Below are 243,793 nucleotides of genomic sequence, written 5' to 3'. Positions count from 1 at the left end.
GGGGATGTGGGTTTGATCCCTAATCTGGAAAAATCCCATATGCCACCGGGCAACTGAGCCTGTGTGCCACAACTATTAAGCCTGTGCTCCAGAGCCCGGGAATGGCAGCTACTGAGCCCACGTGTTACAACTACTGAAGCCTGAGAGCCCTAGAGCCAGTGCTCCACGACAAGAGGCCATCGTGGTGAGAAGCCCTCACACGGCAAGTGGAGAGTGGCCCCTGCTCTCCACAACTGGAGAAAAGCTTGCACAGCAGCGAAGACCCAGCATAGCCAAAATAAATAAATTATATATATATAAAAAAGAAAGAAATTAAAAAGAAATGGGATCCGCCTTCCACTGCAGGAGGCATGGTCAGGGAAATAAGATTCCACACGCTGTGTAGCAAGGCCAAAAATAAATAAGTAAAAATGAACAGGAAGGAGGAAGTTAACACGGGGTGGGTGGTGGCTGACAAATAACACTCAACCAGATCTTTTCGCCTGGAGCTGAACAGAAGAATTAAGTGAGTGTTAGAACATCCTTATTTTCAGTTCAGAGTTATTTAGTTCCATTCCCTAGGCCATCTAAAGTCATCCCTTTTCCTGTAGATTCTAACTTCTCTTCTATGCTTTGATTCCCAAACTTGGGAAAGCATGTTTGCTTGGTCTGCTGTGACAAAGCCCCACTAGTTGGGGCAGCTTAAACAATAGACATTTATCATCTCACAGCGTGGAGGCTGGAAGTCCAAGATCGTGTGGGCATGACTGGTTCCTTCTGAGGCTTCGCTCAGTGGCTTCCAGGCGGCCATCTTCCCCTTGTGGCCTCATATGGTCACCTCCCTGTGTGTGTCTGTATTGTAGTCTTTTTTTTTTTTTTCAAGTATTTGTTTGGCAGTGCCAAGTTGCTGTCATGGCATGCAGACTCTTTAGTTGTGGCTTATGGGATCTGGTTCCCTGACCAGGGATTGAACCCAGGCCCCCTGTATTGGGAGTACAGAGTCTTAGCCACTGGATCACCAAGGAGGTCCCCTGGGAAGCCATTCTTGATGACCCTCCCATCTATGAACCTTTTGGCCCCATGTATTTCACTCAGCAGAAGAGAAAAGAAATCTCCCATTTGTGAGTCTGTCTCCCCAACTCACCGACAAGCCCACCAAGGCAGGGGCTACGTCTTGTGCACTGTTAAATATCCAGTTCCCCATACAAGCGTTCAATTTTCGGCTCTGCCGTTTTCAGACTGTGTGAGCTTGGGCAACTTACTTAACCTCCCTGTGCCTCAATTTTTTCATCTGCACAACGGAGGTGACAGTGCTACTTTATCACAGTGGTATAAAAACACCACGGTTACCACCAGTAAACAGGAGCTGTTTTTTTATGATTGTGACAGGGCTTCCCTGGGGAAGATGGCATAGTTAACAAGATTTAGCGGTGTTCTTGTGCTTGCAGGATGCTGCTATCTGCTCAAAATGAGCCAGGTCTCTAACACCTGATAGTGAATGGAAGGACTTCATTTATTTAAATAATTTTTAAACTCGTTTTTTTATTTAAAAATTTTTTTGACTGCACTGATGAGAGGCATGTGGGATCTGAGTTCCCTAACCGGGGATTAAACCTGTGTCCCCTGCATAGGAAGCACGGTCTTAACCTCTGGACCATCAGGAAAGTCCCTGGAAGGGCTCTGTTTTTTATAATTCACTTTAATCACAATTATTGTATAAATGCATTTTCTAGCATAAGAACAGAAATATGACTATAAGATAAATGGATTTTCCATCACATGAACAGAAATATGACTACAAGAACTAAAGCTCTCTTTCGCTCATCTTTCATCCTGGTCTGGTCTTTGCCTGCTGTTCTACTTTACATTGCTGGGGTGGTAAAGAATCTGCCTGCCAGGAGATGTGGGTTTGATCCCTGGGTCGGGAAGATTCCCCTGGAGTAGGAAATGGCAACCCACTCCAGTCTTCTTGCCTGGAAAATCTCGTGGACAGAGGAGCCTGGCAGGCTACAGTCCACGGGGTCGCAAGAGTCGGACACGAGTGAGCATCTGTACCCCAGACCTCCTGCAGTAAGCACGTCTTTGTGTCGTGATTGTGGGTCAGTCACTTGGACCAAATGTGGTGGAGATGACTTCCTTCCATGACATGATGTCTGGGGCCTGAACTTGGAGGCCGGGACCACAGACCAGGGCACCTATATGTGGCCTCTCTGTGTGGCTTGAGCTCCTCACAACGTGGCAGGGATCCAAGAACATGTCCTGAGAAGATGTTTCTAACAAGTGAATGTCTCTAGGGAACCAGGTGGGAGCTGACAGTCCCATATGCCCTAACCTTGAGGACCGCCAGAACCACTTCCCCTATATGCTACAGAATCAGTGACAACCGGCTTCAGGGGGAGGGGACATTGACCCCACCTCTCCACGTCAAAACCTCAGTGGTCACGTTTTAAAGCAGCTGTACTTCACCAGAGGCATGTTGTCAGTTTAGACGTATAGCTTTCCAACCTCCCTTTCCTATGTATTTACAATCATGTATGGGTCCCCAAGAAAAGATCTAGTGTCTTTTTTTTTCCGAAGTGGATACATTTATAATCTCTTTTGATTGTGTTAAAATAACATAAAACTTACCACTGTAATGATTTTATTTAACTAAAAAAAATTTTTGACCGTGCTGTGTGGCACATGGGATCTTAGTTCTCCAACCAAGGGTTGAACCTGTACCCAGAAGCCTGGAGTCTTAACCACTGGTCTCCAGGAAAGTCCCACTATTGTAACAATTTTTAAGTGTATGGCTCAAAAAGAGTGTGCAGCTCCGTGGTGTTGATTCACATTATTGTACAATCCCCACCATCCATCCCCATGCCTCTGTTCATCTTGGAAATCTGAAGTTCTGACCTAATTCAATACTAACTCTCCATCCTCTCTGCCTCCCAAGCCTGGGAAGCACCATTATGATAGGATGGATTTTTTATTTATAATTTCCTCTTTTAGTTTCACTTGTTTTCATTGTGCTGGGTCTTCATTGCTTTGCACAGGCCTTCTCTGGATGTGGTTAGCAGGGGCTACTCTCTAGTTCTGTGCTCGGGCTTCTCATTGTGGTGGCTTCTCTTGCAGCAGAGCACAAACTCCAGGGCATGCAGGCTTTAGTAGCTGCGGCACTCAGGCTCAGCAGTTGTGACTCACGGGTTCTAGAGAGCAGCCTCAGTAGTTGTGGCTCACAGGCTTAGCTGCTCTGAGGCATGTGGAATCTTCCCGGATCAGAAATAGAACCTGTGTCCCCTGCATGGGCAGGCTGATTCTTACCCACTGTAGCACCAGGGAAGTCCTTGTTTACAATTTCTAATTCGTTATTGGTGACAGTACAACTTGCTGATGACTTTTAGAAACATCATTATAACTTTTTATTTTGAAATAATTTTAGACCCACAGAGATGTTGCAAAAATAGTACAGAGTTCCTGTGTATCCTTCATCCAGCTTCACCTACACAACTGTGGTACATTTACTGAAGCCAGAAATGAACACTGATACAATACTAGCAACTAACTACATAACTTATTCAAATACATGTGAGCAGTTTTGCCTCTCAAGTCCTTTTTCTGGTGCAGAATCAAGCTAGGACCCTTTGTTGCATTTCATCATCACATCTCCTAAGTGATGGTTTCTTTTTTAATTTTTTTTGGCTGTGCTGAGTCTTCATTGCTGCACGTAGGCTTTGTCTAGTTGCGGTGAGCAGGGGCTACGCTTCGTTGTATGCAGGCTTCGCGTTGCGATGGCTTCTCTGGTTGCGGAGCACGTGTTCCAGCTGTGGCATGCAGGCTTGGTTGCCTCTCAGCAAGCGGGATCTTCCAGGACCAGGGATCAAACCCCTGGCATCGGCAGGAGGATTTCTTAACCACTGGACCACCAGGGAAGTCCCTATAGATTAGATTCTTATTGTTTGTCTTTTATGTTCTTGGGTACCTTAAAGAGTATGGGTCAGTTATTTTGTAGCAAGTCCCTCAAGCTGAGTTTTTCTGTTTACTCATGATTATACAGAGGTGGTGCATTTTGGGGCAAGAATGTCACAAAAGTGGTGTTGCGTCCTTCTGAGTCAATATATCAGGAGACAAATGATGTTGGTATGTCTCATCTGTGGGGGTTTCGACCTTGATCACTTGGTTAATGTCCTATTAGCCAGGTTTGTCCAGAGAAGGCAATGGCACCCCACTCCAGTACTTTTGCCTAGAAAATCCCATGGACAGAGGAGCCTGGTAGGCTGCAGTCCATGGGGTCGCTAGTCGGACACGACTGAGCGACTTACTTTCACTTTCCACTTTCATGCACTGGAGAAGGAAATGGCAACCCACTCCAGTGTTCTTGCCTGGAGAATCCCAGGAACGGGGAAGCCTGGTGGGCTGCCGTCTGTGGGGTCGCACAGAGTCGGACGCAACTGAAGCAACTTTGCAGCAGCAGCAGCAGCCAGGTTTGTCTGTGGTAAAGTTACTGTTTTCCCCTTTGTAATTAAAAAGGATCTTGTATGGAGATACTTAGAGACTATGCAAATATCCTGGGTTTTTTTTCATCCATTAACTTCATTATTTAGTATTTCCTTCTTTTTGCTTGTTTTCTGAAATATGTATTTTAAAGCTAACTTATGCCAGATAATACTTGTGCATATCTTAGTGATACAAAAATAGACTTTTAAAATCCCATCCCTCAAACAAGTATTTGTAACCCAGGGAGAGAAATCTAACTAACTCTGGCTTCACAAAGGGTAGAGGAAAGAAAATGAACTCTGCCTGACTTTGTCGGGGGAGAGAGAGTCAGGTTCAAGTGCAAAGTGCTAGAGACTGGCAGACCTCTCTTTTGTGTGGAAAATTGCATATCTTCTGGCTTGTGAGTCGCTAGTCACAAAGGTTTAAATATGAGAGGGTTGAGCAGTTGATAAGAAATTGGATCAGAGCTTTGCATGGCTGAAAATGTTTTTAGTTGAACCGCACCAACTTCAGAAATAGGCCAATGACTTTTCATGGTGGCTTTGTAACTGGCACTTTGTTGGGTTTTCCTCTTACTTACAGGACAGTTTAAGATGATTTGTTCAAGTTGTCTGGTAGGCAGTCCTCTCTCTTATGATAATGAAATATTTGTCTGCTTCTTTTCATGCTTGTATGTCATTTCTTATTGCATTGGCTGGGGTCCCTAGTATTACATGAAATGATTGTTATCATGGACATTCCTTGTGTCATTTCTGAATTCACTGGATGTGTTTCTAGAGCAGAGACTGGCTCACTATAGCCTGTGGGCCAAATCCAGTTCACTACCTGTTTTTGTAAATAAAGTTTTATTGAAACACAGCCATGCCCCCGTGTTTTGTCTGTGGTTGCTTAGGTGCTGTAGTGGGTTAGCTGAGTAGTTGCAACAGAGACCTTCTGGCCTGCAAAGCCTAAAATATGTTTGCCAACTTTTGTTCTAAAATTTCAGCATTGTCAAGTTACTTTATCAAATTATGGAATATTTGCTTATTTTTTTTTAAATCAAAAGCTTTGGGGTTTTATCTCTCTTTTTCCCCCCATGGATTGATTTCTTATTTTCTCATTTCAGATATATAAAAGTGATATAATGAACACCATAGCCTTAACACCCAAGTTAAAAATTAAAACACATATCGAGCTGGATTTACATGTGTGCCTGTTGCTGAATGCATTCCCCTTACTCCTGCCCAGAGGGAACAGTTATCCGGAATTTGTTTAGAGATGAGTTTTTCTAAGAGTTTTATAGTTTTAACTCTTTAATAATTAATTTTTTAAAGACTTATTGATTTGTTTTTGGCTGCACTGAGTCTTCGTTGCTGAGTGTGGGCTTTGTTTAGTTGTGGAGAGCGGGGGCTACTCTCTAATTGCAATTTGCGAACTTATTGCCATGACTTCTCTTGTTGCAGAGCATGGGCTCTGGGTGCCTGGGCTCCGGTAGTTGCAGTATGTGGGCTCAGTAGTTGTGGCACACGGGCTTGGTTGACTCGCAGTATGTGAAATCTTCCTGGACCAGGGATCAAACCCACGTTCCCTACGTTGGCAGGAAGCTAGACCACCAGGGAAGCCCTCTTTGATGCGTTTTGAGTTAATTTTCATACATGGTGTGAGGTGCGGTCCAGTCTGACTCCCCAGGTGGCGCTAGTGGTCAAGAACCTGCCTGCCAGTGCAGGAGACACGGGAGACGTGGGTTTGAATCCCTGGCGGGCTGCGTCCGTGGAGTTGCAGAGTCAGACATGACCGAGCGTGCCTGCACACGGGGGCCAATTTCATTCTTTGGCATGTGAAAATCCAGTCCCAGTGCCGTTTGTTGAAGAGACTGTTCTTGTTTCACTGAATGGCATTGGTACCTTTGTCAATCTATAGATCAAAGATGTATGGGTTTATTTCTGGATTCTCATTTCTATTCCATTCATCTATATGTTTGCTCTTATGCTATGATCACAGTGTTTTGATGACTGTTGTTTTGTAGTAAGTTTTGAGATTGGGAAATGTTAGTCTTCCAACTTTATTGTTCCTTTTCCAGATTATTTTGACTATTCAGAGTCCTCTGCAGTTCTGTATAGGATTAGTATTGAGGATTAGCATTGCCATTTCTGCAGGAAAAAAATCCCTGGGATTTTCACAGGCAATGCATTGAATCTGTAGATTGCTTTGAGTAGTATCCATATAGATGAGTTTGTATATATTTGCCACTTGCATTTATCTCTAATATGTATTTGCTTAATGTGTTTTAAAGTATTCTGTGATAGAGTTACACTAACTTTTCTTCCTGTGATTTGCTTGCTTTTGATGAGTGTATTAGAGATTTGTTTATATTGTGGTACATTTCCAATTGTTTTGTATTCATTGTTGTGTAGTATTTCATTGTGTGACCATACAGAGTTCTTTAGACATTCTTCTGCTGGTGGTTGGGCTTCCCAGGTAGCATAGTGGTAGAAAATCTGCCTGCCAGGGCAGGAGACATGGGTTCAAGCCTGGGGTCAGGAAGATCCACTGGAGGAGGAAATGGCAACCTGCTCCAGTATACTTGCCTGGAAAATTCCATGGACAGAGGAGCCGAGTGGGCTCCATGGAGTCACAAAGAGTCAGGCACAACTGAGCGACTGAGCACACATGCACTTCTACTGCTGGTGGCTATTTTTTAAAATGTTATTGAAGTACAGTTGATTCACAATATTGAATTAATTTCTGCTGTACAACAAAATGGTTCAGTTATACATATATGTATTCCTTTTCATACTCTTTTCCACTATGGTTTGCCACAGGATATTGAATGTAATTCCCTGTGCTATGCAGTGGGACCTTGCTGTTGATCCACCCTATGCATCATAGTTTGTAATTGCTAATCCCAGACTCCCAAACCACCCCTCCCCATTGGCAACTACACATTTGTTCTGCGAGTCTGTTTCCTAGGTATGTTCATTTGTGCCATAATTTAGATTCTACAGGTAAGTGATATCATATGGTGTTTGTCTTTCTCTTTCTGAACTTGCTTCACTTAATACGATCATCTCTAGGTCCATCCCTATTGCAGCAAGTGATGTTATTTCGTTCTTTTTTATGACTAATATTCTATCGTATGTGCTGTGTGCTCAGTCGCTCAGTTGTGTCCGACTCTGCAGCCCCAAGGACTGTAGTCTGCCAGGCTCCTCTGTCCACGGGGATTCTCCAGCCAAGAATGCTGGAGTGGGTTCCCATGCCCGGCTCCTGGGGATCTTCCCGACCCAGGAATCGAACCGGGGCCTCCTGCATTGCAGGCGGATTCTTCACCAGCTGAGCTACCAGGGAAGCCCCCATTCTACTGTATATAACATCTTTTTTATCCTTTCATCTGCTGATGGACATTTAAGTGGTTCCATGTCTTGGCTGTTGTAATAGTTCTGCTGTGACCGTAGGTGTGCATGTATCTTTTTGAGTTATAGTTTTGTTTGGGTATATGCCCCAAAGTGGGATTACTGGATCATATGCAAACTCTAGTTTTAGTTTTTAAAGAAACCTCTCTACTGTTCTCCATAGTGGCTGCACCAGCTTACATTCCCACCAATGGTGTAGGAGGGTTTCTTTCTCTCCATCTTCACACCCACTTCCTGTTGGTGGATATTTAAGTCGATGCCAATCTTTTATAAAATAGTTTCCAGGCTTTGTTATTTCTTGTTTATAATAAAAATATTATACAGTGTACATTTTTTTTCAGTTTTTACAAATAATTCTATGACAGACAAACCTCTGCATGTCTCCTTGGCACATCTGCTCAAGACAAGTGTCTGTAAGATGTGTTAAGACTGAAATTATTGAGTCAAGGTGTCTTGACTCAGTACCTTCAATTTATTAGATACTGCAGATCTGCTCTCTGAGGTAGCAACTTATTCTAACTTCTATTTGAGTGGATTTTCTAATGTTAAAGCATCCTTGCATTCCATAAATCCTTCCCTGTTGAGTCATAACATCCTCCTCTTCTAAGGAGATGCTAGATTTGGATTGAACTTCCCTGGTGGCTCAGTGGTAAAGAATCCACCTGTGATGCAGGAGACACAGGTTCAATTCCTGGGTCAGGAAGATCCCCTGGAAGAGGGCAATGGCAACCCACTCCAGTATTCTTGCCTGGAGAATCCCAAGGACAGAGGAGCCTGGCGGGCTACAGTCCATAGGGTCACAAAAGAAATCAGACATGACTGGACAACTAAATAACAAGATTTGCATTACTAGTATTTTTTAGCCTTTTTGAATCTAGGCACATGAGTGAAATGTATTTCCCCCCTGCCCACCTTGAGTTGTCCTTTATACTCTGAGTACTATCTTTTTTCCCTCTGCAAGCTGACATAGCTTATAAGATGCCAATTATCTTTCTCTTGAAGATTTGGCAAAACTCACTTGAAAAACCATCTGAGAAAGTGCCTTGTATGGGGGATAGATCTTTGACCATCATTTCAGTGTTTCTGAACATGATTCACTTTTTAACAACTTGGTTTGGTTTTGCTTAGATTTTTTTCCCCCATATTTTATCATTTGAAAGTTAGTGGTGTGCTGAAGTCGTGTCTGACTCTTTGCGACCCCATGGACTGTAGCCCGCCAGGCTCCTCTGTCCATGGGATTCCCCAGGCAAGAATATTGGAGTGGGTTGCCATTTCCTTCTCCAGGGGGAATCTTCCTGACCCAGGGATTGAACCCACGTCTCTTGCATCCTCTGCATTGGCAGGTGGATTGTTTTACCACTGTGCCACCTACGAAGTCCAACATTTAGTGGTATGAAGTTACATATATGCAGTATATGCTCAGCCTGTAAGGTAACTTCTTTGTGAGTGCTGTTAGTTCCTCTGTCATCTGTAATGTTTATTTGTGCTGTCTTTGTGCCAAAGGTTTTCTTTTATGGGTGTTTTTAAAAAATCCAGATTTTTATATTATTTTGTTGTTACTGCTGTAGTTTACCATTTGACTAATACCTGATTGTCCTAAAGATGTTTCCCCTTGATGCTCCTTGGATCTGTTTGTCCTTTTGTGGGTGCCTGAGTTGAAAGCTTTAGTTTGTTTTCAGTTATTTTTCCCATAAATTCATATAAGGCTACATATACCCTTGAGTACTTTCTTGGGCTACTTATTTCACTTATAACGAGTGTTCTCCCTCCCTCCATAAACACAATTGAATTTACCTCTGAGTAAATTAAACAGACTTTGAATTTACCTCTGAGTACATTTTTGGTTGCATCCCAAAGGCTTTCATTTGCAGTAGTCTTATCATTCAGTTAAATACTTTGTAGTTCATGTGTGATTTATCTTTAACTCATTTGTTTGAACCCTTCCACCTACGTGGATTTGAAGTTAGATATCATCACGATTTATAATTTTATTACAGGTGGCTGGGAAGTAAAGTCTGAGCGTTGAGCTTTTCTCTGGTCCGATTTGTGGTCCTTTTTGGTGATAAGTTCTGGGTATTCAGACAGAACATACATTTTTCATTGCTGGGTATAAGGCCCTGGACGCATCTGTTTGCTAAAGTTTGCCACTGCATTGTCATCTCAAGATCCTTCGTGTCAGCTTCGTCTTTCCGTCTCCGAGTTAGGTTTAGCATTCAGCATCACTGTAGTTCTGTTCACGGGTGTTTTAGCTTTAAATGTTTCAAAGTGATGTTATTAGGGACAAAGTGTGTGTTCAGGGTATTTACACTTTCTAGAGCACTAGAATGGGTTTCCCTGGTGGCTCAGTTGATTAAAAAAAAAAAAAAATCCGCATGCAATGCAGGAGACCCAGGTTCAATCCTTGGGTTGGGAAGATTCCCTGGAGAAGAAAATGGCAACCCATTCCAGTATTCTTGCTGGGAGAATCCCATGGACAGAGGAGCCTGGTGGGCCTCAGAGTTGGACATGACTGAGCGACTGCACCACCACCACCACGGAGCACTCAGATGCTTTGGTCCCTGAGGGACCCTTGGTGGAAAGTGGGACTCTGCTGTGGGGCCCTGTCCCTCCCAGCTTGGGGCTGATGCTGTGGTCAGGAGCCCATAGACGCCTTGAACTTTAGCATTATCACAATGGGGACAGGCTAGAACTGGGCCCACGTCCGGGTGACACTACTTACCACCTGTGAGATGTTGGGTAAGAAATCTGACCTATTTGAGCCTCTGTTTTCTCATCTGTCCACTGGTGCATTGTCAGAAGGATTAAATGAGACGGCATGAGCCAAGCATACAGTCAGTGCTCAATAAATGGGGGTGGATGTTATGGAATTCTATAGCAGGGCCAAGACAACTGGAGATGCTTAGAGTCTTGGTGCTCCTGTGAGTTGAGGCAATTCCTTATGGCCCTCTTCCGGGAAGTCTTCAGATAAATCTCTGTCTGCCACCACCTACCCTCCAACTAGAGCCATGACCATCCCAAGGGTGGAATCAGAGCTGAAGGTCACATTGACTTTCCCTGAAGATGTTCTTTCTGGTTTCCAAGGAGGGAAAGGTAGATCCTATTCAGACACTTTAGACTCAGTGGGCTTGGGTAAACAGAAAGGAAACAGATTTCTTAGAGGAGCTTTTAGAACTGGGCTTTGAGGATTGAGTAGAAGTTCTGTGGGCAGAGTAGCCTGTGATGAAGTCTTAGATAATTTAGGTAGGACCAGATGGGTTACAGTCTGACTTCTATCCCTTGGGTCCCACCTCTATTTCTAAGACATCTTCCCACTACTTCTTGAATTCAAACTCAAGAGCTACTAAATATAGGCCTTTGCTGTTTCTTCATCTTTCTGTCTTCCCACCACCTCAGCCCAGGGAGTGAAGGGTTTATTTCCCCCATGCCAGCTGTGCTACAGCTCCCACTATTCCTCTGTTTGCTGTCTCTTTCCTGTTTTTTCTCCCCTGATACTCATGTCACAATTTTTAAAAATGCCTCAATCTGTAGTTAATGTGCATTCACCCATATTTCTGGATTTGGATGTTTGGATTCTGGATCCAGAAATTTGGATGTTTTCTTGATTGTACTTGCCAACGATTTGTCTATATTGGTGTTTTTAAAGAAAAGTTTTGTCAATGCAAGAACCACCTCAATAATGCCCAATTAGTGTTACTTGAATTGAAAACTTGGTTCACATATTTTAAAGGTTGACTTGTTTTCAGAATCTGTTTTATCAACATGTTCAAGGCTATAAAATTTCCTCCATGCACCCCTTTGGCTGCATCCCATGGGTTTTGTTACATTTTGTACTATTTGAGTTGTTCAGTTTCAAAAATGTGTCACTTCTATGTTGATTCCTTAACTCATGCCTCATTTAAAAACATATTTTAAAATTTCTCATTAAAAGCCTTTTCAGGGGAGGCTAAGTATTGCAGAATCTACTGCTGCGGTCAAGATCAGGTTATCTAACATTCGTTTCTTGAAGATTTATGATCTCCACTGCTGGATTTTTTTTTTTTAAAAAGTGCTGATTTTCATAAATGTTTCATGTATGTTTGAGAATTTTAAGGATGGAGAATTTAGGGTTTGGTAAATCTATCTAAGTGTATTCATTGGATCTGATGGCTTCTAAAAGCAGCGACCCCACTCTTTCCTAGGCTGGGCCCCTGCCCTCACACCCTCTTCTTATCCCTGGAGCATCTCTGTGGGGGGATGCTTTCACCAGGGGAAATCTTCCACCCACTTCTGGGTCTCAAACCAGCCGGGGGTCTGACTCTGGCTTAGAGTAGGGTCTGCTCATGAGGTGGCCTAGAGCACGGGGAAGTACAGTGCTCCCAACCCAGTTGTTCCCTCCATGGACTCAGCTCTACTGCTGACCCTTCTGAGGGCTGTGGATGAGACGGACTGGGGTACGAATTCCAGCTCCACTTCAAACCTCTGTGTGACTTTTCGTTGGTGCCTGCCCCTCTCTGAACCTCATCTATAAATTGGGTAGATTCCCACTTCAGCGGGCTGGCCCATGGTAGATACTCAGAGAGGGTCACGATTATCAACAGGAGTAACTATTATCAATGGGGCAGCCCCTGCAGGGAGCTTGGATTCTGTGTTCAAGTTCTCCAGGCTCCCAGCTTCCCCAAGGAGACTGGATGGACAGGGGCTGGGGTGACAAAGACTCCACCAGCGGCCGGGGTCAGACGATCTTCCTTTAATACAAAGTCGATATATCTACATACACAGAGGTGGGAAAACCACCCAGCTGCTTCCGTTTGAATAAACAGTGTTGAAAGCAACAGCAGCTCTGCTCTTGTACAAAGAGAAAAACTCACTTGCTCAGGGGTGGGGGTGGGGCAGAACCCCATCCTTCTGCCCCAGAACGGCCCCATGGTCCCGGGGGGGTGGGGAGGGGCCCCTGATTGGGGCAGCTTATGGCCTCTTTCTCCCCCCGGAGAAGTGGGAACCTCCGACTGTGTTCAGTCCTTCTCCTCAAGGTGGGAGATGGCGAGGGGTGCTCGGGCTGCTGGGGGCGGGGGTCGCTGCGACCTCCTCCGTGGTAGAGCCCACCCTGTGGGCTCGACAACCGACGCCGGTGGGCCCGAGTTCCCCCACTGCCCCACCCTCACCCTCCTTGATATGTCTTGAGAATTAAAAAAGAAAAAGCAAAAAATTAAAAAAAAAAAAAATCAGGAGGCAAAGGCCTTATTCTTGAGCGAGGCACACCTTTGGAGTAGGTAAAGGGAAAAAAAAAAGCAAGCCAAGGGGCAGCCTGAGCCCGCGCAGGCCCATGAACACGACCGGCACGCAAGAACGTCTGTTACGGTGAAAAAAAACAGACTGTCTGTGAACAGAATAGGAATAAGCCAAGTTTTTCTTTTTAAATCCGTTGACTGTCAAATCGTTTTTGTTTCCCCCCCATTTGTTTATTCTTTAAAAAAAAAAAAAAAATGAAAAAAATACACTATTAAAAAAAACAAAAACAAAACGAAATGTCACCGGATACAGTTACACTGAGTTCTGAAAGAAAGCTGACTCCTGTCCCCACCCCACTCCCGCCCCCCCAGCCCGGCGACCCCCAGGCTGCGGGGCGGGAAGACTGCCTGGTAGGGAGGACAAGGGGCCGAGCTCCCAGCCCCCGCCCCCCTCTGGTTCTTGGGAACAGCCCCTGGATTGCTTGCCGCCCCCCTCCCCCCACCCCATAACCTCTCCTTGTGGAATCTTGTTTTAGAAGGGAATGAGGAATGTGCCAAGTATTGAAGGCGGCGGCCCGGCCCAGGGAGGGGGCTGAGGCCGTGCAGGGGGGCTTGAGGGGCTGCGTCATCATCCCCGGCGACCCCTCGGCTGTGGAAACGCGGTTGCCACCTCCTGCCCTGGCCGCCGGAGGGGGGTCCAGGCCTCGGGGGGCCCACCCGGCACTGGAGGCGCAGGGGCCGGTGGAGTCGGGCCAGGCCAACCTGGCTTAGGTTGCATAGTGGTCAAAGCTGCCGAGATACTCCAGTGCCGCCTGGTAGCAGAACTGATATTCATCCTGTGTGGAGAGGGGGCGAGGGGGTCAGGGCAGGGCCCCTGTCAGCGCCTCTGCAGACCCAGGGCTCCCCATCACACTGCAGAGCAGCTGCGCCCCTTGATCCTGCGCCTGTGCTGGGCTCTCCCCGTCCTCAGCTGGCCCGCAGGGTGCCACTTGGCCATCCCGGCCTCTTGTGACACTCCCCTGGGGGCTGGGAGGTTGCCACTCCAGCTCTGACTGCCTGGAGACGGGGAGCTCATGGATGCATTTAACCTAGCTTCTGGATCTGGTGGTTTCTAAAAGCAGTGACCCCACTCTTTCCTAGGCTGGGCCCCCGCCCTCACACCCTCTTCTCATCCCTGGAGTATCTCTGTGAGAACAGAGGGGGCTCTTCCACCCACTTCTGGGTCTCAAGCCAGATGCGGAATGGACCCAGCAATGGGTGCAGACACAGACTGGCTCCCCCTCCACCGGCCGGGGCTCTGACTCTGGCTTAGAGTAGGGTCTGCTTATGAGGTGATCGAGAGCACAGGGAAGTACAGTGCTCCCAACCCAGTTGTTCCCTCCATGGACTCAGCTCTACTGCTGACCCTTCTGACGGCTGTGGATGAGACTGACTGGGGTACGAATCCCAGCTCCACTTCAAACCGCTGTGTGACTTGGAGACACGGTGTGGTCCAAGCAAAGGTGCCCACTGTCAACATGATGGTGGGACTCTGGGCCTGGCTTCAGGATCCATGACCCCTGCCAGGGTCCTGGCTGAGCTGGACCTCACTGAGTCCCTGGGGCCAGGAGAGGGGACCCCTCTGTGTTCATTCCGAGTGACGCTTCTCAGCTCTGGCCTTCGGCTTACTCTTGGGTCAGGCCAAAGCAGGAGGGGCTGAGGACCTTTTACCCTTGACAACCCCGGGAGTGGGGGGTGGCTGTGCCCACTGCACAGAGGAGAGAACAGAGGCTGGTGGTGGCATCAGCATGAGGCCGGGCTGCCCTCCCCTCCCCCGCAACTCCCCCTCCTCACCTCCATCTGCACCATGGCTGGCCTCTGGGTCCGCAGCATCTTCACTGTCTGGAAGATGTCCACCACACCCTCGTACCGCATCCGCTCCAGCACGATGCTGAGCGTGATGAAGACGCCCGTCCTGCCCACGCCGGCGCTGTCAGGGCGAGTGCGCAGGTGAGTTCAGGGGGTGGGCGTGTGGGGAGCCTGGCTCAGCTGCCCAATTTCCATCCTGCCTGCTCTGAAGCCCCCTGCCCCAGGGATGGAAAGAGCCCCAGCGGGAGTGCCCAAGGCTGTGCTCGTAAAGACTCAGCTTCCCGCTACGGGCAGTTCACCTGCAGTGGACAGTGATGGGGCCATCCTGGCCAAACTGTTCCTTGGTCTTGTGCACTTGGCCGATGAAGTCAATGAAGCCCTCCCCCGACTTTGGCACGCCCTGCTCCGGCCAGTCCGTGAACTGGAACTGCCGGACGGTCCGGGACTGGCCGTCCTGGAACGGAGAGAGAGAGCGCCGGGTCCTGTTATCAAGGTCAGTGGCATCACCCTCGCCAACCACAAGCTGCACCAATGCCACTCTCCACCCTTCCTCACCCTCTGCCACCCACCCTCCTTGTCCCACACCATCTTTCGTTGAGATGCTCCGACTTCGTCTGTACCACCCAAGGCTCCTCACCATTTAACTTCATCCAGCAACACCATCTCACATGGCAATCGTTCACCCCCATCCCCCGACTGCTGCTCTCTGCACAGCTCCAAACCCATCCATCACGACCCAAGTGACACCAACACCATTGCTGTCTCTTATCCTCCATTCTGCACTGTCCCATGGTACACCCAACATCTGCCCTTCTTGACCCATTCTCCATCTCCCTGGCAACCTCCTCTCTCATCGTCTTAGAGTAAAAGAGCACTGTCCCCATACTGTCACCTCTCAACAGCACCACCTTCCACCATGGACATCATCTTCGGCCACTCACCACCCCTATAATCTCCTATCCCTCACCACTCAAGGGTGCCATCTTCCACCAGCCACCATTGGAAATTCATCGTCTTCTACCTGTGTACTCAATACCTTTGCCTCCTAACTTTCATCATCCACTTACGGTAGTTCATAATCCTTGAACATCTGGTGATGCGTTCTCCATCTCCACCGCTCAACCATCTGTCTCTCCAGTCCTCATCCCCATGACACAACCATCCATCTGTACAATCTAAATCTCAACCAGTCACCTCTCCAATCCTCATCCCAAGCATTCAACCATCCGTCTCTCTAATCCTTATTCCCACCACTCAACCATCCATCTCTCTAATCCTTATTGCACCACTCAACCCCTTGGATCCTCATCCCCACCACTCAGCTATCCATTTCTCTAATCCTCAGCCCCAACAATCACCTTCCATCTCTCCTATCCTCATTCCCACCACTAAACCACTCATCACTCAACCCTCCATGTATCTAATCCTTATCCCTACCATTAAACACCCATCTCTCTAATCCTTATCGCCACTACTCAACCTCTTCGATCTTAACCCCCAATACTCAACCATCCATTTCTCCAGTCTTCATCCCCAAAACTCAACCTTCCATCTATCCAGTACTCATCTCCACTACTCAACCATCTATCTGTCCATTCATCACCACCACTCATCTATCCATCTGTCCAATCCTCATCCCCAGCAGTAAACCACTCATCTCTGCAATCCTCAACCCACCACTCAACCATCCATCTGTCTAATCCTTACTCCCACCACTGAACCTCTTGGATCCTCATATCCACCACTCAACTGTCCATCTCTGTAACCCTCATCCCCACCACTCAACCACCTATCTTGCCAATACTCGCTTCCCACTACCAAGCCGTGCGGTCCATCATCATGGCTCTCTTCCGCCTTTCATTTATCATGACCCAGCGGCACCACTTTCCACAATTCATCCTTAGCAATCCACCCTTCTTCCCCTCTAAGCACTATTAGACATTCCACTGTGAGGACCACTGACGCTCCCCGCCCTCCCTCCCTCACCACTTACCTCCCCCCTCACAGTCTCTGCATTAAACGCTGCAGCCCAGCGATGCCACGTGATTTTGATGGTCTCCGTCCACCACCTAACGCTTTCTCCGATCCCGCCTTCCTCTCTCTCGGACCATCAACAGGACTGTCTATCACTGAACGTTCATCATTCCTTTTACTCTTCAAATCGTTTCCTCTTCATTTTATTCCATCTGCCACTGGCCAAACACCTGCCCTTTCCAATCTCACCTTTCTCCATCCACCGCTGGTAACCCATCACCAAGCCATGGTTCCGCGCTCTACTGGCATTCTCCATCCGCTTCTATCTGGACATTCTAGTCTCCAATCCCACCTCCTCTCATCTAAGACCATCCTGTTTACCACCGTCCTCTATCACCCAGCAGTGATGTTCACTGAGTCTCCAATCCCCCGTTCAGCCCACCCAGTGGTGCCATCCTGAACTACCCAAGCACGGTGACCAGCAGTGCTTTGCCCACCAGGGTTCACTGTCCAGTGGTAACATCTGGACTGACATTCCCATGCCCCATCATTCTACCCATGGATTCTCCAATTCTGGCACTAACTTCTATCCTCTGTCACCTAACAGTCTTCATCGGACCCCATCTAATACCTGCCCTCTCCCATCACCACGTGCCTCCGCTGGGTCTTCTCCAGCCAACACCATCTATTCTCTCCATTCTCCTCTCTCTCCATACAATGGTTCCAATTCCTAGCACCTGCCCCCCACCCCCCACTGTCTACCACTCTTTTCCCATCTACAGCGGCCACTACTTGACACCATCAACCCATCACCTTTCCCCCAGCCTTCGTTCAGCCCTCTAATGCTGCCCTCCATGGTTGCTGCTTCCCAGCTAAGGCCCCACTTACTCCCTTTTACATGATCGCCTTGGACTATGTCCCCCGGTGAACAGTGTGACATGTGCTCTGATGGGGACACCACGGGGTCATGGTCCTCTCTCCCACCTACTCGGTGGTGGGAGTGACTGTCCAGCTGGCCCACTCACTCCTGGGCGTTTGCTTCCACTCCCCAACCAGGAAAGCCCTCTCCAGACCAGGGGAATGGTGAGCTGCCTGGAGGGTCTGTCCCTGTACTTACCCGGGCGTCTGTGACCTTGAACTCCCGCAGGATGTACTGAGGCATGTTGTATTCCGCCATAGGATCCACCACGAAGTACTGGTAGCGGGCGGAGCGCTCGGCCGGCCAGTACTGGTGACACTTCTCCTGTCGGGGAGGCGGGTGCTGTGGTCAGCCCCGCCCCCACCCCACCTCCACGGCCCCTCCCTGCCCTGCCCCGCCCTGTATGGTCCCTGGCTCACCCGGCCCATCTCCCTCAGCTTGGTCAGCATCACCACGATGGTCGAGTTGTTCTCCCAGAGCATGCGCCAGAAGTCTTCTGTGGTTTCCGCCAGCGGGCCCTGTGTGGCAATGTAGGCCTTCTGCTGCCTGTGAGCGGGGAGGTGAGGCGGTGGCAGCGGTGAGTCTAGGGCCCCAGGGAGACCCAGGCCCAAGCATCATCTCCCTCCTGATCTGGTTCAACCCCCAAAGAATCCTGTTCTGCACCTGGAAAGACCGCCAGCCTCGGACTCACTCCAACTTCGCGAGGAAGCTGTGGGACTGTCTGCAGGCATCTCTGCTTTCATTCTCCGCCCCCTCCAGGGGCATTAAGTTAATATCCATTGTCTACTCAGGCCAGGCTCCCCTCTAGAGCTACATATAGCTGCCCATTCCCAGAACACCCTCCTTTGCTCAGTGCTTCTCAATCTTGGCACTACTGACAGTCGGGACTGGATGATTGTGATGGGCTGCTGTTCTGTACCCAGTGGGGTGTACAGCAGCATCCCTGGCCTCTGCCCACTAGAAAGTGTTAGTGCTCAGTCATGTCTCTTTGTGACCCCATGCACTGTAGCCCACCAGGCTCCTCTGTTCATGGGGATTCCTCAGACAGGAATACTGGAGTGGACTGCCGTCTCCTCCTCCAGGGGATCTTCTTGATCCAAGGACTGACCCTGAGTCTTCTGCACTGCAGGCAGATTCGTTACCATCTGAGCCACCGGGGAAGCCCTCAATGCCAGTGGTAACCCTCCTCTCTCAAGTCCCATTTTAACCATCAAAAACATCCCCAGATGCTATCAAGTTTCCCCTGGGGGGCAGAACTGCCCAGATCGATGCTTTTCTCTGAGAAAGATGGACAGATGTGATCACGTTCCAGCCAGCAGCCATCGGTTAAATGCATATCTAAAGAGTCTCTCCACCTCAGCTGTGACTGCATGGGGCTGGCAGGGTCTCTCGAGCTCTCTCCCAGGCAGGACCGGAGCCCCGGTAGCGGCCAGGGCCAGGTTTACCTGTAACCATCAATGAAGCTGGCGTTAATGTAGTCGGAGCCCTCCACGCCCCGGATGGGTTGTAGGCAGACCCGGGTGCTCTCGTAGGGCATGATGTTAACCAGGCGGTTCTTGAACTTGTTACAAGGCAGATTGGCACTGATGAAGCGGGATGTGTGGGCTTTGGAGTTGGCCAGCCGCTGTGGAGACGAGGGGATGACATCAGGACAGCCTCCATCTGGGGACCCAATTTCCCTGGGTCGGGGGCAGGCTGTGCGTTCTCAGCCAGAGGGCTAGCAGGGCCATGGCGGGCAGGGCAACACCAGCCCTTCTACCCTCTGGTCCCCTTAATGGGGGGGTGGAGACAAAGAACTCCGGTCTCCTGCTTAGCCCCCTCTCCCCCACCCAAGCACAGCATCCTCTACTCGTTCCTCCCCACACACCTTGAACTCGAGTTCCATGCCAGTGACGTGCTCGCCTGGCTCCACCTGCGTCAGCTTCTGGATGTAGGCGTAGAGGCTGCGGGCAGGCACCTCCGTATTGCCGCAGCCCACGGCCTCCAGCAGGGCCTCGTGGATGAAGCTGTACTGGTCCTCCGTCTGCACCATGTAGTTGCGCTGGGACCGCATGAGCGTCACGTGGCCGTACACGTCCACCGTCTTCTCCGGCTTGATCCGCTCCAGCATGGCATCAATGACGATAAAGCAGCCTGTGCGGCCCACACCCGCACTGTGGAGACGGAGGGGGCCGTCAGGGGGCACCCGAGGGCCAGGGGAGAATGGGGGACAGGGTGCAGAGGGAGCCGGGAGTGAAGGGGCGGGGGCCGGGTACCTGCAGTGGACCACGATGGGGCCCGCGTCCGGCGGGTTGCAAGTCTTGACTCTCCGCAGGAAAGCCAGGAACGGCGTCGGGTACTCAGGCACCCCGTGGTCCGGCCATGCCGTGAACTGGAACTGCCGGACCTCCCGTTTCTCGCTGGAGCCGCTCTAGGGGTGGCGGGGACACTGTTGGTCAATGCAGCCCAGCACCCACGTGCCGGGCCCAAGTTCACGCCTCAGACCACCATGTCCCTGATTTGGGTGCCCAGCTGCTCCAGGGTGTGGGGGTGTCTCCACTGCAGAGTGTCCCCAGCATCTTCGTGCACTGCTCCCCATTTCTCCCTAAACCTGCTCCCCCATCTCAGCTGATGGTGGCGCTGTCCTTCCACGCACTCTGGCCAAAATGTAGGCGGAGTCGCTCTTGACTCCCTTCCCCTGCCTGTCCACATGCAGCATCAGTCAGCACAGCTTTCAAAGTCTTTCCCAAGCCCGCCCACTTCTCACTCACCCCCTCCATGGTGATCACCTTAGTCCAGCTCACCGTCATCCATCCAGACCAGAGCAGTCACCTGTTCCCCCTGGGTGTCCCCACAATCTATTCCCTCCACAGCAGCCAGAGGGCGCTGGTGAGCACCCGAGTTATGTCCCCCGGCTCCTCTGCCCACAGCCCTCCCTGGGCTAAAAGCCAGAGTTGCCCCTGCCCCTACAACCCACAAGATTCTGCACCTCCTCCCATCCCCTCCCTGCCCTCACCTCCTCCCACTCTCTGCTCCAGCCACAGGACTCCTCACTATTCCCAAAACACGCAGGGCCTTTGCCAGGAATGCCACCCCCAGACCTCTGCAAAACTCCTTTCCTCACCAACTCCAGGTCTTCCACTACATACTCTACTGTGTAAGATTCCTGGGGTTTTTTTCATATTTGTTGTCCACTAGACTGTAAGCCCCACAAGAGTGGTATTTGACACACAAGTGTCTGCTTAATGTGTGAATCAACTGAAAACCCTTACTCTTGTCTTTTTACTCAGGTTTCTGGCACCTGTGCCAGGCACAGGCTCTATGTAAGGGCACGTGGCTGGCTGCCAGGGAAACACAGTGGTGCCAGAGCACCTCTCTCTCCCTACATGACAATAAAAAGTGTCCCCAGTCTTCCAAGGCACTAGAAATAAGAATACACAAATGGCACCCTAATGAAACTTACAAGCCTTTGCATAGCAAAGGAAACCATAAACACAACGAGAAGACAGCCCACAGCACGGGAGAACATATGTGCCAACCATGCAACCAAGGGGCTTAATCTCCAAAACAGATAAAGAACTCATTCAGCTCAACAAAAAGCCAACAACCTAACTGAATGATGGTCAGAAGATGTAGACATTTCTCCAAAGAAATACATCAAAACTCTACAAATTCCAAGGGATGGAGAGGATGCAGAGAAAAGGGAACCCTCCAGCACTGGCGGTAGGAATATTAATTGGTACAGCCACCACGGAGAACAGGAGAGGTTCTTCAAAAAACTAAAAATAGACCTACGTATGATCCAACAATCCCACTCCTCGCCATATATCTGGAAACAAAACTCCAATAAGATACAGGCACCCCTATGTCCATAGCAGCACTGTTTACAACCGCCAGGACACAGAGACAATCTAAATGTCTGCTGACAGATGAATGGATGAAGACGTGGCACTTAAGTACAATGTACTACTCGGCCACAGGGAAGAATGATCTAATGCCGTTTGAAGCAAAACGGACAGGCCTAGAGATTATCATACTAAATGAAAAAAGTCAAAGACGCATACGATAAAAAATACCATGGTATCACATGATAAAAAGTCAAAGTATCATATGATAACACTTATATATCACATATGCTATCACATATAACACTTAACATATGGTACTATATGCAGAATCTAACATACGGCACAAATGAACTTATCTATGAAACAGAGACTCGTGGATACAGAAACCAGACTTGTTGCCAAGGGGGAGGGGGTCGAGGCAGGGCTGGAGCGGGAGACAGGGGTTAGCAGACAGAAGCTATTATCTATACAGAATGGATAAACATCAGGGTCCTACTCTACAGCACAGGGAACTACATTCAATATCCTGTGATAAACTATGATGGAAAAGAATATCAAAAAAATTGTGTATACATATAACTGAATCACTTTACTGTACAGCAGAAGTTAATATTGTGAATCAACTATACGTCAATAAAAATAAAAATATTCAAAGTGCCCCCAGACATCGCCAAATGTCCTCTGAATGGCAAAATGCTGCAACCGAGAATCACTGAGTGAGACACATGGAATCATGTGCTGGACAGCAGTCATCAGTTAAATACATAGGTGAAGATTCCCTCTACCTCAGCCCCAACTGCCCGCTCTGTCCTCCATCTAAGGCTGGAGGCCCCCCTACTGCATGGCCAAGAACCTGCCATAAACCCAGGCTGGGTGAGGGAAGGGATCAAGACTGATCTCGGGCTGGGGGCTGGTGACTGCCGGTGAGGGGAGGAGAGGTTCATTGCTAAGCTGGATTCTGCTGGTTTGTCCTGCTGTGGCTGCAGACAAGAGCCGTTCCCCTGAAGCTCAGTGTCCCCATCCGTAAAGTGACCGCTTGAGAATGCACCCAGCCTGGGTCAATGTGGTTTCTCTTCCATCCAGTGGGGAGTTCCCAGGGCAGAAGCTCATCTCCCTTCTCCACCCACCATCGCCCCCTCCCACAGCCCCCCGGTCCCATCCGGGCCCTACCTTGTGCAGGGAGAACGTCCTCACGCAGAACGTGGCCAGCTCGATGGTGTCCAGCAGCGTGACCTGGATGAAGCCGTAGGTCTCTGTGCCCCTGTTGGGCCAGTACTGGTCGCATTTGATCTGCACCAGGTGAGAGAACACAGGTGAGCATGGGCCGGGGCCGGCGCAGGGCCTGGGGGCCGCAGGGCCCAGGCCTCACCCGTGATTTCTCCTCTAGCCGCGTCATCATAACAATGGTGGCCGAGCGCTGCTCCCACACCATGCGCCAGAAGTCGCCGAAGGTCTCCGGCAGCGGCCCCTGCGTGGCGATGTACGCGTTCTGCCGCCGGTAGCCGTCCACGTAGTTGGCATTGATGTAATCGCTGCCCACGATGCCTAGGCCGGGGGTGGCGGAGAAACTAGAGATCAGTGGGGGTGCTCTATCCTTCTAGGCTGGCTCCACCTGGTCCACCGCTTAAAGGAAGCCCTCCGAGACTGCCCCAGTCTATCCCCAAGGAAATCGTGGCGCATATACTCCACGCTTTCTCTGCCTCAACATTATTGCCATTTGGAGATAGACTGTTCTATGTCGGGAGCGGTCCTTTGCATCGCAAGGTACTGAGCAGCATCCCTGGCCTCCACCCTCAAGATGCCAACAACACCCCACCCCAAGCTGTGACAACAAAAATGTCCCCAGACATTGCCAAATGTCCTCTGTGGCGAAGCTGCCCTGATAAGAGCTACAGATGTAAAGAATGGATGGAACTCTGTAGTGGACAGCAGCCACCAGTTAAATACAGATCCTAAACTTCTCAATGGCTTCTGGGTAGGGTTGGACCAGGCCTCAGTTTCCCTACCTATCTCCTAGCTAGTCCACTCTGGCCTGGCCCCCCTGGCCAAGAGGAGACATGGGGTCTATGTGTTCTCCATGGAATGAGGACAGGCCAAGGTTGCTGGGGAGGAGCCTGGGACCCCGCACGCTACCTTCGATGGGCTGAAGGATTACGCGGGAGTGGTCGTAGGCGATGACGTTGGCATAGCGGTTCTTGGGCTTGTTCACTTCCAGGTTGGAGTGCTCCCACGTGAACTGCTGGCCCGGGTCAATGGACTATGAGAAGCAGGACGTGGGAGATGTTAGGGTAGGCATCTGTGGGCCCCAGGAGGGTGGGAGGTGGGGGGGCTGGCTCACCTCATACTCCTGGGACAGCTTGAGGCTGTCGTTGGCCTTGAGTCGTTCTGTGTGCTCCGCCATGTCCCCGATGGGGATGGGCGGGTGGCTGAGCATGCCTGCAGGGAGAGCAGACCCGCCCATGTGGCCAGTCACTCGGGGGGGCCAGGCCGGGGAGGGGAGGGGACTGGGGGTGCTCTACGGAGTGAGTCTGCGATGGACGAGCTGCGGGTTAGAGGGGGTGGCGGGGAAGAGGAAGGTTTGGGGTGGGCCCCATGGGGGCGAGGAACCCAGGCCTGGAGGGAGCACTAGGTGGAGTCTCCCCCACCCTCCCCAGGCCCCCCCGACAACCAGCTGGGGAGGCAGGTGCTGGGGGAGGGTTGCCCCGCAGGACTTTAAGCTCCTAGTGCCTCGTGGCAAGAAGCAGGCAAGTGACACAGAGATGAAGAAGCAGATGTGGCTGGCTGAACCTTCTGGAATATTGTCCCCCTGGTGAGGGCGGGAGGCCCACACCCCGTCTGCCCCCTTGGGGGTCGGAGGGACCAAAAAGTCCTCTGCCAGGTGGAGCTGAGGGGCCGGGGAGGGGATGCACGGGGTATGTGTTTGTGGGATGATGGGGTGGGCGTGGGTGCTTCTTCCCCATCTTCAGGCCTGCCAGACTCCTCTCTCCTGGGGGCCCAGCGGCCACGCATGCACACACACACACACACACACACACACACGCTCAGCAGCTACCGGGAGGGAAACTGACAGCTGTGCGCCAGCACCCAAGCACCGGTGTTAAACCTATAGGGACTTGCCAAGTTGACTACTGAAGAGCTGTTTGTCCCGAGTCCCTGGGTGCTGCCCCAGGGCCCACGTCTAAGAGGGCTGAGGCTGGTGTCTATTTGACTGGTGGGTCCCCCTGCCTCTCGCATGTATTTTGACACACACCTGTGCCCTGCATCCCTGCTCCCAGCCCCGTTCCCTCTCCTCCTGCCTCTCTCTCTCTCTCACACACACACGCAGTCACAACCTGCCACCTTAGAGCCCAGGGGACCAGACCCCTGCCCCCTTTGAGAAGCCAGCGCAGGACAGGTGGGCGGAGAGAGAGGAAGCCGGATGGAGAAACCAAGGATGAAAACAAACAGGAGCGAAAGGAAGCCAAGAACAGAGAGACACCGGAACTAACTTTCAAAGTGAAACCCCGGCTCCCTGAGGGGGCTGCTGAGGCCTGAATCTGCAGAAACAGCAAACAATAAATAAATGAAAACACGCGGGGGAGGCGGCCCACCTCCCCCCATCCCTCGCCGGGTGCGCGCACAGCGGTCGACGGACAGATAGATGCAAAGGGCGGAGCAACTTCAACGAGTGAGGGACACACGGCCGCCCCAATCAGAGAACCCATGGCAGCGGCTGGGCATCGCCTCAACTGGACACTGGCGAGTCCTGATTTTCAGCCATGACTTTGGCAAGATCTCAAAGCTTTTAGGTTCTTCTATCAACCTGTCATCCCCGCATCCAGCCACCCCCGACCAACCTGGCCTTGGGTCCCTTGTTGGGGGTCAGCAGAGGGGATTTTAGAGGAGAAGCGGGATGGTGAAGGAGAAACTTGGGGGCAGGAGAAGAACATATGGGCCCATGCCATGAGCTGTAAGGACAGAGGCCATCAGTTGAACACACACATTTAAAATTCTTATCTGGATGGAAACAGAATTGACATAAGCTAGTCCAGAGACAGAAGAGAGAAGAAGAGACTACAAGGGATGCCAGGAGACTTTTCATGATCGCCTGTGGAGGGCTGCAGCCATCAGGTAAATATAAATGATCAAAACCCTCATTTGGAGAAACGTGGGACTAACGTGACACAGTCCAGAAATAGGAGAGAGAAAGAAATGTTAGGAGAAGCGTGCAAGACGATACACGAGCCTGTCAAAGCCCCCGTGCTCTCTTCTCATGGAGGACTGCAGCCATCAGTTAAATGTTTAAAAATCTCCATTTGATTGGAAACAAAAGTTAACAGGAAGCAGTTCAGAGACAGAGAGTGAAGATCAGGGTGTAGGTAGAGAACAGCAGATGTCGCCATGCGATGAGCTCATAAGGAGAGAACAGCAGCCCTCAGTTAAACTGCAAATCCCTTAATTTGGTTAGAAGCAGCTGGCATGAGCCCATTAAGGAGGAGGAGGAGGGGGGGGCATGAAGGGGGCATTGCACATGAAGACGATCAAGGGCAGGGTCCTGATTCAGTTCTCCCACCACGTGTGGCAGGGGACTCAGCAGAATCCTCTTTCATCTACGGGGGACTATAATGAAACTGGGAGAGCATGACCATATGTGACCACAAAAGCGGGGAGAGAGAGTGTGTGGTGGAAGTGGAATTTTTGCTCCTTGCTAGGGGCGCTTCCCCGGGGAGGGTGGAAAAAACCCAAACACCCACCACTGAGTGGCCTTAAGACTAGAGGTGTGAACAGAAGCAGAGCTTTTTCTGCCAGAAGGAATTGAGGACTCAGAAAATGTTTGCTTCTGTCTTTGAAGATGTCCTTTAAGCTCCTGGAGAAGACAGCAGCCACCAGTTGAATGCAGCTTCTCAAAAATCTCCCTAGATTGTAAGCACCATCAACCCCAGTACACCCCCAAGCCCAGAGCCTCGTAGGAATCGGGACTGAAGAACTGCATCAGGCACAGTTCAGTGGGGGCTGGCAAGGATCCACCAAGGGGGCCGCTTCATCTCCCACTGTGCTGCCTCCCTCCCATCAGTGCGGTCCCCGGCGCCCGGGATAAGCACATACCTGGCGTCTGGAAGTTAATGCGTCTCATTTCCACGGGGTCCTTGGGGTGATGGGGGGCGAGGTCGGCGTTGTTCAGTAGGCATTTAGTGCGGGGCTCAGAGTCCTTTCGTTTGCTTTGTGCGAGCAAACAGACAGAGACGTGTGACCCAGCTGTATGTGACTCGGGTTCCCACAACCAGGCACAGACACGTGCAACGGTTGGAACAACTAGGTTCCCGCTCATCCCGTGGGCGAGGTGCCACCCCAGACCCTGTCCTCAGCCTCCAAAGGGCAGGACTAGTTCTTACCTATCAGGCTTGCTGCTCCCGAAAGCAGACACAGGTGAGGAGGGAAAGAAGACAGGTGAGGGCAGGCTGGCCATCAAGAGCCTGTTCTATGACTGTGGATGGCTTTCTTTCCCCCTCTGAACCTTGGTCTCCAGAAATTGGGGCTAATCCTTTCCAACTTGGATCTCAGCCTTCTAAGCTGGGACATGTCCCACGTGACTTCGTTTAACAGGACAAAGGGAGTGCCCCCCCGCCAATCTTGCACGGGACTTAACAGGAGTCAAACCACTGACCAGCTTGGAATGCCAGCCCTGCCATTTCCCAGGCTGTGTGACTTTGATCAAGTGGCTTAACCTCTCTGAGCCCTGTTTTCCCTGTCTGGACCACAGATGGCTTCTGTGATCATTCTCAGAGACAACCTTTCCCTGGATCTTTCCAAACCTCCCACCCTTAGGAAGGCCTCCCTCCTGTCAAGTGGGGACACGCAAGGTGCTCACTTCTTGTAGAGCAAGATGGCAATCACTATGCAGATAATGAAGACCACAGCCAGCACGGGCCCGATCACCCAGATGAGCCCCTCCTCGCCGTCCACGATGGGCTGTGGGTCTGGGTTGTCCAGCTGGAAGGGGTCTGAGAAGGGGCTGGCCGCAAATGTCTACAGAAATGGGGTGGGGGAGACTTCCATCAGTGCCCACCGCCCTCACGGTGGCCAAATGGATCTTCCTCAAACACAAATCTGTGTCCATCCCCTACTCTAAACCCTCCTATGGCTTCCAAGAACACTGACCACAGTGGTCTGGCCCTGGCCAATCTTCACTCTTCCCCTCCTCCACTCTGTTTCAGACACTCTTAGGTCCTCTTTTTCTTCTTGCACCCCAGACCTTTGCACGTGCAAACTCCGGGATGCCTTTTCTTTACTGAACTCCCATACATCCATCAAAGCCCTTGTTCCAAAGTCCTTTCCTCTAAAAATCCTCCTGCTTGGGATTTCCTCAACCTCAAATCCTCCCCTCTGCTCAGCTCTGACCTCAGGGAGCTGGGAGGATCTGCGTCTGGCTCTGAGGCCAGGGCTCTGGGGACTGAGGCCGCTCCAGGCACTCTGGATGTGGGCAGACACCATTCGGGACTTACGGGCTCACTCTTCTGCAGCACAGCAAGCACAAAGAGGACGTATCGGTGGCCGGGCTCCAGGCCCCTGTTGTCAAAGCCTCCGTACTGCTTCTGGTCCCCAGGATGGAAGGTGTGTGGCAGCACTGAGAAGCGAGCCGCGATGTAGGGCCGGGGGACCTCCAGCTGACGCGAGTGCCTCAGGCTGCGCCTCTGCAGCCGTGCGATGTCCTGGATCAGCTGTGGGAATAGAGATGTGGGCTGCTCAGAACCCAGCTGGGAGCCACTGGGCTCCTGAAAGCTGGCACGTGTCTGGGCCCAGCCCCTTACCTCCTCCAGGTCCATATCCTCTGGGCTGCCCAGTGGGGTCAGGAACTGACCACCACGAGATTTGCGCAGTGGCACCATCACAATGAAGTAGTTCCTGGCAGGAGACGAGAGTCACAGAGGGCTGTCTACAGTCACGAGCAAGGGATGCTACTAGGCTGAGTGAGGGCACCACCCCTCTCTGAATCTTCCCTTCCGTTCACACCATGGGTGTATGGCCCAAGTCACGTAGGACTACAGTTTCTGATTCAAGCCTCCAGGATTTTGATCATGTTGTACCTTTTGCCTAGAAAGCCTACCCTGGGCAATGACAGTTGACCCTTCAACAACATGGAGGTTAGGGGGTGCCAACCCCGGCTGCACAGTAGAAAATCCACATGTAAGTACAGTTGGCTTTCTGTATCCATGGTTTTCCATCTATGAATTCAACCAACTGTGGATTGTGTAGTACTGTAGTGTGGACTTGTTGAATAAAAAAAATATGCATATAGGTGGGCCCCTGCAATTCAAACCTGTGCTGTTCAAGAGCTAACTGTATACTTCTCAAATTCCCATACATCCTTCAAAACCCCAGCTTCCACACCCACGCAGTCTCGTAACTCTCCATTTCCCCCTGCTTCTCAGAGGACTCCTCTCCTTGCGTGGGACTCTTAGCCTTTGTGCTTCTCACTGCCACACCATGGGACTGAGCTTGTCTGTGTCCAGCTCTGTCTCCCCATCAGTCTGAGAACCAAAACTAGCAGCAGGTCAGGCCTGCCGGGGCGTGAGAGAATGCTGAGGCCACATTCAGTGGGGACATCTATGAGAGGCACCGGACCTTCAGGGCAACCACATGAAAAGGCACCCATGTAGTCTCTGTTTTACAGACCAGCAAGGGAAGTGGGGTACTGAGAGGTCAAGTGGCAGTCACACAGCTGACTGGGGGAGGGATGTAAAACCCTGGAGCGGGTGGGTTGAGCTTACTGGACAGGCACGGGGCTCTGGCCGTCTGGCAGATACACCACGATGAAGCCATCGGAGTCGGGCTTGGGGGTCACGCTGGGCTTCGAGCTGAGCAGGTTGAAGGCAGTCCAGGCCGTGACTGTCTGCTGGAGGCCGCCCAAGCTGCTGCCGCGGTTGGTCAGCACGAAGTTGTAGAAGGTGTTGGGCTTGAGGTGAGTGATGAGCTTCTTGGTGGTGCGGCCATCCACATCCAATGTGAGCCCATTGTATTGGATCTGTGGGGCGGGCCGGCTCAGCAGAGCTCTGGGTTGAGCCCTGGTCCTCACCGAGCCTGGATCCCAGACTTAGCCTGGACCCTATGATCTGTGACCCCAGACTGAACCTCGATCACAGCTGTAGCCCTAATTCCAAGCCTTGACCCCAAGACTCAATCTCAACCCCAGACTGAGCTCCAAACCCAGTTGATTCTCAATTCAGCCGAATCTCAACTCAGTTCCAGTCCTTAAAAAGTCCTGATTCCACACTTAGGCTTGACGAGAGACTGAGCCTCAAATCCTAGCTGATCCCCAGCTAAGCCCCAGTTCTGACCGAACCCTAATTCCTCCACTGAACCACGACCCCTGCTGAGTCCCAACTGTGCATCCCAATCCTGACTAAGCCCCGAACCCAGATTGAACCTCAATATCCCACCCAGTCACCAGTCCAGTTGACCCCCTACCCTGACTCCAGATGGCACCCTCACCCTGGTCAAGCCCCGCCCCACATATACTCTAACCCCGGCTGAGCCCTGCCCCACACACACCCTAACCCCCCGTCTTAGATCCAACAGGAGGCTGCGCACCTTATATGGGGTGGGTGAGTTGTAGTTGTCTGGGAACTCCCAGCTGAGCAGGACCGATGTCTTCATGATCATCTTCACCTTGAAGTTCTTGGGTGAGACTGTGCCACACAGCAGCAGGTGGGAGAGAGCAAAGGAGAGATTCCCATGAGTACTGGGGGGCTGGGCACAGGGACGGGGTGGGGTGGGGCGGCCCAGGCGCTCCCTGTCGTCCGCTGTGCCCGTGGCCTTTACTGCCTGGCCCTGGCCCGGCCCTGCCTGGCCCTGTCCCATGTCCCTGCTGCGGGAGACGGCGCAGCTGCAGAGAGAAGGCGGAGGCAGAGGAGCGGAGGGGGGACGGGTTGGGTGGGTGGGTGGGGGGCGGTGGTGGGGGCGGCGGTGCCACCTAGGCATGTCCCACCTTTGCCAAACACCGGAGCCTCGGGGTCCGGACTCGCCTTGAGCGTCCACGTGGAAGCAGAAAAGTGACCACTTACCTGGGCAGGGGAGAGGGAGGGGGCTGGGGTGGGGGTGGGCACGAGGCCCGGTCCGGCTCTGGTGCGGGGGTCACCGCGCGCCTACCTTGGTCCCGCAGGAACGTCCGGTAGCGGACAGGGGGGCTGTAGGGGCCGGGGCCCCGGCGCGTGTGGGCCCGCACTTGGAGGTCATAGGCCGTGTCGGGCTTGAGGCCCTGCAGCGTGAGCACGTTCTCGGCGCCCGGCTCGGCCGCCGCCGGCAGCTCAGTCTCTTGGGCGGGGCCCAGGGCGCCAGCCTCCCGCACGGCCACGGTGTACTTGATAATGGCCCCGTTGCGCTCGGCAGGCACGGGCGGCAGCCAGCGAAGCAGGACGGTGCCCGCCGTGGCATTGCCGGCTGCCTCCAGGATCTGCGGGTGGCCACGGGGTGTGTCCTCAGGGATGCTCAAGACCTCGGCCGCCTCCTCGCCCAGGCCGCCTCGGCTCCGGGCCGCCAGCCGGAACACATACGTGGCCCCCTTGTGCACGCCCGATGCGGTGTAGTGGTCCTCGGTGGGCGGGAACTCCAGCGTGGCCAGGGGGGACGAGTCCTCGCGGCCGAACTGCAGGCGATAGCCCAGCACCTCGTCCTCAGTGGCGCCGGCCGGGGGCTCCCAGCGTGCCAGCAGGCTGCCCTCAGGGGTCTGCTGCACCGACAGGGTGGGGCGGCCCAGCACTGTGGGGGGACACAGGGCAGGCATCAGGGCCACGCGATCAACCCCCAGGTCTGGAGCACAGCGTGGGGCTGCAATTTTTTGGCCACTTGTGGGATCTCAGTTCCCCAACCAGGTATTGAACTTGGGCCCTCAGCAGCGAAAGCACAGAGTCCTAACCACCGAACCACCAGAGAAGTCCCAAGGAACTGCAGTTTTTAAAAGCCATCTTGGGAAGGCCATGCTCAAAAGCAAAGACTTGGAGGTGAAAGAGGGAGCCACAAGGAGGTCTTGGGGGAACAGTGCTTCAGGCAGAGGGAACAGCCACTGAGGAACAGCGAGGACGCAGAGGACCCGAGAAAGGAAAACATCCGCAGAGGCCACGGCAGGCCCTCATCTATGCATCTCAAGTTAACAAGTCACTCATCTCTTGCTTTCTGCCAGCACCTCATTAGCATCAACAGAATGGAGGAGGAGTGTCTAAAACCCTGTCTCTGCCCCCATGGTTTTCACAGTTTGGGTAGTAAACAACGCATCAAAGTCTGGAGAAGTCCTGCAGTGCTGAAGCGCTACACGTGAAACCAGGCATCTCTGCTGTAGCACTTATCAGGGCCTTTAATGGAAGGTGGTATGAACAGTCACAGTGTATGCAGCAGGGTCTGCTTAGCAAGCATGACTCTAACACAACATCCCTGAGAGAGGCAGGAGAGATATGGGAAGCTTCCCGGAGGTGGTAACATGGGAGCTGGATGCTGGATGCCAAAGATACTAGGCAGGGGAAAAGCACAGTAGGGGGCATGGGCCAGCAACAGTGTGAAGGCATGCTGCATCCAGCTGGGAGCCCTTGAATATCAGGGTCTGTGGTGAGAAGAAAGATGGAGGCCATGGGGGCCCTTCTCTGTTTTGGAACACACCAAGCTTGTTCTCCTCTCTGAGTCTTTGCCTGGGTTATGCTCTCTGCCTGCAATACCCTCCCCTTAGGTTTTCACAGCTGCCTCTCTCCTCACTCAGCTAATCCTGGCTGGTGAAAAACAGCCTCTCAGGACTGATAGGAGGAGCCAGAGGGGAAACTAAGGCAGGGCTGCCAGGAGAGGAGGCTTCATGGTACCATGGGGGAGATGGAGACATGACCCTGAAATGACAACCTGCTTGTGGGGATCAGAGCTGGGATGGGGGAGGCACAGGGTGCAGATAGCAGAGCTGGTCATGATTGTTGGCTGGAAGTGGGGTGGGGCAGGTGGCTGGAGGCTTCCCAAGGAGGGAGACTAATCAAAGACCTAAAGGATATGGAGCAGACAGCCAGCTGATAACCTAAAGGGTTATCAGCACAGGGGGAACAGGAGGCAGAGGGTGAGAAGTTAGGAATTGCTTGTTTAGGGATGTCCCTGGTGATCCAGGGGCTAAGATTCTGTGCTCCCAATGCAGGGGGCCCGGGTTTGATCCCTGATGGGGGAACTACATCCCACATGCAGCATGTAAGAGTTCACGAGCTGCAACTAAGAGTTTACATGCCGCAACAAAGATCCAGCACAGCCAAATAAATACATTAGAAAAAACAAAAAGAGTAGGGTGTTGAAGGTTCCATCTAGCTGGAGCTGAATGGGGCTGGACCGCACCGAGTCTGGGTGTCCTCTTGAACAACCCCCACACTTCACTCTGTTCCTCCCTCCTGGCGCACCCTCCTGCCCTCCCCCGCACCACGGGCTCAAGAACTCTGCAAGGATGCTCTGAGGGCAAAGGGGTTGGTGACAGGCTTGTACCTGCTCCTTTGGTCACTACCACCTTGGGTTTGCTGCGAGCGCCATCGCCTTTCATGGTGTAGGCGGCTACCGTGATGGAATAGGCAGTCTCAGGCTGCAGGTTTGTGATGACCATCTCCTGCGGGCAGGGATGGCGATCAGTGATGCAACCTAGGCTGCCCACCCTCCTCCCCGTGCTAGAGACAAGCCAGGCGGACGCAGGGCCCAGTCTGTGGGCAGAGACGTGCACCCGAGCTCATGCCACAGACCTCAACACGTAGCATGTTCATGCTGAGATGGGCACACGTGGCCTCATGACACCTGTCATGGCCCACCGGGACCAGTGCAATGCCCACCCTTCTGCCCTGGTCCCCAGCTACCACGCTTTCCCACCCAATCTGTCCTCCCCGCAGTGGCCTCCAGAGGGTGTGTGTGAGCACCTGACCACAGACCTCCAGGACTCCCAGTTCCCTAGGGGCAAAAGCCCAAGTCCCTCCCACTGCTTGCTGCCCACAAAGCCCTGACTGAGCTGCCCTGTCCTCTCCCTTGCTCACTCTGCTCTAGTCATACGGGCTCCCTGGCTATTCCTCCTACACACCTGACACGGCCCTGCCCCGAGGCCTTTGCACTGGCTGTCCCCCCTGCCTCCACTATGTCCCTTGGAGTGCTGGAGATTCCTTACAACAGCTCTCAAAAGCCAACAGTCAGACCTTCAGAAAATCTGCAGGCCAGTTCTTAAAACACAGTGATGATGGAAAATGAATTACAGAGGCTTCCCTGTTGGCTCAGTGGTAAAGAATCTGCCTGCCAATGCAGGAGACACAGGTTCAATCCCTGGTCAGGGAAGATCCTACATGCGGTGGAGCAACTAAGCCCATGCACCACAGCTACTAAAAGCCTGTGCTCTAGAGCCTAGGAACTACAACCACTGAGCCCACGTGCCGAAGCTACTGAAGCCTGAGTGCCCCAGAGCCTACGCTCTGCAACAGGAGAAGCCACTGTAACCAGAAGCCCAAGCTCACTGCAACAGGAGAAAAGCCTGCACGGCAACGAAGACCCAGAAACAACAAATTTTTAAAAAATCTATAAAACATGAAGTTATATAAATGTACGATCAAATAAATAGTAAAAACAAAGAGAGTAAATACTCAAAACCCATTCCTCCTTAATTATTTTATTGTGATAACTAATACTTATGCCTGATTCAAGGTTATTCTTTTTTTAAATTATATCTGAAATTGTAACAAGTTTGCAGTAGTATACATATTTTTATACATTTTTTTTTTCATTTTCTTTTCTACTATGGTCCAGGAGCCACTCAGGTAAGAGGGCCAGAGGAGACCTCCAGGGTCCTCAGCTGCTGCTGCTGCTAAGTCACTTCAGTCGTGTCCAACTCTGTGCGACCCCATAGAGGGCAGCCCACCAGGCTCCCCCGTCCCTAGGATTCTCCAGGCAAGAGTACTGGAGTGGGGTGCCATTGCCTTCTCCGGGTCCTCAGCAGGTGCCGATTTACCTGATGCAAAACTGAGGCTACAAGCTCCAAGAGGTAACGATACCACAGGATACTTAATAGTTGCCTGTGCTACACATTATGACCCTGTTGTTCACCCACATTCCATCTCTCATACCTGTGTAACAGAAATACTATACAATGATGAGCTACTGCAAACCTGGCTGGTAGCTTGAAATTGACGTGGTGCGAGTGTTTACACCATGGAGAAGGGCAAATGCCACACCAGTCAGGACTGTGTCCACCTGCCCACCTGCCTGGACAGCTGACCGTTCAAGCCTTTACACCACTGTCTACACCCTGTCCCCACCAGAGCTGTAACTAGACATGCATTTGTGCGTGTTCCAAGTAATATCCCTCTCCCCTGGACCATGACCCCCCAGGAAGGTGGGCTCAGGGCTGTCCTGGTCACCGCTGTGTCCATGGCACCTAGCACAGATCTACATTAGAGTAAGTGTTCAGTTAATCACTGCTCCTTCAGTGACTGACAGAGCACCCTGACCTCCCCCACAGGCACACGTATGCCCATATTTCCATACATGCACACCCACCAACACGTCAGGCATGCCTGGGAGCTGTGGAGTGGCCCCAGGAGCAAAAGGAGAGGGGCCGGGAAGCACGAACAGGGGGTCTCCTGCCCCTGAGCCTCAGACATTGTCCTTCCCAGGGTCTTCACGGATTGGAGGGGCTAACCTGGAGCCACGTGGGAACGTCCCCCCAAAACTGGGATGGGGGGTGGGGAGTACAAGGCAGAGCCACTGGAATGGGTGAAGCTGTGTCAATCTAACATTGGGCTTGGGGCTCTAAGAAGAGCCTGTAGCCCCCATCTTAGGAGCAGAAAGACAGCCCAGAAAGAGGCAGTGATTCGCCTAGAGCCACAGAGTCATCCTGACTCTGGTTCAGGGCCTCCGGAGAAAGCTTGAAGGGGTGGAAACAGTTGTTCTACAGGCCTCTTGTCCCACCTGGGGCCCAAGGACCACTCCCCCCACACCCCAGAGCCAAAATGATGGGGAGGGGCACTTTGGCCTGAGAGAAATTTCAAGGTCAGGGAAGGCTGAGCCAAGTGATAAAAGAGTCAGGCTAGGCGGGAAAGTAACTGTTCCAACTTCCCAGGCCTGGGTCCATTAAGGGAGGCTGTAAGGTGGAGGAGGGTGGGCAACGCTGTGGAAACAGTTGCAGGGAAGATGTGTGGGAGACCACAGCGGGGAGCTAGCCTAGGGGACGGGGGTGGGGAGGCCAAAGGCCAGCGGAGTCCAGTGGTCACTCAGGTAAGAAGGCTAACAGATACCTCGGGGTCCCCAGCAGGTGTCCATTTATCTGATGCAAAACCGAGGCTGTACGCTCCAAGGGGTAAACGGTGTGCATCGGGGGCCCAGGGGAGGAGACCCTTTTACAAGGGGCGTGCAGGGAGGTGTGGACTCACAGCACTGACAGTGGCTGGGGGTGCACTACTTACATATTCAGCCGTGTCGTCCATCTCCCACTGAGCGGGGAGGAGGCGGCAGGAGAGAGAGGAGGAGGTGAGCGAGGTAGCCAGAGAGACAAAGAGAGAAGCAGCGAGAGGGCAGGAGCGCAAGGACCCTGCCCGGCCCCGCCCCGCCCCCAGGCCCCGCCCGGAGCCCCGCCCACCTGGGCGTCGGCCAGCATGATGTCCTTGATGCGCGGCGGCCCTCGGGCCTCTGCGCCCTCCATGCGCACGTAGTGGACCTGGTAGCCGCGGATCTGGCCGTGCTGGCGGCCGGGCGCTGGCGAGCGCCACAGCACGCGAATGGCCGTGGCGTTGAGCGCCTCCGCCTCCACCTTCCGCGGCGGCGCGCTGGGCACTGGCGGGAGGAGGGGAGGGGGGGCGGGCGGGGCCGTTACTGGGGTGCCCAGCCCCGCCCCGGGCAGCACCACTGCCCGATGCCAGGGTGACGAGTGACTGCCGGTTAACCGGGCGCTCTGAGCGCTCCCCACTGGCGAGGGAATACCTCCCGCACACCTCCCACAGCCCGGGGAGCGAGCCCTGATGGTGCACCCCCTTTACAGATTGGCAACTGCGGCTCCCAGAGTCTAGACCACGTGCCTAGGGCCACCATGACCGGGTCCTGCATGCCCCGTCCTAAGAGCTTTACCCACACTGACTCCACCCTCAGATCACTCCTGCCAGATCAGGGCTCTTGTGCTCACTTTACAGATGGGGAAACTGAGGCACAGAGTTGACTCCAGGATCGCAGGGTTGTTAAGAGACGATGCCGGGGTGGGAGCCCAGGCAGTTCAGCTGCAGGCTCCCTTACACTCCAGGGTGCAGCCAGCCCACTCCACACTGGGGCACCCTCTCAGCCAGCCCCCAAGCTCAGAGCTCTCGCCATTCACCTTGCCCCTGACCCCAAGATCTGGCATGAAGAATGGCTTCATCTCTTCCCCATGCTTAGGACAAAATGTGGGGCTGCCAACCAAACCTTCCAGGCCAATGGCCCAGAAAGCAACTGGTCTGGGTTTCCTGCAGTTTTACTGGGGGAGCTGCCTGCTTCATTTCCCCCCATGAACCTCAGCGTCTACTATGTGACTAGCACCTTACAACTTTCTAGTGTGGCAGCAGTGGGGATATTTACACCACAGAAACTGGCCAGCACTGCAAATCTGTCTCCAAGCCTAGGGAGCTGGTGGCTAACCATCCTCAGCGTGCCATCTCCTTACTTTCTAGGTCGGATGGCTCAGACCCAAGGAGCTCCACATCCTGGGTTATCTCAAGAGTCTAAAAACAGGGTTTCTGGGGTCCCACGGACCTCTTCATTTTCCCACCAGCGTTGCTTGCTGTTTCTTACACTCCACTGCCATGGTTTCCACCACCAGACCAAAGTACAGGACACTGCCCGCTTAATGTTCCAGGCCCAAGGCTCAAAGAAAATGCAGCCCAGAAGGCCCAGTACGGAGAATTCCAAGCTCAAGCAGCCTGGGACGACTTCTTACAGAGCCCTCTCCTGCCTGTTTTGTACCTTCTGACCACCAGCCAGCCCAGTTCTCCAGGGGCGGAAGGCTCTGCAGCAGGGGGCTGGGCTGGGGCCTGGGGGTCGTGGGCCGGGGTCGGTGCTTACCGTCCTCGTCGGTGCGGACGACCACGGGCGAGCTCTCAGGCCCTGGTCCCACCTCTGTGTGAGCGACGGCCGTGATGCGGTACTCCGTCCACTTGTCCAACGCCTCCAGCAGGATCTGGGTGGTGGTCGGGGGGATGCCGTTCACCTCCTTGGGTTGCGGGTCCTCCGAGCCCAGCGGTCGGTAGCGGACGCTATAGCTCACCAGGGCCCCGTTGTGCGTGTCCGGCGGCGGCGGGCGCCAACTTACCAAAATGGCCGTGGAGCGCGTGCTGACACACTTAACATCTTGAGGGGGGGCTGACGGTTCTATTGGGGGGGGGAGAACGTGGGGGGCGGGGAAGGGAGGCGGGATGGGCGGGGAGGGGGTGGGGAAACAAAAGATGGGAAAGAGAAAATAAAAAAGAAGATGATAACAAACAAAACAGAACCAAACCAAAGAAAAAAGTCGAACCCAAAAGAAGTGGGTGTCAACCAAAGGTGAGATGGGCGGGTGGGCGGGGCCGGGCGCGGGGAGGGCTGGCCAAGAAGGCTGCGTCCAGCATACAGGGCTGTGCCTGGCACACAGTAGGTCTTAGGGACAGGGGAACCACAGTTCCCACAGAGCACACACATGTGCAGTGCAGTAGGCCAAGGGGAACAGCAGGGAAAGTCCTATTTACTGGGCACCTACTATGTGCCAGGCGTGGTGACAACTGACACAGCAGTTTGCGCCATTTATTGGGCACCAACTATCTGCCGGTCACAAAATAACAGCAACTCTGTACTTATTCATTCAACACCTACTGTGTGCCAGGGAAAGCACCAGGGATGGAATGACAGTTAAGGTACTTATCTATTGAAGGCCTACTGTGTGCTGAGGACTGTGCCAGTGGAAAAACAATAAAAGCTTCATTATGTGGGCACTTACTATGTGCCAGGCACAGTGCCAAGGGCTTTGCAGAGTAACAGTAAGAACATCTATTTACTGAGCCCCTGCTACACGCTAGGTACAATGTCAAGGGCTTTGCAGAGTTAAAAGTAAGTGTTCTTATTTACTCAACACCTACTGTATGCCAGGCATAGCACAGGGATAGAATAACAGTAAATGTATGTATCTACTTAGCACCCACTGTGTGCTGAGCACTGTGACAAAGGAATAGCAATAAAAGCTTCATCTACTGGGCACTATGTGCCAGCTGCCATGCCAGGTACCAAAGCTTTATAGCCCTGTTAATTCAGTCACTATATGTCAGGGCTTCCCAGGTGGTGCTAGTGGTAGAGAACCTGCCTGCCAATACAGGAGACATGAGACACGGGTTCTCTCCCTGGGTCGGGCACATCCCCTGGGGGATGGCATGGCAACCCACTCCAGGATTCTTGCCGGGAAAATCCGGCAAGAGGAGCCTGGTGGGCTACAGTCCAGGGGATCGCAAAGAGTAGAACCTGACTGAGACTTAGCACGCTCACAGTACATTCCAGGTACAGTGCCAAGGGTTTCACCAAACAACAGTTAAAACATGTACTTATTGAACTCCTACTATGTGCCAAGCACCACACCAAGGGCTTTACAGAATAAAAGTAAAATGTTTATTGCACACCTGCTGTGTACCAGGTACCGTGCCTGATGAAGAGCAAAAGCTCCACTTACTTATATGCTGGGCACAGCACCAATGATGGAGTAACAGTTAACAATAGTTTACTGAACACCTACTACGTGCCCAGGGAACAGCAGTGAAAGCCCCACTTACTGGGCACCTACTATGTGCTAGGAGTGTCTCTAAAAGCTTCATAGGTTAATAATAGGAGGATCCATTTACTGAAAACCTGTACTGCCAGAAACCCTGGAGGGCACCCCAGTGGTTACTCCTTGGCCTCACTTGCAAAGAAAACAATGCCTGAATCTTCAGTACCTACTGTGTGCCAGGTAGCATGCCAGGGGATATACAGAGTAATAATAAAAGTCCCTGTGTATTAGATGCCTACTCTGATGGCCCGGGGGCTAGAGCTATAGGTAACACAGCTCATATTTAGCATTTACTGTGTGCCATATTTAGCACCTACTGTGTGCCAAATTTTTAATAACTCATGGTTCTTCTGAGCCCCTACTGTGCACCTGATGCTATCCTAAGCCCATTACTGATCAACAGTATGTCTCATTTATTGAGCACCTACTGTAGGCTGGTCTTTTAACAGCCCTCTGATGATAAATGTAGCCGTTGCCATTTAGGCAGTGCCTACTGCATGCCAGGCCCTGTGCTAAGGCCTTTACGGAAAAAGAAAAAGTTTCCACGTATTAGTACCTACTATGTGCTAGGTACTGTATGAAGGGCCTTGTAGAACATTCATAGTTCTCATCTCTTAGGCACCTACTATGTGTCAGGCCCTGTTACTACTGGATAACAGTATAATCTCCACAATTTAAGCACCTACTATGTGTCAAGCACTGTGTTGATGGCCCTATATAAAGATGGTATAGTTCTAATTTATTGAAGACCTACTGTTTACACACACAGAGCCAAGAACCTTGCAGAGCTCTTCACGTGTGTGACAAAAACTGCCCGACACCATGCCAGGTCTTTCCAGACTGACAGTAGCTTCCATCTGACCACCTACTATGTGCCCAGCACCAGGCCATTTATCGAGCACATATGGATGCCAGCCATTGGGCCAAGGGTTTTGCAGAGTGATCATCCTAGCCCCCATGTTTCGAGGACCTACTGTGTGCCTGGGACCAGGTTGAGCCTGTAACAAACTATTAATAGTCTCCATTCATGGAGTGCCAACTCTGGGCCCAGCACCTTGTCAATCCATATTTAGACTGAAAACAGCTGCTGCATTTATGGAGCACCTACTGTGTGCCAGGCAGCTTGTTAAGGGCTTTGATAAACAACAGAGATACTTCTCATGCATTAAGCACCAACTGTGTGTGTTCAGGGCTTTACAGAATATCAGTAATAGTCTCCACGTGCTGAGCACCCACTAGGGGCCAGGCCCTGTGTTAAAACCATTACTAATAATAAACCTCACATTCTAAGCATCTTCTGCACGCCCAGCAGTCTAGGCCTTTTACAGACTCAAAATGTGGCCCACTGATTGTGCCTTATTTAATTCTCACAACTCCTTAGGCGGCCAGAAGTAGCCCCCCTCCACTCCCACCCTACGTTCCTGGGAAATGGGTTTCAAAGCCCACTGGGCTGCCTGGTATTATTGTTGATTGTGTACCCACTGGGTGCCAGGCCCTATTTTACAGGTGAGGAAACTGAGGGCCAGAAAAGGCAAGTGGCCTGCCCTTAGGGCATGTGGTAAGAGCCAGGACTTGAAAACAGGCTCAGCAGCTGTCCACAGGCTGTTTTGGTTGCAGCTGGGAATTCAGAACTCAGCCAGTGTGTTTATCAGCTCAGGCCAGTTAAGGATGCCTGGAGTCACACCCCCTCAAATGCCCATGACTCGAGTCTGCCTCCCATCCTGGGCAGCTCAGAGAGGTCACTGGCTTGAGGTCAAGGTACATAGAACCTTCACCAGCCCTAACTATTCATCATGTGTGTTTATAGACCACTTACTCTGTGCACACCCCCTGCCAAGATCTGGGACACAGAGATGAATCAGAGGCCTCTGTCCTCAAAGCCATCAATCAGGCCACCTGAGACCCCAGAGGCCACTCAAATGACTTATTGCAGCCAGAATGACTCTCTGGACTCACTCAAAGAGAAACACTGGAGTTCCTTCTTGCAGAGCTAGACCCTTGGGGGCCCCTCCCCCCATTTCTTGACCAGCCACCCCAACCAAAAGTGCCCAGGGGAGCAGGGAGTCAGGCAGGAGCAGAAAAAACAACTGACAAATGTGCTGGAAGGAATGGATTCGCTGAGAAAGAGGGAGGAAAAACAAAACCAAAACCTTAACGAAAGAAGAAACAACCATGATGGTGGTGGTGATGAGAAAAACCATAATAAAAGAAAGAAAGACGCCTTCCAGAAAACTCCCAGTCTGGTTACCTACCTTCCACTCTTCAACTGCTAACTTACAAGACTTTCTTACGAGGGAGGGAATGGCGGAGTGCTGACCTACAAGGCCAGACCGAGCTCTGGGTGGGTCTCCGGCCGCAAGTGGGGCGTGCAGCCCTGCTCTGGCCCCAGTGTGGGCACGCTGCATTTCCAGGCTGGTGCTGACAAGGCGGGAAGGTGGGACGGTGTCTGGGGAGACCCACGGCTGAGTGGTCTGGCCTCCACCTACCCTTGAGTTCAGCCTAAGAAGCCCGCACTCCCCGCGGAGGGGGGGGCATACGCCTGGCCCTGCGTCTTGGCTGCCAGTTCTCTTGCGCCCCAACCGTCTTGGGGTGCAAAGTGGGGAGTCCCTTCTCCCCCACTCCCTGCCCTGGGCCGCCCCGGAGGTTTGTGTGGATGGGCCAAACCGCTTTCTTGACGACCTTGGCGGCCGCCTCCTTCACAATCCGGCCCAACCTGCGTGACTTCTCGGGAGGGGGCGGAGTGGCGTGGACGCGCACATTGGGGAGGGGCATGGTTCCGGGTTCCCGGTTCCTTGACAGGCGTGCCTCTCAGCAGTGGCAGCGAGGTGAAGAGTTTAGGGGCTGAATTTGGGCTCTGGACTGTCTGCACAGCCCAGCACACTGGCACAGGCTAGCGGGTGCACGCAGGGTGGGCCGTTTTTGTGAACTCGCTGGAGACCAGCGTGTACTCACCTTCGCGGCACCTGTGCCGGTCTCTCACGTGGCTGCCCAAGCCACAGGACACCCTCACTGATCGCCTCACGCACAAACACGCCTGTGAGTTGCGGAGCGCTTGGCTGGGCCCCAGAAGGGCGGGGAGGAGGGTAGGGGGCGGAGGAGGGGCGGGGTGCTGTCTCCGAGGAAGCCCCTGATTCCAGCGGCTCAGACTCTCTGGCCGGAGTTGCCGTCTCTCGACTGACCGTGACCCCCTGTGCGCACACGCCTAGGGGTTGCCTGAAGGTTTGAACACCAAGGCGGCTTCCGGAACATAGGCTTGGGGTAGCTACCCCCATGACTGACTGAACAGGGGGAGGAGAAGGAGGGGGCCACGGCGGGGGCCACCTGGGCCAGACTGAGCAGAGAGGAGGGAGCAGAGGGAGGAGGGGGAGGCAGGGAGGTGGCGGGAGGAGGGGCCGGACTCGGCCCTGAGCTCAGCAGGTGGGGAGGGGGTGCGGAGTGTGGCAGGGGCCACGGTGTGGCCCAGAGCCAGCTGCAGTGTTCTGTCCAAAAGGTGACTTTCTGTGACAGGGAGGCCGGGCGGGCACAGCAAAGAACTCCAGGAATTCGAGAACCCTATATTTTGGATAGCCTTGCACTCCCCCCAGGACCAGGCATCAGTTCTGACTGCCCCCACCCCAGCCCCCGCCAATGGGGACCCCTGTTCGGGGGCCAAGAAGGGCAATTTGGGGAGGTGGGGTCTTCTCTGCATCCTCTGCTCTCTGGCAAGGATGGGGTGCATGCTGCGACTGTCTCATGGACCCCTCCAAACGCCTGTGAAATGGGTGCAATGTGGCCATTATTCCACAAGCCCCAAACCCAGGAGAGGCAGGGGAGAGAGAAGGTGCCATCAGTCAAACTGGCCATGGCTGTCCCCAGGGGAGATGGAGAAACTGAGGCCTGCGGGGTCCACGAGCGAGCCCCTCACTGCAGCGGCGGGCGAACTGGGGCTCAGCGAGGATTCTCGTGCGCCCGAGGCGGAGGAGCGAGGTGGGATGGGCCAAAGCGCCTCCCACCCTTGCGCAGGCCCCGCCCGGGTCAGTGCACAGGCGCCGGCCAGGTCCCCCCCGCAGGTCAGGGCGGGGTCCAAGAGACACCTACTGGACTGCAGCGTGCGCTGCCGCACCACCGAGGTGAAGGCGCCCAGGCCCTGTGGGGAGCGCGCCGCCAGGCGAAAGGCGTACTCCGTGTTGGGTTTCAGGTCATCCACCACGAAGGCCGTGGCCGGGTCGAAGGTCCTCGCGACCTGGGGGAGGGGCGAGGAGAGAGACCCGGATGGGGAGAGAGACAGACAGAGACAGACAGACAGACAGACACATCAGGGAGAGAGACAGACACAGACCGAGAGTGATGGAGATGGAGAAAAGAGAGGTGGAAAATGTAGCAAGGGACAGGGCAAAGAGAAGGAGGAAGAGAGAGATTCAGGCACCGAGTCGGCAAGACAGGAGAGCCGCCCAGAGCGGGTGGTTGGGGAGGGGAGAGGGGACGAGTGCCATCCGCTCCCCAACGCCACCCCACGCACCTCTCTGCCGTGGTCGCCTTCCCGGTAGAGGAGCTCGTATTTGATGATGCTCTCCTGCCGCGGGGGGCTCCAGGAGAGCCCGATGCTCGTCTCTGACTTGGCCTCAGCCCGGAAGTTCATGGGCTGGCCGGGCACTGTGGGTGAGAGGCGAGAGGGCTGGTATCATCGAGGAGAGGCTGGGGAGGGGGTCCACCAGCATAGGGTACCCAACCTTCAAGGTTCCCACACTCCCCCAAAAGAGCTCCCTAAAGCTTAGCACTGCCCTAACAAGAAGGGTTATGAGGTTCTGGATGCTCCTGGAATGTTCTCCACTGTTCTCATTTCTCTTCTTTTCCCAGGACAGCCCCCTGTGGCCTGTTGTTGTCAGCCGCCCACCCCAACTCCCCCATCCTCTCTGCTGCCAATGGGAAAACATTAAAAAAAAATCCCCTTTTCAATGCACCCCAGCATCCACCCTCTCCCCTCAATTCAACAGAAAATTGGTGGGGCCCGTAACTGAAAATATAGATCCACCCTGTGTCTGTTCTATGGCTGCAGAATTCCAAACCTCCTGTCCCTTCGCTTGAGCAGTGGTCTGACTCTTCCTGGACTCGAGGTTCCCAAGCCCAGAAACCCATGGAGAGCCAGGGCCCAGGCACCTACATGTTGCACACCCCTACCCCCCGTCCCTCGCCCGCACTGTGAGAGACCTGCCTTCAGGACTTTGGGTTAACATACTTTGTTATTTCAGTGATCCAGTGGGCAGGGATCGCTCTAGTGAGAGCAGCAAACCCAGGTTCTCAAACTCAGAGATGGATGAGGGAGGGGCATAACAAAGGAGAGGGAGGCCAGCGGAGGCCACACCCCTTTTCTCAGATACATCCCTACCAACTGTAGCCCTGTGTGTGGGCTTGCCAGATCGGCTTTTCCAAGGGTAGCCAGAAATCTGGGTTTTCAAGGACACCCTCCTGCATTGCGACACCAGCGTGAAAATACTTGAAAAAGGCCAAATAAACTCGTGGTGGCTTCCACGTAAGATGGCCTCCTCTGTGTGCTCAGAGGCACATCACCGTATGGCTGCCTCCTACTGCCTCGTGGGGCGTGGGTCCCACATCCTTCCATCCTCCCATCCCCCAGAAGTCGTGCATCACGCAGGCAACTCACCTCCCTGCTGAGTCTTGACCTGGATGGGGTCCGAGAGGGGCCCGTCGCCCACGGAGGTGAAGGCCAGCACGCGCACCGTGTACGTTTCGTCCTCCAGAAGGCTGCCCACGGTGGTCAGCAGGCTGTCGTCCACGTTGTGCTTCTGCCAGTTGCCCACGGGGTGCTCCGGCTCCATGGTGTAATAGATCCGGTAGCCCCGGATCAGGCCATTGGGTTCCACTGGCTCCTCCCACTGGATGATCATGGTGGTGGCACTAAGCATGCGGGCCTGCACGTTCCTCGGCGCGCTGGCGGGGGCCTGCTCGCCGGTGCGGGTGACCACCGACTCGCTGGGCGGACCCTGGCCGATAGAGTTGACGGCCGACACCCAGATCTCATACTCCGAGTTGGGGCTCAGACCACCAATGCTGTAACGCGTGGTGGTGATGTCCTCTTTGATCTGGTACGGCCCATCCTGGCTCTTGGATTTATATTCGATGACGTAGTAGGACACGGGGTCTGGGTTGCCTGAGTCCCATGTGATGGTGATGCTGGTGGCTGTGTTCTCTGTCACCACGGGAGTCCCGGGGGCTTTGGGGAGAGCTGTGGGTGGGAGGCAAGGTCACATGTCAGGCATACTGGCTGTGAACCTTCAAGGCTGTGTAACTTTTAGTCACATGACTACCCTCTCAGAGCCATCATTTCTTTGGTGGTCATCCCTGTCTTAATGACCCCTAGCCTACCATCTATAGCAGGTATTGGCAAGGCATATGGCTTATGCATTGCTGGTGGCTGCTTCTGTGCTAAGAATTACTCAGCTCTGTCATGGTAGCCCAAAAGCTGCCACAAACCAACTGTGAGCAAATGGGCAGGTGTCAATAAAACTTTATTTATAAAAACAAGTGGAGGGCCAGATCCAGTCCATGGACTGTAGTCTGCTGGCCCCTGTTCCAAAGCTAGAAAAAATATCTGGGGGCACCCTCCTCTGAGTTTCACCACAAACTTGAGATATCAAGAGTCAGTAATCCCTCCCTACTCCCCAGTGCTCCATCTCTCTGAGTTTTACACAGGCTATTTCCTTTTCTTAGATATGTTCTCCATCTGTTTTGGCTCATTCCTGTTCAACTTTTAGTCTTCCCCTGATTAAGCTTTCCTGGGAACTGGCACCTTTATTCTGGTGGTCTGAGTGGTGCTCCATGGCCCCTATCACTGCCCTAATCAGCATGCATCATAATTGCCAGGCTACATGGTATCACCCACTTTGGACTGTGAGCTCAGTAGAACAAGATTGGGTCTCATTCCATGGGGCCAGGCCCACAATAATTTGTCATCAGTAAATATTTGTTGACTGTCCTATTCACAGCCAGGAATGACTGAAGCCAGAAGAGTAACTCAGAAGTTTTTCGACCATTATGCCCCACCTACACCTGAGGTACAGGGATGATTTGCCTCTCCCACGGCCCCTGCTTACATTTCACTGTGATCTGGGCCACGGCCTCGATGACGCCCAGGCTGGACATGGCCACGCACGTGTAGTTGGCAGAGTCCTTCACGTCTGTGAGTTCCAGCACGTTCCGGCCCACGGGCATGTCATCCTCGGGTGTCAGGTCCTCGGCCCCCTGCATCCACTTGACGTATGGCATGGGTGAGCCCACGGCCACGCAGGTGATGTTCACGTTGCCACCTGGCATGATCTCGTGGCTCATGGGCAAGATGGAGAACCGTGGTGCCACGCGGCGGACTGGGGGAGTGGGGTGGGTGGGAGATGCGGGGGGAGGGGGGTGGTGGTGGGAGGGAGATGCACAGGGTTGGGGGGGGATGGGTAGACGGAATGCAGAGGAGAAAAGAAAGAAAAGCAGGAGGAAAGAAAGAAAGGAAGAAGGAAAGAAAGAAAAAAAGGAAAAAAAAAAGTGGAAAACAATTTAAATATAAACAGGGCTGTTTCTTTCCCCCCAGTCAAAAATTTTTTTTCTTCCAAATGAAAGAAAATAACAACAAAAAAAGAAACAAATTAAAAAAACAAATTCCAACACAAAGAAACCAAAACTTCAAAGGAAGGTAATTTCACAAACAATATATAGAGAGAGGTATCGATATATAATAAAAGAGACATGAAGCATTATTCCATAGCAACAGGGTTTCAGAGACCAAAGTGGCTGGTCCACAGCACAGTTAGAACACAAAAATTTATCAGTGGTTTCTCATCTTTGCTGACAGACGTGGCTTCAGGGAGCAGCCCCTCTGCCGGCTCAGAGGAACTTCAGAAGACTGGGGCTGTGGGGGCCGGGGAGGGGGGATGCTCTGGGAAGGTCACATGGGAGGGGCGAGGGCACAGGAGGTCATGGGAAGAGCTGGGGCAGCAGGCAGAGGGGGCCAGGATGTGGGGCCCTCCCATCTCCACTCGCCCTGGTGACCCGGGGTCCCCGCCCACTTCCCCAGGGGGGCCCTCCAGGAAAAGATGAGAAACTCTAATGAAATTTTTGTGGTTTTGGGGGTATAGAAACCCTTCTAAAAGCTTCTGTCGAATCTGACAAGTTTCCATTGATAGATGCAGCTCTCAGAATCACAAACAGCATGCAAAATAGGTTGGTTGGTTGAGAGAGGTTTAAAGAGAAAGAGAGAGAGAGAGAGGAAGAGGCAGAAAGTGGGAGAGAGAGAAGGGTAATGCGAAGAGGCCTGGATCTCAGGGGCCTTTAGTGCACAGTCATGGGGGGAATCAGAGAGAAGAGAGAAAGAGAGAAAACAGGACAGACAGGGAGGGGTAGAGAGAGAAAGGAGGGGGAAGGGGCCCACTTCAATGCTGCATATTAATTCTAGCGGATGTGACCCAATGTGACACGTCACATTGTCACATCACAGCCCTGGCAGAATAATAAGTAGGATATTAATAATAATCAGAATCATAAACGAGGGAATGAACTTGAACGCTGAGAAACAGGGACAGGTCCTGTGCATTTCTTAGCGGGAAAGCGAATGCAGCCTTCTGTCCCAATCTCGCAGACCATGAAGGCAGCAGGATTCATTTCGGGGGGCTCCATTTTCGGAAGGTGGATGGGTTTCTGGGTTGGGTGTGTAGGGGGGGAAGAGGTGGGCACGAATGGGCATCTAAACTGCCAAAGGGTACAGCTGCCCCATGGGAAATGTAGCCCTGTAGGGGAAAGGACTTGGGTCAACTGGTAAACCCTTCTAGCTGCATCAAAGTTATCCCTGGCTTCAGGAAACCACATGGATATGCCCCCAGCTTCGGGCAGGTCAACGAATCTTGTCTCAAACTGTAGGGATGACTGCCTGGAGGCTCAGCAAGGCTAAACAGGACCACAAAGTAACTTTCACATGAAACTGGGGCTCGTGGTGGAGGGGTCTGGCCTGTCCTACAGAGGAGGGGGCTCCAGGGGCAAAGGGAGGCAGCCCTGTTTCCTCTCTCTTGGCATGGGTTCTGAGCTGAAAAATCTCAAGCCTTGTTCCCTGAATTCCAGCAGGAGGTGAAGAAGAAGGGGAGCTCTGTGGGGGCGGGAGGGAGGACCAAGAAAGCTGGCAGCCCTTCAGAAAAAGAAGCCCCACGAAAAGTCCAGAGTCACGTTGGAGACAGGATGGAGGAGCTGGAAGGTGTCAGCAGAGGAGCAGAATGGGGGGAGGGGAGACAGAGGGGGCCATGCAGACAGACTAGGGAATGAGGGGCGGCGGGGTAGGGCGCTGAGATGGGGGGCAGCTTTCTGGCAGGGCTGGGAGGAGGGCGGGAGGAGTTGGGAGAATGGGGGGGTCCGGCCAGCCAGCGGACGCGGTCCAGGCCAGCCGCCGGCATCCACAGCGAGGCACGAGTGGGATGCCCAAACGCTGCGTTGTCATGGAAACAGAACACGATGGGGGATGAGCGTGGGGGAGCTAATTAATCAAGGACAGAAAACGGCACTGACGTCCAAAACAAAACCAGGAGAAACAAATGAAAAACCAAAGTGGGGTGGGGACATAATTCAAAACACAAAACAAAAAAACCCTCTAAAACAAAATACCCAAAAAGCAAGAAGAAAAAAAAAAAAAAACATGGAATGGGTGTGGGGCTGAAAATCGGGGTCTGAAAGGAGGAGGGCTGTGGCTTCCCCGGGAAGGTACCCCCCAACCCTGGCAGAACACAGCATCTGGCCTCCCCACCCAGCACCCAAGGGCCCTGGTAGAGGCTCAAGGTGGCCTCAGAGGTGACAGCCTCATAGGCAAAATAACCTTCAGAGCAAAACAACCCAGCCACAGGGAGCCCCACTTCTCAGTGACACTCTCCCTGCTGCTTGTTTAGAGCTGAACAGAGACCACATCAGTCTAATCACACAGTTCAAGGTGCTCCCCTCAAGACCTCAGGAAAACCTGCCCAGGCTGGGGTGGGGGGCTGATGAGGTTGCATAGCCCTGTGGCCTTGGGAAGGGGCCCTCATCCTCTGGGAGCCTCAGTTTCCTCCTCTGTGAAATGGAGGCCATCAGTGATATGCTGAGGTCATTAAGCCGACTGGGGCAGTGCCCAGCACCATAGTAGGTGCTCAGCCTGGGCATGGGGCCAGTGAAGTTCCCTCTGGTCTTCCAGGGTGCTGGAAAGATCAATGAGATGTTTAACATTAAGGAGGTTTCAGGATGAATCAGAGTTGTTTTTTGTTTTTTAAAAAAAGCAATAGGAAGAATATCTGTTGAATCCCTCCCAACTGAGAGGCCAATGACCTTGTACCCATTTTGTGGATGAGGCAGTGGAGGCCCAGAGAGGAACTAGGGCTAGCTGGAAGACACAAAGAAAGGAAGTGGTAGGGCCAGAGCTCAAAACCCAGTATGCCTGACCCCCTACCTCCCAGATAAAGTGAGCCTTCTCTTACCATGGTAATTAGCAAGAATTATATAGCCACATGTCCATTCTTGGTTCTTCCACACTTGTGTCCTTACCCTCTGGGGATACCAAAGAGGGCAAAAGTACCTCACCTATATACATCTGTCAACTAAATAATCACCAGTTGAATAATATCCAGCAGCCATCATAATAAATGTCCAGAAGCCATCAGTAAAAGGTTTATACCGAAAGGGATTACTGGAACATTAAAAGGAGTGAAAGCTAGCTTTAGGATTTAAAGATTAAATAGGAGCCAGATTTATCCCTGTGTAAAACTCAACATCACACCCCAAAGACCCTGCTCACATCTGATCTTATCTTAAAATACCTTCCTTTAGGAGTGTCATAATTTGGAAGGTACCTCTAACACTTTTCAGAAGTAGACACAAGGCAAACATCTTGAACATGTAAAAGACTTGCCATACAGGGTTGTTAATTATAAGTCAGTTAAGTGTGGGAGGGCATTTATCAACAAATGTAATTTTGGTGCTCACAAATCCCCAGCATGGCCGGCAGCCATCAATTAAACGGATCTGCCAATACGCTGTAAAGGCTGACACCTAAGACACTTTGCCCACTTGCTTTCTCGCCCACCCCGTTGGTTTCTAAGGGTGTGCTGCAAGAAGAGGGCTGGTGTGCCATGACTTAGGGGAGGACTGTGCCCATGAGCACTAGGTGGCTTAAACCTCCCCCTGTGGGGGGTTCTCACAAGGCCTCTGGGTATCCTCCCAGTCGGCAAGGGCGGGTGGCTGACGCTGTGTTCTGCCCAGTTTGGTGCTGACTCCCACCCACATCATTTTTCCACCCCTGGCTGCAAGCTTGAGGTGCAGGTTAGAGAGTAAGGTGGGCGCGGAACCCACGGGACGGAGTGGCCCCGCGGGACCCCCGCCCCCAATTACCGACCTGAGTGGAGGGTCCAGGCAGGTTATAAGGGGACCACACCAGCCTTGGTCCTCAGCACGCTCCAGCTGGTTCTTGTTTCCAGCTCTTCTCGTCACCGAGTAGCCGGGGGGGTCCCAGTGGGGGGGACCCGTGTGGGTGCGGGGATCAGGAGGGTGGGCGGTGGTGGGGGGGTGGCGGGTTGGGGGGATGGGTCGCTTCAAACCCCGATTCACATGGAAAAACAACTCAAAAACCATCAAAGCAACCGGGAGACGACCCCTCCCCCAGGCAGGAAGAGGCAGAAACTCAAAAACCAAAAAAAGTGGGGAGGGGGCGGGAGGCGTGGTTCAGGGGAGAAGGGGATGGGAAGGGTGAGGAGGGGGAAAACTCAAAAGTGAGGTGATCTGATTGAAGCACTAGGTAGGGAACTCAACAGTGTCAGACATCTCAACGAGTCAGCAAGCCGCAGCTCCGAGGGGGTGGGGTGGGGGCGGGGGTACCTGCTGGGCATTTTGGGGTGGGAGAAGCTGCTGGGTGCTCCTCCAGACTCCAAAATGAGGACGGGGAAGGGAGGGGAAGGTGCCAAGAAGTTCTGCAGCCTCCATGGGGTTTACTCAGGCTTAGATTACACCTGTCAGGGGAGGAGGAGGGGCGTCCAAGGCCTAACTCCAAAGCCCCTCCACTGAACCCCAGCCCATGGCCCAGGGAGGGTAGGTACCACTCCATGGCCTGCCCTGTGGTCTTTCTCCCCCTCCCGTGCCATCCTGCCTCCCCTCTCCCACTGCCAGCTCCCTCTGCTGCTCAGATAGTGCAAGGCCTGGAGGGACCTGGCTGGACTCCCGGCCCACAGGCTGACCAGCGGCCTTTTGAGCTGGACATTGTACTGCCCTACAGATACTTTTTTATTGGGTTTTTTTTTTTTTTTTTTGGTACTCTCTGTCTCCCAATTTTTTTTTTTTCCAGTTCTAGCAAAAAGGGGCACGGTGTCTTGCCAATTGACTGACTCCCCTTGCCCCCTTGCTGCGGCCACCGGAGACACAGGGCTCTCTGAATGACGAGGTGTAATCTAATGTACCCCCTCACCCCCAAAAAACAGAGGAAACAGCAATGCAAAGGGTGTGAGGCAGGCAGCAGGCGAGAGGTGTCTAGAGCTCAGTGTTCCTGTGGAACGGCCCCGCCCCCGCCCCCATCCACCATGCCCAAACAGAGAAGCAGCCTGCCTCCCCACCCCTGGAGCCCCTCTCCCCTCAGGGTGACGGTGGGATGAGGAGAAGGGCTGGGTTCTGATCTGCCACTGCCTACCACCAAGGTCATGTCAGGGACTTTGGGGGGTGGAGGATGAGGTGGGTGGGCATGGCCAGGTGTGACCAGCAGGAACTAGGGGAGCTTGCCAACATTCCCCAGTGGTAGTCTTTGTGGAGATACAGGAGGTCATGGGGATGGGTGATTCCAGGCCCAATATCTATCTACTCCTGTCTGGGGGCTGCCAGGGGGCAAAGGGGAACACCTGGAGATCATATCTACCAATTATATGGCTTGGGTGCTGGAGATTTAATTTTAAAAACAATTTGCCCCACAAAATGCCATGCTGTGAATTGATCTGAAGGGGCCTGGGGATGGGCTGCAGATAAAGGGTTCTGAAGAACACCTGGAAACTGGGGCAATCTAGAGCTCCCTCTGGCATCAGATACTGAGTCCCCATCTTTTAGTTCAGCATTTGAGAACCAGCATTAAATTATCCCCATCAGGCTCCTTCTAAAATCCTGACAACATCCTAAGTCCCTTGCAGGTAGAAGGTTCTCTCCCGCGTCTCCAGCTCTAGCATCTTCCCGTGTCATCAGGCGGGTGGCACACCGTTTCACTGGGTCCTGTGCACCAGGGTTCAATTATGCTATGTTACTAGACCAAACGGTAAAGACACCATCTTCAGCCACTCATTCACACCTTAAAGGCTGATGATTTTAAAGAAAATCAACAGCCAGGGAGAATGTAATTCTGAGCTACATTTTCCTTAAAGAGGTTCTGTGATTACAGCTGCCAGCTGCATTTTAAAAAATGGACCTGGCTCTGACTTTGGGTCCTTTGAATGTTAGCAACTGACTTCAGGAGAAGGGTAAATCTGAATACTCCACCCCCTGGATCACCCAGGGTCAGTAGAAGCTGGAGATTGTGAACTGAAGGAAGAGCTAGGTTGAAGGTGGGGATTCCTTGCAACTAATTCCCAGGACTGGTTGCTTTGGCAACAGTGTAAATGCTTATAGCTCTCAGGGCAGAACATGCTAGGTGGCTCTTCTCTTCTGCTGAGCTGGTATGTATCTGCAACGGTAGCCTAACACCCAAACTGGGTCACTGGCACTCCCTCCATTTTTTTTTTTTTTTTTGCCCCATTCTGACACTCTGGCCACGGAACTTCCTGTGGGAGTGACAGGGAGTAAGAGGAAAGATGTGGATCTGGGGAGACCACTGATCTCATGGGATTGAGGTTGCAGCCAGGAAAAAATGAGACCATGGGCTGAGCTCCGAAAAGCATTAGCAAAACTTGAGCTCTGAGCAAATGAATTAATTTTTGCCCTCCAACTCTTCCCAAAGCAGTTTCCCATAAGGCATCTTATTCAAAAGACGTATCTGTGAAATAAATGATGGGGAAACTGAGGCTCCCAAAGGGAAATGACTTGCTCAGACCATTTATTTGAACTCTATTTTCCTATTTTCACAACAATCTCCCTTGTGATTTCTTACATGCCACACACGATACAGGGCACCGGATAGACGAATAGTAATTTTCTCATGGACTCCTCCCAACTATCCTGTGAGCTTGGCATACTGATGCTTCTTCCTATTGTTCAGATGAGGAAATAGGGACTCCAAGCAACCAAGTGACCGGCCCAAGGTCATACAGCCAAGAAGGCGCAGAGGCAGGACTTGAATCTGGGTCTCCTCAAGTCGAAAGTCTGTGCTCTCACCACCAGTCTATACTGCCCCCAAAGTCCAGGTGGTCTTCAAGGACCCTCAGCCACCTCTCAGTTTCAATTCACTGGGACCCAGCTTTCATAAAGGAGCTGAGAGACCTCTTTCCTACATCTTTTGGAGAGTTCTGCCTGGCAGCTCTTACTCTGGATTCAAAAGGAGACAGGAAAAATAAATCCCCTATTATTGTATCTAAAATCTTCTTGCCAACTCAGCCCTGAACTTAATCACTGGGAGTTTAGAGAAGGCAGGTGAGGGGCAAGTGAGAGGAAAAGGTTACCCCAAACAGGCTAGTCTCAGCTCTCAAATGTCATCTATGTTGGGTAGTCAGCTGGGAGCCAGTGGCTATAAATCTAAATAGATATTTTATAGGGGGCAGGTTTTCTATTTGGGGTTAGAATGGGGCTCTCAAAGGCTTGCCTGTCCTCAGGGAGGGAAGAGGAGATGGGAGCGAGCGTCTCCAAAGGTTTTAAAAGTGAGAGAAACAGACAGACAGAAGGAGAGCTGAGAGAGAGAGAGATAGGCAGAGGGAGAGCTGGGGAGGCAGAGAGAGGGAGGGAGGGGCTGTGCCCAAAGTTCCCCAGGGTTTTCTCCAGAATTCCACAGTTCTGATGCGTAGGTACTCAGAAAGTGACCATGCTGCATTGCTGGACAAAAGATGCCTGTGACTAGGCTGGGAGTCTGGGAGGTGGTGGGGGAAGCAGCCAGCATCACCTATGAGGCGGAGGCATAGCACTAGGGCAGAATGACTGGCCAAGTAGTTGGCCAAAGTCTATCATGCTGCATTTTCCGATGGGTGGATCCATATCGGTACCCAGTCAGGACACAGAAAGTCATCACAACAGCTATCATTCTGAGCACTGACTATGTGCCAAGCATGCATCATTTTGGGAGGATGGTCCATTTATAGGTGGCTACTTCTCATATTTAGACATGTTGCTCTACTGAACAAGAACTCAACATGCCAGCTGTCCATTCAGCTGTGCTTCCAACGCCTGTTTCTGGGTTGTCTGGGAAGGTGGGAGGTGGTCTCATGCTGAGGCAGAAGGAAGGGAATGTGCCTGCTTAAGCTCCCTTCAAACATGGCCATCCTGAACAACAGAGGCATTAGCTCTGGGTAAGAGAGGTAGCTGGCCAGTCAGGTCAGACAAACTGGGCTTCTCTCCTCACACACCTCACCCAAGCTCTGACCTCCCACCATCTGTCTAAGCCACCTCCTTTGTGCTCTTGAGCCCAGGTGGTCACTTTCTGCCCCAGCATCCCAGCTGTGGGACCCCGTCCGCCCTCCTGGATGGTAGTTGGGACAGGAACACTGGCTTTTAAATCACAATGCGTTTGGAGAACAACCACACAACAGCTCAGCCCAAGAAATCGAAACCCAAGAGCACGGAAACACAAGACAGACCCAAAGACCAAACGCTTTGATGGGGGAAGGAGCAGGGTAAAGGGGCTGGGAGGGGGAAAAAAAAACGAACTGATCGGTTTTTTCCCCCAAAACGAAACCAAAAATTAATAACTAAATAAAAAGAAGAAAGAAAGAAAAAAAAACAAACGAAGGAAACCAAAGGAGAAAAACGGAACGGAAGACGAGAAACACTCCAACAGAAGGCGTTGGGAATTCACCAAACCGAATCGACAAGAGTGGCATGCAGAGAAATTTTTACATTCTCCCAGCATGCATCAGGCCCAAGTTACCATGACGACGAGGAGTGCAAAAAACTTAGCAACAACATTACCAAAGGATGCATATAGGCGACCACAATGCAAGCATCGCATGTGTGCGGCCGGCCCTAGGCCGGGCTGGGCGCGGCTGAGATTTTCGTGTCTTTCTGGGTTTTTTTTTTTTTGCTCTCGCTTGGCAGTTTTTTGTTTTGTTTTGTTGGCTTTCAGCTCATTATTCGCATTCTGTCATTTTTTTTAAGTTCGTTTTTCTATCATTTTCTGTGTGCATGTCTGCGTGTGTCCGTGTTCCTGTCTGTGTGTGTTTCGTGTGTGTGTGTGTGTGTGTGTGTGTGTGTGACTTTCAGAATGTAAAAATGTGGGTAAAGAAAGTAAAAAAGAAAAAAACACACCAACCTTCTCGAAGCTCTGAGGGATGTAAAGGGGGTTTGATGCAGAACACAATGACATGGGGAGAAGAGAAAAAATAGGGGAGATACAGAGAGTAAAAAGAGGACTTCCCAAGGCTAAAAGCTGCAATAGTTTGTTGAATTTTTTCTTTAAACCAAAAAAAAAATTAAAATTAAAAAACAAAAAGAACAGCAACGACCTTTTCGCCTTTCCTTGACATACACGATCTACATTTGCCTTCCACGATTTTTTTTTAATTCAATTTTGGAGCGTCTGAGGCCCAGGCAAAGGATGGGAGGCCGGACCCCCTAAAGAAAGGACCATCCCTCCAGGGGGCGGGGCACTGAGGACACAGAAGGCTGGCCCCCCTCCCTGGGTGCACCCTGCTTAGAGGGCCCGCCCCCACCCTGCCCCACACTGTCCTCCTTGAGCCCTGCCAGACTTACAAACCCCATTCCCAGGTGTTTGCAGAGAAATAAAGCAGGTTAGACGAAGACCAGTCAACTGGAGTCATGGACGCGCTATAACTCACCAGAGGTGCCATGGCAGCAGACCGGAGGTATGGCCCCTGCCCACCCACGCCCCCAGGTCCCCAGCCCCACCCCCCACGCCTCCTCCTCCTCAGAGGCGAGCTGCAGAACCCAAGGGTGGCCAAGGTGCTGCTTCAGGGCTGGTGGGGGCTGTGTCTGGTAGGGGGGGAACTGAGGACCTGAGGGTCTCCCACTAAGGGAGGAGCTGCATGACCTCCCAGGTGGAGAACGGTCAGGGGCCTGGTGTGTCAAATCGGGGAAGGGAGGTCCAAAGAAGGGTGGTTTGGGATCAAGGATATGGAGCCACTCGGGGGCAGCCCCGGGGGATGAACTGGACCCCATTTCCTGGCAGGTGGAAGCTGTTTCCACCACAGATCTGACCAGAAACAGCCACGGGGACATAGGAGATGGAGGAGGCAGCAAATGAATATTTCCGAAAGGACGGAAGAGAACCAACCCAGAGATGAGATGGGGTCCCACAGAGGCATCTAGGAGCAGGGGTACCACCCCCACTTGGCACCTTCGAGGAGACACCAAGGGGCTACTCCCAGGCCCTCCTTGGATTGGGGGTGGTGGTGCCGGGGCAAGGACCCCCGCGCTTCCAGGTGTGACCAAGTGGGAAACCGACAAGCCTCAGCCCAAACCCTGGGACACCTGCCTACAGGAATCCTCCTCTGAGGGTGACTGGGAGAGCACCAGGCTCTGGGGACAACTGAGGCTGTGGGGCCGGCAGGGGCAGCCTTGAAGACTCCTCCCCAACTCTCAGACTGAGGGCGCTGGAGGGCGGGGCGGTGAAGCGGGTACGAGGCCACGAGTCTGGAGAAGCGAAGCGAGCACACAGCAAGGGAAGCACCGCACGACACACCACAGAAGCTGACTCGAATGGGCGGGCGGGCGGGCAGGGTGGGGCAGAGGCCTGCAGGCTCCCCCGGCCCTGTAGGCCCACCAGAGACCCCCTCCTTCCGGCCCCGCCCCATCCCCTCCTGTTGCCCCCACCCCAACGTCCTGCAGCTCGAGGGACAGCAGTCACCAGGCACGGGGGTGGGGGAATTGAAGCTGCCCCTATTTTACAGGCAAGGAAACTGAGGTCCAGAGAGGGACACCGCCTCGCCCAAGGTCCCGCAGCCACCACCCGGGGTGGGCCTGCCTGCTGGGGTCTGCAGGGGGCAGGGGAGCCCGGAGGCTGTGAGCCCGAGAAGGAAGGGGACCGGTGGGGGCGGGGGGCCCTACCTCGCACGTAGAGGTTGGCGGGTGAGGAGTAACGCACGCCGGCGCTGTTGGTGGCCACGCACTCATACTTGCCCTGGTCGGTCTCCTCGCTGCTCTCAATCTGCAGGGCTCCTGTGGGAAAAGGGGACAAGGCCTGGCCCATCAGGGGGGACCCTGGCTTGGGGGAATGGCGGGAGGGCTGTCCCAGAGTCCCGTCCAGCCTGTCTCTTGGTTGGGCTGGGCCAGAGAGGCAGACAGAAAAGTTGAGTCACCCTAGAAGCCCCCACTGGGTCAGGGCCTCCCTGGCTGCCTGCCTTTCCCCACCCCAATTCTGGCCCATCCTGAACACACCGCATGCCTGGCCAATCCTCCACCCTCAGCTGGGACTGCCACGTTGAAGGACAAAGCTGGGGCATGGGGGGAATATGTGCCAACTGAGGTGCATTTAGGAAAGGGCCAAATGATGCTTGCCAAGGGGAGGTGGAGGGCAGGTTGGCGGTCCCAATCCACAGCAGCTGCTCCAAAGCCCCTGACACTGAAGGGATCACCTCCAGTGATGTACCAAGCCTGGGAGGAAGTTTGGGGGAGAATGGATACATGTATATGTATATGGGTGAGTCCCTTTGCTGTCCACCTGGAACCATCACAACACTGTTAATCTGCTATACTCCAGTACAAAATAAAATTAAAAAAAACAAAAACAAAAAAAACCAAGGTGCCAATTCAGGGAGCTGGTGGTCGCTTGTTCGTTTCAACCAGTGTGTAAGTGAATGCGGTCTGGGTTCTTCAAGTATGTTTGGAATCACAGGCCTCGAAGCCCACGGTGCTTGTAAATGGAGACAGGGTTGTATTTCTTCAAGGGTGCTTAGATTTCAGAACTGGGTTACCCTCTCCATGAGAGCAAAAGCAAAGGATGCTGAGAGTGATATACTGAGCTGGCCAAAAAGTTCGATTGGACTTTTTCCATACAATGTAACAGAAAAACCGGAGCGAACTTTTTGGCCAATGCAATACATCAAGTAAGTTTGAAATCAAAGAGCTGGATCCAAGCTTTCTGTACTTGAAACGAATTGAAGAATGAATTTCCCCAGACTTACAGTCATCTACATCAATCAGTCTGAATTCATGGACCTGTTTCAAAACCATGGGTCTAGATTCAGGATCCACAAGTGAATGAGTTTTCTAAGTGTATTTGCAATCATAGACGGAGACCCAAGTCCATGGTGCTCAGATGTTAATGGGGAGAATTTTCAAGTGTTTGAAATCGGAAGTCTAAAGGAAAACCTCTAATCTGCACAAATAAAGTTGAGGCTGAAATGCCTCCAATGTGTTTGAAATCATAAAACAAGATTAAAGAATTTGTTGGTCATGAGTCAATAAAGAATTTGAAGAAGTGGTCAATTTTCTTAAGCAGATTTTTTAAAGTTTTTTTAAAAAAATGTGGACCATTTTTAAAGTCTTTATTGAATTTGTTACAATATTGTTTCTGTTTTAGTTTTTTGGCCATGAGGCATGTGGGATCATAGCTCCCCAACCAGGGATCAGACCCGTACCCCCTGCATTGGAAGGTGAAGTCTTAACCACTGGACCAACAGAGAAGCTCCATCTTAAGCATATTTAAAATCACAGGCCCAAATAAAGGGGCTTGGTGCCCACAAGTAAATGAAACCAGGGCAGACTACCTCTTTCAATATGTCTGAAGTCACAGGTCCAGATGAAAGACTTCACTTCCCATGAACATGTGAAAAATGAATGAATCTTCTTAACAGTGTTTGAAAGCACAAGGCCATGGACACTACAGTGTTCACAAGTAAATGAAAATGTGGCCAAGATTTCCCTGAAGTTATCTGAAACCACAGGTCTGGGAGAAATCTTCATTTTCGCAAGTAAGTGAAGTCCAGCAAACATCTCTAAGTATGTTTGAAATCATGGGCCTTGATCAAATATTTCATCACCCATGAACCAATAAAAATGAGGCAGAGATGTCCACAGTATGTTTGAAACCAAAGGCCTGGACCCAAGTTTTCATTTTCATAAGTTAATTAAACTGACTATCTGTAAGTTTGTTAGAATCACAGGCCTGGACCCTGTAACTTGTTGCTTATGAGTAACATGAAGATGAGGGAATACCTTCAATATCAATCACAGCTGGTTGTTTTTGGTTTTTTAAACTTTTTTCTTTTCTTTTTCTGATCACAGGTTTTGATTAGAGTCCCTGGCACCAGGAATCCAAAAATCCAGTGCATGGTCCCAAATAAACACCCCTTCTCAGCTTTGTTTGTGGTTGTCCCACACAAGTGGGGGGAACCCACAGATGGGGAAGTTCTCTCTAGGGGCTGTGGATTAGGGTTCTGTCCCTATGTAACACTTCCTACCAATCTCAAGGCTCCAGGGAAGCAGGCAGGCAGATACCACTATGGGGACCCAGAGAGGGCATGGAACCTGCTCCAGGTCACACAGCAACTCATGGCAAAGTCAGGACCAGACTCAGACTCTTCCCTAGGGCTCCCACCCAGGCCTGCTCTAGTCTAACTTTGGGGCAGCTCCGTGGGGCTGCCTTTGAGACTCTCTGCTCCCTCAGAGAGTTGGACCCCCACACCCATACCACATCACCCAGATCTAAGCTCCACAGCTGGAAGGCCCTCCTCTGCACACCCATTGTACAGATGTGAAAACCAAGGCTAGAGACGGATGAGGGCTGCATCCAGAGCAGTCTTCAGCGCTCTGGGTGGGCATGGGAGGCACTGCACCTTCCGGAGGACATAACACCCTGTGGCCAGGTGACCTGAGGGGCCAACATGGCCACACTCAGCCCCCAGCCACAGACGGTGACACAGACACAGAGACTGTATGGACACTGGGCAGGGTGAGGAGGAGACATGTGGAGGGGGGCCTGGGGCAGCCCCCTGTGGAGCCTGGGGGCTGGGCGGGCAGTGAGAGAGACCGTGAGTGGGTGGGTGGGGAGGAAAGAGCCTCTTACCTCGGATCGGAGTGCTTTCTGTAAGGGAAGCAGAGAGAGTCAGGTGAATGTCAGAAGGCAGTCCTGGGGGGCCGCGGGGCCCCAGGGAGGCGGGGCCGGGCCACCAGCCAGGCCTGTCCACTTGGCCCCCAGGGCTGGGAGGGGGCTAAGGTAGGCAGCCCTGGGTCTATGGACCCTGCAGGCCCTGTCCAGGAAGACGAGGCAAGGCTCCCAGGAGGAGGATGGGCACTGAAGGCTTGCCAATCAGGAGGGCTTCCCACAGAAGGCGGGAATCTCTTGGGGAAGGAGGGGCTGAGTCTAGAAGCCCCTGTGGACTGGCCAGAGGGGCGTGGCTCTGCCTCAGGGAGGTACCTGGCCTGGCCTGGCCTGGCACTGTTGGCTGCCTTCCTTCTGGGCCGAGGGCGGAAGGTCCATGACCTCCCCTCCTAGATTCCTTCTCTGGAGGGACAAGGAACAACGGGGTGGGGTGGGGGGGGCGGGTCTTGGGAATCTTGTTAGAGATAGGGTGGAGAGAAGGGTTAGTGCCCCAGGACTGGGCATTAATTAAGCAAAGGGAAGATGTTACAGACAGGCCAAGTAGGAGGGGCAGAGGAGGGTGGTGAAAGGGGATGGAGGGAAGGAGGAGGGCCTTGCAGCATCTCTAATTTCCAAAAGGAAAAGAGGAAAAGGACTGTGCGTCTCTATGGATTCTGGGGGCTGGGACCGCTCAGGAAACCAGACATGGTAGCCCCTGGTTAGAATTCTGCATCCTCAGGAGTGATATGGGCCCCCCCCCGCTCTGTGCTGATGACAGCTGATAACCCCCAATGCCACAGCAGAGAAAACACACCTCTCTCCATCTGGCCCCAGTCTATTTTGCAGAGGGGCAAACTGAGGCCCACAAGTTCCAGGAATTGTCCCGCCATGAGTCAGAGGCAGGGGCGGGCCTTGAACCCAGCTCTTCGGCCTCCCAGGCTGGGGCCCTTCTAGAACTTTTAGGAGGGTCCTATATTATCTCTTAGAAAATCCCCAGTCTAATGGGGCCACTCCCCCTCTTCATACAGAGGAAGGAGGCGAGAGGAGGGGGAAGGGGAATTTGCCAGAGGCTGTACTGTGGAGAGCAGAAATTCGGGTCAGTGGGAATCTAGGTCAGCTCCTGCTCGGGCTGTTTCACTAAGACTATGGTGACAGAACCCAGAGAGGGAAGGACAGAACTTCCCAAGATGGCCATAATAGCCCATGGTCACTATATTGAGAAGAAGACCACACACGGAGAAAGGGTATTAAAGGCTGTTTTGCCTTCTGCTCCGAGGAGGATGAGAAGTTACTACTGTGGGTCAGTTTTAGTCATTCTCACCTTAGTAAGAATTAGCCCAGCAGTTGGATTCAGGGGCTTCAGGTTGGATGCTTGGAAAAGAGAACAAGATGCACCCAGTAGTAGCCCAGACGGAACATTCCCCCTACATCTAGCCCCTAAATTTCTGTACCTTCATATTTTCTAGCAGCGTCAAGGCCCAGAAAGGGCTGGCAAGGGGGATGGGGGTGGGTATGTTACGTATGAAGCTCCAGTGAGTCCCCTGTGGTCTTGTCCTTTTTTCCTCTTTTCCTTTTAGGCTCTTCTCTCTGCAGCCCCCTGGTGCCCAGATGGGGAGGGCCAGTGGCCGGGGGGTGGGGGTGGGGGTGGGGAGACGTTAGTAGACATGCCACGTGGAGTGGGTCAGTTACCGTCACGGTGGCCATTAGTCTGAGGGGAGGAGGTGGGGTAGGGGACACAGAGGGGGGCGTTAGTTGTTGACATGGTGAAGAAATTAAACTTACCAAAGGTTTCTGAACGTTTACAACAGAGGGACAAGAAAAGAGAACAGGAACGTTAACGGGTGGTTATACAGAAGCCTGTATCCTCTGAGGATGGGAGGGGATGTTGGAATAATAATTAGATTGATTACAATGTGTTTTTTTTTGGCTGCGCCACGTGGCTTGTGGGATCTCAGTTTCCCGACCGGGGATCAAACTTGCATCCCCTGCAGTAGAAGCTCAGAGTCTTAACCACTGGACCACCGGGCAAGCCCCTTGATGATGATTTTTAAAGCAGCTGATGTTCACTGAGCTCCTGGTAGGGCCAAGCAGCCTGTCAGGGGCCCCTGACAGTGACGCTAGGGAGTAGGCACATTTCATGAGGACACTGAGACCCGGAGAGGAGGACCTGCCCAGGTGACCGGGCACCTGGGTCCACACTCAATCATGTCATTATACTGGTGTGACAATGGTGGAAACCAGCAGAGAAGCAACTGGGTTCCCAAGGCTGCCACCACTCCTCCAGCTGAACCCCGCAAGCTGCAAATATCCTCAGACAGGTTGGCACCGGGAAAGCTACATCTCTCCCAGGGTGAGGTCCACGTCTCTCCAGGGAAGAAATTTTGGGCTTAACATCTGCCCCTTTTGAGGTTTTGGGTCTTTGCTGGGGGGAGCAGAAAGTAGGAAATGGGCAAGCGGGACTCCTCGGAAGACGAGGCTGGGCAGTGAGTGGCGGGGGAGGTTCGCTGAGAATGATGGAGAGGCTTTCAGGCAAGACTGGCTGCAGGGTGGGGGCCCTCAGAGAAGAGGGAAAGGGAAAAAGGGGGTACCCCCACACATGTCTTCAGAATGGACCAAAGCACGCAGGAGTGCCCGTGCACATGTGTGCATACACAAGGACCAGCCTGAGACATGCACGTGAGAGGGGCTGTCACACAGACACACGTGTGGCTGAGATGCACGCGGACAAATTTTGCTCTGGCAGGGGGAGGGCAACCTGTGTGCCGATGGTATGGCCTACATGTTAAGTCGGGACATGTGGGGAGCCTGGACACACACACACAGAGGTTCGTGAAGCAGTGTGACAACAGACACAACGCACACAGAGCTCCCCAGACAGGTGGGCTCACAGGCGGGGCGTGGGGCTGCTGTGCTGAGACACAAATGCGGAAGTGCCTAGCCCTAAGGTGGCCCAGGCCCTGTGCTCCGTCCCAAGGCCCCCTTAGCCTGGGTGGACCAACTAGTGCCCCATCACATCCTTACTGCCTGTCTTAGAGATGCTGTCTCTCTGCAGCCCTCTGTGGCTCCCCATTACACTCCCTGTCTATGCCCTTATCTCCTCTGCAGATGCTCACTGCTTCAGCACTGGAAACACTCTCTAGCCTTTGCTTTATGCTCGCCTCTGGTCCTACCTGTCTGGACCTCACTATATCCTCACAGGACACGTCCACTGTTTCAGCTCAGAACACACTCTTCCCCTGCCGGCTTCCATGGCTCCCCAGTACCTCGACCGTGCCGTTATACAGCCAGTGCTCAGATGCTGAAGATGGCCTTCCTTCAACACCCTCCACAGCTCCCCATCACCTCTGCCTGTCTGTCCCCCACTGTGTCCCCAGTGCAGGGGCACAGGAGATACCTATCCTCCTCTGGCTTTCCACTACCTGCAACTCTCTGTACCCCATTAGGACCCCATTGCCTGGGTACTGGGGACACTCTGCCCCCACGGTCTCAGCAGCCCCCATCACTGTGCATATCTGAGTCAGCTATGGCTCCACTCAGGCACTGAAGAACTTGCCATAGCTCCCCATCACCCCCTGTCAGTCTCCACCTTATTACATCCCCACTGATTCGGCTCCAAAGACACCCTCTCTCCCCTCCGAGGCTGCAGATGAGCGCTGCCTTTCTGTATTCCTTCAGATCCCGGGGCGCGGGCCCTGAGATGCTGCCCTCCCCCTGCCATCCTCCTGGCCCCCTGCGCTCACCCGATCGCAGCTGCTTGATGCGCCCATTGCTGGCACTGGGGTCCACGGGCAGGAAGTCCTTGAACCAGGTGATCTCAGGGTCTGGGTTACCACTGGCAGCACAGAGCATCGTGGCCGTCCGCGTCCGCTCCACCACCTTCAGCTGGGGGCCCATGTCGATGTTGGGGAAACCGGGGGGCAGCTGGTCCTCTGGGGTGGCGGGGGTGGGTGATGGGGAAAACAGCAGAGATACAATTATTGCACAGCTGTCCCTCCAGGGTGGGGCTTGGGGATGGGCCCTGGAGACAGCCCTTGCCTGGATGGGTAATCTCCTGTAGCCTGTTTCCTCCTCTGTCTGTGGGCAACTGTGGGTAACTGCTGGGAGGGCATCAGGCTAGACCAGTGTCTCTGATCGGGGCCAATCCTGCCCCCAGGGGACACTGGGCCACGTCTGGGGATGTCCATGGTTGTCACTCTTGGCATCAAGTGGGTGGGGGCCAGGGATGCTGCTCCACCCCTCACAGTGCCCAGAACGGCCCTGATGTCAACAGTGCTGAAGTTACAGAGCCCTTGGGTTACATCACAGCAGCCCGAGGGAGCTTTTCGAAATGGAAACAGGGCCACACCACCCTGTGTCGCCCGCCCTGCTGTAGTCTCCTCCACCCTCCAGAAGAACCCAGGCTCCTTGCCTGGCACTGGTCCCCAGTGGCCTTGGCAGCCCCATCTTGGGCCAGCCTCACTCTTCTCACTCTCTCCATCCAGCCACACCAGTGACCTTGGTCCCCCAAAGTCATCAGGCCCCCTCCAGCATCACCTTGGGCAAAACTCGCAGTCACAAGTTATAAACACCCTGGGAAATCCCCCGATGGACCAGAGGTTAAGGCTCTGCACTTCCACTGCAAGGGGTATGGGTTCCATCACTGATCGGGGAACTAAGATCCCACGTGCTCATGGTGTGGTCAAAAACTAATAATAAAAAGTAAAACCCTCCCGTACTCTAGAAAATCCAAACATCGAATTCCATAGATCACAACGCATCTGTGTCTCTGCCGTGTCCTTACCACCCCATGTAGGTCCTGGCACACAGTAAGTGCTCAATAAATGAGCGAATGACTCAGCCTCAGTTACTCCCAATCTGTGAGAGGCATGCCTCCTGGCCTCGGTCTCCCTATTCACTGGTTAGCCTCCAGATGGAGGTGGGGGGGGGCAGAAAATACCTCTCCCTGGAGACTTGGTCCCCATGTTCTAGTGATGGGTAAGAATGTGGTTCCCTTGGCACATACACACCACTACATATAAAACAGGTAACGAATAAGGACCTACTGGATCGTACAGGGAACTCTACTCAGTACTCTATAATGGCCTATATGGGGAAAGAATCTGAGGAAAAGTAGATACGTGTATTTGTATAACAGATTCACTTTGCTGGTTTTTAGCATGCATGCGTATTTAGTCATGTCTGACTCTCTGCAACCCTATGGACTGTAGCCCACCAGGCTCTTCCATTCATGGGATTCTCCAGCCAAGAATACTGGAATGGGTTGCCATGCCCTCCTCCAGGGATCTTCCTGACACAGGGATTGAACCTGTGCCTTCTGTGTTGGCAGGAGAATTCTTTACTGCTGTGCCACCTGAAACTAACACAACCAAGGTGACAAGCCGGGTGGCCTCCGTTCGTGTAACCTGCATGTCGCGCCATGGGCTCCGCGGCCTGACTCAGCTGGAGTTGGCACCAGGGAGGGGGGATGCGGCTTCAGGGCCTCCTGGCAGGTCCTGCCCCCTCCTGTACACTTTGCCTTCCCCCCTTCAGCACCTGGACTTCTGGTTCCTTTTGTTCTGACCCCTAATACCGCAGCTCCAGTCTGGCCTCACATCCACAATAGACAAAGGGTTCCCTGGGGTGGGGCATACCACCTCAGCAACAGTTAAAACACCCACCATCCCCTTGTTATGGGCTGAAATGCACCCCACCCGCATTCACACGTTGAAACCCTATGAATAGGCTGGATGGCATCACCGACTCAAGGGACATGAGTTTGAGCAAGCTCCAGGAGTTGGTGAAGGACAGGGAAGCCTGGCATGCTGCAGTCCACGGGGCTGCCAACAGTCAGATACCACTTAGCGACTGAACAACAATTCATAGGTTGAAACCCTAACCCCCGGGACCTCAGAATTAGACTATATTTAGAGATAAGGAGTTTACAGAGATCATTAAGTCAAAGGCAGTACTAGTGCGACCCTAATCCAACAGGATTGGTGTCCCCCTAAGAAGAGGAGATTAAAACCCAGGCACACACAGAGCAGAGATCATACACAGATGGAGGAGAAGATGGCTGTCTTTGAGCCAAGGAAAGAGGCCTCAGAAGGAACCAACCCTGCCGACACCTTGATCTTGGACCTCCAGCCTCCAGGACTGTGAACAAAAACATGTGAAGTAAGCCACCCAGATGGTGGTACTTCGTTAGAGCAGCCCTAGCAAACTAACACAGTCCCCATCCCACCCCAATGAACAAGTGATACAGTGACAAGTGACAAGAAAGTGACTGCATACAGGGCTGATGAGACAGAAGACACAGGCCTGCTTGTCTGGGGCAGGCAGAAATGTGTGTTGGTCCCGTGGAACCAGGGGTGGGGGTGACTTGGCATCACCCACCTGAGACCCCTAAGCCTGTACACCAAGGAGGAAGGCAGAGGTATTCCCAAGGTGCCAATACTAACAGCAAAAGGCTGGCGACAATCTAAATGTCTGTCAACAGACCCTCATTATACACAAGCCAGGCCATCCACAGGGCAGGTCCCCCAAACAGCAGAAGGAATCACCTTACAGATTCAGAACAAAGTCCAAGATGCACTGCTAACTGGACAAAGTGAAAGATGTGTAGACCAAGGACTGAAAACTACGGCCCTTGAGCCAAGTCCGGCCCCCTGCTTATTTTTGTTGATAAAGTTTTATTGGCACACAGCCACACCCACTGGTTTCCTCATCATCCCCAGCAGCTGGCCCGAACTGAGAAGTTGCAACAAAGACTTTCTGGCCTGCAGGGTAAAAAATATTTACTCTCTGGCATTTTACAGGAGAAGCTTGCCACTTCCTGGTATAGACAAAGCTGCTATTTGCGTAAAAAGGAAATAACACTCATTTATTTGATTACAGATGCCCAAGAGGGAAACAAGGTATGGCGGGGCTATTGGGGGATGGACAGGGGACTGGGGAAGAGGTAGGCAAGAAGACACCATGTGGGGAGAGAATAGAGACCCAAGTACTTGGAGGGTGCAGGAAGCCAGGACCGGGTGAGGGAGAGGTGGGCAGGGACACTATCACCCCATGTCCGCAGTTAAACAACAGAGCTGTGGTTCCTGTCCAGGCAGGAGTCACTTCATAGAGGAAAACAGCGTGAGTCCCAAAACCTGAGCACTAAGTATGTACCAGGCAATGTTAGGTAATTTCCTGTATCCGCCTCTGAGAAGGGATCCATTTCACAGAGGGGAAAGCTGAGGTTCAAACACTGGGCACACCTGCCCTGAGTCATACAGTCCAGTCTCAGCAAGACTGGAATTCGAACCCAAGCTGGGCTAAATCTGGAGGAAGCTGGATGGAGCCAATGACTGCAGAACCCCCAAGCTGGGCCTGGACTTGTCGGGTCAAAGCGGCTGGATCCAGGCTGAGCTGTTTCACACCCAGTTCGTTCTTCCTGGGCCCGGAGACCTGGACCACCTCACTGCATGATCCTGATTGGCTACTGATGACGTCACTGGAGGGTCGGGCCAAGATAACCAGGCCTCAAGTCTAGGTGCTCAAAGCTGGCCTAGACATGCTGGAGGCTGGGGCTGCCAGGGTCCCTCTGTGCTGACGTTTCCTGTGTGTGTGCACACGGGTGTGCATGTGTGCTCACCCACACCCCACGTGTGTCCACACGTGAGCACTTCCTGGGTGCGTGCAGCCCCGCGGGGGAGGGGCGTGCGTTGTGGGCAGCAGCCAGCCAGGGTGGGGGGGTAGGCTGCGGCCGCCTGACGTTACCAAGAGCTCCTAATTAAACAAAAATGTTCATCGAGTACCACATTGTGCTGGATTCCTCGGAGTTTAATTAAAACAACAGCGTGAGAGGCGTGCGCAGCGTCCACAATCAGATGGCAGCGGGGGAAGAGAGGTGGGGGGGAGGGCTGGGCCCAGCAGCCTGGACCTTCCCGCTCAGCTGGCGGGTCCCTGGGGCTCAAAGGAGACAGGGGGACAGGCGCTCCGGGTCAAACGCTCTGGGCTGAGCGCCCAGCCCAAGCACCACGTCTGTTGAGGCGGCCTGAGAACAGAGAGATGCTGAGGGCCGAGATGGGGGGCAGGGAGCGGAGATGTGTCTTTCCCAGACTCCCAGAGACTGGGCAGTTAATAGATTCACAGCGTGTCCTTTTAACTCTCTGAGCGCTTACAATGGAGGCTGGCACGCGGGGCGGGGGGCGGAGGGGTGGGGGACGGGGGGCGGGTGGTGTGTGTACAGCGGGAGCCAGGCTGTGCCCGGGGAAAGGTCAGGGCAAAAATATCTGCTGGGAAGAGGCGGGGCGGACTGGGGCAGGCGGACTCCTCCCCTCCCCTCCCCCTTCCTCCATCCCCTAGCAGGACCAGCTCCAGGCCCCACACACAATGAAACTATGGGGCCCCTTGTTCGAAAATTACTAGGAATTTCCAGGTGGTAACAGACGAGGGCGGGCACACATCAGGGTCTGGGATCAAGTGGCCCTGTGGCCAATATGACGGCTCCTCCCAGGGCTCCAAGCTGCCAGAGAGGACACTGGGTGACTCCCAACCTGGGAGCCACATGGGGGGACCACCTGCCCCCTAATGGCTGGCAGTGACTTGTACTTTTTTTTCTTTGGGCCACGTGGCATACCAGGATCTTAGTTCCCTGACCAGGAATCGAACCTGTGTCCCCTACAGCTGAAGTGCAAAGTCTTAACCACTAGACTGCCAGGGAAGTCCCGGGTGGCTTTTTCTTAGAGATCAGAGAGGGTCAGAGTGGCGCTGCAGCTGACAGGCAGAACCCACCCCACAGCTGCACAATGGCTGATGGCAGCTGTCCTGTCACAATCAGAAGAACAACAATGATGGCAATAATATCAGATAGGTAGCACCAACCAAATGCTTGTTCCCCACACAGCACCGTTAGTGCCGGACTTGTTTTGTCCACTTCTGTGGTTTGTGTAACAATCCCTTGTGGTGAACATCATTATTATTCCACTTTGGAGGTGAGGGAACTGCAGCTCAGAGAGGTTCATTAACTTGCCCAAGGTCACAGAGCTACAGAATGGCAGTGCCAGGATGTGAACTCAAGTTGCAGGCCCCTAGGTTAAATTAATCACCTTGCAAGGGAGAAGGCAGTTGGGAGCAGCTGGTGGGCAGATGGGAGGCGGGTTTGCAGTAAGACTGTCTGACTGATGCTGTATTACAATAAGGAAGCCATTTCCTGGTGCCCCAGCCTATGGAGGCCAGCAGGCAGTCCACAGGAAGGATCCATGGGAATGTGTGGGAAGGTGTGGTTAGCTGCTTCTGCCTAGCCAGCTATTTCTCCTTTGTTTCTTTGGGGAGACCACCCCTTATTCACTCTGTCTACATGGGCTAACCCACCCTTGACTTCAGGGAAAACTCTGCCAATCAGAGTATTTCTTCTTCCAACCACAGTGACAAGCTCAGGGATGGTCATCTGACCCAAGGTGGGTCAATGAACAGTCCTGAGTCACTTAGTCCTCTCTTCCGTGTACAGGCCCCAGAGTCTGGAGCTAATGGGGAGATATCACTGAGAATACAGCTGATAGGGAAGAGAACACCCAGAGTCTGAAGATAAACCCTGGAACATGGTATGAGTTCCTGGATCCAGCTGAACCTGAAGCTGTTATAATCCACAAACATTTTAATTACATGAACAAATGAATTCTCCGTTTCAGTTGGATGCACCTTTTGTGCCAGTCTCTTAACAGGCTGCTCTTCTTTTCTGCAAAGGCTCAATAAATTCCTACCAGAAGGCTCTAAGACCCAGTGGTATTATGGGCTAAAAAAAGGAGATCAAAGTCCCCCACAAGTGAAAATCCAAAGCAAGACTTTCACGGATCCCTTTGGTATCTGTCCCCAAAACCAGGCCCCAGGGCCTCCTCCACACACCCTGGGGAGCCCGATACCTCGGAGGACAGTGAGCTTGGCGTGGACGGTGATCTCCCCGACTGAGTTCTGGGCCACACACTCATACACATTCTCGTCTCGGGGTGTCCGGAGTGGCTGGATCCTCAGTACGGCCCCTGCACTCCCATCGAACTCGATCGTCTGTCGTGGGGAGGGGAGAGAGGTCAGGGTGAGGCTGGAGTCCCAGGGGTGATCAGGAGAGGAGCTGGGGGCTATACACACGTGTGTGTACAGGCCCTGTATAGATACTGAAGGCAGAAAACTGGGTCTGTACAAGTAAAGGGTATTGTGTGTACATGGGTTCGTGACACACACACGTAAGTCTGGGGACAGGCATGCAAAATGTGGAAACGTGTATGTCTGACCGTGGACATGGGCACAGGGTTGCAAATTCCCTTCTGTGAGATAAAGGTTCAGAGAGGCAGGGCACTGCTTGAGGACACACAGCACACAGGTGGCAGAACAAGCGAGCCTGGCAGAGCCCTCACGGAGCACGTGTCTCCCTGTACCTGCCAGGGAGGTGGTGGACGAAGAGAAGGGTCCCAGATGGAGAGGGAGCCAGCTCCACGTAGGAATGTTCCTGGGACGGCTTCCATGGCTGAACGGCCATGGCCCCATGGCGGGGGTGGGGTGGGGTCGGGGGGCTGGCCCTGGGCTGTCTCCCCTCCCTTCCCTGGCCACTCACCTCAAAGCGCTGTGAATTGACCTTCTTGCCCTTCTTGTTCCAGGTCACCCGCGGCTTGGGGTCGCCCGTGGCCTGACACACAAAGGAGGCCACGCCCCCTGACACACCGATCTGGTCCTTGGGTTCTTTGATGAACCTGGGGGGCTCTGGGGAGAGAAGAGGAAAAGGGGCTCTGGTGGGCCTGGGCATGTGACCAGGACCCCATGGGGCCAGGTAAACATACCCTCCAGTGCGCCTGGCCACAGAGGTACCACGTGGGCCCGACAGGAGGGCTGGAGAGGACGAAGGAGAAATGGTGGCACTGCTCACCCTCCATGGGTACCCCGGGCCTGCCCAGCACCCCACCTCCCCGCTATGGATACAACAGCCACACACACACACATGGACACAGCCTCATTGTGGGCACACCCACTCAGATGTAGTGCCACAAAGGAAAGTGGGAGGGGAGACCCCCGAGAATCTAGGGTCCCCAAATTCAGCCCTCAGTAGTGACCAGCCAAACCCTGGAGGGTCCTTGGTCCTAACATGGCTTGGGAAGAGATAGCTTGGCCTAATCCCCCGATGGTACAGGTGGGGAAACTGAGGCACTGAACAGGGAGGCGGGGGGTGACCAAGGGACCCGAGGTCAGAACCAGCGCTCGAACCCAAGGCGCCAGCCTCTTCATCTGTGGGAGGTGTCCAAACACGAAGGGTCAGAGAAGGAGGCCAAAGCTCAGAACAGGTGATTGGATGCTGCCAGCCACTAGAGCAAATGCTTATTGAGCACCTACTGTATGCAGATGGTGTACACTCAGAAACATCCAGTTCTTCTGGCAGGGATTTCCCTGGTGGTCTAGTGGTTAAGACTCTAAGCTTCCAATGCAGGGGGTGTGGGTTTGATCCCTGGTTGGGGAACTAGTATCCCACACGCTGTGCAGTGTAGCCCCCCTCAAAAAAAAATTCTTCTGACAGTGCTGGGTGAGCAGAGCCACCATAATCCTTATTTCACACACAGGAAAGGTGAAGCAAGCCATCTGCTTGGACACACAGCCAGCCAGGGGCTGAGCAGGGATTTGAATGGGGCTGGTCCTGTGCCCACATCCTCTGTCCCTCATGATGATGTGATGTGCTAAAATCTCCCCAGGTAAGTCTCCCGTGGGAGTTAGGATGTCTTTTATACCTAGACAGCTTCAAGTCTGGACCTCACTCAGGCTATAGCACCTGGTGAGAGCTCATTAACATTGTTCTCTTTTTTTTTATGGACTTTTCACAGTAACCTTTAAATTGCCCAAAGGGATCCTGGATTTCCAGCCATAGTAAAGATATAAGATATCCCATAAAATGAATTCAGTTGTTTCTCAGAGTTTTGCCAACAGATTTAAGGGCTGCAACATGCTTAGAAGGTCCTGAAGGAAACAACCCATCTATCCAACAAAAGGGGATCATTAAATGAATACGGCCACCCACGAAGTGGAATATTATGCGGCTGTAAAAAGGGACAAGGATACTTCTGTAATGAGCTACTTGGGAAGGAATGTAAGATACCCTACAAAATGGACAAAAAATGAGGAGTAAAATGTGTAGTGAGTGTTATTTGTGTGATGAGAAAACTGAAAATGGGTAAAGTGTGTGTGTGTGTAGAAACAACACCTGCCTCTGAGAGGAGAAAGCAGGTAGCCAGACTTAGGGGGAGGGAGGCTTCACACCCTGGTGCCTTTTTTAGACTGAGAAGTATTTGCAGATAAATTGCAATTATTATTTCTGTAAGGTTTGACTAGAAAGGTGAGTAGATTGAAGAAATATATTAAGTAAAAGTTTGGGATCTGAGGCATAGAGGATCAATAACTCCAGTTTGAGCAACAATTGGGCCTCAGAGGTTCATCTAGAAAGTTTTGGCTACTCAGGAGTGCTGAGAAGTTCAAGAAGACCTCAGGTTCCACAAACCCCAATTTCTACCATCTGTGACTCAGGATGGGTCTTGAACAAAATACAGAGTCCCTAATCCCATGGCTTGACTGGCCTCACCTCCCTCATTTCAGGCTGTGCTCCCATTGATATGACCCTGTGAGTCTACACTGGCCATCTCCTTGGAAAATCAGTAGACCCACTGCGTGCAGACATGTGTGGCCTCCTTCAACTCCTGTGTTGTCTACCGAGGAGGTGACTGTTCATCCCATTATACAGAGAGGACTGTGCAGCTTGAGAGAGGTTAACGAGCTTGTGCGAGTTGGGGTTTGAACCTGGGTCTCTCTGACCCTAAGCCCGCATCTTCTGCTCCTCTCACCCACCAGGCCCAGAGCCTGACTGACATGGTTTTGCTGCTCCATGCTAAGCAGCCCCGGGCTGGGCCTGCCCCTCCTCCTGGAACGGTGACTGGGGCCATAAGCGTCCCCAGCCAAGGTCAGGGGGGAAAGTCACTGCAGTTGGGTCGGGAATCTTGCTTCTGGGAAAAACCCTCCCTCGGGAGCTGCTGGAAGGAAGGGCAGAAGCCAGCTGCAGGGAGGGAAAAGCATCCAGCTGCCTGTTTACCACGCGGGGCCGGGGACACACCCCGAGGACCCTCCAATCCAGGGAAGGAGATTCGACGAGAGCCTGCACTGTCCTTTCTCCTCCTTGCATCTGGCAGCTTCAACCTCTGCTCGGCCAGCACCTCCCCCAGGGAGCCTTCTTGGATTACCACTGACTGGGTCAGGACCGCCTCTATCCCCATCCTTCCCTGGGTGCCCCCCTCCACCACAGCCCTGATCACACTGGGCTGAAATACTTGGTCCCGTGCCAACTGGCAGGGTGGGTGTGAAATGGACCCCACTCCCGGGGACTCCTTCATACTACCTGAGCTCGGTGACCCTTGAAAAACTGGGGCTTTGAACCCTGTGCATGTGTGCTTGCTAAGTCGCTTCAGTCATGTCTGACTCCTTGCAACCCTATGGACTGTAGCCCACCAGGCTCTTCTGTCCATGAGATTTCCCAGGCAAGAATACCAGAGTGGGTTGCGATGCCCTCCTCCAGGGGACCTTCCCCACTCAGGGATCAAACCCACATCTCCTACGTCTTCTGCGTTGACAGGTGGGTTCTTTACCACTAGCGCCACCTGGGAGGCACTTGAACCCTGATGTTTGCCAAATACTGAGTAATGAAGCTGCCCACTCGCTCCCTGGCTCCCCCTCTCTTCAGGGCAGACGCCTCTCAGCCTACGTCCAGGCAGCTCTGGGAGCCCAGCCAGCCCAGAAAAGCTTTCTCCACCCGCTGCATCTCCCATTAGACTAATTCTTGTGGATGCTTAAAGTCTCTTATTTGGACAACCCTCCCCTCCTCTTCTTGGCAAAGGGGCTCCAGACACAAGAAAGACACTGGGGTATGGCTGCAGTTAGGCAAGCAAGCGTTCCTTTTGTGCTGGGCCTGTTCTCACACCAGCTCTATTCCGAGGCTCAGAGAGGGTAACTGACTGGCCCCTGCTCACCCAGCTTGTGATGGGCAAGAGCTATTCCAACTTGGTCCCACTTGGTTCCCGAAGCTTTGCACACTGTACACTTGATACACAGGGTTGTGGGTTTCTGGTGACAGAGAGCACCCTGGGTGTTTCCATTTCTTAGATGAAGAGACTGAGGTTCAGAGTGGTGATGCCAACAGCACTGGGAGGTTGGGAAGGGCTTGGCTCGATTTCTGTTTTTCCATTTCAGATTCTGCAGAGGAAAATCTGGTGCCGGAGGTAGAGCCCCACCCACCCTCCCGTCCCTTCCAATCCAGGCTGGGCCAGCCACACCGAGTCCTGGGAAGGTCCCCCAGGACCGAGAGCTGTTTCCGGGGCAGAAACCGCTCCTTTTGGTGCTGGGCGGTGGACATCCCAGCTGCCTGCCTGGGCTTTCTCCCGCTGACAGCCCCCACCCAAGCAGCTCCCTGAGGACCTGGGCTACTCCCCTTGAAGCTGGCAATGCCAATCATGGTGCCCACAGCCCCTCCGCTGACCACCCAGGTGTCAGGGCTCCTGCTAAGCAGACCACCTCTTGGGATCAAGATGCCCCAGCTTTGGAGATGGAGACCTGGGTTTGAGTCTAGGCCACTACCAATACCTATAGGGATACAGTAGTAACAACTGCAGGGACTTCTCTGGGGGTCCAGTGGTTAAGACTCCATACTTTCAGTGCAGGGGATTATGGGTCGGATCCTCAGTCGGAGAACTAAGATCCCACATGCTGCATGGCCAAATAAATAAATATAAATAATCAGTAAGTACAGGACTCCCTGAGGGAGCACCCACTGAAGTAGCGTGGCTACATGCCTGGCGCTAATGCCCTGGGTCACTCTCCCTGCGGTGGTTCACCCTCTGCTCTGGTTCCCTCACCCCACCTCCACCAGTCCTCCCTTGGCAGCCAGAGGGGACCTGTGAGTATCTGAGTCAGGTCTTGCCCACTCATTCTGCCCATGGCCCTCTGGGTCTCCCATCTCCCAGGGAGCAAAACCCCATGTCTTTCAGTAGCTCATACACACACACACACACACACACACACACACACACACACAGAAGTTGCTCAGTCGCGTCCGACTCTTTGCAACCCCATGGATTGTAGCCCACCAGGTTCCTCGGTCCATGGGATTTTCCAGGCATGAATACTGGAGTGGGTTGCCATTTCCTTCTCCAATGCATGAAAGTGAAAAGTGAAAAGGAAGTCACTCAGTCATGTCCGACTCTTCGCAACCCCATGGACTGCAGCCTACCAGGCTCCTCTGTCCATGGGATTTTCTAGGCAAAAGTACTGGAGTGGGGTGCCATTGCCTTCTCCGCATAAGACCCTGCAAAACCTGCCCTGCCCCTTCCTTGCTCTCCCCTTCACTCACTCTGCTCCAGACACACAGGCTTCTCACTTCTTCCAAGATGCCAGGCCTTCCTCTTACCCCAGGGCCTTTGCACAGGCTATGCCCTCTGCCCAGGACACTTTCCACACTCTCCCAACATGAGTGGGGCACTCTCCTCAGCTCCTTTAAGACTCTGTTCAGATGCCATCTTCTTGGTGCAGTGTAACACCCTCTCACCCATTTAAAATGCAGCCCCCAACCCTCCACTCACAAGCTCATCTCCCTTTCTGTTTGTCTTGCTCCTGGGCGTGTCTACCATCCTGCACACTTGGCGTTGGTCCTTCATGAGATGATCAGCTCCAAAAGAGGCTGGGATATCTGGTTTGTCCCCTAGGTCTAAACCAATAGTAGGTGCTTATTAAAAACCCACTGAATGAATGAGAGCACAGAAGCAGCCATAGTCCAATGACAGACACAGGATTTGAACCCGGGTCAGGAGAGTCTCCAGACTGTGATTTCCACCCTACTCCTCACCACAGACATTCTGTGGCCTCAGTTTCCTCATCTATAAATGGGAACAATCTCAGCTCCGTTCTGCCTGAGGCTGGTAACTGTCAGTCACAGATTTATGACTTATTCCACTAGTGTATGTTAAATTAGTGGTTCTCATGTGGGGGTGCCATCAAGATGATGGGGCCAGGGGTGCTCCACATCCCACAGTGCCCAGGACACCCTCCCCCCAGAGAATGCTCTGGCCCCGGTATAAGCAGTACCAAGGGCAGGGGGCACCCTGAGTTAACTAAAAATGCTCAGCCACCCTCAGCCTGCCATTCCCACTATGAGGAATATAGCCCAGAAGACACAGGCCCTAGAAGGTGACTGGCCAGATCATGGCCCAGTTATGTCTGGCCGCTGACCCAGAGGCAATGTGGGGTGATGGGTAGGAACCTGGGCTCTGGCACCAGGCAGTCAGGCTGCTTCCTGGCTGTAATGTAACCTCACTGTGCCTCAGCTTCCTCATCTGTACAATGGGGATGGGGAGAACAGCATCCATCTCATCAGACGGTGGTAGTTGATCTGAGTGGGTTAGGCATTTACTGTAAAATATTATGAAAACAAGAAAAAGCACAAATGTACGTAGCAGGTGTGTATGTCTCTGGTGTTCTCACCCAGGGGCAATAATTCTCATGCTCGTGATAACCCTGGATTGCAGGCCTACTATGTGTAGGCAGCATGCAGGGGTTATGGCATGTCCATGTCCTGGGAATGCTGGGAGGTGGATGATGCTGAGTCTCATTCAATCATGGTGGAAACAGCCACCGAGAGAGGCTGACTCATTGGCACAAAGTCACATAGCAGGTTGACAGCAAAGTCAGGATTCAAATCCAGCCTAATACTGGATTCCCAGTTTTTCTGCTGACTTGACACTTAATGTCCCTATAGGCCTGAATAACACTCCTCTAGGCCCTTAGTTCGGAGAAGGCAATGGCACCCCACTCCAGTACTCTTGCCTGGAAAATCCCATGGACGGAAGAGCCTGGTAGGCTGCAGCCTACGGGGTCGCTCAGAGTCAGACACGACTGAGCGGCTTCACTTTCACTTTTCACTTTCATGCACTGGAGAGGGAAATGGCAACCCACTCCAGTGTTCTTGCCTGGAGAATCCCAGGGACGGGGGAGCCTGGTGGGCTGCCATCTATGGGGCTGCACAGAGTTGGACACAACTGAAGCGACTTAGCAGTAGCAGCAGCAGGCCCTTAGTTGTGAGACAGACCTTGGCATTGGGCCCAGGACCAACCCTCATCCTTCCCACATTACTTCCACAAACACAGCCTTGCCCATCCCCAAAATACAGGAAACTTTTTTTTTTTAAACTCCAGACCTTTCCATGTGATAACACCTTGACCAGTAATGCCCTTTCTACAGGCAAACTCCTACACACCCACAAAACCCCAGATCCAATGCCCTCTCTCCCAAGAAGCCTCCCCTGGCTCCTCCTGCGAAGATTTGATTGCCTGTGTGTCAACCAACTGGTCACTGGAGTTTCTACTTGTGGCAAGGGAAAGTGAACTCTGTGGCTTCTTCAGGAGTGACTTCAAGTAAGTCCCTGCCTCCTCCTCTGAGCCTTGGTTTCTCTGATCCAAAAATGGGGGTGGTAATGAGACTAGCTGGGTTCTGTGAGGTGGAGGGAGAGGAGGCAGATAAAGTCTGCATTTACCACTGGTCTGGGTGCAGAGTCGATCCTTCGGAAACCCACATGGTCACTCCTGTTACTATGACTGCTTTTTAATACCATCCTTAAGATCTGCCTCTGCATCTCACAGGACCCAGCACAAAGCAAGCATTCTACCTGGCCTCGTTCACGGAGCACAAAGGCTCTGCTTGGCAAAACCACGGGCCCCCAGGGAGAGGTGGGGAGACGTGTTCACATGCGCACATGCAAACTCAGATGCCCGCACTTACCTTCTGCAGCACAGCCTCCGACCAGCAGGACCACAAGGAGGCCCACAGGTCTGATCACAGACGCTACACCATGGCCCCAGGCAGGCGCCATGCTCAGCCGTGACCTGCAAACTTCGACCTCTGACCTCCACCCTGGAGGGGGGGATAGCCCCCCAGGTCCCTCACAGAGAGGCCTCGAGCCAAGCGTCAGACGGGGCAGCGTCTGCAGAGATAAACAAAGGGGCTGTGAGAGGGGAGCAGGAATCCAGGGTGCCTTCGTGGGGGAGGCAGCTGGAGGATCACAAAGGGGCAGAGGAGAATCATGGGGTTCGAGGGTCATGGGGCGATGAAGGAGCAGAAAAAAAGCACTGAGCCCCTATGATGAACTGAATGTCTGTGTTCCACCCCCAACAAAATCATGATGCTGAAATCTAACCCTTCATGTGGATGGTATTAAAGGTTTTTGGGAGGCCATCAGGTCATGTGGTGGAGCCCTCATGAATGGGATTAGTGCCCTTATAATGGGGCTTCCCTGGGTGGTTCAGACGGTAAGAAATCTGCCTGCAATGTGGGAGACCCAGGTTTGATCCCTGGGTCGGGAAGATCCCCTGGAGAAGGGAATGGTTACCCACTCCAGTATTCTTGCCTGGAGAATCCCATGGATAGAGGAGCCTGGTGGGCTACAGTCCATGGGGTTGCAAAGAGTCAGCCATGACTGAGTGGCTAACACTTTCACAGGGACCCAGAGAGCTCCCCCACTACCCCCACCACGAGGACACAGCTAGAAGAGGGTCATCTGCAAATCAGGAGGCGGGTTCTCACCAGACACTAGATCTGCCAGCATCTTGATCTTCGGCTTTCGGCCTCCAGAACCGTGAGAAATGAGTGTTGTTTATAATCCTGCTCACTCTATGATATTTTTTATGTCAGCCTGAATGGACAGAGACACCCCCTGGCTGGGTCCTGATCCCATTTAAGCCTCAGCTCTAATGGAGCCCAGACCCCAGACCTTGGCTGAGCCCCCCAACCCCACCCAGGCTGAGCTCCCCCCCCACCAGAAATCACTCTGAACATCGAAGTCCTTCCCCTCCCAGGCTGAGCCTGTTGAAGGCCAAGGCTCCAGGTGACACTGCCGACTGTCCCTACAAACCAGGACCCTTTGACCACCAGATGGATCCTCCCTCCCAAACACCCCTGCTGGTTCCTGCCCTGCTCTAACACCTATGGCTCCTGTGACCCCCAGAGGAAGCCGTTCCTGCTGATCTCCTGCCCCCTCCCTTGGGAGGTATAGCCACACAGCCCCAGCTCAACCCCACCTCCGAGCCTTTGAACCCACTATGTTCCTTGCCAGGAATGCCATTCCCCCCGACCCCAACTGCTGCGTGACAGGTCTCAGTTCCACTGTCGCTTCCTCCGGAAGCCCTCCCTGCCTCTCATAGGTCAGCCCCCACCCCCATGCCACATCCCACGGCTTCAGAAACGACTGAGCTCATCCTCCACGGCATTTATCCCAGTTTGCAAGTCAAATGCGAATGTGTATCACCAGTGTCTGTTTCTCCCACGGGAATTCAACCTCTGCTAAGGCAGAAGGGTCCTTCTCAGGACCCAAACCCTGGGACAGCCCCCTCCCCGGTGCCCTCCCTAGCCAGGGCACAAGGGAGGGACAGGGAGAGGCCATGCCCTGGGTGGGTCCAGGCCATGGCCACAAGGATGGGTGCCACGTAATGATGGGGCAGCCCCCGTGATTCTGGCTCCCAAAATACCCAGCTGCGGTCACCTCGCCCAGCCCCAGAGCAGCCCCAGGGGAAGGCTGGGCTGGTGGTGGCCGGGTCATGGTCCAGGGTGGAGAGTGGAGGAATCATGATGAGAAGAGTGGGGGCTGGGGGGCTAAAGAGGCACACAGTTAGACCACAGTGAGACCAGACAGAGATGGAGGCTGCTTGCACACAGTCAGGTCACAGTCAGGGAGACCAGACACCACCACAGATGTACAGTCAGGTGACAGAGATGGGTCCACACGCATCAGTTCAGTTCAGTCGCTCAGTCATGTCCGACTCTTCCTGTCCATCACCAACTCCCAGAATTTGCTCAAACTCATCTCCATCGAGTTGGTGATGCCATCCAACCATCTCATCCTCTGTCGTTCCCTTCTCCTCCTGCCCTCAATCTTTCCCAGCATCAGGGTCTTTTCTAATAAGTCAGTTCTTTGCATCAGGTGGCCAAAGTATTGGAGCTTTAGCATCAGTCCTTCCAATGAACGTTCAGGATTGATTTCCTTCAGGATTGACTGGTTTGATCTCCTTGCAGTCCAAAGGACCCTCAAGGGTCTTCTCCAACACCACAGTTCAAAAGCATCAATTCTTCGTAGTCAGGCCAATAACACTCACCACAGGCACACGGACAGGCACAAAATCAGGCTCCAGACAAAGGGTTGCAATGGGGCTGACAGCATATGTAAACAGTCAGATCAGAGGCAGACACGGGTCCACGCCAAGACCACAGATCCACAGCCGGGTGAGACATGTACACACAGGGTCACGGTCACGTAGGCAACATACACACACAGCTGGGTTGTAGGCAAACATGAATACGGAGGCAGATGTGAGCTCCATGGGGGACGGGAGGTGAAAACACACAGCCCCCAGACTCAGATATGGGCACACAGTGGGGCGACAGAGATAGGCAGTCAGCAGACTGAGCTTGCACCCATCCAGACAATATACACCCAGAAACGCATAGTCAGACCCCCTCCTCATCCACGTGTACACACACAGTCAGGCACGTGCACAGTCAGACCACAGACACACACTGGGACCCAACTGGTCCAGGATGTGCAGATGGGGAAACGGAAGCCTGGAGCCAGCCACCTCCCCTGGCAATCCCTCTACAGGCCCTTTAAGAGCAAAAGTGGCTGACGGGGACGGTGAGGGCCCTAGCTGGAGAAATGGCCCATGGCCAGCTGCGGCCAGGGTGACCACAGCAGCTGACGCTGCCCACAGATGCACATAGGCTCAGCCCCATCTGGGAACAGGGTAGGGCTCTGGCCCAGACCACTTGGATCGGCGGGTCAGGCCTGCACAGAGCCTCAGGGAAACTGAGGCAGCATAGCAACACAGGCTGCCAAACCCAGGGTTGCCAGGTCCCCCTGGCATGGGGGTAAGGTGGGGGTGACCTCCTAGTTCCTGTCTACTCACCTCCAATAAAAGTTGGCATGGGCAGGGGTCACCTGCATGAAGGGCCCCGGCCACGATGTTCCCCCGCTCCCCATGCCCCATGGGAGCCAAGGGCAGCTGCCTTCTAAACTGGGAGGCCCCTAATTACCCACTGGGCCCACGCCTTCTCAATGACTGGGCAGGATGGGGCTGATCCAGGCACAGGCAGGGCCCGGCCATCAGCTCCTGTCTCCCCCGAAGAGGCCAGTCCAGCCTGCTGGGCTGGGCGGGGGGGTGGGGGGGTTGAGGGGGTGGGGTAGGGGTATGGGGGTGGGGGGTGGGGGAGGGGGTGGGGGGGTGGGGGAGGGGGGTGGGGGAGGGGGGTGGGGGGTGGGGCGGGGAGGACAGAGCACTGGGGGCTTTCAAGGCCTGGGGCAGGAATAGGGGTAGGAGAGGATCAGACAGAACACAGAGGTTCCAATTTCCAGGGTCTCTCAGGCCCCCACCCTTCCTAAAGGATCTTGCTATAGCAAAGCCCCTGCCTCTCCCTCTCCTCTGGCTTCCTCCAAGACCCGGGTGTGGGAGTCTTCTACAAGGGGTCAGGGGAGAAGATAAACAAATCCTATCAGCTCTGCCTTCCAAGTCTAGTCTGAGTCTGTCTACTTCTTACCCTTTTTTCTGTCTCTATTTGGTCCAGTCCCATCATTGCTCACCTGGACCAATGCTGTCATTACCTTCCATGTCTCCTGCCCTGTCTGTCCCCCCCTCAAAGCCAGAGGGTGCCAGTGAGCATCCAAGTCAGGTCCCATGCCCCTTCCTTTGGGGGTAAAAGTCCAAGTCCTCCCCACCACTCAAAAGGCCCTGCAGGACCTCCTCCACCCACCCGCCCCACTCACTCTGCTCATGCCACAGGGGCTCCCTGTTCCTCCATCACATCTGTCCCAGGACCTTTGCATGTGCTATGCCCACTGCCTGGACCTTACCACCTCCAGATTTAATGTTAATATGAACCCGCCTTCCAATGCAAGAGATGTTAAGCGATGTGGGTTCAATCCCTGGGTTGGGAAGATCCTCCAGAGGAGGGCATGGCAACCCACTCCAGTATTCTTGCCTAGAGAATCCCATGGACAGAGAAGTCTGGAGGGCTACAGTCCATGGAGTTGCAAAGACTCGGATATGACTCAAGTGACTTATGCACACACACGTGATTACTTGGCTGAGAATTAAAGGGGGAAGCAGAATGGGGGTGGGTGTGTCCACAGAAGGGAACAGCATGAGGAAGGGCAAGGAGCAGATAGGGAGAGATTAGGGCAGAGTAGTGGCAAGGAGGCCTCAGGGGGAGGCCTCTGAGCAGTGGGGAGGGGATGTGGCCAGACTGGCACCACGCCAAGCCTCCTCTATGGCCATCACACATAAAGCAGCCTGGGTCACCAGCCCCATCACGGCTGAGAAAGAAACTGAGGTGGAAGCTTTGGGGCAGCATGACGCAGTGAGATCCCCAAGGTCTTGGAGGATGGCGTGGCCATTAAGAAGGGAACAGCCACCCATGAGAGTCACAGGAAATAACCTGTGCGGCCAATGAGGCTGGGCACAGCGTGTGGAGGAGAGGAGGAGGGGAGGGAGCAGCCTTTGGACAAGGAACCCAGGACCCAGGGTGGATCCCTTCCTGCTTCTGTGCCAGGCGCCGAGCTGTCCACCATCCACGCCCAGCAGCTGGGCACCGGTGGGTGCTCAACCTGCAAAGATGGGGAAACTGAGGCTCACAGAGGAATGGAGACTCTGCCAAAGCCCCTCAGCTGGGTGGAGCCTTGGTTCCACAGGCCATGTCGACACAGGACTGTGTTCTTCCCTAGCTGCTGTGTGATCTCAGGAAAATGAATGACCCTCTCTGGGCCTGGTGCTGCTGGACAGCCTCTAGGGGCTCCCAGGCTTTGCTCAGAGCAGGTGAGTGGGCACCCATTCCAGTCAGGCGCCAGGGCGCAGGTCACGCGATCCTGGAGCCAGTTTTGTGTACCCACGCACAGCAGGGAGCATAAAAGGGTGATTATGACCAAGACTGGGCAGCAAATAGGCTTTGTGTTGCCCTCACGAGGCAAGGTCTCCTGGGGGTCTGAGGACTCCCTGCTGCCTCTCCCTGCCCCGCCTCTGGGTCTGGGCCATCCTGGGGACCAGGGGGCTCATCTGTGCAACTCTGACTCTCAGGGATTTCCGAAGGCCAGGCAGAGGGAAGGCTGGGTAGCATGTCCCTATTAAAGGAAAAGTCCCTCAGGGATGCACAGTCTCATGGTCATCACACCCACCCCACCCCCCTATACCTCTCTGGCTCTGTTGCCTCTTTTCTGGGCCCAGGGATTTTCCTGCAGCCTGGACCCCCTTTCCCAGGGCCTCAGATCCCCTTGAGGGTGGGCATTCCTGCCTCCAGCCTCCCTGGGTTGCTGTGTCCCCAAAGGTTGACACAGAGTCCAAGCTCTGCCTCTGCAGCCCCTGGTGGACTCCACATAGCTCTGGCTGAGGCCCCCTCCCTCTTGGGACCTCAATGTCCTCCCACGGGGAAATGGGCTCAGGGTGAGGCCAGGTGAGGCTGGCCTTGCTACCTTCCAGGAATGAGCCAGGACCAAGGCCCAGGGTTCTGCCTTTAATTGACCATCGGTTTGTATTGAAAGCTGTCCCCAAGGGTCCCCACAGCCAGGAATGGATGGGCAGGGCGCCTGGGGAGCCAGATCCAGTCCCAGAGGAAGTAAGGAGTGTCCCTTCCACATGCCCAGCCCTTTCAAGTGCTCCCCGTGCTTCCTTCTGTTTGACAGAGGAGGAAATTGAGGCTCAGAAAGTGCTAGCTGCACGTTGAGGGTCACACACCAAGGTTAAGGGCTGGGTTAAGATTTGAGGCCAGAGACCAGCTCTCAATCAAGCTCAGAGTCCACACTCCCTGCAGGGCCTCATTGCCAGGGTGGCTCCTGCCAGCATGTCCCCAACACTGGCTTCATGCGGGAGCCTGGAACACCAAGATCTGGGTGCACCCCTGCCCTGCTCATACCTGCCGGGCTCCCTAGCACCTCTACTCGATGTCCTGGGCCTGCCCTGTTCCCTCTTTGCATGGTTCTCAGAACGCACTGCTCTGCCTCAGGCCTCTGGGCCTTTCCTAATACAGGTCTTCCTTCCAGGGGGCCCATTTGTCAACTCATCCTTCAAGCCGTAGCCAAAGACCTCCTCATCCCAGGCTGAGGGTGGACTCGTCCAGGGACCCGTCCTCAGCCCAAGTCCTGACCCTCGACCCTGGGGCTGGAAGTAGCTGTGTTGGACTCTGCCCCTCCTCTGCTCTAAAACCTTCCATGGTTTCCATCAAAGTCCATTCAAATCTAGACTCCTAACCTCAGCCACCTAGAACAGCCAACTCCATCACATTGCACTGCAAGCGTTGTTTGCCCAATGGGTGTCCCTATTCATCACCTGGCTCACACATGGATATCTGTGCACAATGTTCCCTCTGCCCAGCACACCTTTTCCTCACTCTTCGTCCAACCTCAGCCTGCACACTCATACTCGGGTCCCAGTGGAGCTGTCACCGCCTCCAGGAAGCCCTCTTGCATACCCCAGGCAGGATCACGGCCCCCTCTGGACTGTCCCAGTGCCAGTGTCTCCCATCATAGCTCTACTCCTCACATACCTATCAACCTCCAGGATGGGAGTCTTTTCCCTACTCTAGGAATGTGCGTTTATTAGACGCCTACTTCATGCCTGGCCCCATTTGATCCACGCCATTTCTGTGTTCATGGCCTTTTCAGAGAGGGAAACTGAGGCCAGAAGAAGCCACCATGTCAGCCGACATGGCTCTTGGGTGTAGGGAAACTGCTCAAGCATTAAGAGATGGAGGGGAGGCTCATCGAGGGGCAGGCAGAGCTTGGAGGGCTGGGCCAGCCCCCCTCAGGGGTTTCCCCCTCCTCCAGGAAGCCCCTCTGGAGTAGGAATCGGGGAAGCAGGACTCTCTAGGCAATAAGAGGTGGGGGGTGGGGTGGTGTCCAACACAGCAGTGCAAAGCAAGTATGTTTGTTGTTTTAGTCAGTCAGTCATGTCCAACTCAGCGACCCATGGATACAGCTCACCAGGCTTCTCTGTCCATGAAAATTCTCGGGTAAGAATACTTGAGTGGGTAGCCATTTCCATCTCCCAGGGATCTTCCCAACCCAGGGACCAAACCCAAGTCTCCTGTTTGGGAGGTGGATTCTTTACCACCGAGCCACCTGAGAAGCCCCTATAAAGCAACTATACTTCAATAATAAAATGTAAAAATTAAAACAAAACGGGGGTGGGGAGTGGAGGATCCAGAGGCATGGGAACTTAGGGACAAGGGGATAGGCATGGAGAGAGGGTCGGTGGGAGCTGATACACTTGCCTGACCCCTCAGTTTATTAAAGACACCAAGACGCAGAGAGTAAATCTGGAGTCCATAGGCCTGAGGGGCGCAGAGACAGACAGAGGAAAACTTTCTGGGAGTTTTGGGGAGCGGCTAAGAGCAAGGATCTGAGCCACTTACGCCCCTACCCCCATCCCACCCCCGGAGTTCTGTCACCTCCTCTGCAGAGCGGGTCCCCAGCGGGAAGGATGCCAAAGCCCCCTATCAGAAGCCCGCTATCAGAGCACCCCCTCCGCCCAGGCTGGGAGCGAAGGCTGCCGGGGCCTAGCTCCACCCCCAGGAGGTGGGAGAGGAGGTCGGGCTGGGGGCCAGGCGGGGGAGGGGACCCCACGGAGCATAACGGTCTGGAGTTTTCCAAAGTAATAGACCGACCGGTCTGAATGGGGGAGGCGCACCAAGCAGCGGTGGGCTCGAGATGTCCCTGGTGGGTAGCCAGGCCAGACCGCACGCAGCGGGGGTGTGGAGGGAACCCGGAGGGTACCCCCCCGCCTCCTTCTCGGGAGCCTGAGTAGGGGTGAAGAAAGAGACAAAGCCCAGCGCAGACTGAGCCTCGAGGTGGAAGGGGGTCCCAACGCACTCACCCTGAGGCTCAGAGATCGGGGCCCGGGGCCCCGCGCTGCCTCGGCCGGGCCGGCTGCAGCCCTTCCCTGGGTCCGCCCGGAGCGCCGCGCGCTGCGAGTACTCAGAGAGGCCGAGGCCCAGCGAGCTCGGCCTGGAGGCGGGGCGGGGCGGGGCCACGGGCGGAGCCGGCAGGGGGTGGACCCGGGGAGGGGGCTCCAGAGCAAACCTCGGGCGGGGCCTGGCCGGAAGTAGGGCGGGGGGACCAGTTGGGAACCAGATCTGTGGGCACTGGAAGCCTACGTGGATAGGGGTCCTGTGCCCGGGAGGCCCCCAAGGAGGGCACTGTGTGTGCCCTCCTCCCGCAGTGTGCACATACCCGAGGGGGCGCCCCAAGGGACATAGCCCAAGAACCTCTATTTTGAAGGCCAGATGCCAGAGGGCGCCCCCTACCCTGCTCCTCTCTCCCTTCCAGGCGCTGATCGTGGCCATGGCAACGGATAAAGAGACTGGATGCTGGACAGGGCATCAGAGGGGGCGCCCCAAATAGACCCAAATACAGGAGGTCGAAGAAGGGGCAGAAAATCCCCTCCCCGTCTGGGTTGGATGGCAGAGGCCGCGCCCCCTACGAACACAGAAGCCCATAGGGTGGGGGAGGGGCGCGGGCACAAAGAGGCTTTCCTTCTTCTGGGAGTCCAGTAGGGGGCTGGGGGTATTTGGGGGTGGGGAGGCGAACGGGAACACTGTGGCACAGGCCCCCCACCCGAGCCACAACCCTGGGGAGGGGGCGGAGAGCACAGGGCCAGATTGGAAACAGATGGGGCCACCGTGCCAAGCCCGAGACACCCGATCCGGAGGGGGAGGGGAAGACAGGGCAGCAGGGTGGGGAAGGAGGGGTGGCCCCACCCAGGCAGCCAATCCCGGCCGGCGCTGCTGCCCCGGTGCGGGTTTGAAAACTCCGAGGGAGAGGCCGGGAATTCGGAGGCCCGGTAGGTCCTGGGAGCTTGGGGAAGTGGTCAGGGAGGGAAAAGAAGCCTGACAGAGACCATGGGCCGCTGCGGGGGGCCGGTTCCCCCGGCTGATCCCATTCCAGGCGAATTCCACCACGGATCCCGATGGCTCAGGACGATTCCCACAGCCAGCGTGTATTGAGATCTAAGTATACTTCAGGCCTTGTGATGGCTCACATCACCCCACCGTCAATCACCCCCATTTTCCGAAAGGGTTAGGGAGGAACAGAGAGAAATGACCCAAGTCAGGAAGAGCAGGGATTCGAACCAAAGTTTGGGTCTAGCGACTAAGCACCCTTACCCACGATGCTACAGAAGGCCTGGAGCCAGAAAATGACAAATCACTAGAAAGGTAAAGCCCAAGGGTAAACAGCAGAGCTGAGACAGGTCCCAGCCTCTAGAAGCTCACCGCCCAGCGGGACAAAGAACATGGGCTGTGATGGGGGGGGGGGGGGGGGCGGTGCACAGGCAGCAGTGGGAGCCCCTGAGCCCCACTGTGGGCTCTTCTGCTAGGGACTTGGACTACTCACTTCCCAAGGTTGCCCATCCATGCCCTGCTAGGTCTACCCCCATCTCTCCCCAGCACCGAATGCACCCTCCCTGGGTGATCTGCCCGTTTTGGGGCCCTGCTTTTGCAAAACAGAGCATATAATTCCACTTCCCCTGGCACTGGGGAGCCATGCATTGGAGAGCCATGCACCAGAGTCTTCAAAACACAGGGCACATGGTAAGTACTCTACATCTACAGGCAAACTCTCCACCTGCCCCTTCTACATGGGACACATAGTAGGTGCTGCTAACTGAGAAATACTCTGACACCGCCTTTCCCCATAACCCTGGGGGGCCCACAGCTGATGCTTCATAGAGGTGGGACAGACACCTGGAAACCCAGCACCTTGTGGGAAGCACACAGGAGGTGCTGTGGGTCAACATGGGTGTGGAATCAAGCGGCAGAACCTCTCCCCTACCCCAGTGTGGTAGGACACGCAGTGGGCCCTCAGAGAATACCCCCAGGAGCATGCTTTGCTTGCATCTACAGGCTGATGGTCCAGGCCAAGGGCTCGTGCAGACCCTGGTTTGAATCCAGGTACATCCCACGAGACTTCAAGCAAGAATCTGCGCCATCTGGGGCCTTGGTTTCCCCATCCGAAATACAAAGCAGGCACACAACAGGCACCCGATGAACCCACCTCATCAGGCTGGGTGACCTGGGGCAGAAATGCCTGTCTCTGGGCTGCCCAAGCCCCAGGGGATGGTGGCTGGGGACGTGCCACCCCCTCGAAGGCAGGCCCTACCCTGTCTGCACCCTTGCCCATGTCTCCCTGGAGATGACCTCTTGCTTCCAGGTGAAGGAGGTGACCACAGTGGGGTGGGAACACAGCCACCCCCTAGGTAGAGGTGGAGCCAGACAAGCCCTGCGTCTGGCCTCCCTCAGCTGGGAGGCCCTGTCTGCTCAATGCCCTGAACAATCCCCACCCCGCAACCATCACAGTTCTGATCATCCCATATGTTAACTGTCTGGACACGGGTCTGTCTTTCCCACCAGACTGTGACCTCAGAGGACAGGGCTGGGTTTGTCTCGATCAGAGTGTGTGCCCTGAGTTGGGTCCCCAGCACCCAGCAGGTTCTCAGCAAACATTTCCGTAACAGCCAGGCTGGGTTCTTACCCAGAAGAGCCCCCCCAACCCCCGCCTCCAAGTTCTACATTCTCCCCAAGATGCTACACTGTGCGTCCCAAAACAAGGGCCTTCATCCACCCTTTTTTTATTTATCCATTTAAAAAATTTATTTGGCTGTGTCAAGTCTTAGTTGCATCATGTGGAACCTTTAGTTGCAACATGTGGGATCCAGTTCCCTAACCAGTGATGGAACCTGGTCCCCTTGCATTAGGAGCGTGGTGTCTGAGCCACTGAATCATCAGGGAAGTCCCTATCTGCCCTCTTTTTAAAAATGTTTCTTTTTATTTATTTAATGAATTTATTTGCACCAGGTCTTAGTTGCAGCACATGGAATCTCAGTTCCCTGACCAGGAATCGAACCCAGGCCCCCTGTATTGGGAGCATGGAGTCTTAGCCACTGGACCACCAGTGAAGTTCCTACGATGTGCCAGGCCTGGCTGGAGGCACTGGAGATGCAGCAGTGACCAAGACTGAGCAGGATCTCTGCCCTCATGATCCTGATGCTCCGGACAGGCAGTGGATGAGAAAGGAAAGAAAGAAAATACACCAGGTAATTGGTGCTAAGTGCTAGGGACTTTCCTGGAGGTCCAGTGGTTAAGACTCTGTGCTTCCAATGCAGGGGGCCTGGGTCTAGTCCCCTGTTCTGGGAACTAGGATCCTACATTTGCCTCATGGTGTGGCCAAGTGAAAAAAAAAAAAGATGGACGAAGTGAAGGAAGAGGGGACATGTGGGGTGGGATGCAGTATTAAATAGGAGGGTCAGGGAGTGGGAAATCAACATTCAAAAGTCTAAAGAAATCAACCCTGAATATTCACTGGAAGGACTGATGCTGACGCTCCAATACTTTGGCCACTTGATGTGAAGGGCCAACTCACTGGAAAAGACCCTGATGCTGTGAAAGACTGAGGGCAGAAGAAGGAGGCAACAGAGGATGATGACATGGTTAGATAGCATCACCGACTCAAAGGACATGAATCTGAGCAAACTTGGGGAGACAGTGAAGGACAGGGAAGCCTGGTGTGCTACAGTCCATGGGGTTGCAAAGAAGTTGGACAGGATTGAGGGAGGGAATGACAAGGAAGGGAGTGGGAAGGTGACATCTGAGTAAGACCTGAAGGAGGTGTTGCACGTGTGAAGGCCCTGGAGCAGAACAGTCTCTGGTATGGTGGAGGGACAGCAAAGAGACCCATGTGGCTGGAGCAGAGTGAGTGAGGAGGAGAGAAGGAAGTAGTGAGGGGAACAGGGCAGGTCGATGCAGGCCCTCAGGCTACCCTGAAGGAGGTGGGCATGCTGGAGGGCTGTAGGCAGAGGAAAGGTGGGATGTGACTCAGGTATTCCCAGATACCCCATGGCTTACTGCATGGAAGGAAGACAGACTGTGGGTGGGGGGAGCTGGAGAACCAGGGCAGAGGTGACTGCACTGGTTCAGGCAAGTGATGAGGAAACTGATCAGGTGGAGACAGAGAAGTGGGGTGGCAGGGTGGGGCGGGGAGGGGCGTGGGCACATTTTGGATAGATTAGGAAGGCAGAGCCAAGGAAGTTTTCTAAAGGATTGGTTGTGGGGTGCAAGTTAATGAGGGGACTCAGGATGATTACCTTGAGCACGCTGACCTGAACACGCTGAAGACTAGAGCTGCCACCTCCAGGAAGCCCTCCCTGACTGCTCGGCCCACCCAGTGCCCCTGAGGGCTGACCCCAGGCGGGAGCCCACAAATCAGTTGCTACATCCTCTCTATACACACAGGAGGCCGCTGTCCTTGGGATGCAGCCTGGGGCTAAATCACGTCAGCTCCTGCAGCTGGGATATTTGGGGGATAATTTTTCTTCAAAATAACTTTTCTTCTAATTATAAAATAGGCTCGTGCAGCAGAAAATTAGGGGAAATCAGCATGAAGAAGAAAATAAAAATTGCCCACAATCCACCCCTCTCCTGGAGAAGAACGGTTAGCATGTGGTCATTTTCATTCATTCTTTCCAGAAACACTTACTGAGCACCTACTGTGTGCTGGGTCACTGAAGACACAGCAGTGGGATGAAAAGCAACCCCCCCCCCATCCCTTTATCCTGCCCCCACCCTGCAGCTCGCAGATAAGAGGGAGAGATGGGTATACACCGAAAAACAAACATCATCACTAACATAAGGCCAGAAGTACTGAGAGGCTGCAAAAAGAAAACAAAACGAACTGTAAGGCTCTAGAAGGATGGAGGGGTCTGGGGGAACCTCTCAGAAAGACCTTGACAGACAAACTCCCAGGGGAAGAGTTTCAGGCAAGAGGAGCAGCAAGTACAAAGGGCCTGAGGCTAATTGCCTCTTTCTGGTCTTTCTCAGATGGGTACCCAGAGATCACCATTATGAAACCATCTGCCAGGGTCCAGTCCACAGAGTTTAACGGGTCTTCACTCGCTCTCCAGTATGAACAACAGAAAAGGACATCGTCAGACTGAGCTGTGACACCCCTCATTTCCAAGAAGAGGGTGATTCCCTCAGGACAGTCAAAAACCTTTGAGACCTGTCCTGATGTGCCCACCGAGGTAAAGCTGCACCCTGGGGACTTCCCTGGTGGTCCAGTGGTTAAGAATCTGCATTGCAATGCAGAGGATGCAGGTTCGACCCCTGGCATGGGATGATCCCACATATGCTGGGAGCAACTAAGTCCACTCACTTCAACTATTGAGCCCTCGAGACACTAGAGGAGTCCGTGCACCGCACCTAAAGATCCTACATGATGCAACTAAAACCTAACGTGCTGTGCTAAGTCACCTCAGTCGTGTCTGACTCTTTGTGATCCCCTGGACTGTAGCCCACCCAGGCTCCTCTGTCCATGGGATTCTCCAGGCAAGAATACTGGAGTGGGTTGCCAAATGCAATGTAGCGATATAAATAAATATTAAAAAAAAAAAAACAAAACTATACCCTGGACATTCTCAAGCAGGACCCCCTCACTCCCAATCATTTCCCTGACTTCACATTTGGGACCACAATTTCTGAAAATTTCATTTAAGGGCAACCACCAAACTCCACGCACTTGGCTTTGGGAGCAAGAGGGAAACTGGTTGGGCAGCTTCCTGCTTTCTCAGGCTCTGGGGCTCCCGGGCGCCAGGTTGCCCAATGGGCCCCTCCCCACCCAGCTCAGCATTCGTGCCCTGGGGCAGCGAGCGTGTGTCGACCAGCCCGGTGTCTGCCTCGCCCACACTGGCATCATGGCCCTGGCCGTGGCTGCCTGCCAGTCACACCGCAATGAGCACGCTACCTGCCACAGGCGCGCAGCACCTCCTCATCTGCCTTTTTCATCTTCTGGTTCCCTCAGGCCTAGCTACTGTCCTCTCCTGGAAAAAGCCGGGGTGCTTTCAGGTGGAGCTGGATCCAGCAAACCTGCTCTTCCCTGTGTCCTCCCCTGCTCAGCGAATAGGAGCTCTGTCCTTCCAGAGGCTCGGGCTAGAACCTGGGGACTCATCCTGATTCCTCTCCTTCCCTCACCCCCACCACATGCTGCTGGTCTGGAAACGCTCTCAAGTCTCTCTCCAGATGCCCCTCCCATCCTGTCTAGCCCCCATTAGTACCCACCTGGATCAGTCACCCCTGTCCTGGTTCCCCAGCTCTGCCCTTTGCTCCACACAATCTGTTCCCCTCCACAGTAGCAACAGGGTGCCAGTAAGTACCTGAATCAGCTCCCATTCTTCCTCTGCCCCCAACCCTCTAGGCTCCCACCTCCCTCCAGCAAAGTCCTGCCTGCTGCCTACAAGGCCCTTCAGGACCTGCCCCGCCCCCTCCCTGCCCTCCCACCTTGCTCACTCTTCTCCAGCCATGGGCCTCCTCACAGTTCCTCCAACTCCCCGGGCACAGTCCTGCCCCAGGGCTTTTGCACATACTGGTTTCCTCCGTAAGAAACACCCTTCCCCCACATTTTCACAGCTATTTCCTTCTGTCAACTCAGGTCTCCCTCAAACATTGCATCCTCAGAGAAGAATTGATCACCATGGTTGATCACTGCTACTCAGGCACTACCTCTGTCAGCCTTCATCAAATATTCATTCTCTAGCTTTTTTTTCTTGGAGGAGGGTCACTTATTTTCATCCGAAATTATCTACTTCTCATTTACTGTCTAGATTCGTGCTGTCTGATAAGGAACCACCAGTCATCTGTGACTAACTTAAAATTAAAAAAAAATTAAAATGCAAAAACCAGTTCCTCGGTCACACCGTGTTTCCAGTGTGGTTCGTGGCCACAGTACTGGCACAGACATCACATATTTCTCTCAGCACAAAAAGTTCTGTGGACAGCTCTGCTGGAAGTGGTGGGAACTGGGAGGGTGAGGCCAGGTCAGTTTCAGCCACTGCTGGGTCCTAGCGCCTGGCATGCAGTAGGCACTCAATAAAAGGTTTCTGAATGAAAGAATAAACTAACAGCTAAGAGGCCTTGCAAAGTCTGGAGGGGCTGATGTACAACACTGGCAGAGGTCAGCAGGTACCATCTGCAGCCACAAATCCACACAGCTTGATTTGAACTTGGGTCTACTTGGCTTCCACCCCAGGTACCCTCTGAGGGCTGCTGCTCTGGCCCCAAGGGCAGAAATTTGTGAAAAGCTGCTCCAACGACAGCCAGACTCCACTCTGCAGCCAGGTGCCAATGTGCTGACTCAGTCAGAGGTGGGGGTGGCAGGGCTAGCGCCTCTGCCAGGGACCCCACCGCCCACCTTGAACCTGCTGTGGCCGCTTTAATGTATCTGGCCACATCCTCTCCGTAAGATGCCTCTGTACCCGCCAGGTCCCCAGTGGGGACGTGTGTGGCACTTCCCCCTCAAATCCTCCCTGTCTTGTTCCCGACTTCTGCCACATCCCAATAACCGTCATTAAATCTTTCATTCAACTGGCTCACGCAGTTCTCTTAAACTAATTTACTTTAGAAACTAAATCTCTAATGCACAGCTCTAACTGCCTAGCCTTGAAAGTCACCAGAAAAATTATTACAATGAAACTATGAGTCGAGTTCTTCCATTTTCCCTGGATACTGTTGCTAAACCCAGCAGCACAATGGGATTTGGTTATGGAGAGATTGGCAGGTGTTGGTTTTAAAGATCACCCTGTACCGGACTGAGACTTTCGTCTTGACCTGTTACTGATGGAAAGCGGAGTCGCTGCTGGTCCATGTAGCTCTATGCTACCAGATGCTTCCTCCATTGGGTCACCCCCAAAAAGCCTCATCCTGGTGGCAGGTCCCTTACTTTAGGACTCACGGCCCAGAGAAGGCAGGAGCCCTAGGTTCTTGTCCCATCAAGGTCCCCAGGGAGCTGTGTGGCCTTTATCAAGTTCTTGTCCCTGTCTGGGTCTCTGTGTCCCCACCTGTGCAGAGGACAACTGGGTTTTTGGTGCCTGGGACTGATTTTTGGTGGGGTCAAGGCCTTTGATGATCAGAGAAACTGAGGCACTGGCCAGAGAGATGCCCAAGACAGGGCTTCATGCAGCATTTGACTGACTTGCCTCATGAGGGTGGGACCCAGCCTTGGTCTCTACTGAAATATTAGCCATCTATCCTGTACAAGACCCTATTCTGAGTTTTGGGGATGCAGCAGGAACCAGGGCAGACAACTGCCCAGGGTTTCTCTTCTAGGGAGGGAGACAGATGGAGGAAGCCATGCAAAGATGTGGGTGGGGAGGGAATTCTGGGTGGACACAGCATATACAAAGGTCCTGTGGTAGGAATGAATACACTAAGCTCTGGGGAAAGAGAGGGAGATGGGGTTAGAGGAGTAAGGTGGGGGGATGTGATGTGAAGAATGAACATATTGAGGCATGAACAATTACCATACTTCCGTAACAATTCTTTCACACATGCATTTAAAGAGCACCTGCTGTATACCAGGCTCCAGGCTTAGCACTAGAGACATAAGATGACCCAGGCAGTCCTGGCCCAGCGTCAGGAAGTTCACAGGCTGCAGGGGAGGCAGATGGGGGGCTCTGGCAGTTAAGCGAGCAGAGGTGTGATGAGGAATGCATCTGGCATGGCGGTGGGGAGGGCTTCTGGGAGGAGGTGATATCTAAGATGTGAAGGAAGAGGGGAACTGGGAGAAGAAATCTAAGTGGTGCCAGACTGAATGGGAAGAAGTGGGAATAGGAACCTCAGGCTAAGTCTCACCTCACAGGTGAGAAGCCTGAGGAGCCAGGGGACTGATGGGGGGGATGGGACAGCAGAGCTGTCGTCCCTGCTTGACCCAGCTATGAGCTCAGGTGTGGGCATGACCTCTCTGGGCAGCTCCCCATGTTCTCAGTTCCTGGGTGACTGGGAGGTGGGGCAAGGTGACATCTTTAGACAGAGGTTGGGTCCAGGTCCCAACCCCATCCTCCTCCAAGCCTTCTGAATGCTCTTTAAGGCTTAATACAAGGGCGAAGCTGAAGTTCAGATAATTTGGCTACCTGATGCAAAGAGCTGAATCATTGGAAAAGACCCTTATGCTGGGCAAGATTGAAGGCAAGAGGAGAAGGGGACGACAGAGGATGAGATGGTTGGATGGCATCACTGACTCAATGGACATGAGTCTGAGCAAACTCTGGGAGATGGGAAACACAGGGAAGCCTGGCATGCTGCAGTTCATGGGGTAACAAGGAGTCAGACATGACTGAGTGACTGAACAACAAACAACAATGGGAGAAGCGCTCTAAACCAAGCCAGGTGCAGAGCAGGCACTCAATGAGCACTCTGGCTCTTATTCCCGGCTCTTCCTGTAGGCCAGGCATCCATGAAGCAGCTCACTGAATCACCTCAAAGACTGGGGTTACTATTCTCCCCATTTTTCAGTTGGAGAAACTAAGGCCTGGAGTCTGGGCTCATATTCTCACCACTAGGAGGTGGCAGAGCTAGGGCTTGAACACAGGCTGGTTCTTACCTCCTCCCTTTCCCCGCATCCAGGCCTTGGCTTCCCTTCTTCCTGCCTGACTGGAGGTCACCCAGTCGAGGAATTTGTAGCATCCTGAACCTAGCCCATCTGTGACTTTGTAGCTGACGTGTGGGTGGGGACTGGTGGCCTCGTGGAGGCATAAAGATGGACCTCTGGCTCCCAGATCTATCAGGTATTATGATTAATAATTAATTATTCCAGGACTTCCCTGGGGGTCCAGTGGCTAAGAATCTGTACTCCCAATGGAGGGGGCCCAGGTTCAATCCCCAGTTAGGGAAATAGACCCCACATACCACAACTAAAAATCCTAAAGTATGGCAACTAAGATTTCTATGCAGCCAAAGAAATGAATATTTTTTAAAAATTATTAATTATTCCCCAGCAAGCAGTGCTCATCTGGGAGCCATGATGGAGGGAGTGTAGGTTTGGGTGAAGGCAGGAGTTTGGACTCAGCAATTGTCCTAGGAGATCTCACCTTTGGGCCTTTGCACTCTCCATTCGCCTGCTGGGAACACTCTCGCCCGTAAAATCCACCTGTTTTCCTCCCTCACCACCTCTGTTCAAATCTCACTTTTTTTTTTTTTTTTTGGCAGGCACATGGGCTCTTAGTTCCCGGGCCAGGGATTGAACCCTCCCCCTACGTTAGAAACGCAGAGCCTTAACCACTGGACCACCAGGGAAGTCCCCCTCAAATGTCACTTTTTCAATGAGGTCTTCTGGGACATCCTCTTGAAAATTCTGCCTCCCACTCTGGGCCTTCCCCAGTCCCTTGGAATTTCTCTCCCCTAGAGAAGACTTCCCTGGTGGCTCAGATGGTAAAACGTCTACCTACACTGCGGGAGACCCGGGTTCGAGCCCTGGGTGGGGAAGATCCTCTGGAGAAGGAAATGGCAACCCACTCCAGTACTCTTGCCTGGAAAATCCCACGGACTGAGGAGCCTGGTAGGCTACAGTCCATGGGGTTGCAAAGAGTCAGACACAACTAAGCGACTTCACTTCAGAGCAAACTACCACTCTCTCTGACATATTATGTGGGTTTTATCTGTGCTTTGTTTATTCTCCGGCTCCCCAACTGGAGTGCTAGCTGCAAGAGGGCAGGAGATTTGTTCTTTCAAATTCCTCCGGCTGAGGACAGGAAGCAGCTGGTGTGTGGCAGATGCAAAGCTTTGTGGACGGGAGAGCCCCTCTTATCTGCTCCTAGAAGCAACCTCCGTTGCTGGATTGTGTCAATCTCTGCATATCTCTCCCAAGCAGTTACAGACCAAAAGTAACACCAGAATACAGAGAGGTTTTCTTCTTCCCATGAAATTGTATCATCTTGTCTGTATCATTTCCCAGCATTCCTCCTTCTTTCAAAAGACACTGTATCTACTGAGCACACTCATCCCTAGACACTTCCCCTGCTGTGTATAATCTTCCATTACGAGGTTATTACAATTCCCTGTTGATGGACACCTAGGTTGGCTCCACTTTTTATTTTTTCCTCAGTCTCGACCAATGCCTGTGAATCTTTGCATCCACATCTTCCACATCTTAGTTCAGAGAGATGGGCAGTTGGAGGGTCTGCACCTTCCCTTTGAACCTGCTAACATCACTTCTAGGAGTTTTTCTGAAAGACACATCCCCGTGAAATGGCATGTGTAGAAAATCCTCATGGCAAGACTTGAAACAACCTAAGTGCCCAACAATAGGGGATTGGTTAAATAGATACTGGTGCAAGGGACCAAATAATGCCACAAAAGATTACCATCTTTTAGTATTATGAGACTAGTATCACAGCTGTGAAAAGGAAGATAGAGCCAGATGTATAATTATGAAATCACTTTTAAGATACATTTTTTTAAGAGAGAGGAAAAACAACCCCAAAGTATGGAACAGCTTTTAAAAGATGCTACCATTTGGTTAAACCAGGGACCATAAATCTACCCGCCTACTGAATGTTCACTGAAGATGTCTAGATAACTGCTCTGTCCAAAACTGTGGCCACGGGCCACATGTGGCTGTTTACATTTAAATGCAATAAAATGGAATAAAATTTAAAAGTTGAGTCTTCATTTGCACTAGCCACATTTCCAATGCTCAACAGCACATGTAGCCAGAGGCTATTTTATCAGAAAGCTATCACCAGAAAGTGTTTCTAAAATTGTACAAAAGTTCTGCTAGACAGTGCTATACAGAGCAGGGGCCAACATGCTACAACCCAAGGACCAATCTGGCCCCCTGGCTGTTTGTGTCAATAAAGCTTTATTGGCATCCAGCCACCGCCATTCATTCACATATTGTCTCTGGCTGCTTTCATGCTACAATAGTGGCACTGAACAGTATTGATAGAGACTGCTGGAAAGATTTACTATCTGGTCCTTTACAGAAAAAGTCTACCAACCGCTGGCCTAGCAGAAGACTGGTGGCTGCTTCTGGCGAAGGAAGGGGAGGACAGCTGCGGATAGGAGGGGAGTGGTGGTAGAGAGACTCTCCCCTGTGTATTCTTCTGTACATCCTCCATTATAGCTCACATGTATGTGTTAGCTGGCCAGAAAATAAAAATAAAAGATGGTGAGAAGTAGCCATGCTGATTTATTCTCCCGCTGATGACGCCCAGGGGTCCCCCTCCCATTTCCAATCTGGAAATCATCAAGCTTCATACATTTTTGCCAAGCGGATGGGCAAGAAATGGATCTTGTTGTTTTAATCTGCATCTCCTGGGCAAGAGATGAGGAATCTTTAAATATGAATACATGCTTATCTGCTCATCCATTAGACCCCCAACTCTAAAAAGCCAGGGATCCCATTGATCTCAGCATCCCAGCACCCGCACGGGGTCAGCCAAACAGCTGGAGCCCGATAAATGTGTACCAAGTGGATGTATGAGGGCCTGAGGGAACAGGGCCCAGGGCTGGGGCTGTATTACAGGCCAGGGATCACTGCGGACAGCAGTGGGCATTGAACACCAAGCCTAGCTCTTCCAAGGCAAGCTCACCAATGGACCCAGGGCAGGCCTGGCTCCCAAGCAGGCCAGAGCTGGCAGCCCCATGGGCAGGAGCCTGGGGACACCCTTCCTGGGGATGGTGGGGGGGAATCTCGGGCTCCAGGCAGGAGAGATTATATATTCATCAGAATCTTAAACAAAAGCCCTGCGGCCGCCTGTCAGCAGGCTCTGGCTTTTATGGTAATCGGCGATGAATTACCCACAATGCCTGGCCAAGCGCAAGTGGTTCTTGGCCCAGATCCTAAACTAATTTTTATATGTTCGTGTGTATATAATTTCGCTCACTCCCTCCAGTCCCACTTCCATCATTAGTGGAAGCATCGGGGGAGGGGTGAGGGGAGGGAGCAGAGGGAACCCTGGATGTAAAAGCAGAGGGTGCTCATCAAGAGCCCCCTCCCCTCCCGGGGCTTGCCTGGCACGAGGCCCTGGACTCAGCGCCTGTGGAGGTGGGAGATGAGTGCCAAGCTGGAGCCAAGGGGAGTCTGGAAACCACCAAGAACCAAAGCTGGCAGCCCTGGGGGCGGGTGGAAAATACCCAGAGAAGAAGAGAGAGGAGCAAGGTGGGGAGGACGTGTGGGCCCAGAAATGCTGAGCCGTAGGCTGTGCAGCCTGAATCAAGTGCCCTAACCACTCTGACCACTCTGGGCTTCAGCCTCCTGGTGTGTGAACCAGGCTTCCTTTGTATCTTGGCTTCTAGTGAATATCTGTATTTCTGCCCCAAGAGCCCCAGTGGAGCTTGGAGCTGGGCAAAACCCCAGCCCCATCTAAGCCCAAATGTATACCTGGCTGTGCTCTAAATGCTTTGTACATATTAACTCATTTCACTGCTGCCTTCTGTCACCATCCCCATTATACAGATGGGGAAACTGAGGCTGAGAAAAGGATGTGCCACTGGCTTGTTGGTGGCAGGGGACACCAGCCCCGCATGACACCCACAGGCTGACTTCGGACCCACCAGCTCCAGGAGGCCCCCTCCAACACCTGCACAGAAGCACTTCCTTTGCTTCTGGAAACCTTAGTGGATGTTCTGTTAACACAGGGGTCCCCATGCCTGTCCCTCCCCGTTCTTGCAGACACTCAGGCCAGAGATCTGAGAGTTATCCTCAATTCCTCTCAACCCCACCCTGCACCCACTGCTTGGCCAATCTACCAGCTCTTACAAAAAAAAAAAAACACTCTCCAGAATTTTTCTCCCCGCTTTCCTGCCTCCATCTGGTCCAGCCCCATCATCGCTCACCTGGTCCCCAGTGACCACACTGGCAAAAGGGCACCCATGAGCACCTGAGTCAGGCTCTGTCCTCTCCTCTGCTCACAGCCCTCCAGGGTTCCCACCTCCCTAGGGGTAAAAGCCCAAGTCCTGCCAGGGCTCACAAAGCCTGGCACAACCAGCCCTGTCCCCTCCCTGTCCTCTCCTCCTCCCTCCCTCTCCCTCACTCACTCTGCTCCAGCCACTTGGGCCCCCTCACTGTTCCTTCAACACACCAGGCATGGTCCTGCCGCACGGCCTTTGCACAGCAATTCTCTCCCTCTCCTCCATGGAACAACTTTACCCCAGATCTTCACATAATTCACTCTCATTTCCTGCTGGTCTTCACTGAAAGATCACCTCCTCAGAGAGGCCCTGCCTTGATCCCATAGCTAAAATAGTTCCTTCCTTATCACCCACCCCTTTCCCTGGCTCTGTGTTTCTCAACAGCAACGTAGCCCTTTAGCAAATAATCTATTCATTTGTGTACTGCTCTCCTCCCTGCTACACTTGACAGAGGCAGGCCTTTGTCTTCTGTGTTCCTCACCACTCTATTCCCAGCACCTTGGCAGGGCCCAGCACATTCTAGATGCTCAATAAATAGATGAATCTCTGGACCGCCCCCCACCCCCACCCAGTAGGATTCTGAACCCAGAGGAGGCTGGGTTCAATCATAGAAAACTATGATTGTTTTCCTCAACACTCAGAAGCTTTTTGGGGGGTCTGAAAGAAAATTTTAGATCTGAAACTATGGGGGGCTTCAACTAGTCCAGTGGCAACAGTTAAAGAATAAAAACATCCATCCCACTAAACCATTCAGAAGCCTGCACGCACTCGCTACTGGCTGAGGAAGAGATTATAGACACTCTGTTGGGTGACCAGGTGAGATCCAGCAAATGCTAAGGTGTGCACGCCATAGGACTTCCCTGGTGGCCCAGTGGTTAAGAATCCACCTTCCAATACAGGGGGCTTCCCAGGTGGAGCAGTGGTAAAGATCTGCCTGCCAGTGCAGGAGATGCAAGAGCCGGGGGGTTAATCCCTGGGGGTGGGAAAGTCTCTTGGTGAAGCAAATGGCAAACCACTCCAGTATTCTTGCCTGGGAAGTTCCATGGACATAGGAGCCTGGTGGAATACAGTCTGTGGCATCGCAGAGTTGGATGCAACTGAGCGTGTGCACACACATTCCAATGCAGGAGACACAGGTTCGATTCCTGGTCAGGGAACTAAGATCCCACATACCATGTGGGCAACTAAGTCTGCATTCTGCAAGTACTGAGTCCATGTGCCACAATCAGGGAGCCCACGTGCCACAACTAAGGAAAACCCGATGCAGCCAAATAAATAAATGTAAATAATTAGTTTTTAAAATGTGAATTCCCTATAGAATCTCTTACTTGTGCTTGAAACCTGGGCGTGAAAGCACTGCGGCTTGTCTCATGGGAAAGTGGAAGAGAGGGATGAATGGGCACGGCCATCAGGAGGGGAGTGGGCATGCCAACAGCATAGTACACAGCCCAGAAAAAAGCAGGGGAAGGCTTCATACATACTGCATCTGTGTGAAAAAGAAGAGCACGGAACAGTGGGCATAGGATGTGTGAATAAGGGTGGAAGAGACCAAGAGACCTAGATTTGCTAATGTTGAAATAACAGGACTTCCCTGGTGGTCCAGGGGTTGAGTCCGCCTGCCAATGCAGGGGACATGAGTTCTGTCCCTGGTCCAAGAAGATTCCACATGCTGCAGGGCAACTACATCCATGCACCACAACTACTGAGCCCACATGCCCTAGAGCTCAGGCTCCACAGGAGAAGCCACCACAAAGAGAAACTGTGCACTGCGAGGAAGAGTAGTCCTTGCCTGCCACAACTAGAGAAAGCCCACGTGCAGCAGAGACCCAGAACAGCCATAAAGAAAGAACGAAAAACAGTAATAACAACACTTGTTACATTTTAAGACACACAACTCACCTAATTCTCTCCCTTTTACAGAGGAGGAAACTGAGACTCAGAGAGATCAGGCCACTTACTCAAAGTCACACAGCTTGGAGGTGGCAGAGGGAGGAGATGAGTGCGAGTCACCTGGTAGCCCCAGAGCCTGGCCTAGATTGAGGTGAAAAAGCTGGCTTGCGGCTCAGCTCAACACCGAGTATACAGTAAGCGTCCCATAAATGCCATGGAGATGCCCAAGGGCAAAGGGAACACAGGCAGAGACCATGCTCAGGCAGACCAGTGAATTTCCAAGCAGTGGGATCAGGTGTTTGCTAGGGAGAAGGGACAAGGGCTTGAGCAATCAATTCCTTTGATGCTGGGAGCTGGGCATCGGGGAGTGAGATGGCTGGCTCTGAAGAGAACAATTGGCTGCCAATCTCATTTCCTCCTGTGACAGAGATGGGCAGGCCTGGCCAGGACTCACAGCTGGCACAAAGCCAGTCCCAGTGGGGACCTCCCCACCTGTCACCCATGATGTGTTCATCAAAAGCAAGGGGAAACTCATAACCATCCAGGGTGGGAGGCTGGAGGGCTGGTGTGAGGGCCCCTTTTGGGTGGGGAGAGGAGAGCCTGGCCCAGAGTCAATGTGGCTCCTGGCAAACCTTTCCTCCTCTCTGTCTCAGCTGGACCAACTCACCATCCAACCCATGCTTGCAGAGAACCATACGGCATGAGATCCAAGACCACGAGTCTGACATGAGTTTGGTCCCAGGCTCTGCTCCTTGCTTACTCTGTGACCTTGAGTAAGTCATTTCCCTTCTCTGAATCTCCGTTTCCCTGTCTGTAAAGTGGAGTCATCACCACCCAGCTTGGCACAACCATCCTAAGCCATGGGCTTTAGAGTAAGAGCAACCCAAGTCTGAATCATGGTTTAACCTCTTTGCTGGGTGGCCTTGGGCAAGCAGTTTAAGCAATCTGGGTTTGCTTTTATCTTTCCTAGACTAGGAAAATGGCAATCCACGCCAGTCTGCTTTTCAGCTTCCCTGGTGGCTCAGTCAGTAAAGATTCCACCTGCAATGCAGGAGATGCGGGTTTGATCCCTGGGTTGGGAAGATCCCCTGGAGAATGTAATGGCAACCCAGTCCAGCATTCTTGTCTAGGAAATCTCATGAACAGAGGAGCCTGGCAAGTTATAGTCCACGGGATCGCAAGAGTCAGATACAACTTAGCAACTAAACTACCACCAGTCTGCTTTTCTTCATCTTTAACAAGAAATTAAAGAGTCCTTGTCTGAGCTCCTGGATCAAGCCATGCCTGAAGCTGAGGTATTCTAAATAAATTCATCTGCCTTTTTTTTTTTTTTTTTTTACCTGAAGTCAGTTTGATTGGGTTTCTCCTCTTTTCAAGCTGCCTGCTCACTGTGTATCTGAGGATGAAGCCTCCTTAGGAGCAGGACAGGGAGCTGAGGATAACCTCAAGGTTATCCCTGCTCAACAGTCAACCTGCTGATGGACTTCAGACAGACCGAAACTTCTGGGTCTCAGGTCTCTCGGAATGCAGATGCCGGAGTGCAATACCCACAGGCATCTTCCAGATCTGAGACTGAGGGCAGTGCCTGTTTACTGAGTCCCTACCTCGTGTCCGCTAACTGGCTGCCTATTATGGATCCACTGGTCTAACATCTACCACGAGCCATTTAGTGAGCACCTACAATGTGCTGGGCCTCAGGCAAGGCACAGGATTTAACCGCTCCACCTTGAGGGCTCACAGTGACTTCACATGGGGAGTCTGCGCCCATGCTGTTCTCTCTGCCTGGAACATCATTCCCTCCTGTCTCTGCCCAGGTAACTCCTACTCAACCACCACATCTCAGATTAGCTGCCACCCCCTCCAGGAAGCCTTTCCTGACCTCCCCTCCCATTGTTCGTTCTTGGAGACTTTTATCTTCTCTCTCTCTTCCTCATCCAAATTCCAGATCTGACAATTTCTGTACTGCACTGAGTTTAAGCTGCATCATTATTTGTCAGTAAGAAAGAAAAAAATGCTGCCAATTAAACTGAACATGACTGCTTGCCTTTTTTTTTTTTTGCCACACCAGGCAGCATGCAGGATCTTATTTCCCCAACGAGGAATCGAACTTACGTCCCCTGCAGTGGAAGCACAGTCTTAACCACTGGGCCACTAGGGCAGTCCCTAGACACAACTTTCTCATCACACAGAATTATCATTTGACAGCAACTGAACAGGTTTTTTTAGACTTCTTTGGACACAGACTTTGATCACCTTTCTCTCTTGAACATAAGTGGAAAGTGTAAGTAAAATATATGTACAAGTTTTCTTAAAACACCTCTGGTTCCAAGCCCAAGTCTTCTGAATTGCTTTTTACCCCAGTGCGGCTGATTCAGGGTTTTGCACATGGCACCTGTCCCAAGCGGCCAGGCTCCAGACAACTAGCATTGCCCACGGTTGGCTGCCTCAAGACTTCCCTCCAAGCTTCTGACACCCATACTAAGGGATCCACGGAAGGCGCTGACAGTCCACGGAAGGCTCCCGTCCACTCTCGCATGGCCTGAGCACTGTAGTTTGTCAACTAACACTTTGGGGGCCATAGTGGTCAAGACAGGGATAAGCAGTCTGCCTAAGATGGTCTGGCGCACAGGAGGAGCTAAACAAATATTATTGGGATGACAAGCTAAGAGCTGAGTCTGATTTCACTGGAAATGGGGAGTTCAGAGAGGCTGGGCAAAAGCCATAACGTCACACAGCTAAGTAAGGTGCAAGGGCAAATTCAAACCTAGGATCCTTGGTTTTGTCCTGGTATATCTGCTGACAGTATTGACAACGTACTTCCCTAAAATGGGGTAGAGTGGGGATTCCAACCAACTTCTTGACTAAGAGAGGGCAAACTCACCCAAGCCTTTATATGCATGGGGGGAAAAAAGATACAAATGAACTTATTCATAAAAGAGAAACAGACTTATGATATTGAAAAGAAATTTATGGTTACCAAAGGGGAAACAGGGCACAGAGGGATAAAGCAAGAGCTTAGAAAGAACATAACAGACACTATTATACACGAGACAGACAACCAACTGTATAGCACAGGGCACTATACTCTATGTTCTTTAATGCCCTATATGAGAAAAGAATCTGAGAAAGAATGAATATATGTATATGTATCAAACCAGTCAATCCTAAAGGAAATCAACCCTGAATATTCATTGGAAGGACTGATGCTGAAGCTCCAATACTTTTGCCCCGTGATAAGAGCCAACTCATTGGAAAAGACCCTGATGCTGGAAAAGACTAAAGGCAGGAGAAGAGGGTTGCAGAGGATGAGATGGTTGGATGGCATCTCTGACTCAAGGGACATGAATTTGAACAAACTCTGAGAGATGGTGAAGGACAAGGAAGCCTGGCATGCTGCAGTTCATGGGGTCGCAAAGAGTCAGACGTGACTTAGTGACTGAACAACAATATGTATAACTGAACCACTTTACTGTACACTTGAAACTAACACTATACTCCAATAAAATTAATTATAATTTAAATATACATGTGAAAATATAAATTATACAGTTCAGTCACTCAGTTGTGTCCAACTCTTTGCAACTCCATGGACTGCAGCACGCTAGGCTTCTCTGTCTATTACCAACTCCAGGAGCTTGCTCATACTCATGTCCATCGAGTCGGTGATGCCATCCAACTATCTCATCCTCTGTCGTCCCCTTCTCCTTCTGCCCTCAATCTTCCCCAGCATCAGGGTCTTTTCCAATAAGTCAGTTCTCATCAGGTGGCCAAAGTATTGGAGCTTCAGCATCAGTCCCTCCAATGAATATTCAGGACTGATTTCCTTTAGAATTGACTGGTTGGACCTCCTTGCAGTCCAAGGGACTCTCAAGAGTCTTCTCCAACACCACACACTTCAAAAGCATCAATTCTTCGGCACTCAGCTTTCTTTATGGTCCAACTCTCACATCCATACATGACTACTGGAAAAACCATAGCTTTGACTAGATGGACTTTTGTCAGCAAAGTAATGTCTCTGTTTTTTAAATTATAATAAGTTCGGTCAATTTGTATATGGGTTTCCCTGGTGGTTCAGACAGTAAAGAATCCGCCTGCAATGTGGAAGATCTGGGTTCAATCCCTGGGTTGGGAAGATCCCCTGGAGAAGGGAACGGCAACCCACTTCAATATTCTTGCCTGGAGAATCCCCATGGACAGAGGAGCCTGGAGGGCTATAGTCCATGGAGTCGCAAAGAGTCAGACACGACTGAGTGACTAAGCACAGCACACACATAAATTAGGAAGAAGTGACAGCTATGAAGTGCTTAGGAACCAAGCTGCACCCTAGCCAGGCCACCCAGCCACTGTGCAACATCTAGCTGTGTGACCCTGAGCAGATGACCCAGCCTCCCTGGGCCTCAGCTTCTCTGCCGCCAAATGGGTATCACAGTTGCTCATGAGAAGTCTGCCTTCAAACTCTATCCCAGATCTCCCCGCTTCTCCCCTATCCTCGGTCTCCACATGGTTCACCCCACTACCCTGCCTGGACCACCAGTACAGTCTCCTCTGCCCTGCTCCCCCGACCCCACCCCCATGATGTAGTCTCCCCACAGCACTCAGAAACCCAGAAGGCTCCCATGAGCATCTAAGTCAGGTACCCACCTCCCTCCTCTGGGTGAAAGCCCAAGTCTGCCCTGCCCCAAGGTCTGCACACCCTGCCCCCACCTGTCCCTCCCTTCCCGCTCCTCCTCTCTATGGCCCCCTGGCTCACTCTGCTCCAGACACACGGGCCTCCTCACTGTTCCTCCAAAACCCCAGGCACAATCCTGCCCCAGGCACTTTGCACAGGCTGCCGCTCCCCAGAACATTCTCTCTCCCCAGAACATTCTCTCTCCCACGTATCCACTTGGCTCCCTCCCTTACCTCCATCAGGGCTTTACTCAAGTTGTCAACTCCTCAGTAAAAAGCCATCCCAATGAGTTCATTTAAAATGACAGCCCTGGGACTTCCCTAGTGGTCCAGTGGTTAAGACCCTTACTGGTTAAGTGCCCCTTCCACTGCAGGGGGCATAGGTTCGATCTGTGGTTGGGATATTAAGATCCTGCTTGCCACACAGGGCAGCCAAAAATAAGTAAATAAAATAACGACAGCCTTCATCCCTTCACTCACATATCCCTTTTCCTCTTTTATTCTGTTCTCTTATCACCACCTGACATGACACATCGTTTGCTTATTATCTCTTCCTGATCACAACCTGAGCGCCACAGAAGCACGCACTTCCTCCCGGCAGGGCTCCAGCAGAGAGCCCGGCACACAGTAGGTGCCCGGATGACACGGCACAGATGTGGGGGTGGCTGTAGCCACAGCTGAACCAGCCATCCGTCGGGCCTCTGGGGCTGGCTGGGAGCGGAAGCCTCCACGCCTCCTCCAGGGCCCCTCCTGTCCCCATTTCTGAGCCATCCCTGGACTCTGCCCTCTACCCCCTTTCCTGAGTCTCCAGCCAACACCTGCTGAGGAAACGCAGGAAGCAGGGGCGGCCTCCGTGGTGCCTGTGGCCTGGGCCAGGCATGTTCCTCCGGACAGCTTAATCCCTGCCTGGGTGGGAGGGAGGCCCCAGAGGCGGAGCCAGGATCTTCCAGCCAAAGAAACAGACCATCTCCCCACTCCTGCTCCCAGGAAGAAGTGCTATGCTGGAAGGTGCCTGATAACTATTTAGGGAGTGGATATATTATTATTATTGTTGTTGTTGTTATTATTTTGGCCACACCGCAAGTGGGATCTTAGTTCCCCGACCAGGGATCAAACCCGCACCCCCTGCATTAGAACCCGTTTTAACCACTGGACCACCAGGAAAGTCCTAGATGTATTAATGACGGCCACCGTGTCACCCTTACTCTGAGCCCAACAGTAAGGCTTCGCTCTTACTAACTCATCAGATCCTCCCAAGGATCCTGGGAAGATGAGGGTCATCATTTCCCCTACTGTACAAATAAGGACACTGAGGCCAGGAGGTGACATCAGAGCAGGTGAGCAACAGAGCTGGGACTCAAACCCAGGCCCATCTGGTTGTGAACCACTAATCGACATGGTCTCAAAGTATAAAACATGGCAGGAAAACATTGGCAACATCTACAGAGCATTTGCTGTGTCCTCAGCCCAAGGTGGACCCACTCCAGTGTTCTTGCCTGGAGAATCCCAGGGACGGGGGAGCCTGTGGGCTGCCGTCTATGGGGTCGCACAGAGTCAGACACGACTGAAGCGACTTAGCAGCAGCAGCCCAGGGTGGAAGGGGGAGAACAGCGTGGGTGCCTCATCTCCTGGTCACCTGCCCACGATCTGTCGATATGGGCCCATTCTATGGATGAGGAAAACTGAGTCCGCAGAGGAGGAAGTGATTTCCTGAAGGTTCCCAGGAGTGGCAGTGCCCAAAGCGGGTGCTAAATTCACTCGATCCTTCCCTGGGATGGGTCACAGAGGCTGTTTCAGAGAAAACTCACCTGCTATAATGAGGCTGGCTCATACCTCAAGAATACCCACTGTGTGATCCGCGCCCCAAGTGGAAAACCCTCAGGGGTATCATTTCTAGGTGGGTAAACTGAGGCTTCAAGAATTTCAGCCATGTACCTGAGGTCTTGAGATGTTCACTGACTGATGAATTGAGGCTCAGAGACGTTCCTCCCTGTGCCCAAGGCCACATGGCCAGCAAGAGGCGGCACCAGGACTCAAACTCAGAGCTTCCCAACCAGATTTGGAACTGTGGGCTGGCATGAGCCTGCCGTGGAAGCTCTCAGCTCTGCAAACCAGACGCCCAGTGGCCGTGATGGAGTATCCACGGGGACAAACACTGCAAAACCCCAAATGACAAGTGTTGGGATGGAAACAGCCTCGTGCGTGGCTCGGCTGTTTCAGGCGTAAAAATGAGCGGGGGGAGGATACCTAACACCAACTGTATTTTTAAAAATCCCACAGCGATAAGGAGGCTGGCCCGTCAGCACGGCGTCACATCCGTGGGCATGCAGAAGCCCAGAACGCAAGGACGCGGCTATTTTAAAGGGGCTATTTCTGGAGGCCGAGGTGAGAACGCGGGGGCGAGAGGAAGGATCAGGAGCAGCCGTTGAGCAGCCCGAACTGGCCGACTGTGGGGCGGGGGGACACAAACAAGTGAAAAGGGAGGACTCGGGAGCCACCTGCTCGGTTGCTACCAATGCAGGCACTGCCACCAGCCAGCTGGAAGACCTGAGGTGTCTCAGAGCCCCGTTTCTTGCCTTGTGAATGGAGACCTGGGTAAGCAAATCTCTCAGGGGGCCCTACTGTGCACAGGTGCTGCTGTGGACACAGTAGAGCAGACAGCAAGAAAGGAGGTAGATGGTGAGTAAGAGGAATGTGAAGTAGAGATGCAATAGTGCTTCCAGTAAAAGCAGAGCCAGAGCAGGAAGGATGCGGAGCCAGGTGGGGAGGCGAATTTTGCAATTAACAACCTTACGTTACTTCACAAATAATAACTTTGCAAACCTCAATAGAGATTGGGAGGAAGCCTCACTTAAAAATGAGCAGAGACATAAGGAGAGAAAGAAGGAAAGTGCTGTGTCCGGAGGCTCACCTACTGATGCTACTAGGATCGAGTTGGGCTGTAGATGTCCAAAAAAACAAAACAAAACAAAACTCACTGGAGAGGCATAATTTCTATCTTCACATACAGGAAGCTCCCAGGTGGACCTCTCAGGGCTATTTTGCCCACCCCTAATCATCAGGGTCCAGGCTCCTTCCATCTCTGATCTCCCATTCTTAGCCATGAACCTGCCTCACAGTTCAAAATGGCTGCCTGGTTGCCTACCATCACCTCCATATTCCAGTTAGGGCAGGAAGTAGGGTAGAAGGAAGCATGTGCTACCTCTCTTTGAAGGCATTTCCAGGAAATTCTGTTCATTTATCCCACTGGTCAGAACTGAATCATATAGCACAGACAGCTGCAAGGTATACTCAGAAATGTTTGGATTTTTTTTTTCCCCATCAGGTAGCTATGTACCCCCCCAAAGTCAAAGGTTTCAACTGCTGTGCAGGAGAAAGAAGGGGTTTTGAAAGACTCTCCCCCACCACAAACATGAAATCCTCCACTCCAGGATGCTTTTCACTCATCCCAGGCTCAGCCTCCCCAAAGACCCCAAGGTTGCAAACTGCAGCTGCAGCTTAAGTTCAGGCTCTGTGTTTCAGGGGCCGTCCAGAAGGCAGGGCCCCACCTGTGGTCCACCCTTAGCCAGGTCCAGCTGGCTAAGCACCCGGGCCCAAGGCGCCAGGCATTTCCCGTCCCACCTCGTGCCTGCCTGGTGAGGCTGCCCAGTCAATTTATCTCCTTCTTCTCAGTAAACAACTGTCAGGGAAAATAAATAGTTTTTAATAGGCTCATTAATTGAATTCAGGGAGAAATAACCTTCTCCCGAGGCTGTTGAGAAGGAACACTCAGACACACATACGAGAGTCCCAGGACCCTGGTGTGAAGGTAGAGACCCCCAAACAGTCATAGCTGTGTGCAGCCACATGGACTCCACCAGTAAGGGGGCCCTTCCCCTCCCGGGCTTTTTCCAGCCTCCTCAAGGCTGGAAGTCTCCAGTGGGTGCTAACTGGGCTTTAACGCCTCAGTAGCCCTTGGCCTCTGCTCTAAGCCTGTGGCGGCAGCAGGATGATTTAATGTCATTTTCTCTCTCTCTCTTTTTTTTGCTCTCATTACATTTATTTTAAAGGTTCTGCCTTCTTATGTCAAGGACATACCAGGTTGCCCATTGACGAGAGTAAGACAAATTTTTCTTCTCTGAGTTTTCAAAGGACTTCCCTGGTGGTCCAGTGGGTGAGACTCTATGCTCCCAATGCAGGGGGTAAGCCAGGTTCGATCCCTAGTCAGGGAACTAGATTCCACATGCTTTAACAAAGATCCCACGTGCCATAACCAAGACCTGGTGAAGCTAAACAAATAAAGTGTTTTTTTTAACTTTTCAGAGAGAATGGGTTTTCAAGAAAACTACCAAGTCTTCCCTGATGGGGCTTCCCAGGTGGCTAAGACGGTAAAGAATCTGTCTGCAATGCAGGAGACCTGGGTTCAATCCCTGGGTCGGGAAGATCCCCTGCAAAAGGAAATGGCAACCCACTCCAGTATTCTTGCCTGGGAAATCCCATCGACAGAAGAGCCTGGGAGGCTACAGTCCATAGGGTCGCAAAGAGCCGGACATGACTGAGCAACTAATACATACACACAGCAAGTCTCTAGGAGGACCAGGGAGGTGAGGGCAAAAGGCACACGTCTGGGTGGTGTTTCAGAGAGCTCTGGATGGGGAATCTAGAGAGGTCACTGCATCTCATTGGGTGACTGTGGCACAGAACTTACCCCCGCCCCCCAAGACCTGCCTGGGGCTCTGGCCACAGAGGTGTGACTTGGTTTCCCCACCGTGGCTCAGTGGTCCTGAGGTGGGCCTCCTGCCACCATGGATCACAGCACCGGCATGGCCTGTGGTTCTGTCTGCCTGGGGCTGGTCCCCAGCTCCTGGCGGCACTGCAACAGGAGACTCAACCCTGCTGGGAGAAGCCAGACTTGAGCCCAATTGTTCTCAGGACTCCCAAACCTTTTGCCCCCCTCCAAAGCTCCATCTGCAGGCCCCCTGATGTGCCTGGAGAAGGCATTCATTACTATACTGTGTCTTACGATGTTTAGCCTGTTACATCTTCACCATGCCAGCACATTCCAAGCAGACTTGGTACAGACCATTCTGATCATTCAAAACAGTCTTGTTTCCCTTTTACAGACAAGGAGACTGAGGTTCAGTCAGGAGACTCCAGGAGCCCAGAGTCATGCTTTGCAGAAGGCCAAGGTGCGAATGCAGATTCTTCAAATGCCAAATGTGATCCCCCATGGAAAGCTGGGCCCATTCCTAGGGGCATCTCGGTGACTTCTCTACCTATCTGGCTGAATGTTGTTGTTGTTCAGTCGCTTAGTCGTATCCGACTCTTTGCAACCCCATGAACACAACAGGCTTCCCTGTCCTTCACCATCTCCCAGAGTTTGCTCTGGCTAAATGTACAAGGTATCAATGAACAGCAGGGTTAGTGGAGTCTCAAAATTTCCTGGCCCAGCTACTATGCCCTCTGGGGATCCCCTGTATTCCTCTGGGTTTCTCATCTTCTCAAGAGATAGGAAACCTCCTGGACTGTTTCAGGGTTCCCTGACCCCATGACACTTGTCTCCAGGGGGCCTGGCTCTCAATAGCCATTCACCATAGCTTTTGCACCAGACAGCTCAGGGATGAGGCGATTCAGAGAGGGCAAGCGAGTGGCTGAAGTCACATAGCACCTCCACTGAGGTCGTGGGTCTTCTAGCAGCCCTGCCCAGGGCAAAGGGAGCTGAGACAGGGCGTTTGAGCTGCTGATGTGGGGTTTTCCCAGCCATGACCCATCTAATCTGGACAATTAGACACGCTGGTTCTAGCACAGGAGGGCAGCTTTCAAGAGTCTTGCAGGATGGTCTTGGGGGATGCAGCCTGGTAGAGCTCCCATCCTGAAAAGGGGGTCAGACGGGCTGTAAAACAGCAGCTAAGGAAGTGAAATATTGACCAAAAAGTTTGTTCGGGTTTTTTCCGTAAGGTATTACAGAAAAACCCGAATGAACCTTTTTTGGCCAGGCCAATAAAAAGGCTACTGGGGAACACTGGCCGGATAGGGTTGGCCCAGCCAGAAATGGAATGCCCAGCAGAGGAAATAGCAAAGACAAAGGCCTGGAGGTGGAAAGGAAAGAAAGGTCAGCGTGGCTGATGCACAATGAGTGAGAAGGGAGAGGGCAGAGAAGCCGGCAGGGGACTGGATGGCAAGAAGGGTTTGGGCGCACCATCCAGAGAGGCAAAGCAACTTGCCTGAAGTCACACAGCTCGTAAGAGGCAACGACGGGCCTTGAACCCAGACCGGCTGACAATGACGCCCCTTCATCTGCGACCAACCTTCTGGCTACATAACAGCTACCTGTGAAATGAAACCGCAGAGCCTTCTTCTGCAAAAATTATTAACCATTTCAAGAAAGCAACAGCAGAGCATTCAACTAAGTACAGACCCTCTGTGAGCACAAAAATGCACACAGGCAACCCTGGGAAAAGGCTCCAGTGAGCCAGTTCCTCGTCCTTATTCTGTGCCTCAGCTGCCTCCATCTGCCGCCTCTCGGAGCTGTTCTAAGGATGAAAGGAGGAAGTTCAGCGAAGCTTGAGCCCTGGATCAGACACGCAGTGTAGACTCTACAACCAGGGACCGCGTGTAATACTGGTTTATTTCCCCTCTGTTGTAACTGTTTGGGAAATTGTGGATGCGGGGTTCCATCCACATCTCCCCCCCCCCCCCCCCCCCCCGCCCCGTGGTTTGTGAAGACAGGTGGAGGGAGGCGGGGAGGGGAGATGAAGCCACAGTCATTTAGTCCCTGCTTGTGTTCCCAGGTGGCGCTAGTGGTAAAGAAGAATCCACTCGCCTATGCAGGACGCGCAAGAGACTTGGGTTTGATCTCTGGTCGGGAAGAAGCCCTGGAGGAGGAAATAGCAGCCTACTCCAGTATTCATGCCTGGAAAAATCCCATGGACAGTGGAGGCTGGTGGGCTACAGTCCATGGAGTTGGAAAGAGTCAGACATAACTGAAGCACACACACACACACACACAGTGTACCCTGGGCGCCAGACCCCACATCCACATGACGGTGTTTAATTCCTGATGCAGCAAGCAGGACATGTCCCCATTTCCTGGATGAGAAAAGTGAGGCTGGGGGAAGGAAGAAGGGGTGACCTCACACGGCCGGGGAGGGCCTGTATCAGGATTCGAACTTAGCACTCTGGCCTCCAAAGACCAGGTAGGGAAAAGAGGAAAGACCTGGCCATGGCAGCCCCTTGGCGTCCCAGATCCACCACTATCTCCAGAAAACCCCAGGAACCCATGCATCAGGGGCAGTTTCCCGATTGCGATGATCAACTGGGCCATGGGGGCCGGGACAGGTGGGCTGCGGGAACCCGTTTGGGATCTCAACGTTCGAGTCCAGGAAGGCAGTGCAGGGCGCAGGAGGCGGACGTTCACAGATAAGCCCATAATACCCCAGCTGCCTGATTTCTCTCACCGCCTGGGCTGTGGAGCACGTAGCAGCTTTTCCACAGCTCAGCATGACTGACATCTAGAACCCAGTCATTCTCTGTTGCAGGGGCTGGGGGTCGGGGGCATCCCAGATGCTGTGGCGTGTGGAGCAGCATCCCTACCCCGCCCACTGGATGCCAGGAGCATCCCCTAGTTGTGATGACCACAGATGTCACCAGACTTCACCCTGTGTCCCCCTGAGGTTGGGGAGCAAAATCACCCCAGGCTGAGAACCACCGCAGCGAACTCCACAGATAATACAGGCGACCCAGTGCCCCAGCCCCGAGAGCGAATAGGTACGTTCCAGAAAATACAAGAGGAGAGGAACAGGTCCTGCGGCAAGCAGGTAATTCACGGCACTGCCCCGTGAGACCAGCCGGCACAGCATTTAATTTCAGTCAAGTTTATCATTATGACCAATATTAATATAATCAGAGCCAACGTTTATCGAGCATGGCCCGCTGGCCCAGGCCCTGTTTTCAGCCCTCCCCAGGAGGAACAGCATCGCTACCTTCAAATAACCCCTCCAGGTGGCTGCGAGCCTTCAGCCCATTTCACAGCCCAGGAGACTGAGCCCTGGGGATGGCAAGCGAGGGGTTGAGCCCATGCAAGCGGCAAATGAAGGTGTTGTAAGGAAAAGAATGATCTGAGAATGGAAAAATAGGGCAATTTCATGTAAAAAAAAAAAAAAATCCAGATTTCTGGTTTTTCTTGGAGAACCAGGAAGACCAGGGTTGGGGGAATTCTGTCCAGTGTCCCCTTGGCATGACCTCTCCAGCCCTGATGGGCCGTGGGGGTTAAGAATGACGTTTCTGGACTTTCCTGGTAGTCCAGGGGTTAAGACTCCGAGCTTTCACTGCAGGGGGCACGGGTTCAATCACTGCTTAGGGAAGATTCCACACGCCATGCGGCGCAGCCAAAAAAAAAAAAGAAGACAATGAAGTTTCTGCCAAGTCTTCCTGCCTCGGTCTTCTTCTCTAGACCAGTGTGAAGAGACCCAGCCCACCTTCTAGTGGGAGGCTCAGCCCAGCAGGCACACAAGCAAGGTCGGTGCGGCTGTGTGGCTTTGGGCAAGTCCCCCTGCCTCTCTGGGCCTCAGCCTGAGAGCTGTTCCTGGAGGTGTTTGCAGAGTTCCCAGGTCTCCACTAGCAATGATCTTTGCACCCAAGTTCTGGGGAGCTTTCAGCAAACTCGAGCTGCATGTGTGGAAAATGCCATGCGAACCTCTCAGGGTCAGGACCCCCTGAGGTCACCTACCTCTCTCTTCCGCTTCCCTCATCCCCTGCCACACAGCGTCACATGCCTGCCTTCTCAGCTTTGCACCCGGTGTTCCTAATACCTGTTCAACTCAGAAAGCCCCCCTCCACTCCCAGACAAAATAGTGGCCCCGTGACCTGCTGGGGGCCACTGAATTTCCAATCTCCGCAGAACCCTACTTATTTAGGGTTATTTATTTATGTACTAGCTTATTTATGTACTCACTGTCTCTCCTGAGAAACTACAGGGTCCAAGGGATGGAGGGCCGAGCCCGCCTTGTCTACTGCTGTATCTCCTGAATTCTGTTTTCATTTGCTTTTATTTACAAAAAGAAAGCAAGTGAAAGAACACACCAAGTGCTTTCAGTCTACCCGCACATATTCGTCCGTAAGTGAAGCAAAGATCCCATTTTACAGATGAGGACACTGAGGCACACGGTGGCTTCACACCCAGTCCAAGGCTCCCCAACAGGTCTACGTCTATAGTCTGAGGTCCCACAGTTGGTGAGCAGCAGAGCTGGGATTTGAACCTAGGGTCTGGCTCTCAAGTTCTTTGGCCACCAGTATTCAACAAATACTGACTGAATGAATGAACGATTGAATGAATTGGCAAGTGAATGAATGAAGGCTGGCACACCAAGCTGATAAACTTGAGCACCTCTCAGCAGATCTGAAGCCAAAGCTGAGCCCGCACAGCCCTGAATCCTCAGGGACCTCCCCCTAGGCACTCACCTAGATTCACCACAGACTCTGGAAGTTGGGGGACCACTGCCTGGGGTCTCAGGAGCGCCCAGATCCCCGAGGCAGCCACCTGCCCTCCCTGCCTGCCTCACCTGGCCTCCTATGGCTCAGATCCTGCCAGGCGCCTGGCCCAGTCCTGCCGCAGATATGGGGTGGCCTTGATTAGGCAGCCAGTGACGGGGAACGCCCCAGTTTGCAGTGGCTGAGTCATCCTGACATTGTTCCCATGCTCGACCCCATGAGGGGCTGAGGGTTCCAGGGGTTGGGGAGGATGCTGCTGGGGAACCCCCACCAGGCAGGTCTGGCTACATATTGACACATCACTTAACACACATTGACTCGTTTGATTCTCCCAACAACCCTACAAGGTGGAGAGCATCGCCTCTCCACTTTACAGATGTGAAAAAGGAAGCACAGAGAGGTTGAGCAAACTGCCCCAGGTCACACAGCCAGCAAGTGGCAGAGGCATAATTTGAACTCAAACTACCTCAGAACAGGGTCCATACTCTGAGGAAGGCAGCTGGGGGCCCTGGGGTCTCCACAGTGACTCTCCAGTGTACCCCGCAGGGGAATGGTCATCAAAGCTATTTCTCTGACAATGGGGCAGTTAGAGGCCCCCTCACTCCTTCCCAGGAGTTAAGACTTCAGGTTCTGGCAGCTGCTGGTCCTGGGTAAGATTTCAGGTTCTCTCACATGTGGGCTGTGTGACCCGAGGCCAGTGAAGACCTCTCTGTGTGCCTCAGTTTTCCTGTCTGAGAAATGGGGTTCCCAGCACACTCCTAAGGTGCTTACTCAGCAAGGGACCTGGAATGGGCGCCAGCTCCAAATAAGTCGGATTAGCTATTATTATTCCCCGACATCCCCCCATTTGCTGATCATGGGGTTAATTATAAGTGGCGTTAAATTATACACACACAGACGCATCGACCTCCCTTTCCCAGAACCCCTGAATTTTCACCAACACTCAATTACCCACGCAACAGCATGGCAATAGAGCATCTTCCTGGCTTCTCTCCACCTGGCCCACCTCCATCGGAGGGTCCCAGCCCTCTGTGACAGAGGCCAAGACACCACTCGGGGGCTGGGCCATCGTAAGACGAATGCAGCCAGCAATGGCCATGTCCAAGAGCCGAGGCAGGCTGTTTACCTACAGTATCTCCTGTCGGGGCTCGCCGTAAGGCAGGCTGTGATTGCTCTCTGATCTTAGGGACAAAGGAGCACAGAGAAGTCAACCAACCAGCCCAAGTATGCACAGCAGGGTGGGTGCTGGAAGTCAGGGTCCCCTGAAAGTGTTAGTTGCTCAGACGTGTCCAACTTTGCGACTCCAAGGGCTGTAGCCCGCCAGGCTCCTCTCTCCATGAAATTCTCCACGCAAGAATGCTGGAGTGGGTTGCCATTCCCTTCTCCAGGGGATCTTCCCAACTCAGGGATCAAACCTGGGTCTCCTGTATTGCAGGCAGATTCTTTACCATGTGAGCCACCAGGGAAGCCCCAGGACCCCCTAAGCCAGAGGCATTTCCTACTTTTGCAAGAGATGAGGCTCCTACGGAGACGTTAAGGAACAGAGGTGATGCCACACAGAGAGGAAGAGGGAGAAAGGGGACGACTGGGAAACCAAAAATTGAGATTTTTCAGTTTTCCTAGGAGGGTTAAGGCCTGGCCTTCCAACAAGGGACTAATCTAACAGTCAAGATTAAAAAAAAAAAAAAATCAAAAATGAAAAAACCTCAAAAACAGGGACCATCCAGGGAGTTCTGGACAAAATCTGCTCCTTCAAAATCAGGATATTTATGGGAGCAGGGTCAGTGTGACCCAGAAACCTGAGTTCCAAGCCCCTGGATCAGGGGAGAATCCATGGGAACATGGGAGTGCAGGGATCCTAAAAAAAAAAAAAAAAAGACCTGGGTGTGTTTTCAGGTATAGAATCCTTTGGGCCTCCACAGGACCGGGGGAACCAAAATGGGATTCCATAGCCAGCCCAGAATAGCACCAATCCCTAGGTCCACCCCGGCCAGACCCGGGGGAGGGGTGGGGGGAGAGGTAGGGTAGTTCCCCAGAGCAGGGAAGAGACAAAAATAAAGCAACACAGAAAGTCGGGGCCTGTCCGTGAGTCACTCCCACCACTCCTTAATTTTCGCCTTTGCAGAAGTGTAAGCCAATTGGTTTTTTCATGTTCCCCACGCACAACCCCCCACCCCAACACTTCTGAAATATCAGCCAGCAACAAGACAGAAATGGTACGGCGGGGTTCTTTGTTTTTTCTTCCTTTGTGTGTGTGTCTGCCTTTTCTTTCCTTAAAGAAAAAGGAGAGAAGGGAGTGGGGTGGGGGTGGGGGGTGGGGGGGTATCCAAATACTATACTCAAAACCCAAAACCCGTAAGCGTCTAGAAGCCCAGCTGCTAAGTCACTTCAGTCGTGTCCGACTCTGTGCGACCCCATAGACGGCAGCCCACCAGGCTCCCCCGTCCCTGGGATTCTCCAGGCAAGAACACTGGAGTGGGTTGCCATTTCCTTCTCCAATGCAGGAAAGTGAAAAGTGAAAGTGAAGTTGCTCAGTCGTGTCTGACTCTTAGCTACCCCATGGACTGCAGCCCACCAGGCTCCTCCATCCATGGGATTTTCCAGGCAAGAGCACTGGAGTGGGGGGCCATTGCCTTCTCTGAGAAGCCCAGAGGGGATGGCAAATTGGACCACAGGGTTCAAAGACCCACGTGTCATCATTTCCTGTACATCTCAAGCTATGATCTGCCTGGGTCCAGGCTATCTGTCCTTGTGATGGGGTGACACGCACTTAAAATCATGCCCTGCCCCAACCAGCACTCCATCTTCTCCAGCCACAAGCCAGGAGCTTTCTGGTTCCAGACAGAAGTCAGACCAAATTTTTAAAACCATCTGAAAAGCCCTTGTTCTCCCCAGCGCAGTGGTGTGGCTTTTCTTCTGTCCACAGCCCCACAGAGGGTTTTGTTGGCTTGGCACCTGGACCTTGTCACCTGTCCCCACTGTGAGCCCCCTGCCTGGTGGGCAGCTGGGGTCTCTCCACATCCCCCCCACCGCTGCCCGCAGGGCATCTTTTGCGGCGGGGAAGGACAGAGCAAGGGCAAGACAGGGGCACCTCCTCCTTGTAAATTCTGGGAAACGGGACGCCCGCCCACGGAGGGTGTGCCAGAAGGCTGTTCTGGGTGCAGAGGAAAGCGGGGTGGCGTCTCGGAGCCCCTGGCCAGGCCCCCTGCGTCTCTCCAGAAGCGCAAGCCCCCACCGCCCCCAGAGAGGACGCCACGGCCCACAAGGAGCCTGCCAGGCCGCTGCACTTCCCAAGAACCTTCCTCTGGCTCCGGATGCCTCTAACAAATGGAATCTAATGCAGTCAGGGTTGTAAAGGGGGGTGGGGGGTGGGAATTGCTTTCAGCTGAAAACGTTAAGCTTTGTCAATTATCCCCCAAACCCGCCAGGTTTATAAATATCCGTCTTTATTTTTAGGGTTTTCCTCTCCATCCTGAACTCTATCGGTGGTGCGCCCCCTGCCCGCCCCCTCCAAGCAGCGGCTGCACTGAAGTCACAGGAAGCAGGCGAAACTTGGGGCTGTGGGGGGCTGTGTCTCGGAGCCATATAGGCCCTACCCAATCCTTCCCTGCCCGGCCACCTCTCTGACCATCCTTCAGGCTGGAGTAATCAGCACAGCCACAGGTCTCCTGGCACCTGGCTCCTGGCTCCTGGGAGCGGCAGTTGGAGATGCATGGTGCTCCAACACCTGTGACGGGCTGTTCCTTGCCCACCCAGACGGTAGAAGGGGAAACTGAGTCATCCATGGAAAGCCGTCTGCTGAGGAGAGGTGGAGCTGTCCCCTAGACCGATCCCGATCTAGGGGAGGCCAGGCAGACCCCCACACTCTCAGTGGCCCAAAGAAAATGGACACACAGTCATGGTTCCAGAACTGTCCCCCGCAGATGCCACTGCTAAACTCCTGACATCCAGGAGCTTCTCCCCTTCCACCTGCTCTGACAACTCAGCCCAGAGCCACCGCTCCGGTGCTGGGACAAAAATGCCTCAGGTCTCTGAATGGGGCCTCCAGACAGGCAAAGATGCCCGGGATCCCCCAGGGAAACAGGGGAAAAAGAAAGGCGCTAGTAATGATCCAAGGAGCTAGAAACAGAGGCACCGTCAGTGGGTGACCATTCCTGTGCGGGCGGCAAGCGGGCACCTGGCTGGCAGTGCCCTCCCTCTGTGCCCACCTCAAGGCACGGGATCATGGGGGAAGAGGGTTCACCCCAAGGATGCTGGCCTGCACCCCAGCAGCACCCTCCAATGCCATACCCTGGCCACATCAGAATGACCCATGTCTCCGCCCCTCTCCCCACCTCTGCAGAGAATGGGGAGTGGGCCAGGCCTGGCCTCTCCTGGCAGGACGGGTACTGACATGACAGCACCAGCCCTCTTCACCCCCTGGGGGGCCGATGTCATCGACTGGGTGGCAGGAATAGAAAAGCGCATGAGCTCACCAGGCAGGCCGGGTCTCCCTCGACGTTTTGTTTGCCTGAGCCCAATTATACCAACTCTCAGGACAATCGCGGGTGGCTGCCCCCAGGGGGCTGGGGGGGCCAGGGCCCCACGCAGAAGTGCACCGTCATGTTGAAGGTGTCACCCCGGGCCCAGGGAATGGGGCAAGAGGAAGTTTCTGGAGCAGGAGGAAGAAGGGAGACAGGACAGCAGGCATCCGGCGATGTCCCCTCGGAGGGCATTGCAGGGGAGTGGGGATGGGGATCCAGCTGGAGACCCAGGCCCAAGTTGGTGGGCTCTGGGATTGACGGGGGGCGGAAAGCAGCCGCCCCCAGCCCCAGCTGCCTTCCTTCCGTAGCCAAAGTATCAGCTGGCAAAGGAAGAAGAGAGCTGAGGGACAGAAGGCAAGCGAGATTGGCAGGGGGAGGGGGGCACAAAGGAAGGGGACCCTGGGTGGGGGAGGGGCGTTATGCAAATGGCAGAATCGACCCAATCCCTCGGCCATTAATAAAAGCTCCAGCAGCAGCAGCAGCAGCTGCTATCGGCAGGAGTAGAGTCGCAGGCTGGCTGGCTCTTCTCACCGGTGGAAGAGGGGGAAGCAGGGCGCCCCAAACAAAAGGGACCCTCGCCCCCCTGCACCCCGGAACAGCAACAGTGGGGAACACTGATGGAAGACCAGAACCCCAACCGCCAAAGTCCAGCGGGGGAAACCACCGGGGGCCCAGAGTGGGTGGGACCCCGACCTCAACACCCTCGAGGACCCTTCGGCTTTGTCCCTGTTTCTCAGAGTCCTCATGCCCAGCCTGGACGCCTCAGACACCTTCCTCCCCAATTCACAAGCTGTTGCCCAGGCTGGTTTTTCAGGGGTCTGGCGGGAGACAGAAGGGCCCCAGGCTCAGAATGAGGACTCCCGCAGATGGAGATGGGGGGAACAGGGGAATCCCAGCTGAGCCCGAGAAGGGGAAGGGAGGCACCACCCCCCAGATGGAAGCGCTGGGGTGGTTCGTACGTTTGGGGGATGAGGACCCAAGGGGGTGACTAAATTTAAGGAAGGACTGCAGAAGAAAGGACATTCCGAAAAGCTGTATATTCACGAAGCTACTAGAGGAAGGTCTGAAATCGGGGGAAGGATCACATAAGAGGAGATTCCAGACTCAGGGTCGGGGGGGGAGTGTGGCTGACAAAAAAAAAAAAAAAAAGATTCCACTTGGGGTTGGGGGGGATTCTCTGAGAATTTCAGAGAGAAAGCAGTTGAAGGGGGGGGGGTTCTCTGATTTACGGGGAGTTTCGTGGGGTAAGTATCCAGGATTTGTGGACAGGTGGAATCCTAAATGTGGCAGTGTTTCCGTAAGGAGCGGTGAACTTGGCCGTAACTCGGTCGAAACCCTCGCGCCCAGAGTACCGGCGCTCTAACTCGTGGGGGAGGGCTTCCCTCTGGGTAAGGGACCCCCCGCGCCCCCTTCAACCTGGTTCCGACGGCTCCGCCCCCAGGGATGACGTCACCGCCCCTCCTCCCAGCCCCCAAGGGGGCTCCCAGGGCGTGCAGAACCCGCGAGGCTGGCAACTGAAGGGGCGGCTTCCCCTCTCCCGGGATCCCCACGGGGCCCCCAGCTCCTAGGGGAGGTCGGGCGCCCGGCACGCGCGCCCGCCTGTCCGCCAGGGTCCCTGGGGCTGGGGGCTGAGTCTTGCCCCACTTGGGAGATCTGAGAGGGGGCGCTGGGTCCGCAAAAGGGTGGGGCAAGACAAGGTAGCGGAGGGCCACCCCCCACCAAAGGATAGATGAGACCGAGAGGGCGCTAGGGGGAGACAGCATTGAGTAGGGGGTCTCTAGGGGAGGGGGATCAAAGAGCGAAGGCGGCGGGCACAGCAGCCGCCCTGGGCGCACCGTCCAGTCGGTGCCCTCCTTGCTCTCACCTGGAGGCACCTGTCCCGGGCTTGTCTCCACTCCGGGGTGCCCGCGCGCCCCCCAGCCCCAGAACAGCGCCCCCTGCCTCCGGGACCCGCCCGGGGAGCCTGGCTGGGCGCCGCCGGGGCCAGCACCCCCTCCGCACACACGCGCGTCCTCCCTCCGCGCCTTTGCCCCGCCCGCAGCCCGGGGTGGTGCAGCCGGCGGCGCTGGGCAGCTTCCAACGCCGCGCTCCGGGCGAGTCCAGCCCAGCCCCCTCCCCGCCGCGAACCCCCCAGCCCCGCCCGCCGAGCCCCCTACCCCGCAGCCCCTTCCCACCCCGGCCTAGCCCCTCAGGGGCATTGTTCGGACGCAGGCTGCCCGGCGCAGCGGCTAGGCGTGCAGCCGGCTGCAGCGGAGCATCCTCCGAGCACAATGGCCGTACAGTCTTCCCCGGCACAAAGCCGGCGCGCTGCCCACTCTGCCGTCTCCAAGACCCCCACTGGAGCGCCTGCATTTCTTTGAATCGAATTCATGATTATTTTTCCCCCTTTACCTGGAGGCTGGCTGGGCTGGGCTCCCCCGGCTCTGCCCCGCTTCACATCCTGGCTGTTGCATGGGATTCGAGCGGAGCTCGAGCGCCAGCGGCTCGCGGCGTGCGCGCGCCGGCCGGGCTGCCGGGCGGGCGGCGCGAGGACACTCACTGCGGCTCGCGCTCCCCTCGCGCCGGCTCGCGCGCCCCCCCAGCCGGTGACGTCATCCCTTCCGCCACCGCCGCCGCCGGCCGGAGGCGGGGCCCGCTATGGCGCGTCACTGCGCAGCCGCGCAGCCGCCACGCCCCTCGGCCAATGAGGCGGCTTGGCGGGGGCACGTGGCCCGGGGCGTTTAAAGGGCTGCAGGAGCACGTGGGGGTGTGGGGCTTCGAGGGACACGTGGGTGGCGGCGTCAGCACCAGGGACCCCTCTGGCCGCTGGTCCCCTCGTTAGTCCCAGGGCACTTGGCACAGAGGTCACGGTGCCTGCCATCCCCTGCTCTAGACTCTGCCCTGGCTTCCCAGTGCCTTCTGTATAAATTCCAACCTCTTCTGTGAGACTCACTTCACCGCCCCGGCACCCACCATCTTATTCCAGGTGTACATGCTTAAGCCAAACCAGCATCTTACAGTTCTTCCAGTCTACTCACTCCTGACAAGATCTTGCTCCTGCTGTTCCTTCACCTGGCACAGTCTTCCCGGCGGCACACCCCGCCCCAACGCCCCACCTCCGACCCCCGCCCGGGGATCTTTCTGGGGGTTCCAAGGTGGCGCTAGTGGTAAAAAAAAAAAAAAAAAAAGCCGCCTGCCAATGCAGGAGATGTAAACGGATGAGGGTTAGATCCCTGGGTTGGGAAGATTCCCTGGAGGAGGACATGGCAACCCACTCCAGTATTCTTGCCTGGAGAATCCCTTGGATAAAGGAGTCTGGTGGGCTACACTGCATAAGGTGGCAAAGCATCGGACAGGACTGAAGCAACTTAGCACATCTTCCCCTTTCTTTATGCCATCATCCTGATTTTATTCTGATCATGCTAGGGTGTGCCTCCGTGGGGCCTGGAGATCCTAGCTTATTGATTGCATGAATGAGGGAACATTTCCTGCAGAGTAAGCACTTTCCAAACCTCTCACCTAATTACCATCACCTGCTGCCCTTGAGGCAGGGCAAACCACAATCGGAACCCCAGCTCAAACACTGGCTTGCTGTGTGGGACCCTATCTCAGCTTTTCCACCTGCAAAATGTGTTTGCCCCATCTCCCTGGGTCTCAGTTTCCCATCTATGAAATGGAGCAAGGTGGCCATTGCTCACAAGAGACTGTAAAGATGAAGTGTGATAGGGTGCCTACCTGGTCCACAGTTGAAACTTGAAAATGGGACAGTGAGGGGAAAAAGACAGAAAGAAAAAAGGGAAAGATTACCATGGAGGGCTGGAGGGCTCAAAGACGCCAAACAAGATTGCACATCAAATGACTGTGTTCTGAACCCGTTGGAAGCATTTTATTTCATCAAGGTATGTGTTTGAAGAGGGCCTCGTGCCCATAAAAGGACTCCAGTTTAGAATTTGGGTTTTTTTTCCTCCCAAATCATTGATTCATTCATTCCTGGCCAAAGATGCAGATATAAACAAAAGGCATTAACCCAGGGAACAAAACAAGAAGGCGGAAGTCATAAATAGGAGACAAGAGAGGAGAGGATGAATAATTAAACAAGGAACCTAAATTAAGCCTGGAGTTTCCCAGCGGCCAGTGCAGGTTTGCAGAACTTATTTGTCCTCCTTCCTGGCAGTGTGACCCTGACCTAGCCATTGACAATCTGACCTTGGTTTTCTCATCCAAGCAATGGAGACACAACTGCATCTTAAAGAATCAAATGGGATGGTCTGTGCACAAATGCTTAGCTGATCTGAAATACACAGTAGGTGCTCAAGCCCTGTATACTCGATGGAGGTAGACTTCTGGCTCTGGAGGGGCTGGACATGGCATGAGCCACACTTAGCCCTGCCACCTATTAGGTGAAGGACTGAAAATGCCCCTCTGAGCCTCACTGCTACCATCTTCGGAAAGGGTACAACCTCATCTACTTCTGGGAGTTCTTGTGAGCAGGCAAGGAAAACAGTTGCAAAATGTGGTACAGTGCATGTTCAGGACACCAAACCATTCAAGCCATCAATCTGTGTGCCACGCTGTTTCTTGGGCTGGGGCACAGAAAGAAACAAAATAGGCTAAAAAATTCCTGTCCTCTAGGAGTTGATTCCAGGGGAGGAAATAGACAATATCTCAGTTGGGGTAAAAACACAAGCCTTCCTTGCAGCCCACAAGGTACTCCACTGCCTACCCCCCATCACCTGCCTGCTCTCACCTCCTCCTCCATCTGCTCCCCCCACCCTTGCTCACTCCAGTCCACCCGTGCCAGCCGCCTCACTGTTCCTTGCAAACATCAGGCACAGTCCAGCCTCAGGGCCTTTGCACTGGCTGTTCCCTTTTCCTAGAATGCTGTTCCCAAGGCTGGCTCCTCATCCTTCAAAACTCTTGAGACACCCTCCCTGACCATCCTCCCAGAGTTTATCTTCATCTCGGTACCAGATTATTATGATTTGGAGTGATTACTATTTGGGGGCAGTTTGTTTTCTGTCTCCCCACTTTATCTGTGCCTCAGTTTGCCCATCTGCCAATGCAGGATAGTAAGAATCTCTTATCTCCTCGGGTTGTGGGAGGGTGAAATGAGTTACTTCATCTAGATTCTAGAAGGGATTGCTTGATAAATGTGACTACTGTAAATGGGAAAGCCAGGATGACTAGCCAGGTGATCATAAAAATCCATACAAGGGGAACAGAACATTCTAGTCTGATATTATTGCCAGCCCTAGAATATAGACAAGTGTCAGAGGGCATTAAAGATCCAGTAACCAAGACTTCCTGCAAGCCAAAGCTTGAAGAGAAAATAGGAGAGAATATTCTCCCTTGGGGCATAGCTTAAGCCTCAAAGCTCCACAAGGTGGAAAATACTAGAATTGGGAGGTAGGGCGTGGTAGGTTCTGAGTCTCTTGTGTCTGCCAACCACAGGGAATGGCAAGCTGTGGAGGTGACTCATGGTTTGTGGGGTGAATCGTTCAGTCATTGAGCATTGCCACCTTGTGCAGGGGAGTGGTGGGCTTCCTCCATTTTTCCCTCCTCCTGCCACTCTGCCAACACAGTCTCCAATCCAGCACCTCCCAGAACCTGATAATTAGCTTTGTTTTGTTTTTATTGAGACAACTCCAGAGGAACCATCAACTGCCCATCACAGCATGTATAGGACTCCTCCTGCCAAGTTCGCAGAATCCAGCCTTGAATTCTTGAAAGCCACTTCCAAAACATCTCCCCCACAACTCTGCCCTGTGCCAGAGTCCACTGTCTTTGTACATTCCTTCAAGTTAAACATTTCCCTCTCTGTCTCTACCCAAGTTCACTTCAAATGCCAAAGAGAAAAGGGGCAGATGGAAACACCTCATTGGCTGACAGCTTGCACTTTTCTGCATTCAATGTGGGGCTCCCTTGGGGGTCCCTCTGAGTTAGCTTATCAGGTAATCATTAGGAGTCTGGAGTCAGAGAGACATGGCTTCAAATCCTGGCTGCGACATTTAAAATTCAACATCCCTTCATGATAAAATACTCAGCAAACTAGGTGTAGAGGGTACTTCTTTGACCTGATAAAGGATGTCAACCGGCAATATCATACTTAATGATGAAAGACTGAATGATGTCTCTCTAATCCCTCTAAGATCAAGAACGAGATAGTGATGTCCCTGCTCACGAGTCCTATTCAACACTGTACCAGAGGTTATAGCCAGATAGTTAGGCAAGAGGACAGGCATCCAGATGGGAAATGAAGATTTAAAACAATCTCTATTTGCACATTATTTTGTAGATAGAAAATCCTAAGGAATCCACTTTAAAAAAAAAAACTATTAAAACTAGTAAACAAGTTCAGCAAGGCTGCCGTATACATGATCAATACACTAAATCCATTGTATTTCCTAAGCAGTGGCAATAAACAAGAAAAATGAAATCAAGAAACCAATTCCATTTGCAACATATCAAAAAGAATAAAATACTTGGAGATACATTGACTGAGAAATGCAAAACTTACACTATGAAAACAGCAAGGTGGTGCTGGAAGAAATTAAAGACGACCCAAACAAATGAAAAGACATCCCATGTTCATGGATTGGAAGACTTGATACTGCTAAGATGGCAATATTCCCCAAATTGTCCTATAGGTTCAACCCAATCCTTATCAAAATCCCATTTGACTTCTTTGCAGAAATTGACAAGCAGATTCTAAAATTCTTATGGGAGTTAGAGGGACCCAGGATAGCCAAAACAATCCTGAAAAAGAACAAAGTTGAGGGGCTTACACTTCCCAGTTTCAAAACTTATTGCCAAGTTATAGGCATCAAGACAGTGTGGTCTTGGGGTTAAGACTCTGCACTTCCAATGCAGGGGGCATGCGTTTGATCCCGGATCTGGGAACTAGATCCCACATGCCACAGCTAAGAGTTCACATGGTGCAAGTAAAGGTCCCATGTACCATAGCCGAAGAGCCCACGTGCTACAACAAAGACTGAAGATCCCATGTGCCACAATCAAGACTCACCATAGATGGAATAAATGACAATTTAAAAATATTAAAAAATAAAAATAATAAAACATTAGGGACTTCCCTGGTGGTCCAGTGGTTAAGACTCTGCAGTTCAACTTCAGGGGACGTAGGCTTGATTCCAGGTCGGGGAACTAAGATCCCACATGCCACAGGGCACAACCAAAATAAATAATTAATTAAAATAAAATTTAAAAGACATTAAACAAACTCTTGGCTATGCTACCCCTGCCTTACACGACTCTAAGCAAACCATGGGTCTCTTTGTTATTCTCAGTTTCTTTGCTCTGAAATCAGGTATAATTAGACCAACCCCTCTCAGGCTTTCTGTGAGGGTCAAATAAGCCATGTCACAGGTAATTATTTTGGGAAGTATAAAGAAATGAATCCAAGTATCCAAGAGAAGGGAACAAGCATGAACTAACCAGGTGCGACCCAACTGGGAGTAGTATACAGCAATGAAAAAGGATAGGTAGCATGGACCCATGAGGGAGGCTCTATAGGATAATTTGTTCTTGATAAACGCCTGTGGAGAGCTTTGATTATCATGTTCCACCTTCTATGTTTTCAGCTTATAAGGAAATAAACTGAAATGAGCTCATTTAAAACGAGCAAATGCATATATTTGCACATCTATAAACCCAGGTCACCACCACCATCCAAAAGAAACAAGCGGTGGGATGTATGGGCTATTCAGATAATTCTCTTAAAATGGCATTTTTCTCTTTGTGGTGACAAGTTCTGAATATTGATGGTGGTTGTGGTTATACAAAACCGAACGTGTGATAAAATGGTAAAGACTATGCACACACCACATACACACACACACATATAAACCTGAAAAGTATGGAAGAGATCAGTGGATTGTAGAATTTCCGTTTCCTGATTCTGAAAACATTCTATAATTATGGAAGATGTGATCACTTAGGGAAGCTGGGGAAAGGGTACATGGACCTATTTGTACTCTTTGCAACTCCCTGGGAATATATAACCATTTCAAAATAAAATTCTTTTCAAGGAGCATGTTGGGAGGCTGAGGTGTGGTATGTCTGTCCTGTCTGTTCCCCCTGGCTGGATGTGGACGTTGCTTTTTATTTTGGGTGCCCACAGACAATGCTATGCTAGAGTTTGACTGTCATCTATCCACACAAGCTGCTTTCCCTAACTCTGCAAACCCAGCCATTCTCTATTTAAGCTCTTATAGATGGGCTTCTCAGGTGGCTTGATGGTAAAGAAGCTGCCTGCCAAGCAGGAGACTCGGGTTTGGTCCCTGGGTCAGGAAGATCCCCTGGAGGAGGGCATGGCAACCCACTCCAGTATTCTTTCCTGGAAAACGCCATGGACAGAGGAGTCTGGTAGGGCTACACTCAGCACACACGCATGCACACACCTGGGGACTCAATGACCGTCTGCAAATCTGGCATCTGTTACCTCCTACCTGATACAGATGGGGCCTCTTGACTTACTGATTTTAAGGGACAGAGGATGTTCCACCAGATGGGGGCTCTGCTGAGTCAGGGACCTTGGGACACACATAGATTCGCCATCCAGACCCCCTGCCTCAGCTCCCCAAGCCAGGGGCTTCCTACCACCATCACCATGGGTCCCCAGGTGTGGCATCCAGACGTCTGGGAGGCCCCAGGGGGATTTTAAGTTCTACACTCACAGCATGAAACACCACGGAATCCGGCCGGTCAAAGCTGTTCACATCTCGGTTTTCTTTTCCAGGAGAAAGTCTTGGGTGGTGCTAGTTGAGTCATAAACGCCTGCCTGCTCACATCCTCTCAACACTTTTTCCAAAAAGGAAAGAGTTGGCCCAACTGGGGGTCTGAGAATGGTGGTCACAGTTCAGATCGGATCATTGCTCTGGATTTTGTTAATTTCATGGCTGGGTCTTCATCTTTTTTCTTTGTGTATTCTGGCCTTACTTATTCACTGGACTTATTACTTTGATTTGCCTTTGTGTATACATTTCACTTGCATCCAGGTCTAATGTTTGAGAGGTGTGGTCTAATGTTTCTTTTTTAAAAAGAAATTTGGTTTTGTTGTTTTAGTTGCTAAGTCGTACTCAACTCTTTGAGACACCATGGACTGTAGCCCGCCAGCCTCCTCAGTCCATGGATTTCCCAGGCAAGAATACTGGAGTGGGTTGCCATTTCCTTCTCCACGGGATCTTCCTGACCCAGGGATTGAATGCACGTCTCCGGCTTGGCAGGTGGGTTCTTTACCACTGAGCCACCAGGGAAGGCCTAAAGTTTGGTTACCTAGAAGCAAACAAGTGGCCGTAAAGAATCTTCACTGCATGGTTTTGGTCCCCAGTCAGGGAACTAAGATCCCACATGCCACAGGGCAAAACAAAAGAAAGGAAGGAAGGAAGAAAGAAAACATGAAGTAATCAAAGGTCAAGCACTACTCACTAGCGATGTTTGAAGAGGATTGAAGTCCAGGGCTTCCCAAGTGGCTCAGTGGTAAAGAACCTACCTGTCAATGCAGGAGATGCAGGTTTGATCCCTGGGTTGGGAAGATCCCCTAGAGAAGGAAATGGCAACCTGCTCCAGTATTCTTGCCTGGAAAATCCCATGGACAGAGGAGCCTGGCAAGCAACAGTCCACGGGGTTGCAAAAGAGACAGACACGACTTAGTAACTAAAACAAACAACAGTAAAGTCCAGTGCAGATTGGATTATCTCCATGAAACTCAGTGATGCCCAAGCAGCATGTGCCTCCCTGACACCTATTTTACAAATGAGGAAACTGAGGCTCCAGGAGGTGATATCACCAGCTTAGGGGCAAGTATGGAACCAAGATCAGCCTGACTGCAAAGGCTATGTTCTTTCCTTTTCCCAATGATCCTCCCTCCGGATGTTTCCCAGGCTGATCCCACCTCCTGGCGTGCCTTCCTGGCACCCCGCAGTTTTGCCAACTTCTGCCCTCCACCTGCAGGAGGCCCTCCTGATTCTTACAGCCCCAAATCACTCTGAAAGCTGAGTGCTCATTAAGCCATGTCATGATGCCACATACACTCTGGGGCTTGCTGAATACCTGTGGACTGTGTGGGACCATCCCTGTGTGTGAAAAGGGTTAACTTACTTCATTTGCATACCATGCCCAGATGCATTTCGGGAACAGACTACAGCCTTGCTGCCTGGGCTTGATGGGGGGAGGGTGGGGAGGGGGTGAGGTGAATGAAAGGCTTCTTCTGGGCAGAGCTAGCAGGGTCTGAGCAGGGGAGGGGGCGGGGAGGGGGTGTATGGGCGGGAGTGAGGCACAGATCACCCTAACTGCTGGGGACAGGCAGTCAGGGGGACATTCCTTCTTCCCATAATGAACTAACCAGAGAGGTGCAGGCAACCGGAAATGGGATTCCGCTCCCCCACCCACCCCTGCAACCACAGGAGCTGTCCTCAGTTTACCGAACTGCAGGTTGGGCATATGGTACCGTCTTCCAAAAATTGAAGTGGTGCAGAAATTCAACCCAGCCTGGGTTAACCACCGTGTAACTTTAATCCTGTGCATAGTAGGCACTTAACAGATGTCATAGTGTTGGCTGTTCACACCTCTCAAGGAAACCAGGCCTTGGAGAGGGTACGTGGCTTAGCCAGGACACACAGCGGGGAGGACACACAGGGGACATAGATGTCCCGGCAGGGCTGGAGCCTAGCCCTCTCACCCCACCCTCGCTGGCTCCCACCCGACCACGAGTGGGATCGTCCTGGCAGCAGAGATGTGGCGCAGGATAAAATGGGAAGTGCTAAATAAATCCTCTTGCCTGGCGTCCCACTTACCCGTGGAGCGCCTCTCCTGGTGCCTGGCACTCTGGGACTCTGGAGGGGAGGGGCGCTTTTCCTGTGCTCATGAAACTCAGGGGGGCTATAGCATTTCAGACACTGCTCACAGGTCCCCAGGATATGGTCACCGCCCTTGCCCTCCAATACTGTTGTGACTTTGCTGAACTGAAAGAAACTGAAAGACGGGGGCATTTCTGAGCTGGAAGCAGGCTGCCTGCTGAGGGATAGGGGAGAGTCGCTGACACAGGATGACAGAGTCCATCTGATGAGCACCTACTATGTGCTAGGCTGTTGCTGAGAGCTTCCTGTGTCACCAAGTACCAAGAATCATTATCATCCTGGAGTAAGATGACTGACTTCTGCCCATTTCACAGGGGAGCATATTGAGGCTCAGAGAGGGAAGGGATGTCCTAGCATTCACATAACTTGAGACAGGAAGGGCTGGGTTAAGGGTCCCAAGTGTATGATTAAATTTTGGGCTACACTGGATGGCATGAAGGATCTTAGTTCCCTGACCAGGGATGGAACCCTCACCCCCTGCAGTGGAAACATGGAATCTTAACCACTGGACAACCAGGGAAGTCCCAAGGCCCCAGATTTGACTCAGGTCATAGTTTATTCATGCATCTGAAACGTACGTATTGGGCACCTACTGTGCCAGAGAGGGAACAAAATAAGTGACAATCTTGGGCTGACTTTTTAACAGGAGATGAACGTAAAACCAGATAAATAAATGCATGGTGGGAAGCAGTAAGGATGGAAAAGTAAGCAGGAGAAGGGAAGGGCTGGGGTGCAATTTTAAATCAGGTGCTGAAGGAAGGCCATGCTGTGATGAACAAAGGTCTGAAGGCCTCGGATGAAGAACATCCTGAGCAAAGGGAACAGTCAGTGCAAAGGCCCTGGGGCAGGACTGGGCCTGGAGTGAGGGGGAGAGAAGGAGGAGGAGGGCAGGGAGGGGAAGGGGCAGGTCCAGGGAAGGGGTCGTGGAGGACTCAGGCTTTACCTGGAGCGAGGAGGGGGCCAGGAGGGCTGTTAGCAGAGAAAGGGGCGGAGCCTGACTCATGTGCTCACGGGCTCCCTCTGGCTGTTGTAGGGAGAAAAGACTGTAAAGGGTGAGGGTGGGAGGGAGCTGGGGGACCAAGGGAAGGGAAGGTGATTGTGCCAGTCCAGGTGAGTGATGATGCTGGGGGTCGGGGTGGGGGGCGGAAGTGGGGGCAGGTCAGGGTGCAGGCAGCTTAGGAGGAGAAATAACCAGATAGAGGACAGACTTAGGAAACAGAGTGACCCTTGGCCATGTTTCCCTTGCAGTCTTTCTGGGGCCTAGGGAACCTGCAGGGACTGGATGGGGACACATTTGTATTATCAACCCAGATAATAGAGGACTAGGGTTAGGGTAAGGCTCCTGTGGCTGCTGCCCCAGGTGCTGTGGAGGTGTGCCCGGCCCCAGGCAGGGCAGCCTCAGTAACCAAGCACCTGCTCCACCATGAGCTCTCGAACAAGAATCCCCAGAGGGCTGAACCAGAGACATCAACGACATCACTCCTAGAGGCCCACCGCCTGCTCCCAGCCACTCTCCGTGCATGCGGAGCGCCCGGTGATAACACAGTGCCCCCAGTGACCGGGGCTGGAGATCTCACCAGAAATGGCATTTCCTGCGTACATTCTGTTCCAGACTCCATTCCCTACCCTTTCTGGTGATCCTTTGAAGCCCTGGAAGGAGTGTGCTGATACTGCTCCCAGTTTATGGCTGAAGCATAGAGAGGCTGAACACAGCCAGGCTTCACTGAGTCAAGTTGAACCAAGGCTGCCCTGATGTCTTGGGTTAAGGGTCCCCTCTGCCCTTGCATTCAGCCTCTTGAGTAGCCTGGAAGGTCAGTAGATTTCCCAGAGCAGAAACTCCCCCTGACACAGGCCAGCCTTGCATGCTCTCAGCGATGGGACCCTCACTTCCTGTATGAGAGAGCTGCCTTGCTTTGGGGTGACGCCAAGCACTCTTGGGGTGGCCAAGAGTGAGTTTTTCCCTTTAATCCGTCTGGTCTCCGTCCTCTGCCTTTAACCTCCCTCCTTTGGCCCTGATCCTGCTCTCTGGGGACTGCTCAGAATATGTGTCCCTCTTCCCCCTCCTTCTCCTCCGTCCTCCCACCTTCCCCACTTCCTCTCCTCCACCTCCAGGTAGCCTTTCAACTTTCACTCTAAGGAGCAGAATTGGAGAATAGGTGGGTCCCAGGGTTTGGAGTCAGACACACCTGCCTCTTGGCAGTTCTGTGGCCCTGGGCAAGTCATGATATACCTTGGAGCCTCTGTTTCCTCATATGTAAAAAAAAAAAGAAGGCAACATACCCTATCCTGGTTAACCCTATGGTCCCCATGCCCAGCTCAGAGTGTGGCAAAGAGCGTATGTTCAATAAACATTTGTCAAATAAATGCTGTTCTTTTCAACTGTTGGTCCACTACTTACTACTTGCATGCTCCAAATCTGACCCTCCTTAAGAACATCCCTGGACTCCCCAGAGTAAGCCCCTCCCCAGGACCCAGCCAACCTCTGTCTGCTCTGTCCACTCCCTCTCCACCACAAGGAGATCCTTCCTGACTCATGGCCTTTGCATATGTTGTTCCCTCTGTCAAGCATGCCCTTCCCTGTGCTTGGTTTATCATCGTCTCTATGGCAGCTGAGAAGTCCTCCGCTCAACTCCCTCCCTTCTCAGTTTGCATTTAAATCATTAACTGTGATGGTTAATTATGTAATTAACTGCTTAACATCTGTCTTCCCACACATCCTGCCACGACAGCAGGACTTTTCAACTGCTTTTTCATACTTGTAGCCACAGCACCTTGGACAGCACCTGACACATACTAAGTGCTTGATAAATGCTTGTGAATGAAAACAATGAAGGACTTGTGTTATACACCATTTCGCCTGTTTCTTCCCTATGTTCCAGTTTACCAGAGGGTTGGGTTTTTTTTAATTGAATACATTCCTGTTAGTGAGGCTGCAAACAGATAAACAGCACCATCACCTCCCTGCTTTTACACTTCGTACTCCTCTTAATACAATAAAAAATGTTTTCACCCTTTTTTTTCCCTTCCTTTTTCAGCTTTTCTCATTCAGGAGTGGAAAATGTTAAAATGTGTTGATGCAGTCAGAAGTGTTTTAAGCCTTCAGACAATTCAGACTTGAGAATCAAGTGATGGCGGAAGAGCTAAAAAAAATACATTCTTGCGTATTAGGAGGAGAAAGAAAATGCCATTTCAATAAGATCAAGGCTTGTTAATGCTGGAATGTAAAGATAGACACTTCCTGTCCTCAACACACAAACTTTACCCACAGCTGTGGGTGCCGGGCCCTCCAGAACTGCTGGGGCAGGGCGGCCACAAAGAGACTGTAATTGCTCCGGAGTTGAAGCCCTACGTGTTCCCGGAGCCATGCCAAGATTGAGTGAAGGTCACAGAGGATGTGAGATGCTGTGGGGAAGGAACTGTCCTTGGAACCCTCCCAGGACATAAGAAGGGGAGGGGCTCAGCCCTCAGGAGAAGGGATTCTCACGCCCTGTTGCCTGTTACATGTGGGGTCTTGCACAGATGTTAACCCTCCTGGGGAGGGAGGTTTGTAGTGCACACCCAAGTGCCCACTATGTGACCTTGGGTACATTGCTCACCCTCTTTGTGCCTCAGTTACCCTCTCTGCCAAGTACAGGTCATATTTTACTGTTAAACATTTAATATTGGCTGTGATTATTTGCTGCTATCAGTAGCTCTTCTTACTGTTTTTGTTGTTGTTTTGTAATACCTATCTGAGGAATCTGCCCAGCCCACGGGCTTTTCCTGAGAATTGCTCCTACCCATTCTTACCACTTGAGGCTTCCCTGGTAGCTCAGCAGTAAAAAATCTGCCTGTCAATGCAAGAGACCCAGGTTCATTCCCTGGGTCAGGAAGATGCCCTGGAGGAGGAAATGGCAACCCAGTATTCTTGCCTGGGGAAATCCCCTGGACAGAGGAGCCTGGTGGGCTACAATCCATAGCGTTGCACGTAGGCAAGCTCATCCCACTCACACATTCTGCCTCATTCACAGTGTTACCCCACCCTCCTGTTTTAAGAGATTGGACCATGGAGGTAGGCTGAACCTATCAGATTCTTTCCTCTGGGAGTTTGGAGTGAGAGTCCCAAAGCACATAGAACATACCTCTGCCTTAGGGGAGGGACAAGCAAACTGCGGAATAAAGATGATCATTGCAGATCTGACAGTTGCTACAAAGACATAAAAGCAGGAATAGCAAGGGGAAAGGCAGGGCAAGGAGTTTGGATTTCATCCTTGGGGCACTGAGAAGAAACTGAAGGGATTTTTAGCTAGAAAGGGATTCCACTTGTGGTTTAAGAATGTCAATCTGGCAGATGAAGAAGCAACATTTCCTGAAAAAAGCCAACCTGTGTTTATCCCACAACCCCGACTGCATATCTGCTCATGGGTGGGGGGTTTCTGCCTGGGGTCTGTGTTAAGAAGGCTTCTGAGCCCGAGTCCCAGTTCTGCAGGGAAAGGAGTACTGCAATCTGTTGGTGATGCCTGGGTCTTGCCTCCCCTTGTGATAGAGTTCTGTTATTGGTTAGGGATGTCTGTCATAGGCAACTGAATAGGCCATGGTGGTTTGTATGTTACATATTTGCTGTCCAGGGTTAAGAGGCTGTTTCTGCTCAAAGAAAATTCTCCACACCCTCCTGGAAAGGACAGTAGGGAAGATCCTGAACCAAGACAGACAGGATTCAAATTTTGGCCAGACTACTTCCTCCCAGTGTGACTTTGGGCAAGTTTCTTTCTTACTGAGCTTCATTGATCCTCTGCAAAGAAGGAACAGAAGTCTTGCCCTATGGATTTATTCTGTGGATTGTATGAGGGGCCACGTGTGACATGCCTGCTGTGCAGTAGGACCTGGCCGTGGTGGACGTCGGCCTCTCCAGGACCCCCTTGCTGTTGCTCAGGTTCTGAAGCCAAATCCGTTTTATTTCCAGTCTCGGCCCCAGGGTGGGTTCCAACTCTGTCCTCCAGACCTTGGCGGATACCCTCAGCTGTGTCTTGCACCTGGGCTCTGTCCCCAGAACTACCAAAGCCTTGGCATCCACCACCCACAGACATGCCCCCACCTGGTGATGGCACGCGTGAGACAAAGTGGGCACAAGGACAGATGGCCTGGGACTCTCATGGAGGCAGGGCTGGGGGAGTGGGGAGAGAGGTTCCCACACCTGGTCTTCACTGGCTTCCCCCCAACCTGGGCCCACCAGGGAGGGTGCTTCTTGCCAACTGGAGGGGGGTCCATCCCTATGTCTGGCTGCCTCCCAGCTCTTGGCCTGGTGTCCTGCCATCAGCATTTATGTCTGCAGGTGGCTGGGACTGCCTGCTCTGTTACTTGGCACAGACTGGAGGGATCTTGGGATACTGTGATGTGGTGCGGGGGAGGGGCATCACAAATGCATATGCTGGGGCCTGGCCCAGGGGTGGCTGTGGAAGGTGGTAACTGTGAGGGAGACGGTTCCACCAACCTAGGGACCAGGACGCAGCCCCTCCTGGCTCCCTCCCCACTCCCATCCTGGCCCCTTGACTCCCACCCCAGCACTCCGTCCCCCACTCAGCAGGCAGAGGGACATTTAAAAACACAAACCCTCACGCTTCCTTGGTGGTCAGTGGTTGAGAATCCTCCTGTCAATGTAGGGGACACAGGTTCAATCCCTGGTCCAGGAAGATCCCACATGCCTTGAGGCAACTAAGCCCGTGCGCCACAACCACTGAAGCCCACGTGCCTTAGGGCCCGTGCTCCACAACAAGAGAAGTCACTGCAAGGAGAAGCCCAAGCACTGCAGCTAGAGAAAGTGCAGCAACAAAGACCCAGCACCGCCCCAGATAGATTAGCTAATTAATTATAAAGACACACACACACACACAAAACACACCCGCTCCTCTCCCTCCTCTGCTTATATCCTTCTGTGGCTGCTTTTGCCCTCAGATTAAATCCAACTGCACCACCCAGGAGCGCCTGAGCTATTCTCTTCCTCTTCATTCCCCTCCCCATCTGACCCGCTGTCTAGGCTAAACTCAGAGCCCCTGGACCTGCTTCATGTCTCAACACAGACCATCCTTGGTCTCACCTCCAGGTCTTTGCACATGCTGTTTCTTTTGCCCCAGATGCGTTTCCCCTCCCTTCACCTGGTGGACTCATTCACCTTCAAGTCTCAGCTTCAAAGTCATCCCTTCAAGGAAGCCCCCTTTGATGACATCCCCTCACCTAGGCTGACTTAGACGCCCCTCCCTGTGCATCGAAGCTCCAGTCACCTGTTGGAGCCACCTGTGGCTCCTTCCATGCATCATAATGAAATTCCCACCTGTCCAGGGAGTGACCTCCATGGGCATTCCAGTCACTCAGGTACCAGAACACCGGCCTGCCCGCCTAGCTTAGGCTCAAAACACATCTGCGCCACCCATGTACGGTGTGACTTTGGATCAGTGACCCCACTTGTCTTGGATCCTGCTCACTCGTCTGCAGATCGTGGCTGCAGATGGTGCTTGTTCAGTGAGAGACTCAAGAATGAATGAATGAGTGAATTGCACCTGTCAGCCTATTTCACACACACAGCAGTCAAAGGAGTCTCTTTAAAATCTGAATCAGGAACTTCCCTGGTGGTCCAGTGGTTAAGAATCCCACTTGCCAGGGCACATGGGTGTGGAGCCCTGTAGCAAGGTCACAGGGCAAAGATCTCTGGAACTGACCAAGCCCCATCGCAACTGTTGCCATGAGCTTCCAGATCCAAACTGGCCAGTCCTCTGACCCCATATTAGGTAAAATACTCACCCACCCTATGCATCCTAAATGATCACCATTCCAGTAGGAATATTCTCTGTCTTGAGGCTATAAAAATTGGCTACTAGCCTGCAAAAGGGTTCAGCTCTCCCTTGAGCCAGCCCATGGTTCTAACAGCATCTCCCACTTTAGTAAATTTTACTCTCTTCTCATTCTGCCTCACATCTGGAAATTCTTTTGCAACCCATGGACAGACCATGACAACAGGTTTGATTCCTGCTCGGGGAACTAAGATCCCACATGCATGCACCACAACTACTGAGCTGTGCTCCACAGTGAGAGAAGCCACTGCAACAAGAAGCCCGTGCATCACAGCGAAGACCCAGTGCAGCCCAAAGCAAAGAAACAAACTTAAATCAGCAGATTTGATCACCCCTGTACCAAACCCTTCGGCAGGTCCAGTGCCTTCTCAATAAAGTCCACATTCCTCCCCTGCCTCCTGCCTCTCTCCCTCTCCCTCAATCTGATCCAGGCACTCAGGCCTTCTCACTGTTCCTCCAACACACCAGGTGCAGTCCTGCCCCAGGGCCTTTGCACATGCTGTGCGTATTGCCTGACACACTATTCCCCAAACTCTTGTCATTACTGAACCCTCAACCTAAGTGTCACCTCCCCACTAGAAGCCTTCCCTGATCACCCTTTTTGAGCACATTCTTCACCTCTATTCATTCTCTTCCTGGCTCCAATCCTCATATGGAAAAATTCCTGCACTTGTCAGGGATGACTTACCTGTTCAACGTCCACCTCTCCTGCTACAGCCGTGTCACCCTGGGCAAGTCCCTGTTTTCCTCTGAGCCTCAGTTTGTTCATCTGTCAAACCGGTGTATGAGCCACCCAGGTGGTAAGCCCAGAGTTGGTGATCTTGTTCCCTGATGTGTGCCAGCACCTAGAACAGTGCCAAAAAAATGAATGGATGGATGAACAAACAATGCACACATTCATTCACTCTCTCAGGGCCCAGTTTCATCCTGCTCGGTCCCTCTCTGGCTGCCTCTGTGAGGCCAACGAACTGGGTTTAAGTGAAAGGGTGCAGGGTACAGATATTACGGGGGCCTTCGTGTCCCCTATGTGTGTCCCTGCTCCTGCCTGTAAAGGCAGGCAGATGGGCTCATAACGTCTACTGATTCTCAGCCGTGACATCTCCATCTGGACGCGTGCCCCGCCCACTCATCAGAGGACCTGCGTGGGAGTGTGTGCACAGCTCCCTTGTGTGTGGCCAGGACCGCGTGGCCACCTGGCCTGGCGTCACCCCTGCAAAATACCAACCCTCACCCGCCTTGCCACATTTCTCCTCCTGCCACTCTACATCCAATCAGCCAGCCACCGCTTTACTGTGAGTTTCAAAAGCTGACACATTGGAGGTAGGGAGGAAGGAGAGTGAGGTGCCTCGGAACATCCCAGGAGGAGTCATGTTAATTGAGCAGTTACTATGTCCTTGGCCCTGTTCCAAGGTCTTTGTTGAAGTTTGCACATCTAATTTGTTCACAATCCTATGAAGTAGAAAGTCTGTATTATTAGCCCCAAATTATAGGTGGGAAAACCGATACACCAAGAGACAATGTGACTGGCCAAAGGCACAGAGCTGGGAAGCATGTTTGATTGCATCAGTGTCTCCAGGAGCAGAAAGAACATGGAAAGCATCCTATGTGTCTCTCCACAGGGACCAGTTACAACAGTCTGTTTCATATTCCAAAGAATTGCAAACAGGCGTTCCAACAAAAACTTGTACACGTGTATTCATAGCAGTATGATTCATGGTAAGCCAAAAGGCAGAAACAACCCAATTGTCCGTCGACAGGTGAAGGATAAACAAAATGTGGTCCATCCATACAGTGGAATATTATTCATCTTTAAAAAAAAAAAAGGAGATTCTGACACATGCTACGATACGGATGAACCACGAAAATACTATAAATAAAATAAGCCAGACGCAAAAAGATAAATACTGTCTGTTTCCACTTGCAGGAGGTCCCTAAAAGAGTTTCTGATCCATAGAGACGGGAAGTAGATGGTGCAGGCCAAGGGCTGGGGGAAGGGATGGTGAGTCAGTGCTTAATGGGGACAGTTTCAGTTTGGGAAAGATGAGAAGGTTCTGGAGATGGATGGTGGGCATGGTTGCATGGCAGTGTGAATGTACTTAATGCCACTGAATTACACACTTAAAAATGGTTAAAACTATAAATTTTGTTATACATATTTTGTAATATATATTTTTTAATTTCAGAAGAAATGAAGCACGGATACATTGTACAATGTGGATAAACCTTGAAAACCTTATGTTCATTGAAAGAAGCCAGACATAAAAGACCACATGTTGTAGGATTCCATTTATATGAATCCAGGCAAATCCAGAGAGTCAGAGAATGGATTTGTGGTTGCCAGGGGCTGGGGGAGGGGAAGCGAGAGTGATCACTAATGGGGATGGGGTTGCTTTTTGGGGTGATAGGAAGGTTCTGGAAGTAAGCATGGGAGATGGTTGTACAACCTTATGAATATACTCACTATCACTGAACTGTGCATTTTAAAATGCACACTTAAGTGTTTAAAATGGTAAATTTTATACTACGTCTATTTTACCCCAATAAAAGAAAGAAAAAAAAACAAACCCAGCCTGGTTTATTCTCTCAGTGGAGTGGTCGGCAGGTGTATAAATAGTGAGAATCCATGTGCCCATAAGAAATGATCTCAAAGGTATATGGCTAAGCGTTAGCAAAGAAAGTGCAGGATATCGTTTGAGTACATACACTTGTGTGTGAAAAAAAAATCGAGAAGGGAAGAAAAATATACCCACAGGTGCTTTTGTGTACACATAACATCCCTGGAAGGAATACAGGGACAAAGCTGGCTGCCTCAGGACGGACCCTGGATAACCTACCCTAGAGGGAGATTTTTCCCTCTGTGAACTCTTTTGTACTTCGAAAGGCAGAAAAGCATGATGGCTAAAAACCCAGCTCTATCTCAGTCCAGCTGTGTGACCTTGGGCAAATCACTTAAACTCTCTGTGCCTCAGTGGCCTTATCTACAAAACAGGAAAGATGACATCAACCTTAGAGGGCTGTTTGGGCAAAGACATGTTTCCGTGGTGGCTCAAATGGTAAAGGATCTGCCTGCAATGTGGGAGACCTGGGTTCGATCCCTGGGTCGGGAAGATCCCCTGGAGAAGGGAATGGCAACCCACTTCAGTATTTGTGCCAGGAAAATCCCACAGACAGAGAAGCCTGGCAGGCTACAGTCCGTAGAGTCACAGAGTCGGACACGACTGAGCAACTAACACTTTCTCTTTTTCATGACAAATTAAAACCCATCAGGTGCTGAAAATAGGCCTTTGCATGAGGCAGGTGCCATTTAAGCAATGCTCTCGACTTCTTGAGGGCTTCCTAGGTGGCACTAATGGTAAAGAATCTGCCTGCCAATACAGGAGACTTTAAAAACCACGGGTTCAATCCATGGATTGGGAAGATCCCGTGGAGGAAGAAATGGCAACCTGCTCCAGTATTCTTGCCTGGAGAATCCCATGGACAGAGGAGCATGGCAGGCTACAGTCCATGGGGTGGCAGAGTCAGACATGACTGAAGCAACTTAGCAGCACATCTTGACTTCTATACCCTATTTCATCTTTATCTAAACAAACAAATATCTAAGACTAAATTTTTAAAACATTGAATGGATGGTGCGTGGAGAGTGCTGAGCACCTGGCACCCAGCCCGTGCTTGGCATCTGCAATCCATGAGCTGGTGAGCTCACCCTTTCCTTCTCCTCCGCTCCCCCATCCACATCCCCCATGGACTCAGCCTCATAGCAAGTGACGCAACCTGGGGAAACTGAGTCCCTTGGGCCACAGGTATTCCCACAACACCTTGCTTGCATGAAGGCAGGGGGTGGGGGGTGTGGGGAGGGAGGACCCTCCTGGCATTTAGTTCTCAGGGGAGGGTGGAGGGTGAGAACGGGCTCCTATTTGACTTAAATAGCATCTCGAAGGAGCCAGTTGCCATGACTTCGGGAGGAAGTCTCTGGCTGGGGTGGAGCCTGGCCGGGTGCCCCAGGAGGGACCTCATTCCTTCCCCAGGGGCTGACCTGGCTCACCCTCAGGCTCTGGACTCAGGCCGGTGTGGATCTGCATCCAGCCTTTCTTCACACCCTGTGACCTGTTCCTCTTCTGTGAATTAAGACTACTAAAAAAACAAAACTCCAGTCTTGGGCTGTTGGGGGAATTTAACAGGATGCAAAATGCCCAGCTCTGGGTTAGGAGATCTCACGATTATTCTTATATCCTTGGGAGAAAATGATTTTCAATATGATCCCACTTAGGATCCCCAGACCGTTTCTATGCATAGAAAAATGTCAGCAGTGGTTATGTGTGGGGACTGTAATATAAATAATAATAGCTGGTACTTATTAAGCATATGCTAAGTGCTTTAGCCAGGGGTCCCCAACCTGTTCCAATGCATTGGCCACCTGATGCAAAGAGCCAACTCACTGGAAAAGACCCTGATGCTGGGAAAGATTGAGGGCGAAAGGAGAAGAGGGGGTGCAGGATAAGATGGTTGGATGGCATCACTGACTCACTGGACATGAATCTGAGCAAACTCTGGGAGATAGTGAAGGACAGGGAAGGCTTGGCGTGCTGCAGTCCACAGGGTTGCAAAGAGTCAGACACAACTTAGCGAATGAACCATCACATGCATGACATGCATTCTTCTCTCTCCCCAATCCCACGTTCTACCCCATGGACTCAGATATGGTCTTCCAGTCACTGACCACCAGATTTACATCTTCAAAAGGCATCTCTGCCCCTAACTCCTACATCTCCATGTGGGAACCTAATAACACATCAAAGTCAAGTCTTGATGCTCACCCCCCCACACACAAACTTGTTCCTCCCTCATCCTTCCATCTCAGCTGATGGCAGCTCCAACCATACAGGTGCTCAATTCAGACACGCTAGCATCATCCTCAGCTTTCCTCTTTCCCCCACCCCTCACAGCCCATCCGTTAGCAAACTGCCTTGGTTCTGTATCCACAATCTACCCAGAGAGTGTCCACTTCTCCATCTCCTATATCCTCCGGTCCAGCTCCGTCACTGGCACCTTGGACCAGTGCGGCTGCCTCCACCCTAGTTCCTCTCCTTTCCATCCTTGCTGCCCAGTCTGTCCTGCCCATATCAGCCACGAGAGAGCGCCCGTGAGCGCCCGAGTCGGGCCCCGCCCCTTGTCTGCCCACAGCCCTCCAGCTCCCACCTCCCTTGGGGTAATAGCCCCAAATCTGTCCTGCATGACCTGCTCCAGCCCCGTCCCTACCCTTGCTTCGTCCCTCTCTCTCCCTGCTCCAGCCACACAGGCCTCCTCGCTGTTCCTCCAGGTCAGGGCATGGAGCTGCCCCAGGACATTTTCATAGGCTGTGCCCTCTGTGACTGCTTCAAATGCCTTTGGTCTCTACTCAGATGCCAACCTCTGCCTGAGCCCTGCCGTGAACACCTTGTTTAAGATTGACTTTCCCACACATCTTCATCCTTTTGTGGGTTTATTTTGTTTTCCTTTGCTCACCCACCATACATTTTACCAGTTTGTTTTTTAATGTACAGTATCAGCTCTTGGCGGAGAAGGCGATGGCAACCCACTCCAGTACTCTTGCCTGTTAAGGACAGGTGGGTAACCCATGGGGGTTCCCAGGTGGCTCAGTGGTAAAGAATCTGCCTGCCAATGCAAGAGATTCAGGAGACATGGGCTTAATCCCTGGATCACGAAGATCCCCTGGAGGAGGAAATGGCAACCCACTCCAGTATTCTTGCATGGACAGAGCAGCCTGGCAAGCTACAGTCCATGGGGTCACAAAGAGTAGGACGTGATTGAGCGACCAGGTAACCCATGAAAAGACCGCGTCCATAAGCAGTGCAGGCCAGACTTTTCTGACTCAGCCCCAAAGTGTGGCAACAGCAAAATAAAAGGGAATACCTTCCTCCCAGGTCTCCCTGGGGGCTGTGATGCTGAGCCTGCCATCCCACGAACTTGGCCCTCCACCTTTGGCCTCTGCGCTTCCCCTCACATCTTGAGTTTCTGACTTGGAGGACGTTTTCTTTTATGAGTACATTCACGGAAGCCTCTCGCACTCTGGGCCAGCAGCATGTGAGCCTGGAAAGAATATGTAAAGGTCAATGTCTATAATTGAATTTTCCCCCCCAGATAAAAATAGCATCTTTGTAATCGTTTAAATGGTTCTGAGGGAAGGAAAGAGAGAGAGAGAAAGGGAGAAATACCTGCAAGTTGAAAAATTACAGGCTCTGGTCTCAAGTCCACCTGAGCACCAACTACCCATCACTGAGTGAGTGTCTTTGCTCATAACCTGGTGCATGAATGTGTGTGCGTGCGCACACACACACACACACGCACACCTGATCACAGGCAGCTCCAATTGATGATGACCGAGTGCTAAACTGAGGTCAGGCACTCTGCCTGGAGATGGGGGGCTGGGATCAGAGGTTTCACCCAAATGAGTGGCCCCCATATGGAGGACCCTAGTGGTTGATATGGGGCTGGCGGCGGGGGTGGGGGCGTCTTGTGCCCTCTGCTCTGAGCCTGGGTTTCTCCTCCCTCCACACAGGTATGGGACTCTGTTTTCTCGCTGCCCCTCTAGGGAGAACATCCCTGATACCGTTGAGTCTGGACCCCACATTCTGTCCCCACCTCCGATGCTGTCTTCAAATTCCCTCCTCCCACTCCATCCTGTTTGTGGTCTGGGGGAGGGGGAGTATGGGGAGAGGTACGGGCCACTGAAATAAAGTTCCTCCCTATTAATTTTCAGCACAGGAAGATTTACCATTATCTCCTCTCGCCTTTCTGCAGAGTTAACACTGAGTCACAGAACCTTCCTCCTGGCCAGGCAGAGGGGTGTCATGGGCCTCCTCCCCTGGAAACTCTCCCTTTGCTCCCCTCTCCAGACCTCAAGTTCTCCACTTGGTTCGGTCAATTTCCCAGACCAAACCTCAGTTTCCTCACCTGGACTGGTTATTTCACACGTATATTCAGTCACATAGAGAAGGTACCATAAATGGCAGCATGCTGGGTTGAAAATAATCCAATAAGTATTTACCAAGCCCCTACTGTGTGGCGGGCTGTCCAGGGCACCAGAGACACTGCAGAGACACAGACATCACAGACGAAATACCCTGCCCTGGCTTCAGCAATTAACCAAATTGATTTTGTAATGAGGGCCGAAGCAAACCAGGTGTAGCCAGACCATGTGCCCATGTGCATGGGGGAAAAAAGACTGACAGGAAAACCATCAAAACAGTAACAGTGGTTATGGGGGGAGGAGGGCTAGGATATCTGAGGACGGGGTAATCTGCTTCGAAAGGGTACTTCCCAAATCTCAGGACGCTTATGTGAATTTCACCTTAATAAAAATTGAAAGAAGAAAAGCAAAGAGAGCGCAGCCCTGGAGTTAACGGATGATGTGAAATTGTCTAGATAAAAATCTCAGACTAGGAACTTCACAGAAGGAAATCCTGGGTACATCTGAGGATCCATAATCAACAAGTGAACAATACATTTCTAAGGACAGAAAAGAAATAGGGTCATCTCATTCAGTGGAGTCACTACCAGGAAGGATTTAATCACCCAGCATTTTGTATCAAGAATCTCCACCATGACATTTTGCTAAAAGGATGTGTCCATTTCTTTCCGTTTTTCTTTTTGCATGTAAAAATGTACTTATATAAAGAGGCTTATACCAATATTTCCAATAAAGTTGTTTTTAATTAGTAAAAGAGAAGGAAAATAAAAAGAAGGAAGGGAAAAGAAAAAGAGGGAGCGAGAGAGGAAGAAAAGAATTTATATATCCGAGCTCTTATTAGTTGTTCCAGGACAATTTTCCCAAGAAAATAGTTGTGGATGGGAACTTACAAGTAGCTACCAGGGTGTTATTTCCTAGTCTATAATAGCAACACATTAGATACAACCTAAATGCTTAACAATAGAGGATGAATTTGAAAAAAAAAAACACTATGTTGCCATGAAACAAATTACAATTGTATAATTGCATAGAAAAAAAGACTAAAAGGAAGCACACTTAGAAGTTGGCACCCTGGGCAAGATAACAGCCAGGCTTTATATCTTCTTTTTAGTGTATTGAGATTTTCTAAATTTCCTACAGTGAATGATGTTCCTTCTGTGGTCAGAGCGAGGATAAACAACATCAGTACATCCTTGTTCTTAAAGAAAGTAGAGGGAGAAAGGAAGCCTGGGTAAAGCTGGGGAGTGGGGGATGGTCCTGACTCCATCATTATCTGCTGTATCACTAATACGCCATGATCTTGGTTTTCTTGCCTGTAGAATGGAAATAATGAGGTCTACACGACCACAGGGGTTTCAGGACGAGGACCTGACAAGCCCAGCCAAGGATGGCATTATTGACCCTCATCAGAAACTGTCATCTCTTGTCTTCAGACCACCCCAGCCCCCTCTGGCTTCCTGGCTTCCCTCTCTGGCCCCTGGCAGCCCAAGAGAGTTTTTTTTAAAAGAAGTCATAGATGAAACCTCTTCCCTTCCCTGTTCAGAGACCCTCCTCTATTCTATGAAGCAGATACAGTATCATCAATTCCATCTGGCAAATGAGGAAACTGAGGCTTGAGGATGCTATGCTCCTTTCTGGGCTCTCTGATCCCAAGGCCACCCAACTGTTGAGAAGCATATCCAGGACTTGAACCCAGGATGGTCTAGCTCTCAAGGCTATGTGCCTAACCACTGCACCACACAACTTGTCCTCATCCCCTTCCTGCCCTCCCCTCCTCCCCTCTCCCCCTCGCTTACTCTACTCCAGCCACACAGGCCACCATTTCCCCAACATGGCACATCCTGTCCTGCCTCAGGAAAATCAAACCAGAATGAGATTCTACTTTGCACTGATCGGATTGGGAGAGAGTTGGAAAATATTGGATGAAATCAAGTATTGATGGGGGTGAGGAGAACAGGACTCATATACCGCAGATGTGCAGCCTGACTGTATTAAGGAAAACCCCAGAGCAGCAGCTCCAGCCCTCGGCCATTAACCCAGAGAACCAGCTGCACGTGTGTGCAAAGACTCATGTTCAAAGGTGTGCCCTGGGGCTTCCTGGGCAGTCCAGTTACCAATGCGGGGGACATGGGCTGGATCCCTGGTCTGGCAAGATCCCACATGCTGTGGAGCAACTAAGCCCATGCACTGCAACTACGGAGCCCAAGTGCTACAACCATTGAAGGCTGCAGAACTGGAGCCCAAGCTCCACCACAAGAGAAGCCACCGCAACGAGAAGCCTGCGCGCTGCAACTAGAGAGTAGCCCCTGCTTGCCGCAACTAGAGAAAGCCTGCACTCAGTAACGAAGACCCAGCCGGCACAGCCAAAAATTAAAAACAAAAGCATGCCCTGTGGAGTTGGTGACATATGTCTAGCAGGTGGGGATGTGGTAGATAAACCATGAAACATGCATCTTATGGAAATGCATGCAGCCATTAAAAAAGAGAGAGGCTGATCCATGTGTCCTGATCTGGTGAGGTCTCTGAGATGAAGGTCATTTAGTCCTACTATTGGGATACTGTCTGTCCTGGGAATAGTGATTCATTTAGAGAGTGCTAATTAGCTGTCTGGCACTGTGCAAGCCACAGTCTCTGAATTATTTCATTAGTCACTCCCATTTTACAGATGGGAAACAGAGGGCCAGAGAGATTAAGCAACTGATCCAAGGTCGCACAGCCAGTGCATAGGAGAGCTGGGAATTAAACACGAGTTCTGTGATGCCCACCTCTGTGTCCTTACCCTGCTCCTTGCGTCGTTCATTCATTCCACAAACACTGATGATCACTGTGTGCCTGGCCCTGTTCTAAACACCAGAGACCCAGCAGAGAACAGGAGTGACAATATCTCCCACTTTCTTGGAGCTGCTGGAAGCTGGAGAGAGAATATGCAAGCCAGTGAACAAAAAGTGATCATTTCAAATAGCGGTAAATGACAGGCAGTACTGAAACAGGGTGATATGGGGAAAAAGTGATGACGTAAGGGGATGCAACTTTAGCTGGGATGATCAAGGGGAGTCCCTCTGAGAAGGTGAAATTTGAGTTGAGACCTGAATGATGAGAGAGAGAAAACTATGGGGACATGTGAAAGAAGGGTGTCCCAAACAGAGGGTATATATAGCCTGTGCAAAGGTCCTGAGGCAGGATGGTGCCTGATATGTTGCAGGAACAGTGAAGGGGTCCCTGTGGAGTGAGTGAGGGGGAGAAAGGGAGGAGGAGAGGGAAGGGAGGGAACAGGACAGGTCGTGCAGGGTCTTGTGGGCCTTGGGAAGGACTTGGGCTTTTACCCCAGGGAGGTGGGAGCCCTGGAGGGCTGTGGGTAGGGTAGAGAGGAGCTGATTCAGGTGCTCACGGGTGCCCTCTGGTTGCTGCAGGGAGGAGAGACCATAGGGGGCATGGTGAGCAGGAGCCAGACTTACTGGTTCAGGTGGGTGATGCAGGGGCTGGACCCAAGTGGATGCAGAAGATGCAAAATTAGTTAATAACATTCCAGCGTCACCCACCACTACCTTGAGTGGTTTATCCTCAAGGACAGATGGCACGTTTCTCCCCATCGATTTGACTGTTTAGTTGTTCAGTTGTGTTCAACTCTTTTGCAGCCCCATGGACTGTAGCCCACCAGCTCCTCTGTCCACGGGATTCTTTAAGCAAGAATATTGGCGTGGTTACCATTTCTTCCCAACCCAAGGATTGAATCCGTGTCTCCTGCATTGGCAGGCAGATTGTTTACCCCTGAGAGCCTTCTCCCCATTACCATCCGCTTTAGAGAACGCCCATGATCAGCTGCAGCTGCCAGACCCTCCCAGCCAGCAGTGCCCTCTGGGGACCAGAGACACACAGCATACTCCCCAGGCCATACCACAGGCGAGATGCAGGGCCAGACCTCAGGCCCCCAGTGCCACCTCTCTGCTGGCTCAGCTGTGCTCTGCCTGCCTCTTCCAGGGGCAAAGATTAGGAGTTTGTTTACCGGTATTATTTTTTATTGATTTTTAAACAAGTGCTCAGCAAAAAAGACACACTTGGCTCGGCTGCTTCCATGATATCTAAATGATTCATTTAAGCAATCCTAGTTGTGCGGGCCACTGGGTGCTAAAAGCTTGCAGTTTGATCTTTTTCAATTTTTTTTTTCCCTAAGCTGTCATACAGGGTGACCAGCTTGTCCTGATTTGCCCAAAACTTCCCTGGTTTTAACACTGAAACCAGGATGATCAATCATCTTAGTCTGATCGGAAAAGCATTTGAAACACACACACGTTGTGGTTAGCTGGGGTGGGGGCTCCTCAAATGGGGTTGATGACGGTTCCTGTCTCATTAGCTTTTGTGAGGGGTGGTTTGACAATAAGCATCCTGGTTTTGTTTGGGGCTCTGTAATAAGGCATTGTCCTGTAGTTACAATTGAACCTTCCACTTGGATCTGAGCTTCCTAATGGCAAAAGGGAAAGGAGAAACATAATTTTTTTTGGGGGGGAGCATATTGTGTAGCTTGCAGGACCTTCGCTCCCCAATCAGGGATCGAACCCGGGTCCCAGTAGTGAAAGTGTGAAATCCTAACCCTTGGACTATCAGAGAATTCCCCAGAAACAATTTTTTTTCCTTAAAAAAAAAGTCCTAGTACATAGCAAACACTCAATAAAACTCTGGCTCTTAAAGGGCTGGTGAAGGAATCAGGGTTTCTCCTAAGGGAACCTATTTGGGGGAGAGGATATGTCAGCTCCTTCTAAACTATATGGCCCCGCCATCTACTTCTTGTCTCTATGGATCTGATTCCTGCCTGATGACAAATAAAAATTGCAGATTCTGAAGTTAATCCACAAATCAGTTCAGTTCAGTTCAGTCGCTCAGTCATGCCCGACTCTTTGCGACCCCATGAATCGCAGCATGCCAGGCCTCCCTGTCCATCACCAACTCCCGGAGTTCACTCAGACTGAGGTCCATCGAATCAGTGATGCCATCCAGCCATCTCATCCTCTGTCGTCCCCTTCTCCTCTTGCCCCCAATCCCTCCCAGCATCAGAGTCTTTTCCAATGAGTCAACTCTTCCCATGAGGTGGCCAAAGTACTGGAGTTTCAGCTTTAGCATCATTCCTTCCAAAGAAAAACCAGGGCTGATCTCCTTCACACAAATCAGGTGGACACAAAACACATGTCCACATGCTTTATTTTCCATAATTCATTTTAATTTCTGATTTAGGAACCCCCTCCTGCTTCTTCTAGTATCAGTTCTTCTTTGGGGTGTGCAATCGCTGAAGCCATACTCCCTCCCTGGGTCTTCTCCAGGGCCAGGGAGGGGCACACCCAATGCAGTCCTTAGCTGTTCATCAGCCTACACAATCGACCTCACCGTCCTTCCCAGCCTGCCTCGATTCAGAGTGATATACAGGATTATAACTGGAAACTTCTATACATAAAAAGACACCAAAACCAAATTAAAAGGAAGTGACAAAACAGTACAGTGGTCTGTCAAAAATTAAACACAGAATTACCATTTGATTTAGCAATTCCACCTGTGGGTAGAAACAAAAAATTTGAGGGACTTCCCTGGAAGGACTGATGCTGAAGCTGAAGCTCCAGTACTCTGGTCACTTGATGCAAAGAGCCAGCTCATTGGAAAAGACTCTGATGCTGGGAAAGATTGAGGGCAGGAGGAGAATAGGGTGACAGAGGATGAGATGGTTGGATGGCATCACCGACTCAATGGACACGAGTTTGTACAAGCTCTGGGAGATAGTGAAGGACAGGGAAGCCTGGCGTGCTGCAGTCCATGGGGTTGCAAAGAGACAGACATGACTTAGTGACTGAACAAGAAGCTGGAGGTGCAGTGGTTAAGACTGTGCTTTCACTGCAGGGGCCGTGGCTTTGATCCCTGGTTGGGGTACTAAGATCCCACATCCCATATGCCAGGTGGCGTGGTCAAAACAAACAAACAAACAAACAAATATTTGAAAGCAGGGACTCAGAGACCTACTTGGACACCTGTGCTCACAGCAGCATTATTCACAGGAGACAAACCAGGTATCTGTCCACAGTTGACAGATAAACAAATTAGGGTCCATCCATACAATGGAATGTTATTCAATCTTTAAAAAGGAAGGCGATTCTGACACCCACTGCAACACGGATGAAGCCTTAGGACATGATGCTTGGTGAAATCAGCCGGACACAGAAGGACAAACACTGGTTCTACTCACAGGAGATCCCTGGAGGAGTCAGATCCACAGAGACCGGAAGTAGATGGTGGAGGCTTGGGGCTGGGAGAGAGGGAGGGAGAGATGGTATTTAATAACGGCCCCTCCCTGCCCTCACTTCCCCTCCAGCCACCCAGCCTCCTCAATGTTTATTATCATTGTCATTGTTAAAAACTCATCTATTTATTTTATTGTGGTAAAATATACATAACATAAAATTTACCATTGTAACCACTTTCAGTGGCATTAAGCACATTCACATTGTTGGGCAACCATCCCCACCATCATCTCCAGAACTTTCTCATCTTCCCAAACAGAAACTCTGTCCCCATGAAACACTCACTCCCCACCCCCCTGCCACGGCCCCTGGCTCCACCATCTACTTCCTGTCTCTGTGGATCTGAGTCCTGTAGGGACCTCCTGTGAGTGAAATCAGACACTGTGTGTCCTTCTGTGTCCAGCTTATTTTATTGAATATAATGTTCTCAAGGTTCATCCATGCTGTAGCAGGTGTCAGAATCTCCTTCCTTTTTAAGGCTGAAAATATTTCACTGGATAGATAGACCATAATTCATTTATTCATCATCTGTCTGGGGACACTTGGGTTGTCTCCACCTTTTGGCTACTGTGAATCATGCTATGAACATGGGTGGAAAAGTATTTGTTTGAGTTCCTGCTTTCAATTATTTGGGGTATATATCCTCACTGTTCCTTTTTTTTTTCTTTATATAAAATTTTACTTATTTTTTTGGCTGTGCTGGGTCTTGGTTGCTGTGTGTGCTTTTCTCTAGTTGCAGCAAGTATGGGCTACCTTCTAGCTGTGCTTGGACTTCTCATTGCGGTGGTTTCTCTTAATGTGGAGCATGGGCTCTGGGGTGTGCGGACTTCAGCAGTTGCAGCTCGTGGGCTCTAGAGCACAGGCTCAACAGCTGTGACGCACAGGCTTAGTCGCTCCACGGCGTGTGGGATCTTCCTGAATCAGGGATTGAACCTGCGTCTCCTGCATTGGCAGGAGGATTCAACTGAGCCACCAGGGAAGCCCCTCACTGTTTTTTGAACATACCAGGAACAATCCTACCTCAGGACCTTTGCACTGGCTGTGCCCTCTGCCTGGAGTGACCTCTCCCAGATCTTTCCATGTCCGACTCCTTCTCATCTAACTCTGGCAGCCTCAGGCTGACCCAGCCATCACTCACCATGAGGACACTGGCAACCTGGCTGCTCAGAGAAACCTCCACTGCTCTCCACCCAGAGAAATCTTGCTCTGAATGGAACGACTCCTATTTTATCAAGCTTCTCTGTGTACATGTTTGAATCCTACCACATCTCTGCTTTGGAGCCCAGACACAGTCATGGGGAAAACATGAGAAACATTTCAGTGGATGACAGTCATGAGAACAATAATACACGATGTTAATTAACAATTATAGAACAGTCGTTGGGTATCACATTCTACTTTGTGCTGGGCAGGTGGCTAAGAGCTTTGTGTGTGACATCTTATTGAATCTGGAGAGATGGATATAGTAATTGCACCCATTTTACAGATGAGGAAACTGAGACTCAGCCAGGGGAAAACACTTGCCCAAAATGACATTACCAGGACTCAAACTCAGGTCTGTTTGCTCCATTGAGGCCAGCTTCATGGTCCCCAAGGAACATAAAATTCAGGGCAGATCCACATGTGGTGGGTTATAAGGCCTGGGAGAGGGTGACAGTCACTCTGTCACCTCTTCAGTGAGTAACTTTCACCCCATTAGATCTCCCAGCTTCTGTATCCATCATTTGATTTTTCTCTTCATCACAGTGCCATTGAACTGTCTGGGCTGGGTGGTTAATATCTTTAAAATTTTTTTACTTATTTATTTGGCTGTGCTGGGTGTTAGTTGTGGCATATGGGATCTTTTGACTGGGGATTCTTCTCTAGTTCCGATGAGCGTGGGCTACTTTCCAGTTGCCTTGCACGGGCTTCTCATTGCAGTGGCTTTTCTTGTGGAGCATGGGCTCTAGGCAGATGGACTTCAGTAGTTGCAGCTAGCGGGCTCTAAAGAGCAGGTTGAATAGTGTGCACATGGGTATAGTTGCTCCAGGGTATGTGGGATCTTCCTGGACCAGGGGTTGAACCCGTGTCTTCTGCATTGGCAGGTAGATTCCTTACCACTGAGCCACCAGGGAAGTCCACATGTGGAATTTTTAGTTGCAGCATATGAACTCTTAGTTGTGATATGTGGGATCTAGTTCCCTGACCAGGGATTGAACTTGGGCCCCCTGCATTGAAAGTGTGGAGTTGTAGCCACTCGGACGACCAGGGAAGTCCCCGGGTGGTTAATATCTTGCTCCATCCAGGACTTGGTAAAGAGCATCTCCTAGCAGGATGCCTTGCTGCTGTTTGTAACAATGATGCTTTTGTGTGACATCATCCACATGGACTCAGTCAACACACTGGGGCAGGCATCATGGATATCCCCATTTTACAGATGAGAAGAATGAGGCTTAGCAAGGGGAAGTCTCTTGCTCCAGGTCCTGCAGGAAGATTTGAGTCTGGACAGTCAGACTCTGGTCCCCAAGACTGTACCACCTGGCTTTGTTCCTGGCTGCGTGGTGGCATTTTGCTTTATGATTTCCCGAGTGCCCCGTTAATCGTCTGAACAAAGCGATTACCACATCTTTTATATATGGCCCAGTGTCTAATTGTCCAGGCCATGGAACCAGTGACTCAAAACCTCCCTCCCTAATTGTCTTTCCTGCACAATTAGTACCTCGTTATATATGGTTCTGTGGTCGCCTGCATTTCTGCAGTCTACCAGCCTTGCTGCTAATCATCTGAACTCTGTAATTAATGCCCTATTCTAGACCGTCTTCTCTTCTCTGTGTAGTTAGAGCCATTCTCATTTCTGGGGTGAGGGTTGGTAGTGCTCATAAGAGAAAAATGCAGCCCCTGCCCACAGGAAAGTCATTGTCTATTTGGAAAGGCAACAAGCAAATGCAGAATTTGCTTTCTGCTTGTGGGAGCTACAAATCCTGGTTGTAGAGTGGTAAATAGATCAAAGGTTCCCTCTGATGGAGGAAGGGCAATGGAGACTGGGTCATGCAGGATGCATAGGAGTTTGTGAGATGGAAGGGAATTCCAAGCAGAAGGAATAGCATGTGCAAAGGTTTAGATGTTGAAAGAGCTGGGAATTAGGGGAGGGAGCCGGTGAGAATTAGTAAAACAGGCTGGCTTGATTGTGGAATTATGGCAGGAGAGAATTTAGAAAGAACAAGAAAGACTTAACAGGGGTCCTATATGGAGATATTGAAGAGCAGGTTGAGGACTTAGATTTTATCCCCTGGGGATCTATGAAAGGGTTTGAGCTGAAGAGAGGTTTGGTCAGGTTTAATTTTTTTAAGTGTTCTAGTTACTGTAGGGAGAATAAATTGGAAGGGAAGAGAAATGGAGGCCATGAGACCAGGAAACAGGTGGCATGGACTGTTGCCCACCCGGCTCCTCAGTCCATGGGATTTTCCATGTATGAATACTGGAGTGGGTTGCCATTTCCTTCTCCAAGGGATCTTCCCAACCCAGGGATCGAACCCGGGTCTCCCGCATTGTAGGCAGATGCTTTACCATCTGAGCTACCAGGGAAGCCTTTCTGTTGTCCAGAGATAAAATTAAGGTGGAATTGAGTGGATCAGAGGTTATGGGGATGGAAGGGAGTGGATGGATAAGAGAGAGATTTACAGGACAGGATGAGCCAGATGTGGAAACTGACAGGTGATGGGTGAGGATGTGGGAGGAAGGGCAGTGGATGCCCAGGTCTTTGATCAAAGGGTATGCAAGGGAGGTTGATGGGGCCATTCCCAAGTAGAGAATAAGAAGGTCTGTAATGAAGATTCTAAGCTCCATTTGAGTCCTACCTGAGGACGGACGTACTGGCCATCCTGGACTGGAGCACAGAAAGCTGTTCAGGGTTTGGGATCTGATTTGGCAGGAACCTCCAAAGCTGTGGCAGCGGATGAGTTCACCAAGAGGGAGAGTGGAGATCTGGAAGCCAGAAATCAGTGATTGCTGTTATAAGCCCCTGAGACTGCAGGGTGGGGAATGTTTGTTATGTGGCACTCTCACAGCATTAGCCAACTGCTACAAGTCTCCAGAAACAGACTCTGGAGCCCTCCAAGGTCAGGCCCCTTTTGTTAGATGTGGAAACATAGCCCATCTGGAGCCGCTCCATGTATGTATCTCAGAAATCCCCAGCCAGACAAGAATCCAGCCTCCTGCAGCTGCTCCCTGAATTAAGAAACTCAAGGGGTTCCAATAGGTTCTGTGGTAAATTACCCATGAAAGTACCAGGGAAAACCTCACTTGGGGGGGCGGAGGGCGAGAAGAAGATCTGTGATGATATATCTACAGGAGGAGAAAAAAAAAGATTTGGGAGCTCAGTGGTGGAATGTTCTATAAGAACCTTTTAAAAGCAAACACAGGAGACATGAGCAGTTTTTAAAATGACAGACAATACAATGGAAGATAATATATTTAAAACCCATATCAACTGTTAACAGACCATAAAAATACAGCTACATTAATCTGAGCTGTCTGTCACGGGCCCTCTGAGCAGCTGTGTGATTTTATAGTTTTGCTCCTGGAGGTTTCCTTGACACTTTCACAAATACATCTCAATTTATTTAGATAAGGACAATAGAAATATTGCGCTTTTTTTTTTTTTTCCTTTCTTCCTTCCCCTCTTCTTCCTCCACCGCCTCCCGGAACAGCTGAGAGATCTGACAGAGCTGGGCTAGCAGAGCTTTTTCAAATTGAAAAAAAAAAAAAACTTTTTTTTTTTTACTTGGAGAAAAGTTCCTATCGAGGATTCTAGGGCCTCAGAGTTTCAGGGTTGTGGGGAAAGGCCAAGCTGGTGCCTTTGTTGCTGTGTGTCTGCAGGCAAATGCCTTACCTTCTCTGAGGTCTGTTGGCAAAGATCCTGCACATACCTGCTCCTCCTCCCCACACCTGGATAAATCCACACTTACCATCACCACCACCTCCACCACTACAGTTGCTACTCACCTCCTATCTCTCATCTCCTTCTCTCCCCCGGTTCACTAGTACCTATTACAAAGGTCCCCTTGCTCTTTTGCCTACCTGCCAGGCACGATCCTGCCCCACAGCTTTTGCACTTGTTCCCTCCATCCTGAAGGACCTCTCCTCATTCTTCCCATGGCTGGCTCTTCTTCCTGCTTTGGTTTAATGCCACCTCCTCCCAGCAGCTCTCCCTGACTACCCCCAGCTAAAGGAGCTTCCTCGTCCTTTCTTTCACATCAGATCATGTTCTGTCTCCTCCTAGGACTTACATTCCTTGAAAATAATTTATTTGCTCATTCATTAGTTTATTGCCTGTCTCCTACACCAGACTGAACTCCTTGAGGTCAGGGGTCAATCAGTTGGTTGTTTGGTTTATTTTGTTGGTCTCTTTCAGCTACTGATATCTTCCTGGTGCTTGGAACAGGGCTTGGTATACAGTAGGTGCTCAATACACACTTGTTGAGGGATTGAATGAAGCGGGGAGTGAATAGACCACTCTGGGTTGGGAATGGTGCAGCAAGGCCTTGGAGGTAGAATTTGCCATCGGAGGTTGTGAGCCCCAAGCACCTGGAATGGGACCCCAGCCTTCCCTTCTTCTGGGAAGTGGTTCGTATCTGACAGTTTAAGACCGCAAGTCCAGGGACTTCCCTGGTAGTCCAGTGGCTAAAACTCCAAGCTTCTAATGCAGGGGGCCTGGTTTTCATCCCTAGTCAGGAAAACTAGATCTTGCACGCTGCAAGGAAGAACAAAGATCTCGTGTGCCACAACTAAGACCTGGTGCAGCCCCAAAACCCCAAACCCAGCACCATGCCAACCACTCTGGGTTCTGCTGCTCACAACCCCCCACCATGAGTGCTGGCGACACCATCCTGGTCAAACAAGGGTCCTCCTCTTGGGCTCCCCGCCACCACCGCCCCTGGTGACTCGGGTGATAAAATCTCTGCCCCCAATTCAGCAGACATAGGTTCAATCCCTGGGTCAGGAAGATCCCCTGGAGGAGGGAATGGCAACCCAATCCAGTATTCTTGGCTGGAGAATCCCATGGACAGAAGAGCCTGGTGGGCTACAGTCCATGGGGTCACAAAGAGCCATATACAACTGAGCAACTAACACTAACACACGTCCTCCCCCATCTGAGGCATCCTAGATGTCGTCACTGCTGCAGATGAAACCCGCTTGATGCCGGGGAAGGCCCAGCACAGATGTCCCCAGGATGGAACATCTGGGCCGCATATTGCAGCAGCTGGCAGGAGCTGGGACACCACCAGGCACAATGACATCTCTGGGAGGCTAGGTGGCCCTGAGTCGCCTCCGGGTCTCACCATCTGTCTGCAGCCAAAACCTGTCTGATGATTTCTCTGGGCTAGGGAGGAAAGGGTCCCAGAGCTGACTGCCTTCCCTAATTCTTTCATCCCCTCCCTCCTCATTTCCTTCCATCAGTGAATGATAGTCGCTCAGTCATGTCCAACTCTTTGCGACCCCATGGACTGTAGCCTCCCAGGCTCTTCTGTCCATGGAATTCTCCAACCAAGAATACTGGAGCAGGGAGCCATTCCCTTCTCCAGGGGATCTTTCTGACTCAGGGATTGAACCCGGGTCTCCTGCATTGCAGGCAGATTCTTTACCATCTGAGCTACCAGGGAATCTTAAGTCTGGGGCATTATCTCCAAATGATAACCTGAATCCACGCACATGACTCCATCCCACTCCTGCCTCTGCCAAGGCCCAGCCACCATCATCGCTTGTTGGGACCAGTGCAGTAGCATCCCTGTGGTTTAGTCCCAGCTATCTCCCTGCCCCTGTCCCCTCTTACTCTGTGCCAGCCACACCGACCTCCCTGCTGGACTCAGAACACACCAGGCATGGTCTGGCCTCAAAGTCTTTGCCCATGCTGTTCCCTCTGCCTGGAACATTCTTCTCAGATCTCCCCATGGCCAGCTCCTCCTCATCCTCCAAGTCTCTGCTCAAATATCACCTCCTCCAAGAAGCCCTCCCGATTTCCCTTGCCTAGTCAATCTAAGGTTAGGCTGCTACAACAGAATGCCATAGACTGGGTACTCAAAAACAAGACATTTACTTCTCATAGTTCTGGAAGCTGGCAGTCCAAGATCAAGATGCAGGAAGAGAGACTTCACTGGTGGTCCAGTGGCTAAGACCCTGTGCTGCCAATGTAGGGGGTCCGGGTTCAATCCCTGGTCAGGGAACTAGATCTCACATGCTGCAACTAAGAGTTCGCATGCCACAACTAAAGCTTCTGCGTGCTGCAACCAAGGAATCTGCATGCCACAATGAGGATTGAAGATACGCTGTGCCACAACCAAGACCCGGTGCAGCCAAATAAATAAATATTTTTTTTAGAAAAAGACACTGGCAGATTTGGTGCCTGCTGAGGATGTGCTTCCTGTTCCATAAAAACAGTCATCTTCTCACTGTGTCCTCACATGGCAGAAAGGGTAAGGGGGCACGCTGGGGTCTCGTGTATAAGGGCGTGCGTGCATGTTAAGTCGCTTCAGCGGTGTCCGACTCTTTGTGACCTTATGGACTGCAGCCCACCAGGCTCCTCTGCTCATGGGATTCTCCAGGCAAGAATACTGGAGTGGGTTGCCATTTCCTTCTCCAGGGAATCTTCCTGACCCAGGGATCGAACTCTTGTCTCCTATGTCTCCTGCACTGGCAGGCAGGTTCTTTGCCACCTGGGAAGCCCAGTATAAGGGCACTAATCTCATTAATAAGGACTCCACCCTTATGACCTAAGCACCTCCCAGAGGCCCCACCTCCCCGTACCATCACATTAGGGATTAGGTTTCAACATATGAGTTTGGACAGGACACAAACATACAGCCTATAGCAATCTGCCCATCCTCCCTGACCCCTATCTCTTCCACGCTCCTCTCATTCCATGGGTTTGCCTGCCTTCCACCCAGCACTCGCCTCTCTTTGCTTGGCAAACTTCTGCTAATGCTCTGAGCCCTAGTTCCTTCCAATCTCCCAGCCCCCTGGGTTCCCTGACCTTGACTCTGAGGGGCTGGGTGAGTCTGTGTCCAGCTCTGCATCCCTGCCGTCCTGGGGTCCCTTGGGGACATCTCAGCACAGGGCTGGACACACAGGAGCTATCATAAAGCATCTGCTGCCCTGTTGCTTTTCTTCCTCAGACCCCTCTTGGCCTGGGTGTCCTTCTAGAATTTCCATGGATCAGGAGTCCAGCTACAGAGTCTGTTTGAAAGGGATGCAATGGCTGGGGGTCGGGGACTGTCTTGAGTGTGGGTTTGCCCAGCATATCCACTTCTTAAATGTGGGTTTTCAGTTTCCTTGGGGGTGGCTCCATGGTCCCTGATGGAGATTTTAGAAGGGTCTGAAGCCCCACAAACCACCCTTTGGCAGTGCCCATCTTCCCCTCTGGCTACCCAATGTCCCAAACCTCTCTTGGCATCTCTCTCTTAGTCTTAGACCCCTGCCCCATCATCAATGGTAGATGGCACCTCGGGACATCCAATCACATTATCAGAGGCACTAAAGAGCCTAGTGGTGAAAACTTGACTCTGGAGCCAGGTGGCCAGAGTTCAAATCCCAGATTTCCACTTGTACTCATTCTGTGTGACATTGGGAAAAGTATTTGCCCTCTCTGAGCCTCAGTTTCCCCATCTCTAAAATGGGGGTAATGACATCTACCACTTAATCTGTTAGAAGGATTAACTGAGTTTCTATGCTGTTTATTTCTCGGGTCTTAGTTTCCCAACCAGGGACTGAATCTGAGCCCCCTGCAGTGGAAGCATGGAGTCTTAACCACTGGACCCCCAGCGAAGTCTCTGTGCTGTTTATTCTAAGACAGAGCTGGGCACATGGGAATTGTCCTAAGAAGTGCTAGTTGCTGTTGTTATTAGTGTTGTTTTATTTCTTTTTTAAAAAAATTTATTTCTCAAATCCCCCAGGGCCCAGTGCCAGCCACGCTCTCCTCTGCTCCTGAGTACAGGGTCCTGGCTCTCAGCCCCTACTCTGTGCAGAGCAGCCACCTGTGCCGAGAGAAGATTCTAGAAGAAGGGGGAGGGGCTGCCTGGTGGCTCTTCTCCTCTCACGTTTGCAGAGCGAGCTCAGTGCGTGCTGACTTTGAACAGAGGTTTTTCTTGGGGACTTTGGGGGTTTAGCAAGGAGGGGCTAAAGGTCCCTGCCCCACCCAGGTGGCTCCTGATATTCTGAGCAGCCCCAGGGATGAGTGAGTTATAAATCAATATCTCACAAGGGACAGCCGCTTTGCGAGCCTGGGGACCTCGAAGAAATGCAGCTCCAGGCCCTGGCAGTGACCCTGGGGGTGACCTTTGCCTGCAGGCTCATCCAACCAATGAGAAAGCCCGCTACGGGTGCCTGGAAACCGTTTCCATGACACCCAGGAGCCGCGGTCCCTGGAAGGGCCTGGTCCGAGGGTGAGGGGCTGCCGGGTAGGGGTGCAAGGCGGGGGGAGGAATGCTTGCAGATAACCATGGCAACGCCAGCAGCTGCGGGAGGCAGGCCCAGCTGGCACGGAGGCGCCTGTCCGCTGGATCCCAGTGCTGCCACCGCCCCCAGGGCCCTCCTCCTGGCGCGAGCAGGGACACTGAGGCCCAGAGACACCTGTCGCCCACTTTAGGGTGCCTTTTGGGGATGGAAATTGCACCCTGCCTGTATCAGCATGAGGGGCCTCATAGCAAAGTGGGGGGGGGGGGTGGGCTTTGGTAGGCAGAGCAGAGACCCTGCCAGCTTGGCCAGGGGCAATCTGGGAAGGCTTTCTGAAAGAGGTGAGCATTTCCCAAGCATTCCTGGTAATGGTTGTTGCCACATCAGCACACACCTATTCCACAATTGACTTGATATCTGCCTTCCACTGACTCACATCTTCTCAAGTAAGTGTATTTAAAAACAGTCTCTGCTTCCCTCCTGCAAATGGAAAGCTGGTTGCACCTGCCCAAATACAAGGTGGGTGGCAGAACACACTGGATGGAAACAAAACACAGTCATTCCGTCTAGTGAGGAGGAGTCGCTGCCTGCTCGAGGCTGGGAGCCCGCAGCCTGCTCTCACTTTGTTTACAAGAGGGTGTATGAGAGAAAAGGGTTAAAAACAACCAACCAAAAAAACCCCAGGGCTCTCAGCACTCTCTCCTTTGCATCATCAGAGGTAATGAAAGATAGGAAAACAACTCATTTTTCCCCATGCAAATTAATGATATTGATGGAATGATCCAGAATTGCTCTGGGCTGTGTCACTGAGGGGAATCCTGCCATGCTGACTGAGGATTTGGTTAGGTAGAAAGGAAGGGCATCCGAGGCAGGGGTGCGCAGCATAGGCAAAGGCTCGGAGGAAGGATTCTTGAGAGGGTGCCGTTGTGAGAGAATTTCTCCCTGGGCTCGAAGGAACAGTGTCTTCTGGCCTTTCTAGTGTTTTCCAATGGAGGTGGGTAGGAGAGCAAATGAATCTTTGGTCCAAGAGGGAGGGGGCTTGGGGCTCTGGGTTCTGAGAGAGCACTGCAAGGGGTTGTCTGGGAGGAGGAAGTGTCATGTGGGTGATGATTCCTGGAAGCAGCAGAAAGGGAGGGGAGAGGGAGACCGGTAAGAGAAGGGGCAATATGGGGGCATCGATGAGCAGTGACTATTGTGAGCATCTGGGACCCAATCTTGCTGGGACAGCTGGAATATCGTATAGAGAAATCCTCAGAGTGGTTCCATTTGTACATTAAAGGCTCTGACAAGGCCTGCAAAAGAGACACCTGTTGAACGGTTTCCCAGTTGAGCCTGGATATCAACTTTTTATCCACAGCAGTTTTCTGGACACATTTTTCGAGGCATCAATCATACCTCTGCCTTCTCTGGCCTCTCTCTCTCTTTTTTTTTTTTTTGGCCGCATGAACTCTTCCTTGAAGTGCACTGACTTTCCACAGTTGTGGCATGCACAGGCTTCTCCAGTTACAGCACACGGGCTCCAGAGCATGCAGGCTCGGTAGGTGCGGTGTGCCAGCTCTCTAGTTGTGGCATGCAGTTTTAGTTGCCCCACTGCCCCTGGGATCTTTATTCTCCAGTCAGGGATCGAACCCATGTCCTCTGCACTGGAAGACAGATTGTTAACCACTGGACCACCAGGGAAGTCTCTCTTGGCCTACTCTTATATCTAGGTTGTGATGTCAGACAGACAATAAAATAAAATTAATACAATTATTATTCTTTCCCCAAGAGAACATGTACTGCCTTCTGTATCTGAAAAGTCCAAAGTTCTCTTCTTTCAGGTATGGCTAGATCCAGGCACTGAGACAATGATACTGATGCTATTTTTAAAACATACTCCTTTGAGGCATAATTGACATGCAATTTGGCCAACACAAACACATTTGTGATGGGTTATAACATATGTATATGTTCATGAAATGATTACCACAATCAAAATAATAAATTTCATCCCCCAAAGTTTCCTTGTATCCTTTTATAATGTTGGCCCAACACAAGAGGAAAGGCTGGCACTGGGATAGGGCATGGAGTTTCAGAGATGAAACCTGTTGCCTTGGGTCTGTTTTGGTTGTGAGCAATGGAAATTAAACAGTTCTGGGGGAAAAACAGGGCTTTCCTGATGGTTCAGTTGGTAAAGAATCTGCAATGCAGGAGACCCTGGTTCAATTCCTGGGTCAGAAAGATCTGCTGGAGAGGGGATAGGCTACCCACTCCAATATTCTTGGGCTTCCCTTGTGGCTCAGTTGGTAAAGAATCCACACTCAATGCTGGAGACCTGGGTTCATTCACTGGGTTGGGAAGATCCCCAGGAGAAGGGGAAAGGCTGCCCACTCCAGTATTCTGGCCTAGAGAATTCCACGGCATGTATAGTCCATGGGGTTGCAAAGAGTTGGACATGACAGCAATTTTCACTTTCACTTTTGGCAGGAGGGAGGTGAGGGGAAGACCATATAAACAGATTGCAGCAACTGAAAATTCCAGGGTGCAGCTTCAGGCATAGCTGGATCCAGGAGTTGAGCTGATGTTATTGGAGGTCTACTTCAGTGTCTCAGTTTGACTTTCCTCTGGGTGAGCTTCATTCACAGGCCCCCATTCATAGAGTCAAAAGATTCCCCAAACTCCAGGCTTATTTCTCTTCCCAGTCAGCCTGGCAAGCAGAAATGAAAACCCTCCTGCCTAGGGGTTCCAGTGAAGACCATGGCTAATTCTGATTGGCTTGACTCAGGTCACATGGCCACCTCTGAACCAATCACTGTAGCTGAAGGATGTGACAGTCCCACTAACCAGCTCAGGGTCACCGTAGACCAGGAAATATGTTGGGGTGGGTTCAGACTGGGAGTGAGGAGCAGGCTCCCCCACTCCCAAAGCAGAGCCAGAATTTGTCACTGGCCAATGCAGGGGATATGGGTTCGATCCCTGGTTTGGGAAGATTCCACATGCCATGGGACAACTAAGCCTGTGCACCATGACTGCTGAGCCCGAGAAGCCACAACTACTAGGGCCTGAGAGCCCTAGAGCCTGTGCTTCACAAGAGAAGCCACTGCGCTGAGAAGCCTGTGCACAGCAACAAAAACCAGCCCCCGGTCACCACAACTAGAGAAAGCCTGCGTGCCGCCACAAAAACCCAGTGCAGCCAAAAATTAATCTTAATAAATAAATTACTTTCACTATAATAGGCTGTGTCTCTCTGATCTGTTTCCCATCCATAAAAAGAAACCTATGGGGAAGCCATGATTGAGTCCTTGAGTTGTGGGGCTGCAAGGTGTCTGGAATACCCAGGAGCCTGGAGAGGACTCTCCCTCCCTCCCACCTCTCTCCTGGGACTCCAAGGATTGCTGAATCCTTCCTATAAGCCAGGCCTGATAACATGGATCCACAGCAAGGGTCCCCCCAGTCTCAGCCCATCCAAGAGTAAAATTCATAGACAACATAACTGACCAACACATGTAATTTCAAAAATCATAACTTGCTGGTTATAATATAAAGGAGAAATAAAAAGAAAGTTCTTTTCCATAAAATTCTGTGTATTTCAATATGTAAATGTTCCAGCACAACCATGATAAAAGATTCAACAAAGCCAGCAGAAGCCTCCACCTGATGGGCCCCCATCATTGCTTCTCTGCACCAGGGCAGTTACCTCCACCTTGGTCCCCAGGCTCCCTCCTTGGCTCCCCACAGTCTTCCCTGTGGCCACCAGAGGAGCCCTGTGAGCACCTGAGTCAGGCACCTCCCCATCTCCTCTGCCTACAGCCCTCCAGGGCTCCCACCTTCCTTGGGGTAAAAGCCCAAGGCCTCCTCTGAACTTCCAAAACTGTGGCTCTGCCCTGTCACCTCCCTGCTCTGCCCTCCTCCCTCTCCCCGCCTCGCTCACTCTGCTCCAGCCATGTGGGCTTCCTCATTGTCCCACCAACACACCAGGCCCAGTCCTGCCCCAGGGCCTTTGCACAGGCTGTGCCATCAACCTGGCCAGCTTTTCTCCCAGACATTCATATGTCTGATTTCTCCTCACCCCTGAAGTCTCAGCTCAAACGTCACTTTTTTTTCACCACCTCCTTGACCTTCAGTTAAATGCTCCCCAGCCTCCCTCTTTCACTCCCTATCACATCCCTCACTTTGCTTATCTTCTCTTTCTGATTAGGCTTTCTGATAAATCTGATAAGGCTTTCTGATTTTTCTTTAATTCTGTTAATTCTTTGTTGTGTAATCCCAGGAGCCCTACAATAGCACACGCAGTCTTCAATAAATGAATTCATTCAGTGAATGTTTAAATGAGTCCATCATCTCATGCCCATTCTCTGGATGTGGAAGCTGAGGCATGGAGAGGTGAGTTTGCCTGGAGGTAGAATCAGACTTGAGACACTTCGAACTAACAACTCTCAGCTCTGATGCTGAAACCCTGGTGTTCCCCAAGGACCCCAGACCATGAGTAGAGAGGAGGGGAGAGCGACAGTGAAGGAGTTAAACCTCCACCACCACCCATCCCCCCAATTTCAGTCACCAGGCTTGGGTCACTTTGTGCCGAATTCACACATCCACACACGTTTCTGGCTCCTTTGGCTCACCCGTCCCACCCCCAGGGGGAAGCATATTCGTCTCCATGGCAACCGTGTTGTCTCCCATCTGACTGGGGCTGAATGACAGCATTGGGCCAGATGAAGTCACTCGCCACCCACACAGGAGAGATAGGAGCTGGCCCAGAAGTGCCAAGAGCAGGGACGGACTCAGAGGTCCACTTCACCTACCAGCAGACTGCAGCTGGGGGAACAAACCTGTCCGCAGCCCACCATTCCACCATCACAGATCCGTGCCTTGGTGTCTTAAACACTTTGGTGGCCCTGGGGCTTCAGAGAGAGCTCAGATCTCAGGTGTGCAGGATCGAGCACCCTGGGGAGATTGCATCTGATCCATCTTTGTAACTCCTACTCCTGGCACTGAGCCTGGCACACAGTAGGTGCTCAAGAAATGCTTGAGAAGGAAAGGAAGGAGAAACAGAGGAAGGGGATTGTTGGCCAGAGCTCTTAAGTTCTTACCTTAGACTGTTTCTAGATTTCTTCCAGGATTTTTTCCTATCAGCCAGCACTTCTCTTATCAGTTAACCTTTTAGTTATCAGCTCACACCTTAGTTATCAGCTAACACCTCAGGTATTATCTGTGTCAGAAATATTCAGGGAAGGCTAAAGAATGGGCAACTGAGCCTCAGAAAACAGGTTTGTTTGTTTTTTCCCTCAAATCCCTTCCTCCCCTCCCCACCAATTCCCAGCAGGGAGAGAGAGTTGACTGGTTTTGAAGGAAGCTGGGGAAGGGAAGTTCTGAAACCAAAGCTTCCATTCCAGTATTCTTGTCTGGGAAATCCCATATACAGAGTAGCCTGGTGGACTACAGTCCATGGGGCTGCAAAGAGTTGGACATGACTTAATGACCAAACACCACCACTGTCTTTACAATTGGAAGAAAAATCAAACAACAAAAGGTATCATAAGGTGAAAAATGTGGGCTTAGTTCTTAAGGAAGGATTTTCATACCAGTGGAACTATCCAAAACCTGGATGGGTTGCCTTAAGCAGTAATGAGGTCCCCATCACAGGAGGTAATGAAGGTGGGCTAGAGAACCATGCTTAGGAAGAAACAGAGGGAATCAGAGGCAGAAGATTCCAAGAATGCTCTGTTTTTTATTCTAAGATTTGGTGACAGTTCTAAGATTCTGTGCCTAAGATTCAGCAGCAAACCCCAAGTTTCCACAATGATAGAGGTCTGAGCAGTCATTCTGGAATCTTCTGATTCACCATACAATTCATTGATTCCACAAACAACTGGCCACATGCTGTGAGCCAGGCCTTGTTCTAGGAGCTGGGGACAGAGCAGGGACCAAAAACAGTCAATACCTGACAGTCTTGGGTGCAGACAGGCAAGAAACAGTTAAACCAATGGATTATAATCTATCTAGCCAATAAATTCGCAGTGGGAGAAAAATAGATCAGGGAGGAGGGGCTCTGGAAGTAACCGGTGGAGGGAAATACTAGCTAATACGGTGATGGTGACACTTGAGCTGAGACCTGAAAAAAATGAAGGAAAGAGCCTTCATGTGAACAAAGGGTGTTCCAAACAGAAGAAACAGCCGGGACAAAGAACCTGAGGCACGAACATGCTCAGCGTGTTTGAAAAACAACAAGGAAATGATGGAGGAGAGTTGGAAGTGAGGTAAACACACCTGAGAAGGTGCCATCTGAGCTGAAAAGAAGCTATGCCTCCAAAAACCAGGGGCTTTCCAAATACAGAGGACAGCATATGCAAGGGTCCTGGGAAGTGAATGAGCTCAAAGAGAGAGAGAGAAAGAAAAGGACACACAAACACTTATAAGCAGAGACAGAGAGACTGTGAAACAGAAAGACAGATGGAGAAACTGAGACAGAGACAGGCAGTGGGGTCTTCCGTTGATAGGTGTTGGGTTGGATTTCATTCTTCAAAAGTTCAAATGTTGAAGGCCATAACCCCAAGACCTCACAATGTAATCTTATTTGAAAATAGATTAAGGTGAATCTGGTGAATCTGGTGAATATTCAGGATTACACTGGTGAATTGGATTGCCGTGAGAAATATCAACAGCATCAGATATGCAGATGATACCACTCTAATGGTAAAAAGTGAAGAGAACTAAAAAGCCTCTTGATGACAGTGAAAGAGGAGAGTGAAAAAGCTGGTTTAAAACTCAACATTCAAAAAACTAAGATCATGGTATCTGGTCCTGTCTCTTCCTGGCAAATAGATGGGGAAAAGGTGGAAGCAGTGGCAGATTTTATTTTCTTGGGCTCCAAAATCATTGTGGATGGTAACTGCAACCATGAAATTAAAAGCTATGACAAACCTAGACACTCTATTAAAAAGCAAAGACATCATTTTACCGACAAAGGTCCACACAGTCAAAGCAATGGTTTTTCCAGTAGTCATGAATGGATGTGAGAGTTGGACCACAAACAAGGCTGAGCATGGAAGAACTGATGCTTTCAAACTGTGGTGCTGGAGAAGACTCTTGAGCATTCCTTGGGCAGCAAGAAGATCAAACCAGTCAATCCTAAAGGAAATCAACCCTGAAGATTCATTGGAAGGACTGATGCTGAAGCTGAAGCTCCAATCCTTTGGCCACCTGATGCAAAGAGTCAGCTTATTGGAAAAGACCCTGATGCTGGGAATGATTGAAGGTAAAAGGAGAAGAGGGTGACAGAGGGTGAGATGGTTAGATAACATTACTGACTAAATGCGATGCATTTGAACAAACTCCAGGTGATAGTGAAGGACAGGGAAGTCTGGCGTTAATGGGGTCACAAAGAGTCGGACACGACTTAGTGACGGAACAATAACAACGAACTGGTGAAGAGTGGGTCCCTAAGTCAGTATGACTGGTGTCCTTATAAAAGAGGGACGTTTGGACAGTCATGCATACAAGGAGAAAGCTTTGTGAAGATGAAGACAGTCACCTACAAGCCAAGGAGAGAGGCATGGAACACATCCTTTCCTCAGGGCCCTCACAAGGGACCAGGCCAGCCAACACCTTAATCTCAGACTTAAAGTGCCCAGAAATGTGACAAGACCTGTCATCTGTTTAAGCCCCCAGTCTGTGATAATTTGTTACAGCAGCCACTGGAAACTAGTATTCTGGGTGAGCCAATGAGTTAACAAATGACTGCATTTGGAAAATCAGGGACTGTTCTGCAAAGCTTGATTCTGCCTTGGTCAACCTCACTCAGATTGGAGGGAATTTCCAGTTCAGGAGTTCAAATCTCAAGCTTGTTTCCCCAGGAGTTGATAGGTCTAAAGATGACCTATTATGCCCAGAACCTTTCTTTTTTTTAGGAAAAAAAAAAAAAACTTGACTTATTTGGCTGGTTCAGGTCTTAGTTGCAACATGCAGGATCTTTGCTGCATCATGGGGGATCTTTCATCACAACACACAGACTCTCTAGTTGTGGTGCGCAGGACTAGTTTTTCTGCAGCATATGGGATCCTAGTTCTCCGGTCAGGGATCAAACCAGTATTCCCTGCATTGCAGGGTTGACTCCTAATCACTGGACCACCAGGGAAGTCCCTGTTCAGAACCTTTCTATGATTCATTGCACAGCATCCTCCCCGTGGACCCCCTTCCCAAAGTAGGAACTCTTTTTTTCTTTTTTAACAGAAGAGGAAACTGAGGCTCAGAGAGGGCACTGTGGTAGGCAACTTATTAATACAAATATGCTCCCAGGAACTTTTGCCTTGGTCCTCCTCTCCTGGCATACCCCTTCATTCATTTAAGTAGTCTTTAAAACATTATTGAAAAAATTGTTTTCTGTGTAGGGATTTTGCATTGCTTCTGCTATTTGATATTTTTGATAATACAATGATGGGATCTTTAAAAAAAAAATGTATCCTTTGCTTCTCCGTGGGTTGGAAAGATCCCCTGGAGAAGGAAATGGCAATCCAATCTGGTACTCTTGCCTGGAAAATCCCATGGACGGAGGAGCCTGGTAGCTACCGTCCATGCGCTTGCAAAGAATTGGCCATGACTGACCGACTTCACTCACTCATTCACTCCTCTCCTGGTGTAATTCTCTCCCCTTGCTTCGAATGAATCAGATCACATCAGATCAGTTGCTCAGTCATGTCCGACTCTTTGCAACCCCATGAATCGCAGCACACCAGGCCTCCCTGTTCATCACCAACTCCCGGAGTTCACTGAGACTCACGTCCATCAAGTCAGTGATGCCATCCAGCCATCTCATCCTCTGTCGTCCCCTTCTCCTCTTGCCCCCAATCCCTCCCAGCATCAGAGTCTTTTCCAACGAGTCAACTCTTCACATGAGGTGCCCAAAGTACTGGAGTTTCAGCTTTAGCATCATTCCTTCCAAAGAAATCCCAGGGCTGATCTCCTTTAGAATGGACTGGTTGGATCTCCTTGCAGTCCAAGGGACTCTCAAGAGTCTTCTCCAACACCACAGTTCAAAAGCATCAATTCTTCGGCGCTCAGCCTTCTTCACAGTCCAACTCTCACATCCATACATGACCACAGGAAAAACCATAGCCTTAACTAGACAAACCTTTGTTGTCAAAGTAATGTCTCTGCTTTTGAATATGCTATCTAGGTTGGTCATAACTTTCCTTCCAAGGAGTAAGCGTCTTTTAATTTAATGGCTGCAGTCACCATCTGCAGTGATTTTGGAGCCCAAAAAAATAAAGTCTGACACTGTTTCCACTGTTTCCCCATCTATTTCCCATGAAGTGATGGGACCGGATGCCATGATCTTCGTTTTCTGAATGTTGAGCTTTAAGCCAACTTTTTCACTCTCCACTTTCACTTTCACCAAGAGGCTTTTTAGTTCCTCTTCACTTTCTGCCAAGAATATCACAAAAACAATGGATGTCATTTTCAGGGTTGGGTTATAAAAAAAAACTGTGGCATCCATCTTCCTGGACTCTCTCTACTGACTCTTTCTGTTTTGAAGAAGCAACCTGCCATGGTAGGGAGACACCAGTGGCAAGTAACTGAGAGTGGCCTCCAGCCAACAGCCAGTAAGGAACTGAGGCTCTCCTCCTAACAACGTATAAGGAACTGAATAACGCTAATAACCATGGGAGCTTGGAAATGGATCCTGCCCCGGTCGAACATTCAGATGAGACATTATCCCTAAGTGATACTTTGTTACAGCCTGAAGCACAGAACTCTGTTCAGCCATGACCAGATTTCTGATCCACAGAAATTGAGATAGTAAATGTCTTTATAAGCCACAAAGCTTTGGAGAATAATTTGTTATGCAGCAACAGCTAACAAATACAGACAATCCTTTATTTAGGTCACACAGTAGGAAATAGCAGAATTTGAACCCAGGACTGCACAGAGACATGTTCAGTCCCCTGCTCTCAACAATGACCAACTGGCCCCTAGATTTGCTGTGTGAGTTGTGCTTTGGACTCCCCCACCCCCCAAAATGCATGGTTTCAGGATCAATTTGTTTGAAAATTCCCTTGCTTCTTTTGCTTTCTTTCTGTTCCTTGAATTCACCCACATGTTCTCTGACCCCAGGGCCTGTGTACTGGCTGTGACCTCTGCTACAGCTTCCTCCCTTTGCCTTGCTCCCTGACTAGCTTTAGGTCACAGCTCAAATGTCACCTCCTCAGAGAGAGCCTCCCCAATTCCCCCCTGCCCTAACTAAAGTCACCTGTTCATCTTTCTCTAGCACATTAGCTCCTTTTATTTTTCCACAGAATTCTCATGAGAAAGTATTTCAGAAAAAAGTAATTGTTTTTGCTGTTTATCAGCTGTCTGCTTCACATGGCAGGAATTTTGGTCTGCTTTAGTCACTGGTGTGCCCCCAATGCCCAGCACAGGGTCAAGCACACAGTAAATGCTGGAGTAAGCCACCAGGTGGCTGGTCTGGGACCTTGCGTACATGCCTTCACAGGTCTGAGATTCAAATTGCCTATCAATGAAAGGGGGCAACCATCCTCCCCCACAGAGATGACTGCTAACACTGGGAACAGGTGAGTGAGAATGCCCAGTGGGGTCACAGACCCCCAGAGCTGTCCTCTCCGGGTCACACAGGCATGTCGCTATCCATGGTGCTGAACACTGCAGGTGTGGGCATCTCCTAGTGTAGCTCTTTGAAAAGGAGTCTACACAGCACATAGTCCAGGGTGTAGAATCTGGGGTGTCAGGAACCACATGGTTCTTTCACGGAACTCCCACCCCAGCTGCTATCTCAGTGACCTTTTGTGTGAGGAGCCTCTCCCACTGGGGACCCCGATCTCCTAAGCCCCATCTGGCCCAGCCTTGGTTCTATCAACCTAAGTGACAATCCAGGGGATCCTGAGTTGATAGCAGTAACTTCAACTTCTCAGTCTCTTTCTGATTCTATGCATTTCTGTCTCTCTGTATGTCTGTCTCTATGTCTCTTTCTGTGTTGCTGTGTCTCTCTATCTCTATCTCCTCTGTCTACCCATGTCTCTTTTTGGCTCTATCTCTTCCTCCACAAATCCCCACATTCTTGAAGCCCCAAGCCCTTCATGCTACCTGCAATGGGCTCAACTTTCTCCAGCTACCTGGGGAGGGGATGTGGAAGAAACAAAGTGAAGACTCCCACCTCTCTCCTTGTCTGCGTATCAGCCAACATATGCTGCAGAGCATGGGGGCATGAACAGTCACCATCCTGTCCCAGTCCCAACACCACCTCCAGTTACCCTTGTGCCTCAGTATCCATCCATACAGTGATGTGACTGGTAGATGATCTCTCAGCACCTCCCAAGGGCCACTCCCTGATCCCCACATAAAAAAAAATCTCATTAGTCCCCAAACACCTGGAAGCAGAACATGAGGTGTGTGAATAATTTATTTTGTGAGTCATTTTAATATTTTATAATAATTGTGATGAGCCGTTTGGCTTTGTGGATGTGTTTGGGTGTCATTAAGACAGAGCCAGTGATGGGCACTGCCACTGCAGCATCTCTAAATCAGCCAAGGTGACCTGGCTCCATGGTGGGGCAAATAGTGGGGGAGCCAAGCTAGGGGAAGGAGGCAGTCTTGAGGAATATTGAGGCAGATCGGGTGTCACCAGTGGTTAGTGGGCTCAGCTGTATTGAGACTGCAGCTACAGATCTGCCTCATCTGCTTTTTCCATTCATTCATTCATCCCCTCAAACACTCATTTATTCAAACTCTGCCAGAACTGAATATTTATATCTTTTCCCATCCCCAATTCATATGTTGAAGCTCTGACCTCCAATGGGATGGCACTGGGAGGTGGAGACTCTGGGAAGTAATTAGGGTTACATGAGGTACCAAGGGTGGGGCCCGAATAACAGGATTAGTGCCCTTTTAAGAAGAGGAGACTAGGGACTTCCCTGGCAGTCTAGTGGTTAAGAATCTGCCTTCCAGTGCAGGGGACACAGGTTCAATCCCTGGCTGGGCAACTAAACCTGTGAGCTGCAACTACTAAGCACTCTCACTCTAGAACCCATGTACTGTAACTAAGACCCAACACAACCAAATAAATAAAGGCTGGAGCCTGGGGTTTGCACTAAAAATTCTGTTTGCCCATCCTCCTCTCCAGAGTCATTCTTAATTCTTTCTCATCCTTGCCCATGCCTCTGGAGAGGCTCATCTGCATGACATAATCAATGATCTCCCATTGGCCAGATCCTGTAGGGTTTAAGCAATGGGAAGCAGATGTAGGTGATCAGAGAAAGAGACTGGGGTGTTTGTTCTCCCAGCTCCTGTTTTGCTATACTGTTGCTGAGCACCTGAGCTCCTTGCAAGCCTATCTCCCACTGGATCCCAGGAATCACATGTTTTCTTCACGTACTCAGACCTAGATGTGAGAACAGCTCTCTGTGGTTGCAGCCCCCATGCTGCACTATGCCCTGAGGGTTTCCCATCATCCTGCTTACACCTCTGTAAACAATCCTTTATTAACTGTTCCTTTAACAACACTGAGTGTCTGTCCATTTTCTCCAGGACTGTGAATGATTCAGTTATGGGACATTAAGCATCTGAGTCCTTTTCTATAGGGTTAGAGCCTTATATCAGCAAAGACGATGGCATCCCTCTCCAGCACTCTTGCCTGGAAAATCCCATGGACGGAGGAGCCTGGTAGGCTGCAGTCCATGGGGTGGCAAAGAGTCGGACACAACTGAGCAACTTCACTTTCACTTTTCACTTTCATGCATTGGAGAAGGAAATGGCAACCCATTCCAGTGTTCTTGCCTGGAGAATCCCAGGGACGGGATTCTGGGAGAGCCTGTTGGGCTGCCATCTATGGGGTTGCACAGAGTCGGACATGACTGAAGCGACTTAGCAGCAGCAGCAGCAGCAGCAGCAGCAGCAGAGCCTTATATGGCAAGCCATAAAGTTACTGTAAACAAGCAGGACCCCATGGGCCTTCCTAGAAGAGATCCTTCCTACACCATGTCCTCCACCTGCCCCTTGTCTGCAGAGAAACTTTAGCTTCCTAGGCCTTCCCCAAGTTCCAAAGCGTAAATTTAATGAGAAAAGAGAAAATGTAGAAAGAAAGGAAAACAGTTAAACAAAACAGAAATGAGGATGTGAGTGCTAAGTCGTTTCAGCCGTGTCAAACTCTGTATGAGCCTATGGACTATAGCCCTCCAGGCTCATCTGTCCATGGGGATTCTCCAGGCAAGAATACTGGAATGGGCTGCCATGCCCTCCTCCAGGGGATCTTTCTGACCCAGGGATCAAACCCACATCTCTTATGTCTCCTGCATTGGCAAGCAGGTTCTTTACCATTAGCACCACTTGGGCCTTAGCCTCCTAGGTCTTCCCCAAGTTCCAAAGCATACATTTAATCAGAGAAGTGAGAAAATGCAGAAATAAGGGAAAATAGTTAGACAAGACAGAAATATGAATGGTTCAGCCATTAAAGTCAAGAACCTTTAGTTCTCCCTCAAGGGCTATAGATAATATTCTTAGTCAAGTCTTTTGAGCTGTTTTGCAGATACTGAAACCCCCACCAGGTGGAAGAAGTTAACTGCATGCTGCTCACAAGCATGTAGACCCCAGACTGGTTGGAACCAGGAGATTGATGATATTGACTCCAGATTAGCTCACCAGCAACCAATCAGAAGAATGGCCACCAGCTGATCATACACCCCACAATCCCCTTCCTTCCCTCTGTCTTTAAAAACCTTTCCCTGACAGTCTTTGAGGAATTTGAGTCTTTTAAGCACTAGCCACCTGGACTCCTTGCTTGGCACCCTGCAGTAAATGCTGCACTTTCTGTCACTGCTACCCGGTGTCAGTAGATTGGCTTTACTGCATGTGGGCAAGCAGACCCAAGTTTTCATTCGGTAACATTATCAAACAACAAGCCCCTGGTACAACTGGAACCTTGGGACAGTCCCACAGAATCGTAAGCGGTGGTATTTCCAGTGTGGTTAATAGCCTGGACACTAAAGCACAGAAATCCAGGACAATGAGCCCCCAGAAGGAAGGAATTCTGGAAGACTTTTTACCATGACATCCTCAGGCAGAGGATGAGATAGTTCTTGTAGCATCATTGACTCAATGGACACGAATTTGAGCGAACTCTGGAAGTTTGCTCATGGAAGACAGAGGAGCCTGGCGTGCTGCAGACTATGGGGTCACAAAGAGTCAGACACAACTGAGCAACTGAATGACAACAACCTCAGGTAATGGACAGCATGATACAGAGGGGCTGGCATACATCTAAAAATCCATGCCCCCACCTCCCATAGTGTGGAGTTCTGTTCCCACCCCCTACCCACACTGGAAAAGGCAGCCCAGCTGGGGACATCATTTCCAAACACCCTTGCAGTAGGTGTGGTCATGTGATCTGACCAAAGAGCCATTAGTGGAAGTGATGAGCATTGATCCTGAGTGGCAGTCAGTCTTGGTTTTCTATTGCTGCTGTAGCAAACTATTACAAACCCAGTGGCTTAAAATAACACAAAGTTATTATTTCAGGATTCTGGAGTTAGAAGTGTAACAAGCTTCGGAAGGGCTGTGTTCTTTCTGGAAGCTCCAGGGAACAACAGGTTTCCTTGCCTTTTTCCAGCTTCGGGGGGCTGCTTCCAATTCTGTGCTCATGGTCCTCCACCACTCTGACCTCTTCTTCTGACTTTGCTTTCTGACCCTCCAGTTTCACTCTTAGAAGGACCCTTGGGATTACAGTAGCCCCACCCAGGTAATCCAGGATCATCGCCTCATCTCAAGATCTTTAATTACATCTACAAGATCATTTTGCCAGTAATATGTTCACAGGTTCTAGGGATTAGGACATGGCCTTTGAAGGCCCATTATTCAGCCTACAATAGGGTCTTTAAGAAGCAAGTATTCCTTAATGCCATTTGCAGCAACATGGATGTACGTAGAGATTATTATATTAAGCTAAGTAAGCCAGAAAGACAAAGACAAAGGCTGTATGATTATTAGCACATATATGTGGAATCTAAAGTACAATAAAAAGCACTTCCCTGGTGACCCAGTGGTTAAGTCTCCGCACTTCCATTGCAGGGGGCAAAGGTTCAATCCCTGGTAGGGGAACTAAGATCCTGCAGGAAGTAGATAAAATACAGCACAAGTGAATGCATATATGAAACAGAAACAGAGCCACAGACATAGATAACAGATCTGTTGTTGACAAGGTTGAAGGGGTGGAGAGGGGTGGGAAGGGGGTAGAAAGAGGGTGGGGAGGGAATGATTGGCAGTTTGGGATTAAACAGATGCAAACTAGTGTGAACAGGATGGATAAACAAGATGTTACTGTACAGCAAAGGGACCTATATTTAAAATCCTGTGATAAGCCACAATGGAAAAGAATACGAAAAAGAATATATATATATTCTTTATATATATATGAAAAAATATATATATAACTGAATCACATTGCTGTACAGCAGAAATTAATACTGTAAATCAACCATACTCCATAAATTTTTTTTTTAAAGCAGGGATTTCTTGCCTATACTCTCATTCCCATCTATGAGCTGGAAGAGGTGGCCACGGAAGTCCTGGGAGAGGGCAGAGACCCAGGACAGAAGAAGGTTACAATCCCATCAGCAAAGCATGAGAACCACAAGTTCTCTACATGCTCTCCAACACTTTCTTTGGCCTGTCTTTTTGATTCTAGAAAGAATGGGACTATGCTTAGAGACAGGGTCTTTAAAGAGGTAATTAAGGCCAAATGAGGTCACGTAGGTGGGCTCTAGTCCAATATGACTGGTATCCTTTTAAGAGGAAATTGGGACACAGACACACGCTGAGTAAAGGCCATGTGAGGACACAGGGAGGAGGTGACCATCTGCAAGCCAAGGAGAGAGGGCTCAGAGGGAACCAACCCTGCTGACGCTTTGATCTTAGACTTACAGCCTCCAGGAGCGTGGGAAGATACATTTCTGTTGCTTGAGCCCCTGGGGTCTCTGGCATTTTGTTATAGCAGCTGAACAAACTCACAGTTTCTTTATCTCTTCCAGCATCTGGTGGCTGCCAGCATTCCCTGACTTGTGGCTACATCACTCCAGTCTCTGCCTTGCTGGTCACATTGCCTTCTCTTCTTCCATAGGTGGTCAAATCTCTCTCTACTTCTCTCTTACAAAGGCAGACATGATTGCATTTAGTGCCTACCTGGATGGTCCAGGATAATCTCAACACAGGACCCTAAATTTAATCACACCTGCAAAGACCGCTTGTGTGTGTGTGTGTATATGCATTTGTGTGCGTGTGTATGTGTACAGGTGCACCAGAGTAGGCAACATTCACAGATTCCAGAGATTAGGACCTGGGTCTTTTGGGGGGACCATTATTCATCCTCCCACAGTCATATAAATGGAATAAAACAGTATGCAGTCTTCCATGTCGGGCTTCTTGCACTCAGCATAATGCCTTTGGGAACCATCCAAGTTGTTGAGTACGTCAATGCAACACTGACTGGTATACCACTGTATGGATGGACCACTGTCTGTTGATCTGTTCGTTATCTGAATGGCATTCTTGTTGTATCTACTTTTAAGCAATTTTGAGTTGTTTCTCTGTCACTAAGTTGTGTCTGACTCTTTGTGACCCCATGAGCTGCAGGACACCAGGCTTCCCTGTCCTTCACCATCTCCCAGAGTTTGCTCAAGTTCATATCCATTGAGTCAGTGATGCTATCTAACCATCTCATCCTTTTCCACCCTCTTCTCCTTTTGCCTTCCATATTTCCCAACATCCAGGGTCTTTTCCAAAGAAGTCAGCTCTTTGCATCAGGTGGCCAAAGTATCAGAGCTTCAGCATCAGTCCTTCCAATGAATATTCAGGGTTGATTTCCTTTAGGATTGACTGGTTTGATCTTGTAATCCATGGGATTCTCAAGAATCTTCTCCACTGGAGGAAGGAATGGCAAACTACTCCAATATTCTTGCCAAGAGAGCCCGATGAACAGTATGATTTTGAGTAAAGCTGCTATAAACATTCACACACAGGTTTTTGTATGAACATAAGTTTTCATGTCATGTAGGTAATTTGTTTCACTTGGAATGTTATCTTTGGGTCATGTGGTAAATGTTTGTTCAACTTTACAAGAAACTGTCAAGTGGTTTTCCAGAGTGGCTGAGCCAATCCCTCATGAGTACTGAGGGATGACATATGATTTGTAAGTATTTTCTCCCATTCAGGAGGTTGCCTTTTCATTTTATTTCTTGCCTTTATTGTGCAAAAACATTTTAGTTTGATGTAGTACTACTTGTTGATTTTTGCTTTTGTTGTCAAATCCAAAAAGTCTTCGCAATGACCGAGGTTAAGGAGCATACCATCTGTTTTCTTCTAGGAGTTTTATGGTTCCAGGTTTTATGTTCCAGCCCTTAATCCACTTTGAGTTAATTTTTCTGTATGGTATAAAATATTGGTCTAGTTTCATTCTTTTACAGGTGGCTGTCCAGTTTTCTCAACACCATTTACTGAAGAGACCATCCTTCCTTTATTGTATATTCTTGGGTCCTTTGTTGTAATTTAATTAACCATATATGCATGGGTTTATGTCTGGGTTTTATTTGCTCCATTGAGCTATGTGTCTGTTTTTAATGCCAATACCATACTGTTTTGATTACTATAGTTTTGTAATATAGTTTGATATCAGGGCATGTGATACCTCTACAGGTGCTTGCATGCATGCTAAGTCGCTTCAGTTCTGTCCACCTCTGTGTGACTCTATGGACTCTATGGACCCATCAGGCTCCTCTGTCCACGGGATTCTCCAGGCAAGAATACTGGAGTGAGTTGCCATTTCCTTCTCTACAGGTGCTTATATGAACATAAATTTTCATTCCTCTGGGATAAATGCCCCAAATATTCAATTGTTGGGTCATAAAGTAAGTGTCTGTTTAGCTTTGTTCAGTTCAGTTCAGTCGCTCAGTTGTGTCCGACTCTTTGTGACCCCGTGAACCGCAGCACGCCAGGCCTCCCTGTCCATCACCAACTCCCGGAGTTTACCCAAACTCATGTCCATTGAGTTAGTGATGCCATCCAGCCATCTCATCCTCTGTCGTCCCCTTCTCCTCCTGCCCCCAATCCCTCCCAGCATTAGAGTCTTTTCCAATGAGTCAACTCTTCGCATGAGGTAGCCAAAGTATTGGAGCTTCAGCCTCAGCATCAGTCCTTCCAATGAACACCCAGGACTGATCTCCTTTAGGATGGACTGGTTGGATCTCCTTGCAGTCCAAGGGACTCACAAGAGTCTTCTCCAGCACCACAGTTCAAAAGCATCAATTCTTAGGCGCTCAGCTTTCTTCACAGTCCAACTCTCACATCCATACATGACCACTGGAAAAACCATAGCCTTGACTAGACGGACCTTTGTTGGCAAAGTAATATCTCTGCTTTTTAATATGCTATTTAGGTTGGTCATAACTTTACTTCCAAGGAGTAAGTATCTTTTAACTTTTAATTTCATGGCTGTAGTCACCATCTGCAGTGATTTTGGAGCCCCCAAAAATAGTCTGATACTGTTTCCACTGTTTCTCCATCTATTTCCCATGAAGTGATGAGACCAGATGCCATGATCTTAGTTTTCTGAATGTTGAGCTTTAAGCCAACTTTTTCACTCTCCTCTTTCACTTTCATCAAGAGGCTTTTTAGTTCCTCTTCACTTTCTGCCATAAGGGTGGTGTCACCTGCATATCTGAGGTTATTGATATTTCTCCTGGCAATCTTGATTCCAGCTTGTGCTTCTTCCAGCCCAGCGTTTCTCATGATGTACTCTGCATATAAGTTAAATAAGCAGGGTGACAATATACCTTTACCTATTTGGAACCAGTCTGTTGTTTCATGTCCAGTTCTAACTGTTGCTTCCTGACCTGCATATAGATTTCTCAAGAGGCAGGTCAGGTGGTCTGGTATTCCTATCTCTTTCAGAATTTTCCACAGCTTATTGTGATCCACACAGTCAAAGGCTTTGGCATAGTCAATAAAGCACAAATAGATGTTTTTCTGGAACTCTCTTGCTTTTTCCATGATCCAGAGGATGTTAGCAATTTGATCTCTGGTTCCTCTGCATCTTCTAAAACCAGCTTGAACATCAGGAAGTTCACGGTTCACATATTGCTGAAGCCTGGCTTGGAGAATTTTGAGCATTACTTTACTACCATGTGAGATGAGTGCAATTGTCCGGTAGTTTGAGCATTCTTTGGGATTGGAATGAAAACTGATCTTTTCTAGTCCTGTGGCCACTGCTAAGTTTTCCAAATTTGCTGACATATTGAGTGCAGCACTTTCACAGCATCATCTTTCAGAATTTGAAATAGCTCAACTGGAATTCCATCACCTCCACTAGCTTTGCTCGTTAGCTTTGTTAAAAAACAAAATTCAGCACACAAAACTCTGTCAAACTCTTTTCCAGGGTGACTATCATTTTACACTGCTACCAAGAATGTATGAACGATTCAGTTTCTCTGCATCTTCATCAGCATTTGGAGTTATCACTATTTTTTATTTTATCCATTTTGACAGGTGTGTAGTGATATGCCAACTGTGTTTTTAATTTACATTTCCCCAGAGGCTAATTGATGCTGAACATCTTTCCATGTTCTTATTTTGCCATCTGTACATCCTCTTCAGTGAAATGTTTGTTTCTGTCTCTGTCCATTTTTTAAAACTTGGTTGTTTATTTCCTTACTGCTGAGCTGTCAGAGTCCTTTATACATTTTAGACACACATCCTTTGTGTGACATGTGCAAGCGCCTTCTCCTGGTCTGTGGCTTGTCTTTTCCACAGTGCCTTTTACAGAGCAAAAGTTATTAATTTTGATGAAGTCCAGTTTATCTGTATTTTCTTTTATGGATCATCCTCTGCTGTCATGTGTAGTCTTTTCCTAAAGCCAGGTCTCGATTTCCTCCTGTTTTTGTGTCAACGTTTTACATTTTACATGTAGATCTACAATCCATTTTGAATTCTGTTATGCATGTGATATATAGCCTGAAAGGGTTTTGTACATCCTGGGGACCTTAAAAAACCAGTGAGGGGTTTTGAGTCAGAGGAGATATAGATGGAAAAAGAGCTTAGACAAGTAGAGTCGCTTAGCTCATGAAAGCCCTGCTCTGAGCATCGGTTTCCCCCATCAGTAAACAAATGGACCAAACCCGAGCATCTCTAAGGCAGTGGTCATTTAAATGAGGCCACATCGCTGGATATGTGACTTATACTTCCCAGGCCTCCAGAATGTGCCTGAAAATGGGTCTCGGAGCTCAGATTGTTAGAGTTACCTGAAGGGAAAGTGACTCAGTGGGGCAGAATTCCAGACGACCGTGGCTCCTTTCTGCCGGGATGGCAAAATCAGGTCATTTTTCAATTCCAGTCATTCTCCTTCATACATAAAATGTGCCAAGAGCCACTTTCCCGAAAATCTAAATTGAAAGTAAATAGCACGGGGACAATTCTCGGTGATAAAACCGCCGATTCTGGAGCTTCTTGGGATAATATTTATTCTCCCCTCTCATTAATGGCTCCAGCCGCCTCCCCAGGTTATTAAAGTAATGGGTTTGCTTAACCTGACTGAGGCCGCATCCCACCTGGGGCTGATTGGACCCCGTGTGGAGCCCCCCCACCGCCCCCTCCGATGGACAATTATATTAACCGCTGCTGGTTTGCAATTACTATAAATCAGAAAGCGCAACGGCCTGGGTTTGTTTTTCTTTATTGAAAATGTTTAAACTTCATGCATTGTAAATGTCACTGCTCTAGATTTAGTTTAACCCTTTCTTTAAGACTTGGTGGCTTGGCTCTCGGGGGACCTTCTGGGAGTAGGACTGGGATCATCCCCATTTTCCAGATGAGAAAGTGGAGGTGCTCTGAGGTTTTCTTCTTCTTCTAGTGCTCAATGGAGTTATATTCTTTGAGGTAAAATTAGAACACAAGTAAGTCTCCAGGAAACACTGAGATGATCTGTCATCTCAGGGACAACCACCACCAATGCTGAGAGGGTAGGTCCCTCCAGAATGATTTTCTATGCTTAATATTCACTCATGCACAAATATTCACTCATACACCAAATGTTTTTTGAACTCTTATTGTGTGCTGGGCCCTGTTTGGGGGTCTGAGAATACAACAAGAAACAAAAGAGACTTCCATGAAGACCATTCTGGGCAGAGGGAACAATCCGTGCAAAGGCCATGAGGCTGGTCCATGCCTGGAATGTTGGAGGAACAGCAAGGCTGGAGCTAGTAAGTTTAGGGATCCATTGACCGAAACGGCCCACCTTGGCCAGGCACAATGGTAACCACTTGCCTGAGTCGTCTCACAACAGGAGGTCCCGATAAGAAACTTGGTGCTGCCCCTGAAAACTAATCAGAATTCCAGAGGGGCCAAAAGGAAGGAGGAGATGCCAGCCCATAATATACCCTACCAATTCTCTCCGAATCCTTTGTGCTGGAATCCATCCTGGCTGAGACGCGTGCACCACCCAGACCCTGAGTCAGACCAAATATGGGCCAAGAAAGATGACTGGCCAGAGACAGTGCTGAAACTAATCCCATCACCGTAAAACCCGAGGCTGCAAGCCACGTGGCAGAGAAGTTCTCCTGGGCTCCCTTACCCTTCTGCTCTCCGCCCAGGGTGCCCGCTTCCCAACAAAGTCCCTTGCTTTGTCAGCATGTGTGTCTCCTTGGACAATTCATTTCTGAGTGTTAGACAAGAACCCACTCTTGGGCCCTGGAAGGGGATCCCCTTCCTGCCACAGGCACGGGGGTGCGGGGGTGAGAAATGAGGGCAAGAAGGTCAGCAGAGAGCGTGCAGAGTAGGCTCAGGGGAAAAGGGGAAACAATGTAATTCTTTTTTTAAGTATTTCTTTTTTAAAAAATTACTTTACTATTCTTATTTTTTTTATATTTATTTTTTGGCCATGTCACATGGCATGTGGGATCTCAGTTCCCAACCAGGGATCAAACCTGCTCCCCCTGCTTTGGGAGCATGGAGTCTTAACCACTCGACCACCTGGGAAGTCCTAAGAACTTTATGTAATTCTTAAAGGTGAAAAGCCAAGGTTTGCTGGGGATGTGGGGTGAGAGGGTGACTCCAAAATCCTGGCTAAGCAGCTCCAAGGATGAGGCCACCTTCTTCCAAGATGGGGGATGGGGGAGGAGCAGGTTTGGGAGATGGTGGGGATACAGGATGGTCCAGTTGAGCAAGACTCCCCAGGAGCCTCCCATGTAGAGACTTCGAGGGGCAGCTGAACCCAGTGTCTGGCACTCTGGGGAGACCTGGGCTAAAGACAGGGGACCATCAGGGCAGGCATAGTCAGGCTTCCAGTCCTGAGAGTGGACAAGACTTCCAGGGGAGGCAGTGTGATTTGGGGAAGGGGAGACCGAGGAATTGGAGGGTGGTCCCTGAGAAGTCCCAGGGTCAGACTCTGCCTGAATGGGTATGAAGAGGATGAAGCAGCTTGTCACTGACCATGAGGACAGTGGCCTCAGTGGTGGAGGACAGGGAAAGTGTGAGAAACTGATTGGAAAAGGCTGGGGAGACAGAGACAGAAGTGGAGACAGCCAGCGTAGACAACTCTCTCAAGGGATTTTGCTGTCCAAAGAGGCAAAGATTGGACTTTTCTGGTGATCCAGTAGGTAAGACTTCAGCTTCCAATACAGGAGGTGAGAATTTGATCCCCGGTCAGGGAGCTGAGGGGGCTTCCTTGGTGACTCAGATGGTAAAGATTCCACCGGCAATGCAGGAGACCTGAGTTCAATCCCTAGGTCAGAAAGATTCCCTGGAGAAGGAAATGGCTTCCCACTCCAGTATTCTTGCCTGGAGAATCCCACGGACAGAGGAGCCAGGTGGGCTACAGTCCATGGGGTCACAAAGAGTCAAACATGACTGAGTGACTAAGCACGGTTGCTCGCACACACAGGGAGCTAAGATTCCACATGCCACGAGGCCAAAAAAAAAAAAAAAAATAGTTCATTAAACAGAACTAATATTGTAACAAATTCAATACTTTAAAAATGGTCCACACTTAGAAAGAAAGAAAAGGCAAAGAATGAGAGGCAGCCAGAGGGGTTGGGGGTTGAATTTTTCCTGTAGGATGAGATGATGTGATGGAAGATGTAGTGACCATTTCTGGAGCCGTGTCCTGGAGTGAGGACCCCTGCCCACCCCACATGGGGCTATGCAGCCTCAGCAGCCTCATCTGCAAAATGGGCACCAGAACAGAGGCCACCTCTGGGGTTGCTGGCCCCAGCGTGGTCAAGGTGCCCAGCTGAGGTCTGAGCTGGCTGCAAGCCTCTCTCCCCTGGGCTGCATCTGGGAACTGGTTGCCCCCAGCCTGGGATCTTGACTGCCGCAGTGCCCCCCCACCCCAAAGACGGCATGCGAGATCCCCCCCAAGAAAGGGCCCCACAAGTCAAAGTGCTTTTTCAAAAATAAATAGCCTGATTAGCATAAGGTATGCAAATGTATGCTAATGTGACAACTATTAAAAGATTCCAAATGTCATCGAGGGAAAACACACCGGTCTGGGGCTGGGAGGGTGGGGGATGGGAGAAGAGGACGTAGCCCGGACTCTGGGGGAAGGTCAGGGTGCTCAGCCCCACTCTTAAGGGGCTCCACACACATGCGTTATTTCAGGGTGGATCACGTCTTGTCCTGAGAAGACCCTCAGAGCTTTCTATGAATCCCCTCGAAGTCTGTCCGCCAAGTGCTTGAAAAACTTAGGGTGACAGTGACTTTCATCCCACGAATGAGCTCAGGCTTAGGACTCCCTAGGAGAAGGACACTGCCTAGGTGATGGATCCCAGAATCTTTGCTGAGGATAGGTAACAAATAGTCTCTTCCACAACAAAACACCCCCAGATCTCCCAAAAGATGTTTGCTGCCCATAACAAATCAACGTGTAGCTTACCTCACTTTAGGAGTCAGTTTCCATCCCCAGCTTGTTTTCTGAGTCAGGAAGACAAAACACGAGCGAGGCAAGGGAGAGACCCAGTCCCAGGGTCAAGCAACTGTGTCTTCTCACCTAATCACCAAAACTATTTACAGGATTTTCAGAGGGAGAAAACCGAGCATCAGAGAGCCGAGGCAACTTGTTCTGGGTCACATAGCAACTGTCAGGCTGCCGGAGCCTCAGTTTCTCAAATCTCAAGGTCCGTCCAATACCACCTTCCTACCGCACCTGCTGTTATTTCCTGGATATTTTCCTTTAAATGGACTCTTCTTCTTAAAATCTGAGATCTCTTTAAAGGAAATTGTTTGTCATGACCGTAAATGAAAAGCCAGCATCACTGACTGTAAGTAGAAACTAACTCAATGAAAACCAAATCATATTATTAATTTCTGACCAGAGACAATTGTCTCTGAGGTTCCGAGCTGGCCAGCTTTCTCCCTTTATCCAGAAGGGAGATTCTCAGGTGTGAGAGAAGTGTTAAAGACTGATTAGCATCCAATGAAGATTTTTTTCTTCAAAAACAAGTGAAAACAAGAGCTCTCTCATTATGAGATTCTGTGGTACTTATTGAGGTTTTTATGTGTCACCTAAAACCATCTCCTGGCCACCAGAGTGGTGTCCACCTACTTGAAAGGCAAGAACACTGTCCCAGTACACTAGGGCTTTATTTATGGCCAGGGATCCATTTGGGGATTCATACTGTCAGCATCCACAGTCATATTGGCGTAACAGAGAGATGGAAAAGGGATGGTTTCACTCATATATAGGGCCACCCATCCACCCATGACCTCCCCATCCATTCACCCATCTATCCATCCACCTACCCCACATCCACTCACTCATTCATACATCCAAAGTGAAAGTCACTCAGTCATATCCGACTTTTTGTGACCCCATGGACTGTAGCCTGCCAGCCTCCTGTCTGTGGGATTCTCCAGGCATGAATACTCGAGTGAGTTGCCATTCCCTTCTCCAGGAGATCTTCCCAAACCAGGGATCGAACCCAGGTCTCCTGATCCATTCATCCACCCATCCATCATCTAGCCACCACCTACTCACCCCATACCCACCCACCTATTCATCTATCCATCCATCCAACCACCCACCCACTCATCCATCTATCCACCCACTCCCATCCACCCTCTCACCTATTTACCATCCACCCACCACCCATCACTCAATCACTCATCCACCCACCACCCATCCATCCATCCATCCATCCAACTATCCATCCCCCCATAACTACCCACCCCATATCCACTTTCCACTTCATCAGTCCATCATCCACTTATCTATCCATCAATCCATCCATCATCTATCCACCCATTCATTCACCCCCTTATCCCACCTAGCCATCCATTCACCCATTCAGTAAATACATATCCAGCACCCACTATGTGCCACGCACTATTCCAGGATATGGGGACACAGTTTTGACCAAGACACATCTGGTCCCCACCCTCTTGGAGCTTCTCAACCATCTCTTGAGCAACATCATGAAGTAGAGTGGAGAATTTCTCTGCCCCTCTTTTTTAAAGTGGTTAGGGTCATTCTGGTGGATGGACATTTGTGGATTTTCTCAATCTGCATTCATCCCCCAACTCCCACTTTTACGAGGCAGCAGTACCCTGGCTTTGCTGCTGCCTGGAGTGGGAGGTCATTGTTCAGTTGCTAAGTCATGTCTGACTCTTTGCGACCCTGTGGACTGCAGCTCCTCTGTCCTCCACTATCTCTTGGAGTTCGCTCAAATTGATGTCCACTGAGTCAGTGATGCTATCTAACCATCTCATCCTCTGTTGCCTCTCTACCACATATTTAGAAACTGTTAGACCCTTTGCCAACCCATGTCCTCTTTATTCTGGGCACACAGCAAGACTACATTTCCCAGGATCCCTTGCAGTTGGGGGTAGCCACGTGATTGAATTTAGCCAATAGCCATATGATTGCATTTAGTCAATGGAGTGTCGGCAGAAGTGATGTGCCCCTCACTTTCAGTCCTAGCCATGCTCTTTCCACACTGATGATGGAGGAGCCACAAGACAAAAAGGGTTGGCTGGTCCCTGAGTCACCGGATGGACAAAAGCTGCCTGCCAATCAGGAACACCTGTTTGCACTTTACACGAGCAACCGATTCCTGTTGCATCAAGTCACTGAGATTTACCAGTTTATTACAGCAAGGAGTATTATCTTGACCAACCCACACCTTTCCCACTTCCCAATACTGTGGTTTAATTGGCCCCACCCAGCTCTGGGTAGGGCTTAGGTGACTTCAGCCAATCGCTGAATCCTTTTCCTACTAATCTCCTGATTGGATCAGCCATGGTCACATGGTCAAAGGATGCGGATAGAGCGATCCGATGGGTTTCTAGGGACCACCATACTGGGAGTTGCTGAGGCCACTGGGCCCAGTGAACCAAACCAGAGAGCTGAGCTTCTAACATTTGCTCCTGGGAGAGAAAAAAATAATTGTTTTTCTTTTTTAATGTCCTGGCCTTTCTCCTGGATGGTTCAAATTCAGAAACTTGTTTCCCCAGATTTAACCACTTTGATGATTCCCAGACCTCCATCTCCAACCAGATTTGCCTTCAGGGCTCTAGCCAGTTCCTCTGAAGCCTCCGTTTGGATGTCCACTGAGCACAACCTACCCAACACCCAATACATCACTCCTCCCCCTTCACCCGTTCCTCTTTCTGTGCCCCGTCTCACCAGAGGCCCCAGTATTTTTCTGGTAAGCTGGAAACAAGACTCACCACCTCAACTTCCTGTCCCTGCCCCCAGTTCCACACTCACCAAGTCTTATTGATTTTACCATTATTGTCTCCAGCTCACCCTGTCTCTATCCCCGCATACCTTGTTCAGACAAACTCCAACTCCTGCAATAGCCTGCTTGATGGCCTCTTAACATCCACACAGCAACCAGAAAGATCGATCATAAGTATAAATCTGACCCTTCCCCTCTCTCCCTCCATAGCACTCCATGGCTCCCCAGTGCCCTCTGGAAAAATTCTAAATTATTTTTCAAAATTCCTCCTAGTCTAGCCACTCCATTCTTCCCTGCCTCATCCCTACTTCTCCTCACCTAACTCCTCCTCCTCCTCCTCCATTCGTCTAACACCTATTCGTCTTTAGATATCAACCCTCCAGAAAGCGTCCCTTGATCCCTACACAGGAGTGAGAGAGAAGTCTCCTCTGTGTTTTAACCAATGTCTGAGCTTACCCAATCACAGGTCTAACCACCCAGTGCTGTAACTGCTGATTAATCTGTCCTTAAATTCCAGGAGGACAAGGGCTGAGTCTGCCTTGTCCGTCACTGTCCCCAGCACCTAACACAACACCCGGCATCTGGCAGGGGCTTAATACAGTTTTTTTAATGACCGAATGGAAGGAGGAAACAGAGACACTGTGAATGCCAGTCAGCAAAGTGGATGCTGCGGGTACCCCACCCACATGCCCCCACCATCCACATTTTGGTACCACCCAACACCATCCTTCAGCAGTCACCTGCGTCTCCCTAGTCGAAGCTTCCTCAACCTAGGCGAGGGGCGGGTGGGAAATGCCAGGGAGTTGGTGCTTCCAGAAGCAGCATTTGGCCAGTGATGGACAGGGGCTGATGCATAAATAACCCCAGCTCCTTGCCCCTTGGACAGCTCTATGCTCTTTCCAGTGGGTCCCCAGAGGGACTGAGCCTTGGTCACCCTGGACAGTCACCTGTTCCTGAGCACTGCCCCCTTCCCTTTCCTCCTTTATATCCCCAAGTGTCTCCAGGGGCTTCCTGGGATCACCTCCTACATAAACTACCTGTCCCCAAACTCTCATTTCAGAGGCTGCTTCCAGACAGCCCAGCCTGAAACAGTGCAATAAAAATCTCTCAACCCTCTAACCCGGTTGCCAACACTTCCAGGAGAACTTTGACGTGCTTTGGAGGAAGGAAAAAAAAAAACAACAAAAATGCATCGCTTCTTGCTCTCTGTCAGCCGTAGGCCTGCTGTCTCCACGCACAGACTGCGACATTTTCAGTTGTGTATTAATTGTGTGTGTGGTTTTTTTTTTCCCTGAGAACAAGATGCTCTCCTGCAATGTGTGTGTGCGTGTTTAATGACTTTCTCATTTTGAGATCAGGCCAGATAGCTTTTTGAAGAAAGTCTGCCCAGATCGTGGAACATATAGAAAATTCTCTTGGCTTAATAGCACTCCCACCCGCCCGCCCATCCATCACGGACGCACCGCAGAATGAAAAACAACCACATTGATTGGATCTATTTCTAATTGACAGCCTAAGATACTGCTTGAAATCTGCCAGTAGCTGGGAGAAGCTGGAAGTGGCTTTGCCTTGTTTCCCAAGGGCAGAGGTCTATGGGAGAAGAGAGTGAATCATGGCAGCTGTCAGCAAGCATTTATGGAGCACCTGCTGTGTGCAGCATCCCAGGCTGGGTGCTGAGGACACAGCAGTGACCAAGACAGATCCAGATAGGCTGCTCGTGGCCCCACGATGAGAGGGATGGATGCTCAGGCAGCTCTGGGTGCACAGAGTTGATGCCTGGTCCAGCCTGGGATCAGGGAGGGCTTCCTGGAGTCACAAAAAAACTGAGAGCTGAAGGCTGAGGAGGGGTTAGATGTCAAATCAGAACAAAAATAGGCACAAGCGCACCAGGAGTGAGGAACAGCACATGCAAAGGTCCAGGGGCAGGTGAAGGTAATTTGGTGTGGCCAAAGTAAAAGGTTGCTGCTGCGAGCTGTAAACAATGCCAGGATTCATGGCCTCCGGAGGAGAGGAATTCAATCCAGGGCCAGAGACAAGGCTTGATCACTCAGAGCTTTTGTGTAGCAAAGTTTTATCAAAATATAAAGAGACAGAGAAAGCTTTGGACATAGAAGGATGGAAAAGTAGTGAGAGAGGAGGAGGAAAGGACGAGAAAGACAGCAGTACTTGGAGAATGATGGGAAAGTGTTTCAACTTTCCTGTGAACAATAGGGAGCCATGGACGAATTTACAACAAGGGAGTGAGTGACATTTGATAAGTTATTTTAGCACAGAGTTATCATATGACCCAGCAATCCTGGTCTTAGGCATATCCCCAAAGGACTTGAAAGCAGGGACTCAGATAAATATTTGCACATCCATGTTCACAGCAACATGGTTCATAGCAGCCAAAAGGTGGAAGCAACCCAAGTCTCCATTGGCAGATGGACAGAAAAACAAAATGTGGTCTGTCCATACGATGGAGTATGACTTGGCTTGAGAAAAGTATGAAGTCCTGATACATGGTTCAATGTGGATGAACCTTGAAAACAGTACGCTCAGTTAAATAGGCCTTTTTCCACAAAAGGACAAATACTATCTGATTCTACTTCTGGGTACTTAGAACAGGCAAATTCTTACAGACAGTAGGTAGATTCTTTACCATCTGAGCCACCACAGAAGCTCACGAAGATTTGGACACGACCTGATGACTGAACAACAAGTAGGTGGATTAAATGTTACCGCAGACTCCCCTGGTGGCCCAGTGGCTAAGACTGCATGCTCCCAATGCAGGGAGCCCAGGTTCCATCCCTGGTCAGGGAACAGGATCCCACATGTCACAGCTAGAGACCCTGTATGCCGCAAGTCAAGAACTCACACGCCACAACAAAGACTGAAGATCCTGCCTGCTGCAACTTAGACCTGGTGCAGTCAAAACAAAGAAATAAAAATAAATATTTAAAAACAAAAAATAAATGTTTCCAGGGGCTGTGGAAGGAGGATGGAGAGTTATTACTTAGTGGATACAGTTTCTGCTTGGGGTAACAAAATTGGGGGAAATAATAAAATGTTTGTGATGATTATACAACATGGTGAATATATTTAATGCCCCTGAATTGGACAGTAGTGAACATGAACAATTTTATGTTACATCTACTTGACCACAATTTTTAAAAAGTTAACAACGTAAGGAACTTCCCTGGTGGCCCAGTGGCTAAGACTCCATGCCCCCAGTGCAGGGAACCCAGGTTCCATCCCTCGTCAGGGAACTAGATCCCGGATGTCATAACTAAGACCCAGCACAGTCAAATAAATAAACAGTTAACAATATAAGAAGACAAAAATCACTGGGGCCACTGTGGGAAACGTAGGATGAAGCAATGAGTCTGGGTAGACAATGATGAGGGTCCAGGCCAGGGTGGAGGCAGAAGAGAATGTGAGAAGGATGGGGGCGTGGTTTGGAGGCAGAACTAACAGGATGCTAGGGAGAGGGGAGATGTCAGCTTCTTTTGGCCCCATCTCCAAGGATGGCCCTTGCAGGCAACTGGGCTTATTAAACCCATTCTCCAGAGGCCCAGGTACTCCACTTTACCTGCAAAACTCCTGACCTCTCTCCCTCCAAATTCCACCTTTCATGGCCCAGTCTGGAGAGTCCCCAGGCAAGGAGTCCCAGATGCGAATGAACACTACCTCCTCGGTGCAAAGCTGGGTAAAAATACTCCATCTCCTCGGCGATTCCTCCACCCGCCTTCGCTTACAAGGTACAGATGTAATACCTGCATTTAAATTCAATTAAGCCAGATTCAGTTCTGCGCCTGGAATACATTACCCAGCCAGAGACAGCAGGGGGGCAGAAAAAAAGACAGAAAAAAAACACACACAAAACACAACACAGACCTATTTAGAGATTTCCCTCTAAATGGATTTTAATTCTCTCGATTTATCAGAGGCCAGAGGAGCTGCTGACAGCCGGCGTTTGTTCAGCCTCTGGGAACCCAGTTTCAGCCAGGAGGAGGGATGAGGAGAGGCTCAGCTTCTGGTCTGATATCTGCTCCCAGTGGGGAGGAGCGGGGGGGCGGGTGGTGGAGCATCTGGGGTCAGCCAGACCCAGGTTCCAATCCCTGATTTGCCACTCACTGGCGGCCATATGCCCTGGAACCAAGTATGGCATCCTCCCTGGGCCTTAGTGTTGCTGTTCAGTTGCTAAGTCATGTCCCACTCTCTGCGACCACATGGACTGCAGCACAATAGAGGCTCCCGTGTCCTTCACCATCTCCCAGAGTTTGCTCAAATTCATGTCCACTGAGTTGGTGATGCCATCCAAAATCATCTCATCCCCTGCCGCCCCCTTCTCCTCCTGCCCTCAGTCTTTCCAGCATGAGGATCTTTTCCAATGAGTCAGCTCTTCACATCAGGTGGCCAAAGTATTAGAGCTTCAGCTTCAGCATCAGTCCTTCCAATGACTATTCAGGGTTGGTTTCCTTTACAACTGACTGGTTTGATCTCTTTTCTGTCCAAGTGTACTCATCTGTAAAATGGGGACAGGGACTGTGCTTGTCTCCAAAGATGGGGGAACAATGATTAGCTGAGAGGATTCGGGTGAGGCAAGAATCCTGGATATAGACAGGATCTGCTGCTGCTACTGCTGCTAAGTCGTTTCAGTCGTGTCCAACTCTGTGCGACCCCATAGACGGCAGCCCACTAGGCTCCTCTGTTCCTGGGATTCTCCAGGCAAGAATACTGGAATGGGTTGCCATTTCCTTCTCCAATGCATGAAAGTGAAAACTGAAAGTGAAGTCGCTCAGTCGTGCCCGACTCTTAGTGACCCCATGGACTGGAGCCTACCAGGCTCCTCCATCCATGGGATTTTCCAGGCAAGAGTACTGGAGTGGGGTGCCATTGCCACACAGGACTAAATGGGAATATCTTTCCTTTTCTCCTTTGCTTTTCGCTTCTCTTCTTTTCACAGCTATTTGTAAGGCCTCCCCAGACAGCCATTTTGCTTTTTTGCTTTTCCATGGGGATGGTCTTGATCCCTGTCTCCTGTACAATGTCATGAACCTCCGCCCATAGTTCATCAGGTACTCTGTCTATCAGATCTAGTCCCTTAAATCTATTTCTCATTTCCACTGTATAATCATAAGGGATTTGATTTAGGTCATACCTGAATGGTCTAGTGGTTTTCCCTACTTTCTTCAATTTCAGTCTGAATTTAGCAATAAGGAGTTCATGATCTGAGCCACAGGCAGCTCCTGCTCTTGTTTTTGCTGACTGTATAGAGCTTCTCCATCTTTGGCTGCAAAGAATATAATCAGCCTGATTTCAGTGTTGACCATCTGGTGATGTCCATGTGTAGAGTCTTCTCTTGTGTTGTTGGAAGAGGGTATTTGCTATGACAAGTGCGTTCTCTTGGCAAAACTCTATTAGCTTTTGCCCTGCATAATTCTGTATTCCAAGGCCAAATCTGCCTGTTCAGTTCAGTTCAGTTCAGTTCAGTCGCTCAGTCGTGTCCGACTCTTTGTGACCCCATGAATCACAGCACGCCAGGCCTCCCTGTCCATCACCAACTCCCGGAGCTCGCCCAGACTCACGTCCATTGAGTCAGTGATGCCATCCAGCCATCTCATCCTCTGTCGTCCCCTTCTCCTCCTGCCCCCCATCCCTCCCAGCATCAGAGTCTTTTCCAATGAGTCAACTCTTCTCATGAGGTGCCCAAAGTACTGGAGTTTCAGCTTTAGCATCATTCATTCCAAAGAAATCCCAGGGCTGATCTCCTTCAGAATGGACTGGTTGGATCTCCTTGCAGTCCAAGGGACTCTCAAGAGTCTTCTCCAACACCACAGTTCAAAAGCATCAATTCTTCGGTGCTCAGCCTTCTTCACAGTCCAACTCTCACATCCATACATGACCACAGGAAAAACCATAGCCTTGACTAGACGGACCTTTGTTGGCAAAGTAATGTCTCTGCTATCTAAGTTGGTCATAACTTTCCTTCCAAGGAGTAAGCGGCTTTTAATTTCATGGCTGCAATCACCATCTGCAGTGATTTTGGAGCCCCAAAAAATAAAGTCTGACACTGTTTCCACTGTTTCCCCATCTATTTCCCATGAAGTGATGGGACCAGATGCCATGATCTTCGTTTTCTGAATGTTGACCTTTAAGCCAACTTTTTCACTATCCACTTTCACTTTCATCAAGAGGCTTTTTAGTTCCTCTTCACTTTCTGCCATAAGGGTGGTGTCATCTGCATATCTGAGGTTATTGCTATTTCTCCCGGCAATCTTGATTCCAGCTTGTATTTCTTCCAGCCCAGCGTTTCTCATGATGTACTCTGCGTATAAGTTAGATAAACAAGGTGACAATATATAGCCTTGACGTACTCCTTTTCCTATATGCAACCAGTGTGTTGTTCCATGTCCAGTTCTAACTGTTGCTTCCTGACCTGCATATAGGTTTCTCAAAAGGCAGGTCAGGTGGTCTGGTATTCCTATCTCTTTCAGAATTTTCCACAGCTTATTGTGATCCACACAGTCAAAGGCTTTGGCATAGTCAATAAAGCAGAAATAGATGTTTTTCTGGAACTCTCTTGCTTTTTCCACGATCCAGCAGATGTTGGCAATTTGATCTCTGGTTCCTCTGCCTTTTCTAAAACCAGCTTGAACATCAGGAGTTCACGGTTCACGTATTGCTGAAGCCTGGCTTGGAGAATTTTGAGCATTACTTTACTAGCATGTGAGATGAGTGCAATTGTGTGGTAGTTTGAGCATTCTTTGGCATTGCCTTTCTTTGGGATTGGAATGAAAACTGACGTTTTCCAGTCCTGTGGCCACTGCTGAGTTTTCCAAATTTGCTGGCATATTGAGTGCAGCACTTTCACAGCATCATCTTTCAGGATTTGAAATGGCTCAACTGGAATTCCATCACCTCCACCAGCTTTGTTCATAGTGATGCTCTCTAAGGCCCATTTGACTTCACATTCCAGGATATCTGGCTCTAGGTCAGTGATCACACCATCGTGATTATCTGGGTCATGAAGATCTTTTTTGTACAGTTCTTCTGTGTATTCTTGCCACCTCTTCTTAATATCTTCTGCTTCTGTTAGGTCCATACCATTTCTGTCCTTTATCAAGCCCATCTTTGCATGAAATGTTCCCTTGGTATCTCTAATTTTCTTGAAGAGATCTCTAGTCTTTCCTACTTTTGCATTCCAGTCCCCTATAATGAAAAGGACATCTTTTTTGGGTGTTAGTTCTAAAAAGTCTTGTAGGTCTTCATAGAACCGTTCAACTTCAGCTTCTTCAGTGTTACTGGTTGGGGCATAGGCTTAGATCACTGTGATACTGACTGGTTTGCCTTGGAAATGAATAGAGATCATTCTGTCGTTTTTGAGATTGCATCCAAGTACTGCATTTCGGACTCTTTTGTTGACCATGATGGCTACTCCATTTCTTCTAAGGGATTCCTGCCCACAATAGTAGATATAATGGTCATCTGAGTTAAATTCACCCATTCCAGTCCATTTTAGTTTGCTGATTCCTAGAATGTTGACGTTCACGCTTGCCATCTCTTGTTTGACCACTTCCAATTTGCCTTGATGCATGGACCTGACATTCCAGGTTCCTATGCAATATTGCTCTTTACAGCATTGGACCTTGCTTCTATCACCAGTCACATCCACAACTGGGTATTGTTTTTGCTTTGGCTCCATCTCTTCATTCTTTCTGGAGTTCTTTCTCCACTGATCTCTTGTAGCATATTGGGCACCTACCGACCTGGGGAGTTCCCCTTTCAGTATCCTATCATTTTGCCTTTTCATACTGTTCATGGGGTTCTCAAGGCAAGAACACTGAAGTGGTTTGCCATTCCCTTCTCCAGTGGACCACATTCTGTCAGATCTCTCCACCATGATCCACCCGTCTTGGGTGGCCCCACACGGCATGGCTTAGTTTCATTGAGTTAGACAAGGCTGTGGTCCGTGTGATTAGATTGACTAGTTTTCTGTGATTATGGTTTGCGTGTCTGCCCTCTGATGCCTCTCGCAACACCTACCGTCTTACTTGGGTTTCTCTTACCTTGGACGTGGGGTCTCTCTTCACAGCTGCTCCAGCAAAGTGCAGCCGCTGCTCCTTACCTTCGACGAGGGGTATCTCCCCACTGCCGCCCCTCCTGACCTTGAACGTGGAAATAGAGGAAAACAACAGAATGGGAAAGACTAGAGATCTCTTCAAGAAAATTAGAGATAAGAAGGGAACATTTCATGCAAAGAGGGGCTCGATAAAGGACAGAGATGGCATGGACCTAACAGAAGCAGAAGATACTAAGAAGAGGTGGCAAGAATACACAGAAGAACTACACAAAAAAGATCTTAATGACCCAGATAATCACGATGGTGTGATCACTGACCTAGAGCCAGACATCCTGGAATGTGAAGTCAAGTGGGCCTTAGAAAGCATCACTACGAACAAAGCTGGTGGAGGTGATGGAATTCCAGTTGAGCTATTTCAAATCCTGGAAGATGATGCTATTAAAGTGCTGCACTCAATATGCCAGCAAATTTGGAAAACTCAGCAGTGGCCACAGGACTGGAAAACGTCAGTTTTAATTCCAATCCCAAAGAAAGGCAATGCCAAAGAATGCTCAAACTACCACACAATTGCACTCATCTCACATGCTAGTAAAGTAATGCTCAAAATTCTCCAAGCCAGGCTTCAGCAATATGTGAACCGTGAACTTCCTGATGTTCAAGCTGGTTTTAGAAAAGGCAGAGGAACCAGAGATCAAATTGCCAACATCTGCTGGATGATGGAAAAAGCAAGAGAGTTCCAGGAAAACATCTATTTCTGCTTTATTGACTATGCCAAAGCCTTTGACTGTGTGGATCACAATAAGCTGTGGAAAATTCTGAAAGAGATGGGAATACCAGACCACCTGATCTGCCTCTTGAGAAACCTATATGCAGGTCAGGAAGCAACAGTTAGAACTGGACATGGAACAACAGACTGGTTCCAAATAGGAAAAGGACTACGTCAAGGCTGTATATTGTCACCCTGCCTATTTAACTTATATGCAGAGTACATCATGAGAAATGCTGGACTGGAAGAAGCACAAGCTGGAATCAAGATTGCCGGGAGAAATAGCAATAACCTCAGATATGCAGATGACACCACCCTTATGGCAGAAAGTGAAGAGGAACTAAAAAGCCCCTTGATGAAAGTGAGAGGAGAGTGAAAAAGTTGGCTTAAAGCTCAACATTCAGAAAACTAAGATCATGGCATCCGGTCCCACCACTTCATGGGAAATAGATGGGGAAACAGTGGAAACAGTGTCAGACTCTATTTTTTTGGACGCCAAAATCACTGCAGATGGTGACTGCAGCCATGAAATTAAAAGCTGCTTACTCCTTGGAAGGAAAGTTATGACCAACCTAGATAGCATATTCAAAAGCAGAGATATTACTTTGCCAACAAAGGTCTGTCTAGTCAAGGCTGTTTTTTCCAGTGTCATGTATGGATGTGAGAGTTGGACTGTGAATAAAGCTGAGCACCGAAGAATTGATGCTTTTGAACTGTGGTGTTGGAGAAGACTCTTGAGAGTCCCTTGGACTGCAAAGAGATCCAACCGGTCCATCCTAAAGGAGACCAGTGCTGGGTGTTCATTGGAAGGACTGATGCTGAGGCTGAAACTCCAATACTTTGGCCACCTCATGCGAAGAGTTGACTCATTGGAAAAGACCCTGATGCTGGGAGGGATTGGGGGCAGGAAGAGAAGGGGACGACAGAGGATGAGATGGCTAGATGGCATCACCGACTCCATGCACATGAGTCTGAGTCAACTCTGGGAGTTGGTGATGGACAGGGAGGCCTGGCATGCTGTGATTCATGGGGTCGCAAAGAGTTGGACACGACTGAGTGACTGAACTGAACACATGACTAGATTTGTTTTTGGAAGCCCCACCCTTCCCTCTAGCAAAACTTATCCTTCTGGAACTTCCCTCATGGTCCAGTGGTTAGGAATTTGCCTGCCAATGCAGGGGACATGAGTTCGATCCTTAGTCCAGGAAGATATCACACGCCATGAGGCAACTAAGCCCGTCTGCCGCAACTACTGAAGTTCACGTGCTCTGTGCCCTCGAGCCCGTGTCTACCACAGGAGAAGCCGCCACATGAGAAGCCTGTGCATCAGGATGAGTAGCCCCTGCCTGCCACAGCTAAGAGAGCCCATGTACAGCAACGAAGACACAGTGAGGCCAAAAATAAAAAATTTTTAAAGTATCCGTCCTGTGTCCCACTTCATCAGGGAAAGCTCTGACAAGTCCAAGATGCTCTAGATTATGATGACATAGCTGCAGAAACCACTGTTGCCTCGTGAGAAGCCCACATTTGGCCTTGGCCTTCACAGACACCTCCTTTCCCCACACTGTGGCCCACCTGAGTAGGGCAGATGCCCCCAAATTCACAGCCATGAGACCAACACCCCCTAGCTTAACCTTCAGCTTCCCATTTCACAGATGGGAAAACAGAGGCTCAGCAAAGAGAAGGGGCCATCCTGAATCCTCAGAACCAAGAGCTGTCCCCAGGAGGCCTGGGTCCTAACCCAATTGGGTCCAGACTCACCTTCAGACCTTGGAGAAGCATCCACATGGAGTCTCAGTCTTGCCATCTGTCCAGGAGGAGGAAGAAGGGAAGACCCCTCTGGGTCATTCAAGGTCTGCTGTGCTAAAAGGATAACATGCAGGTTTAGTCAAAGGGTGCTGGGACACCCCCCTCACCCCCCGCCACTGCCCCCCGGGAGGACCTTTGTCTTCCTAAGAGCCTACTCAGCAGTAATCTGATCTTTGAATTAGAATCCAGAGTTTTTGGACCGTGTGTCCTGGCTACATAGGGACCTCCCCTCTTGGGTTCTGGCCTGTCCATTGGGGGCCTTGTACTTGGCTCCTTGGAAAGGCCACTTCAACCCTGGGAGGTCTCTTGGAATTTCAGACAAGGCCCCTGGCCTGGCCCTGCGCTGGAAGGGCTATTGAAGAGGGTGGGAGATGTAAAGGGTACACTGATCTCAGGATCAGAGGAGGAAAATTGAAAGAAAAAGATAAAATACAATTACCGTTGAGGGGGCAAAAATGTGGGCTTCTGAGGATTAGACTATTCTAAATTTGATCTTATGGTGGCTACGTAAGTTTATACACATGTATTGATGCCACAGACCACACACCTAAGACTAGTTAGTATACTGTGGGACTTCCCTGGTGGGCCAGTGATTGAGAATCCGTGCTTCCACAGTAGGGGGCACAGGTTCGAACCCTGGTCAGGGAACTAAGATCCCCTACATTGTGCAGTAAGGCCAAAAATAAATAAATAAATAAAAAGACAATTACACTACAGAAGGTTCATTGGACACAGGGAGAAAGATTGAGAGATTGGCAAAGACAGAAAGATAAATGAAGACAGAAAGAGATGGAAACAGAAACTGAGACAGAGATAGACAGAGGGGAGAGATGGAGAGAGACAGACGTCAAGAAAAAAAAAAAGAGAGAGAAAGGGAGAAGGGGGGAAAAATGAAAGGAAGCCAAAGCAGAGGGAGAAAAAAGGATGTGGAAACAGGCAAACGACCCAAGAGGGGGAGGGAGGCCAGGAAGCCAGGAGCTGTCACACACGAACATGTCCTTAATTGTAATTACATGGGAACATTTAGTTTGTAGATGCTGCAGAAATGGAAGCGCTGCACCCCTCCCATTAATCTAATGGTTGTTAGTCAATCACTCTTCAAAGGGACTCACTCTGACTGCTAGGAGGTGGCCTGTCAGGAGCAGATCCGAGAAGAAGGCTTTAAACTAATGATGCCCTTAGAGAGAGCCTGATGGGTGGTTCTGGGGAGAACAAAACTTCGGCAAATGTCTTGGCTAGTGAAGTTCAGAGCCTTGCAAGCAGCTATCAGCTCGCCTGGAGTCAGGGACTGGCTGTCAGGGACTGGCTGGTGAGCAGGAATTCTAATCTGCAAGAATACAGGAGTGGGTTGCCATTTCCTTCTCTAAAACAGGGCTTAAGTGTGTATAATGAGCCCAGCAAGCAAAAAAAGAAAGGGAGAAGGTCCTTCCAAGTAGAGAGAACAGCTTGTGCAAAGGTTAAGAAGGAAATATGTGGGCAACGTTGAGTGTGACTGGAGGGGTGAGCTGGAGAGGCGGCAGAGACCAGGCCACAACAGGACCTTATAAAACATGCTGAGGGAGAGGAGAGCGGGGAGGGATGGCATAGGGGCGGGGTTGAAGGCATAAAAACTGTCACGTATAAAATAAACCACGAGGAGAGCTTCCTGGATGATCCAGGGGTTAAGAATCTACCTGCCAACGTAGGGGACATGGATTTGACCTCTGCTTTGGGAAGATCCCACGTGCCTCAGAGCAACTAAACCCCTGCGTCACAAATACTGAAGCCAATGCACCCTAGAGCCCACACTCTGCAACGAGAGAAGCCGCCACGATGAGAAGCTTGCATACCGAAACTAGAGAGAAGCCCTGCTCGCCTCAGAGAACGCTGGCACTCAGCACTGAAGATCCAGTGAGGTCACAGTTAATTACTTAAATTAAAAAAAAATTTAACAAAATAAACTACAAGGACGTATTGTACAACACTGGGAATATAGCCATAACTAAATGGAGTACAACCTTTGTGAATCACTGTATGGTACACCTGTAACATATAATATCATACATCAACTGTACCTCGAAAAAAATTTTTTTAAATACTGATTTCTTTTCTACCTTATTCTATTTCTTTTCCAAATTTACCTGCAGTTTGAAAACTCCTGGTTCAGAGTTCTGCACGATGAAATATCGTACAATGAAAATATCAATATTAGCTAAGATTTTAACTGGACAAAAGCAACTGATTTATCTAGAAGGCTTGCTGATAATGTGGTAATAAAATTCATAGCATGCTCCAGTCACAAGAAAAAAATGTTAAAAATAAAAATACTGAGATTTTGTGGTTCGGAGGGTAATGGGGAGCCACTGAGGGCTTGTGGTAGATGGACACAAGTTCAGATTTCTATTATATATATAAATTATACTATATATTCATTTGTATATATAAACTATACTATATATATTTACTTATATTTTTTTCTGGCCACACTGCACTGTTTGAGGGATCTTAGTTCCCTGACCCAGGGAACAAACAAGTGCTCATGGCAGTTAAAGTGCTGAGTCCTAACCACCGGACCACCAGGGAATTCCCCAGATTTATAATTTTAAAAAGATATCCTTGTCTATGGAGGCAAATTTGGGCATCAATCATAACATCTTTGGGTCTCCCTGCTGGCTCAGATGGTAAAGAATCCGTCTGCAATGCAAACAGCTCAGCTTCGATCCCTGGGTCAGGCAGATTTCCCTGGGGAAGGGAATGGCAACCCATTGCAGTTACTTGCCTGGAGAATGGACAGTATTCTTGCCTGTCCCATGGACAAGGAGCCTGGTGGGCTACAGTCCATGGGAGTCACAAAGAGTTGGAAACAACTGAGAAACTAACGCTTTCACTTTCATAACATCTTTTACTCGCACAAAGAAAGTGAGCTTCCTGACCCCGAGGTATGCAAGATAAGCCCCCACTAGTGGCACCGGGATGTTGGCATCAGGCCGAGGCTGGGATCTCAGAATTGGGGGCCTCAGCTCTGAGGGTGGTGATCTCAGGTGGCCTCAACCTGCAATGGCTTAGAGTAGGGCTTGGGCTCCCAGCCGGAGATTGGGCTGGGTCAAGGAGGTAAAAGCACTGAATCCTAGCCACTAGATCAGTGGTCAGTAACAAGGGCCCTGCCCCTTCGGCTTTGCAGAAAAGAATCTCTACACAGACAGAAAGTAGTGCAGCAAGTTAAATACTTATTAAGAGGAAAAATGAATTTAAAAGAATATGCTTGCTCCTTAGAAGAAAAACTATGACCAACCTAGACAGCATATTAAAGAGCAGAGACATTACTTTGCCAACAAAGGTCCATCTAGTCAAAGCTATGGTTTTTCCAGTAGTCATGTATAAATGTGAAAGTTGGACTATAAAGAAAGCTGAACGCCGAAGAATTGATGCTTTTGAACTGTGGTGTTGGAGAAGACTCTTGAGACTCCCTTAGACAGTAAGGAGATCAAACCAGTCAATCCTAAAGGAAACCAGTCCTGAATATTCATTGGAAGGACTGATGCTGAAGCTGAAACTCCAATACTTTGGCCACCCGATGTGAAGAACTGACTCATTGGAAAAGACCCTGATGCTGGGAAAGATTGAAGGCGGGAGGAGAAGGGGATGATAGAGGATGAGATGGTTGGATGACATCACTGACTCAATGGACATGAGTTTGAGTAGGCTCCAGGAGTTGGTGATGGACAGGGAAGCCTGGAATGCCTGCAGTCCATGGGGTTGCAAAGAGTTGAACATGACTCAGCAACTGAACTGAACTGAAGAGCAAAAAGAGTACAGTACGTGTGCATAGACATACGGGCGAACTCAGGGAGAGAGTCACTGAGTCGCGCCCTCATAGTGGTTTGAATTACTTTTATGGGGCATTTCTTCTGGGTTTCATTTGGCCAATCATTTTGATTTGCCTGGTTCACAGTCCATATTTGATGTATCTCAGGATCCTCCCATCTGTGCAAACTCATCTCTTAGCCAAGATGGATTCTACCACAAAGGCTTGGAGTGTCAAAGGACTTTCGACATAACTCCCCTTTGGCCTCCAAGGAGCCTTTCTGTGCATGTGTGGTCAGGGAGTTCTCCTGACTTCGAGAATGAGCAGTATGAGGTCTGGGCAGGGCCCAGACTGCTTGCCTTAATTGTCCTGCTATTGTCATCTTGGTCAATGGGTTGACCATATGGGTTATTCTCGTTTCAGTCCATCGGATTCAATCTCCAGTTGCTTTACCCTGGGGAGGCCCGTCTACCTCCTGCCTCAGTAGGAGAGCCCTGCAGAGAGGGGTTCGATTTGGAACTAATCTCACTTGGGGCCACACGTGGACACGCAGTGGTGGGGGCAGTGGATGAGTCAAAAACGCCTGGCTGGGAGGCTTGAGTCAGCACCCAGTACATAGCTCCTCTCCCCACCCCACCCTGCCTTGCTACGCTTAGCCAGGGTGACTCACTCATTCAGTTGGCCTGAAGCGTGGAGGTCTGACGGGAGTGGAGGAGGATAAGGCCACTCAGTCACCCTGCTACAAGTCACCACTCCCGCTCACTGAGTGCCTGTGGGAGGCCAAGCTGTATGCAGGAACCAAAACTCCACCTCCCCCAAACTCAGCGCTTCTGGAATGAAATCTGCGGGCTTCAAAATATACCTCAAACTCATCCACTTCTCACTCTCTCCCTAGTTTGTCTCCATTATCACTCACCGGGATCAGCACAATTTCCTCCTTCCTGGCCCCACAGCTCCCGCCGTGGTCCCCCACAGCCTGTTCTTCCCAAAGCAGCCAGAGGGCACCTGTGAGCACCTGAGTCAGGTCTCACTTCTCTGCCCACAACACTCGAGGGCTCCCACCTTCCTTAGGGTAAAAGCCCAAGTCCTCTGGTGGCCCTCAAGGGCCTGTACAACCTCCCCCTCCCCTTCTCCCTCTCTCCTTTGCTCGCTCTGCCCAGTCACGTGAGCCTCTTCACTATTCCTCCCATATGTCATGCATGGTTGTTGCCCCAGGACCTTTGCACTGGCTATTCCCTCTGCCAGAAATGCTATTCCCCCATCTTTTTTTCTTTTTTTGCTGCATCATGTGGCCTACAGGATTAGTTGCCCTGACCAGGGATTGAACCCAGGCCACGGCAGTGAAAGCGCCGAGTCCTAACCACTGGAGCACCAGGGAACTCTTTCCCCCAATCTTCTGATAGCTTCTTTCTATTCTATCTAAACAGCACCTCCTTAGGCAAGCGTTCTTTTTTTTTTTTAATTGTCTATTAATTTGGGTCTGTGCTGGTCCTTCATTGTTACACACAGGGGCTACTCTCTTGCTGCTGTGTGCAGTCTTCTCATTGCGGTGGCTTCTCTTGTTGCAGAGCACAGGCCCTAGGGCACATGGGTTTCAGTAGTTGTGGCATGGGGACTCAATTGTTGTGGCCTGCAGACTCTAGAGCACAGGTTCAGTAGTTGTGGTGCAGGGGATTAGTTGCCTCAAGGCGCGTGGAATCTTCCCAGGCCAGAGATTGAACCCATGTCCCCTGCATTGGCAAGTGGATTCTTAAACACTGGTGCATGCTAAGTCCCTTCAGTCATGTCTGACTCTTTGCAACCCCGTGGACTGCAGCCTGCCAGGTTCCCCTGTCCATGGGATTCTCCAGGCATGAATACTGGAGTTGGGATTCCAATCCAGGGATCCAACCCAAGTCTCTTGTGTCTCCTGCATTGGCTAGGTTTTTTTACCACTAGCGCCACCTGGGAAGCCCACCGCTCTTAGACACTGGACCACCAGGGAAATTCTGCCTTCCTTCATTTTGGTCTAAAAGAATATCCAGCTCACTCTGCTTCCCTTTCCCCTTGTTTTACTTTCCTTACAGCACTGTGGTCCTCTGAAATCGATGTTCCTCTGTTTCTGTTCATTTCCCATCTCAGACCATAAGGTCCAGGTAGCTGAGCCCAGGCTTGCCTCAGTCCCTCCTGTCACCCTGGTACCTAGTGCAGGTCCTGGGACACAGTTAATGCTGAAAATGTGCTTGTTGGATGACTGCATGGATCTTTGCAGCATCTCCCCAGATGTGGGGACTTTTATGGACCCCCATTTCACACAGGGGGAAACTGAGGCTCAGAGAAATTCAACCTGAAACCTGCAGGGCTGTTTGCGGCTGGAGGGTGTGCCCTGGGACTCTGCGGGATGAATGGTGGTGTCTCAGGCACAGAGAAACAAGTTGAGGGCCTGTTTGACGGGGTGGGGTGGAGCCTGTCCACGCAGCCTTGGGGACACTATGTGTGCGCGTGTGTCTGTGTGTGTGTATGAGGGTGAGGGCTCCTAATCTGGGGAGAGGCCTCTAATATAGCGGTGGGGGAACCCTCTCTTTCCTCTTTCGCCTCCCCGCTAAAATAAGCTCAGGATGTCCAAGCAAGGGGACCCGCGTAGGGAGCGACATGGAGTAGAGGGCTGCACACTTATTATAAAGACCCACTCATAGCCACACAGACACTCCAAATTCCTCTTTCATGCGCTCCCTCCCCCTCTCCTCTCCCCTCCCTTGTCCCCCTTTCTCTTTTCTCCTCCATCAAGACCCTCCCCGCTGGACCCAGCAACCGCATCGCGGTCCCTTAGAGCTTGCTCCCGACTCCCGCCCACAGGAGCCCCTAGCCAATGGCCGCGTTTCCTGATGAGGTAATGCGTTCCTTTCGCGTTCCCATTGGCCAGCATGGAGCCGTGCTCTTGTCCAGCTCCCAAGAAAACTCAGACCTTGTGAGGCATGGTGGACCGGTCCCTGGAGCCTCTGAGCACCTGCTCTCCCCTCCTGACTGTGGGACACCCCTCCAATTGCCCCTGCCCCTCCCTGGGCTCAAGCCCTAGCGAGAAGAGGAAGGCTGAATTTAGAGACTCCTGCCCCCCTCCCTCTGCTCCCAGGGGCGCCTAATCCTCGGGTCTGCGCAGGAAAGATAGAAGACCCCCGCCCAGCCCCTGCAATCAAAAGACCCCAGGGCTTTGATTGACCTTTCAGGACAACTGCCCATTAATTGAGCGCCCACTGTATGCCAGCCTATGCCAGCCTGGGACCCACTGGGGATACTGCAGGTGAAATCGTTCCCAGGTCCCTTCTCTCTTGGGCTCACAGAATAATGGAGACTGGGGACAGACCACCGGAGAGCCCCCACTCCTTCCCCCTCTAGCCCATGAGGCAGCAGCCTGATGGCAGAAAGAGTAGGCAGGGGCTGGCGGTTTCCTGGCAAGCCAGGCTGTACTGTCAGCGCTGCCAAGCCGGGCAGGGATGGCAGAGGCGGCGAGGGGGAGGCAGGGGGGCCTCCCCTCTTAATTATCTTGTTCACTTGTTTATTTACTGGGAGCTCGGGCGTGTTCGGGGCCGTGCCTTCCTCTTCACTGGGTATTCATTCAACAAACATTTATTCGATTGCGCCCCTGCTCTGACCACTGGTTCTTGTTTTATGTACTTCCTCCTTAATCCCCCTCCCCTCCCCTCCCCTCCCTGAACCATTCTAATAGGTTTTTTTTTTTTTAATTGTGAGCCTTCTGGAGACTAGATAAGGTTGTTTTGTCAGCCCGTTTCTCTTTTTTCTTAACTTTCCTTTTGAGATGGAAAGCGCAAATCTTAGCTGGATAGCTGGATGCATTTTTGCCCAAGCATAGATTCACCACCATCCAGCCTCCCCATAGATGCCAGTGGTCAGAGAAAGAGACAGAAAGAACCAGGGCCTAGGTTAGGGAGACCGCAGTGGAGGTGAGTCTAACAAATGCAAGGTCAAATCTTGTCTTTATTTGAAATTTTGACATTTTGCTCATTCTAGATTTTGGAGGGCTGTAATTTTGGTTTTTCCAAATATTGCAGTCAAATGTTGTTTCCCTGGAGTGCTAACTTTTACAATGCTCCCTTGAATTTTGTCACTCAGGACTGTACCTCCTTGAGATTATCCTAGTTCTGACCCTATATAGAACATTCCAGGGCTTCCTTGGTGGCTCAGTGGTAAAGAATCCACCTGCCACAGGTTCGATCCCCAGGCCGGGAAGATCCCACATGTTGAGGAACAACTAAGCCTGTGTGCCACAATTATTGACCCTGCGCTCTAGAGCCCAGGAGCTGCAACTACTGACCCCACCTGCCACAAACTACTGAAGCCCAAATGCTCTAGAACCTGTGCTCCGTAACAAGAGAAGCCACCACAATGAGAAGAAGCCTTTGCAACGCAACTAGAGAGGAGCCTGAACAGCGAGGAAGACCCAGCACACCTGAAAACAAATACAAAAATAAAATTATTATTTTAAAAAATGCTTAACACTCCACCACCTGGAAGGCTTGGGTTAGGGGGCGGCTCCCAATGGATGCCCTCCTCCCCCCAGGTAACTCTACTCTCCATCATCACAGTTTAGTTTGCCTGTCTTTAACATTGCTATGAATAGAATCGTACAGGACGCAGTCTTTGGAATCTGGCTTTTTTCACCGCATAATGCTTTTGAGGTGCGTCCAAGATGTTCCCTGTGTCAAGTTCCTTCCTTTTCACTGCTCTCTTATTCTGGTGTGTGGAGGGACTGAAGTTTGTTTATCTACAAACTCATGGGCATTGGGGTTGTTTCCCGTGTTTGGCAGTTTCAAATAAAACTGCTGTGATCACTGTGACACACGTCTTCCTGTGGACATACGCTTCTCATTTCTCTTGGGTAAACACCCAGGAGTAGGGTGTCTGGGTCATATGGTAGGTGTGTGTTTAACTTTTTAACAAACTGCCAGTTTTCTAGGCTGGCTGGTAGGAATTTTGCATTCCTACCAGCAACAGAGGAACACACCCACAAGCCCACGTATGGGGCATTCATATTTTTGGTGTCTTTATCGAGGGGTCATTTAAGTATACAGTTCGATGAGTTTTAACAAATAAAGACACCTGTATAACTGCCACCTCAATGGAACAGATGTACATCCATTACATCAGAAAACTCTCGAAGAATGTGTCTTTAACTTACAAAGAGTGGAGAGGGCAGGAGTGTAAAAGATCTCACTGTTTTTCTTGTTTTCTGAGCTTTCTGCTTTGTTTTGAAGTCCTACCCACATGCCTTAAAGTGAACATCTTTGCCAATAATAATTTTCTCAGAGACGAGGGTACCCATAATCTTATTTCTCCTGAGCCTTGTCCTTATTTCATTATTATCTTAAAAACTGAACAAAGAGCTAGTGATTTCATAACCTATATGGGAAAAGAATCTGAAAAAGAATGGATATGTATATAGGTGTAACTGAATCACTCTGCTGTACACCAGAAACTAACATTGTAAATCAACTGTACTCCAACATGAAATAAAAATTAAATTAAAAAAAAATAGCTGGAGGGACTTCCCTGGTGGTCCAGTGATTAAAACTCTGTACTCTCAATGCAGGGGGCCCAGTTTCGACCTCTGGTCGGGGAACTAGATCCCCACATGCCACAACTAAGAGTTTGCATGCCACACCTAAAGATGCCTCATGCAACCAAGACTCGGCGGAGCCAATAAGTTTTAAAAATAAATAAATAATTTAAATGAGTACATGTATATGTATAAATGAATCACTTAGCTGAACACTTGAAACTAACACATTGTATAAATCAACTATCAGATCAGATCAGATTAGTCACTCAGTCGTGTCCGACTCTTCGCGATCCCATGAATCGCAGCACGCCAGGCCTCCCTGTCCATCACCAACTCCCGGAGTTCACTCAGACTCACATCCATCAAGTCAGTGATGCCATCCAGCCATCTCATCCTCTGTCGTCCCCTTCTCTTCCTGCCCCCAATCCCTCCCAGGATCAGAGTCTTTTCCAATGAGTCAACTCTTCGCATGAGGTGCCCAAAGTACTGGAGTTTCAGCTTTAGCATCAGTCCTTCCAAAGAAATCCCAGGGCTGGTCTCTTTCAGAATGGACTGGTTGGATCTCCTTGCAGTCCAAGGGACTCTCAAGAGTCTTCTCCAACACCACAGTTCAAAACCATCAATTCTTTGGCGCTCAGCTTTCTTCACAGTCCAACTCTCACATCCATACATGACCACTGGAAAAACCATAGCCTTGACTAGACGAACCTTTGTTGGCAAAGTAATATCTCTGCTTTTGAATATGCTATCTAGGTTGGTCATAACTTTCCTTCCAAGGAGTAAGCGGCTTTTAATTTCATGGCTGCAGTCACCATCTGTAGTGATTTTGGAGCCCAGAAAAATAAAGTCTGACACTGTTTCCACTGTTTCCCCATCTATTTCCCATGAAGTGGTGGGACCGGATGCCATGATCTTCATTTTCTGAATGTTGAGCTTTAAGCCAACTTTTTCACTCTCCACTTTCACTTTCATCAAGAGGCTTTTGAGTTCCTCTTCACTTTCTGCCATAAAGGTGGTGTCATCTGCATATCTGAGGTTATTGATATTTCTCCTGGCAATCTTGATTCCAGCTTGTGTTTCTTCCAGTCCAACATTTCTCATGATGTACTCTGCATATAAGTTAAATAAACAGGGTGACAATATACAGCCTTGACGAACTCCTTTTCCCATTTGGAACCAGTCTGTTGTTCCATGTCCAGTTCTAACTGTTGCTTCCTGACCTGCAAACAAATTTCTCAAGAGGCAGATCAGGTGGTCTGGTATTCCCATCTCTTGAGGAATTTTCCACAGTTTATTGTGATCCACACAGTCAAAGGCTTTGGCATAATCAATAAAGCAGAAATAGATATTTTTCTGGAACTCTCTTGCTTTTTCTATGATCCAGCACCCAATATAAAATAAAAATTAAATTAAAAAAAAGCTATTGACACCTTGCTGTGGCCTGGTGTTTCAAACACTTTGCAGCTATTAAATATAATAACCAAAATTATTTAATCCCCTCCCCCAGCAGCATCACAAATTAGACAGTTATCATCCCCATTTTAGAGATGGGAAAACTGAGGTACAGAAAGGTGATGCCCCCTGCTCTCTTCCCAGAGTTCCAAGGTGGGTAGAACTGATTTGAACCAGGCCCTGTGGCACCCTGGGCTCCTGATCACCATATATGCTGCCTCCATGCTCCCAGCAGATAAAGGTAATCAACAAACACCCCCCACGGGCCCACACTCCCTCTCCTGCAATTCCAATGCCTAAAACACCCAAAATAGAAACTTTCCATTGGGATGACACTAAAACTCATTGAGAATCAAGAGTTAATAGCCTTTGGGAATTCCCTGGTGGTCCAGTGGTTAAACTCCACTGCAGCAGGCACAGGTTTGATCCCTGCTCAGGGAAATAAGAATGAGCATACTGCAAGATGTGGACAATTAAGAAAAAAAAGTTAATAGACTTTGGTTTTTACTAAGCTTTATTCATCACATTTATTGTATATGTGTTTTCTTCCTATTGCTACTGTGTTCGATTGGGAGGGGAGAACAGGCTGCCTCAGGCCCTACTGGAGGGTGTTACTCATATATGCTGAGTGTGTGCATGCACGCTCAGTCTCTTAAGTCATGTCTGACTCTTTGCAACAACATGGATGATAGCCTGACAGGCTCCTCCGTCTGTGGGATTTCCTAGGCAAAAATACTGGAATGGATTGCCATTTCCTCCTCCATGGGATCTTCCCGACCCGTATCTCCTGTGTCTCCTGCATTGTAGGCGGATTCTTTACCAGCTGAGCCATCGAGAAGGTGATACCTAAAGGAGCAGAAAGGGGTGGTAGCAGAGGGAGGACAGGGTATTCCCATCTGAAAGCAGAAAGCACAGCTTGTGCAAAGGCCCTGAGGTGCTTCAAGGGCCTGAACACTGTCCTGTGGGCCTGCAAAATATCCTAGGAGGGGCAGGAATACAGGGGTTCACGCTGGCTTTCCTGCCTGCCTGGGAAGGCTCCCATACCATCCTCTGACCCCAGGATGCTGGGGCTTGAGTCTCTGCAGCCCAAGGGTATCCAGAGGGCACATCACTGGTCTCCCCTGAGTTCTCCTGGAGGCTCAACCCTGCAGGTGCCAGAATCTGATTATGTCCTGACAGGCAAGCACACCATTCACCCCCAACCTGAATGCCAAGGAGACCCCTCTGCCCAGGAGTGCAGAGGCTCTGGCTCACTCCATTCACCCCCAGTCCCTGTGTCTATGCGTGCTAAGTGACTTCAGTTGTGTCCGACTCTTTGCGACCCCATGGACTATAGCCCACAGTCTCCTCTGCCCATGGGATTCTCCAGGCAAGAATACTGGAGTGGGCTGCCATGCTCAAAATTGGTTTGAGGATGAAGACTTTTTTTTTTTTTTTTAAAGGTTTCACTCTGTGCAAATCTGCCATCTTTGTGGATCAGCTTCCAGGTCAAAGATCTGGGAGTCCCCTGCTCTTCTATTTCCCTTTCTCTTACCCTCCACTTCTATAAGGTATACAAATCGTCCACACTTATCCAAGGGGAAACACTCCAAGACCCTCAGTGGATGCCTGTAACCTCAGATAGTACCAAGCCTTATTATGTTTTTTCCTATACCTATGGGGCTTTCCTGGTAGCTCCATGGTAAAGAACGTGCCTACCAATGCAGGAGACCCGGGTTCGATCCCTGGGTCAGGAAGATCCCCTGGAGAAGGAAATGGCAACCCACTCCAGTATTCTTGCCTGGAGAATCGCATGGACGGAGGAGCCTGGTGGGCTACAGTCCACGGGGTCGCAAAGAGTCGGACACGACTGAGCAACTTCATTTTCACTTTAACACAAGCCCTGCGGTAATGCGATAGTTGACCTGATTATGGAGACACCTACTAAACCACGCGCAGGCAAGAGACGCTAAATAAAGGAATGGTTCAAGCCCTGGGTGGGGGACTACCCTGGCTGCCCAGGGGCTAAGACCCTGTGCTCCCAATGCAGGGGGTCTGGGTTCGATCCCTGATCAGGGAACTAGATCCCACATGTCACAGCTAAAAGATCCTGAATACCCAAACAAAGACCTGCTGCAGCCCAATAAATAAACATTTTTCAAAAGCCCGGGGTGAGACAGAGTGCAAGGGAACTGTGGGAGTGGGAACTGCGCAAGATTTCACCACACTGCTCAGAATGGCAGCAATTTGAAACTTATGAATTCTTGACTTCTGGAACTTTCCATTTAATATTGTTGGACTTGGGTTTGACAGCAGGTCATTGAAACAACAGAAAGCAAAGCTGTAGATTAGGGGGAACTATGGTGTCAGCCAATCCTGTCATCTGTGCCTGCATCATGGATACCAAATTGGCTCACTCCCACCCCCTCCTCTGGCTCTACTTGGTCCAGTCCCCATCATGAGTGGTCCAGCCTCAGGGCCTTTGCACTGGCTGTCCCCTCTCCCTGAATGCACTTCCCCCAGCTGTAATAACATCATATATTTCCTTTGCTTTTAAAAATGCATGTTAAGAGACTTCTCTGGCGGTCCAGTGGATGAGGCTCCACACTCCCAGCGCAGGGGGCACGGGTTTGATCCTTTGTCAGTGAACTAAGATCCAGCATACTACGCAGCACAGCCAAAAAAAAAAAAAAAAATGTCAAGGATGTGAGTTCCAAGAAAGCAGTGACTGTGCATACCACCTCCTTGCACAGTTTCTGGCATGCAATTGTTGTTGTTCTATCTCTCAGTCATGTCCAACTCTTTGTGACCCCATGGACTGCAGCACACCAGGCTTCCCTGTCCCTCACTATCTCCCTGAGTTTGCTCAAACTCATGTCCGTTGAGTCAGAGATGCCATCTAACCATCTCGTCCTCTGTCATCCCCTTCTCTTGCCCTCAATCTTTTCCAGTATCAGAGTCTTTTCCGATGAGTTGGATCTTCGCATCAGGTGGCCAAAGTATTGGTCCTTCAGCTTCAGCATCAGTCTTTCCAATGAATATTCAGAGTTGATTTCCTTTAGGATTGACTGGTTTGGTCTCCTTGCAGTCCAAGGGACCCTCAAGAGTTTCTTCTCCAGCACCACAATTTGAAAGCAAAAATTCTTCAATGCTCAGCCCTCTTTATGGTCCAACTCTTCACATCTGTACATGACTACTGGAAAAACCATAGCTTTGACTATACGGACCTTTCTCAGCAAGTGATGTGGCCTGCAATAGATGCTCAATAAAATTTCCTTCACAATGAAAGGTGTTAATACAGGGTACCTCAGAAAACAGCCTGGTTGTATTCCCAGGTCTCAGATGGGAGCGTTTGGCCATAGACACCGATAGAGATTTAGAAAAGGAAAAAAAAAAAGCCTCCAAATTTTGGTTGCCTCTCTCTGCCTTTAATTATTTTGTCGACAAGGCTCACAATTCAGCAAGTCAAGGTGGCATTTGAGAGGGACGGTTCCCTTTAGCGTAGCTGACAGCTAATTTGTGGGAAGTTTAATTACAGGCGGCGTTAATTAACTGGCAGAGCGCTGGGCGAGGAAGGCAGCCATCTGTTCCTAAAAGCCTCCTCCCCTCCTGGGCCTGGCTGGGAGGCTGGGAGGGGTGGGCTAGGAAGGGGACAGGGCGTGGGGAGGAGGCGGAGACAGAGGAGGAAGAAAGGAGGGTCAGGGGATGAATCAGAGCCTTGTCGGCCCCCCTTCCAGATGCCATCCCGGCTGAGATCTTGGCGGGCAGCCTCCTTGTAGCCTCCATGATTTTGCAGCTGCCTCCAGAGGCTGCTGGGAATGGCAGTAACAGTTCCCTGGAATCTGCTCCTCACTGGTTGTATCATTAGGAGCAGAGGGTGCAGAATAGAGGAGGTGAAGAACACACTGACCTCAGGCCACCCTGGAGTGGTTTGGCACCCACCAAAGGAGGCTGGACATGACTGAGCAACTTCACTTTCACTTTTCACTTTTATGCATTGGAGAAGGAAATGGCAACCCACTTCAGTGTTCTTGCCTGGAGAATCCCAGGGACGGTGAAGACTGGTGGGCTGCCGTCTATGGGGTCGCAGAGTCAGACACGATTGAAGCAACTTAGCAGCAGCAGCAGCAGCAAAGGAGGCTGGGAGGAGGAGCTGGGCTGGAGCCAGGGGTGAGGGATGTCCTAATCAACCTGGCCTGGGAGTTGGGGGAATCACCCTGCCTTCTCATCCCACCATTTACCCAGCTTCGTCCCTTCTGAGCTGTTTGCCCTCAGGCAAGTTGCTTAACCTCTCTGGGCCTCAGTTTTCTCATCTGGAAAATAGGATTGAGTATGCGCGCATGCGTGCTAAGTCACTTCAGTCATGTCTGATGCTGTGCAACCCTATGGACTGCAGCCTCCCAGGCTCCTCTATCCATGGGATTCTCCAGGCAAGACTACTGGGGTGGGTTACCTCGCCCTCTTCCAGGAGATCTTCCCAACCCAGGGACTGAATCCATGTCTCTTATGTCTCTTGCACTGGCAGGCAGGTTCTTTACAGCTGAGCCACCAGGGAAGCCCCAGGATTGAGTAAAATAGGAGCTAATTCCATTTGTCTTTCTAGAATAGTTGAGCCCAAGCATTTTCAGGCTGCAGAAGAGAGCTTCAGTATGGACTTGAAGTGTCATTCATTTGTCATTACTAAAAATGCATATTCAGGGACTTCCCTGGCAGTCCAGTGGTGAAGACTCTGCGTATTCACTGCAGGGGGCACATGTTCAATCCCTGGTCAGGGAACCAAGACCCCACATGCTGTGCCATGTGACAAATAATAATAATAATGAAAAAAAAACTTTTTGTTTAAAAATGCATATGCATATTGAGGAGGGGTGTGTGTCCCATAGGGCTTCCCAGGTGATGCTAGTGTTAAATAACCTGCCTACCAATGCAGGAGACGTAAGAGACGTGGATTGGATCCCTAGGTTGGGAAGATACCCTTGAGGGGGGCATGGCAACCCACTCCGGTATTCTTGCCTGGAGAATCCCATGGACAGAGAAGCCTGGCAGGCTGTGGTCCATAGGGTTGCAAAGAATTGAACACAACTGGAATGACTTAGCATGCACGCACATATGTCCAATAAGGTTGAAAGCCTGTGTGCCTTGTAGGATTCTGAGTCTGCATGTGTTGTTCCCTCCTCCTGGAACCCTCTTCCCATCCCAGCCCAATTGCTTCCATTCTCTCCTTCAAGTCTTGTGGTAGATGCCCTCTGCCAGAGAAGTCTTCTCTGACCCTCCAGGCTAGGTCAAGTGCCCCTGTGGGCCCTCACAGCACCAGTGTCTCCCCCTTCACAGCCCTGGTCAAAGCCACTGCTTTGTCATAGCCCACCCCTCCCACTAGACTGGGAGTCCCAGGCAGGTGGGGACTGGGTCTGTCTGGGTCACTGCTGCCTCTCGTGTGCCCAGAACAGGCTTGAACAAGTAGGTGGCAGCACAAATTGTTGCACAGACAAGACAGCTGGAGCTGACTTCCACACATGGGGAGGCGGTGGCCAGTGGAATTCAGAATTCAAAGTTAGAGCCCTGTAAAAGAGAGGACTGAGACTTCCCTGGTGGTGCACGGGCGAAGATTCTGCACTCCCGCTGCAGGGGGCTTGGGTTCAATCCCTGGTCAGTGAAGTATATCCCTTATGCCACAACTAAAGATCCTGCCTACCACAACCAAGACCTGATGCAGCTGCTGCTGCTGCTGCTGCTAAGTCGCTTCAGTCGTGTCCGACTCTGCGACCCCATAGACGGCAGCCCATTAGGCTCCCCTGTCCCTGGGATTCTCCAGGCAAGAACACTGGAGTGGGTTGCCACTTACTTCTCCAATGCATGAAAGTGAAAAGTGAAAGAGAAGTCGCTCAGTCGTGCCTGACTCCTAGCAACCCCATGGACTGCAGCCTGCCAGGCTCCTCCATCCATGGGATTTCCCAGCCAAGAGTACTGGAGTGGGTTGCCATAAGACCTGATGCAGCTAAATAAAAATAAGAAATATTTTAAAATTAAAACACTGAAGTGGAGAGGACTGTCTCAGGTGCAGAAGTATGCTCCCTGTCACTACTGGCTCAGTCAGATTCCAGGACTGTGGTCCTGAGCAGGCCACACCCTCCTTCTCGGACTCCGTTTCTTCCTCTGGGAAGTGGGGGTATGCACAGGAACCTGGCTCTGGATGCCAGGAGTTGGTGCAGAAAGAGCTTGACCCAGCATCCATCACGCTGTGTGCGCTCTGAAGTCACGCAGGAGGCTACACTTTGCCTAAGTCCACCCCCATCCGTGAGGCTGTCCATCCTCTGAGCCTCAGTTTCCCCATTTGGCCACATTCCCCAAAAGAATTAACACTTTCAAACTGTGGTGCTGGACAAAGACTCTTGAGAGTCCCTTGGACTGCAAGGAGATCAAACCAGTCAATCCTAAAGGAAATCAACCCCGAATACTCATTGGAAGGAATGATGCTGAAGCCAAAGCTCCAATACTTTGGCCACTTGATGCAAAGAGCCGACTCATTAGAAAAGACCCTGATGCTGGGAAAGATTGAGGGCAGGAGGAGAATGGGGCAACAGAGGATGAGATGGCTGGATGGCATCACCGACTCAACGGACATGAGTTTGAGCAAACTCTGGGAGATAGTGAAGGACAGGGGAACCTGGTGTGCTGCGGCCCATGGGGTCACAAAGAGTCAGACACAACTGAGCAACTGAACAACCACCACCCCTTATACACACACAACCAGGGTACTTCCTGGATGGACAAGGGGCAACCTCTGCTGGTGCTCCCCTAAGTCAGCCATCAGATGAGCTCGATGGGGCTGGCACAGGCTGGCCTCGCTAAGCTGGCAGTCCTTGGCAGCGCCCGACTTTCCCGGAGGCAGCTGGAGAGGAGCCCAGACTTGGCTGCTGGGGCACTGAGGAGGCTGGGATGACGCTGAGGCCCCTTCTCAGAGGACATTGGACCTGACTGGGGGCAGGGAGCACTGTGTGCACTTATTAAGCACCTACTGGATGCTAAACTAGGCTGCTTGGGGCTTTCCCCATGCTGTTCCAGCTGCCAGGATTACTTCTCCTTTTCCTGGTGTTGATTCCTGCCCTTTCTGCTCTGAATCTAGAAGACGTTGCCTCCAGGAAGACTCCCAGATTTTCTGGGTTAGGGAAGACACCTCCCTTTGGGTCAACACAGTGCCTGTGGTTCCGCCACAGTTCTGATCACCTGATTTTATAGCTGGGTTATGGGCAGGTCACTCAGTCAATCAACAAATACTGACAAAGTGCTTAGTAGGTGTGAGGCACTGTATGTGGTTGGCAAACCATGCAGGGCAGGTACTCTCATGGTTCCCATGTTACAGATGGCAAAAATGAGGCTCAGGGAGGTTTAATGGTGGGAAGAGGCTATAAAACTTGGGACCTAGAGCACAGTAGGGCCTCAGTAAGAGCTGGGTTTCATCCCTCGTGAGTTCACTCCCTCTGCTGGCATGATCGTGAGAAAAGCCAAATGTCTGGTGAACCAGGAGGTGCCTGCTCTGCTGTGGAGCCTGTGACCTTGAAGGAGGCTCAAGCTTAGAGGTGCGGGGATTCATTCATTCATTCATTCACTTATTCAACAAACATGAACTGGGTAGTTCTTTGGGCCAGAAATGTGTTCAAATGACAGGCATGCTGGCCAGCTCTAATATCTGTTCTCTCTTCCATGGTAATAGAACCCCTGGTTTTCAGCTGGACCATTGGCCATTCAGAATAGACTACATTTCCCAACATCCTTTCAGGCAAGTGTAGCCATATGACTGAGTTCTGGCTGGTGGAGTATGAGCAAAACTGGTGTATGGGATTTCTGGGAAGTGTCCTTAAAGAGAAAGGGTAAGCTCTTCCTTCTCATTGAATGGAATGCAGATGTGATGGCTAGAGCTCAAGCAGCTACTGTGCTCTATGAGGAGAAGGGCACTTGCTGAGGGGGTGGGACAATAAGACAAAAGGAACCTGGGGCCTGGACACTGTGGCACCTCCATGTTATCCCTGGACTGACTACTCAAGTTCATGAGAAATAGCTCTCTGTGCTTAAGCTGCTCTGATGGGGCCTCAGGTCCCATTGCTAACTCCAAGCCTGACTGCTACACATGTCGCTCCCTGTCTCCACTTCTCCATCCTCATCCCAGTCCATGCCTGCTGGGCAGAGAGGCCTGCTCCTTCTTGGCAGCTCTGGACTTTGACGGCCACCCAGAGTGACTGAGGCAGTGTTCTCTGGATACTGTAGCCTCCGTTTGTGGCCTTAGGGCCAGTGGGCTGGGAGCAAAGCCTCTCAAACACTGGGTAGGAGGTCTTTACCATCTCCCAGGAATAGTGTGCAAGGACCTCAGCCCCCCGCTCTGCACCCCACCCCCCCCCCCACACACACACCAGAGCCATGACCAAGAGCCTACCCTTTGCCATCAGCCATCCAAGAACAGACTCCCTTTTTTCTGAACTACTTTGGAGGTTCCCAGCTAGGTTGGGAAGTGCAGATAGCAAGACACAAGTGAAAAACACTCTCGTGGGTTTCGCTGGTGGTACAATGGATGAGAATCTGTCCGCCAATGCAGGGGGCATGTGTTCAGTCCCTGGTCCCGGAAGACCCCACATGCCACAGAGCCACTAAGCCCATGTCCCATAACTGCTGAACCTATGCTCTAGAGTCTGTGCACCACAACCACTGAGCCCATGTGCTGCGACTACTGAAGCCCATGTGCCCTAGAGTCTGTGCTCTGCAACAAGAGAAGCCACCACAAAGAGAAGCCCAAACATCGCAATGAAGAGTAGCCGCTACTCAACACAGCTAGAGAAAGCCTGAGCACAGCGATGAAGACCCAGCAAAAGCAAAAAAAAAAAAAAAAAGTTAAAAAACCCACTCTAATGTGTGAAAAAGAAGACATTTGACTAAATACAGATATTCACTCATGAAGCCACTAATAGCAGACTGTGTCCAAATCCTATCACCTATGCTGTGCCCCCTGAGAAATTCTATACAACTTTCCCTCTCAGATCTTTCTGACCACGCTTGCCCCAAGTTAGCATCCGCCCCTTCTTTGTTGCCCAGAAGACCCTTTCACTGACCCAAGTTTGTGAGGAAAGCTTACACTGGGAGCTGAAGAAACACCGTTATCTATTTACCATAAAATTAAATCACATCCACGCTGGTCTCTGAATCCAACTAGAAATTAAAAGAAACTAAAGGAAAAAAAATAAATAAAAGAAACTAAAGGAGGCAGAGGCGTACTTAAAATGATACCACATGTGTGTGTGCTAAGTCACTTCAGTCATGTCCGACTCTTTGTGACCCATGGACTGTAGCCCTCCAGACTCCTCTGTCCATGGGATTCTCTAGGCAAGAATACTAGAGTGGGTTGCCATGCCCTCCTCCAGGGGGATCTTCCTGACCCAGGGATTGAACCCACATCTCCTGCATTGGCAGGCAAGTTCTTTACCGCTAGTGCCAGCTGGGAAGCCTGAAATGATGCCATGGGGACACCCAATTGACAAAACCCAGATCAGGGGCATCTCTGCAAGATGAAGGACCCAGTGGCCTCAAATAAATAAACTGCAAGGAAAATTAAAGGGAGAAAGATGGCAGGAGAAGCTCTGGATTAGAAGAGACTTTGGACACACCTCCTGGTAGTCCAGTGGTTAAGAATCTGCCTTGCAATGCTGGGTACCCAGCTTCAATCCCGGGCTGGGGGACTAAGATGCCATATGCCACAGAGCAACTGAGCCCAAGTGCCGTAGTTACTGAAGCCCATGAGCTCTGGAGCCCTCACACTACAACTAGAGAATTTGTGTGCCTCAATGAAAGATCCCATGTGATGCAAGGAAGATCTTGCAAAATGCAAGCAAGATCCCAAGTGCCACTGCTAAGACCCAGTGCAGCCAAGCAAGTAAATAATAAATTAAATACTTTTTAAAACCTACAGAACCAATTTTTAAAAATAAATAAAAAATTAAGGAGACTTAGGAGACCATCAGTGACTCTAGATTCTATCTCGGTCCTGCTTCAAATAGCCTAAAAAATCATACCATAGTATAATAAATGTGCACATTTCCACTTGCTCCCTGGATGAATATTCAACACGATTTAGGAATCATTATAGCATCAAGGTGGTGCTAGTGGTAAAGAACCTGTCTGCCAAAGCAGGAGACACAACAGACCTGGGTCAGGAAGATCCCCTAGAGAAGGGAATGACATCCCACTCCAGTATTCTTGCCTAGGAAATCCCACGGACAGAGGAGCCTGGCATGCTAGTCTATAGGGTCTCAAAGAGTTGGACATGACTGAAGTGACTTAGCATGCATGCACGCATGAGGAATCATTTCATTCTGGACTTGATACTGGAGTTTGTGAGGTTGCTCTTGAAGGGGTCTTATCTTGTAGAGCAGGGTGTCTCCTCTCGGCACTGTAGACAGTCAGATCAGATCATTCTCTGGGGTGAGACCCTCCCAGGGGCTAAGAGGTATGGAGCAGCATTCTTGGCCCCCACCCACTCGATACCAGAAGGCCCCCAGTCATGATGACCACAGATGCCCCCAGACATCACTCAGTGTCCCCGGGGACACAACATCCCCACCACAGTGGAGAACTACTGCTTTAGAGACACACACTGAAATATTTGTAGGTGAAAAAAACATCTGGAATTTACATCAAAATAGCAAGGGAGGGGCTTCCCTGGTCGCTGAGTGGTAAAGAATCCACCTGACAATGCAGTAGACACAAGTTTGATCCCTGATCTGGGAAGACCTTACATGCCTTGGAGCAAGTAAGCCCATGTGTTACAATCATTGAGCCTATACTCTAGAGCCTGGTAACTGCTACTATCGAGTCAATGTGTGCCAACTACTGAAGCCCATGTGCCCTAGAGACCGTGCTCTGCAGCAAGAGAAGCCACTGCAAGGAGAAGCCTACACACTTCTACTAGAGAGTATCCCCTGCTTTCCACAACTAGAGAAAAGCCCACATAGCAACGAAGACCCAGAGCAGCCAAAAATAAAATAAAAATGTTAAACAATATATTTTAAAAAACAGCAAGGAAGGAGGAGAATTAGAGGAGACAAGAATGACCAGGAGTAGATCAATCATTGAATCTGAGGGATGGGTACACACGGGACGATCCCCTGGAGGAGGGCACAGCAACTCACTGCAGTATTCTTGCCTAGAAAATCTCATGGACAGAGGAGCCATGGTCTATTGGGTCGTAAAGAGTCAGGCACGACCAAAGCGACTTAGCACAGCGTGGCAGCACAGATAAATCACTGAATCTGAGTGATGGGTACATGTGGGGAGTCATCGTTCCGTTCTTTCTACCTGAGTGTGTTTGACACTTTCCACCATAAGCAGCTGAAATGATGAGGAAATTTCCATTGAACCCAGAGTTGAGTTCATCATAACCTACTCACGGTGCCCTCAAGGTTGAATCAAACGTGCCTTGCTGGGGATTTCCTTGGGCGGCCCAGTGGTTAAGACTTTGCTTTCCACTGCAATGGGGTGTGGGTTCGATCCTTGGTTGGGGAGCCCAGGTCCCACATACTCAGTGGCCAAAAACTCAAAACGTTAAAAAGAAAAAATGCTATGCTGATGTAAAATGTCAACGCTCAGGGAAAGCTGGGTGAGGGGTCCATGGGAACTGTCCAGAGCCACTTTGCAATTTTCCTGTAAAGCTAAAATTATTCCAAAGTAACAAGTTTATTGTTTTTTAAGGTTTAAATGAAAGCGAATATTAGGAATCAGGCCCTGTGAACCCAGGATTTGAACTGAGGCATGGTGGCCCCGTCACAGGGCCACCATGGGGATGAGGTACATAACGTCCCTGAGAAGACCACCCTCCCACCCCCACATCCCCTAACTCACCCTCAGATACCAGGTGCCAGCCTTGGGCTCAGCTGGGACTTGCCAGACGGATGGCATGAGGGACTGGGCAGCCCCAGAGTAGCCAGGGGGAGAATCCGCTTTCAAACCCACTTTATTATCTAGTCTCCAGGCTAAAAACATGCCTTCCTTCCACCCTGCCCACCCAGATCTCTACCAGTCTGGGGCTGGCGGGTCTCAGTGGTGTTCTGGGGGCCCCTCCAAGGGCGCACTGGCATCGGCCTCCCCCACAGAGGTGGCACTACAGTGGCGCCGGGAGGTGGCTCGGGTCAGCAGAGCCAGCCTCCGGGAGCGCAGCCGGGCCTGGACAAGCCAGGTCGGTGTGTGGCGGCCAGACAGCGAGGAATCTTCCTCGTCCCCGTGGCTGTCGACGGTGGAGTCAGAGCTGTCCTCCGTGCCGGCCACTGACTGCTTGCACATGGGGCAGGAGCGCCGGACAACCTGGGAGAACCAGGGGTCGATGCACTTGCAGTGGTAGGTATGGGAGCAGGGCAGGACCTTGAGGCGGTCGCCTTCCTCGTACTCATCCAGGCAGATGGCGCAGAGGTCGTTACACCTGGTGAAGGTGCGCACCTGGGCCCTCTGGGTGGCCTGTGCCTTGACTGCCTGCCCGCTGGCCCGCCAGCTCCAGAGCCAACGCCACAGACGCTGCAGGACAAAGACAGCGCTGGTGAGCAGGGCCAGGGCACGGCCCAGCACCCAGGAGACGGCCAGCACTGGGTGGCAGTCCAGGTCCGGGTGGGGCGGGTAGTCAGGCAGCAGGACGACGTGGGCCGCCTTGTCGCAGCGCGTGATGACCCGCAGGTCCTGGGAAGCAGCCTCGCCCACGAACACTGATGGGATGGCGATCTGCTGCCGCAGGTCCTCATACACGTGTGCCATGCGCACCAGGTCGTCGGAACGCACATTATGCACAATGGCCGCCTCAAAGCCGGCCCGCTGGGCGTGCAGCACCTTGAGGTCGAACGTGCAGTCGTAGCGGCGGATCAGCACGATGGCGCCCAGGGAGCCGTTGCCCGGCCGTGGGCCCTGGATGGGATGGCATGCGTTGGCTGGCTTGGCCTCCATCAGGTAGCCTCGCACGCCCCCGGGGGCCAGGGGCGCCCCAAACAGGGCTGGCATATCTGCAAAGTCCACCATGCTCGAGTTGCCATCCACCACGGCCCGCACCACCGCCTGCGAGGGAGCAAGCAGCCCCAGCAGCATCAGCGAGATCCTGACTGCCCCCAGGGCCACAGCTGGCTGCTGCTGCCCCATGGCTGGCCCGGCCTTCTCCAGCAGCGGCGTGGAGCTAGGTCCCACTGGGGACTGCCAATGGGAGGCCTCTGGGCATCTCCAGGGCCTCCCAGGGGACCCGTGGCCGGGGAGGGAATGGAGGTGAACTTGAAAAGGTGGCTCAGAGGCAGCTGAGCAGAGCAGCGGGGACCCTGGTGGCCCTACAGCCAGGCTCACATTCTGTCCTTGAAGGCTGGTCCCAGGAGGAGATAACCTACCCAGGCGGCCTTCCTGGCAGATGACACTGAGACCAGGAGCCCCCAGGGTTCTAGATGCCCCCAGGCTCTGTGACATCGTCCTGTTACATCCAGTCCCTCCACCCCCTGCCAAGACAGAATTCCTGGGGCTCTGACCTGGGCGCTGGGCAACCTTGGAAAAAACTTCTAGAAGTCTCAGCACATCCCTAGCTCCTGGACCTTGTAAGGGTAAAGCTCAGGGGTGCCACAGAGTGGTTTGCCAGCCCATGCTCCCCACCATGGCATGGATCCAGCCTTCTCACTGACATTCTGCCATCATCATCTCCCCAAGCCTCCTAGAGACCCACTGAAGAAGGGAGTCAATGTTCACCCATTTCGAGATTCCCAGGGGACTTAGACTTGTTCAGGGCACCCTCTGCCCATGAGGTTTTAAAGCCCAAATCCCAGACCTCCTCCCTCCCTCACTCCCCCTTGCTCACTCTGCTCCAGACACACAGATCTCCTTGATGTTCTTCCGTGAACACACCCAGCACAATCCTGCGCCAGGGCCTTTGCATAGTCTGTGCCTCAGTCTGAAAGATCCTATCTCCCCGTGGCCGGCTTTTTCTTACCCTTCAGGTCTCAGTTCTTATGTCTTCAGGGTCTAACTGACTTGATGGGAGGGGTGGGAGAAGTGCAATGTCAGGGCTGGGCTAGCAGCAGCGAGTGGCCCTAGTCCCCATCACCTGGGAGACCAGCCGTCCCCAACCGTTTTGACACCAGGGACCTGTTTCCAGGGGCTTCCCAGGCGGTGCCTGTGGTAAAGAATCTGCTCACCAGTGACATGGGTTCAATCCCTGGGTAGGGAAGATTCCCGGGGTAGGACATGGCAATCCACTCCAGTCTTCCTGCCTGAAGAATCCCACAGACAGAGGAGCCTGGTGGGCTACAGTCCATGGGGTCACAGAGTCAGACACAACTGACTACACCACACCCATACACACCCGTTTCATGGAGACAAGTTTTCTGTGCACTGGGGATGGGGGGATGGTTTCAGGATGATTTGAGTGCATTACACTTATTGTGCACTTGATTTTTATTATGATTACATCAGCTCCACCTTGGATCATCAGGCATTAGGTCCCGGAGACCACCTGAACCAGCTTTATTCTCTCAGCTTAGATCTTCCTCTCTATCCGGGTCTCCAACTGTCCCTCATCCAGAGTGCTGGCCATCAGCCTCATGTCCCCTCCCAACTCTTTATCCCAGATCTCCCACCGTGACTCTGGCTGGGCAATCTACTCAAGCCCTGAATCATTGCTCTGTCATTAACAAGCTTATGTGAGACCAGGTAAGTCACTGAAGCTCTCTGGGCTCTAGCCTCCAGATCTTTCAGATGGGTGTAATGATGAGCAACGTGCCTCGTAGGGTCCGTGGTGAGAAAATTAAATGAGATGATGCCTGATTGACGTTCACCACGTGTGTGTTAGTTGCTTAGTCGTGTCCAGTCGTGACCCCATGGACTGCACCCCGCCAGGCTCCTCTGTCCATGGGATTTCCCAGGCAAGAATAATGGAGTGGGTTGCCATTCCCTTCTCCAGGGGATCTTCCTGACCCAGGGATCAAACCCAGGTCTCCTGTGTTGCAGGTAGATTCTTTACCATTTGAGCCACCAGGGAAGCCCCTAGGGTCTGAATTTTTCATTCTCCCATAACAGACTTGCCTCCAGTTCACAACACTTTCAGTACATCACCACATGGCAGTCAAGCATATTTCTAAAGTTTAATCCTCTGGTCTCTCCCATGCTCTAAACTCTCCGATGACTCCCCACTACCCTCTTGAAATCCAAGTTCCTTTCTGTGTCTGACACAGCTCTCCATGGTCAAGCCCCTGCCGGTCTCCAAAACCTCAATAATTTTATTTTTAAAAATTTTACTGTTTTTGGCTACACTGGGTCTTCATTGCTTTGCACGGGCTTTCTCTAGTTGTGGTGAGCAAGGGCTACTGTTTGCTGTGCTGGACACACTTCTCATTGCAGTGGCTTCTCTTGTTGCAGAGCATGGGCTCAATGTGGGTGGTCTCCACTGTGGCACATGGGCTCTGGAGCACAGGTTCAATAGTTGTGGCACACGGGCTTAGCTGCTCTGAGGCACGTGGGATCTTCCTAAACCAGGAATTGAACCCGTGTCCCCTGCATTGGCAGACATATTCTTATCCAACTGCACCACCAGGGAAGCCCCTCAAATGCTCTTCAATGCTGTGAATGCATCATGATTTACTAACCTCTAGAACTTTGCAAATGCTGTTTGTTCCCTCTGCCGGGAACAGAATTCTCTCTCCTCAGCCACACTTCACCAGGCTGGCTACTTAATTCCTTACATTGTCTCTGTTGGTTAATACTTCCCAGAGCAGCCCTCAGCCAATGATAGAGAAGAGACACAGAAGTCAAACAGACCAAAGACCATGTGACAACAGAGGGAGAGATTTCAGTGATGTGACTACTAGCCAAGGAATGTTGAGGGTAGCCAGCAACCACCAGATGCTAGGAGGGAGGTGGGAAACAGATTCTCCCTCTGAGCCAGCAGGAAGGAACGGACCCTACTGATACCTTGATTTTGGATTTCCAGCCTCCACAACTGTGAGGGAGCCCCTGGTCATGGCAGGTGTAGAAATGAAAGCACAGTTGGAATCCTTGTCCCTAGGGCCCACGTCTGGGTGAGGTCAACCAGACACAAGGTGTCAGCACATTGAGACGGAAGGGCGAGGAAGGATGAAGTTGGAGTTGAGGGGGTGGAGAACAACATGCTGGGAATGCAAAGGGCATGTGCAAAGGGCCTGCGGTGAGAGTGAGTGAGGGAGTGAGTGAGAGTTGAATGGTTGGATATGGCAAGCCGTCAGAGTGGCTAAGAAGAGGGTCTTATTGAAGGATGGGAGAGAGATGGGAAAGAGCAGGACCCAACCCAAACCTTGAATGTCGCTGACTTTAAAATTTACACAGAGACTGATGAGGAGCCTTAGAAAAAATCAGAATAGAGGCAGGACATGGTCAGATCATATTTCTTATTTCTGCTCTCTGTATTTCTGCACTGTTTGAATCTTCTTACGACGGGAGTGAATTCACGTATGACTCCTGAAAGAAAGAAAGATTTGTGTTTCTGAAAGAACCCTCTGGTTGTTGGATGCAGGGTGGGTGGGAGAGACAAGGAGAGGTGGAGAAGCCACGGAGGCAGCGGGAGAACCAGGGGAGGGACTGGCGAATGGGACAGAGAGAGGATAACAGGGGGTTATACCCCTGAATGAGTGAGTGGGCAGGAAGGTCAAAGGGGAGGTGTCCGTGAATGGAGCCAGTCATGGGGGTGAGGGGCATCACTCTCCAACAATGCCTTCCCCTGGGGCTTACTTGGAGCAAGTTTTGTTTGGTGCTACTGTCTTTAATCTCTTTCTGGCAATGGCTAATTTTCCTAAGATACAGGTCCTTGGTTCCATGGGCACTTTTTTCTTTTTTACTTTCTGACCACGCCATGTGGCATGTGGGACCCCAGCTCTCCAACCAGGAATTGAACTTGAGTACCTCTGCATCACAAGCGCAGAGTCTTAATGACTGAATTACCAGGGAAGTTCCTTCCCATCCCCATTGACATTTTGAGGCATCATTTTGTTTTCTGTATCTTTACTTCTTGTGGGTCCCTTCCCTTTGAGGCAAGTGATACAGGTTTTTTGTTTATGACTCGACAATCTTCTTAAGGAAAGATAAAATGTCGATCTTTAAGGAGTATTTGGTAAACAAAGGAACAGGCGCATGATAGGGAAAAGGTCAAGCCAGAGATCTCCAAAGATGGGCAGTTAATAAACAGAGTTTGTTAGGGCTGCCGTAACAAAGTACAGTAAGTCCCTTACATACGAACCTTCGAGCTGCTACATTTCAAAGACGCAAACGGGTGTTTGCAGGTCCAATCACATAGTTTAGCTCACCTGTCTGGTGTACACTGTCATGTGAGAGCATCCTCTATAAGTCGTTGCACTTTCGTGTACTTTACAGTAGAGAGTAGAGAGTACAGCATCTTTATTTCATGCCCAGGATGTCTGGAAGCTTCCCTGGTGGCTCAGTTGGTTAAGAATCTGCCCACAATATGGGAGACCCAGGTTGGATCCCTGGGTGGGGAAGATGATCTCGAGAAGGAAATGGCAACCCACTCCAGTATTCTTGCCTGGAGAATTCCCTGGATAGAGGAGTTGGTGGGCTGTAGTCCATGGGATCACAGAGAGTCAGACACGACTGAGTAACTAACACTTTGACTTTCTGGATGTCTGGAAGCAAGTGTAAAAGCAGTAGTGATGTAGCTGGTACCGCTAAGAAGTGCCAAGTGATAACGATGGAAACAAAAGTGAAAATAATTGAGGGAGTGGAGCAACAAGAGGAAGCAGCAGCTGAAGAACCGAAGGGATTCGCGGCGCAGGAGATGGTAAGGGGTTTTCTTTATTTCAGGAGGCTCTGTTCATTTTTGGAAGCACAGGACCAAATGCAGAACAGTACACAGAAGCTGCAACAGCCATTCAGGTTGCAATCCAGCAGCTGCCGTGTCATCTATGATGAAGAAAGAAAAAAAAAAAAAGAGCTACTACCAAGACATCGCTGGATTGTTTTTTTCAGGAGGGTAGATAGAGTTGAATCCACAAGGAACCAGAAGCTGTGCCATCAACGTCAGGCGTGAGTGACGCTGCAACCTGCCCCTCCATCTCCTATCGCTGACAATCCTTCCGCTCTCCCATCTCCCACCTTCTCTAGCTCCTCCAGTCAGTAACTCTTCTTGCCTCTTCACTCGATGCCTGCCCCTGCGTGCCACCCATTGATTGTACTGTGCTACTGTACTTTCAAGGTACTGTACTGTAAGATTAAAAGTGTTTTCTTTATTTTTGGTGTTTGTTCGTTTATGTATTATTTGTGTAAACCGTATTACAATACGACATAGCTGATTGTATTAGTGAAGTACCTAGGCTAACTTGGGCTTCCCTGGTGGCTCAGACAGTAAAGAATCCACCCGCAATGCAGCAGACCCAGGTTGATCCCTGGGTCAGGAAGATTCCCTGGAGAAGGAAATGGCAACCCACTCCAGTATTCTTGCCTGGAGAATTCCCTGGACAGAGGAGCCTGGTGGGCTATACAGTCTATGGGGTTGCAAAGGGTCGGACATGACTGAGTGACTGACACTTTAGGCTAACTTTATTGGACTTATGAGTTCATTGGACTTATGAATGGGCTCTTGGAATGGAACTCATTTGTATGTAGAGGACATATCAAATCAATGGGAGAAATGCTAGAATGGTTGGGTGAATGTTTAAGGAGAAACAGAATGGTTATACACTGCCAAAGACCTCTCTTAAGATATTTACAAATTTGAAAGGTAAGAAGGTAATTTTCTGGGGGAGAGGGGAGTCACATGTCCTGACCATGTGATCATGACATCACTGCCGATGAGACCCAGCAACTTCTGGAGTCTCCTGATATCCTACACCAAGGAGGATGCAACATCAGCCCCCTGGGGGATTCTGGGGAGAAACACACAATCCCAGTCCAACCATGAGCTGACATCAGACAGACCCAAGTTGAGAGACCCTCTGCAAAATCCTGGCCAGTGTTCTTCACAAATTTTGAGGTCGTGGAAGACATGGAAAGACTGAGGAACTATTCTGGCATGAAGGATGCCAGGCAATGTGATGATGAGATGAAATGAGTGACTCTGGCTGGTGTCCTGGACCAGGAAGGGGACACTCCCAGAAAAAACTACTGAAATTCAAATGAGGTCTGTAGGTCTGTTTATGATATTCTGCCTGTACTAATTCCTGGTTTTGATCATCCTACCAGGCAATATATCACGTTAACAGGAGGGGAAGCTGGGTGGAGAAAATGTAGGAACTCTCTGCTTCCTGCCGGATGCAGGGAACACCAGTTCTACCCCTTGTCCGGAAAGATCCCATGTGCCACAATTGGAGAAAGCCCGCGGGTGACAACGAAGACCCCGCACAGCCAAAATTAAATAAATAAAAATAATAAAATAAAATTATTCTGAAACAAAACATTTTTTAAAAAGAGGCTTAAGGCACTAAGAAGTAGGAGGAGAGGAAGGAGGAGGAAGAAAGAGAGGGGGAGGCAGAACAGCAGGTAGTCCTGAGACAAGGTTTGGGATGCAAGCAGGAAGCCCCAGGAGGAGTCAGGGAGAATGAGAGGGGTGGGAGGGAGCCTGTCCAGGGTGCATTCGCGATTAGGTGGCTGTGGTGGGCAGAGCGGGCTCAGTCCCACTGGGGCCTCTGCCGAGCATGAACTGCAAAGTTGCGTAGCACGAGGGACGAGGGAGCTGGGATATGTACACTCCCGCTCCTGCCGACCATTGGCTGGGGGCTGCTGGAGGGGATGGCATGAACTCTTGAGACACTCCTCGCCTGCCATGAGCAAAGCAGGCTCAGGCAGAGCATCTGGGCTGGGATGCCAGCCAGCAGTGCAGAGAAAATGGTGAGGACCCAGGGTATCTGGGCAGGCCACTAACAGCTGATGGACCTTCAGTCCTGCACTGACTGATATGGCAGCTACCAGCAACCTGGGCTTATTTCAATGCATTAAAATGAGACATTTAAAAATTAACATTAAAATATTAAAAACATAAAAAAACATTAAAAATTTCCTTCCTCACGCATACATGCCACATTTCAACTGTTCTGTAGCCACCTGTGAGTGACCATGTTTGGTGACACAGGTCTGGAACATTCCATCGGTCACAGAAAGTTCTATTGGACAGCCCTGCATTGGAGGATTTTAAGTGAGAGAGTGGCATAACCGATTGCTGCTGCTGCTGCTGCTGCTGCTGCTGCTGCTAAGTCACTTCAGTCGTGTCCGACTCTGTGCGACCCCATAGACGGCAGCCCACCAGGCTCCTGAGTCCCTGGGATTCTCCAGGCAAGAACACTAGAGTGAGTTGCCATTTCCTTCTCCAATGCATGAAAGTGAGGAACTAGCAAATCCCTTTGGTTGCTGAGGGAACACAGCTGGTTGGGAGTAAGAGTGGAAGCCAGGAGCCCAGGAAGGAGGCAAGAACAGTCATGCAGGCTGGAGGTAATGGAGGCTTGGACTGGTGCAGTAGCAGTAGGGGAAGTAGCTGCCTGGAAGTGGCATCTCCAGTGAAGTAGCTGCCTGGAAGTGGCATCTCCAGTGAGTCCTGACTGTTTGGATGTAAGTGAAGGGATAGAAGGAAGGACAGGTGAGATCTGTCTCAGATGTGAGCGGCAGGGGGAGATGGGGTCCCAGAAGGGAAAGTCAGTTCAAGTGCAAATGCTGAGCTTTGTCTTGGTGCCCCTGGGTCTGAGGGGTCAGGCAGGGCCAGGGGTTTGTGTGGGGGTAGGTGGAGAGTGGGGGGCATCCAGTTGGCAGCTGGACTCTAACGGTAGAAGCCTGGGTACACACAGGAATCTGGGCCCTCAGGCCATCCTGGCCACCAGCCCAGCTGGCAACCGCTGGGCCATGATCTAACTTGTCAGGCGGAAGCCCAGCCCCGTCCCCAGGCTCAAAGGCACAGCTTGCCTAAATGCTAACAAGTTTTGCCTCCAAATGGTGGCGGGTATGCGCGTGTGTATGTATGTGTGTGTTTAATTCTGGAATGAATTTAATTCTAATTCCACCGACTTTGGGGATGGGAAACAGCTGTCTTAATGAGTTAAACAGTGGGTTTAAAATAGCGAGCATCTGTTCGCCGTCTGAGCTAGCACCCGCCAAGCCTCCTCCAAGGCTCTGGGGCTCACAGTCTGGGGGGCTCTGGGGATGGTACAGGACATGGGGTTAGCAGGTCCAAGAAGCAATTTTAAAGTTAGCCCTGCCACAAGGCAAGTTATCTACTCCTGGGACTTCTGCTGCTTCATCTGTAAAAAGCAGGGGCTGTTTGGGATGTCCCCAGGGGTCCAGTGGTTAAGAACCCATGCTCCCATCTGCAGGGGATGTGGGTTCAATCCCTGGCCAGGGAACTAAGACCCCACATGCCTTGAGGTGCTGCTAAAGAATACATACATAAATGTTTTAAAAGTTGGAGCTGTTTATCCACCACGCTGAGCCGTACCTTGTGCTAAGACCAACCAGGCACACAGCTGAGGGTGGCTCAGGCCAGTCCTGTGGGGGCAGCAGACCACAGGTGCACACCCCCGGAGCGCAGAGGCCTCCTGGACCTGAGGCCCGAGACTCTCCGGGCCTCAATTTCCTCATCTATAAATGGAAATAACAACATTACCCAACGCAGAGAGTTCTTTAAAAGTTTAGATGAATTAAGAGTTTCCCTGGTGGTTCCATGGTAAAGAATCTGCCTGCCAGTGCAGGAGACTCAGGTTCTATCCCTGATTCAGGAAGACCTCACATGCCACAGACCAACTAAGCCCAAGCACCACAACTATTGAGCCTGTGCTGTAGAGCCTGGGAGCGACAATGACTGAGCCCATTACCATAACTACTGGAGCCCACACACCCTAGAGCCCGTGCTCCACAATGAAAGAAGCCACTGCAACAAGAAACCCACGCACCACAACTAAAGTAGCCCCCATTCACCACAACTAGAGAAAAGCCTGAGCAGCAACAAAGACCCAGCACAGCCCCAAAATAAAGTTTAGATGATTCATGACACATGGAGTGTGTGCTCAGAATCAGGTGACAGCAAGCATTATGTAACTGTGTAAAAAGTTTTCTAAGTAAATTAATGTATTGTAGAAATTCAAAGAAGAAAAAGAACTACAGAGAGGAAATCACAGGGTGATACATACCACAGAGGGGACTGGGTGGAGCTGGTTTAGACAGGGAAGTCAGGGAGGGCTTCCTGGAGGAGATGACTTTTTCCTGTTTTGGCTGTTCTGGGTCTTTGTTATGCTGTGGGGTGCTCACTGTGGTCCATGGGCTTCTCTAGTTGCAGTAAGTGGGATCCATGCTCCCTGACTAGGAATCAAATCCAGGCCCCCTGCACTGGGAGTGTGGAGTTTTAACCATAGAGCACCAGGGAAGTCCTGAGGAGGTGACTTTTGAGCTGAGACCTGAAGGAAGAGGAGGAACTGCCCATGGGTAAGTCAAGCATGGAGCATTCCAGGCAGAGGCAATGGCAGATGCAAAGGCCCTGTGGCAGGACCATGTGTGGGTATTCCACAAGCAGCAAGAAGGCTGGCACAGCGGGAAGAGGAATAGGATCAGAATTGGAATGGACCTGTGGGCTGCATTTCGGAATTTAGGCTTTATCCTGAAGGCACTGGGGAGCCGCTGGGGCTTCCAACTCAGGAAGGAGTGAGATATTTTGCAACCAGAATCACGACTCTCGTCTCAGCTTCTGTTTGCATTTATTAAGCACCTACTGGACACCTGGCCCTCAAGCAGAATCAGAGCTGCTCACAGCCAAGATGCGAAAGAGAGAGACACTAAGACGCCACACGCGTTTATCCCAGTTTGGCAGAATGTAGCCCATGGGTGACATGCCTGACACAGACAGCCTGGGTTCGAGTCCCAGCTCTGCCACTCCCCAGCCACACAGGCTGTCCTCAACCTCCCCTTCTTGGGACTGAGTTGTCTCCCAGATGTAAATATATGCTCCACCCCCAGCTTTGCATGTCCTGTCATCACATTTCCAAAATTTAAACTAACTTCTTAAAATGTGAAATATACACCTCCCCTGCATGTGTGCTAAGTAGCTTCAGTTGTGTCCGACTCTTTGCAACCGCTTGGACTGTAGCCCGCCAGGTTCCTCCATCCATGGGATTCTCCAGGCAAGAACACTGGAGGGGGTTGCTGTGTCCTCCTTCAGGGGGTCTTCCCCACCCAGGGATTGGCAGGTGGGTACTTTACCATTAGCAACACCTGGGAAGCCCCTAGTGATCCAGCAATTCCACACCTAGGGATTTGCTCAGGAGCAAGATTGAGAGCAACCTCAAACTGGAAACCACCAAACTGTCCATCAACAGGCAAGTGGATAAGCAAATCATGGTCCATGTGAACCAAAGAACATTCCTCAGCCGTGCAGAGAAACGAAGCACTGAGACAGGCAAAGACAGGGAAGCCAGAAAGAAGAATGCTACCCACAAACTACAAACTAAAGCAGGGTGAACCAAATCAGATTGGTGATTGCTTAAAAAGGGGCGGGGCTAGAGGTGGGGAAGAGAGGGAGTAGGGAGAAGTTACAAAGGGACCCAAGAGAAACTCTGGGGGTGATGTGCACCTGCCTGAAAACACATCCCACTCACATCTCAAGTGTTTGTATTTTACTGTATGGAAGCTATACCTCATGCGTAAGTAAGAAAGCTATGGTGTTTCGAGTAGTTATGTATGGATGTGAGAGTTGGACCATAAAGAAGGCTGAGCACCGAAGAATTGATGCTTTTGAACTATGGGGCTGGAGAAGACTCTTGAGAGTCCTTAGAACAGCAAGGAGATCAAACCAGTCAATCCTAAAGGAAATCAACCCTAGATAGTCATTGGAACGATTGATGCTGACGCGGAAGCTCCAATACATTGGCCACCTGATGTGAAGAGCCGAGTCATTGGAAAAGACCCCGATGCTGGGAAAGATTGAGGGCAGGAGGAGAAAGGAACAACAGAGGATGAGGTGGGTGGATGGCATCACCGACTCAATGGACACAAGTTTTGAGCAAGCTCCGGGATATGGTGAAGGACAGGGAAGCCTGGTGTGCTGCAGTGCATGGGGTCACAAAGAGTTGGACACGACTGAGCAACTGAACAACAGCAACAAACCATAAAGCTATAAAGACGAATGAAATAACCAACAAAAACCAAAAAAAAAAGAAAAAAAAAAGGGCAAGCACTTGGCCCGGAGTACAAGGGACACCAGCCAGGCTGGAAACTTCCTGGGTGCTATAATGGGGGAGGGGGAGTTTAGGAGAAGTTTCCTGAGGCCACAGTCCAGGGCCACAAGCTTACCCCAGATCCCCATCCTCCCTACCCTCGACCTCCACAGCCTCCATCTCGGGAAAGGAGCCTTGCCAGCCCGCACTTCACCCAGGCCCCGGAAAATAATTTCTTAACGTTTTGCTCTCCGCCAACGAGACACAAGATTAATTACAGCCATAAACACACTGGGCGCCCCCTAAATATTTCATAGATGTGTGCGTGCACGCACACACACGCAGTCCTCTTGTTCTTTTATGTTTTGTTTTTAAAGGAGGCTGCCAGGGGACACATGGGGGAGTTTGCCCTCCCCTCCCCCTCACCTTCCATCCCCTCATGTCCTCTCCTGTCTTTCTTCATTCCTTCCCCTGCTGGAGGGGTCTCAAGGAGATCGGGAGATTTTGCTCTGGGTTAAGTGGAGGAATGCATTTCCCTGGCTGCCTCCTTGCGAGGTGGCAGCTGTGTCAGGAAGATGTAGGGGGTGGCAATGGGTCTGGGCATGACCTTACACTTGGGAGGAGGGGAACTGGAGGCCCCCGTGTCATTACGGAAAGCGGCCATGAGTGCCCTCCCCCTTCCAAAAGGATCGATCAACACTCATTTATTCATTCAACAGATGTTTCTCGGGGCTGGAGAGTGTGGCAGTTTAGAACACAGACTTGAGATCAGAGAGATCTGGCCCAATTCAGCCTTGACAATTTCTTGGCTGTGTGATCTGGGGTGACTGTCTTCACCTCTCTGAGTCCCAGTTTCCCATTTGCAAGACAGAGAAAATAATAGTATCCTATATCATAGGGTTTCTTCAAAGTTTAAGTTAGATCTAAAATCCTGATAATGTTCTCACTGTGGGGCCAGGTATACAGTAGGTGCTCAATCAGTTTAGCTATCATGAGGAGGCTATATTACTGTCTGTTGAGCTCTGGGCTCTGTCCTGGGAGCTGGGGATGGAGCATCAAAGGAGACCAATGGTTACCACCCACCTCATGCTCAGAATTTACTCCTTTTTTCAGCCCTGCACTTTACATATGAAGGCTCAAAGCCATGAAATGGTTTGGTTAGGGACTCCATGCAGGGTATAACTGAAGGAACTCAGAAACGACCCCAGTGATCTCAAGATCTCTTTTTTTGTTGAAACTGAAACACAGAGAAGGGCAAGGAGGGTTCCCATTCCTTCAAGTCTGAGCACAGCCCTGGCTCTCGAGAGGGAGCCCAGGTAAGTTCCTATCATGTCCCTGCCCATCTTTGGCACTGCAGCATCAGGAGCTGCCTGCTTGCAATTTACCAAATGTGACAGTATCTTGGCTCCAGTGGTCTAGTCTGAGTCAAGACAGACCCAGGACAGACCCAGACCCCGCCCTCTCAGGGCTCATGTCTAGCAGGGAGAATGAGCAACAAGCAAGAAACACTATAAATAATTGTGTGGTGTGTTGGGAAATCAATGCTATGAAGAGAACAAAGAAGCAGGGAGAAGGTATAGTGTGTCAGGGTTGGAGGAGGGTGAAGTTACAAGGGGCTCACCGAAGAGCTGGTATCAGAGCTGACACTTGAGGGAGGTGAGGGACAGAGCCACGCTGGGTCTGGGGAACAGCATTCTAGGCAGAGGACACAGTCCATGCAAAGGCCCTGGGGCAGGACTGTACCTGGTGTGTTGGAAGAACAGTAAGGAAGCACCTGTGTCTGGAGCGGAGTGAGCCAGGGGAGGGCAGGGAGGGACAGGAGCAGGTGAAGCAGGGCCTTGTGGGGCACTGGGAGGACTTGAGTTTTTACCCCAAGGAGGTGGGACCATGGAGGACCAAGGGTGGAGGAGGGGAGAAGCCTGATAGGTGCTCACGGGCACCCTCTGGTGGCTGAGGGGAGGACAAACAGAGGTGAGAATGGAAACTGAAGGACTTTGAAAGAAAAGTTATGACCAACCTAGGCAGCATATTAAAAAGCAGAGACATTACTTTGCCAACAAAGGTCTGTCTAGTCAAGGCTATGGTTGTCCCAGTAGTCATGTATGGATGTGAGAGTTGGACTATAAAGAAAGCTGAGTGCCAAAGAATTGATGCTTTTGAACTGTGGTGTTGGAGAAGACTCTTGAGAGTCTCTTGGACTGCAAGGAGATCCAACCAGTCCATCCTAAAGGAAATCAGTCCTTAATATTCATTGGAAGGACTGATGTTGAAGCTGAAATTCCAATACTTTGGCCATCTGATGCGAAGAACTGACTCATTGGAAAAGACCCTGATGCTGGGAAAGATTGAAGGTGGGAGGAGAAGGGGATGACAGAGGATGAGATGATTGGATGGCATCACTGACTCAATGGACATGAATTTGAGTAAACTCCAGGAGTTGGTGATGGACAGGGAGGCCTGGGGTGCTGCAGTCCATGGGGTCGCAAAGATTTGGACACGACTGAGAGACTGAACCAACTGAACTGAAAAGGTGAGGGGAGGGAGTAGGGTGGGGCAACTGAGATTTAGCCCAGGTGGCTTGGGAATGCATCTCTGAAGAGGTGAACTTTGAGTTCTAAGTGAGTGAGAAAATCTAGGGTTAGAAAGAGCATTCCAGGAAGAGACCACAGCCAGTGCAAAGGCTCTGAGGCAGGAACAAATGTGATCTGTGTGACGAACATAATGGAGATGCAGTGAGATGGGGGGAGGGATCTGGAAGGAAGATTCTGGACCAGGCAGAGCCCTGTGAGCTCCAGGGAGTTTCTGTTCTATTCTAAGGCAATGGGGATCCATGCCTTTGAGAAGGCAAAGGGCAGGAAAGGATGTATAAGGTGGGAAACAGAATAATATGTCCACAAAGATGTCCTCATCTTAATGTAACCCATGAATGTGGTCCCTTACATAGTGTGGTGGGGTGAACAGTGTCCTCCCCAAATTCATGTCCACCCAGAACCCCAGAATGTCACCTTATTTGGAAATCACCTTTCAGCAGATGTAATTAGTTAAGGATGAATGAAATCATCCTGCATCTATGGTGAACCCTAAATTCAATGACTGTTACCCATATAAAAAAGAATAGAGACTCAGCCATTAAAAAGAATGAAATCATGCCATTTGCAGCTACATAGATGGACCGAGGGATGATCATACTAAGTGAGTCAGAGGAAGAAAAATATCGTATGATATTACCTCTGTGCAGAATCTAAAATAATAATACAAACTTATTTACAAAGCAGAAATAGACTTAGAGAACAAACATGATTACCGGGGGGGAAAGGAGAGGGACAGGGACAGACTGGGCGTTTAGGATTGACATGTATGCACTGCTTTATTAAAATAGATAACCAACAAGGACCTACTGTATAGCACACAGAACTCTCCTCAATACTCTGCAATAACCAAAATAGGAAAATAATTTGAAAAAGAATAGATACATGTATGGAGAAGGCAATGGCACCCCACTCCAGTACTCTTGCCTGGAGAATCTCATGGCCAGAGGAGCCTAGTAGGCTGCAGTCCACGGGGTTGCTAAGAGTCGGACATGACTGAGCGACTTCCCTTTCACTTTTCACTTTCATGCATTGGAGAAGGAAATGGTAACCCGCTCCAGTGTTCTTGCCTGGAGAATCCCAGGGACGGGGGAACCTGGTGGGTTGCCGTCTATGGGGTGGCACAGAGTCGGACACGACTGAAGCGACTTAGCAGCAGCAGCAGCAGCAGATACATGTATATATGTATCACTGAATCACTTTGTTGTACAGCTGAAACTAACACAAAATTGTGAAACTAACACTCACTATGTGAGTCCTCATGTGTGCACGGGTGCTCAGTCACTTCAGTCATGACTCTTTGTGACCCCATGAACTGTAGCTGATGTGTGCATGGGTGCTCAGTCACTTCGGTCATGTCTGACTCCTTGTGACCCCATGAACTGTAGCCCGCCAGGCTCCTCTGTTCATGGAATTCTCCAGGCAAGAATACTGGAATGGGTTGCCATGCTCTCCTCCAGGGGATCTTCCTGACCCCAGGAATTGAACCCATATCTCCTGCACCTCCTGCATTGCAGGCAGGTTCTTTACCCACTGAGCCACCTGGGAAACCCCTTAATCAACTATACTCAAATGTAAAATAACAATTAATAAAACAAAAACAAAAAAAGAAGAGAGCATAGAGACCCAGACAGAAGACGGCCACGCGAAGATGGGAGACAGAGACTGGAAGAATGTTCCATCAAGGAACACCTTGTGTATTTTATGTGTACTTCACTACAGTAAAAATATTTTTATATTTAAGAAGCAACACTATGTTGGGGGGTACTGCGTTTTCTTTTGGGGTGATGAAAATGTTTGGAACTAGAGAGAGGGGATACAATACTGGCAATATGTTAAACGCTGCCAGATTGGTTAATTTTGTGATATAAATTTCACCTCAGTTTTAAAAAGGAAGAATAAAACAAAATAAAATAAAACCCCTTGCTTTGGGTGCCCTCCCTGATGACTTTCTGCTGCAGATGCTTCCAGAGCTTTCTCTGCCTGTGTCATAGTCCTGCAGCTTGTGTCCCCAACATCAGTCCACAGCTGCTCACATAGCTGATCTCATCCTTTTTCACGGCTGTATAATCTCCCCTTATCCAAGGAGCAGGAGTCATCCACCCCTGTGGTGGGCTTCTGGCAGTTTCCAGTCATCTGCCCTTCAATGCCAAAGTGAAGGTGAGTGGACATCGCTCTCTGTCACTTTGGAATGGGGGCAGAGACTGTTTGTTTTTGTTGTGGTGGTGGTAGGTTTTTTCCTTTTTCTGGTCATACCACATGCCTTGTGAGATCTTAGTTTCCCCACCAGGGATCAAACCCACAGTGGAAGCTCAGAGTCTTAACCACTGGACCGCCCAGGGAAGTGCCGAGTTTGGCTTATTTTGAATTTCACTGGACGCCGCCCACCCTTCCCTCTGTTTCCAGGCTGTTTGTTCCTTATCCTTCTGCCCTCAAGCCAGAGTGGGTGGCCCGGGCTCTCTTCCTTGGCCTCCATGCCTCCACTCTGCTCCTCTCCAACCATTTCCTAAAGGGATCTATTTACACATAAAGGGAACCACAACCCTCTCCTGCTCAACATCCTCCCAGGGCTCCCTCAGTTCAGTTCAGTTGCTCAGTTGTGTCTGACTCTTTGCGACCCCATGGACTGCAGCACTTCAGGCCTCCCTGTCTATCACCAACTCCCAGAGTTTACTCAAACTCAAGTCCATTGAGTCGGTGATGCCATCCAACCATCTCATCCTCTGTTGTCCCCTTCTTCTCCCTCCCTCAATCTTTCCCAGCATCAGGGTCTTTACAAATGAGTCAGTTCTTCACATCATGTAGCCGAAGTATTGGAGTTTCAGCTTCAGCATCAGTCCTTCCAACGAATATTCAGGACTGATTTCCTTTAGGATAGACTGGTTGGATCTCCTTGCAGTTCAAGGGTCTCTCAAGAATCTTCTCCAAAACCACAGTTCAAAAGCATCAATTCTTTGGTGCTCAGCTTTCTTCACAGTCCAACTCTCACAACCATACACGACCACCGGAAAAACTATACCTTGGAAAAACTATACCTTTGACTAGACGGACCTTTGTTGGCAAAGTAACGGCAAAGCTTTTTAATATGCTGTCTAGGTTGGTCATAGCTTTTCAAGGCTGCAGTCACCAACTGCAGTGATTCTGGAGCCCAAAATATAAAGTCTCTCACTGTTTCCATTGTTTCCCTATCTATTTGCCATGAAGTGATGGGACCAGATGCCATCATGATCTTAGTTTTCTGAATGTTGAGCTTTAAGCCAGCTTTTTCATTCTCCTCTTTCACTTTCATCAAGAGGCTCTTTAGTTCGTCTTCGTTTTCTGCCATAAGTGTGGTGTCATCTGCATATCTGAGGTTATTGATATTTCTCCCGGCAATCTTGATTCCAGCTTGTACTTCATCCAGCCCAGCGTTTCTCATGATCTACTCTGCATAGAAGTTAAATAAGCAGGGTGACAATATACAGCCTTGACATACATTTCCGGATTTGGAACTCCTTATGGCACCCCCTCCGGTACTCCTGCCTGGAGAATCCCGTGGACGGAGGAGCCTGGAAGGCTGCTGTCTATGGGGTCGCTGAGGGTCGGACACGACTGAGCGACTTCACTTTCACTTTTCACTTTCATGCACTGGAGAAGGAAATGGCAACCCACTCCAGTGATCTTGCCTGGAGAATCCCAGGGACGGGGGAGCCTGGTGGGCTGCCGTCTATGGGGTCACACAGAGTCGGACACGACTGAAGGGACTTAGCAGCAGCAGTAGCAGCGCCCCTTGAATAAAATGCAGTCCTCCTCACCGTCAGTCCTCCCCGCAGCAGCCAGAGGGCGCCCTTGAGCACCTGTCAGACCCCACCCCTCCTCCAATCTTGGCCCTCCGGGGTCCAACCTCTCCCCGGGTAAAAAGCCCAAGTCTTCCCAGTAACCCACAAGGCTCTGCACCACCTGCCTGGTCCCTCACTGCCCTCCGCTCCTCCCTCTGGACCACTCTACTCCACACAGGCTCCTCGCTGTTCCTCCAGCACGGCAGGCGGGGTCCTGCCCCAGGGCCTTTGCCCGTGCCAGCACCTCTCTGCCTGGAGGGCTCCTCCCATTCACCCCCTTCTCCAGGCAAACTCCTGATTTTTCAAATCATAGCTCTAGCCTCATTTCCTTCTTCCAGAGTCACTGAGTGGGGAGAGAGAGGTGAGGGGTCTGGGGAGAAAATGGGACTCTCCAGGGGAGAAAGCAGGCAGAGATGAGAGAGGAGTGGGTGAGGAGCCAGGCTTGGAGAAGGTGAGTTAGAGGCTGAAAAGGATGCTGGGGTGGGAGCTGGGGCAGCTGGTTTCCCTTTCGTGGAGCCCCCACTTTCCCACCAAGGCACTGGCTCTTACACATCAACACTCGCCAGAGACGCAGGAAATATTTTCTCTCTGCTGACACTTTTGGCAAAATACAAATCCTCCAGTTTTTTTCCGTGCAAAAAACATGTCCATCAAAACCGTCCCCGCAGTGCCTGCAGGAGAGAGAGACCGCTGGATTTGGTCCGGGGACTGCGGAAAGGGTTCAGGAAGAGAAATATGCAGCGGGCCTCATCATCTCTTTCTGCAGCCAGAGGGCGACATAAAAGCAGTGAGAACAGAAGTCAAATAGTCCCTCCGCCCCCGCCCCCCTCCCCCATTTGCTGAGTGCTTGGTCAGGGCTGAAAGCTCCACTATCTGTAGTTGCTCCATGGGTCTTCATAATGCCACAGCTGTTAGCTCCACTTTTCAGATGAGAAAGCTGAGCCAGAGAGGAGAATACACCTCCCCAAGGTCACACAGCAGAGCCAGGATTTGAATGCATAGGCCACTCTACTGCTCAGGGATGCCTAGAAGAGCTCCTTCCCAGAAGGCAGAAGGGAAGAAAGCAACAGAGACCAAAGGATCAGCATATGCAAAGGTTTCAAAGCAGGTTTCATTCAACAGCTCCAGCTGTAGCCAGCAGCCCTCAGCTAAATCAGCCTGCGACTGTGAGGAGCCTAGAGGGAGGTGTACAAGTTGGGTCCCTCAGCCACAGTGGTGATGAGGACAGAGTGTTCCTGGTGTCCCCTAACTGGCTGGTCACATCTTCCTTGACTGCCTGCATTACCTTTGTTGCATCCTAGTCCCCACAAACCCCTAAATCAGGGGTGAGTGTGAGAGCAGCAGCTGTGCATTCCTAAGCAAGTTGCTTAACCTCTCTGTGCAAGTTTCCCTGTTGGTTAAAATAGACATAAAAAATAATCCCTAACTCCAAATTAAAACTGTGACTGTCCCCCAAACACTTGGCACACAGTAGGTGCTTATAAATGTGGAATATATTTAGGTAAGTGGTTTCTGACCAATGACTGGGGTGGGAGAGGACATCTTCCTCCCTCCCACCCACCCGCCCACCCACTTCAGGGAAAGGTGCGCCCTCTAGAAAGACAGCAGGAAGGAGGCTTTGGTCCCGGAATCCCAGCTGCCGCCTGTTCCCGCGGAGAGGGACTGACTTTTCTAGAATGTTGCCCCTCCTCCCTGTTTCCATCCGGAGCCAGCACTGCCGCATAAATCCCGCTTTACGGCTGTTATTGACGGGGAGCGGGGAGAGCAGCCCTAGCAAGGCCCAATTAATTTTCCCGTCTGGCATCTGTGCCGGGTGAATTTCTGAGCTCCTGGAGGGAGGAGGGCAGAGCCAGCTGGGGATGGGCCAGGCTGAGGACAAGGTCGTGGGCAGGCCAGGGTGTTCTAGATTCTCCCCACCCCAAGGGGCACTGTTCAGAGAGCTCCAGATTCTGGGTCCCAGGCTTTGGTCTGGAAGGCAGGATAGGTGGTCGTTGTTCAGTCACTGTTGTGTCTGACTCTTTTGCGACTCCATGGACTGCAGCCTGCCAGGCTGCCCTGTCCTCCACTATCTCCTGGAGTTTGCTCAAGTTCATGTCCACTGAGTTGGTGATGCCATCCAACCGTCTCATTCCTCTGCCACCCTCAACTCTGAATATTCATTGGAAGGACTGATGCTAATAAAGCTGAAGCTCCAATCCTTTGGCCGCCTGATGTGAAGAGCCAGCTCACTGGAAAAGACCCTGATGCTGGGAAAGACTGAAGGCCAAGGAAAAGTGGTAGGAGTTCTCTCTAAATTCAGAGTAAATGCTGCAATTTTTAACTAGAATGAAAATGAGGGCTTCACCCTAGAGACCCTTGAGCAAAAACTCACAAGAGGTAAAAGGAGTCATGTAGGTTTCTGTTGAGACATCTTGCCAGCAGAGACCATAGCTGGTACTAATGTCCTGGGGCAGGACCATGCCTGGTGTCTTGAAGGAACAGCCAGGAGGCCCACGTAAGCAAGGAGAGCTGAGCAAGCAAAGAGAAGGAGCTGAGGGCAAGGGGGGGACGGGGCAGGTGGGGCTTGTGGGCCCTGGGCGAGGATTGGGCTTTTACCCACAAGGAGGTGGGAGCCCTGGAGGGCTGTGGGCAGAGGAGGGGCGGAGCTTGACTCTGGTGCTCACAGGCGCCCTCTGGCTGCTGTGTGGGGAATAGTTGGGGATCTACAGTGAAAAACAAAGCTCAATTGTTAACTTCTGCCTGTCCTGCGCCCCAGGCTGTGAGCGGGAGGCCTCCCTGCTCTTTAAAAGGAAAATCAGGGGACTTCCTGGGGCTTCCTGGGGCTTCCTAGATGGCTCAGAGGTAAAGAATCCGTCTGTCAATGTAGGAGACGTAGGTTCAATCCCTGGGTCTGGAATGACCCCCTGGAGTAGGAAATGGCAACCAGCTCCAGTATTCCTGCCTGAAAAATTCTATGAACAGAGGAGCCTGGTGGGCTATGGTCCATGGGGGGGTCCCAAAGAATCTCACACGACTGAGCAGGAAACTAAGATCCTTCATGTCATGATGTGTGGCCAAAATAAATATTTTTTTTTTTTTTTAGAAAAAGGAAAATGAGTATATGTAAGAAGGTATTAAAGCACTGTTACTCAAACTTTCTGTGATGATAGAAATGGTCTGTACTGTCGTGTCTGACGTGGGAACCACCAAGGTTTGGTGTGGCTTCTGAGCAGCTAAGGTGTGCACTGAGATGTGTTCAAGTGCAACTGTGGGACTACATTTTAATTATCTAAATTTACTTTAAAATTGTGGTAAAATACACAAAAAATTTACCATTTTAGCCACTTTTAAGTGCAGGGTTCAGTGGCATTAAGTACATTTACATCACCATGTGAACATCCCTGTCATCCATCTCCTGGACTTCCTCATCTTCCCAGACTGAAACTCTGTCCCCGTGAAACACCGAAACTCCACCCCTCCCCCAGCCCCTGCCCCCACCATCTATTTCCTGTTTCTATGGGTCTGGCTTCTTCCTCTAGGTCCTCACATTAGTGGAATTGTCACTGACTTATTTGAGCATTATGGCCTCAAGTTTCACCCATGTTGTAGCAGGTGTCAGAATCTTTTTTTTTTCTTTTCTAACTTTTACAATGTTGTGTTAGTTTCTGCCATACATCAACTCGAATCAGCCATAATTATACATATATGCCCTCTCTCTTGAGCCTCCCTCCCCTCTCCCCATCCCACCCTTCTAGGTCATCACTGAATGCCAGCCTGGGCTCCCTGTGTTATACAGCAGCTTCTCACCAGCTATCCATCTTACACATGAGAGTGTATATACGTTGGTGCTGCTTCCTCCATTCACTCTTTTTAAGGTAGAATAACAGTCCGTTGTATGGATGGACCACAAGTTGTGTATCCATTCATTTGCTGATGGACACTGGGGCTGCGC

General features: G+C 51.0%; 2 protein-coding genes and 1 long non-coding RNA gene across 17 annotated transcripts; 1 reads left to right on the top strand and 2 right to left on the bottom strand.

Moving 5' to 3' along the window:
• Positions 1 to 12,555: 12,555 nt before the first annotated feature.
• Positions 12,556 to 123,425, bottom strand: PTPRS (protein tyrosine phosphatase receptor type S). 13 transcript variants are annotated; one of them, XM_059888649.1, is made up of 36 exons: positions 86,439 to 86,560; positions 78,316 to 78,517; positions 71,081 to 71,226; positions 70,395 to 70,536; positions 64,254 to 64,442; positions 57,540 to 57,650; positions 46,472 to 46,741; positions 45,022 to 45,603; positions 43,879 to 44,012; positions 43,458 to 43,602; positions 37,905 to 37,963; positions 37,658 to 37,772; positions 36,210 to 36,403; positions 36,037 to 36,063; positions 33,092 to 33,209; positions 30,746 to 31,354; positions 30,188 to 30,285; positions 29,368 to 29,621; positions 28,408 to 28,501; positions 28,102 to 28,317; positions 27,468 to 27,625; positions 26,992 to 27,003; positions 26,705 to 26,817; positions 25,108 to 25,155; positions 23,958 to 24,055; positions 23,753 to 23,876; positions 22,989 to 23,164; positions 22,790 to 22,909; positions 20,048 to 20,202; positions 19,660 to 19,945; positions 19,238 to 19,416; positions 18,212 to 18,338; positions 17,991 to 18,116; positions 15,199 to 15,353; positions 14,885 to 15,020; positions 12,556 to 13,887 (listed from the first exon to the last, which is right to left on the bottom strand). In XM_059888649.1, exons 2-36 carry the CDS (start codon positions 78,404 to 78,406, stop codon positions 13,819 to 13,821), a joined length of 5,676 nt encoding a protein of 1,891 aa, XP_059744632.1. In that variant the 5' UTR covers positions 78,407 to 78,517; positions 86,439 to 86,560; the 3' UTR covers positions 12,556 to 13,818. The 13 variants fall into 13 exon arrangements, with proteins under 13 accessions (XP_059744632.1, XP_059744627.1, XP_015327570.1 ...); XM_059888644.1 differs by lacking the exon at positions 86,439 to 86,560 and adding an exon at positions 123,237 to 123,425 and having other exon boundaries at positions 37,658 to 37,963; XM_015472084.3 differs by having other exon boundaries at positions 37,658 to 37,963.
• Positions 123,426 to 221,275: 97,850 nt separating this feature from the next.
• Positions 221,276 to 222,768, bottom strand: ZNRF4 (zinc and ring finger 4). Its single transcript, XM_059888912.1, is given in 3 exon segments — positions 221,276 to 222,563; positions 222,566 to 222,635; positions 222,751 to 222,768. Coding segments are annotated over 3 exon segments (1,275 nt in total). The 3' UTR covers positions 221,276 to 221,376.
• Positions 222,769 to 222,800: 32 nt separating this feature from the next.
• On the top strand, positions 222,801 to 227,561 carry LOC112447541 (uncharacterized). Of its 3 annotated transcripts, none has more exons than XR_003035742.2 (3): positions 222,801 to 222,893; positions 223,920 to 224,001; positions 227,137 to 227,561. It is a non-coding gene; the product is annotated as an uncharacterized lncRNA (long non-coding RNA). The 3 variants fall into 3 exon arrangements; XR_009495197.1 differs by having other exon boundaries at positions 222,801 to 222,899; XR_009495198.1 differs by lacking the exon at positions 222,801 to 222,893 and adding an exon at positions 222,911 to 223,289.
• The last annotated feature ends 16,232 nt before the right edge of the window (positions 227,562 to 243,793 follow it).

This window comes from Bos taurus, chromosome 7 (assembly GCF_002263795.3).
Source record: "Bos taurus isolate L1 Dominette 01449 registration number 42190680 breed Hereford chromosome 7, ARS-UCD2.0, whole genome shotgun sequence".
Lineage (NCBI taxonomy): Eukaryota > Metazoa > Chordata > Mammalia > Artiodactyla > Bovidae > Bos > Bos taurus.
Note: the sequence above shows the minus strand (reverse complement) of the source record. Positions and strands in the feature narration are given on the sequence as shown.

Coding starts and splice junctions, on each gene's coding strand:
- PTPRS (XM_059888644.1), bottom strand. CDS start 78,406: ATGGCGCCTGCCTGGGGCCATGGTGTAGCGTCTGTGATCAGACCTGTG. Junction 45,604..46,471: donor GGCCCAGATCACAGTGAAAT/GTAAGCAGGGGC, acceptor TCCCACCCACAG/CTCTCCCCAAAGCCCCCGGG. Junction 36,064..36,209: donor TCATGCTGGCCGACGCCCAG/GTGGGCGGGGCT, acceptor CTCCCCGCTCAG/TGGGAGATGGACGACACGGC.